Here is a 288,358-nt window from a genome sequence, read left to right as displayed (position 1 = left end):
AGAGGGGACTGGAGCGACTCCAGCAGTTGCTATGCTGGGAGCAGAAGTGCACCCTGAGCGTAAAGTGGGAGGATTAACAGGAGACGAGCTGAGGATGACTCACACGCAGCCAAATATTTATTGTTATGGTCCGTGTGATGATGAAGACCTGTGTTTTTCAAAAGTGACGCCCACCACCCCCCGTCACCACCGTTCATTAAACTACATTTCATTGAGATCAATCTCCACCGTCTGATATTTTTCCCCGAAGATGATTTTATCACATTGATCAGTTTTCCAGAAAAACAACAAAAGGTTAAAGGATCACTGCACCAAGTTGAACGTTTTTTTTTTCTTGAAAATTGATATTTATTGTATGGATTTTTTCTTTCAGCCATTTGAAATTTTAATGAGAATCAACATTCACTTTTACAATCCAATAACCACATCCCATAACCACTGTGTTAGAATAGCAGGGTCTGCTGTCTCGCTGTTCTCTATAATGAACTTTCTCTCCTTGAAAATGTGAAACTTTCACCTGATGAGAAAAAAAAGCCTTGTTTAGTGTTTGATTAACAGAGTTGTGTTAAAATGTAACGTTGTGATAGTGTGAGGTTTTTCTGTATACATAACCTGTAACACTCAGGTGGACTCAGCATCAACACACGTGACTGACGCGTGTTTCGTCGCATAATTGAGTTCATTTGCTATTTTTATATACACGTATGTAATAGAACACATATAAGATATAAAAGAACATAAAACTGTACTCTGCTAATTGTATGAATAAGCTCTGCTGCCTGAGGCTTGTAAGGGTTAAGGAGTGCACTCACAGGGGGATAAATCAGGTGTGTGGTGTTGTCAGTGTGTGGGTGTGTATGTGTGCAGTGTGTGTGTCTGTGTGTGTGTGTGTGTGTGTGTGTGTGTGTGTGTGTGTGTGTGTGTGTGTGTCAAACAGACTGAGAGAAAGAGATGAAGGAAGACAAATCGAAGGAAGAGAAGAGCGGGAAAAAAACAAGGTTCTGCTCAGTAAGAAAAAAATTAAAGAGGGAAAGAAAGAAAGAAACACAGGAAGAAAAAAAAGAAAGAAAGAAAGAAAGGCACAAAATAAAAGAAAGAGCGAAAAGAAAAGAAGAAAGCAAGATGGAAGGAAGAAGGAAAAGAAAGAAAAGATGGAGGAAAAGGAAGAAAGAAAGAAGAGAAGAAAGAAGACTGGCAGCAGTGTCTGGTCTAAAGAAACTGACCCTTGTGTATTTGCTCCTGCTCTTAACTGTTTTGAATTCCTGAGCCTCACACGTCGGCCCTGCCGGGGGACCACAGTCCTGGGTGGGCACCAGGTCCAGTCTCTGGGCTGGTGAGGTGAACGGAGGGGCCGACGGAGGGAGCATCTGGAAGGGGGGCTAAATGGGTAGCTGGTGGGGGTGAGCTCGGCTTAAGGGGTCGTGGAGAATGAGGCAGATTTGGGTTGGTGTTTGTCCAGCTGTCCCCCGGGCAGATGAGGGGGAAGTTAGAGGATGGAGATGGTTCAGCCGGAGGAGATGGGCGTGACCTGTTATTTCATATAGAGGAGACTGATATCAATCCAACGTGTTCCAGCCTTTTTCTGTCTATTTACCTGAAAGCTGGTGTAGTGTGTTTACTGGCAGAAACATTAACATATATGATCTTTTGAGTTGATGGTACAGCAACCTTTTTAGGTTACTTATTTTTTTAATTACAGTTACAGTTACAGAGAAACATTGTCACTCGGAGTTGAGTCACTATGTCTTAGGTAAACATCTTTCTCTTTATCTGATAGATTCACTAGTTGTAAATTGTGTCTGTTTAAAGATTGGTCCTTGAATACAGTGGGACGTGTGTGACTGAACCATGTGATCGTCTCATTGCTTTTACAGACCTATCACAATGTTAGGAGAAATAATATTGGATTTATTTCCTCAGATGACCAGAGGCACGACTCAGACTGAATGACGATGTGGGTCCGTGACTTTTGGATGTGTCAAAAAGCTACTTTTCATTCACTCTACAAACCTTTGCGGTGTTAATATGTCAGTGTTGTGCTTACAATTTGTTTACAAAGATCCGTTGAGGCAAGTTTAAGTAATATTTTTTCTGTTTTTCTGTTTTCATGTTATACATTAGTCAGAAGCAACCATTCACACCAGTGGTCAATTCAAAGTCTCTAATTGACCGAAAACAAATCTGCATTTCTTTGGCACTCAAAAGAAAACCCATGCAGGGAAAAAACACACAGGAAGAACATGCAAACTCCACATAAACAAACTGGGATTCAAACCGGTAACCTTCTAGTTTTAAGGTGACAGCCCTGCCCACTGTACCACCATGCCAATCTTGGGAGGAAGTAACAGGAAGAAATTATATTCCATCAATATCTGACAAAATAAATAATTGATCTGACAAAATCGACCATCAAGCTTTATTGGTTTTGTTACTTACAGTTTAAATTATCTTCAACTTCACTGGTAACATATTCAAATGCTTCAGAATCAAGCTGATTATGTCAGTGTTGCAGTTAAAGCAGGTTTTTTTTATTCTAATCAACAGCTGTTCTCATTTTCAACTTGAAGTTCCAGTTCTACGTGCTTTAAGACCAAAAGTCTAAATCTAAATGAGCAATTTATTTAGCCACTTAAAATTAACCTGTAGCAGAAATGTTTTTAAACAGCGGGTGCAAGTTGCTCGTCTCTTGGCTTGATATTGGGAAATCACTTCCGCTGCACAATTTTTTCTTCTTCCTCCAATAATCTGTGGTCACTTTCATCTTGTCCAACCTGACCTCCATTATTCTGCTTCCCTCGAGGCCTCTCAGGAGTCCCGGGACAATCTGTTCCCACTCCGTCATCTGCTTGACTAAATCCTGTGAAACAAGCACCAGACCTACAGATCCTTCATCCTGTATTAAACAGTGACACCTCTATTAGATTTGTGAGATTTTTTATGGACACTATTAACAACTTTACATTCCAATTTTTCACTTCCAGGTCCATTTATTACCACCTCCTGTTTTTTATCCTCTTGGGTCAAGGTTCAGCCCTGAAATAAACAAAGATTTGTCCTGTGTACTGGGTCTCTGATTGAAGCTTTGAGCACCAACACATGAACAAGAAGCTGTTGAGCTTGTTTTATTGACAACAGCAACATACTCTATGAAAACCAGAAGTGGCCTGAGGGTCCTCTTTAATCCCGTGGTTGTTCTCCCAGATTGAATCATGTGAAATGATTGCATTGCTCTCCAATTGCATCATCACCCTCCAGGATGAAGGATCGTCTGCCTAATGGGAGACGGACCTACTTCTGCGCTGGAACGCAGGGACCCAGTTCCAAGCTTCGTGAGGTTGAGGTGGAGAGAGCGGTGGAGAGAGCAGCCACAGGCGGAGGTCACCGTGGTCGCTGGTTTTGTCTTCTCGAGTCAGCGGCCTGTTGTGGAGGTGAGGTGAAGATCAGGGAGGCTGCTGCTGCTGCCCCAACCCCCCCGTTCACCACCACCACCACCACCACCATGTTCTCCTGGTCAATGTCCTTCTCTACCATTGACAGCTCACTCAATAACCATTACTCTCAACTGGACATGAAGTGGGTGGACCCTGCTGGGCCGCTAATTGCACGATCAATAGGTGACCATCAAATGGCAGTGAGCTCACCAGAGGGATCTATTAGTATGAAGACTGTAACACTAACTGGATCACAGCACATAATGATATTAAGAGGGTAGCAAGTACAACAGTAACATGTATTATTATTGATTGATATGCTCTATAAGCTTCGATCACTTTATGCAAAATTTGAAATTAAATTTTTTCCAATAAAAATAAAAAGTAATTTTTATCTTATTATGAATCCTTGAAGCCGGCTGGCCTTTGTCCATCACTTCAGCCATTACACAGACTTTACAATGGCTTTTCCTTTGTTGTCTCAGCCTATAGGCACAGAGCTACTGGTCTGCATGCTGGTAATGTATGGATGAAGAAACACACACATAAACACACACGTGGAAAAACACCCAAATTCTCTTAATGCACAGGAAAGAAAAGCAGTGCCACCTAATGGTCAGACCCCGTCAATGCAGCAATGTTCTGTGTTCAAATAGTCCTGGGATGTACAATGAGTGGGATTTAAATACAATAATAAAATTATAACAATAATGAAACTTTATTTGTATAGGAGATTTCATTAAGAAATGCAGCTCAAAGTGATTTACATATGATATAGATTCAAATTAAAACATGTTGATAAAATATAAACAAGTTAAAATGTAATTTATACAAGAGAACAGATTTTAAGTAACATAAGAACATGTTCAAATTAAATTCAAAAGGAAAGGAAATCAAAAATAAATTAAAAACAGAAGAGAGAAAGAATGTAAAAGCGAAGGAGTGCAGGCGAGTTAAAGTCTGAAGTAAAGAGAAATGTTTACTGTTACTGAACTGACTTCTCGGATTTCTAGAGAAGATATCCGAGAAGCTAGCAATTGTCCGGAAGCCCCGACATTCAAATTTGTCTCGAAACGGCTTCAATTTCTTTCTTTGAATACAAACGGCAGTTACACAGCAAAATTATTGACAAAGAGTCATATTTCTGCAACTGAGAGATGTATAACTGAAATGTCTTTATGTTATCAGGTTTTTGGTCTCTACGATGTCCAAAAAAGATATACATATTTTTTCTTTATGTCTTTTAGCTGCTACACGTCTTGTAATGATCACAAACTAGGGGCTAAACCAATAGCTGCTTTAGAAGGAAACAAATATTGGTTGACTTATGAATAGTTATCAATATTTTTACACCTAAAGCAAAAGAAGTGATGTAATTTTCAACTCAAGGGTTATGTCACTGAGCAACGAACATTGATAAGTCTCCATGAACTTTACGGTGTCTTCCATTTTGATCTGGCAGTTTCAACAGGATCATCGCTCAACACAGTCTTGACATACGATCTTTCAGGTTGAGCGTGTTTGTGTTTGTGTTTGTGTGTGTGTGTGTGTTTGTGTGTGTGTATGTGTGTGTGTATGTGTGTGTGTATTGAACCCAGGAGGAAGGGAGCATTCAGGTCATCTGGGTGGTGATTGACTGTTTTAATGAGTATTGCTGACGAGGATGCGTTTTTTTTAGTTATGTCAATACAAACAGATAAATATCTCACTGACTAGATGGACAGCACACACACACACACACACACACACACACACACACACACACACACACTCACACACTCACACACTCACACACACACTCACTCACGCACACACACACACACACACACACACACACACACACACACACACACTCACACACCCTTGTCTTACAATATTCTGTCATAAACGTAATGTGTTCCCTAACCCTAATTCACACCCTAACCCCAAAACCAGGTCTTATCCCTCAAACGGCCACTCAGACCAGCATTTTAGTAGTATGGTGGTTTTCCAGTTTTTGGACCCCAAAGCTCCCCTCACAAACACACACACACACACACACACACACACACACACACACACACACACACACACACACACACACACACACACACACACACACACATACACACACAATCCAATTGCAGCAACCCTCATGGTGCAATCAGTCTTCCAGTGCTGCACGTTGCTGTGTACAGTAGCAATAAGGCCGTTAGAGAGACACACGTGCTTTCTCCTCGCAGCACATACGTCTCTGTCACAACATGTAATACCCCCCCGGTCTCCTCCTCTGCCTGCAGATTGTAGCATTTCACCCGAGCTTTGAGGAGATCAGTTCGGACATCTGTGTCCAGAAGCTCCTACATCCAATCGATATCTGGGGATTTGTCAACAGTCCCCTGGGAAGCAGCTTGATGTCCCCCTGCCCCCATACCTGTAGCCTGTGGACTGCAACATAAACCAACCCTGTGTTGTTATCGATCTGGTGCTAATGTGGTTTAAAACAATAGTGGATAATAGTGGCAGCCTGAACAGTGGGTTTCTCATGGTGGAAAGTTTAAGGTCTCGGCAACATGAACAGATTTCAAATTAGTTTCTTACTTCTGATGTAGATTCAGCAACTGATGATCTGTGATTGTTTTCTGGTTGTTTAGTGAACAAGCTCCATCCGTCTCCCCTTTAAACGTGTTAAACCCCATTATTTCACATTATCTCACTGTTTAATTTCTTTAGCTTGTTCCTTCTGAAGCTTTATGATGTTTACACTGAGAGAACTGAAACCCAACAATACATTGTTTACAGCTGCACAAACACTAAAATATACAAGATGTCTTCAGCAATATCTTTCACACATGATGGACCCTAATACAATACCCATGAGCCTTTGTCACTGTTGCCATGGAGCAGAATCAGAGTGGGAGCAAATTCAAAATGCTACACTGGTGCAGTTGACTGAGACCAAGAACATACACCTAAACTGATTTGAGTTACATAGAACTTTTTTGGGATTATGATAATTTTGAGTTACTGACTCTTTAAACTGAATTTTATCTTATTGATATAAAATGCACCCTAAAAGTTGTGTTTAACCTCTTTATTAAACTACCTGTGTCCACAGCCTGTTCCTATAAAATAACAGATATCAATTCATGTATTTCTTGATCTAAAATGTACACAACTTTTAATAGTAGCTCATCAAACAAGCGAACAAAATGAGAATGACACTCAGTATCCCCTCACACCTCCTCACACCTCTTCAAGGGCGCTGCAGTCCCTTTAAATAAAATCAAACTGCAGCAAATTGCACTAGCCATAGATATTAGTCCTATGGTTATTTTAATCTAGATACATGCATTATTTCTTTGTGTTTCTGTAAATGAAGACATGCAAAAAAATATATCAAAAATCCGAGATCCGCCTTTGCTCAGATGCACATTAAAGTTTAATGAGTAGTCTCTTGGCCCATGTCCTATATCCTCCCGGCAAGTTTCACAGAAATCCATTCAATAGTTTCTGCGTAATGCTGCTGACAAACAAACAAAAGAACCAACGGAAAGGAGTAAACGTCCATACCGTCTTTGGCAGAAGGAGAAAACTGAAAAATTTATTGCGGCCAATGTGAGTGCCACGATCACAAGAAACCTTTTCCCTGAATGCACACACTCACTTCCTGTCTGTCACACACACCTGGCTGGAGACACAATCCTTCAGGATGCCACCTGAGCTCCTCTGGGGACCCTGAGAAAGTCAGCCGCTGTGAGAATTGGTGGTGCACACAAACATTTATGCAGAAATGCTATTAAGCATAGAGTGCATAAATGTATGCAATGTATGTGTTTGTGTGTGTGTGTGTGTGTGTGTGTGTGTGTGTGTGTGTGTGTGTGTGTGTGTGTGTGTGTGTGTGTGTGTGTGTGTGTGTGTGTGTGTGTGTGTGTGTGTGTGTGTGTGCTCGTGATTGAGATATGAGTATTCAAAAAAGGGGGATGGATTTCAATAATGAGCATTTGAATATGAGTTGAGTTGTGCAAACAATTGTCCCTCCTCTCACATCAGCTGCAATCACAATGACGGTCCTCCACCTTTATTCAATTATCATAACTATCTTCTATCATTTACATACACACAGACACACGCACACATGCACATGCACGCTCATCTTGAATAATTCATTTTGCTTAACACTGGAAGCTCCGTTCACGTGGAGATGGAAAAGCAGGAAAATAGGAATTCAAAGCTTCCTCTGCCGATTCGACTTGTTAATTCTCCGGGTCCATAATTGCATGTGCTTCTGCAAGAAAGAGCAGAGCTGCATCCATATTAAAATGCCATGAGCAAATTTATTTTCCACAATATATATTGAATGATTAAAAGTCACTTGAGTTCAAATAATGTTGCAGCAGACTGTGCAGGTAATTATTGTTTTCATTTAGCATAATGAGTATTTCTTCTGTCGCAAAAGATTAATTCATTTGTGGAGAACTTTGAGTGTGTGTGTGTACTCCTTCTAAAGCCTAACTCATATTTCTGTGACCTCATCATCTCAGTGTTCTGTTCTCGTCCTTCTGTTGCTTCCTGTTCCTCCAGCCCTCTCTCACCTTGTCGTCAAATGCAATTGAAGGACAATTTGACAAAAGGACACTTCAGGGTACACTTGCATGTACCAGTCCCGTGTACTGGTCATGATTGTTGTCCACTGATTTAGATCAAATCGCTGCTCCTCCGGGCTGAGCACAGTGGGATACAGATGACAGTCCTCTAGCGTCCAAGATTTAATATGAGGAACATGCTGATGTTTGCCACGCCTGTAGTGCTTTTCACATTTGCATTTCAATAGCCAAGGTGTATTTTCAGGGGAGATAACGCCTGTCAAGCACACGGCAATAACACGGAACGAGGGGGTCTTCCGCCTCTGCTTCTTCACTCGGGGTCTGAATAGAGACACTTAACTGTCAGAGCAGCTTCAGCAGCTGGAGACACATCCTGGGATCCTCTGCCCCCGCTCGCTCACTATGTATTTGCATTCATAATCACAAGGCCCTCAATTACTCATTAATTCTTCAAGGCCGGGCTAAGCAAAGATTTGAAAGCGCTTGAGGAAGAGTGTCTGTATTTTTTATGAGCATCGCCGTCGTCTTTCTGTGATCTCCATGGTTCCCTCCCTCCATCCTCCACACCTGTATCACTGACAGAGACGAGCACACGCATCAAATGTCTCATTCTGTTTATACAGAACTAATCTGCTCTGGTTTGTACATTTAGAGGGAAAAGCAAAAGGTGCCGGGTTGTTGTTCTGTAGTAGCGTTTAAATCAAGCTTCCTTCTGTACCACCTGTTTGTTTTGACAACAAAAAACCTAAATGTTGTCAAAGTAAACACATCATGTCGTGTTCTTCAAGTCAAATTTGAATGAATTAACATTTCGTCAAGACCACAATCTTCCCACAGTGCTTGAATTAAAATAAATCATCCATGCATTATCTATAGTGCTTAATCTTCATTGTCATGGAGCCATTCCCTTAGCTGACAACCACCACCTTTACATGCTGAGGCGTTGAGGAATTACATGATATTTGGCAATACATGTTATTTGAATTTAATTTAGTTGACGTTTCTAAAATAATGACCGTTATAATATGGTTATTATTTGCTATTTCAAATTAGTATTAGTATTAAATGAATGTAATTTGCAGGAGACCTATTTAAATTCAAGGTCTTTTAATTTGAAACTAGGATTTAGTTGTTTTCAAACATTCATGATTAAACCCTGATTAAAAACTAAACGCTTGTGGACTTGTGAACCGGAGGTGAGAAGAAAAGCACACACCATTAAAGGAGTGCAGGGAGGTGTGGCAGTCAGGTTATTATTGTCTCCCGAAGGTCTGCTGAAGGTCAGAGCTCGGCTGAGCAACAGATCTGTGCTCTCTCCCTCTCTTGCTCCATCTCTCCATCTCTCCCCTCCCCCAACCCGGGAAATGTCATTCCATCTCACGCGTCCCTGCTGACGGACTAGCTGTCCCCACCTGACTTCCACCGAATCGCCGGGCAGCTGCCTACGAACACGACTCTGCTCGATCAATTCACCTCCTGCCCTTCCTCCGAACCACTCAGAGGAGAATCAAAGAAGAGGTGGAGACTCATCATCAGGCTCTGCACAGAAGATTCTGGTTTATTTTACGAGGTGCTCAGCTCCCCCAAGTGTCATTTATCAAATAAGAGCTTTGGAGAGTTTAATTTGACTCCTCAGAATATGAAACACAAATATTGCAGTCCATCTTAACGATGTGTCGGGGATATTCTTCAGTGTGTGCTGCTTTAATGCTTCGCCTGGGACCAATTACTCTGTCACTGCCACAGCCCATCATTCACTCATCATTTCTCAGTCACATCAAATTTATTCTTACTCTCAGAGGATCTTGATAAAAACGGCTTTCAGCGTCAATTTACACCCTCATTCTTTTTAAAGCAAGATTTTCTGAGCTACTAAATAAAAGTTTTATTTCTCCCTATTAACCAATCTATGCTGTGGGTGTATGGTGTAAAAAGTCTCCACTCCTCATGGTTTCCTCAAGGCTGGCGAAGGTCACTCCATCAGTCTCTAAGGTAATAAAGAAGGATCTTACAAACTGTGGCCTCTGACGATTGGAAAACCATCATGATCAATTGATCAGCACAGTCCAGGGACTATAACCTTGTTGTGGAATCAATTGGCCTGGACCAGAGAGAGACAGAAATTTACCAAACAAATTTTGGCCCCTGGACTGCTGAGTTGCAAAACCCACTTAAAATATACTGGAAAAAATAAAAGCCAACAAAACAAAGAGGAAAAGGGCACACAGAGGAATTCTGTTCTCCATATCCATACCTGTATTTGAGGCAGGTTAGTCAGGGCACTCATCAGATAATCATGGTACTAGACTACCTGACACATCTATTCAGCCGGGAGGAATCCTCTCTCTTCTGAGAGGAGGGACCATCTGACAGGCTCTGCTGATGGATGGACAGATGGCCTGAAAAACTGGGCCAGCCAGATTGGAGGAGAAAAAGTGTGGAGAAGATAGGAAACAAAAAGATAAGGGGAGACAAGGGAAAGCATAGAAAAGGAAAGTACTGCAAGGGAAAGGAAAGGAAGAGAAAGTACTAAACAAAAGGAAAAGCTAATTAAAGCAAAAGAAAGAAAAGGGAAAGCTAAGGAAAGAAAACCAAAACAAAGCAAAGCAAAAAAATGAAAGCAAAGGAAATAAAAGGAAAGGAGTGGAAAGTGAAAGTGAAAGGACAGGAAACACTTGCTTATTGTAAGTTCTTATTGTAATGTAGTTTGTATATTACAGCATAGGTACACAAAGCTGGTGGCACCATTAACCTTGTAAAAAAGAGAGTGTATAGATTCTATATACAAGCAACAGACTGAAGGTACGACTCACTGCAGACAGTCGGAACCAGCTCTGCACTTTACACCAGTGGGAGCAAACACACTCAAACATACTCCGTTCTAGTTTTCATACAAACAAAAATTCACACTTCAATAAAACTGGCTCCTGTTTTAAAGTCCCTACTTGGAACTTTTGATTATACTTGATTTTGGCGCCTCTGTGGACAAAAGTGGTAGTGTTTCCGTCGTCACATCATTTGCTGCTGTCGGTCATAAAGAAGCAGCAATATAAAGATGAGACCGTTTCATAACCAGTCACAACTCCCTGTAGGGGATTTAATATACATCTAATCAAGTCATTGGTATATAATATATATACAAATATATGCTTTTGTTTTGATAAATTATTTAGTGGAAATTAAAATACTGATAATAAAAAATATTATTGGCAATTTTAATAATGTATGTTTAATAAGAATTATATACATACATTAACAACACGAATAAGAATGCTCAGACACTTTACATAAGATACAATTTCATAAAAGTTAGATAAGAGCATATAACTATAGATATAAAATACATGACATATCACATCAACATATACTGTACATGAAGGTCATTCTGGCCCTGGAATTACATTGTATCAGAATTTAAAACTTTGTGCTAATTCTAAGTACAGTTATTAAACTAGCACCAGATCAGATTAGCTTGTGACTGGGCCACAAATATACAACTGAGACATTATGAATTAAGATTACTTTAAAGCTGATTCTGAGAAGGGAGTTGTTTCATTCCTGGAGTAATTGAGCTGGAGCCTTCCAGGTATTAAAGGAAATAAAAAGCATCACAGTGTAACCTGGTTGAGATGAACGTATGAACCGGATGCTGCAGAATCAGTTTGACATTTACACACATCAGCCGCCACATTAAAACCTAATGTTGAGTCGGATCTGTGTAAAATCCTCCAGGCATTTCTCTTTTGTTTGTACAAGCCAATCAAAATTCAGTCAACCGGAAAAAAAATGTAATAAACTGCGAACAACTGCAACGGCAAAAATGTGAGTAAGCTCAAACGTCAGCCATCCCGGGAGTATACATATAACCGTAAACTATGCATAATTAATAACCCACTGAAACATTAATGCAGCGTTTGCTTTTGTTTGTCTTTATACAAACTGCTGCCTCGCTCCTGTCAGGCAGCTTTTGACTTCTGCTGAACGCCATTTGATCATAAAGATAAACATGGGGGGGGGTATAGGATCTGCTTCACAGGGGAGAAATGAACATGGGGATGAAGGAGCCTCTGTGGTGGAGATAAAACGAGGAGAGAATGGAGGTCAGAGGGGGGGAGAGTAAGTGAGAATCAGAGGCTGTGGTTGGCTGAGGCCGATGTCCACGGCACTCAATCAGGCCTTATAGCGGCCGGCTGATCGACAGGCGCGAGGATAAAATGAAAAGCTTTGAAAGTAATCTCCGAGATAATAAACTCCTGCTCCATCCAGAGGTGGATCAATGCAGCGCTGGACAGAAGAGAGACATTTTCCTTCTTCATCTGCTGGAGATGGAGCCACTTGCGACCTAACCTTGTCCATTATCCAGACAGGGCAAGTACAGTCCAAGGGCTTCAATCTCTGTCTCTATGATTTTCCAGCCAGTTTGTACTCCATCCTCTCTTCCTGCAGAGTGCTGCCCCTTTCTGCCGCACAGCAAAGACAGATGGAAAGAGTATAAATGGGGGTCACCCTCTCCCTTGTGAGAGTTCATTACCTTACACACTGGAGGAGGAAGAGCCGTGGAGCCGTGTTCTGTGGGGATCCCATCCACAGAGGGAAATGTGGCTCTAAAGAGGGGCAGGAGGGATGCTGGTCCAAAGAAATGCAGGTCAAGAGTGTCAGACACAAAAGACAACACAGCATTCAGAGCCGGCAGACACCTCCACAATGCCAGAGGGGAAAGAGAAGTGTACTTTATTGTCGCAGCAACTGTTCCAATGTTATGGAAATGTACGTTTAAAAAAGGTGAATTGTGGGCTTTGTGTCCCCGGTGGTGGAGCTTTGTTCTCCTCGCTGACACGCACTTAAACTAAGCAGGAGCGAAGTTGATCTCTCCTTGTGTATGTGCGTGCGCTTTGAGTGTTACAGCATGCGAATCTGCTCGGAAATTGTGTGCACTGAATGTGGACAGAGCACTGTTTGTCCCCTATCGGTATGCTGCCAATTGTCAGGGCTGGAAGCTGCTCTTTCAAACCAGCAACAAAAGGCTCTTTCCCCCAAATGTTCCCTCTCCGCAGATCCACCGCTTTCCTCGTGAATGAGGCGAAGCCAGCGGTGCAAAGACAAAAATGTGAATAAACAGGGGAACACAAAAACAGGATTTATCAACTCATGTAAGCAGAACTATCTCAAGAGGTGTGAAGAAAGAGTGAGATCCAGAGAGAGGTGTTGGAGGGGGGTGGGGGGGGTTCGGAAAGAAAGAGAGCCACTGTAAGTAGCGAGGGGAGACGTTCCCATAGGCGCTGTCGTTATTTCTTCCCACCTGGACCGTTATGCTGGTTTGGAAAGGAGTTCTGGCTGCGTCTCGTGTGGTCGCTGCTACAGTGTGACCCAGTCCAGATGGTCTCCTCTCCCTCTCTCTCTCTCTCTCCTCTGTGAGCGCTGCAGGGACTGTGACAGACGGCCAGCGTAGTGTAACGGCCCACAGGAAGGAGAGAAAGACTGACAGACAAGAGGGGATTCAAACCAGCAAGGAGAATCGGCCATTTATAGACATTAACAGAAGGATTGAATGAGTGACAAAAACTAGGATTACAGGCCTGTCGTTGTTTGCCTCCACCAACCAGTGCAGTTTTAGTCTACATGCATTTTTCTCAGACTCATATTAATGATCACCGTGGCTTTGACCTTTAACCATCAAAATGTATTCAGTGAAAGTTGAACTTTAAGTGGCAACTGGTAAAAGGTTTGAGCACATTCCCTGAAGGCAGACTTCAGATATCATATTCACAACATCACTTTTGAAGTCACCATGACTTTGACCTTTAACTTTTAATTCCTCTAAATCCAAACAGATAATCTGTGAGTCTAAGTGAACATTTGTGGTAAGTTTGAAAGGATTCTCTTGGGGCGTTCCCAATATAATGTTTTTAGAAGGAAAGACCTGCAAGTGACCTTGACCTTTGACCACCAAATTTCAATCAGGTCACCCTTATGTCTAAGGGAATGCTTGTACCACATGTGATGAAATATCCAATGGGTGTTCTTGATATATCACGTTCACAAGAGTGTTGGGGCTAATACTAGTGTTTTTTGTTTCCTTTTCGGGTATTAGTATGTCACAATACATGTTAATGATGGGTTACGTCCCACAATCAAGTATTAAATATACAGGGGTGTGCAGTCTCAATACATTTGGACGTTGGAGATGTCAGGGGTTTCACCATAAAACTTAGATTTCACTAATTGAATATAGCCAACAATAATCTTAAATTTTTGCACAAGAAAACTGCTTTCTGCATCGTGCAGCTGGAACAAGACCAACAAGAAGCACGCCACATAGAAATTACCGAAGCTATGTACGTACATACAACATTTTAGTGTTCATTCATCAACAAGGCTGACATATTGATTAAATAAGTCAGAATAATATGGTCAAAGTGACATTGACCTTTGACCTTCAACCACCAAAATCGAATAATGTAATTTGTGAGTCCAACTTAATGTTTTTACCGCATTAGAAGAAATTCCCTCAAGGCGTCCTTCAGATATTATGTTCACAAGACACACGGATGGACGAGCAAAAACAAAATGTGAATGTGACTGATAATAATTTCATAGAGATTTCTTTAGAACAGTAAGATTTTAGCTATGGCTGAATTGATGCTGACACTGGTGCTCTCTGCTGCACAGCTAAAAGCTTCTTCTTCAGGTGATTCAGTGTAGTCTGCTTAATTAAGCATTAAGGTGTCATTTATACATTTACTGAAGAAATATATGTGTTCATGATCGTTGGTATGTTAAAATATTCAAGCCCTCTTTCATTGCCATCATTCCTTTCTCTCTCCCTCCATTTTTCTCTCTCCATTTACTACAGCTAATGAAGCACAAAATACACCTTGCTGGAGAAAGAAAACAGTGTCACACTGAGCTTGGTTGACAAAGTGATCATCAGAGAAATTTAGCAACAACAGCAAAGAATGAAAATGTTGTGGTTGGAAGATCTAAAACTAAATAACAGGAAAAACAGGGATATATTCAAAAGTGTTGGCACTTAAATTAAGATCTATTAAACGATCTAAATGAAGATCTATTAAACATGATGTCGTGGGACTCAAAACAAACTATTGCATTCTGAAAATGCAGGTAAAACAACAACAAGTGTGGTTGACCTAAAAAAATATATTAAAAAATATATTTTCCCTTTAATATCTCTCCATCTCAACAGATTTAAAACCCCAGCTCCCTGATCTACTGTAGCTCTGTCCCGGCTGTTTGATAGAATGCCACCCACATCTCATCAGGCCTGAAATGATCAAACTGACACAGAGAGCTTCATCATTACAGCCTCTGACCGAGCCAGCTGCTCCTTTCTTCACACTCCCCACAGCTCCGCCTGTGCACCCTTATAGTCGATCTAACCCCTGAACATCTCGGCCCTCCTGCAGACCAGCCCCAGCCCTACGATTCTCCGGCTCATCTATTATCATGACAGACAGGCGCCACACTTCACTGCACAGCTGGTAACAAGCTCCAAACCACATATGGGAACTCCTCCGTCGCTCAGACACCTCTGTTCTCTGCTGTCACCTGAACCAGCCCCGCCTCTCCACAGATATACTTCCTGTTTTAAATGTATCTCATATACACTGAATATTGACTCTGCATTCAGAAGCGTCCTCTTCAGTTATCCAAGTCTTCTCTCAGCTAAAATATCTCCAGCTTAAACTGAGGCTTTATAGATAACCCTTGTTCTTTGTGCCCAAAACAGTAATTTGTAATATTATCACTAAAACTATAGTTGTTATTATTATCTGCAAAAGTGATAAAATCATGTTCATAAAAAGGTGTTCCACAGGGATTTATACTTGGCCCACTTAGTTTCACTTTACATATAAAGGTAAGTATTATTTTTCAACAGTGTAAATGATAAAGTAATAATGTACATAAAGACACAGGTCATTTAAGAGTGCTTGGACAAATGCTTTATTTTGTCTGTAAATTCACGGTTGTGGTTAACTTGCCTCTGTAGTATTGACCCTTTCAAACACTCCCTGCTCATCACTATTTCTTTTTTATGGAATTTTTTTTCTATTTATAGATTTTAAATGTCCCATCTAGAGCCTTTAAAACACACATGGGGATCGCAAACTATCTGAAGCTATAACTGCTTCATGGTATCTGTCCTTGTTATAAACCTAACCCTCATCAAAATCAAATGAAATAATAATATACATGTCCTATCAGCATTGCCTACAGGTTGTTTTACAATTCCTTCATCTGAAATAAATCTCCTCTTCTTTGCCCAGGAATATGTGCACAATGTGTAGTTATGAGTTTGGGTCCTCTTCCCCACCAATGAAATGGCTGTACATACATTATCATGTGGTTTAAACACACACTGTTCTCCTGCTTCTCCCGGCTCCTGCCTCTGTGCTGAGAGGATGTCATACATACCAGTTAAAGCAGAAGACAATGAGGAAAAACAAATCTGCCACATAAGCTGTAATTGGGTAATAAGGTAAAGCAAGATGAGACGTTTAGTGTCCCTGCTGGGAGGAGAATGGCCCATTGCACAGTGATTTTCTCGAGAATGATTATTACATATGGTATGTAAAGGCACTATGCAGTAGTGACCAGTTAATTACATCCATTACTCAGGACTGGATGGCAAGTTCACACTACACTACACCACTAAACACACACTACACTCACACACACACACACACACGTAGAGGAACAGAACACACGATCCTGTCCGTTGTGCACATACAGGAGCAGTGTGTTTGTATACCTGGAAGTGATTGATCAGTCATTTCTCAGAGCTGCGCACACAGATTTTTAAAGCCACAGTAGGAGAGAAAGCTGACAGATTGAAACCTTTATGTTGAATGTTTGAAGAATAAAAAAAGGCATTTCTCTTCACGATAACATTTCGGCTCACAGGTGCAGTTGTGACCTTTAAAGTCGTTTCGGCGAACCTTTAGAAGCCTCCGTGGTTTCTCTGTGGGAACCTACTCTCTGAACAGCTGAGTGCATTTATTTACCCAGACCTTTTGTTTTCACTAAAGCTCCACATCATAGTCCTGCTGGGACTGAAATGATTATTTTTTGTTTGTCTCGGTGAACAGATCTCATATGAACTCTCATTATTCATTTACTAGATGTGGCTGTGATGGTGTCAGTGAAAATCCGCCGCCAAATAGTGACACCTAATGGAGGAGAATGGAGAATGGAGGAGCCTGACATTCCTGTTGTGAATTATCTGAAGATCCCATCTGGGTTTATCAGTAGCTATAATCTTTTCTTGCGAGAATGTGAGTTGAGAAGCTGCTTAGACTCAACAGATTTGATGCAGATACTGATCTCATGCTCTCAAGATAACATTTAAGCATGAAAAGAAAAGACTGTGTTACAGCTCAAAATTTTGTTTCCTGTCGATATTAGGAGAAACCTGTTACTGTGAGAAAACACTTCATGCACCTTCTAAAACATCCACCAGACATCTCAACGAATAATGAAATCAGTTGTTTCTTTTTTTTACGTTGTGCAAAATCAGAAACATCTTGTGAACCACTGTCTGTTTTGTCCATTTCATAAATCACAGTGAATTGGTTTCACAGATGATTTGCTAAATTAAATCATCACTTTAAATAAACTTAGTGCAGTAAAGAAGCCTAAGATTGAGATTTAAACGTGAAAATGACCTCACTTCCTCAGGTCACTTTCACTGTCACCTTAAAATGAGGTCAACGTCTAAAATGTTTCTCCGTCTTTTTTTAATTTTTATTATTATTTTATTATTTTAAATAATAAAAAAAAATATAATAGTAAAGATCCTTACATTTTCAATAGGGCCTCCCACCGTTCGGTGTTTGGGCCCTAATAACATTAGTATGACTCATCGTGATCAATATTTCATGATCTTCTTTACATGTGCAGATCAAATGAAGACCACCACTAGAGAGCAGCAGCGTCACTTGTGACCTCAGACAAAACGTCACAATTTAAACAAGACGTGGATGGATTGAATCAGTGATTTGGTTTTTAAAAACCTGTAAATTCACTTACAGAGTTTGTGCTGTAAAATAAAACCTGGAGACAGAAAAGAAAAAGTAGCAAGAAAAATAATAATTCAATGAAATGATTTCTGATGCCTGAACCCAGAAACACAGTGAGACTCAAAGTGTGACCTGTGTCTAATTAATAATCTTTCATCAATCTTAATCATGAAGTATCTGAGGCCATGTTTGTTCAAACTATGTGAGCGTGTCTGTTTTGGGAGCCTTCAGATCTGATGGCTTTCCCAGCCACAGCGTTTCCTGCTCGCAGACTGTAAACGGCCACAAAGGAAATATTTTAGTGTTTGGCTGAGCACAGGATGACTTATGGGACGTTCACATTTTAAGCAAAGAGACATGGATGAAATCATTTCTGATACAACTGCACATCTGACAAGGTTCAATCCTCATTACACTCTGACAAGTATCCAAACATCAGCTGCACAGAATAAACTTTTCAACAGGCTGTAAGATAAATATTCCACATAATTAACTGTTAGAAATTGTTATTCTTCTAAGAGGATTAATTGCAAAATAAATGAAGAACAGAACAAGCAAAATGTCTGAAGGATGACCACATGTTTTGGGTACATAGACAGTTATTGAGCCAAACTGGGACAGAAAAGCTTGTGTCAGGGTTTTTGTGAACTTTCTCCTACATACAAAAACACCATATTATGACTGATATTTACATTTAAACCTTTCTCAAACACATGTAGACAACAGTACAAATACAATACTACAATAGGCATTTGAGATGAAAGATTCTTTTCCTTTCCAAGTCAGTTTTTCTCATGTCGCCTTTTCTTCCTTCTCTCCACAGACATGGCATAAAACGATTAAACCGTCTCAGATTCCCAGTAGATCGGATTTTGTTAGAGCATTTTATGAATTCAAAAAGCACACGCTCTCTCCATCCAGTAGCCAAGACTGTTGCTCTGATTGCAGACAGATGTTGGTCCGAAGTAAGGACACAGCAATCGACTTTATCTCTGCAGCCTGACGTTGGAGATGTTGAAGATTGGCCCCGTGTTCCAGCATGTGACACGTTCATGTAGGCTCACGTAGATCAACATGCCAATATTATGGCTTAACATTTCCCAAAAGACCCTAATCCGAAGCAGGTTGGAAACAGTGATTACGAGCAGAAAATTGTTTACGGCAACTGTTTCAATCAGAGCAAAATATGTCCCGACTCTCAGATGAAAGCTGAGCACCAGAGGGAACTTAACCAGCTGCAAAAGACCTCCGGCTACTTTTTGGGGAAAATGTTTTTGTTGTTAGAATGAATAATAACGAGGGTCCGGTGGGGGATATCAGATTTCCTCTGTGATTGGTTTGATGAGGAGTGAGTTTGATGAAGGGACTGAAGGAGCTCCCAGGCAGTGATGTCATGGGCTTCAGAAAAACATCGAGCAAAGGTGTTTGCACAATCGTTTTCTCGCTGAAGTTAGTCAGTGTTTTGTTTCAACAACAGATGAACCCAACATGAATATCATATATTTCTTTGATTGTTGATTAACCTTTTAACAAGTAATCACCTTAGTAATTTAGTAGATGTTGTGTGCTGTGTTTTTTCCTTTTAAACAGTGGAAATGTTTTTTGTTTGTTGTTGTTGCTGTCTTGTATGTGGTCAATATTGAATCAATATTAATTGTGTGTGTGGAGAGGTGTGTAACTGTATCTATGCATAATCAGATTTGTACATTTGTAAATGAATCTGCAAATGCGTAGTGAGATTTAGTACAAGGATCTGCGAAGGTGCATCTAGAGTCTGTATGTGCGTAATCAGACTTGTTAAAGTACACATCTGCAAAAGTGAGTATGGATCTGTTCATGTAAAGATGAATCTTGAAACGTCTCCAGAGAAGTCATCATCTCAGACAAGCCTCACAATTGGCCGTCCTTTCACGTGTGATTTTTGATAAACTACTGCTGTGGGTCAAATATTTATTTGGGGACATTCATATATATTTAATTCCAGTAGGATTTCACAGGAAAACTCTGACACTCCACCTCAGGTTGTTTACCTACACAGCTCTGCCTCAGCCTGGACTTTCTCAGATGATCTTGGCTGGAACATGACCACTGTTTTTACAATGTGCAACAGTTTTTCTCATTACGCAAAAACAAAACCCCGTCCAGACTTAGAATTGTTCTCTGGTATCACGATGATCAACCCTGTGACTCCTGACGGCTTCTCTCTCACTGATGCATCGATATTACAACCTGACACGTAGCTGACGTGTTCTGAACACCTACTGTTTGTCTTATTAAAAGTGTGTGTTTGGTTTTTATCTGTTTCAGTGGAACCTTATCACAAGTGCATTGTGTGTTATATATGTATAACCGGTCTTGATGGAATCCAAGTTTGTTCTGGGTCTTTCTTTGTGGAGTTTGCATGTTCTCCATGTGTCTCCCGGCTTCCTAACCACAGTCTAAAGCCATGTGGTGGATAGTGGACTAGTTAGGTTAATTGACCGTAGGCAGTGTTGGGGAGTAACGGAATACATGTAACGGCGTTACGTATTTAGAATACAAATTATGAGTAACTGTATTCCGTTACAGTTACAAATTAAAAAGATGGTATTCAGAATACAGTTACATTGTTGAAATCAGTGGATTACATGACGGTACTTCTCTGTTTCACGAGTTTATTGACTCTCTCGTAAATCCACCGGCGGCAAAGCCCCCAGGAAGCAGCTGGAGACCAGGGCTGCCGTAAGAGCGCCCGGGCCCCCGGCGGCGTGAAGAAGCCTCACCGCTACCGGCTCGGGACACAGGCCCGGGACCGTGGCTCTGAGAGAGTTCCGTCGCTACCAGAAATCTACGGAGCTGCTGATCCGCAAGCTGCCCTTCCAGCGCCCGGTGAGAGAAGACCGACCTGCGCTCCCAGAGCTCCGCTGTCATGGCTCTGCAGGAGACCAGCGAGGCACGCCGGGTTCACACCGGACGCTGAAGCGCCGTGAAGCGCTAATAATATCACCCGTTGACCAAGTAGTATAAAAGCATTTAGTCACTTGTTGCTCCAACATTAACTGCAACCGCGTCCCAATTTAATTTCATCCATCTTCAAGAACTTCTCCGCTGTTCTCTCCGTTCAATGTCGGGTGTCGAGGGTAAATTACGTATTCTCCGCCCCCCCCCCTCTCTCTCTTTTATCTTTATGACTGCTTGTGTGTCTGTATGGATGGGCAGAGGGGGGCATTTAATAATGTGATCGGTAAAATTGGTAAAATTAAAACTCCAGGACAACAGAAGGGGAATACAAACTATGGGATGCATACTTTATCATTTATATCATATAAAATGTCATCAATATCGTTTAAAATCATTTTTCAGTGTGTTTCCTGGAGCGATACGCTCGCGTCAAGCGCAAAAAAAAATAAACTCAACGCCGAAACGATCGTAGCACGGCGCGAGGCAGCCTTGGCGCAGGGGGGGGGGGGTCCTTCAGCCTCCGGTGGGGCCGGCACAGAGGTGGGAGTGGATGGGAGCCGGACATCCAGCTGGAGAGAGAGTTTAAACTGCTGCTTCTCCACTGACTATAACAACGCCGCAATCATACACTTAAAAAATGCAATACAAACCGGAAGTATTCCAAGTATTCAGAATACGTTACTCAGATTAGTTAATGTAATGGAATACGTTACAGATTACATTTTTGGGCATGTATTCTGTATTCTGTAACGGAATACGTTTTGAAAGTATCCTTCCCAACACTGACCGTAGGAGTGAATGTGTCTGGCTGTTTGTCTCTTGGCCCTGTAGTACGCTGGCAAACTGCTCAGCGTGCACCACCCTGCCCAGTTAGTTGGGACTGGCCCCAGTTCCCCAGAAGGCATGAAGTGGAAAATGTAATGGATGGAGACAAACAATACATTCTCTTATCTGAGGTAATGTTTTCAGGATCACACATGTGTAATTCCATCATTTTGCGAGTGGCAGGAACTGCTCTCGTCTGTGGCTGATGCAATTTATTTTTTCTGTAAACAAGACAAACATTAGATCTCACTCACACTGGAACACATGTTGTTTTCCCCTCAGAGATGCAGCATTGAAAGAGGAGAAGAGGTCTGAATCCTTGTTTACACACCAGAGAAGAGATGTTCATTACAACACGAGGAAACTCAGACCCTGGAAGAGAGGTGGAGCTGAACAGATTGTTCATGCAGAGTTTTGAGAGGGTGTTTTTTGAATGTGCTTCTCTCAGCATTCACAGGCAGCATCATCCTGTCTTTCTTTTCTGGATGTGAACCGAACTTTCAGCCGGAGTGAGTCATGTGATCGAGGGAATAGCTCCTTGTGCAACACATCTCTCTCCATTCTCCTGTTCAGCTGCAGATGAATGAAGTCAGATTTTTAAAACCACTCGTATCCTCATAAAAACGTGTGCATTTCTGCCAGCTGCCTCTAGTTTCCTGTTCTTTATGTATCCAGGGACAGAAAGTATGAATCAATTATTATCTTCACATAGATAATTGTACTTCATGTTCTACAGTTCTTTCTCTTTTTATTCTTGCTCCGTATTATGTTATTCATTTTAAATGTTTGCCTCTGCTAACAAAAAGAACCCATTGTGTTTGGCTCCAACATATATCTTCATCCAATACTTATATTTTACTGATTCTTTTCTTTTTTCTATCTATTTTTCCAATAGTTGAGCAAAAACAGTAATACATTTGTAATATTTAAATGTTGTTTTTTGGATTTGGCTTGTTCATTTGTAAATACTGTGTTAAAGTGAGTAAAGTACAAACTGTAATCACATGTGATACTCTCTTCATCATTTGATCACATCAGATTAGATCAGACTGATGATGACAGAATGACTTGAAGCTGATTGGCTCTTGTCCTGAACGCACGTGCTGTACATGTGTTTTAAATAAAAGGTATTTCTTTGTTCTTCCTTTAGCACAAACATCTCAGAAACAATACACAACAAAAACAGAACCGAGGTCTGTAACAAGCAGCGACATCATCAGTTATATGTTGAGCAATGAGGTGAAACGTGGGGTTTTTAAAACTTTGCAACAGATTAGCTTTCCCCTCATGAATTTAAAAAAAAGGTAAAGCCATTTTTCTGTGTCTACACTCATTTGATTTGCATGCATGAATCTGACATGTCCAATTGAACTTGCGTAAATTTAGCTTTACAATGAGGTTTTTTTAAATGAGAATTCTCCTCCTCCAGATCCTCAGGACCGGGGTCTCTGGAGGTCTCCAAACAGTGTCCAGGAAGAAAATGGACGACCCTGTTGATCACATATCATCTGTCTTCCAGGTCAACCGCACATGTTTCCAATCTAGCCCTTAATTCTGCATGTCTTCATGCTTTACTGAGCCGGAGTCGGCCAGAAAACACGAAGGAGAAGCGGTAACCTTTACATGTGCTCTCCATATTGTGTCAGCAGAAAAACACATGTCCTCTCCCCCTGCTTGTTCCAGGTTAACAGATCTTTACAGTCGTGTAAGAGGAAATAGGTTTGTACTGTGGTCATGTGTGGTATACAGATAATGGCAGGCATCATGAAGAGAATAGCCTTTTTCCTACTTTAGCCACTTTTCTCTTTTGTTCAAGTGAAAACGCTGCCATGAGGGAGTCATTAGTGGGGTCACAAGAGTTCAATAGAGGCATTAAGCATAGACTTCACAAGCATCCACAGTATTTGTGTTTTATAACTATAAATCTTTTCTAATTCAAAGTTCTTCAGGCCTCTTTGACTTTCTACAGATTGACCAAAAAATGTGTTCATGTTAACAGACTTGCAAACAAACAGGTTTTCAGGTGAACATGTGAAGCTGCTGTTTCCCTCACTCCCTTCAGTATCATGCAGTTCTCAGGCTGAAATATTTTAATCATCAGCTGTTGAAGATCAGTCTGTTTTCCCTAACCCTGTTTCTGCTGCATAGTTTCCTATGTGATGCTTTTTTTAAATTAGCACCCTTATCACAGACACAAAATGTTCCCCATGTTTTCCCTTTAATCTCCAATAACATTTCCTCCATTGAGACACAGACACAACTGATTTTGTTTTATTGGATTTAGACCATGAGTAATGTCGCCCAACCTAATAATAAAAAGGTGCTGTAATAAACACAGACTGTGTTCTACACAGTAAGTGCTACTTTGATCCAGACCAAACCCTGTTTGTAGACAATATAAATGTAACTATTAAAACAGGGATTAAAGGAAGACACATCATTTACTGTTGCCAAGAGGAAACATATAATAAGGTAAAAGCTTTTTTGAGTTCAAAGCGTTTATTGCTTCAATTTAAAAGAATGCAGCTCTCTGCTGGTTTCAGTTAAATGCAAGGAAAAACAACAAACCTCCTCCAATGAGGTTATGTTTTCATCTGTCTTTGTTTGTTTGTTCGCAGGATTAAACAATAACGACTCAAACTATTTACATCTAATTATGTGGAGGGGTGTGACCCAAGGTTATTGGTTTGACCAGTATTTGTGCAACCGGTTACTAATTTTCAACGTTTATCTGGGACTGTGAGTGTTGTTTTAAATGACTTTGGACCCGTGGAGCTGAGGATCAGGCAGAACAGTGTGTCTGTGCTGGTGGCAGATGGTTCGACAGATTTTACTCCCGAAGCTGAGACAGAGACCGAGCTTTTTGAAATGTTTCTCCACAACAGACCAGGACAGAGAGGAGGCAGAGGTTAGACAGGGAGCAGTGGTGGTGGTGGGGGGGGTCCCTGTTAATGACTCTACCAGTGAAACTATGCAGAACCTCTGCTACTGTCATTAGGGGCCCGGCATCGCACAGAGGGAGAGAGCCCACTTCACTTTCTCTACGTCCTCACAGAGAAAAAGTGGCTCAGATTCGAGGAAATTGTCATGATTTTGAAAAGTCAACACATTTGACTTTTGAGGAAGGACGTCGTCTTCCAGGGAACAAGAATCACGTCTCTGATGAAAACCTCAACAGTAGATTTCCTCATTGAGGATGAAATTGGTTTGGACAGAGAGCCTCATTAAAACAACCTCAGGAGCTGCTCTGGTCATTAAGATTAGACTAAGATAACTGAGACAGCCTCATTCAATACAGCTCGTTGTCACTATCGGGTTTAAACCTGTTGGATCCAGCTCAGTTGAACATTAGTACTGTTGATCTTGGGTTGAATGCAGTGGTGGGAGAATTATTCAAATGATTTACTCAAGTAATTGAAGTAGTACAACAGTGTAGAGATACTGCATTACATAATTAATGTCATGCATTTAACATACTGTAAAAAATAAAAGAGTAACTGGTACCAAAATTATACTTGAAACACCTACATAATATAATATTATTTTGTGTTTGTTTGTTTGTTTTAGTTGTTTGTTCCTGGTACTAAAAAGAATAATTTGATTATATCTTGTATTATCTCTCAAAATTACCAAAAAGACAGTAGTAACTAAAATTACCAAATAAATGTAATGGAGTAAAAAAACTATATTTATATCGAACTACAAAGTAGAAGACAATGGAAACAAGTAAATGTACTTTTTGTGATTATAAGAGTTTGTCATACAGATTAACATATTGAGTTATGTCTATAAAACATAAGCTATAGCTGATATAAACAGAAAACTAACAATGTTTGCATAACGCATTTGAATAATAAATGAAAAACAGTGTCTGGCAGAGAAATTAACAAAAAACATCGAACCTTTGTTTGTGCTGCGAAAATGAACTTTGTCTGAACTGTGATTTTTGTAGTCAACATGAGCTGTGAGGTGTTGTATCAGATCTGGTGTTCGCAACACAACATATATATGTTGTCAGTATTCACATCTGTATGGAAACTTTTTTTTTAATTGCTTTATATCCATGTGGGAAATGCAAGAAACTATAGGTGTTGGATAGATTTCTTCAGATGTAAAAAATACTCTAACAGGGTAGAAAGTAGCAGAAAATGCAAATAGTCAAGTTCCTAAAAACTGCAGTTTCTAACAGGCCTTGAATAAGTGCACATCCATCACTATAAAATAAAGCTGCAGCCGAGTGATTAAGGACTAAAATGAAACACATAATTAAACTAAACATAAAAAACTAAGTAATGAAACAACTTTCTGATTGTCATATAAAATCTGCCATTTATTTTGTGTTGATGACAGATGTTGCCATACAGGTTGAATAACTGCCAGCCCAACGACAGAAAACGTCCTGTATGACAGTAAATCATACAGAAAAGAGGAAACTAATTAAAATCGTCCATTCCATAAAAAGTCCAGCTTGACGGAGCTGCACAGATTTTGCCCAACATGATTTATCTGTCTGGAATCCAGTAACAGGCTGTTGTTTGGCAGAACATAAAACTGTGTCTTCTCCTGTTGCCAAGAGACCAAACTTTGTGTATTTGTGTTTGTGTGTCCAACCTCGCCTCATCCTCGCTTCTTTCATATCCTTCCTTGTCTCACTTTTCCACATCATTACCCGCAACCGCTGTCGTCCCTTTTTTTACAAAGTCATTTGACGACCTGGAACGTGTCATAAAGTTGTCCTCACTGAACGTCTTGTAAAAGTTGGAAAAAGACATCATTACAGAAAGCTACTGACAGAGCCTGACATCAGGAGTCCGTGCAATGTACACAGGCTAGTGGGGAAATCATTATCTTTTCGGTAAATGCTAGATATATTTAAGCCATTTTAGCTTTTCTCCCAAGATAAGATAATATATGATAAGATAAGATAAGATCAAATTAGATCAAATAAGATAAACCTTATTAATCTCGAAGTAAAGTCTTGACGGTGCCTAAGTGAAATGATAACAGAAATAATATAACACGAGACAGTGAACTAATACTAAACTTAAGTGCCAATAGAAGGTATAACAATGATAATAAGAGTTAGTAATATAGAAGAAATATTACACATGACATTGAAAATAATATGATGCTACACGTAGTAATATTGCACGTGAATAATTTTTAATTTCACAAAGAAATCACTTGGAAAAAGTCAATTTTTCTGAGGATGTTAAAAGCTGCTGTTAGTTTTGTTTGAGGCGAGACGTCTGAACCAAAGTCTGTGAAACTCAAATGAAATAATTTATAGTCTCATATCTTACAGACCAACAGGTAGTATTGTTTTTGGTTCTTCTTTCTCCTGGTTTCCATTTCCTCACCTCTGCTCAGCAAGAAAAACAATAATTGGTGGGAGACAAACATGAAGGGAGGTTGTTGAACGTGACGGACTCGTCTTCTGACCCTGTTTCGGCTCAGGTTGCTTCCTCCCAGTCATAGGAAGCATCTACCCATTACGAGGACAATTTAAGGTGTGCAGCCACAGATTGACCTTGATTCAAAGCTAAGTTTCCCGCTGAGACAAAGTAATTTTGTCCTCTCACCTCGTCTGAGACCTTAAAGACGTCTGGAAGGACGGAGGTGCAGCAGCAGGTTCTTATCCTCCCTCCTGGGTGTTCTTTGCCTTGTAATTGTCACGATGAGGTCAACTACTGAATGTTGTGTGAAAAAATAACAGATACTGAGGATTACAGGATCTCTAACAGACCTGACCAACACGCGTGTATTCTGAGAATCTGCCCGACGTCTTCAGATTCTTTCTCTTCGGACCAAATTCCCCACACTCATCAGGATCCATGAGTTGTTCCCTGGGAAAACGAAGAAAATGTTGAAAAGTTAAAATCTTGCATAGTTAAAGGATGTAGAACTAAATTTGTTCATCTGGCCCCTGATTTGGATCAGAAGGTTCTTCTGTGACCCAAACCTTCCACCAAGTTTCAATGTTTTTGTGTAATCTTGCTCAAAAACAAACAAACAAGACAACAAACAAATGGACAGGGGTGAAAACAGCCTCCTCTGCAGAGGTAAAGAAAGAGGCCACATGTTGAGATAAACTCTGAGAATCATCACTTCTTTAACAACAGTTGTGTTTGCTATTTATGTCCAAACCACCGTGTCTTTTTGTCTAATTGTTTTGATCAAATCCTATGTAGTTTCATTGTGTGTGTGCACTATAGAGATGCACTGAAATGAATTACTTGGCTGTGCAATCAATGCTTTACAGAATCTTTCAGCTCATTGTTTCAGTTTGTCCAGCCTGCGACTTGACTGTTTTGGTTCACACTTTGTCACCTTATCCAGCTGCTTTCAGTAAAGAGGCAAGAAGTAAAGCAGCTGTAAAAACAAGCACGCAAAGTCAGCAACTTGGTAATGACCATAGTGATGTTTTCAGCTTTTAGAAGAGCCACATACTTCACTGAGGAGGGAGCAAGAGAAATATTGAATTTACATTCACAAGGCCAGAAATACACAGTTAAAGTTGATTATGTTGCTCTGTATTTGTATGATTGACCCTATGGTACCACTGAAACAAGATCAGCTTATTGCCCTTTTGACCTAATGTTCATTCTTTTTAAGTCAAAATTACATCAACATGAGTTTCTGTTTCAAATATTATAATCTACTCAACGATCTGCCTGTGTCAAAATTACATTGTGTGAATGCAGATCTAAAATGAAAAGGCCTCTAGTCAAACAGTTGTGTAACTGTAACTGGCCTGTTTGCATTGTGTAACACGATGCAGAGTCGTAGCTGCACATTATGTATAAAACAGGAGCAGCCTGGACGTCTATTTAAAACCGCATCACATTCAGTTTGAATGTTTTCAAATGTTTTCTGAATTTGAATAAATCGCTTCTGCAGATAGTTTTTACTGGATGCCACAAATGTCAACATGAATAAGAAAAAATCATGAATGAAAGAATTACTGTAAATGTCCACTGACTCCTGTGCTTCAAGTCTAATATGTGTTCAACGGGGTTTTATCCAACACACATTCGAAAGCTAATGTGCAGTATTAGGATCTCATACAGATCTCGTTCTGATTGTTCTGCACAGTCGTGAAACAGAAACATTCAGGCTGAGGAGACAAATGGCCTGTTAGACTCAATCAGCATTGATCTTCAACACAGGGGGTCGATTTATTAACACAACGCATTTGTTAGCCAGCACCCCCCCTCCCGACTGTCCCTCTTTCATACGTAGCACTATTTAATAAACCATTGCGTGTCAAGAGCGTACAATGGAGGTGATAAATTGTATGGATAATAGTGTAATCAAAAGACACCTTGGCTGACTGCCGAGAGGGGAGGTGGGAGAGGCAGGGGCGCTGGAGGCAGAGACGTATAAAAGAGACAGTGAAGGAGTGTGTTGGACCAGAGTGAGAGAAGAGAGCAGGAAGAGGGGAGCCAAAAAAGAAAATAACAGGATATTGAGCTCAAGAAGGTAAGGGAAAAAAAAGATTATTAAAAAAGTTTGTCTCGGCTCAACTGTACTTTTTATATTGGCAGAAAATATCCCATTCTAAATGCAGCTGGATTGGTCTTGTATGTACGACTAAGAGCATCAGTAAAAACTTCTATGTTACAGTTTATTCTCATTTTAGTGTCTTTTATTTCAATATTGACATTTGTAATTGGAATCATTGTCAACCTATTTAAACAATCTATTCTAACACATGTGGCTCCTCCTGATCAAATTTAATGTTTTAATTATTTCATAAATGTATATATCAATATTTTCAGTGACAAATGATTATGTGGTGAAAAGAATTGCCAGTGTGCAAATGCAAACTGTGAGTGTGTGTGTGTGTGTGTGTGTGTGTGTGTGTGTGTGTGTGTGTGTGTGTGTGTGTGTGTGTGTGTGTGTGTGTGTGTGTGTGTGTGTGTGTGTGTGTGTGTGTGTGTGTGTGTGTGTGTGTGTGTGTCTATGCGTGGGTGTTTGGATTGTGTTGCCAGTGTTTCGTCAGTGGATGCAGAAATGTTTGAGTGCTCCCCTGACAGATGCTGATGGATAACACAGATGTGTAATCTGAGTGGGGGACTCTGTCCAGCCATGTTTTTTCATCCTAAAACCGAAAAGAGAAAAAGCATGGAATGAATCCTTAAAGACCCATTTTTCAGTTTGTTCTATTGACTTTATTCAAGTTTAACGCAAACTCAATTGAAGTATATATTTTTGTTTAACTTCCTCATATCCAGGGGGTTTTCATTTGTTTCTGGTGTTTCCTCACATTCATCTGATCCTAATCTTCTCTTCCCAACAGGGGTCTCGTCCCAACAGGGGTCTCTGTTCGTGGACTCAGTCTTTTTTGAGCTCCTGGTGTGAAACGCACAAACCCGAGGTGAAAGTTCAAAGGTCAGAGGTGACGACAGAGAGTGAAAATGTCACTGAAGCCTCTTCTTCTCATCTTGGGAATCACTGCAGCCACTGTTGTTACTGCTCAAGGTGGGTCTCTCACAAAGTCGCTGATATTTCAGTTTTTCAGTCATGTCAGTGGCAACTCAGCCCCACTGGAAAACATATTTTAAATAACAGTTAGATGGAGACATGCTTACACAACAAAACACAAATTTACGATTTACAACACAATGAGACAGGAGACAAGGTAATAACACAGACTAATAACAACTCTGCACAGAAATATTTATAGGTCCAGGGTGTAAGATTTAGGTGAAAGGGATATATTGGCAGAAATTGAATATAAAATAACCCTAGTAATGTTTTCACTAGTGTTTTATCTAAATTCTATGAATGAGCCGTTTATATATAAATACTTTATAGTAAAATCAGGAATGGGTCATCTCTCACAAATAAGGCATTAAATTGGGATTTGAAATCTTGATTTGTCTGTTGCAGGACCATGGAGAAAGGACAACAGGGAGTCTGGCCCTACTGTCTACCAATCTGAGGGTAAGGGTCGTTCTACAATTCTAAACAAAATATATTTTAAAGTGTACAAGGCCCTTTTGATTGTTAAGCCACGTTCCTGTCCCTAAATATACTGAACTCACTAAGTATGAGCTGCTACTCAGAGCCATATTTATTTCTACATTCTTTAGAAAACTACGAGTGGACCACATGGTTCAACGTTGATCACCCCGGAGGTCGTGGAGACTACGAGCAGCTGGAGGCCATTCGCTTCTATTACCGTGCACGAGTGTGTGAGAAACCACGGGCAATTGAGGCCAGAACCACTGAATGGGTCTCAGCCCGTGACACTGGGGAGACGGTCCATGCAGACCCGACTGTGGGATTCTGGTGCCTCAACGAGGAGCAAGGTCCCGAACGCAACTGCTCCAACTATGCAGTCCGCTTCCTCTGTCCTAAAGGTTTGTTCTTGAACCACCTTTAAGATTCATTCAAATATCAAAATTTGGGCACGTTTGAGGACTATTTTTACTCAATTTCCAACAGACATCAGTGTGAACACTCAGGGTACCTGGGGCCCTTGGTCAGACTGGAGCCCTTGCCCGGCCGCCTGTGGTGAAGTGAGGGTCCAACTACGCTACAGAAACTGCCAGTCTCACTCTATGCCTTGCAGTGGCGCTAAAATGGAAGAGAAAATATGCAATGGACCTGAGTGCCCAAAGACAGGTGATGTGTCATCATTAGGTTGAAGTAATTCCTCTGCAATCTGATTCTTGAATAAGCAGAACTACATTTAATCTGTGACGCATTAAAGTTTGTATTTTGTTCTACTGCTTAGATTGCTCCCTGCAGTGTGTGGTGGGGAAGGTGAATGCTGAGTGTGACGCATGCATGTGTGAAGAGCACATCCTGCTGGGTTCAGTACGTGGGGCTGGGGGTCTCATCGCTGAAGGAGCTACGATCCTTCGCAATGGAAAGCTCCTCACCCTAACCGACCACAACGGACATTTCCGCATCCCCGGTGTCTGCCCTGATGGCAACACCACACTGACGGTCAGCCTGCAGGGTCACGTCGCCCAAAACATTGTTGTGCCATACAGCTCTGAACGCACTTCTGTCCTCAGTATCCAGCTGAAAAGAATAGGTACAATCCATGTCTCTGGATTACAGTTTACATTACCTGCTGCAGCTATATCAGATTAACACATGACAAATAACTTGATTTCATCTACAATTTGGCAGAGAAACTTCATGTGTTGAGCAAACCCGACAACAAGGCCAGGAGGCAGGGACAAACTGCTGCCTTCTGCTGCAAGGTGGCGGGAACCCCCCAGCCAGACAAGTACCAATGGTATGATTTGTCATATTTGTCGCTGATCAACTCCAGACTCCCGCAGATATAAGATATATTTCATGCCTTTCCTTCTGCTGTCTGTCTTTGCTTGTGTGTGACACAAACAGGTTCCATAACGACAGTCTCCTGGAGAGGCAGACTGGGAGCACCTTGGTCCTAAAGGATCTGCATCTTGAGCAGACTGGGGAGTACTACTGCCGAGCAAGTGGTCCATCTGGGGCTATCAAGACCAAACCAGCTACGCTCAAGGTCCTAGGTGTGTTGCAAATTAATAAATAAACATAGTAAATATACAATAATGTGAATAAAATACTATATCACTGAATATACTGTATTTTAGATAACAGAATGATCAAACTAAATCCCAGTTTTTGTGTCTGTATCTCAAACACAGGTCGAAATGAGCATTCATGTAACCCCAAGCCTCAATCCCACCACATCCGTCTTCCACATGACTGCTACCAAAACAGCACAGACTCATTATATTACGATGTGGGCAAGTGCCCTTCAAATACATGTTCTGGAAAGCTGGACAATGGCATCAGGTGCAAAGACAAAGTGGCTTACTGCTGTGGGGTGGAAAATATGGAGAAGAGGCAGATTACATGCCAAGGTTACCAACTACCCACCATGGTGGTGACTGAGTGCAGCTGCCAGAAATGTGTGGAAACCAAGTCTATTGTGCACGGTCGGGCCATTGCGGCAGATAATGGTGAGCCAATGAGGTTTGGCCATATCTTTATGAATGGAGTCAGAATCAGCCGCACGGGTTACAAAGGTACCTTCTCCATCCAGGTCTCTCCAGACACAGAGAGGCTAGTCCTGACTTTTGTGGACAACATGCAGAAATTTGTCAACAGCACAAAGGTACTTCCATTTAACACCAAAGGAGGGGCTGTTTACCATGAGATCAAACTTCTTAGAAAAAAAGCGCCTGTCACCATCAGCTCAATAGAAACCAACACTTTGGAGCTTGGGGAGGCGGAGGGCCAAGAGGCAATGGTTCAGATCCAGATTCCACCCAATTCATTTTACAAGGAGAATGGAGAAGCCTTCACGGGGAATGTCAACGCTAGTATAACATTTCTCGACCCAAGAGACATCTCCACAGCTGCTGCAGCTCAAAGTGATCTCAATTTTGTAGGAAGTGAAGGAGATACCTTACCTCTGAGAACCTATGGTATGTTCTCAGTTGACTTCAGGGGTGAGGAAAACAATGAGCCCCTGAATGCTGGTGAGGTGAAAGTTTTCCTTGATTCTGCTCAGGTGAAGATGTCTGAGCACCTGAACACCATGAAGCTCTGGTCACTGAACCCTGATACCGGGATGTGGGAGGAGGAGGGAAGTCTGCAGGTGGAGAAGAAAAGAAGAGGCAAAAGGGAGGAGAGAACATTTTTGATAGGTAACATGGAGATCAGAGAGAGACGGCTGTTCAACCTGGATGTCCCAGAGAACCGCAGGTGTTACGTGAAAGTGAGGGCCTTCCGCAGTGATCGCTTCATGACCAGTGAGCAGGTGGAGGGAGTTGTGGTGAGTCTCATAAACATGGAGCCGACAGCTGGCTTCTCCTCGAACCCACGTGCCTGGGGACGGTTCGATAGTGTAATCACTGGCTCGAACGGGGCCTGTCTTCCTGCCTTCTGTGATGAACAAAAAGCTGATGCATACTCTGCCTATGTCATGGCCAATCTTGGAGGGGAGGAGCTGGAGGCTGTCCAGTCTGCTCCCAAACTCAATCCCAACCTCATTGGAGTGCCCCAACCTTACCTGGATAAACTGAACTACAGGCGGACCGACCACGAAGACCCACGAGTTAAGAAAACAGCTTTCAGCATCAACGTGGCAAAACCAGGTCCCAACGCAGCCGAGGAAGGCAACGGACCAGTGTACCAATTTGAGAAATTGAAAGACTGTGAGGAAGCTCCTTTCAGTGCAGCACACTTCCGTTTCTCAAGAGTGGAAGGAGACCGCTATGATTACAACACTGTGCCATTCAATGAAGACGACCCAATGAGCTGGACTGAGGACTACCTGAGCTGGTGGCCCAAGCCCATGGAATACAGGGCCTGCTATGTTAAGGTTAAAATCACCAGTCCACATGAGATCAATGTGCGGTCCCGCAACATGGGTGGCACCCATCCCAAGACAGTGGGCCAGCTGTACGGCCTCCGCGACACTCGCAGCATCCGGGACATGGACCAGAACACTGTCTCAGCTGTGTGCTTGGAGTTCAAATGCAGCGGGATGCTGTATGATCAGGAGCGTGTCGACCGAACCCTGGTGAAAGTGATCCCACAAGGAAGCTGTAAGAGAGACCTTGTCAACACAATGCTTCAGGAGTATCTGGTCAACCATCTGCCCCTTGCCGTCAACAATGACACAAATGAGTTCACTATGCTGGCGCCTCTTGACCCTCTGGGCCATAACTATGGAATTTATACAGTGACAGACCAGGATCCCCGCACAGCTAAAGAGATCGCACTTGGACGCTGCTTTGATGGCACCTCCGATGGCACGTCTCGCGTCATGAAGAGCAATGAGGGGGTGGCGCTGTCGTTCACCTGTGGAGATCGTGAGGTGACACGCCAGAATGCTTTCCAGTCCTTGCAGAGCTCTCAGGGTCAGACAGTGACAAGTGTGGTGAGAGGCGAAGGCAAGCAGAACCGGCGCCGGCAGAGAGCCAATGCACCTCGCAGCAGTCGTAGACGTAGCACCAGAAACCCCACAGGAAAACGAGCAGAGGCCAAAAACTGAACACTGAAGGTCAACATGGAGACCAAATGATTACCTCCAACAGATGGAGAACAGTGTGAACCTTCTGCTTTGATACATTTTTATATTGGTTTGTATTTTTTTTCCCACATAACTAAACAAATGGGCCTTGATTTTTTTGCTTCTCAAGACTCTTCTACATAATTTTTCTTAGATTTTCAACTGTACTGTGGTAAATATTTACTTGAAACTGTAAATAGAGTATTTATTACATGTGCCTTATAAAACAGCAATCAGTGAGCTGTTGTGTTAATACATGTAAGATTCTTGCAGTTAGATTATAAACAAAGACAGAAAACAACTTGTCCTTTTGACCAGTGGTTTATTAAATTAGATGCTTATAAAACACTGCAGATGCTGTATTTCCCATATTATCATTGTCATATTCCAATCGTCCATGTAACATTGAAACTGGTCAACTGTTAGAAAAGAACAGGAGAAATATGCCCCTTTCAACTAACTAGCCCATATGAAGACATGGTGGGGTGAAGCCCATAAGCCCCCGCTCCTCATCACACTTGATACAAGCCTGCAGAAGCAATGATTAGGAGACCAGTTGTAGAAAGTGAATCCACTTGCCTGATCTATACTTTTTCTGCATTAGTATAAATCAAATTAGTAAATTGCTTTTGTCATGCATGAAAAATACCTAGGCTCAAAATTTTAAAGGATATTCCAGAGATGTATCAAGAGAATGGCTGTGAAGTTTTAAAGTCACATTTATTATACTTGTTTATCCCTTTTATCTTACAATGAATGTCACGTGCTCTGTAAAATTACAACTATTACTTACATGTTGCATCGGTCTCAGAATCACCCACAATGCAACCTTTCTGGAGATAAAGATGAAGTATGTACTGACTAATTTTTCTGCATTTGGCAACCAAAGTTATAGATACTATATACTTTCCTGTAAGAGACCCATCCACAGGTAAGTGAGACCTATAATATATACATGACATTCTGGTTTAAGAATTTGCATAGAACCTTGTGTTTCTATGTCAGTACACTTATAACTGCAATACTGTATCTGCCATTTTGACAGGGGCAACATTCAATTCAAAAAAATGAGCCCTGCAAAACTCAGACAAAAGCAGTTACAATGTATTCTTCATTGTTGGAGCTGGGTCACCCAACAGATACTTAATTAATATGAGTGTGTGATTTGAGGCTGAATGAGACAGAGAAAAGGCAATTCCATATGTATGAACATAAAGAGTTGGTGAGACTGGGTGCTCCCTGGTATAGTCCCTCTGGTCATTGAAGCAAAATGGATGGGGCAACACATAGTTCAGATTTTCCAGGATGGCACTGGAAAGCATGAAAAGGTACAGCTGCGTGTCTGAGGGTGGGGAGAAGGAAAGGGCAGTAGTGATGGAGCCAGTGTCACATAAAGTCCTCGTAGTCTTGGGCGTAACCACCATCAAACGATGCATAGTCAAGGTCGTCTCTCAGCTGTGCTTTCAAGCCGCCTCCAGCTACCACCCCCTTCTTCTTCTTCTTTCCTTTGTTTTGCTGTAATGGCAAAAAAAAAAATAAACACTTTTAAAAAACACGTTAATGTTGAATTATTACATAATTGCAGCAAAAAAAAAGCCTTTCTAGTTTGATCTGAGAATTTAAGAATGAACAATGAAAAGAACTAAATTATTCATGTGTATTCAGCTGCTAATCGTATATGTTACTTGTTTCACTTGAATAAATAAATACTTTATAGCACTGTTGATTTAAATTCATTACATAAATCACATCAATTTTTAAGAAGAAACTTGATGAGCACATATCAAGTGACATTGCAAGGTGAACAGCTCCCCCTACTGAATATGAACAGATCTAAATTTATGTGTGAGAAAAAAGAGTTGCATCATCTTACTTTTTCTTGTTTCAGCTTTTCACTAAGTAGAGCTGACAGGGAATTACTGACTTTCTTCATGTCATCTACTTCCACTGTAAGAAGAAGAAAAATAAGTATTAGACGAACCTGCTTTGACAGAAATTGTGTCAATAATCAACAATGTTAAATGAAATCTAGTTATGGTGAACTTACATGAAATACAGAGTTCCCGAAACAATGAATCCAAGAAACTTGAATAATGCACAGATTTTTCAAATTGGGATATTTTTTCTCTCAACAATTTTTCAAATTCGGAGAAGTCTTCTTTGGAAGATGGACACATGGCATCGATCCCAGTGACACTGTTGGAAGTGCTGCTGCCGATACCTGCATAAAAAAAAAGAAAACATTAAAAGATAGTTCAATATTTCTTTATAGGGCACACAATTCTTAAAGAATTCTGTTTGTTACATTTACGCTTGGCTCATGGGATAGTTTTTTTTTTAAAACATAAAATATCAATATTAGTATTCATCGCAAATAACCAGTGCTTTAAACAAGATCGCGTGATTTCCGCAGCAGAGTTAATACATCACTTCCTGCCTCTGCCTGCTGCTCCACCTCTCACCTGAATAATGGAGGATGTGATGCTGGTGTGAACGTGTCTGTTGCAAAAACCTCCCAGTGTGTTGTGCATGTGTGATGAAGCCACGGATCAAGGCTGTAGCCAATTCTCTGGATTTTACCATTAGGTCATGCCTGAAAACTGCTATACTTCTCGCACACTTGATTTATTCCAACATTTCAAAACACGCCTTTCAATTTTTTTAATCAGTTTTATAGTGAGTCTGGTTCAATTGTAATGAAAACTGTCAGATGTTTTTTCAGAACACTTAGCATTATACTGTATACATTAATTATAAAAACTTATATTTACAGTGTAAACTTTACATTCAATTATAATTTTGTAATAAATAATAAAAATCCCTTCTATTATTATGGTTCAAACATTGAGGAGGGCAGATTATGTTTTGTTTTTCCTGGGCAGTGATCGTCTTACCAAAAGCATCTTTTGCTAGCTCCAAGTCTGCAGCTTCCTGTAATTTCATCACTCTTAGCTTCTCTTCGAGTTGTTCTTCGGAAGTAAGCTCTGCTTTCTGTAATGACAAATGCAAGTCAACATTAAAAGCGAGGGGACTACTATTTTATGTATTATACAGACATTTTTTAATGAAAGGGTCCTTACTTGATCCTCTAGCTCTTTCTCCAGCTGCTCCTGTTGTTTTTTCTTTAACCGATTTTCTTTCTCTTTGATTTTCTCAATCAACTTTTTCTTTTCAGAAACTTTAGTCTCTGAAAATAGAAATACACAAAAGGTAAATTTGCTGAGGCATGTGATTTAGCCATTGATTTAAATACAATCAATGCGGTTAAAATGAAATACATACCCGATTTTTTCGCCCCTCCATTTTTCTCCTCTTCATCATCATCCCAGTTGTCCTACGAATAAAAGGAGGTGGCATAATTATCATTTATAATGATTCTACACAGGCAATTTGTGGAAAAGCATGATGTCAAATAAAAGCATCACAAGTTTAAGAACCATTTGGATCACTATAGCTGCAATGTGAAATTTGTATTACATATTTTGATGTGCAAATATATGTACAGATCAATGAATTTCTACAGCTTTGATTATTTAACAGGGTAAAATGACTGATTGCTTTTAGATTTTTTAATGAGTGGCTTAATATAAGCCTTTCATATTGTGAGATACATTATTATTGGGAAGCATCAAGTGTAAGAATCGAATCTTATCTGACAAAGTGAATACTTGAAATGGTAAAACGGACAAAACTCTACAACACAGATACACATAATTCAATGAGCCAACCCAAGAGAGCTATTGTATTTTGGAACAGGGTCTAATTACAGCAATAACTCCACACAATCCACTTGAGGGATACAAACTCATTTCATTTGAACAATTAGCTGTGTTTGCTCCCGGTTGGCCACGAGCATCACATCCTGCCAGCTGAATCAAACCAGCTGTGGCTCGGAGGACACGAAATCATCACTTTCTTTATTTCTGCCTCCATATGGGACTGAACCCCCGAACAATTGAAGAGGCCTCTACCAGCACTTTCCCTGGGTCAATTCTCGGAGGTTTCTGGACAGGGACCGTGTCCACACTCAGCTGAAAACAACCTGTGACTTCCCCACCAGGTCAACAGCTGTCTCCCGTCACACAGGTGTTGTAACAAGGGGAAACTTCTAGGCCTCGTTCTTGGATCGGTTGAGTCATCAAACCCAGAGGAGGATTTCATCTGATTGCGGCATGAGATGGTTAGCAAGCTAAAGCCGCCTCATGGTAAAACAGGGAACTAAAGCTGTGGGACTCAAATGTCGATCTCATATGCTCACATAACCCAACTAGCTACAGGCAACTGGGAAATAACCAGCAACGTTAATTCAGTACTCCGAACCAATGAAGTTACCGACGCTGTCGTCGAGGTGGAAGCTAATTTAGCGCGCAAGCTAATGGGAGCTAGTGGGTTTGCTAGCTCAGTGGCCCGGGAGGAGGTTAGCTTTGAGATAGCTTATATTAATTTAGCCCGGCTGTCAAATGAGCTACATCACCGGCTGTCAGCTTCAGAATAAAAAAATGACGATGAGGAATCATTTTAAAACCACACCACTTTGCCTGTAGACTAACTCACACCGTGGTACATGTTCGATTCGAGCGCTAAACACCGAGTGTTAGCTCCCGTCGGCTTAGCTGGAGTTAGTCCAGGCTGGAGCCACATGACTTAGCCTAGCTAGCTAGTTAGCGCGCAGCTAACACAGGCTCGGGGGTTGACAGGCAGCCACAGACCGCGGAGAAGCATGGCACCAGAGCCGGGGCGGCAGAGCTCGGACCCGCCGCTAGCTCCACCTGAGTCCGACCGCCCGCTGGGACCGTGTGTGTGTTTGTTCGCCACGTTAGCTCACCTTAACATCTTCCTCTTCGTCTTCGCCTTCCCATTTGTCCACCACTGCCGCCTTTTGGATCTGCTCCTCCGGCTCGAAGGTGTCAGCGTCTGTAAGAACGACAACACGAGATTGGTTAGAACGATCCACATCTACCGAGAGACTTCGACAAGAACCCGGTGTCAGGGTGGTTAAACACGGGGGAGACGGAGTGACAGCGGCCGGTGAACCGACAGCTCTCCTCTCCAACTTAGTTTCTCACCCCAGTCCGCCATGTCGGCTGTGTTGGTCGTGTTTGCAGTGAGGGCAAGCTCAAGTGGTGGCAGCAGGAGCTCGTCGAGGCACTTCCGGTGTCATTAGAAGCTGCCACTGATATCTGCTGCCTGTGATGTCACCCTGTTTAAAAGCTGCTGCCTTTGATGTCACATGGTTTGGCCTCTGCCGTTGTTGTCCCACTGTTAGGAGGCAGCTGTCACTGGAAATCGCGGGCAACTGCCTTTTTATAAACCAGTGGCAGTTTCTGTTGCCACCGGAAGTGCCTCTACGAGCTGCCGCTGCCTCCGCTTGAGCTTGCTGTCTCTCTGTGTTTGACAGACTGTCGGTGGTGGAGTCAGTGCTGCAGCCCGCTGGCCACGTTCAGGAACAGCTCACACGTGCTAGACGGAGCTGTGGGATTATCTAATGTCCCCAGTGCCCCGGACTCCTGCCAGTAACAGGAGCCATAGCAGACACCACCGCTTCTCCATTTCACCACATATGATCAGGCCTGGTGTCACACAGCCCACACCATGTGTATACCATTTATTTATTAACAGGGAGGAGGCCAATGTTTGCCTTTTAATGTTTGCCTTTTACAAGTAGAAATGTCAGAATACTGTCTCATTATTCAAAATTTCAAACTTTACTGTGTGGATGTATTGAGAAAGATAGATAGATAGATAGATAGCCATTATTAGACCATAACGTTTTGAATCTTGAATAATAACATTGGCATTGATGGGAATATATGTTTCACTGGTGTATGACACACAAAGTGGCAGTGGGAACAAAATGTGTTTTAAAAAGCGCCTCTGTGCACAGGGAACTCTGAAGCTTCGCACTGATGGCATCATCTTCAAAAAGTCACATAACATAGTTATTAGAAGTTGTGAAAGGACAGAGCAAAAAGAAAAATACTACATATTTAAATAATCTAAGTAATGGTTCTTATGTTTATGCATCAGTATTAAAAACCCTACAATGTGTACCACTGTATGTTCATATGCTTTCAAAAATAATGTCTTGAAAAGTTTGAATTTTTCATTAATTAAGTCATAGCAGTATTTAGAGTAAGCACCCTTTCAGCAGCAATTATCTAACACACACAGGTTGTTCCAACTTCTCTCTGTTCATGTGATACCAGACAAACTCCATGATGTGGAGACCAGGTTTGTGTGGGAGCCACACCAGCTGGTGCAGGACTCATTGTTCTCCTTGTCACTGAACATAGTTCTCTATGACCCTGGATGAATGTCTGGGGTTAATGTCATGCTGTAGAATGACTCTGGGACCAATGAGATGACTAGTTGATGGTTGTGTATGATAAAATAAACATTTTAAGTTTGTAAATGTCATAGACACACATAGTGAGTTCAGTTAGGAATAAAACAATTAGGATTTGAGAGGTCAAAGTCCTCCAGTATGGGCTGTTACAGAACTGTCCTGGTTCTGATGCTGACTCATCATTTTCATACAACATTATAAACATAATCTCACAATTATAAGGTCTTATCACTTTGACTTCAAAACTAAAAGATAGACAGGTGGGAGGGACTTACTTACTTGAATTGTCTTTGTATGTGTAAATCACCTTGAGATATTGTGAAACTATAATACTATACTATAAACAGTTGCACTGAGTGAGTATGAGAACTGAAGACTGACAGAGTCGATCAGAGGCAGAGTGGTTCACTTTAATAATTTACATCTATATTTATCACACCACAGAATGTGCACAACAATACAAAACTCACAGCAAATACACTGAAGTACTAACACAAGTGTGTCTCACTGAGCTTTATGAACCTGTTATCACAGCATCAATATATAAATGTGGGAAAGATTAAAGCTCTGATAAAAATATTAAATCCTCTCAAAAAAATAAAGAACTTTGCAACACAACATTTCTTTCCTGGGTATGGCATCACATCCCTGAGAAAGATACACCAGGAGTTCATACAGGTTCATCAAAATATAAATAAAGTAATAAATAAAGGAAATGAAAAGGGAAATGAAAAGAATTCTCTGGGTATTAGTGGATATGTTGTTTATACACTGAACATGTTTAGTTTTTCTCTTCTCTGAATTGAACAATATCTTTGGTTTGTTTACTGCTGAATGTTGATAATTCAAAGCAACAACTGCAAAAAAGTCTCACTGAACACTTATATTTAAACTATATTTATACATCCTGAAGTGCTGCTGATTATCCAGGAGTTACGGTTTGCACAGATCAGTGAGATCGTCTCGGTTATGTGGGTGAAGAGGCGTCTCCTGATCCAGCCGGGGTGAGCGGGGTCATGTGCCAGGGCAGATCAGGGTCGGGCAGAACCATCAGCAGCATCAGCAGTCCCAGTACGAGGCACAGAGGACTGTGGCTCAGCGTCAGCCCCAGTGACTTCCCTACAGGAACACAGTGAAACCAATACAAATGTAGGGCCGTGCAAAATAGGAGCTCTGCGGATTATCTGTCTTTGTGTATTATCACAAAAAACACATGGAAATAGATCTATTTGACTCCACTTTGAGTTCATTGGAAAATAAGCACTGTCAAAGCATCTAGAAAGATATTCCAGTATAAATGTTTCATTCAATCACACAATAAATAGAATACTATACTGCTCTAACCAAGGTTTATGTATGAACTTTTCAAAGAGTAAACATTCTTCAGAAAAATCTGCTATGATAAAAATAATAATAAAAATAATTAATTCATACATTAACATGTATGTTAAAAGATGTCTGTGTACATTCTGAATTGGCTTTATTTTTTTTTCTGAGTATGCTGCTGCTACAGAAATAAAATACATGAGCTTCTTACAGCTGAGCAAAAATAAATCGAATTGCAGTTGGTCAGACAGCTCCACGATCGTCTCAGATATGAAAACAAAACATCTATTATTACATCTTTAGAAAAATACATTTTGGGATTTTATTGGCTCAACTCAGTATCTATCACAGGGCAACTTGTATGATTTCCCTTTGAGCAAATATTAACTACTTTATGTCTCGTAAACTAACTAAAAACACTATAATATGAATATTTGTATAAACATGTATAGTATTAGTATGGAGTTGGGACAACATTTTGTTCAGAGCTTTACTTTTGAAAGAAGTATTAAGTAGTTGATCATGACCAGTCGATATATAGATTTCAAATGTTTCAACGTTTTACCTCTGAAGTCTATTGGCCTGTTCTCCCACCGCGTCAGCGCCATGGCGAGGGCAGTCCTCTGCATTTCTGACAGAGCGGCGATCTGCTTCGGAGTCACTGCAGCCGCCTGCTCATAGGAGAACATGCTGATCTGGATGTGGTTTAACGCCACCTAGAGGAAATTACAAAACAGACAGGCAGGCACATAGAGAGAGAAGCAGATTTTAACATCAGGACTTGTTCTTAAGTCTAAAAATACAAAAGGATTTAATTTCTTCATTTCCAAAGTTCATTTCCAAGGTTTATAAATATAAAGGGCACATTCTAGGGTAAAGAAAACAACAATTTGTACATTTTAGATGAAACTTACAGGTGAAAACATCACTAGGCTTATTTTACTTTCAAATTCATGTCAATCGACCCCTTTGACCTAAATCTTACACACTGGACTGAGAGCTCATGCTGTGAATATTGTTTTATGAAATGTGGACTTACACTGAACCGTACAGTCGATATCATCGAGATAGCCATGGGTGTAATTCCTTCGATTTGCTCTTTCACCAAAGCCGACATGGCAAAGTCGTCAAGACCAGCTGCAAAAAGTGGGAAATGTTTTAAAGAAATGTAATGTAATGTAATGTAATGTAATGCACTAACATTTGGTGATTTTAATTTCAGGTTGTGAGCCCACACTTCACGAGGCAAAGACAGTGAAGGAACCAAACCTGCCAGAACTCCGATCTCAATGAAGACGTCAGTTCCCCACGAACTGATGAGTCCAAAAGCAAGACTGTGTCTGAGCAGCCCCACCAGAGCGTTGAGCTGCTCCTCTGAGCAGGAGAGCGTCAACTGACCCAGAAAGAGCACTGCCTTACTGCAGCCAGCAGGGAGAGACAAAGCACGAGGAGAGAGGGAATTCAAACATCAGGATTTAAACGAAAAGGTGGAACGAAGAATTTTCTGAAGTGTTTTCGTTTTTATTTGCTCACCTGAACTCAACAGCATTGAAATATTTGATCTGTGTGTCTTTAGCTCCACACACGATGTGTCCCATGGCCACCAGCGTGCTGGAGTCCAGCTGACTGGGAGTCCGTTTGGTGGAGTTCAACACGGTGGTAAAGAGAGCAGCCAACTGGGAGGAAGGAAAAAGAGTTGTGACCCAGACATCCTGACTTTTTCCACAGGTTCCGTTTATAAGGATCAGCTGAATTTAATACAGTCTAACACAACAGCCCTGAAAAAGTGTTTGAGAGAAAATCTGACAAACGCTGGGTCACTGAAAAAGCTCTAGTTAAGTGTGAGGTGACTTTAATATTTATTTAGTGTCATTGGTCCTGTCGTTTTGTTGTGGAACATCCATTGTTTACGATCATCCCACTTTTACTGTGGTTGTTTTTCAACAGACAGCCATGTTCATTTGAATCAAAGACTTTAAATGAAGATGGACTACATGACGCCTCCTCAAGGGTGAAGCCAAAGTGTCTCCATAGATAGCTGAGACTGACTGTGTGGTGTTCATAGAATAATATAAGCTTTCTACAGAGTCCTCGGGAAAGTGCACAGGATAATATTAAACATTATCAAATTAAAAATATAAAAAACTGTATTTTAGATTTAACTCAATTTACATAGTATGAAAAATGTTTGATAAGAGCAGTATGATGAGTTTAGATAATATCTTAAAGCAGGTACCTGTCTGTTGCTCCAGCCACTGACAGCACCCAGAGCAGCGATGCTCCTCTGCTCAATCAGTCGGAGGCTGCTCAGCTCGTCTACCGTCAGCTCTAATGCCAGACCACCCAGCTGAGAGATCACAGACGGGGAGAAGGACGAGACGGGGCCGTACATCTACAGGCACATGCGTGTTATTCCAGAGGTACCCGTCAAAGACAGAGCAGACACACTGTGAATGAAACACATCTGAGAATGAGATGAAGAAGACGACAAATGACCCTCACCTGTTTGACCTTCTGGAGCAGCTGCTTGCGTTGGTAGGATGAGAGGAACGGGTCGTGACCCATCAGCTCCAGACAGTTGGAGAAGGCAGATGAAGACATGCTGGTCAGGCTGCTGGAGGGCCAGGCAGCCGGAGTGATGGAGCGCAGAATCTCACAGGTCGGATCGACTGGAGTCTCTGGTAACAGACACAAACATCTGATTAGAGGAGGCGGCTGACATATGACTATATGTACAAAATTATATAAGATCAACAACTTCTATGAGCAAATTAAAAATGTTTCATTTTATGTATACATTTTATAACTTTCTTAAAACAGAACTACAAAAAATACACATAACAAAGCTCTTTTAAGATTTTCTACCCAATTGTTAACATGCAGTGGATTATTTGTAAGGAAAATTTGTAATTAGCTTGTTAAGAGCTCTTATTCACTCTTGCACACTTGGCGTATTATACAAATCAAACAGAACAAGCTATTATCTAGTGAAAGTAACAACTTCTTCATTCGGTAGTCGACTGTATGGCAGACAGCCAGTGCTTTTACAGAGCACCGATAATGAACAACTCTTTGGTAGCAATTTGAGAGATTTTAGGAATGTGATGCTCACGTGACAGAGGATTTATAATGATAAAGCCCAGGAAAAACTGAAGAATAAACTGCTGCTTGACAAAAAATGCCATCCTCTCATTCTTGTTCAAACAACGACTTCCCACAGGCCCGTCTTCCCACCGACGCTGCATCATGAACAGCTTCTCTATATGTCCCAGAGTCATCAACGCCTGAGGGAACACAGACAACAACACACAAACATGTAGAGACACTGACTGGAGATGTTTTATGAGGAACTCATTTATATGCCTGCATTGGCCTCTCTTGCCATGGAATCAAGACACCAATGCGTCTCTATAGATTTCCGGAAAACAAAAAAATCTGTTACAGGAGTGAGTCTCAACCTGAGGAGTATTTATGACGTAAAATATATCAGTCAACTCACCATGGAAATGTCCTGCACACTGTCCTCAGGCAGGAAGAACAGGAACCGGTCCAACTGACTGAGAGTTGTCTGGTTCCAGTTCGTCACTGGGCTGAGAGGAAACAAGAGAGCGCTTCATCATCTTTCCTCAGTTTCCTGCTTTTTATCATATGAAGCCTCTGTCATATAATGTAGATATTCATCATCTTTCACCCTCAACTGTGAACTAACATTTCTCACTCTATAGAAGATTATGAAATTCTATAAACATACATTAAACCCCACTTGACAAAACTCTAAAATGAACAACGTTTAGAGGCCAATTTCTTAAGTGAACCTTAGTTGTATTTTCTCCCTAAAGAAACTTGGAAATGTAATAACTAAGTTATTATAATAGCAAAATATCAAATACACAAACCTGACTTCACAAAAAACATCACCCACAATTAATGTGTCGTATAATAAATGAATTTGTAAGTTCTTTACCCAAAGACAGCAGGTTCCTGCAGGATCCGAGCCACCAGGTCCATCTTGCTCGCGCTGTAGCAGAGTCCCAGGAGGAAATCCAGATTGTCTATGAAGAAGCTGCGGTCCACATGAATGAAAACCTCATCCACAATAAACGGTGCCATGACGCCCAGTAAACGAACCTCCTCCTCGGTGAACACTCCTGTGTACATGCTCTGCGGAGAAACAATTCACATTTATAAATATTCCTGTTTTCAAACTTAAAATCTTTGCTTTTTATCTTCCTGTTGTCTTTTGGCCTCTTAGTTTCTTAAGTATAAGAGTATTCACAGTGTACTGACCATCCTCTGCCCCATTTTGTCCACCAGCAGTTCCTGTTTTCTCCTCGGCAGCAAGAGAAAGTGACGAGGGTCCTGAATGACCAGCTGCCTCAGAGTGTTCATCTCAGCTGTAGAAAACTTGTTGATGGTGCTCATGCTGCAAGTTACCACACAAACACACAGGAACTAAATGTTAAAGACATTACATTGTCAATAAATCTATTCATAATGATAAACTGCTGTTAAACAGACGTTTGGTTAGGGCTTGTCTCTGGAGCATGACTTCATAAGTAAGTTCTGTATGAGGCAGAGAAGACACAACGTGCTTCACAGACGTACATACCGTCATAAAGAAAAAACTGAGTAATTGAGTTTGACCTACATGTTTTATGTCCAAATGGAGGGAACAGGCCTTCTATCCATAATATATATATATATATTTTTTTATTCTTACAGTAAGAAAAGGATTTGATAAAATTGTTGATAGAATTTCTTGCCTGATTTTATTCTGTGCCAACAAAGGTGAGCTAGAGAGTGGACCTGATCACTAAAACCTCACCACTCAACAAACTTTTATCTTTAAATATCATCAAACTTGACTGATGGGCTTCTCATACCTTTCATGCCATGAAATAACAAGTGGTGACTTTTCACATATGTCACATGTGACATATAATTCTTATCGACTCCTAACGAGTTGACCTTTCCCTGCAATCATTTTGAAGATCATTCAAATGTTATGTGAAAACATTAACAGTAAAAAAAAAGGATTGATGCAAACTTGTGACTCACGGCATGGACAGGGCGATCTCAGCTCCGAGGTCTTTGAGCAGCTCAGAGAAGAACTCCAGCTGATACATCTCGTCGATCACACACATTTTCTGTCCAGGAGAACAATAACACAAAACAACTGATGTAAATATAGCTGTAGACATAGACATAGATATACATCTCATCCAGAATGCAGCAGCTCGACTGGTTTTTAACCAACCTAAATTCACTCGCACTACTCCGCTCCTCCGCTCCCTACACTGGCTACCAGTGGCTGCCCGCATCCGGTTCAAAACACTAGTACTCGCATACCATGCTGTAAACAGATCAGGTCCAGTTTACATCCAGGCCATGGTCAAACACTACACACCAGCACGTTCTCTCCGCTCTGCTTCAGCTAAACGACTCGTTCCTCCTTCACTGCGAGCTAAACACTCATCAAAATCACGACTGTTTGCTGTCCTAGCTCCTAAATGGTGGAATGAGCTCCCACTCGACATCCGGACATCTGAAAGTTTACACATCTTTCGCCGAAAACTAAAAACACTCCTCTTCCGACTGTACCTTGAATAAAAAAAAAACAAAAAAAAACACACTAACCACTTTTGAAAACTAACACTTTGGTAGCACTAAAATGGCACTTACTTATAGCACTCTGTAGTTTTGCTTTATTTCGAAGAAATTTTACTGTCTTGATTCTTGTTGTTCTTGGTTTGTACCCTCAGGTTTGAATGCACTTATTGTAAGTCGCTTTGGATAAAAGCGTCAGCTAAATGAAATGTAATGTAATGTAATATACATACATATACATATATGTGTCTACGTAGATATAGATATAGATATAGATATAGATATATATATGGGTGCAGGTATAGACATAGACATGTCTTTATATAGATATTGATAAAGATTTAGATATACAGTAGATATAGATATAGATATAGATCACATGCAGTTAAAAGGTGAGGCATTTTAAGAGGATTGTTGTATAATGTATTATATATGTTATAGTATTTCAATAAAGTGTTGGGAAAGCAAAACTTTTGGCCGTGTCTGTCAAAGAAAAAGATTTTAGAATGAAGTCCAATAATCTATAGTGAGCTCACCAGTGAGGTGTGCAGAGGACCAGGCTGCTGCCTGAGGAAGAGGAGGATTCTTATCACCGCAGAAGGTGAAGAGTCGGCCTGAAAAAGTTTCTTCAGGACTTTACAGCTCACACCTTGACCCAGTGTTCCCAGACTCCTGCTCACATATAACACAAACCACCAACACAATTAGAAGAAACTGAGAAAAGGAAATCATCAGCAGAGAAATGATCACGGTAATCACAGGAATGAAGTTACTTACAGAAAGTCTTGGTGGATTAGGTTTGGTTTAGTGTCAAGTGCCTCTCTGAAAATAGCTTTAGCCTGGAGGAGATAACAAACACATGTTGTGTTACCTAGTTGTTGTAACATGACATTTTGTGCATTTTGTGAGCCAAGCGCAATCTGATATTAGGACGGTTTTTGGCTGTGTTGTTTGTTTTCACAGGCAGGTCCATTCACAGTGTCAGTGGTGATGACGTCTTTGCTTTTGCTTCTCCACTTAATAATTAAGCTGCTAATCAAGATACTGTCATAAACACTTACTCATGACAAGCAGAGGAAGAACAAAGAGACCATAACAGAAGGTAACAGTCAAGGTTGGAGGCTTTCGTCTGTTCAAACACTGAAAGCAAATACTTGTGCACCACAGATCTTAATGCTAATGGGGACAAATATTTGTATGTATTTAGCTTTATGTATTTATCTGTATATGTAAACTTTTTCTTTTTTGTAAACACGCAAAATACAAGTGAGTTCTATAGATAAATCTAACACACGTATATTTCTGCATTAAATATATCATCACGTTTTCAAATCTATTTTCTACTTTTTTAACTTATGAACCTTTAATATTTAGAGGCACAAAGCAATAAAGAACAAAAACAACATGGCATTTCCCTGTTGTTGTGGTGTGTTACCTGCTGTGTGTTAAAGGGTTTCGTGGTTATATTGGCAATGTTATTCACAAGCAGACGAGTCCTGGGCAGGACACTGAGCAGAGGCGTGCAGTAGAGCAAAGGCTCCACATCATCCAACCACAAGGCAACCTCTGGAGACCCCTGGTTAGAAGTACGAGAACTTATAAGATAACATAAGATAACAGTAAAGGTTATTGAGTAAAAACTTCACGATTAAATAGGAAATCTACCAAAACTAAGTGAACGTTTTATAGTCTCATTTGAATTAAATCCAGTGATCGAAATAAGTGATAAGATATTCAATTCTTAATGATATTATAATGTTTCTTAGATGCTATTCAACTCAAGTTAGGGTTGATTTTCTTCTTTCTTTAACTAACATCATCAAACTTGTTTTGTAAATAAAATCCTTGAAGTTAATATGAATGCGTCTCCCCAATCTTGGTTGTACCCATAGTTTGGTGGAGATAGAAGTGGCCACCTCCGGGCTGAGGCCGGGGGGTTGCTGGGCCATCGCGGGCAGGGAAGACAGCAGCATGTCGGAGGTGAGGGTCAACAAGGTCTCTGTCTTCATTCCCACGATGAGGGAGCCGAGCTTCTGCAGCTGACCAGGAGCGGTCATCTGTGCAGAGAGGAGAACGGAGTATAGGATTCAAGGCATAAACCAATGCAGAGTGAAGCAATTCATGTTGTGAGGTGTTTTTTAAATAACTTACTGTGGTACTGGAAGTCAGTTTGTCTACAATCACAGAAGCCTGAAAAACAAAGAGAAAGACAGCAAATGCAAAAAACTGGAATTATTGCCACCAGTACAGTTTCATACATTTTTTCCAGACTCATGTGAGGTCATCGTGACCTTTCAGCTTTGAGATGTAATTGGTTCATCTGTGAGTCGTAGTGACAACTGGTCAAAATTTGAAGAAATTTGTTAAAGGCAGGTTTTAAGATATCAACAAAAACATGTTTTGTGAGGCCACCATGACCTTCACCTTCAACCACCAACATCTAATCAGTTCATCTTAGAGCCCAAATGAACATTTGATCCTGATCTAAAGAAATTCTGTCAAGGTGAAACTCGTCAGTGAGTCCAACTAATAGTTTGACCACATTTGAAGGAATTGAAGGATAAACAACCCAAAAACATAATCATAATTATGATTTGAGTGATGATTTTAACTGATCATTTCCTGGTATGTCAGATGTACTGTATCTTATAGCTAAAGCTCTGTATCATGTTTACATTGAGTGATGCTGTCTTTACCATTACTTAATTTACTGGAATATAAAATACATTTTCTTTAGGCTTGACCATACGATGGTGCAGTCAAACTATCTTGAGGAGGTGAATCCACTAGAGATTTCTTTGAAAATACAAAAGCAAGACGACAGCTGCGAGGCTGAGGGGGGGACAGGCTCCGGTTCGGATGAATGCTGATGGTGAAGAAGATCAGGTCTTTGCTCAGGAGCCACCTCACCTCAGGGGTCCCTGTGCTGAGGACCCGCTGCCTGTCATCTGCTCCTCCGGAGCTAATGGCTCCACCAGCTGCTAGAAGACCCGACTCTATGTAACAAATAAGGTTCTGTGTAGTGAAAGGGACTGAGGAAACCCCCACTCTCTGATACCTGATGTTCACTTTATACAAAAGAGTCTATAGATGATGCTCTGACCTGCTAATTCCTACATCGTTCACTATACATTACAGGTGGGGTGCGCTCCTCTACCTGTGCAGGGCTGAATGAAGTAGAGCTGAGAGCAGGGAGGACAGCGAGCAGCTGTGGTGGAGTGAGTCCCTGAAGGAAAGTCACACCCAACAAGGGCATAAGGTGGGCGACCTCTGCCAGTCGAGCTGCGCTGAGCGACGAGGGGACATTAAATTCTGTGCTGTTCAGCAACAAACTGGAAATCTGCAGTACAGAATATATATATATATGTTAAATATTATAATACTGAATAACATAAATACAGCTCAATTACAAGTGTCAGTTCGTACCAGATGATTGGGTAGACTGAGTCCCTCGCGTGTGCAGTTCATGACAAAGTGCTGGATGACACTGAAGGCCTCAGTGCCTCTGTACAGCAGCAGGTCTTCTGGGTCTGCCAGGCATGACAGTTTGCCCATCCTAAAAAATACACACACTGTTTTAACATCACACAGCTGGGAGCAGACGTCTCCTCTCAGGAAGTGACACAGACATTATTTAAAACAAATACGTTCATTCTGCACAGCCGGCCTGTGGAGGTATCGCCTCAGGATTCAGGAACTGTATCGCACTTAGGACAAATGACTGTGTATCTCTGTGACATTTAATTCTTAAAAGGCAAAATAAAGAGTTGTGTTACCATTACAATAGTTTGTATATTTATATATTGATGTGCGTTACAATTATCCTTATGGTTATTTACCCTTAAAATGTTTGATTGATTTTCTTCTTTAAACATTACAACCTTTAACAGTACAGCCCATGGAAACTATTCTCATAATAAAAAGAGGTCAAGAGTCTTATTTATTAACACAAATACTGAATATTACATGTAATTCATAGCCCTCTCTGAAATGTCTGCAGTGCTACTGACCTGCAGGTAAACAGTTAGTGGTGACAAAAGTAAAAATTACTCTACACGCTAAAGTAAACATTAAAGTGTTTATATCCTTCTGATCTAATGTCAAATACAACACTATGTGAATAGAAAGAGTGGATTCTTTGTGAACCTGATAAAATCCTGAGCTGTCAGGTTCCTGTAGCTGCTGACGAGACTGTGAGCGATGAACTCCTGCTTCAGAGCAGTGAGGTTGCTTTCCTGCAACACATCCAGCCCGTCCACCAGCTGTGGATAAACATCAAACACACACACATTTTTCATAAAATACATTTTAAAGAATCTATATAACATTCAAAGGTTTTAGGAAATAAAATAAAATTTACTTTTTTGTCACGGGTTAAATGAATCAATTAATGCTGCTCACATGTCTGTGTGTGAAATACGAAGCAATCATCACAGCGAGTAAGCTTAGCTTAGCATTAGGACATGAAACAGGAGGAAGCAGCAGAAATGTGGTCAGTGGTGATAAAATCCAAAATCTATGAACTCAATAAAGATACCTAATAGTTTGTTTATCAAATGAATGCAAAAATGTAAAAACATAACTTGTTTTGCTGGATATTTTCACCAAGATAAGCTAAGTTAATTGGCTGTAGCTTTATTTTCACTGGACAGACATGAGAGTGGTATCAACCTTCTCATTGAATTCTTTGTAAGCGATTAAAGTATTTACAAAAATACCAAACTACTCCTTTAAACCCGTCTTTCAAACTCCTCTATGAGTGAAAGGTCAGAGACCATCTGTTTTCTGTTCATTGATAATTCATGTGTCCTCATCTTTACTTATTGAACATGAGCTTATGAGGAGACATGTTGGTGGTGACAGAGAAAGAAGATGTTGTACGTCTGTGCTTTCTGTTGACCGGTCCGTGACGTGGAGCTCGGCCGGCGCCCCGGGGCTAATCGAACTTTAATAGTCCAGGTTTCTTAGGTTTCGCGGCCGGGTGTCAGGGATCAGAGCTGCCGTTACCTGAGCAGGCGAGAGGTGTTGGAAGTTGCGGAAGGGCAGGTAGGCGATCAGGCTTCCAGTGTCTCTAATGAGTGACTTATGACCTCCGATGATTTTGGATGGGGGCAAATCTTTGCTGAACCACTGGCCCAATGCTTCCTGCTGGTCCAGAGTCATGTGACCCAGGTTACCGTTGATGGCCTCCCTCCTATAAACAAAAATAAAAGATTGTTTTCACTCACGTTATTTACTGAAACTGTGTTGTATCAGTTTTATGGAATATTTGCGATAATACTATATGTAGCCATTGACATATTGAATTCAAGTAATTTAAACATACTGAGAGGACTGTTACTACTGTAAGTCAGGTACAGATCAAATATTAGGAATCTTTGGAATTTTATTGACTTTCTTGTTGAGCAAAGATTGATACCACTAACATGTGTCATTGTTACGTATAAATATCTGAATGTATAAAATAATGTTTTCAATTTGTATTAAAGTACAAATATATTTTACGAATCAACCAGGTAGAAAAAATCTGCCTTATACTCATAGCATAAAGACAGGGAAGCACTTGCTTCATCTAAAGGTTAATTCATTACTGATTTATCTATATCTATATATATCATCTATATATACCTCATATAGTTTAACACATACCTGTCAAACTACAAGATGAAAAAAACGAGAAAAAAACAACAACTTGTGTTAATCTACCTACTGTATTTCATCCTTAAATTGTTTTTTGTATTGATTTCTATTGTAACTTTGTTTTGAAAGGTGTAATAGAAATTAATTTGATTTTCTAACTGTTTGTTCTGAGTTAAAAGGCTCATCCTTGTTGAAACAAGATCAGATACCTACACACGCACTAGAAGCTCTTTCTACACTGAAATCTAGTAAGTGCACTAGTTTCCTTTACTTGCAATCTATAATGCATGTTCCTGGCATCTTGGGGTGAAATGACACATCTCTTGTCACGGAAGCCTGACACCGGACCTGTGGCCAGATGGAAGCCTTAGGTATGTCGGAAAGTGATACTGCATGATTGAGCACAAAACAAATCAGGCTGTTCACTTCAGACTGTACTCAACATGGAATACTCAAGATGTAACACTGGGTTACAGAGATGTAACACAAGGTTGGACACAGACATGATACTGCGTAGGACACAGCCAGTCATGAGTCAGTCTCAGCTGTTGATCAGGACGTTTCTCATTCTTAGAGCAACAAATAGGTAATTAAAACCATCTTTGAGAAACCTTTATTTGACCTTTCCTTGAACTTTTTAGTTTGGTTCATGTCCCATACACTAACATTGAGGTGGCTGGGTTCACGACCTGCGCTGCAGCCACCCACCAGGGGGCGATCGAGACATTTTAACTTCAATTTTGGGAGCAGTCATGTCGTCCATCATCATATAGAGTCTATGGTATTGGATCATATAAGGGGACACCATCACTTGCACAATCACGTTGTTCTGCAGTGGGGGTAAAGCTTGGATGTCAGCGGTACTGGCTGAGGCCAGCAGAGGAGCCAGCTCAGGGAAGAGACTGACATCTGTCTTCACGTGGGTGTTGAGCAGAACTGACAACATGCTGGGCAGGTACTGATCAGGCAACTGGAAAACAGAGGTAAACAGATTTTGTGTCCGCAAGAATGAAAAACTGTGGAATCATCAAAGGGTGAACAAAGAATGAAACACAGACTAAACATGGTTGGCATGAAGGTCTGGATGTTAAATGGTGAGTTTCTTCACCTGCAGCGTTTCCTTGTTCCTGCTGTAGTACTGAAGGATCAGTCTGACAGTGGTGATGTTAGCCGCGCTGAGCACTGACCTCAGGCTGCTCAGCGGCAGCCTGAAGTACTCCTGCAACCATTAATACATTAGGGCATTAGTCCAATAAACATGAACAAACTTACACACATACTTGTTTAACTTTATATTTCCTACTTTACATGAGAATTCAGATAATGATTCCCATTGTTACACCTTCATGCCAGTGACAGCCAGGGGCCGAAAGGTTTTATGTTTCCAACCGTCTGTCCCACTCTTGTGAACACGATATCTCAAGAATGTCTTTTGGGAATTTCTTGAAATTCGGTAAAAACATTCAGTTGGACTCAAGGATAAACTGCTTGGATTTCGGTGGCCATAGGTGAAAGGTTAAGATTGCTGTGACCTCACAAAACACGTTGCCTTGTGAACACCATAGATAGATAGATAGATAGATAGATAGATAGATAGATAGATAGATAGATAGATAGATAGATAGATAGATAGATAGATAGATAGATAGATAGATAGATAGATAGATAGATAGATAGATAGATAGATAGATAGATAGATAGATAGATAGATAGATAGATAGATAGATAGATAGATAGATAGATAGATAGATAGATAGATAGATAGATAGATAGATAGATAGATAGATAGATAGATAGATAGATAGATAACTTTATTCATCCCCGAAGGGAAATTAAGTCGTCATTGCAGCCGGTATATTTGAATACAATAAAATACAATACAATAGAATAAAATAAAAAATATTGAGGTAGAAAGAATAAAAACAGAAACACAAGATAAATAGGTAGATAAGGTGCAGTGGCAAGATGATGGTAATAGTACTGATGATATGATGGTAATGTTATTGTTAGACAGTATATAAAAATAGTACAGTATATATAGTATATAATATAACATAACATTTATTTATATATGAGAGTAATTATACCAATATAATAGCATTATATAGTAATAATGGCAACAACAGTATATATAATAATAATTGTAAATATAATAATAATAACATGTGCACATGTCACTTATGATGTGAAGTAAGTGTTCCAGTAAATGGAGCGGAGTGTTGTACAGGGAACATCAGGAAAACCTAATCTAGTGAATATCTTCATAGATGGCCAAATCAACTTTGACTCATAGATGAACTGATTCGATTTCAAAGGTCACAGTGACCTCATATAAATCTATATGTCACTTCTAGTTACCTTTATGAAGAAGAAGTCTTTTGTGGTCAAATCTCTTGCTGTCTGCATCAAGCTGGTTTGCACTGTCTACACACACACACACACACACACACACACACACACACACACACACACACACACACACACACACACACACACACACACACACACACACACACACACACACACACACACACACACACACACACACACACACACACACACACACACACACACACAGATCAGTGTAATGGTCAAATCAAGTGTGAGACAGTGTTGACTCCACCCAAAAGACGAGGTTCATAACGTCAATATCGATGACAGGAGTGTAAGAGTAAACCAGGTGTAGGCTGCCTTTACACGGAAGGTCAGCTGCATCACTGTGACACTGATGGTAATTGATATAGATGAATAATTAGATGAACTTTGAAGTCAATGAATTGTCCGACGCAGAAACTGATTGAGCCTGTATGAATAAAAGATGAAGGAGAATCTCTCTCTGATTAACCTGCAGAGTCAATGTCCAAGAAAATACCTGAATGATTCTTCATTAGTTCTCACTGAGCAACAGATTCCTGTTTGTTCTCTGAAGAATAAGAAGTAAAATAAAATGGAAAATACATAAAATCCTCCACTTGGACCAATTAAAACAATTAACCTGCTCCTCAGAGATTATTATGATAGTACAATAGTATAAATAAGTTGATAACTAAATACTTTTACCCAAGTACTGTACTTAATCAAAAGTTTGAGGCTTATGTAGTTTATTAAGTAGTATGTAATTTAGTTAAGATTACCAGCTACAGCAGTATGTGATTCTTAAGTAAAGGTATATAGCAGAATGGCCCATTTCAGTATTATAGTTCTGAAAATTATAGTATAGGACATTTTGATGTTAATACTTGCAGAGGGTTAAGGTATTTCTTAATAAATACAGTTTTCAGACTTTTATATTTACAGTTTTAGCACATTTAACTGCAGAACTTGTAGTTGCAATAGTTTTTTTTATGTATGTCAGTATTGCTACTGTTGCGTAAGACTGTGAATATTTCTTTGATCAGGGATAGCAACTCAATTTTAACTGCACAATAAAACAATATTTACCCCGAAGCACTGCAGCACGACTCTCTTTTTTCCAAAGTCTTTTTCCCTCTCCAGGTAGCGATCCACAGACTCTAGCACGTTGAGTCTAATGTTTTTGATGACGTGCAGCGAGGTGTTCTGCACTTCTTCCAGGGCCAACAGGAACACCACCGTAGTGCTGACTGCCTGCTCCAGAACCGCAGCCACAGGTGGAGTCAGCAGGTCCTCCGCGCGGGGCCTCAGACTCTCCGCCCAGCAACGCAACATCATCTGCAGGGTCACACTCTGACTGGCCCCGGGCCGACAGGCGGAGGTGAAGTCAGCCGAGCAGTTCCAGTTGAACTGCCTCACCAGTTTCCTAGCCAGGCAAAAATCAGGTTGTGCAGTGGTGCTGAGGTTGGTGGCGATGGTAGTGGTGGTGGCGGTGGCGGTGGTGGTGGTGGTGGCGGTGTAGTTGGTGTAGGTCTTGCACATCCTGCTCACCCATTTACTGGACGGCTCCTGGGACAGCGAGTCGAGGAGAACCGAGTTTGGGCAGACAGAGGAGATAAAATTTGTCTGGTCATTTTCCCAGCAGAGAGTTAGCAGCAACACATCTGGAAGAGCCACGCTCCAGCTGGAGTACAGGCACTGCTCGGCAGGGTCGAATCCAGCCGGGTCAACGCCATCATCTCCAGGAGAAACCCCGGGACCTGTGCGGTTGGCACAGTGCTGTATGAGCCAGGTGTTGTCCTGATTGGTCAGCAGGTTCCGGAGGATGGTTCGGTTGGTGCAGACTATGGAGGTGAAGTTGAGCGGGTCGATCTCGGAGCAGAGAGCGAGCTCGGTCATGTCCACCATGATGGGATAGATCCACTCTGAGTAGTTGCACGCCTAGAGTACAGATTATTTGAACACAGTATCAGAAAACAAATTCTCAAAAATATATAACTCATATGAAATTAACAAGGTATATTTATTTCATTACTCTACTAAAGTATTTGTTTTATCATTCTGTATTGAAGTAGAATTATTTTCAGGCACTTTTCACTTCTACTCCATTAAATATATATGTAACTATTTGTACTTTCTGGACCACTTTTACAAAACATTGTTATATCATCTGCAGCATTTTTTATTAATATAACAACATATACAGTAAGTACAGTTAATGATGTCGATGATGGTTTCATTAGGGAATAGGCTACTCCCAGCAAGTACTTTTACTTTTAATACTCTAATTGTAGTTTAAAGCAAATACTGTCTTATTTTTACTCAAGTAGAAAATCCCATCCACTTTTCATTTGACTTGATTATATTTTTGTCTGTTTATTTGTACTTTTACCCACAGAAATGTTTGAGTACTGCTTGTACTTTAGGTGCGACCACACTGACGAGTTCATGTGTAGTACACCTTTCAGCTGTTTTCTACTTTCCTCTATTTGTTTGATCGCTTCTGATTCAATTACATCTTTATCCGTCATGGTTCTGTGAATTAAAGATTATTTTTTTATATATGTACACACGGAATAAATTAATAATTGTTCTCTAATAACTTTTGCCTCTCCTTTTTTTCAATGTGTCTCTGAAATTCAAATTTGGTAATTTATCATGCAAACGAGTTGATGCCAATAAGAGTGTGGTAATGGTCTGTAGAACTAAGGATGACATGGATATTAAGTTCCCTGCCTTTCATCTTTCTGGGCAAACTCTGGGGGTCTCCAAAAGTAGCAAATACTTAGGGCACATTATTACAGACACGTTGGAGGATGATGCCGACATGTGCAGACAGAGGGGATTGCTCTATGTCCAAGCTAACATGTTGGTCAGAAAATTCCACCACTGTACAGATAATGTTAAGATTAATTTGTTTAGAGCCTACTGCACCCCTCTCTATACAGCTCCACTCTGGGTGAATTACAAGGAGAGCTTGCGTAGGTTGAAAGTAGCCTATAATGACTGTCTTAGGATACTCCTGAAGAAACCCAGGAGTACTAGAGCCAGTGAGTTGTTTTGTAATATGGGTCTAACCACCTTCATGGCCTTGCTGAGGAACCTAACCTTTAAGTTTATGAGTCGGCTGTACCGCTCTACAAATTTAATAATTGATCTTATGACAGACCCTGGCCGCAGCTCTGTCAAATACACATCCAAGATCTGGGGACACTGGCATGATTGCCTTTTTTAGCCCTTCTTTCCCTGTATATTTGTATGTAATGTATTGATTGTATGTATTGTTGTTGTTTTTCTCTGTGGGCCCTGAGCCTGTATTAAAGTTTATTAAAGTTTATATATATATATTAGGGCTGGGCAAGTTAACTCGTTTTAATCGAGTTAACTCAAGTGATGAGTTAACTCGATTAATTATTTTATCTTGCATTAACTCAGGTTTGATTATTTATTGTTTTATTGTGAAAGTCAGGCTTTTATTTTGTGAAAGTCTGTTGCTGACTGCTGCGGAACAGGAAAAAAGAAAATAATTGGCGGATAAACAACCATGGATAAGGGTACGGAGCTTTTACATGGCCATTTTCATTTTAAAGTTCTTCCAGACGGCGGAGTCGACAGAACCAAAGTAATTTGTAGCCACTGCCAAGGTGAATTTTCTTATCACTGGAGTACTTCCAGTCTAAAATATCACCTAAATTAAAACACACAGTTGATATCAGCAAATCACTCAACGAAACAGCGAGCGGAGCGAGGCTTCGGCAGACTACGTTAGACGCAGGGAGGAGTATACATTTTTCATAACGAAGAGGATAACATTAATGCCCTGGCAGTGGCATTGAGCTTTAATTTTGTATTTGCTTTGATAACATTGTTAAGTTGAGATTTACACTGAATATATTATTTAACTGATACTGTATTAAATGCTGATGTTAAAAGTGTTTGCACAACAAATGTTATGACACTTTCGTTCATATGGCAGAACATTGAAAATAAAATTGCGCTATACACTAATTCTTAATTCATTATTGGATTTTGCGTATACAAATGCGATTAATCGTGATTAATCAGGGAAATCATGCGATTAATCGCGATTAAAACTTTTAATCGTTGCCCAGCCCTAATAGATATATATTATATATTGGACGACACAGAGCCACATCCTAGAGGGGACACACCCACCTGTGGGGACACCAGGTCCTCTACCTCCCTGCACACAGACACCAGCCACTGGTTCTGAGGGTTTTCTACCAGCTTCTCCAGCAGCGACGCCCTGCAGCAAACGTTCTTCCGAAAAACCAGCTTATCGATGTTCCAGCAGAGGCCGACCACCGACTCGTCCACCGGCCGCTCGGCCCACGCCTCGTAGTCACACCAGTCCTCGCTGTTCAGGGGCGGGCTGGGCTCGGTGGGGGGGGAACCGAGAGAGGTTTCACAGTGACTCTGCAGCCAGTCGTTCTCCGTGTTGAGCAGCAGACTGGCGAGGAAAGTCTTGTTTGCGCAAACCTCGGTAGTGAACCCGGTGTGGTCGAGGCGGACACACTGGACCAACACGTCCTCGGGGACTTGAGCAACGTCGCGCCATTCAGAGTAACGACACGACTCTAGCATCAGGGAACCCGGGTCGGGGAACAGGCCTGCAGGGGGCGCCACTGAGCAGTTGGGCATGAACTGGAAGTTCTCCGGGTGGGAGAACAGCATCATGAAGAACCCGGTGTTCTGACAGATGTGTGTGGTCAGCGTGGGGCCGTCCAGGTCCATGCAGAACTCCAGCAGGTGGGGGCCCACCTGCACCTCGGGCTGGTCCAGCCACTTCCCGTAGCCGCAGAAGTGCTCCACCAGGTCCTGGGGGTCTGCGGACGAGTTGGCACAGTACGCGTACAGCCAGATGTTCATCCGGTCCGACAGCAGCTGGCCCAGCAGGGGGGGGGCGCTGCACACGTGGCGCACGAACTCCTGGCGCTCGTTGTCGCTGCACAGGGTCACGAGCACGGGGTCCACCTGCGTCCCGTTCTGAGACCAGGTGGGGTAGTCGCAGGCGAGCTGCCGGAGGTTGGGGGCTTCTCTGGCCACCCGATGAGGGGCGGTGGGAGAGGAAGGGGTGGTGGTGGTGGTGGTGGAGGCCGGGGAAGGAATGGTGGAGGCCGGGGAAGGCCCCACGTCCCCAGCCCTGCAGCCGGGTGACCTGCTGAGGGGGGCCGCCAGCTCCAGGACCACCCAGCACACGTTGCTCCACACCTGCTGCACCTGCAGGACGCTGAGGGAGGCCAGCGCCTGGCAGAGGGTGAGCACCGAGCTGTGGGATCCAGCCCTCGACCCGGACAGGATGTCGGCGCACAGCGTGTCGTTGAGCCGAGCCAGGCTGGTGTGATCACAGGTGAGAAGGTCGTCGTTGGGGTCACCTGCCTCCCCCTCCGGGCCGCTGCGCTGGAAGAGGACGCTGGGGGGGCTCTGGCACCCGGGCCCTGGGTAGGTGCATGGAGGCTGCTGCGAGGCGGAGAAGATGTCCAGGAGGATGTCCACGATGGAGTCACTGAAGGACCAGCTCACGTTGTGGTTGATCCCCCTAAACAAAGAATATATCAGGGAGGCCACAGATTTAGTGAGAGCTTCACTGGCTGATATATGGAGGGGAAATTCTATTTGTCTTGGGGACTTTTCCTCCATTCTGTATTCACATGTCCGTTTTTTACTACAAAACATGTCCTCAATCTTACTTAATCCAGGGTTTCTGCCTGACCCTATGACCATACTGAAAGCCATATGAGACCTATGTGAGGTGCCACAGATAAGAGGGAATATCAGATTCCCAGAATATGTTTCACTTTCCCAAAATCAGACATAAAGGTCTCTTTTTTCCCCCAACATGTTTCTCTATTGTTGATTCAACATGAAGATGTTCCTGTCTGTCCAGAACGGGGACTTTATCTTTTCAGAAACAGCAGCAGGGAAGTGAACTGCACCTTCTACGACCTTATGCTCATGCACAACACAAAAGGGGAGCCAGTCTTAAAATCATTGCTCCACAGTATTAATTGCGGCCAAAAGTTCCACAGTGGAGCTTCAATAAGGAAAAGGGGCTTATTTGAATTTAAAGAAGGCCTCACCACATGATGAGCTGCTTGAGATCTCCTGCAAAACAAGTGGGAAAACTATTTATTCAGCAGAGAGAATTTGTAATAAACTGTGCATTATAAAGTACATCTCACTATTCAATTTATTTTAAAGGATAAGGTTTTACCTTGCGGACAGGTCTCCTCGCTGTCTAAAGACGGAATGCTGATTCCAAACTGTAAAGCTATGTTGATGTAGTCCATTGGTTCTTGGAGCAGCGTTGCCATTAACTTCAGGACGTTTTTCAAGGCTGAGTCCACGAGGCTGCTCGCCGCACCCATGAAGTTCCCAAAGAGGGGGGCACTTGAAAGTATGTTTATTATGGTTTGCTGAAACCCAGTGAACGCTGTGGTCACCGACTCCCCCATCTGGACGTAGGCCCTGGAGAAGCTGGACGACTGTGTGTCGCCGCTCAGTGGAGAGCATGTCTGCGACCTCAGAGACGACACAAACGCCAGCAGGGGTCTTCCCAGCTCCAGAGTCACCGCCTTCGTCAGGTCTGCCTCCAGGCCGCAGTCCTGCCTGCCTGACATGATGCACACTAAGATCCTGGGAAGGTCGTCTGTGAACCTGTCTCTCACCAGAGGTTGGAAGAGAGCGTACAGGTTACTCAGCACACTGTAATATGCATCTAAGGGCAAACTATCCTCTCCTGCAGTGAAGGTGCGCATCTGTTCGTGGTCATTGGACAAAGAGTGGATCTGATTGATGACTTTCTGGATGTCTTCCTCTAATGTGGTGAGCTCCTTTGGAATCTGCCCGTTCCGTCTTTGCAGAACTCTGGGCTGCAGTGAGGACACATCACATATGATCCCTGTAGGAAACAGGAAATATTCATTTCTGTTGACCCACAGATACAAGTCTTTCTACTCTTTGATACTGTGAAGAAGAAAAAATCACAAGAAATACAAAATGTCAAAGACTGTGTGACATTGGATTAATTCTCATAATATTTATTCAGTTATAACCTTCACAGTTAAAAGATGAGTTTACTTTTGTTGAATGTTCTCTGAATGTTGTATGTGTCTGATACTTTTATTCAAATGAAGTTCTAACGGATAAAAAAGTTATTTAAATTTTTTACCTCTTGCACTCAAGCTTAAAAAGACAATTAATGTTTAGTTATCTGCATTTATATTACAGGTCATACATGATAATGATAATAATAATGATAATTTCTTCCACGTTTTTATTCAATATATTGTTTTTATTGGACGATGCATGCCTGGGTGATTTTAATCAACGATAAATTAAGGCAATAAAACAATATACATAATTATTATTATATATTAATATAATATTCATCAATAGCAACATAACAAAAGTCTAACATATCAATATGTCACTTGTGCATTGTACAAGCACATGTATCACACATAAGCGTTCCACCAAATAAAGAAAAGTTTAAAACTACAACTTTCACTCAAGAGCAAAAAGCCTAAAAGTGACGTATATCATAATAATGATATATAACGATAATGATGTGAAAATCCTTCTCTTAATATAATCGTTGGCCATATGTTGAACTGAGTGTCTGTCGTGAACTCACCTAACAGGACGCACACCATGGAAGCAGCTGGTGCGGACCACATTGTTTGTCTCCTCAGTCCAGCTCAAAGCAGACAGCTCCTCCAGATAGAAACACAATGTGTCCCTCTCAGTCAAATCCTGCTGACGCGATGGAGATGTTCACCTGCAGCTGGAGAGCCGGGCTGGAAACAGACATCCTGCTGGTGAAGTGTCAGTCGTTAAGAGCAACACACGTGGTTCAGGCTGTTCCTCATCCTCCAGCAGACTTCTGGAGTGGGGGTGAGGGGCAGGTGCTGCTGCTGCCTGTCAGGGCCCCCCCCCCTCTCTGTCTGGAGCCTCCTCAGCTCCGGCCCTGCTCCGCAACCCTACACCGGGTCTGAGTCACTGTCAGCGGCCTAATTACACACAGGGCCGAGGTGTCGGTGTGGGTGTGAAATGAAGGCTGTGAAAGGCAGAAGGGATTTCTGCAACAAGCACGGCCATCGCTGCTGAATTATTAACCCAGTGTGTTGATTAATTCCTCCATGTGAAACCGGAGTGGTGTCAGGAGGCGGCAGAAGACAGCAGACTGACTGCAGGAGGATTTTCACACAATCTGCTGCAGGTACATCTACAGACTGGTGAGGGCTGAGATGATGATGGTGCTGGTGGACACACAGGATATAAAAACTAACTACGTCTTCAATAATCTCCACAATCACAAGTTATAGAAGCTATAAGTGATCAATTCTGATAAACAAATAAAAGTTAAAGCACTGTATATTTTTTTGTCATCTAAATTAAATGCCAACAAATACAGTAAATTACTTTTGTCAAATGTTTTATCCATTATACACATTCTCCTGCTGATTGTATTTGTGTCTTCAAAAAGAAATCTCTATAATATAAGTCACGTTCTTTATTGTCATTTGACAGTGTGTTTGGCAAGTTCTGCTGTCAACCTCTAAATATTAAGGTACATTTAATTTGATTGGCTGTGGAAGATTGTGTTTTAATTTAGAAAAAACCCATTCAAGAAAATAAAACTTACACCCACAATTACAAGAATGAAGGATCGTCTGATTTAGAAATTTAAGGGTGGCTTTAAAGTTATGTGACAATCTCAAATGTTTTTAACCTGATTCCAATTTGATTATTAACTCTTACTAAGTAAACAACCAAAATGTTATGTTTCTACTGTTTCAGGCAAATGCTAAAAGCCTAAATTAAAATAAGAAAGTGCAAACCCTGGTGAAATGAAAAAACTAGCACAGTGGACCTATTTGAATTAAATAAATAAAACATAAGGCCGAACATCATAGTTCCACTTCTAATGTTAGAGTAATGGATAAAGTGTATGTGCCTACTTTAAGATAAGGATTGGGAAATGGATTGAAGTGCTTCAACCAAAAAATTTAAAGCAACACTTTGCAACTTGTTTACTTTTAAATACCTCACAACATTTTTGATGTTTCGCTGACTTACAAAAGGAGGAATGGAGCCTGGTTCTCGCTCTGTGTAACTTCGCTGAGTGTGTACGATCTCCTGTGAGAAGTGAGGAACTGATTGACAGTCGCAGCTTAACTTATCAAAACCTGTCATTTCAAGATAACTGTAGATCAGTTACAAAGATTTAGAGGTGATTTAAAACTGTGTATTTCAAACATTCACTCTGAACAGTTTGGTGGATTTGATGCAGCAGCAGCTCTTCAGGAAGCCGGGGATCATGGGTAATATCCATCAATCAGTTGTGTTTCAGTACAGTGAATGGGACCACGCCCACTCAACACATTCATTAAAACTTAATTGTTTGGATATGAACACAGACTCCAACTGAAGTATCACCACATGTGACTGCAGAGGGCGCTGTTGTTCAGTTAAAGTTACTGTTGCTTTAAGTGTGACGTCACTTCTTACTCTCTTTTCTCCCCTTGACTGTCCCACATCTTCTTCACAGTGGAGAAATAAAAACAAGGGCATGCAAGAGGTTTTTAACTTTAAAACTTTGTTTCAGAAATTCAATGTAACTGTATATACACTTTACAATAGCATATAGCCTGACGGCTAACAAAGATGTCTTAAAATAGTTTTCAAATACATCCTCAGCACAAATAGCAGTTCTTGCAAGTAAAATGGCTTGACGGATATTGAAAAAAAAATCATTAACACAATTGCTTTTTTCTTTCTGCAGAAAAAGTGCCATGATTAAAATTTAATTCAGGACTTTCCCACAAAGCAAGCTGTATTCTCTACATGCTAAGTTTAACAGTTCAGTGACATAGCGCTAAACTAAACATACAGATATTTGTAAGAAAAAAAAACACTCCATCTGATGTAAAGTTAAATCTTCATTAATACATTTAAAAAGTAGATATGACATGCCTCTTGAAATCAAAAATACAAAAGTTTTTCCTTACTTTAGGGTTTTTTTTAAAACATGAAGCTGCATGTATTGTACAACACTCATTGTACAATAAACTGTAATGCACATTAAAAATGGATTAAAAGTATCAAAGCCTCCCATCGCCGCCCACTGAGGAGACGAGCCCACCCGGGCTACATAGCACACTCCAGGTGAGGCTTGCACACTAAAAGCTAGTGGCCCGGATGATGAGGTCATTGGGGGGGTATGGGGGATGGGGGGGCTACCATAGTAGGACCTCAATGCAACACTGTCCGTGCCTTCTCTTCAACTTCTGCGCTTCAATCCCTTTCTCACGTATTTGTTCTATTAGACGAGGAGCGGACTCGACATGGAATTCAGAAAGACACTTGAACACTTCGCCCCATGTACAATTTACATTCATAGTCTGGACATGTGTACCCATAACATCATGGCAGAGCAAACACCATTGTGCCCCCGAACAAATTTTACTTGAACACAAGCTACTCCTTCTAATTCCTGGAGAGCCACCATCTGGTGAGAAAAAGGCAGGGAGGAAACATCTCTCTGAACAGAATCCGTGTTGAGTGAGCGGCAGGCCTTGTTTATTAGGGGGCGGGGGGGCACAGCAGGAGCCACCTGGATGATGTGCTCACAGGGTCGGGACAGGGGAAAGGTTAAAACTCTGGAATTACAGTACACGACACATTCTGCACGTTAAAAAATAACAGGGGGGATGGAGGGGTGGGCGTCTCCAGGTTTCAGTATCTGCAGAGCTCTGATGTCTGATTGTCTCTTTCTAAGAATTTTCAGGGGTGGGAGAACTTCTACTGGGGATGGGGGGGGGGGGGTGTTGTATGGCACTGTACAGGCAACCTACAAATCCAAACAAGAACTGTAAAGAGTTCAACAATGCATGCCTAATTGTCACAGAGATTCAAGTGGACCTTTTGAAGTACAGAAGACGCCTTTTTTGAAATGACGCGTGTTCAACCTGTCCGTCGCTCTGTCTTCAGCTCACGGGTTTAGGCTCGCTAGGTTGCCGCGACAACATCAGTTACGTGTGTCCGTCACTCTTATTCAATAAATTAAGTTGAAACAACAGTGGAGTAAAAATGTCAGTTTGGCTTGTGTCCAGGCTGAAGTCAGGCAGAAACACATTCATATAGTTACCATTCTTTAACGTAATGCTTTTAACTGTGCTAAACAAAATAAAAGGTTAAAAAGTAAAAAGTAAAACGTATGAAACAGACGAGTAGTGGGGCAGTCAGTGAAGCCGACAGTTCAAACAGTATGTTGCTGGTGCCAGAGCTGGCTGGTACAGGGTCTGGCCATAAATGTCCACCAGGGCTAGACTTCATGACACACTGGCAGAGATGTGCTACATTAGTCATTATGCTACCGACATAGCCATCGAATTACACGTCACAAAGAAACCGAAAACTCTGATTCATCCAGAATACTTGATTAGGAGTAAAAAAAGACAACACTGATTATAGACAAATGACAAATCAAATACTATGATTAAAGAAAAGGTTGACGTTGACACATCACTGTGAAGATGAATGCCCTCAGACCTTTACAATATGTAGATTTACAGGTAACAAGATTCTTAATCCTAACATTTAATTAGGGAGCCAAGTTGTATCCACAGTGAAGCCAACACACGGATTCAAACCTTTATCTGTTAGAAAGAGAACAACCTAATCTTAAAGTCCAGATTCATTTCATCTGACTACGCAGTGGACCTTTCAATATGCGGCCATGTTCTCCTCATAGGAAAAAAGGCTTACAATAAAACTTACATGACCCCTTTTAAAATACCATATCTTACAAACAGAAGTAAAACATGTCGAAATGTTCCTCTTTTTTTTAAAAAAAACAATGAAACACCAGTTTTACCAGAAAAAAAACTGCAACCAACAATAGAAACTTGACTCAGCTACAAAGGAATGCATATGGTTTTAAAAGGCTACAGATTGTAGGTTTGCAAAACACTGAATCAGAGAGTGTGTGTGTGTGTGTGTGGCTAGGAGTAAACAAACACACATGCGCAGATTGATTTACAGGCCCGTCATTCCCACTGAAAATTGTCTGTAGCCACAGAGTGTCGTTATTCATCAGTGTCAACAGCGTGAGCACCAGGAGTCGATTTGGGTTCAGGGACAAGGTCAGTGTGGAGTTCCTCTTTGCCAGGTGGAAGTTTCATATCCACCACACCAGCACCACGACTTCAATTTAGTGTGGAGACAACATCTGGCTCCACAGCTGGAGAGTCAGTCAAAAAGAGGAGTCTATCTGGGCTTGTTCATTGTGTCGATTCATCTATACATTTAGAGATTTAGAAAATGTCTCCCAGATCCTTAAAAACGTTTTCCTTTTCAAAGTTTTTTTTAAGCAAAGATGCGTTTAAAAACAAACCAACCAAAAAGGGGGGAAAGGCTAAATCTTTTTTGTTTTTTTCAGTAATGGCAATGTTGTAGTTTGTAATCCAAACGGGGGCTTTCTACACACATGTGGTTTTGAGTCTTTTCACGTTGTCCCGTTCTGAGAGTCTGTGGTCGGTTCAGTCTGGAGGCAACAGGTCGTGAAGCCGGAACCGCTCTCGAACGTGTGGCCGCACATCCTCATCCTGACAGAGGAACATGACAGGAGGAGAATAAAAAAAAATCAATTAGATTTACTGAAATGGTAAAACATGAGTCTGATGTAGCTGGTGTTACAGGTCGTACATATATAAATGAAGAGTGAGACATCTTACCATCTCAACCAACTTCTCCAGGAAGGGCACCAGCTTCAGCAACTCATTGTCATTCCTGTCCATGAACCAGCTCTCTATGGGAATTCCATTGGACAACTGAGGACAAGAGGAAATGTCATTACCATCACATGAGAAACCAATGGGGTTTGTTTGTGTGTTAGTTAGCAGGATTACAAAACTACTGGATGTTACGCATGAAACCTGGTGGACGTGTGCAGGATAGGTCAGAGAAGAAATTATTACATTTTCGTGCAGATTATAGTCAGGGGGCAGATACTGGGTCTCTAGGGTCATTCTAGTTTTCTATTTTAACTGACTTCAAAGTGCTTTCCCAGTGTGATTATAAAACTGACACCAAAAATCCTTAAAATTGGTTCCATCAGTGGTTGACTGGACAGCCGCTTCAAAAGAAGAACACCTCCTCGCTACGCATTTAAAAAAAACATAGTATTAGTTTTTAAGGAAACCAAGCTGAGGGGTTGCAACATATCTAATGAGACGAGGTGTTTGAAATGTTATCTGGTTAAGAAACTGGTGTTAAAATGAAATCTGTCTGATTCAGCTCAGTGGGCTACATCATTTAATCAATGTTTGTTTTGTGGTAATTAATCAGAAGCACATAACGTCAGTGGAACAAAAAAAAGTTCTCAAAACAAACCCCCCAGTGTCGTGTTTTGTTTGGGTGGTCACCTGATAGGCGAAGGCTTGTGGTGAATTGTCAATGATGATGGTCTTTGACAGGTCTCTGCCTAGGATGTTGAGGTCCTTGATGTAGTTTCCCTGGACACAGACACAATGCTCGCGAAACAACCGGTGTCTACGGTTTCAGCCGGGAATGAAAGGAAAGAGAAGTATAAAAATTAATCAGGGCCAAGGTCAGCTGATCAATAATTCAGACAAACCACAACACCGACACCTCGACAGTGACACACGCCAACGCCGCGGCTGTTTCCGGAGCTCTTTGTCTTTTCATTCAGCTTTGGTGTTTGTTGTGTTTGTATAAAAAGATGAACTGAAAACACATCATACCTCACTAGCTGCTTTTTAGGATCCAAGATGTTGAGCAGTTTGTCTGCATACACCTTTTTAGAGGCTGTAAAAAGGATGATCTACAAAAGAGAGAAGTGAATAAAGGTCAATTTTTTCTAATCTGATGTGATTCAATTAATTTTTATAAATAGAGGAAGCCAGGTTTTTATTTACCTCGTAGATTTGAGACATGCGTTCCAGAAACTCTCTGAAGAACGGCCTCAGTCGCACATACACCTGCACATGACAACAGACAGGTTAGCAAACATTTAAGGTAAAAATGTGACAAGTGTAGGAAATGAGAGACTAGATGAAAATTGAAGGCCATGACCTCAGCATCTTATCAGAATTGCTTTGTTGTGGTGTCTTTGTTTATTGGAAATACAACCTTGTCTATTTTTGGAAGCACGTTCCTGACATAATGCCTTTAACAATAATGGCTTTAGCCCCCTCTAGTGGTATCATACTATAGGAAACCTTTGTGTGAGGCAGCACTTACCTGGTAAATGACATCCTGAAAGAGAACAGGGAAGGTAAGTGCTGCGTCCTCCAGTTCGTTTAGACTGCAGTGAACCAACGTCTCATCCTGCGGAACAAAAAAACAAAATAAAACTTTTTAACAATGACAAAAATAATAATAATAACATATATAAATCAGTTATTTTGTACATTAACTGACCAGGTCTAGGACCAGAGAGAATTCCGGCGTGCTGCGCGTCTTCAGTGGTAAGGCTGGCTTACGGGTGAGCTGCTCTTCTGTCAGTGGAGGGACGTGTTTGATGAAGAAATACCTAAAAAAAAACATCACACAATTTGAGGCAATTCAAAAATGACACCACAATATTGTAAATTAAGCAGATATTATTAATTTTATTAGCTTGGATTTCGAGTACCAAGAAAGACGGATACTTCTGTTACTTGTACTTGTTGTACACTGTATACACAGTAGGGGTATAATAATTCTGAATCTAATGATTATTGCTCGCTTGACTTAAAATGAGTGCAGGTGTTTTAAGTGGGGTCTGGTTATAGGATTCATCACTTTATGACACTTTGATGATAAACTCACGGGTCAAAGACCTCCCAGTCTTCCTCATAGGACGCCTCTGGAGGTACTGCAGTCGGAGGACAATCCACATACGCCATTTCTGGAGTGGCGCCTGGAGCTTGGACCACAACAAGAAAAAAAACGTAATTACAAAGAGATTGGGAAAAAGGAACAACGTAGAGAGATACACCAGAGCCTGCAGTTAAAGCTTACGTCATTATAACCTCAACATGAATCAAACCCCTTTAATATTTCAGAGCCACGTGGTTTGAGCTGTGGTATCTACCTGTAAGAGGTGGAAGGTCCGCATCAGCAGCAAGCTCCCCCGTCCCTGCTGTGGGTGGAGCCTCTGGGATGTGGGGGGGCCGCAGAGGTGGCAGCTGTGGTACACTAGAGTAGAAGTTGGTGGTGGCGCACAGTTCCGGTGTGGGTGGGGCCGTGCTGGTGGGTATCTCTACAGCTTGCTCGATGTCCAGCTGCTTGACGATCTCCTCGGCCTCCAGTGACTGGTCTGGAGAGTCTGAGCCAGAGGAGGCTGAAACACAAATAGGACGAAGAGACGTTTGAGCGATATAAAAGAATCTGGAGAACAGCGTAATGGCACATTGCTTTTCTTTCACATAAAAAAAGTTTCACATCGAAATTGTAACTTTATTTGGTGATCAAGATAGTAAAAGACAGCTCTTAATGAGAAAGAAACACACTACTGGGGCTTTATATGCATTACAGTTTTTCAAATAGGGTCTGATAAACAGGCTACCTGGGGGTTCACTTACCATTTTTAGCTGGTGAGAAGAAGTTGAAAACAGGGGAGAAGATGGTCCCAAGGAGGGTGGTTCTCTGGGGACTGGTGGGCAGCTCCACAGCCGTCGTCGTCTCCTCCAGACTGCCGTTGGGCTTCTCCTTACTCCTGTCATGATTGGTTGCCTCTGCCATGAAGAAGGAAAGTGTTAACAGAGACAATTGGGAAATAAAGACAAGTAATTGCCAGGTAATCACAGAGTACTTTTTTTATTTTTGAGTGCTACTTACGCCCATTGATGGAGCCTCTCCTGCCGATAGTCCTGCGGGGGGAGTCGGTGGTTGTAGAGGTGATCAGGTTGTTGTCAACATCACAGTGGAGGCGTGTCTTCTTAGCTGGGCTTTCCTGCTCCACCTACGAGAAAAAAAATTACATTAAACAGTAATTAGTTGTATTTAATAAGAAAAATGCATTGTGATGATTTCAAGCTGTTCCAAATAAAAACAAATGAAAGAAAAGTGGTGCACACAAATCTTTATATAATTAGACAATCCACCAGTGGCTGGTTGGAAGCTTTGGTTCCCTGATATGTGTCTGGATGATGATCAAATATTTGGCTAAAAAGAAGAACATGGGGATAAACTACACAGAACAAACTGACTGTTGCACCTTGGCACATAGGGATATTTTCATTGAATAAACAATCCAAAGGGAAAAACTGTTGTTGTTGTATTCATGTATTTTAAAGTGAGGTTTTTGCGTTCACATCATAGCACTACAATTCACCAGACATCACAAGCCACAACATTGATATGGTGCAGTTGGACACAGTGTGAGTCTTTTAAACTCATCTTGCACGGTAAGAAACATAAAGAATGTTCAACACCACTGTTATCAGTCTATATGAGCCTTGAGATATCAGCGTTTAGGTAGAAGGCTGGTGAAAAAGTGAAGTTTTTTTCCCTTGTAATAGAGTTGACCAATAGAGGAAGTGACAACAAAGATAGTCATACAGGTCTTGAATAAAGACTTAAAGAGGAAATGCAGGAAAACCGTGAAATAACAAAATTGTGTTAATCAAAAATCCTGTGTGTCTTTCCAGGGGAAAAGCTGCTTTCAGCTGAGTTGACTTTTCCACTTGTTACTACCTCCTGTCCCTGCACACCAACTCCGTGAGCCAGAAGCTAAAATTAGACCCAAGTCCGAGTTCTCAGACAAGCTGCTGCATTCCTCCAGACATTTCTTGGGAAGCATGACACTCTACACCAAGAAACACTGTATTTAAGTCAAGAGACCTGGAGAGCGCATGCTACACCGTTAGAAGAACAGTGCCAGAAAGTTTACTACTGTTGAACTAAACACTTGTACTGGGAGGAACAAGTTCTTCAGGTACAACACTCCAGAGCCTCCAGAAGGGGCATCACACTAATTTCTCGATTGAACTTAATTAAAAAAGTAAGGCTGCTTGACATGATCATTGAGGTAGTTACCTTAACAGCATTTCCTCTGATGAACTTTTTGATGGTGGAGAACAAGCCCCGCCCTCCGCTGGTAGGAGTGTCCTCTTCGACTTCTGAGTGCCTCCGCTTGGTCCTGGACAGGCGGCTCGCCACACTGGGGTTCGGTTGCTGAGACGCCTTACGCATTCTCAGCCTCATTGTTTTAGCAATCACATGAAAGGCTGTTTTGGAAAAACCCCACATCAGGAAAGACGGCACATACAGGAAGAGAGGGAGAGAGAGAGCAAATTAACGCAACTGTGCCGAGTGAAGGAAACAACTTGAAGTAAACACTCAATGGCTCAAGTGGAAGAACAGGTTGTTCGAACAGTCGCGACTGTGTTAAAAGGGAGAAGTCTGTGGGGGTGTATCTGTTTGTACTGGAGTAGTACTGGTGAATTTCCTGTAGACATCTGGATGCATTCAAGATCCCATTTCACTTACATCACAGCGGATCACAGCAGCCACAGCTGGCTTTACTTCCATTTGTACAGTATAAAAAAAAGGAACACACTACCTCGGACCTTACTTTACACACTAGTTATACAAGCACTCCTTACTACTCGCTTTGCATATCCAAGATCAATGTTTAGGTCAAAGTACAGATGCCAAAATAATTATAACTACTGATAAAGCTGTAAAATGTGGCTCATTTGAACCCAAAGTAATCTGTAAGAAATACACTCTTTATTCTGCAGAGTGGAGGGATTTAATTGGTCAGCATTGTCCTCAAGTAAGTACAGGGAAAAGTAAAAACTATTCACAGGCAACTCAAATTGTCAGTGAAGCACGCCAGCGCCTCGCGCTTATGTAACGGCAGCTGGCTGAAAATGTGTCCGGACATATCCGAAACCTGTCAGGAGCCCTACACACTACACACGCACAATAGCACACTCTGAATATATCCTGTACGGCCCATGTACTGAAAATGTCCTTCGCTACATCTGCTTTACATTTCCAGGGGGCGGATCCACGAACACACCAGAGGTGCTAGTAGTGTTGCTCAATCCCAGACCAAAAAAAAAAGATACAAATACGCCAAATTAATTGTAACATTAAAGAAACAGGCAGTAAACGTGGAACAAGCCCGTAAAGTTGTGACTGGATATCAAAACTCAGCCAGAACATGTATGAGAGTAGATTTAATCATACAGCTCTTACAATATTTAAGTTTTCAAGACCTTCTGAGATCATTCTATTTTTGACAGATTAAAGAGGTGATAAATCCAGGCAGTAGTACGATCCACCTTGAGATGACGCGAGTTAGCAACTTTTTAAAGTTTTAAGATTTAAAGACAAACTTTCAGTGCCTTCATAGGAAGAAAATGCTCATGTCCATCATCTTCAGTGCTTCAAGTTGTGAAGATCTCTGGGAGACATTTTAACTGTTGTGGTTAGAATTGCATAACTTTATTTTTTCTTGCCTTGCAATGACAGTAAATACTTTAAATACGCTGCAGTTAAAGTACTTCGAATTAGCAGACCATAATACTTCTGCAGTTCAGTGTTGTACTAATCACAATACTAGTGTAGAGGCTGGAAAGTTGTGATTACATCCTGTGAAGGTTCAAAACGTATAACCAATTATCTGCCCTTTGGACCATGCAATACAGGGAAATAACAGTGTTTTAATTATTAATATGCGCTAGTGTGAATGGTCAGAGTTGTGGGGATACTTTACAAACAACATGTAAACATTAGTTAGCTTGTGGACGTCAGAGATGCGAACTCAGCGTGATGCATTTTAAACTTTAAGCACAGTGTTGCTGGAAACAGATCCCACAGGTTACACGGTGGGCACAGAACATCTGGGTTTCACTGATGGATCTTTACCAAGATGCCTGTTTGACTCAAGTCCCAGTGCGGGCGACCCTCGGGCCGTGTTCTGCATGATAACACACGATCGCTGCCAAAACATCAGCCACGACCCGAGGATCGAGCTCCCTGCCTGGTGGGAGCGAGTGAGCGGGAAATAAGAACATGCCACAGAGACTGAACGAGGCAGCTAGCGGGACGCAGAGGAGCAGCCAGCGAGGCCTGCACACCGCGGCACGTCCGACCCGCAACAACAACCACCATGACCAGGGTGGGCTTCACACGTGGCCAAGGCATACGTCCATTAGAAAACACACGCGTAAACACAGGACATGGACAGGTGCTCAAATCAAACCCATAACCAACGTTGAGTAAAATAAGCAATGTTACCAAGCGTTGCGGCTAACACGGTGATGCTAACTCTTACTCAGTGAGCTACACGGGGTCGTGTGAAGCGAGTCGAGGGTTTAGAAAGTGAGAAAACTGCAGTGTCGCTTCCAACACGGTCCCGTTCGTCAAGAAATCGCTTTGTTGTTAAATCACCACTACCAGGCGATAGGCTAGCGTTAGCATTCCGACGAGGCGAGCCCCGGACATGCTAACGAGTCGCTAGCGAACCAATGCAACATGGCGAGTTCAGGGGGGAAATACGATTTAAGACAATTCGTTTATTTCAAAGACATCAATGGCGTGAAGGAGGGCATTGCCAGGTGTCTGTGAATTGTGTACAATGTCGTGTTTGTGGTGTTTTTTACAACGGAGCTCATCAGATGTCGTTAATCAAAACAGCTAACAGACACAGTAACGGTTTAAAATGTCACATCGGTCTGAACAGTGTGAATGTGTTCCAACTAATATAAATATGTTTGATTTCATTCAATGGTTTCAGTGGTTGAACACGAACAACTCGGCACCAACTGGAAATATGATAAATTGAAGGGACGGTGTTAGCTTGCTAACGGAGCGCTAGCAAACTTCAGTTCAGGAATGCCAGTCTAAACGCCGCTAGCCTCAGTGGAAGCTACAGGAGCTAGCATGTCGTTAGCTCGCGTTAACTGTTGATTCAAGAGGGAAAACAAACAGCTGCGCTTGGTTTAATTTATACAGTCGTGACAAAGAGCAAAATGAAAACAAAATTAACCGATACACCGAGTCGACCGGTAATTAGCCAGGCTCCGTGCTAGGTCGTGTTTTATCGGTGCGAACGTAGCTTAGCACGGCTAGCTTAGCGTGAACCCAGCCTAGCCTCCTGGTGAAACCGCTTCGGGCTAACAGATGTGCACCAGCGAGCGAGAGGAGGAGGAAAACATTTATCCTGTCGTTAGCCAACATTACATAAACCGCAAAGCCGAGGGAGACGAGTGCACGACCAAGGTTAACGTGAGCGACTTACTTTACGGTGCTCCGCGGGGTCCGGGCGTCGCGACTCAGCGCCGATCCACCATCACGACTGCGGCTGTGGTTGTTTTCACGATCCGATCCGACTTGTTCGGTGTCTCTGCTCAAGGCTCGTCTCCGAAGTGACACACCGTTGTGTTACCAGGCGCCATTTCCCGCCTCTGCTCGGTCTCGCGGAGGCAGATACCCGTATGGGACACAGACACACCCCCTTACCTCTCAACAACACCAGTCTGCAGCTCGTCTTTTCTTCTCCCGGGGCTGATTGATCCGTGTGCTGCTGCTTTTGTAAACAAACAGCACATGACGTCTTCTTCAACGAGATAACAATCGATTGATTTTGATAACATCCCAGCTGCTAATACACAACAGATTCCTCATTCTTACAGAGAATGAAAGAACAGGATGTTACAGAAAGGAACTAAAAGCATTCAGGAGCTGGGCACCCGTGAAAGTCTTTGTCCTCAGCTGAGTTTTCTTATTGTTGAAAAACTATCATAATAAACCTGTGTAACCTGTTGTTTTCCACATCTACAATAACTCTTAAGCATGATCACAAGTGACAAATGACATGAGGCATCACCTTTAATAAAATTAAATTACATTCAATCTGCCTTTCCACAAGAAATCGATGTACCTGGCTGCACAAACAGAACCGATTTCATGTTGACTGATTTCTCTAAGGACGAGGACATCTCCTCAGTACAAATGGTAACAGCTCAACTACATTATGTACAAGAGACTTCATTAATGGAAGCATGTGTACAGTAAGTCAGTTCCATGTGTGCTCAGATCATCTTTGCACACGGTGGAGGATACTAACAATTGCTCTAAGTATTGCTTATGCATCAGTATTTTGCTTAATTTGATTAATAAAAGGCTTTGACTGCATGCGATGGTATCATTAGGAAAACAAAACAATGAGGAGCACTTTGGAGTGTCTGTCACAAAGAAAAGAAACTGATTTAATAGGCCATAAGAAGAGTCCTTGGCATTTGTAGAGTATTCCCATTCCTGAAAAAAAAAGGTCTTCACTGTAAAAGTCCCAAAGTTATGTTGAAAAGGCAGAAAGCCAAGTTAGTCTCTTGATAAACATCTCAGGTAAAGAGCTGTTTCTAGGACGTTAGAGCGACCTGTAAAGGAAAGTAGCAAAAACAAAACACAGTTTGACCTCGAAGTTCCCATGTGAGTCAACAGGCCTCATTCAGACAAATCAATCATGATCTGAGGCCGATATCAAGTAACAAAACGCAACAGTCAATGTACAGCATCTCATGTCTACTGTCGTAGAACCACTGGGAAATCAAGAGCAGCTCAAGACAATGCCATGTTCTTATTCTTCTTCTTCTTCATATCATGTTAAGTTATTCAGAATTAATTCATTAGTTGTAATGTCTGATCAGCGCATGATGCACCTTATAAATTCTTTAAACATATTGATGTTCAAACTATCTTGTTGAGAAAGACCTTGGTTGTCGAGGCAGGTCTGAATATGTTTAATGAGTTGCAGCTGTATGAGTTCTCATTCAAAGAATGTCAATAGCTTGATGTCTTTTTCCATAATCCACAGCCCGATCTCCCTGCATGTCACGATCCTCGTCATCTGGAAAAAAGGAAAAAGAAATAATATTAGAAGTAAATTCATAGAAACATTTACACTAAATTAAGTGTTGTAATCATACACCATCATTGCATCATACAACATATTATACATGAACCATTAACTACAGTATGTCCTCTGCATGAGTCCAATCACATTAATAGCTGCACATTCACAATTGGAATAGTAGATAGATGTATATAGATATATGTTTTTCCATTGTGTTGAATATACTGGTGCACATCTGGACTCCAGCTGAAGTGCTGATTTTCAGCTTTACATCCATCTTGTCTTTTGTAAATAAAACTGATTCAGCAACAATGTATTTAGCTAAGAATCTATAGAAAATACATATAGTTGTAGGAGGAAACATTTCCTACAGCTATCTTGAATATAATAAGTATTCTTGTTGGACATTATAATAACAAGAACATCCTCTTTTTTAAATCAGAGGCTGAACACAAACTGAACAGTTTAACATAAAATAAAATGACAAATCATAGCCAATCACCAGGCAGAAATAACAAATTGTTTTTTAAAAGATGGATGAAAACAAAGATAGTAGTACTGTCACACTCTAATCAAATATTAAAATTCTAATCCAAAAATGTTATCAGGAATTCATGGGAAACAATCAACAGAGAAAAAAAATACACAGGCATGCATTTCAATATTTGAAGGAGAACACAGACACATTCACGAACACAGCGAGCTATATTTATCTACTGGTCTAGATGTGGGTCAGATGTTTGGTGGGCACAGACAGGTGGTACAGCTAAAAAGAAACACAGGCAGGAGAGAAATACGAAATGGCAGAATTATTCTCACAGAACCGTAAGTTCCTGGGTCAGGTTTTCCCTAAACGGAACAACTGGGATTTTTATTGTGTCTATACAATGTGAAATTACTAACACAATTCAGTTAGTCATCCCGAACTGCATAAATAGCAGCTCTGTTTTGACCCTGAAGGAGTTTGTCATAATTCTTGCATATCTATAGTTTATGATGGAATTCAAGGAGCAAACTCAGGGTACTGTGAGCTACTCTAACTGTCAGGAAAGATGCGGGGGGGGGGGGGGGCGCAGCAGGACAGGGGTGGAGGGAAGGAGCGAGGGCGGAATGGAGGATACACATCTGAACAGGCAGTCCAGTCCCCCAGCCTGGCTCACCTTGGACGTCTTCCTCCCCACCATCACCATCCTCTTCCTCATTGTAGGCCAGCTCGGCCTGCTTGTCGGCCTCATACTCACCCACGTTCCCATCGTCCCCATTGTAGTCCGCCAGCTTAGAGCCGTGTTGCGGATCTACTGGGGACTCGTTCTCATCAAAGAACCGGCCTGCAGGAGGCAGAGAAGGGCCTCATCAGGAAGGGAGGGAAAGCGGAGGCAGTTGAAGGGAGACAGGGAGGAATACTGCATAGTAAATGCATGAAGGAATAAGTGATTGTATGTAGAATGTGATAAAAGATAAGGAAGGCGAGTTGAATGGATACACAGATATAAAAAAGACGACGAGTCTTTCAGAAAAGAAAAGGAAAGTCAATCATGGATTGAGTGGAAACAAAAGGAGTTCCCTAGCAGCACTAATCTAATTAATGGTTTAATCATCTCTACAATCCAACCAATCAATCAATCAAATACAATGGTGCCGCATTAATCCTATTAAATGTTGACGTTTTGTTGCTACAGTGAGGAGTGTTGATCCCAATTATTATAAACAACTCAACTGAAGCAACTTCCATTACAGAGGCCTGTTTGGGGTTATTTTGAGGTTAACATGCTACTTAATAAGCTATAAAAAACAATAGTTTGTACGTTTTAAAGTATAAAACTAAATAAATAATACAGTATAAGTATAAATCTATATTATTCTCCCACTGCCCACTTATAAAACTCTCAGGTTAATTGATGGGACACCAAAAAGTAAAATTAATTTTTCTCAAAGATGTTTTATGTCATTTTAGATAGATCTTATCACACGGATGTGTCATGTTACTGAGAAGTTTGGGGGAATCTAGAGATGCATCATCCATCATTACAAACAGTCTGTGGTCTTAACTGATGATATGGTTTTGTTTTTAATGTTTCGCTTGGGCATCAGGAAGAGTAGTTGATCCTTGGCATCAGCTGATGGGAATCTAATAAAATCATAAGCTTTTGTTGCCGCACAGATTTGAGATGTCCCTCTTGATCGTGACAGCACTGGGTGGGACTAGAGATGCACTGAGCCAGGCAGCATCTTAACGCTGCTCATGTTTACTAAGTACCAGACAGAAATGAGACATCTGGTGGGTATTAATTTACCATAATGGGATGCAAGGATAAAGTGATCAGATGCAGAAGATTGGTGAAAAAAAAAAAAAAAAAAAAAAAGTGTGCAGTGAGTTTTTTTAACAACAGAGCTGCAGAGGGTGAGATGGACGTGTGAGGGAGATGAAAGAACCAAACATTTGAAAACAGGGAGAATAAAAAGTGGCAGAGCAAAGCAGAAGCCAGGCAGCAGGAAAGGATCATCTGGGAGCCAGCTGTGTGACATTTGTCTCGACTCCTCTGCAACCGAGCCCTCTCTCTCTCTTTACACCTCGACAGTGGTCCATATTCAAGACGAGACTTACATTCAGACGCTCAGATATAGAAATTCTAACCCTGAACATGTCTTTCGTAGAAGTAAGTGTGTAGCCGGTTAGCGATGGGCTACATTCACAGAGATAGCACAACACCATTATTGTGTGTTGCTCTCTGAGTCGACATACATTAGAGAGAGCTGGGAGGCAACACAAAGGCAGAGCGAACAAAAACAGCCTGGATTTTACCAATTTTTTTTACGCATAGTTATTCTAATCAATAATCACGTTGATGAGTTAATAAAATATTTACCCCTCCATCTACCACATATCAAGTCCGCTACTTTATTCTCTGTGTCTGTGGAGGAACACTCACTTTGACGGTGATGAACTGGCTCTGCTTGGTCTTTTGGGTGGCGAGGCTGGATGTGCTTGGGCGCCTGGGCGGGGTTGGGGGGCAGTGCAAGACCCCTCAAGTGTTCGCTGTTACCCTTGACATTGTCTGGAGCTGAAAGGAAGACAAACTTAGGTGGTGCTCTATGTAGAAATCTACTGAGCTACAACATGACAACAACGATCAAGGAAAATGAATGCCTTTTAAATACTCCTGATTATTATCAATAAGGCATTGTGTAGTAAAAACTGTGCATTTGTTTTCTTAAATGTAGCACCAGATGATGTTGTACATGAAAACATTTTGAAAATAATTGTTTGCTGTGAGAGAAACATAATTGAATCAAGTAAAACTGTATTTCCGTGGGGCCTGAGAGTTATCACAATTAATATGAATCATATGGTCGTGGTGCCTGCTGTACCTCGGAGTTGTCTTTGCTCTTCTCCCAGCTCGTCTGCCTTGATTCCTGCCTTGTTGTCCTCTTCAAACACTATTGGTTTGTCCGCCTGTTTCATGATGTTTGGAGGTGCAACCACTACAGCTTGGACCTCCACCCTGTCCTGCTGCAGCCCGGGCTGGTCCAGAGACAGACCCTGGACTCCAGGGCCGTCAGCTGCCCCAACGCCAGGTCCGGCACCGGCGCCCACAACCGCATCAGGGGCCTCGTCGTGCTTCTTAGGGACGGCTGGTTTCTTCAAGGCTGAATATGAAGTGAGTGAGAAATTGAAGTCCACTTTTGGCTTTGTGTTTTAGTTGCCACAGTAATATATTTATTTAGGCAGTTTTTGAGCTATGACACCACAGAATAGCCTTTTTTACCGGCTAAGTAATGATTTTATTTTGTCTGTTTTATAGCAGGATTACACAAAAACTAAATAGATTACCACAAAACTCTATGTAGAAAATGGAGGAATCCATAAAATTTTGGTGCATTTTTCCCCACTGCATTTAACAGTGAGATGGAGTTTTTTTCCTCTCTTTCGGGGCCCTTCCAGTTTTCTAATACATTGTCACGTACAGCGCCATACATAAAGGACCTGACACAGCTCTAAGCACAGCAGTAATTAACTGTGGCAACTTGTCAGTTATTTTTCTCATGTTGTCTTTAATATGATACTTTTAAGCTAGTTAACTTTTGTGTTTTTGAAGATCAATCTGTACCAAAGCTCAGCATTAGCCGTTTGTCGTCCTCTCAACAAGTCACAGGTTCAAAATTAATTCGGCAGCAAATTTCTGTGAGTCTATGTTGACTTTGCAATTGTCAAACCAAAAAGTGCTGTTGTAACTTTAGGTCCAATGCTTACCAAACTGCACATCATCGATTTTTCCCACCTCACTGTCTTCAATACCAGGCATGCCAGCATCACTGCCAGGCTTCCCCATCTCTTCTGTAACAGAGGAGAGGGAACGTGACTTCGTTAAAGGACAGTTTGATGAGTTTAGAGTCATATAAACAGGAACATACACACACACTAAAAGACGGTATATGAGCATTTAGTGCATGTTTATTTTTCAACTAGCAATCAAATAATTAATTTACCATGTAAGCACAAAGCAACATATAGAAACATCATGAGCGATAAAGCCTTACTTAACTCATCACTCCCACTGTACCTTTTAAATCATCACTGTCATGCCGGTTAGTGGCCATAGTGTGGCGCTCTCCAACCATCTCAACGCCAGGTGCTGCATCTGCATGTCTCCCTGCCACTACACCCTTTTGGCTGATAATCAAACTCTGAAGAAATGTCAAAAGAAAATAAAAAAAATGGAGAGAAGAATTAATAGAATTAATAGAGTGTAGTTGCTACTGTCACTATGTCTGTTAAATTTTTTTTAAAAGTAATGAATAAAGGCTGCATCAGTTCGGGCTGCACGATGTCGATATGATTTGCGACAAATAAACATAAACAGTCCGTGGCTACTGACCCAGAGACCATGGACTGCTCCACAGCCAGGAGAAGGCACACAGCCTGGCAACAGTGCCACCAAGTCTGGGGCAGAAACCAGGGAGCGTTGCACAGCTCCATTAAGTCCACTTACAGTGTTAATGTGGGTCCTTTAATAAATGTTTGGACCTTGAAAAGTTATTTTTGCCCAGTTTTAGCAGCTCTGTCAGTAATTTATATCCTCTGGTGTCTCTGTCATTCGCGCTGCATCAAACCAAACAAGGTGCGCCGCCATCTCCTCAAGTTTCACGGAGCCACTCATTCAAATTCTGTTTTCTCTCTATTCCGTTGATATCGCAATGAGGATAGATTTTCTATATATTGTGCAGCCCTAGCATAAATGCATTTGCACTTAAGGACATGGGGGTTCCTCAGGCTCAACCTTTCACTTTTAACTTAAAAGTGTTTGTCAAGATTTAATCAGCACTTACCTGTCTTAGCTTTAAGGCTTCTTGCTCCAGAGTTGTCTTGGATTCTTCATACTCGTTTTTCAGTTGTGCAATCTGACGTCCACACTGTAAACTAGTGAACACATATTTCTCATGAGTTCTACTCAGATTATCTGGGATCTATTTTATACCAAACTAAAAGGAGCAATCACCCATCATCTCTCGATTAAAGTCAATATTCAACTGAAAATCTGTCATAATAATGTTTAACTTAAGAAGTAAACGTGACTGAGACCCTGTCTCACAGTTCTTTGAAGTAGGGAACACTCTGACCGAAGTCATTACACCGACAGGAAGTTGTAAAGCTTAAAATACCTCTCATACTCAAGTTTTCTTTCCAACGTGGTGCTATTTTTCTTCACTTCTCTCAGCTGATCCTCCTGTTTTATGAACTCCTGCTTCAGCTCCTTTAGCTGCTCTGTTCACCGCAACACAAACAGATACACACAATAGTTTGGAGAGGTTTAGTTCACGTCTGATTAATGCATAACACATTTCAACAGATGCATTGAATGTTTTCACAAGAGGGTCTGAGAGTGCCCTCTGCTGGTCAGACAAGGCTGAAGTCCTCTTACCTTCCAGCCTCTGGATTTCTGTAATTTGGGACGTGACTTCACTCTGCAGTCTCATCTGAAGAGAGGAACACAAAGGCTCAGCAATTAGGAGGGACCGCTGCAGGAATTATGACTCTTCTACTACAAGCAGTCGAAGAGATGTGCAACAGGTTCTCTAAAAAGCAGACGGAGCAGGTTTGCCTTGTTTTTGAAAGCTTTACTGGACAAACCCAGAATACACAGGGACCTTTTACCGAGTTACTGCGAAAAGGACATGATTCATGTAGCTGGTGGAAAAATTAAGTATCTCATTTCATTTAGCTGAGCAGATGCCTTTAACATTCAAAAAGTTTAGACGTTGATAATTACTTGACAGGTGGTTTATAATTTTTTTAAGCCGATATTTCTTTTATAACTTAAACTCATTGACCAGGAAAACAACCCCATAGTGCGGTTCAGTAAAATAGCTCTGTAATGAACAGCGATAATGTGAAACTTAACACACTAACGTGGATCCCAATCTTATGCTCACTGTGATGTTACGGACATTCTCGGCTGCTCTGTATTTTTTGTTTCGATTAAACTCTAAGTTGTGTTTCCAAGGGAAGGAGATGGGAGGGAGGCAGACGTTTAGGTGTTGACAAATATTTGATGTGGTTTCACAAACTCCCTATAGGTTAGAATTGTAGCTCTTTAAGTTGTTAAAAAATAGCAGCATTATCTTTTCCACACTATTATATTAGAATGGTGATTAGTTTTAAGGTGAACATTGGCATTATATATTTATCTTTTCCCCAAAACCTGTCATCTTTGGAATCCATTGGGATTATCTATATTCTTGAATGAGGTATGATTGACTGGCACAGATAGCAGTGAGGACAGAGTGGAGAGGAAGTTAAGCATTTGCATCCGCTTCTTTTTTAGATCTGTAAAGCAACGGATGATTTACATCATTTAATCAGTGAAGCACTAAGGTCTGACCTCCAAATTTACAGTGTTTGATATATTCAGGTGAGACACATAAAATCTCCCGCTACTTCCAGATTCCCAACAGCTTTTGTCAAAATGTACATTACTTTGGTTTCTTCAGATCTTATATAAGTTCTGGGAAGAGACAACGTCCTAGGTTAATTGTTCTGTGAACTCACACTACAGGTTAATCAAGTTCAAGGTGAGGAAGACTGCATTACTCAAATACAAGTGAACAACATTTAACCATCACTGTCTCCTGAATGTGACAAGTGTTGCTGGGTTTAGCCTAAAATATAACCTTTTTTTTTGTTCGTTTCAACACTGTGTTGAGTCATTTTAAAAGCATTATTTTAAGAAGTATTAGTACCTTTGGAAAAAACAATAAGCTTCATGCCGACAAGTGGTCCAATAAAACTGTTTAAACAGAAACCGCCCTGCACAAAGAAAAGCAGACACGGATGCAGTGAAGCAGCGCTGACGTTACTTGTCAACGTCATACCAGGCGTTCTTACAAAGCCATTGGAAAGAAACTCCAAGAGTGGGAATAGAAATGAAAAGACATTTGTCCAACAACTGTATGTCTTAGTGCAGATAAACAGATACAACAGGAGAAGATAAAATATGAACGTGATCAGAGACTACTTGAGAGGGACGACAAGGTTTGGAGGAAAAAAAAAATCACAAAATCTAAAAGGGGAAATACATTCAGCCAGACCAGGGATTGGTCATTGGATGTCCTGCAGAGACCTTTGAGAGGCTGTAAATGGGAACATGCACCTTGTTATGATAATAATAATAACTTGTTCTCCTGACTTGGAATTTACTGCTCCACCCTGCTATGTGCATTGGCTCTGGAGATGTTGTCTATTATACATATAGAAAAACTGTGTCTGCATTAACCAAATGCTCAGTGTATGTGTGAGAGACTTTAGTGACCTTTACTAAGTTATATAACTCCACATCCATCACGACCTGACCTGTGTGGCTACATGAACAGGTGCGGTGCATAAGTCCATTCTTGAATTCATGTTGCCGTACCTTGCTCCCAACATCTTAATATCTTGACTTATGAGAGAGCTTTTCTGTTATTTTGTCTGGCAGTTGTGTCAATATGTTTTGTGAATGTAAAAACGAAAACTGTAAATAAAGTATTCAAAAAGGACTGTAAAGCCTGCACAAGTGATTAATTGCTTTCCCTGAGAGCCTGCTTAAATTGAACAGCTACATAGACGACAACACCGCCAGACTCTTCACACTGTATGAAGATCTATACGCTTCTATGATTCATTCTAGCACCTAATGGCTACAAGAGCCCATATACTGTACTGTGTGGAAGCCATTTAAAACTCCACTGTCACTATTGCCTCTGCATTGCAGAACTCTCACTGTCTGTAGCATGCCTCCGTGTCTAAACAGGGTTGGGCTGTTGACAAAAGAAAGGAGTGGATCAACGACTATTCAACATGTATTATCTCGATCTTAATTACCAACATGAGAACCCGGATACTAGAGTTACTACCAATAGACAATGGAGCTTACAGTCATCTTATGTAAGCACGTCACCAAATATACTGTGCTCAAGAAAATCTCTAAGGTTTTTAACGCTTCAAGAAAAAAAAAAACGCTTCAAGAAAAAACACCAATTGGTCTGTAATATTTGTCAATTTGTTAAAATTTAGAAATTACTGACATTAGAGACAGTTTATTTCCCCCTTTCATAAAGGCTGAATATCCATTTAAAAAAAAGTATTTTCACACAAATCAAATGGATTGTTTTAATATAAGTTATGGATATGCTTGCTACTTGAGCAAGCATATCAATATCAATCTGTCCCATTTCAACTAGTAAGTTGTTCACGGAGTAACGAGAGCGACTTCAGGAAGCTGAGAGGACGTTTGAAAATAAATGTTGAGCAGAACCAAGACTTTCTCAAACCTGAGGTCACTGCAGATTATCTTGTAAATATACTGTGCTGTCATCTCTGTGGACCTCTCCAAGTAATTTTACACAGGTGATTATTACCTATATTATGTATATTTACTTTTGTATTTTAGACGAATTATGTAAATTTGATTTTATTGTTCAAGTGCATGTGCCTGGTTTCTGATTTACTTGTCTGACAGCAATTTATATTTATTGTATTATTTCATCTTGAACTAACTGCTTTGAACATTTGTACACTGATGACCTGCAACAGTCATTTCTGCAAACTGTACTGAACCAGCTTAAACTGGATAAGACTGCACATGCATCATATTTATGGTATTTAGAGGAGGTATTGGTTGCAAAAACTTCAATGTTTCCTCTGTAAAATGTTCCATTTGTTGTTGTGTTACAGAAAAAAAACACATTGATTTTTGGAAAGCAATAAACTCCCATTCAAATATCATTTCAATGATCTCATCAGGACTTTTGGACAAAGCCTGTCCTAAAAACTCTAAAGGGGTTGTTTTTTCTAATCTTATGTAGAAAAAGGGTAATGTGATTTATAGGCAAGACTCTATCTGCTTCCACTCTAATATCCTTGGATGCTGTTTATCACTCAGCCCTCCGGGTCTATCACTGGAGAGGCTTCTAGGACCCATCATTATATCCTGCATGGAGAAGTTTATGGTTTTCTCTATCTGATAGACGTAATGGGCATTTGTAATTGTATATTTATGTTTATCTACAAAGCTCTTATTAGGAAGCTGCACTTTTACATTACTTCTATGTTTGACTTGTGCTCTGGGTCATATCAAAGTCAGTCTCATGGCTGGCTTACTCTGGAAGTCGTACATGTCTGCACTGACATGGGCAGATCAGCTTTTACTTTCTGAGCTCTGACCACCGTGAACTCTTTACAAAGCACCACAAAGATCTATTCAATGTATAATCCATGACCACGAACCATTCAGCTTCTGTTTCTATCTGGTTTAACTGTTTTTTCCTTTGTAAATGTTTCTCATATTTTTATGAACTGTATCTATATAGTTGTTTTATAATCTGTGTGCTTTAATGTGATTTAAAATGTTGCTCAACATCATTGCAAATGAAGACCAGCCCTCAATGACTTCATGAGTTTAGGCAATAAACGGCTATTTTAGGTTCAACTACATTTGCCAAGTCATGATCCAACCTTCTCTCACAGTGAAGCTGCTTGTGATTGTGCACGCAGGCATAACGTTATCCTCTCAGTCTAGTTAAAGTGATATATGTCGCGACTCCTGGGACGCCATGTGGACACAGGAGACCAGCGGTGGTTTGTCCATGATGCTTAACCGAGCATGGGACAAAGATAAACAAATGTGGGCCTGTCCAAGAGAAATAAGAAAAGTCAGACTGGATGCAAATGAGATGAAAACGACCCCCTCATGTGTTGTATTAACATCTGCCAGGGCAGCTGGGCACACACCAGTCAATGCTCATAGGGTGCTGGGACACAAAAGACAGTGAATTGCTGGCTGGGGCCACCGTGCAGGACAAAAGATGGGAACAGCCTTGTGGGGCATACAGAGGAGCAATACATAAAGTCTGTGAAATGTGTACAAATGTGCTGAAGAAATTAATCAACACTTGCGGGATATTTGAGCTATGACTCTGTATAAAAACCCTACGTTAGTGGAACAGACCTCAGGTGAAAGTGGTGCCAAAGTGGATACAACTGTGTAGCTGAATGAGTTTCCGACTGAGGTCTTGAGTTGCATTTATCTTCTGCCACTAGCTACCACACACAATTCGATATGAGCCGTTGTTCTCTTTATAAGAACGATAATTTTCCTTGTTTTGAACAGATCAATGAGCTAAAATCCTCCATCCATCATAAGTTACCTTAGTTTTATCCATGTGACACAGAATATGGAGATAACAGCCACATAATACAGATATGAGAATGAGGAAACATAACTTGCTATAGCAACATTATCTTTTCCTACCTGCATGAAAGCTATGTAATCAGGATCATGCTTTGCCATTGTATCCCTGTACTATTTGTCCTTCGTACCTAATTCAAATACTGATTGAGCTGTAACGTGTTTACTACGAAGTAACTATTTACAAAGTTTATGAATTTACTGATATTTGTAGCAGCATTTTAAGCACAAATATATCTGATGTGGATCAATAGACGTGATGTGGATTTGGAAATGCAGCAGAAAAGAGAAGATGGATGAATCAATTTCAAAATAATTTATTTATGTGTAACATGTGAATTGTACTATGAGCAGATGTCTGGAACTATTCTACTTGAGATTTTCAGCTATTTTGGTTAAATCAAATCAGTCCATATTGATGATTCTCACAATAAATATCTATCTATATAAACATTTTACAGACAGATTGAATGTTGTGGTTTTGAAGTCTTCTTTATGAGCAGAGAAACCTTTTATAAGTCTGAGGTCGATCAGTAATGAAAAATACCTCCTGACTATGTTTAAACAATGTATAAGTATAATATTGACTTAACCTTTGTAATGTTGCTATTAATTAAAAAGTATAATGTTGGTGTTAAGAAATATTAATATAGTTTCATTGCCCAGCTCTCCATCGATTCAAATATGAAAGACACTTGTCACCTATTTTATATTTTATTCTTGCACTGTTTTCACCCTTACAACTGCTGCACCCTAATTGTACAGGCTATGTTAGTCACACAACTTTGTACAGCTTCAGTTATTTATCTTTCAATACTCACCACTCCCCTGTGTCTTTAAATACATATTTGTATTGTCAACATCTCCTTTAGCACAAACGTCTTTACAGTGACAGCTTTCTGGTAGTTCTGGTGGCTTGACTGTCATCTCACTGTAGTTAACTTATTCTTGACCTTTTATTGTTTTCATGCTCTTGTGTTTGACTGTTTTGTGTGATACCAGATGACTAAATGTCCCTCGGGATCAATAAAGTATCTATCGATCTATCAAACTTTCTCTGTGGAAGTCTGTGGAAACTTCCCTCCCATGCTTGTGTCGTCGGGTTAAACTCTCAACATTTCCCCAACATGTCAGACATTAGAATCCCCCTGCTCCCCCCACCCAGGCGGATCCGTACCTTCTCGTTCTCGCCCTTCTTGATGAGCCCCTCCCGGGCCTGCAGCTTGCCCTCCAGGACGCTGTGGTCTCCATCCTTCTGCTCGATCTGCTTCCTGTGCGCCTCCACCTGCACCATCAGCTCCGTGTTGCGCTTCTCCAGCCGGCTCCGCGCCGCGTCCGTGCGCTTCCCCTGCGCCTGCACCTCGGCCAGCTCGTCCTGCAGCCGGCCGTGCTTCCCGGACACCGTCCAGTAGTTGAACGACAGCACGCCGATGATCACCATGAGGAAGATGAGGATGAAGGACGGGAGGCGGCCTCCCCGTCGGTTTGCGCCAAACCCAACCATCCCCACTGAAAAGTCCCCTGTACCGTAAAACCCTGTACCGTAAAACCCTGTGTCGCTGCCGCAGCCTACGGAGCCCAGCGAGCAAGCTACTCTCCCGGTGTCGAGCACATCCGTCTACGTGACATGTCGAGTGTGTATGCTGCGAGATACAAACACTACACCCAGACAGGCGTGAAGCTGGACGACATGTCCACCGAGCCTCTCTCTCCTTCCTCCTTCCGCACACTGGGCATACCCCGCCGCCCCGTCCGGTGTCAGCGGGGGAAGAACGCCCGCGGGGACGTGGCCTAGCTCAGCTGGCAACGTTACACAGAAGCGACGTGGACAGACACACACACAAACACTTAGCTGGCTGCGCGACGCTAGCATCCAGCTAACCCTCCTCTTCGTGTGTCTCCCTGCAGGGTAATATTAACACGTGTGGCTCCTGTACACACAAACCATCCTGGTGCTGGTGTCAGACCTGCAGGTTGGTGTTAAGATACCAACACGTCCGGCTAACCAGCAGCTAGCTATAGCAACGGTGGATGCAACAGCACAACCAGCCTCAGCCCCACACGACCACAAGTAGTGTGTGTCTTCCTGTGCGGGACGGACACACTCGCTGCTGCGCAATGAACCAAATCCTGCAGATCAGCGGGCAGCAGGTTTTAAATCATGATCTCCAGGAGCCGCTGGACACGAGACGAGATGGATGCGCTGTGTGGAACTATAGCTGCAGCCACTGTCTGCCACTTCCGCCGTGGAGGATAATCTACTTTTCAAAATAAATATAGTAAAGAATCGCGTGTTTAGCAGCAAAGAGAAAGTGTCTTCTTGCATTCTTTTGTCTGACTTTGTTATACACGTGTAGGCTCAAAGTCTACACTTATTTTTAAAAGTGATTTAAAACCAGCGGCATCATGGTGAAAGCGATGAATCCGTAAGAAAACGTATTATTAATTATAGATTCTATGGTATTAATAAAGCAAAAGAAATACCGGAAGTATGGTGTTGGCTGAAAGAAGTAACTTTACAGTCATAGTAAAATGAGGCTCTAGATTTGATCTATTAACAATTTGGATATTAGTTAAGTGTTGTCAAACCTGAAATAAATAGTTAACAAATTTACATCAGAACATTATTTTTTCACTTCCTGTTTAACACAGGTCGCTGCTGCGTGTCATTTTGAATTAATAAGAAGCACAAGGGCGCCTTTTGGTGGCTTTATGTATTTCAATTACATATCAAATTCCCATGTAACTTTGTTGCATAAGTTCAATGTAAATCAATTTATGATATAATTACTTTTTTTCTAGCATGTTGAGTTAAGTTGAATTAACTGACTAAAATAACTTATATTAATGTATATATTAATGTATATGTTTAACTTAATTTATTCATTAAAGTTAGCCATGGCTAACTTGAATGACAAAATTTCCTGCCTGATCTACATAAAAAAATCAAGGCAACTTTTTGCATCAAAATATTAGTTAGTTCAAGCAAGATTGGTCTATGTCTGAACTACTTAAGTTTTTCTACACAAGATCTAAAGTTTCCAAGTAAAGTCAGTTTAATTTTCCCAAGTAAAATCACATAAACTTTGCAAGTAAAGTCAACTTAAATTTACTTCAGAATTAAGTTGACTTTACTCGACAAATTAGATTACTGTACTAACAAAATTTAGCTGACTTAACTTGACAAATTAGGTTTTTCAACTAGCGAAAATAAGCTGACTTTATTAAAAAAGTTTAGTTGACTTTACTTGAAAACTCAAGTTATTCACCTAGAAAGTTTAAGCTGACTTTACTGGCAAAATGTGCTTCATACATACAAATAATTAAGTTCTTCATACAAAGACCAGTCTTGCTTGATGTACAGCCGTGGCCAAAAGTTTTGAGAATGACACAAGTATTGGTTTTGTTGCGGGTGGAAATCAAAGGCAGGAGTTAAAATTAAGCAGGTTTATTCAGAGGTCACAGGTCAGGAAACTGCTGTGTCCAGCAAATGATCATGCATGGACCACTGATCCTAGAATCACTGACATGATGTCAGCTGGTCCTTCTGTGGCAGGGCTGAAATGCAGTGGAAATGGTTTTTTCGGGAATAAGTTCATTTTCGTGGCAAAGAGGGACTTTGCAATTAATTGCAATTCATCTGATCACTCATCATTACATTCTTGAGTATATGCAAATTGCCATTATAAAAACTTTGTGACTTTGTGAAAATGTATATTTGTGTCATTCTCAAAACTTTTGGCCACGGCTGTACATAGTAATCTGATGCAAAAAGTTGCCTTAATTGTTGTAAATAGATCAAACACTATTTTTCAGTTAAATATCATGGAAATTAAGTTGTTACTTTTCATTCTTATTTTAAAAAGCTGACGTTTTGGTCATGAAATAATCAAAACTAACAGCGTTCAATATCTGCCCTTCAGATTTTGAGCTATTGTGTATATGTCAATATTGAGCTTCATGGTGGTGCTAAAAGAAAATTCATAAAGTCATCAAAATTAACAGGGTTTATTGGCTCTATCATGTACTCCAAATCACAATACCCACATCAGGTATTAACATTTATTTAAAGCACTTCACAAGGTAAAAAACATTTGGAAATGCAACTTAATCCTTAAGTCTCTCACTCTGAAACAATTGGTGCTTAAAACAGGCTCGTCTAACATTTACAATAAAATGGACTTTATATCAGTTTAGAAATCCAAATTGTTTATCACGATATCCCAAAATCACGAAATTGTGCCAATATGATTCCCCTTAAAATTTATAAATGATAATATGTAATGATCGTCCAGCCCTGGGTGACAGCCATTTGCCTCAGCTGACTGTACCATTTAAAGTGCAAGGAACTAATGTAAAGCATTCAGCAACACAAATATAAATGTAGTCGTTTACATTTTCAGTATACCTGAGAAAGTGCATTAGAAGAGCCTGAGAGAGTGCAGTGTAAAACCAAAAACTATAGAACTAGATGAGAGGAAGCTCACTCAACTCTCTTCCTGTGACAGTCCTGTACTAGGCTAGGAATCAGTTGCAAAAGGAAGCACGGGAGACAGAAAATAAAGTATAAAATAAAACTTTACTTTAACAGTCCAGAGATCGACAAGTCCATACAGGGAAAAGGCAGAAAATCCAATGTCGTTATCCAGGCAGAGTCCAAAACCAGGTAGGCAAACACACAGAAGTAATCGCTGGAGAGCATGCACACACGAAGGAGACAATGACAATCTGGCAGAGGGTGAGGGGAAACACAGTGTATAAATAGGGAATGCTTAATGACAAACAAGGTACAGGTGTGTGGGAAATGTTGCGGGTGGAAATCAAAGGCAGAAGGCGTCGTTCTCAAGTTAAAATTAAGCAGTTTTATTCAGAGGTCACAGGTCAGGAAACTGCGGTGTCCGGCAAATGATCATGCATGGACCACTGATCCTACACTGTAAGCTGCAAAGGAAAAATGGCGCTTAGACAGAGTGCGCTCAAAGCTTATATATTGATATACTGGGCGTGACAGAGGTTTTTCATATTTCATGGGACAGTGTCTCATCCTCCTGGAAAGTTGTGTGATGTGCCTACTGTACTTGCTTTGTAGGGGAGAAGGCTTTGGCCAAGGTCTCACCTCCCCCTGCTGTTGGATTCTCCTGGCGTCGTTGGGTCCTCCTGTAGGTGCGCGCAATTGCTATGGTTACCAGAGGTCATAGTGTTCTGGCCTCAAAGCATTCTAAGACTGATGATCTCACAGGAGGGAGGATGTCTCAGAATTAATACAATGAAGTAATTCATGAAATACTGTGAGAAAAAAGGTATGCAAACCTCCTCTAAGTCTAATCTGCTGTGTGGCAGACTCCCTGTTTGATACGGAGCATGAGAATGTTCAATCTTGCAACTAGCTGGAGATGTGTATGTGTATCTGACCACACGTTAAAGTGTGTGTATGTCAATAGAAACCAACAGGAAGTAGAGCTAGACACAAGACACAACAACCCAGACAACAAAATAAAACAGGAAGTGAATACAAACAGAAACAGACTGAACAGATTGTTACATTACCTCACCCTCAAGGGACGGCTCTAGACGTCCCCGGTTGGTCCGGGTGACGCCGGTGGAAATCTCTAATCAAAGTCTTAGCAAAGATGTTCCTAGAAGGGACCCAGGACCTCTCCTCGGGCTCGTAACCCTCCCAGTCCACGAGGTACTGAAGTCCACAGCCCCTGTGGCGGACCACCAGAAGACGCCTAACTGCGTATGTTGGCCCCCCATCAATTACCTGGGCGGCTGGAGGGGGTCTGGTGGAGGGAGCCAACGGACTCATCCTGACGGGTTTGACTTTGGACACATGGAAGGTCGGATGGACCCTCATTGTTCTGGGGAGCTTGAGCTGCAACGCCACAGGGTTTACCACCTTCGTGATGGGGAACGGACCGACAAATCTGGGTGCTAACTAGCGGACCAGACTCTTTGGCAAACCTTGTAACGCGGAGCTTGAGCTCAGGAAACAGGGGTGGCTGATATCCATATACACACTGGTAAGGAGAAAGTCCTGTGGCTGAGACAGGGAGAGAATTATGAGCAAACTCAATCCAGATCAAATTCTTGCTACAAAGGGAAGGATTTTGTGACACCACACAGCGGAGTCCTGTCTCCAGCTCCTGGTTGTAACGTTCAGTCTGGCCGTTCGACTGGGGGTGAAAACCGGAGGAGAGGCAGGTTGTGGCACCAATGAGCCTACAGAATTCCTTCCAAAACCTGGAGGCAAACTGGGGTCCCCGGTCCGACACCACATCCTGAGGGAGTCCTTGTAATCGAAAAACATGAGACAACATAACCTCTGCCGTCTCTTTGGCCAAGGGGAGCTTAGGGAGAGGGACAAAATGAGCCATGTTAGAAAATTGGTCCACAATAGTGAGTATGACTGCGTTTCTAGGAGACTTTTTGTTTTGGGAGAAGGAACTGCAGCCTGGCTGGCGGCCACTGCGCATGTGCGTGAATTTGGACACTGCGTGTTGCTCTTTAAAGAGTTTTATATATTATTAAAGATAGAAAGTGTGATGGCCGTGAAAAGCAGCTGCAGGAAAAGACACATGTGACAGGTTGTCAAGAAAGAAAGAAGAAGCAGAACAGTTCCCTGTCAGTCTGAACTGAGGGAACAGCGAAGCCTGAATCCACGTTTCCTGGTCTGCAGGAAGTTTTTGGACTTTTGTTTCCTGCATTGACTCCCTGTCATCTTGTGAAGACAGAAGCAGCTCCTGAAGGTAACACTCACCACTATTCACCTCCTGCACGAGGCTTCCTGTCCACGTGCAGCTGCCTGTTGATTTCAAAACCATTTGACAGCTCAGACCAGATCAGATCAAACTGCATGTGCCATTTCTGATAGAATCTGGTTTTCAGCTACTCGTGCTTCTTCTTGTTTATCTACCAATGTGTTAATTGTGTGTTTGAAAGCTTTTTTTAAGATAAGATAAGTTAAGATAATCCTTTAGTAGTCCCACTATGGGGAAATTGCAAATATTAAACCTGCAAGAGTTAAAAATAGGCACCAGTAAGCTAATAATAGATACCATTATTATATAAGAAATATAGAAAAATATGAATGTGTAAATAAAACCCTACAACCCAGATTAACTAGTCGTTTAGGGTTGTGAGGTGTTTCAATAAGTTGTAATTGATTCCTAATAACTTTGTTGCAATACATAAAGAACACTGAACTTTCCAGAGTTGCACATTGATGTGTGAGAGATCCGTCACCTGAGCACAAACACGTAAAATAACCTAATCTACATAGGAGCAGTTTGTGCCTTCATTCTTTAAAACTTGTATTGCATCTTTTTAGTTGTTTCTACTGTAGTGGAAAAGTGGGGTTGATAGTTGAAAAGTAAGTTTTATGACCTATGTCTTCATACATTTACAACTTGTCCAAATACTTTATGACTTTAACTGTTTTATAGTCTGAACTGTGTTGGACCTGAAAACTGTTACACCCTTTTTATCACTTTTTTACTCTCCAAAGAACTGAATGTATGACTGCTTGTCTCCAAAGGAAACATGTAAATCAGTTGCCTGTGTTTAGATTCCTCTGTCAACCTGCGCCTACAGAGCAAGCCTTAGTCCTTGTTCTGTCCCACAAATGTCTGCTATGTGTAGCTAAGCAACAGCGCCCCCTTGGGGCAGTTCAGATGTATGTTGAGCCGGGGGTCAGTGAGTGATTCCCCCGGAAGTGACGCAATTTACCTCTATGTGTTGTTTACAGACGGCAGCTCCACTCAAGTTGTGTCACCCTCCTGCGGTTAACGCATCGTCTTTTGACAAAATTCATTAAAGTTCATGAAAATACCCACCGTGGACTTCTTTGAGTGTTTAAGCTGGCTGGATAGCTAGCCCCCGCGCTAGCGAGACCTGCACAGTAAAAAGACGGCATCACAGCCGGTACGGGAAGGACGACATCCAGCTTCGGGAGCCACGCCAGGTGCCAAGCGGCTAACACGGAGCTAACGGCTAACCCGGAGCCAGGTGGCTAACCCGGAGCCAGGTGGCTAACACGGAGCTAACGGCTAACACGGAGCTAGGTGGCTAACACGGAGCCAGGTGGCTAACGCGGAGCTAAGTGGCTAACTCGGGGGAAGTGGACAGCCTTCACGCCACCCATCACGCCAGCTTACCCTCCTCATCTGATACCGCCATATCAACACACTTTCACCATAATGGACGACATGGACAACGCAAGTAAAGTGAGCGCAGCGGCAAGCTCCGTGTGCACGCAAGCATCACGTGCATCATCCAGCTCCAAGGCAAGTTTAGCGGTGGCCATGGCCAGAGCAAAAGCTGACGGTGCTCAAGCCATAGCAGCACACTCCAAGAGGGAAATCGAGCTGAAAGTTGAGCAAGCACGCATTCAAGCTACTCTGGATGCATTAAAGGAAGAAAAAGAAAGAGATGCTGCCATAGCTGAAGCTAACACGTTACAAGCTGGTCTATTAGAACTTGATGTTAATGTGCCCAGCAGAAGCCCTGTTCCAGTGTCTCAAGAAATTAAATACCAGCGCACTGCTGATTATGTTGAATGGCAAGCTGGCACAAGCACAGGTGAATTACCTATGAAAATAGATGACATTGTTGCCCCTCATCAAAGCAAACTACAATTAAACAATGAAGATGATGACATTAAGCCAACACTACATTTCCCACACAAAGGTTTTTCCAGAACACAACCTGCTGCTCCTGCCTACACCACGCCTCATCAAACATCACAAGCTCCTCAGGATAGTGGATCACCACCACAACAGAACATCGATGATCATTCCCCACTTCCTGAGCAAAGAAGCTCTTGCAGATCGAGTTATAATCAGCCCCAAACAACTATGGACCTGGCAAAATATCTTGCACGTAGCAACCTAGTAACCTCAGGCCTCACCAAATTTGATGATCAACCAATGAACTATTGGGCTTGGAAAGCATCTTTTCTGACTGCTATTGCTGGTTTAGACTTATCTTCTGGTGAAGAGCTCGACCTGCTATACAAATATCTGGGTAAAGAGTCAGCAGAACATGCAAGAAGAATCAAAGCAGTCAACATCAGAAACCCAAATGCTGGACTGTTAATGGCGTGGGAGAGACTTGAGAAAATCTACGGATCACCAGAAGCTATTGAACAAGCCCTCTTCAACAAGCTGGAAAACTTCCCCAAGTTTACCACAAGAGAACCACAGAGACTCAGAGAACTAGCAGACCTGCTGTTAGAGCTGGAAGCCGCAAAGAGAGACGGCTCCCTCCCAGGCCTGCTGTACTTGGACACCTCCAGGGGGGTAAATCCAATCATCGAAAAACTCCCACACAACATTCAGGAAAAGTGGATGTTTTTTGGTTCGAAGTACAAACGTGATCATCGTGTCAGTTTCCCACCTTTCGCTGTATTGGTAGACTTTGTTCACACAGAAGCAAAAACTCGCAATGATCCCAGCTTTAATCTCTTCACGCCAGTCTCTATGGAGAGAAAGAATAAATGGGACAGACCTGTGAAAATGCCTGTATATGTGCACAAGACACAAGTTTCACCTTCAGAAAGATCTGAGTTGAGAGATGACAATAAATCAGCAGATCCAAACAAACATTGTCCGCTGCATAACAAATCACATCCTTTAAGGAAATGCAGAAGCTTTAGAGAGAAGAGCCTAGAGGAACGCAAACAGCTTTTAAAGGAAAACTATGTATGCTTCCGCTGCTGCTCATCCACAGATCATCTCGCCAGAAACTGCTCAGCTGAAGTCCAATGTATGGAGTGTGGCAGCACCGGTCATGTGACAGCGCTCCACCCAGGACCACCTGTCTGGAAATCCAAGACGTCTCCTCCCTCTTCAGAGTACGGCGGGGAGGAAGACAAAGCGGACATCCAGGAGGTCACATCAAGGTGCACACAGGTGTGTGGTGAAGGAGTAAGCTCCAGAGCATGCTCCAAGATATGCCTCGTAAGCGTGTATCCAGCCGGACACAGAGGAGAGGCCAAGAAAATGTATGCAATGCTGGATGAGCAAAGCAACCGCTCCTTGGCAAGCTCCAAGTTCTTTGACATTTTCAAAATCTCAGGGTCCTCCTACCCGTACACATTGAAAACATGTGCTGGACAAAAAGAGACAACGGGCAGGAGAGCCTGTGGGTTCACCGTGGAGTCAGCAGATGAGAAACTTAGTTTTCCTCTACCCACTCTTCTAGAGTGCAACCAAATTCCTAACAACCGCTCTGAGATACCTACCCCGACTGCAGCTCGCCACCATACTCACCTGAAGCACATCGCCGACATGATACCACCCCTCGATCCGGACGCCGACATTCTCCTCCTGCTGGGAAGAGACATTCTCAGTGTCCACAAGGCCCGTGAACAGATAAGTGGTCCAGGAAACGCTCCGTTCGCTCAAAGGCTGGACCTGGGATGGGTTGTCATCGGTGACGTGTGCATTGCAGGAGCCCACAGACCATCAGAGGTGAGCAGCTTCAAGACATCCATTTTGGATAATGGTCGGGCCAGCCATCTGCAGCCATGCAGCAGCCAAATTAAGGTAAAAGAGATCTTCAGTCAAGCACCTAAGCATTCAAATCATGCTGCACTGACCCCCACGTACTGCTCAACGACACATCATGATGACAGCTTAGGAAAAACGATCTTCACTCGAACTGCTGATCACAATAAACTTGCACCATCAGCGGAGGACACGATGTTTCTCCAGACCATGGAAGCTGAACTCAATCAAGACAGCTCGAACAGCTGGGTGGAGCCATTACCCTTAGGTCAAAGGTCACCAAGAAAGAGACTGCCTCATAAGAAAAAACACACACACAACCGCCTTGTGTCACTGCGGCGCACAGTCGAAAAACGGCCGCAGATGAAGGCCCATTTCATCGAGTCCATGGAAAACATGCTCAGCAAAGGACACACAGAAGTTGCTCCACCTCTCAAACAAGGACAAGAGTGCTGGTATCTACACCCGTTTGGCGTATATCACCCTAGGAAGCCAGATAAGATCCGTGTGGGATACATCCACAATAGGACCCAACGCATCCGTCAGTCACCATGTCCTGGCCAATGGAAGTGCATCCATACGGACCTGAATCCAGCGGACCTCGGATCAAGATCGGTTCTCTTAAAGCGAAACTGACTCTTGTTAAGTTATATGGGATCTTTAAAGACCCCAGACGGGGAGTGTTCTGTCCCACAAATGTCTGCTATGTGTAGCTAAGCAACAGCGCCCCCTTGGGGCAGTTCAGATGTATGTTGAGCCGGGGGTCAGTGAGTGATTCCCCCGGAAGTGACGCAATTTACCTCTATGTGTTGTTTACAGAAGGCAGCTCCACTCAAGTTGTGTCACCCTCCTGCGGTTAACGCATCGTCTTTTTACAAAATTCATCAAGTTCATGAAAATACCCACCATGGACTTCTTTGAGTGTTTAAGCTGGCTGCAGGGCCGGCCCTGCCAATGTTGGCGCCCTAGGCGAGATTTCAGAACGGCGCCCCCCCCCAACATAAACACGCAAATTGTCATGCATCCCCAAGAACTTTTGGACTGTATACAGATGCACACACAGGCAGACAAAATTCTAAGCTATAAAAAATAATAAAAATATATAATAAAAATATTTAAAGTCTGAAATCAGCTGTACTGACAGCATATCATGTCATGTCGACAAAAATAAACATCAATGATGTCCGCAATCGGGGTGATTCTACCTCTATATTGTTCTCCCCCCACACACACACACAAGAGAGTATATGCTTGTGTGTTTCTGTCTGTTTAGACACAACTGACAAATGTGTGGATTAAGCAGTGTTTGGCAATTTACTGAAAATTAGTAATTAGTTACAGTTACTAGTCACTTCTTTTAAAAGTAATGGAATCACCTCACCAGTTACTGTATATCAAAAGTAAAATTACTTACTAGGGAAAGTAAATTTTAAGTTACTTTTATGTCTGCTTTTAAATCTAATGAATATGAACAGTAGGAACAGTCAAACACAATAAACATATTTTTTAGACCTATTTATTGTAATCAACAGGGCAACAGGCCCATTTGTGGGTCATTTGGTACAGGGCCGCACAGAAAGAATAAACATTTTACATGTTTTCTGTTTTTTATCTAATATCCGGTAATTTTTCAAAATAAAACCGTTTTATTTTGAAAAATTACCGGATCCTCTGCGTTATGACTCATGCTTTATGCATGTCAAGACGCTTGTCTCGGTCATGTCACTTTTTCGCTAAACTATATTGTATGTATATGTATGTGTATTAAATCATGTATTTAATATAGCACTTATATCGTTTAAAATATATAAATTTTCAGTGTGTTTTCCGGCCCGATTTGCTCGCGGCGAGCGAAAAAAATAGAACAGACCCCGAAACCATCGCTGCAGATCGCGAGCGGCCGAGGCGCTTCCCGCAGCTTCCCGGCACGGCGCTGCCGATGCGAACAGCCCAATTATTTAACATGGGCGCGGAAAGGAGGCGGACAGCTTTCGTGGCGCTTCTATCTCCGGTGCGTCCCCGGGTTTAGAAGATGATGTTGTGATGTTAATGTATTGGTTTATATTGCATGTGTCACGTCATGATAAATCAGTCCCTTGTGCCGCCCTCTCGGCATTTTGCGCCCTAGGCAACCGCCTACTTCGCCTATGCCAGGAGCCGCCCCTGGCTGGCTGGATAGCTAGCCCCCGCGCTAGCGAGACCTGCACAGTCCTCCTACATAAGATCCTTGTATTTGAATGTCATGCATCTTCATCTTGATCCTGTCAGGATGTTTTAGTTAATTGTAAAAGTATTTTCTGTTTGGGAGTTCTCTGTTGTTTTGAGTTTTCATGTTTACACTCTGTTTCTGTTTCCTGTTTTATTTTGTAGTCTGTTCCTTGTGTGTTGTTTCTGTCTTCACTTCCTGTCGGTGATTGTCTTCCTCTGCCCTTATGTGTTAAACCTGTGTTCTATTGCCCCTGCCTCCCCTGTGTATTTAACCCTCTGTCTTCCCTTTGTCCTCGGTCGGATTGTCTGTTTTTCCTGCTGTTTTTCCTGCGGTGTTGTCTGTCCTGTTTTTCCCTTCCTGCGTTCCTGATCTCCTGAGCCTCGTGTAAGCTTCCTTTTGTTTTGTTTGTTACCTGTTAGTGTTAGTGTGAATGTTTTGTTTGTTTGTTTATAGAACTTAATTAAATTACCCTTTCATTTGAAATCTCTGCATCTGGGTCCATCTCTCCATCCAAACCGTGACAGATCCCTTCTGCAGAAAGCCCTTTATTAAATACACAAATAATTTCCAGATTTCCATCACACTACTCCTCCTCTTTTTCCTTGGATGTGTATTTTTACTTGTTTCATGTCTGGACTCAGTCATTATATGTCTTTTTGTGGCTGTTTTGCATCAATTTTAGTTGTTTTCATTTGTGCAGACCTTTTGGTAATGACTTTGCTTCTTTTGTTTAAAATACGTACTTATTTGAGATTCTGTGGTTGTTTGCCTGCTTCTCTTTGTGATCGTTTTGAGTTTCCAGTGCTCTCTTTGCGTTTATGGTTAATCCTCCTATCTGTGATCAGATTGTGTCGTACCAAACTCATTTCATATGTCTTTGCATCTCTTCGTAGTTGTTTGGCAACACATGACATCATAAAACAAATCACTGGTTGTTGAAAAACATGATCAGTTTGTTAGTAGGAAACGAATGAAGCAAAGTCAGCTGGAATTTTCTTTCGCAATAGAACCTTGAACTCTATGATAAGTGATATCTATTTATGATACCTGTTGTCATTTTGCTATATAACTTGACTATTTTGCAGATTGCTCTTTCTTTTGTCCGTTGGACAGTTTTACAAGATGTCGGCTGGCAGCAACACATTCGAAGACGTGAAAGCAGTCGTCTCATCCGTTCATGATTGCGCTACATACAAGAGAGATGTTAGGATGACCACGCTCACGGCTGGACCACCCCGAAAAGAAGAACCAAAGCAGGATCGTTGTGTGTCAAGACGAGTTTATTTTGTCTCTCAGGCACCTGGCACAGGTCCTCCACCTCATGCAGCCACCCCCTTCTGACAACAAAATGGCCCTTATATAGGGGCCTAATTACAGAGGGAGAAACCATTCTCCATGCTGCGAGGTTCACCTTTTTACAACACCTTTTTGTTTATCATTATCCCCCTCACTCTACTATATACCCACAAACCCACACATTTATGTACAAACACCCCCACATCCCCAATTCCAACACCTTACAATAATCAAATACCCTAATCTGCCCACACCCACACTAATCACCACTTGGATGGCCCCGGAACTATAAATATGTGGCTTGTTTGCTGGGGAGGCCTTTTACCCGAACACCCTGGAGACAAAACTGGTGAGTAACATTACACACACAAACACACACTATTGCACCTTAACTCATGTCCCTCTCTTTGCAGGTGCATGTGGCCACCACAGAACCCCATCACAGACCCACAAAGGACAACACATGTAACACCAATCAACTGTTTTTAAGTGTGCAAAGATACCAATAAAGTGCACTGTTTACCACCGCCTGCGCAATTATTAAAGTGTATGGTGCAATATTCCCCCACCCCATCTCCAGCTCCAGGGAACGAAGTTCTCTTCGTTACATTTCCTCCTCCCTCTCCCCACAGAGAACAGTCCCTCAATCCTCCGACATTCTGGACAAACAGTCTGCCACCACATTTGTCTTCCCTGACCTGTAGTTCACCGTGAAGTCATAAGGCTTCAGGGCCAGGTACCATCCCGCGATGCGCATGTTGGCATCCCTCATGCGATGCAGCCACTGCAGAGCCCGATGATCAGTTTCCAGGAAGAAGTGCCGTCCCAGCAGATAATATCTGAGGGTGTCGATGGCCCACTTCATCGCCAAGCGCTCCTTTTCCACTGTCGAGTACCTTGTCTCCCTGTCCAGCAGTTTTCGACTTAGAAACACCACCGGTCTCCTTTCACCTCTTGCAGCAACACTGCTCCCAGGCCCACTCCTGAAGCGTCAGTCTGCAGGATGAACGGCTTCTCAAAGTCAGGACTGTGGAGGACTGGGTGAGTGCAGATGGCTTCCTTGAGGTCCCTGAAAGCTCTGTCACACTCCTCCGTCCAATGAACCTTGCTTGAAGCAGAGGCTTTGGTTAGATCAGTCAGCACAACAGCTCTATCAGCAAATTGAGGCACAAACTTACGATACCAGCCCACCAACCCGAGGAATCCCCTCAGTTTCTTTTTGGTGGTGGGAACCGGAAAGGATTGAATGGCCTCCACTTTCCCCAGCTGTGGTTTAATCTGTCCAAATCCAATGATGTAACCCAAGTACTCGACTTCTGTTTGGGCAACAGCACACTTGCGAGGGTTAATGGTGAGGCCGGCTGCCTCTATTTTCCGCAGCACCTGTTGCAGGTGAACCATATGCTCCTCCCATGTCTGGCTGAAAATAACTATATCATCCAGATATGCAGCCGTAAAGTCAGACAAATCTCTCAGAACATGGTTCATTAGCCTTTGAAATGTGGCTGGCGCCCCCTGGAGACCAAATGGCATGACCTTGAATTGATACATACCAAATGGTGTTCTGAAAGCTGTCATCTCCCTGGCATCTGGTCCTAAGGCGACCTGCCAGTAGACTTTGCTGAGATCCAGTGTGGTGATGTACTGAGCTCTCCCAACTCTCTCCAGCAGATCATCAATCCGAGGCATTGGGTATGGATCACAGTTGGACACTGTATTCAGATATCTGAAATCAATACAAAATCTGAGAGAACCATCTTTCTTTGGAACCAGTACAATGGGACTGCACCACTCACTGCAGGAAACCTCTATTATTCCCAGCTCTAACATCAGCTTAATTTCCTTTTGCAGCAGAGGCATCAGCCGCTCAGGAATCCTGTAGCTCTTCTGACGCACTGGGGCATCTCCCTTCAGCCGAATCCTGTGTTGCACCAGGGAAGTGAAACCTGGTGTTTCTCTGAAGAGCTCTGGGTCAAGCAGGGGTTTCACCTCTGCCTGCCGAGTGAGAGACAGATGTGACAGGTCCACCTCTGGTGGCTCCGCTGTGGTGGTGGTGGTGGCTGGAACGAACGTGTCCCCGGTATCCTCCTCCTTCACCGCACGGACCAAAAGCTGCTGGCGCACAGGCTCCGGGCACACCTGGAACTCCTTCAGCAGGTTAACATGAAAAGTCTGGTAATTTTTAAACCTGTCGGGCATAAAAAGTTCATATGTGACCTTACCCACACGTTTACTGATTTCATATGGTCCATGCCACTTAGTCAGCAACTTGCAGTCACTGGTTGGCAGCAGCAACAGTACTTTTTGGCCTGGATGAAAGACTCGCTCTCTGGCCTTCCGATCATACCACACTTTCTGGCTTCGTTGAGCTGACTCCATGTGGTCATGTGCAAGCGCTGTCATCTCCTCGAGTCGCTCCCTCATTTTTACCACATATGCTACCACATTTTCTCCTCCCGGCTCTGACCTCTCCCAGTAGTCCCTCAGCAGGTCCAGCGGTCCTCTCACCTGGCGGCCGTACAATAGTTCAAAGGGGGAGAACCCCGTGGATGCTTGTGGGACCTCTCTGTAGGCAAAGCGCAGGTATGGCAGCCAGCGATTCCAATCAGAACCTGTGTGAGACACAAACTTGCGCAGCATGTGTTTCATTGTCCGGTTATAGCGCTCCACCAGCCCATCCGTCTGGGGGTGGTAAGGGGTGGTCTTAATGCCCTTCACTCCTAACAGTTGATAAACCTGTTGCAACAGTTTGGACAAAAAATTTGTCCCACAGTCTGTTAGGATTTCCTTGGGGATGCCCACTCTAGAAAAAAGCTGTAAAAGGCAATCCGCTACCTGTCTAGCTTTGAAAGACCTGAGAGGGAAGGCTTCAGGGTAGCGTGTGGCATAGTCACAAATAACCAAAATGTAACGGTGGCCTGAGGAACTTTTCTCAAGTGGGCCTACAATGTCCATGCCTATCCTCTCAAAAGGGGTGTCAATAATGGGCAAAGACTGTAATTGGGCACGTGTCACTCCTTTAGCAGAGGTTAGTTGGCAGATTTCACAAGAAGCACAGAACTGAGAGACTTGAGTGTACATCCCTGGCCAAACAAAGCGGCTTCCAATCCTGTTTAGAGTTTTCTGGAAAGCCATGTGACCTGCCCATGGAATTGAATGACCCAACTCCATAACTCTCTGTCTGAACTGTTGTGGCAGTGCTAAAATCTCAGTTGTCTGCCCAGGAGGTTCTACACCTCCTGGGCAGAGAGCTATGAGAAGGTGAGATGACTGAGGAAACATAGAATTTGATATGCACAAAATATTGGCAATGGTGATGGTTGAAAACAAGGCTAAGAGAAAAAATAAGTTCCGTCCAAAAAATCCATGTACATCATGTTCACTTTTCTCCTGTGCACTCAAAGCCTCAGTTCTTAATTCAAACATATTTATTTACAGGATCAGGCTGTTCTTGAATACCATGGACCGACCCACGCAGCAAACAGCATCTCCAAGCATTTCAGCGGTGACCGGGAAAAAGCCATCTTGTTGGATGTGGCGTGTGGAACAGGACTTGTGGCCAAGCAGGTAAACTCACTAGACCGAGAACAAACTAGTCTTGACACAGAAATAAATTATATAAAATTCGACAAGGACATCATTGTCTTTTTTGTATTTTAACTGTTCAGAACTTTCTTTGTTGTTGTAATTTGTTTCAATTTCATGTTTAATTGACCTGTGTGACCAAATAACATGCAGTCTCTGTCTTACAGTTGAAGAAACATGGATTTGGACGATTTGTGGGTGTTGATGGAAACGAGGCGATGCTGGAGTTGGCCAGAGGGATTGGTGTGTACCAGGAGCTGAAGCAGGCACTGCTGGTCGACGAGCCACTGCTGGTCCACTGGGGTAATTCAATGGTGCATTAATCCACATGGTTCGTTGAGGTGTGGTTTTGTTATTATTGTTATTATTATTATATCTTTATTTATAAAGCTCAAAAGATAGTTACAAAGTGCTTGATCAATACATGCAAGTACAAGTACTGGAAAATTAACAAACTCTAAATATGTGACAGAAATTTAAGCATGGCCTCCCAATTCAATAAAAAAAACGTATTAGGTAAAATAGGGAAAATGCAGTACGATAAAATTCTGATTTAAGCTTTGATTTAAAGGAAGGTCCTGTCCCAGCCTGCCGTAGTTTATTGGGCAGGGTGCTGCAGAGCCTTGGAGCTCTTATGTCAAAAGCTCTGTCCCCCTTAGTCATCATCTGAGAATCTGGAACAGTTCAAATGTCAGATGAATATCATCTCTGTTTAGTATGTATGTTGCATTTTAATCACTGTTGAAAGTTGTGGTTGTTTCGTTGTTGAGTCTATCTTATCGACTTCGGTTGTTTTAGGGGGAAAACCCATATTTAATATAAGTCTTTAGCATTATCAGTAGATAAAGACATAACATTTTAAATATGTTTATCTCTTAATGAACTCTTCTTCTGCTTCGCTGCTCCTCGTCCAGCGGATTCATTTGATGCGGTTCTGATGGTTTGAGCGCTCTGTGGTAGTCACGTCCCCGTGGCTGTGGTCAGAGATCTCTGCAAAGCCACTAAACCAGGTGAGATTTTCGTTTTTTTGTTGTGTGAGTATCTCCTGTTGAGTTTTAATCATTCAACAGCACCGCTACACTGTCGCTTGTGTTCACTAGGTGGCTACGTTTGCATGACGACCAGAAGCAACATTGACAATCTGGAATACAAAGGCGCCCTGGACCGCCAGCTGAAGCAGATGGAAGAAGAGGGGCTGTGGATTTGTGTGGAGGTGACTGAGGTGAAAGACTGGGAGAGGTCTGTGTCAGAGAAGGAGGGGCGCTACACACCCGGTGTTGTGTACCTCTATAAGAAAATCTAACACAGTACCCAGCAAACATGAGTTCTTAACCGCCAAGTACAAAATTAAATTACTCAAAAAGATACTAAATACTCCAATAATACCACCAAAAATAGGTGTTGCAAATTCCATACCCAAACCTGCAGTGTGAATCTTCATGATTAATCAATCAATCAGGTTTATTTGTATAGCCCACATTCACAAATAACAATCTCATAGGGCTTTAACATTGTGTGACATCCTCTATCCTTAACCCTCAGCAAAAGTAAGGAAAAACTACTAAAAACCCTTTTCACAGGTAAAAATATGTAGAAACCTCAGAGAGAGCCACAGGTGAGGGATCCCTCTCTCAGGACGGACAGAAGTGCAATAGATATCAGGTGTAAGCAAACATCATCAGGATTTTTAGCAGCATCGATGAGGGTAAACATTATCATCATAATTATTATCCTTTAAACATATTTTTCATCAGGATTTCCCAACATGTAGCTAATTACTGCATCATCAGCTCAAACTCTCTATGAGAGAGGTGGACAGGACACTAAAGATGTTGTAGCTGGTCTGGTTCAGAATCCTACTGAGCAATGTGATTGAGAAATGACCCCACGTATATCAGAAACGTTATTAAGATTGTCCGTCATGTGTAATATACCAGTTAGCTCAATTAACTAGGTGTTAAACCGAGGCACAGTATCTGACTCCAGCCTAAAAATTACCTCCTTTGTCTTATTACCATAATAGGTCTTTGCACTTAGACACTGCGGTTTAATAAAAAAGAGAATGGCCAGATAATGTAATCAGAAACCGTGCCAAACATCTCAGAGAACGAGCATGTTGCCCCAGAAGGGAGCCTCCTGTAGTTTTGTCTCAGTTGTTATGCTTAACAATATCCATGTTACCCGAATGAGCTTCTTGCAGTGAAACTGGTGTTTGCAGATATGCAGAGAAGTCTTACTAATGGAAATCAATTGCTTGGACATCTGTAATAAATGAAAATATAATATCTGTGTATGTTCTGTCTTTAATGTTTTAATATCTGCAGCACATTAATCAAACAAACTGGTTAATGATTGTGAATAAGAATCATGCACAGAGATTCAGGTTAAGTGTCACTTAAATCATAGCCCGCTTGTTTTATTTAAAGCTATTTTTACATTATTATATTCTATTTTAAAGTGTCGACATTTATACAGGTGTCATGTCGACAAAGCATTTTCAGTGGCAGTTATTTTGTCAATTTCAGGGTTTTATTGTCTTAAGACGTGATCAAATATTTTGATGTAAATATGCAGCATATATGCACATAAACAGGCTAAAAAGGTGAAATAGACATCCTTAACTCTTTATAAATAAAACTAAAATGGGACTCAAGACTGTATACCTCCACCGAAGAAGGCCCAGTAGTCCCCTTATAAAAACACATTTAAATTCACTAGATTCAGATATTTATTTTGGATCTGCAGCGAATTACTCTCATTAATATCAGTCCCTTAAAAGAGTTTGGTTTTTCATTAAGATCCATGAATTATTCTCTAAAAAGTCGACGAAAGTGTTGAAAAACGCCCAATCTCGCAATGTTTAAACAAAATTAATTTAAATTAATTAAAAAGAAAAAACATTCCTGGTTTTGAACCTGCAGGTAGGAGCAGGAACTGCAGCCTGGGACATGGCCACTGCACGTGTGCGTGAATTTTGACGATGTGTGTTGCTCTTTAAAGAGTTTTATATGTTATTAAAGATACAAAGTGTGATGACTGTAAATGCAGCTGCAGGAAACGATATGTCAGAGTTGTTAAGAAAGAAAGACAGAAGCAGATCAGTTCCCTAATTTTCCCAAGTAAAATCACTTAAACTTTGCAAGTAAAGTCAACTTAAATTTACTTTCATAATTAAGCTGACGTTACTCGACAAGGAAAATTAAGCTGACTTTATTGCAAAAGCTGAGTAGACCCTACTTGAAAACTCAAGTTATTCAACTAGAAAGATTAAGTTGACTTTTAATTTAATGTATTTGTTAATATTTTTGTTAAGTAATATTGGAAATCAGACTGCACTCAGAAAATCGCTATGCAATGATAAAAGTGATTCTGAGAGCATGTAAATGTAACACAATTATATCTATGATATTAACAATAAATATGTATGTTTTTAGTTCTACAAAAAAGATATAGTTGTCGACTTAATCTGCATCTGTTGAAAATACAAGAGATTCATTTTTTTTTCTTAACAATATGTATTTACGGCATCTCAACTAATCTTCTTTCATACAACCATGCAACAAACATTTTATTGTTGTATTTACTCTGCAAATTGGCGGGAGTCAAGTGATTTCATGCACCTGCGTAGTGCTCTGCCATAGGCTGTGCCTAATGTGGTCTGAGGTCAGGAGGCGGAGCTTCATTTTGGTTCCAACATTCCACTATGGTGAAGGGTCACATCACCCACATTGATCACACTGATAAAAGTGATTCTGAGAGCATGTAAATATAAGTATTGTCTTATACACAATAGCTAAAAATCAGAAGGGCAGATATTGAACGCTGTTAGTTTTTATTCCCTAATGACCAAAATGTCACTTTTTTTGAACAAAGTTTAGAAAGGTAACTTCATTGCCATGATATTTCTCTGAAAAATATTATAAATAAATCTACTAAGAGAAAGTAAGGCAACTTTTTGCATCAGATTATTATGTACATCGAGCAAGACTGGTCATTTATGAAGTACTTCATTTTTTGTAAGTATCAAGCACATTTTTCAAGTAAAGTCAACTTAATCTTTCTAGTTGAATAATAATAATAATAATTTTCCTGGTAAAGTAATGTAATTTGTCGAGTAAAGTCAGCTTAATTATGAAAGTAAATTTAAGTTGACTTTACTTGGAAACTTTAGATCTTGTGTAGAAAAACCTAAGTAGTTCAAACATAGACCAATCTTGCTTGAAGTAACTAATATTTCGATGCAAAAAGTTGCCTTGATTTTTTAAGTAGATCAGGCAGGAAATGTTTATCAGTGCTGTTGACATGGAGCCTATATACAAAATGAATAATTGAAAAAAAATGTATTGGTTTAAATTCACAAGAAGTATATATCGTCTTACCTGTGCCATTTTTATGAATAGCATTTTGACAATATCAATTATGAGATTTCACAAAATAAGAATCACACATTTTAGCTTCAAGTAGGTAATTTCAGGATACTTCAAAGTACTGTAAGTACACTTTGCTCAATAAGTTCATAGAGAGACTGATATGCCTGTGTTCAGGAGCTCTCTGGCTACCTACATACTGAATATCAAACAATTTTTCTGAATGGATTTGGAGGTTTTTCAAAGTAAAGTCCAACATTTTCACTGTGGAATAGATCATATCAGGATTGTCACTGTAGAAAATAGATCATTTCAGGATACTTCAAAGTACTGTAAAAGCACTTTGCTCAATAAGTTCAAAGAGAGACTGATATGCCTGTGTTCAGGACCTATCTGACTACCTACATACTGAAGATGAACAATTTTTACTGAATGGTTTTGGAGATTTTTCAAAGTAAAGTCCAACATTTTCACTGTGGAATAGATCATTTAAGGATACTTCAAAGCAGGGGCGGCTCCTGGTACAGGCGACATATGCGGTTGCCTAGGGTGAAAACCTGAAATAAATAGTTGACAAATGCATCATCAGAACATTATTTTTTCACTTCCTGTTTAACACAGGTCGCTGCTGCGTGTCTATTTGAATTAATAAGAAGCACCAGGGTGCCTTTTGGTGGCTTTATGTATTTCAATTACATATTAAATTCCTGTGTAACTTTGTTACATAAGTTCAATGTAAAGGGTCTGATATAAATACGTTTTTTTTTTTTTTAGCATGTTGAGTTAATTTGAATAAACTAACTAAAATAACTTTACATATCAATGTACATGTTTAACTTAATTAAATGAAGTCATTCAAGTTAGCCATAGCTATTTTCTGAGTGTAGGTCTGTCTTCATGCACTCTTATACCATTTATTCTAAGATCACTAGCAGTCTGATTTCCAATTTTACTTTCAATAATTACTAACAAACACATTATATTTCTAACATTATACATATTTATCTTTTATCACTGCTTATTTTGCCTTCATGATTGTAATGCACTTAAAATCAACTCCTGTTGTTTTTAGTGCTATATAAACAATCAAACTTGACGTGACTTATTATTATTTACTCTCCCCTCTAGTCGATCAAAACATTTTCAGTGCATCAGTCAAGAGCAAATTAATTAAACAACACCACTGAATACACCATGACTGTACTATACAGTGTTTCTGTTATTTTGACCAGCTAAGGTGAGTAGATGTTCCCAACACCTGACCACTGACACACATCACTGAAATAAGAACACAAACCACCAGATACAAACTCTGACTTTATTGTAACACTGAAAAGAATCGCAACACAATGAGGTAAGTTAAATAATCCACATCTGTGATGTTTTTGAAACCAGCGACACCACAAAATATTCACCACCCAGCAACAGTTCCACAAAGTCTGCAAACGATGGCGATTAACGCGTCGTCCGTTCAGTTCACAGTTTAATACAAACAATATTCCTCTCAGCTTCGTATGAGGACAAGAGGAATATTGGAAATCTTTCAAACACAAACTTACCAGTTGTACATTTTTTGAGGAGATGAGACTCAGTAGAAAAGATCCCCAGAGGGAGAAACATTCTTTTGAATTTCTGATGAGAATGAAGCCTCTACAGACACTGGCAGGCTCAGTCTGAGTGTGCTACCATTTCTGCTGATGACTTGGCACGGTCTCACAGGGCACTAAGAGATACAACGTGAGAGCATTTCAGTTTGCCTATGCTGCCGTCACACTGTACAAATAGATGAACTCACAGTGTCTGATTACTCTACAGACATCTGTGGCACAGGACGACGTGGCTGCAGCTCCTGCTCCCTGAAATGCCCTCAGAATTTTTCACCCGAGTCCTTGTTGGGAGGAAGGTCAGAGAATAGTCTCTCTGTACTCAAGGCCTTGTTCAGAGGAGGGGGAGTCCAGTGGGTTGGTGGAGGCACTGGTTGTTTGTTGGAGGTGTTTGGGACGGCACAGGGAAGGGGACGGTGATGAGCTCAAAGCGCCGCAGCTCTGGAGGTGTAGATCCTCACAGCCTCGCTTTCTGGGACTGCCGTTGATGCGCTGGGTCATCACCTGAGCAGAAGGAAATCATATTGCCAGGGATACATTTTTACAAATGTTGCTGACAAGCAAAAATCCAATCAAATGAATTTTGTTTTAACACAGATATGGCAAACTTTACTGAATATGACGAGAATCTAAAGAGCTGTGAAATACATCTCGCTATGAATTTACAATACAGAGAAAAAAATGAAAATACTGTAGAATTTTTCCATGGTTGCTGTAGTCATAATGCTATTATCATCACAAATTAAAACAATGCTGCTATGTTTTATTGTCCATAAAATAGACTAATATTGGACTATCAGGGTCAGTTACAGTATAAACATTGGGATACAGTTACCTGATCTATGACATTGGCACTATAGATGGCCTCCTCCATGTGTTTCTCATCCGACTTGATGACGCACTTGATGTTGTTGACCACCTGCTGGACCTCAGGAGGTAGACTGCAGTTTGAATGCTCAAGGAACTTGGCCACCAATATTTTGGTGTCTTTGTACATCTTGAGGTCGGCCAGCGAGTGTGGGCGCTCATGGGAGGAGCTTGTGTGCAGGGCTCGAGGTTTGAGGGGGATGTCAGTTTTCTTCTCCTCTTTCTGCTGCTTCCTGACAAATATGTGACCGGGTTTTGCGCCACTATCCTCTACTGACACGTCTGAAGATAAAACACAAGAAAAACTGTCAAAGCATTGAAATAAATAAATCACGGCCATCTTTAATAATCAAGGCTAATAGTAATGACAGTGTCTGTGTCACTGATTGAACACATTTTCATTATCAGCTCACAGTTACAGCTCAGTTAAAATAGGCCGAGGATTATTTTCTGATTTAAATTCGTGTATATCAGATAACATGATGTTACGGCGGGGGCAGCACAGAGGTTGCCGGTTCAAATCCCAGATTGGTCACTGTCATTCTGTGTAGACATTGCATGTCCTCCTGTGTCTACAATGGGTTTTCTCCAGGTACTCTGGCTCCCTCCCACAGTCCTCATCCCATGCATTCAGACTGTATGGTACCTTGCTCTGGTGACGTATGAGCTGAAGCTTCAGCAGCAGGGTCAGTGGCAGAGGCGCAGCCACTATTTTCTCCTGTAGAGGGAGACAAGACAAACACTTAGTGTGGACCAACAAAGCAGTTACTGGGAAGTGAGCCTGCCTTGTTTGATTTCATTGAAATGCTGTAGTGCTGCTATATATACACAATATTCAACAGAAAAACACAGCAAATCGCTACACTGAACAATTTGGAATCAAATAATTAAAGAATTATTTAGAAATAATAATTGAACAACTGATCCCTCTAGAAATATTTACATGGAGTATTTAAAGCTTCAGTAAACTTGTGAGACATCCTTGCCAAACTTACTTCCTGTTGCAGAGGAGCAGGAGATGGGGTCACTGGTGGAGCGGACGATGCGGGCCAGCTTGCGGTACCTCCTGGCTGCTCGCACCCGAGGCCTCTCTGAGGGCGAGTGGCCACTTTGAGCTGAGGTAGAGGGGGGTTGTGATGTCGAAGAGGGAGACCAAACACTGAAACACAGCCTGGGGCCGCGTGGTCTGTTCGGAGGGGAAGGGGAGGAAGAAAGAGCCAAAGGGCTGATGGCTGAAGTTCCACCAGAGGAGGCCACTGAGGTGGGGGAACAAGGCTGAGGTGGTTGGGGGATAGCAACAGGGAGCATGAGCTTCCTGCTCATCATTCGTGCTTTAATGAGGGAGTGCGTTGGTGGTTTAGGCGGCTCCTCCGGTAAATGTTTGGCTGAGGCGAGCTCGTCACATATGTGCAGTGTGGCACTGTGTTCCTCACAGGGATGTGTGTTGTCTGTGGAGTCCTCCTGGTCCGGATTGCTAAAGTTCTCTGACGACCAGTCTGGAGAGCGTTCCAGAGACTCCTGGGTCTGTGAAGACTCACTGTATCCGGTGTCACAGGGGCGAACATCCATGTTAGGCAGGCCACGGTGGCAACGGGACGGGTCCCGTGTACAAAGTTCCAGGCTGGTGCAGCTGCCGTCAGTGGGGGCAGTGTGGGGCGTGCCGTAAGGAGAGCAGTCAGAGCCCTGGACCTCCAGGGAGCACAAGTCCTCTGAGGAGCAGGTCTGGTCCTGATCAGCCACCTCTGACACCATCAGGGATGCACTGTCCACTGAGGCTGAAAACAGAGAGGAAAAGGCAGGATTAACACATCTACTGTTTAACAAAAACAGGACAATCTCCTGTAATGTTCCCAGCGTCTTTACCCTGAGTGCTGAGACCTGCAGTGGTGTTTCTCTCACACAAACTGGACCCAGTGGCCTGTTGCTCGATGCTGGTTGTGACCTGTAAAGACAAAGAAATAAACACTGTTCAAGTAAAATGATTTTGAGTGGAAAAAGAAGATGAAGGAGAGAGATAGTTCAGCTCATATGGCTATTTTATTGCATAATACAGAATGCAGAATCTTCAATACTCCTTTTTGGTCTGTAGAGGGCTCTGTAAGACCACAACACTATAACAGGACGTCAGGTGTATCAAGGGAGAAAACTACACCAGCTTAAACAAGAATCTTTAATTAGCTTCAATGATGTCCCCTTCAAGGTGCCGTACATTACTCGTATATGTTCATGTAACTTGGTTTGCCAGATCATTCGTTGCCTTCAGCTTGAAATCATCAGCCGACTCTCCTCTGCAGTCTCACACAATCAATCGATCACTGCCTTTATCCACTGATTATTTACAGCAACTGTTTATCTGCAGAAGGTAAGAAAATCCCTTGCTGATTCCTGAAGGACACGGTTCAAAGTGGATGTGAATTCAACTAGGGATTTATCACGTGTAATGGAAAAAAAGGGGATTAGAAGACTGAGCAGTTTATGAAAATAATAGAGGCTAGAGGGAGACTTGCTTTTACATTAGACACATGTTTTTAATTGTGAACAATGAAATGCAGTGAAGACTGAAAAATTTTTTGAACCATTTTTGAAAGACCATATGTAGATTCTCAGTTATCTCAGACTTTTAGATCCTATATTGGTAATGCCATTTTAACCCACCAGTAAAAATTTAAATAAAAGAAAATAAATAACAACAACAAATTTGATTCGGCTCTTTAGAAATTACCATCTCATTTACATGAGTTTCTCAAATTCACTTTTATACTCAGACCTACTGTCTATAATAACGTCTATTTCACATTTCAGACTTTCACGAAACCTGGGCTTAACCTTGAAATCCACATCTCTGAAGACAATCTCATTAAAATGTAGATAATTTCCAATAAAAACCAAAAGCTATTCACAACTGAATATCTCCTTATACAAATTAGAAAAGTTATTTCACAATTTAAAGCACATTTAAAGATAAGACCTGATTTCAAGCAGGTATTTATTGCTCCTATTCCTATGAAAATATAACTACGAAATATAAGTAAGGTATTATATGTGCTGCCTTGCACTCAGTTGCCTACACACAAAGCTTGTAGTCTGTTTTAAGGACAAACTAGTCTGTTTTATCTCACCTGGCTGGCAGGGGTCTGCCCCACCACAGACTCATATGGAGGCGGCAGGTCCGTTGGGTACAGGGTCCCTGGGCTGTTGATGGGAACCCCGTAGATGGCACTGAAGGGAGAGTGGGGGAAGTCCAGGTGGAGCCCTCTGCCAGGGACACAAGTGAGAAAAATCAAACAAAACTCAAAAATTCCTTGAAATACTGTATCTCAGATATCCATAGCTAAAGTGTTTGAGAAACTGTAACAGCAAGTCTGAATATAAATCCTTTCTGAGTTTAAACACAGTCGCTGGTCGATTGAAACCATTAAGAAAGAAAGGATGAGAAATATCCTTTTTCTTCCACCGCTCCAGTCCGGATGATTTAAACCGGTTCTCCATTATTCTGTGTGCAGCACCGCTGTCTCATATGGTGCCAATTAAGAACACGCAGCCATGCTCGCAGTAATATCTTTTAATTACAACCCCATTCTCATCCAATGTGCCAGAGCATGAAATACAACCTGAGAGTTTCCACCAATCATCTGAGGGATGATGATGTCATGACACATCCCTGGCCCCGGGCAGAGACACCATAAATGCTTCCTCTGCCTTGTTTATATTTATGGCATAATTGACAAACAGATGTGGCTTCTTGCCAAATGGCAGCATCAGCAGCACTCTCTCTGGCAAGACTGAGAAAATGGAGAGAGTGATGAAGGAGGGGGGTCAACCGATCTTCCACAACAGCTGAGAATCACCTCGATGATGATGTCGCAGCTGCTTAACGGAGGGAAAAGCTCAGAACTGGCTGCGGATGATAATACCACAAGTGACGCAGTCAGATAGTAAACAGACGCAAGCCACCGCTGCATTATATGATGGATTTGGATTTGACTGTGGAAGCAAATGTTGGTTTTGGCATCTGTATATTCACCTTCTCTCAGGAAAGCACAGGGTGGTTAGTCCACATTAACTAAATATGTTAGACCTGCGAAAATCCTTTAACTGAACACATAATGGAACGTACCAGCAAGAACAGGTTATAGTCTTCATCTTTTCAGCTCCTCTGAAACAAATCCTTCTGTTTCTTTTCCTTGGTGTGTTCTCCTGAGAGCTTTCCACCTGCAGTGCCTGACCTATCAGCCCCATGATCAATTTTTTTTAATAACTTTGCTCCTTCCTCACTTTTTGACCATTTTTATTTCACAGTCCACTACCTGATTCATTACAGGTGTCTCTGGCGAGGCGGGCAAGGAACTGCAAGAAAATGTTATAGGTTCCAAAAAATGATTCCCGAAGAGTCCTAAATCTTCAGCGTGTATGTTATCATAGCACTGGGCCATGAACGACTGCTAACTCACAGAAACCAGCAGAATTCTAGTTTCAATACATATCACAAAGTTTGAGATAAGCAGAGCCAGGCTGGGTTTGTCATTAAGTTTACCAAATGTATTAAATAAAAACTAGGCCTTTATCGATGCCATGATAAGTAACATAAACACAATTAGACCCTTTAATCTTTGCTTCCCAACTAATACAGTAATTTTTGGATTGCTAGAATCAGCGACCGACTCAACGAGGCATTTATAACGTTTTAAAAAGGGTTCTAAAGTAGACCTCCGTGTACAATTACACAGATTTCTAACAGTTGCACTATACTCACTAGGAGGTTCGTAAATTAATTTTTTTTATTGTATATTCGCTATAAATATCTCACAGGCCACATTGGTACCAGAGTTCGGGGAGCACTGAGAAAAGATGGGATGCTGATGAGAAATATTTTGCATCTCACCTCTGTCCATCCATCGAGGGGGTGCAGGTATACTCCGGGGGGTAGTACGGTGGAGGAGGTATGGGAGGAATAAACTCATCAAAGTCCAGAGTTTGGTGGAGGATGGTTCCGTGGGGGGTCATGCAGTCAGCATTTAGGGCTCGCGCTCTGTGCGGCATAAACTGAAACACAGCATGAAGAGAACCATTATCAGAGCCTGTTGTTTATCCATTTAGACATTATGTTGTTTATTATAATGACTGAGCATATGTGACATATCGCCTCCCTGCTGTCAGTGCAAGCAGTTACACATAATCACAATTCTGCTGTTGGTGCCTTGCTCAAGGGCAACTCAACAGCAGATTTCTGAAAAACTGCATATTCACCCTCCTCACTCAGACCTTTGCAAGTGGAACAACTTTCCAGACACAGAACACCCTTCCCTTCTAATCTGCAGGCTGCCACTGCTGATATTGACTTGGCTAAATTTACGGAGCTAAATAAAAGGTGAACACCTCACGTGGTCAATGGGACTGTTGGAGATAAGACTCAACGCTTTCGTCCTTTGCTTCACTGTGAATCAATATTAGGATGCCACCGTGTTCAGCTGCCTCAGATTACACTTTCTGCTGTGTATGTCTGCTCCTGATTTTATAAATACTGTAACGGATACTGTCTTTGTTCAATTCCGCGTAGATCAGCTTAGCAGTAAATAATGTGAGTAAAAATGTGTCCTTCTTATTCATTGAGCTTTGGAAAGGATCTGCAGAATTATCACCGAAATGTATTTATATCTATGAGTCGGCAGTGTGAGGCGGCTCTGACAATGATCTGTCAACATCTCAGATAATCTTTGCTGAGCACTGAGGCAGAGGCTGCTGCAAATCGAGGCCTTTTGTCAAGATGAGAACATTTTTCTAATTTCCTTTTTTAATTGCTGTGTAATTTAAAAAGCTTGTGATGAATTCATCTCGGCCCTTTAATGACTGTTTGCCTATTCTTGAACAGGAATACATTTTGTGTAAAAGAGCTCTAATGCACAATGGGCCTCATTTACCAACTGTTCTTAAGAATACATTTATTCTTGTGTAAGAACAGAATCTACGCGTACTGAAGGGCACTCTTAAGCACACTTGACAACTGAAATGCTTGTGTAAAATAATCAGTTATTGGGGGTTTTATGGTTAATTCGACAGTTGTATAATATTTTATCATTTCATCAAAAGACTGACAGGTTTCAGTGCACATTATACTGTTTTAAACACGTGAAAATATTGAAGAGGAAAATAATTAGTCACAAAAATAGTCGCCCATCTTTAGGTGTTACACACTGGTGTGTATTAAATGTGTCACATGTTCCATAGTTTTCCTGCTACATATTTTAGTTCAAATGTTCAATCACAGTGCAGCCTGTTAATTCTGAAAACTAAGTATATTTCTGTTGTGAGACAAGAGATGCAACCGCACTCCTCCAGCCTCACATCAAGACCCATCACATCCACAACATTTACAGCATAGCTTATTTAATGTGTAAAACATTTTTAGAGCACATACCACTGCGAAGCTTTGCCATCATGTTGACGTGTTGCTCTACATGTCTAGTTGTTAATGTGTTTAGAGGCATGCTGGTGAAAAACACCAAGGCAGCTGGCCGTGCTTATTTCCCTCGTCACTAACAGCATTTAGCTGTTGGTGGCTGGTTGATTGTTGCACATACATAATGACAGAAGAGGTTCACACTGAGGATGATGTAAGCTGTTTTCTTCCATTCCAACATATTATATGTGGGAAGCAGGAGAACTAAGAGGGAAGTCCATTTGACCTTGTATTTACATGGTATTAACCAAGCAGGTTACATACAATGTAAGAAAAAAGTAACCTTATTCTCTACCTTTTCATCATTCCTGAGCTGCATGTGTTTACCAAACCATCACGGTGGTCACTGAAAAGTTTTGTGTTGCTGTCCCCTCCATCACACTCACCATCTGCAGCACATCAGTCGAGACCATCTGCATACAGCACATGGCCGTGGCCAGAGCACACACAATGGTTGAGATGACGTTGAGGGCACACACGCTGAACAGCAGCTCCTAAAGTCGAGCAGGGAGAGGAGGAGGAGGCTGTTAGAGAGCGACCAGTGTCAATAGTTAGCGAATGGATGGACGGGGAAGGTGAGAGAGGAAGAGAAGACAGTTATTATTATGAACCTATTAAATATGAGGGATAATAGAACAAAAAGAGGTGAATGTGCAATACAGCAGAAGGAAAAATCACAGAGAGGATTGAAGGTGACACAAACGGCCCCGGCGTCATTAAGGTAACCAAGTTTAGAAAAGCTCGGCACACCGGCACTACAGTGAGAGAACACCTCTACTGATATCAGGTTTACTAACCCCGAACACAAAAAAGTCTAATCTTCATTATTAACATATTTACAATACATTTCTGAAGGTCTGAAACTGAAAAAAAAGAAAATAAATACTATTTCTTTGTATATTACAGCTTAACAAACAAATTCAATTACAGTGAAAAAATAAACCTCTTAAGTATCCAAGGTTAAGCATGAGCACACACATTCAAACTGTGGTAATGCAGCAAACAGCAAGGGGACAAACCAGTATTGAATCTGTCAGCAAAAATAAATGTGCACGGTCGTGAAATACTAAGCCCAGCACCCTGAATCAGAGGAAAGACTTATGACTGCAGCCCCATGATGATGCCCTCTGTGCCGTTTGAATAAAAGGTGGAAATTTATCTTTAAATGGCTCAATTTGTAAAACACATCCGAAACAAATAACCCTATAAGAACTGTATTGCATGAATTAGGTTCCAGAAGACGAACGACAGCACCATTTTGTCTCGAATTTGGCTCTGGGAATAAAAACTGTCTTGCACACAGATTGAGGAGAGGATGACAGCAGCTTGTATTGCAGCCTTTAAGGGAGAGAAGCAAATTATCGCATACATGTGTGTATCAAATAGTTGGAGGTGATCTTGAGTCAACTTGGATGATTGAATTCAGTAATAAACTAGAGTGACACTCACAAGAGCACATATAGTAGAATAGTATATTATAGTATCATAGTCTATCTCTGCCAAGACCCAACAGTCTCCTTAAATTCAATCAAGCTGCATCAAATTTCACACTCCCATGAATATCTGTCCCCTAAACATACCCGATTTTTTTCATCAAGATCCATGAATAATTCTCACACATTCACATGGAAACTGGTTGAGTAGTTTTTGCATCATCCTGCTAACAATCAAACAAACAAACTCGTCAGTGGAGGAAGATATATATGTTATTGTTCTCTTACGTTCACAGGGTTCTTCTGTCATATTAAATTCCCTCTACAGACACCATGATGATGTTATTACCAGTACTATTGTTATCAAACAGTATAAGCCTGTTAAAAAGATATGAGAGAGCAGGGACGGGTCTGACTGTGTGGAAGAGACTTTGTGATATTTTAATTTAAAAAGGAGAATTAAATAAAAAACACCAAAGACTATCCTATGACAACAAACTGAGTGCACAGAATGAGCATTCATCAGAAACACGGGCTGCCCCTGAATATCTGTGAATGTGAATCTTACAATATCTTTTGTGGGTTTCTGAATGAAGCTCCCACATAAAGTGTTTTCCAGTCCGTCAGATGACAGATGACTCACTAGATTCAGAGGCACGTAATAACCAGTGACATTAAAAAACCCACGCGTTTTGGGCTTCTGATAATCTGCAGTGCTGACAGATGTCTGCCCCCTGCTGTGATCTGTAAAGGGTAGTGGTTTGTTTGGAGGGAGTGCAGGTACCCTGACTTTCTGTAGGAGGTTCCAATCAGATCCACTGATTCCCTTTACCTCAATGATGTTGCCTTGGTTGCTTTTTTCAAACAAGTTAGAGATACAGCAACTAGCTGCCAAAGATTGAGTCTGTAAGCTGGAAGTTGAAGCAGAGATGATGCCAGTTGGAACCAGTGAGTTTCAAGTCATGCAGCGCCAACTATACTATGCATCTAACTCGTGTTTGTCTTGGAAACTATCATTTTTGGAACATGGTTTGTTTTTGGAGGGTTTGAGGATGATCTACATGACATCACAACCAGTCAGTAAATAAATAGTAATTTGTGAACTGACTGCATGTACACAGTGTATATACACAGATATAAAGACCACTCAAAGTGCTCTACCCTTTTACATTAACCCGTTCACACACAATTCACACACTTGCACACACACAAAAACACACTTGATGACACACACACACCCACCCACACACACACACACACACACACACACAAACACACACACACGGGTGTGGCTCAGGAGAAAGAGAGGGTTGTCACAGAGTGGTGGTTCAATCCATGGTCAAGATCAAGGCCCACCTGACGGATGTGTTTTGAGTTTGTGAATGGTGTGTGATAGAAATAGAGCACTGTATGAATGGGAATGCGAATGGTTGAATGGAACTTATTTACTAGAGCACTTTGAGTGATCGATTAAAATGCTATAAATACACTCCATTTACCATCACACACTGCCTGGACAGCTTTCAGGGACTATTTGGGGTTCAGCGGCTTGCCGATGAACACTTCAGCAAGCAGGGATCGAACCACCAACCTTCCGGTAAGTGGATGACTCACTGTAGCTCCTGAGCCACAATTGCACATTTTAAGTGTGTAAGACGTGCACCTATTCACACACACATTCAAAAAGCTCCTCCATAGCATACCTCTCTATTACTCCTTAAGCCCATTCACACACTAACAGCACAAAAGAAGTGGTTGTCATGGTCACTACGGCAATTCCAGTTACTATCGTGTGTTTCTGGTGTTTTTTGCCCCTTGTGTCTCATTACTTCCCCCTGTCTGTCTACCACTGTGTGTTTGTGTGTGTGTGTGTGTGTGTGTGTGTGTGTGTGTGTGTGTGTGTGTGTGTGTTTGTGTGTGTGTGTGTGTGTGTTTGTGTGTTTATGCCCCACCCCCTCTAGCTGCCTGATTGCCAATCTGTCTCTACACCTGCCATCCATCAACCCATCAACCCAGCAGTACATCCACCCTCACGTCTTCATCCATTCTTTGCCAGATCATTGCTTCAGCCTTTTTGGATCATTCACTCAGACTTGTTTGCCGGCTCAATTCTCCGCCTGCCTTGCTCATTCAGTCGTCTCCACCAGCCTCCCCAGCTTCGATCCCTTGCCTCGCCTCCACCCACCATTCTCCCCAACCAGCTCACCTTCCCAAAGGCCTTCTCACCTCCACCGACCTCTCACTTCTCCCAATCACCTTCTGCATCTGTCGGCTCCTCTGCCTTCACCCCCCGCTCTGCTCTGCTCCACCCTGCCACCTGCCTCTGCCCTCTAAAGTGCCTGCTGGAAAATACACTTCCCCCATCCACCATCCATTTCCCCAAAAAACTTCATTTATACTTCTGGATTTGGAAAGGAGATTTTGTAACTGCATTTAGATTTACACTTAGTTTACATGGTGAAAACGTTTGACTGATGCTGTCATACTTGGCTGCCAGATATTGTTTTACAATAAAACTTACGAGTTGTAATAAAGCGCTTATGTAAACAACCTACTCTACACAATTATAACCTTACAAACTATATTTGACTTTTTGACTGATTGAAATAAAAGAGTCATGGTGTTTAAATACAAGAAGTTGTGATGTTCAGTGTGATGAATTAACTAGTAATTAAGTGTCAGGTCTCTGCATCTATGTTTTTTTTTACACCACAGTGACATAAGTAAAAAAATTTTCTGCCTCAAACTGTAGGGAAATGAATAATGAAAAACTGTCAATGTTATTGACAAATATACGAAATTTATGGGAATGAAAACATGAAAATATGCTGTCTGGGTAATTTGATCCACTTAAGATCGGTATTTAAGACAACCTGCTGCCTTACAATAAAACAGATTGCGTAGCACTCCGGGGCCTTAAACAGAAAGCTTAACTGTTTTTTCACATCACTGATACTGAACTGTTATCTCTCGAACCATGACGTTCTCTACCAGAAACAAACTACACACATCCCACTCGTAGCTGCTCCCTCCCGCTTCCTCAAATCAAAGGGCAACACCTTGTTTTCTGCATTCACCATCGAGTTTCTGTTGATAGTCAGCGCAGGTCACAGCACTGACCTCTGCTTTCCTCAGCCTCCCCAAGCAACTCTTCACGGTGTTTGACAGAAAAGCCAGGACTTCCCCCAGGAAGCCCTACTACAGTTTGAGGGAGGGCGTTCTCTCTCTTCTATCGATTTTCTAACACCAAGTGGCAGAAAACAGAAGAGGCTGTACGTGCCACCAATACTTAGTTTTTTTCACACAACGTAACTACACTGTAGAGAAATGGAATGTACAAATATGTGCGAGGTGTGTTATAAACCAGTGATGGCGTCTTTGTAGATCAGCACCTTAGACTGTTTATAAAGAAACACAACATGACAAAAGGTGAAGCTAAAGCGTCTCAATTGCCCCCTGGTGGCTGACTGCAGTGTAGGTCATTAACCCCGCCTCCTCCATGTTAGTGGATGAAAGTGTGCGTCAAATATTCTTTGATCAAAAATGGTATCTTGTAAATTGTTTTTAATTGTTTTTTTAATGTTATAAAACAGGGTGAAATATCATGATTGACAAGTGAGTCAGCAGGACCTCCAGACTATACTGTGCAGGCTCCAAATTGCATCATCAGCGCAAGATCGGATATCCTGGCTTTATTTCTGGAGATTGGGAGGAAGTGGAGACAAAGCATCCATCTTTAAATAGAGTCTATCAAAATGTGATGTGTTGCATTTAAAAAAATTATATAAGAATAATTTAAATAAACCAAACCAAAGAGATGAGCAGTCTGTTTCTGATCCAAAGGTTGATGCAGGAAGACAAACAAAAGTTAAGAGCTTGACATTTTCTGTGACTTAACTAACTAATCTTTATTGATTAATGATGCAAATTATGAATCCATTCACTGAATTCACATGCTTAATACAGTAAATGAGAAAAGACTATGTTCACTGTTAAATCTTTCTGCAACTTTTACCCTAAAGACTCTTCCCTGAGACAAAGCTCTACAATTACTATACACAGCAGTAACCAATTGTGCAACTGTTTCCTTCTTGTGTGATCTAATGGTTTATTAGGGTTAATGTATTTTTCCTCAACTCTTCTGTTACAGCAAACCTGGAGATAAACTACAAGCGTCTCGTAAAACCAGAAATATTTATGACGGCTTCATCTCGGCTAATTTTTGTTATGGTAATACATCTGCCCTGCGGATTTGAAACGGTGCATTTCTGTGATTTCCCTCGTGAGCACAATGTACATAATGATATAATAAATCCTGCAGGCAAATGTAATAACATCTCTACAGAAAACTGCTTAACATGCCCGCTCAACAGATATTTAACCTCTGGAAGATACCTTGCCCCGAGCCAATCAGTTACACAGCAAGGTCACACATCCGCCGCCCCCTAACAGGAAATCACAAATTATCTCAAAACTCCCTCCCAACTGATTATTTACAGCCCCGGGCAACGTGTAACCAAGAGTAAAAGAACAGGGAAATTAAATATGCTGGCAAAGGGCGAATGACACATATCAGCAATGTGGAGAGGGCTGATTGCTTTTTTTAAGAGCTAAACTTTTGTGTGTAGAAAAGCTGTTTGAGTAAACAAATGAAGGTCTATTACTGAGGCTACATGCTGTGAGAGTTCAGCTCTCCCCATATGCTCAGTATTTTCATGACAAAGGATATGGCAGCTGCATCATGAGGTTATTAGGATCAGCGGACGTCAAACTGAAATGACCAAGGGCTCTGGGGACACGGCTACTTCCTCTCAGACATAACTCAACACATCTGACTACCTTGGCACTTAATAAAGGTTTATAGCATCAATTCCCTCATCTCTTTTAATGAACTATGATCACAATGACAAATGTGCTTGATCTTTCCTCTTTTCATACGCATCCTTCATCCTAAGAAGTCTTTTATTTGGTTATCAATGTTTTATAATCAATCAGGGACATAAAATGAATGGATATGATTGTCGTTATCCACTAAAGGCCCCCGCAGCACATTCTGTATATCATTCCTGCAGACACTCGGAGTCAAGATAATCTACCAAGATCATGCACTTGCCAACTACAGCCACCCCAGGCTGGAAACACAGTGCATACTAAGAGGTTTGACACTAGGGAAAGACAAATGCTGTTGCTATTCTCAACTTCCTGCCCAATTAATCTGAGACTGAAGTCTTACATTGTAATTGTATTCCATGTCATTTCGGTTTAATGTGAAGCATGTTAGTTGCGTGTTTTAGTACACTGATGTGTTAACCATCACTATAAACAGATAAATATGACTTACTTGCAGTTATATGCAGTATGTGCAAGTAAGTGTGTTGATAGCACCAACCAGTCGAGTTGCAGTTTACATTCATTTTTGTCAATAGTATCAAACACTATTTATCGATCAATCTAATGCAGTGGCCCACCGAACATGCATGCAATTTGCTTTAATGTGCACAGAGAAGGCAGGTGTAAATTTGAGGTCTGAACTTGTCGCGGTAACATGCACTGCAAAGGCTGTATGTACCGATGTTATGCCAATGTTTGATTTAACTTTATGGATGTTTTAATGGTCCAGTGGGCTATGGATGTGCCTGCGGCCAGTCTGACTAAGAAAGAGAGAAACAGCCATGCAAAGAGAGCTGGACACGGTTCTATGACAAAGCAACAGCGCATGGGAGTTAGGGCCAAAAACATGATTTGTGACTTTTAAGTGACCTTGACCTCATATTAACCCTGTGAGCTTTGGAGTTTTTGGAGTTATGTCTCAGTCCGATCCAACCCAATGGATTTCAAACAGTGAGCGTTAGACAACAAAAAAAAAAGAGACGACGCCACAACTTAGAGTAAATATGATGCAGCGATTGTTACCATAGATACCAGTGCAGACAGGTTAGATCCCTCAACGTGTAATTTGATTTGATAAAACATTTAAGAATCTGATTTGACGAATGAATCCAGTTTTCCTGGAGTCCAAACATTGTGTAACTTACACAGAACGTCTTTACGTATGAAAACACCAAAACTCTCCAGTTCAGCACTATGTGGGCTCCCACCCACCTTGAGACGGAGGCGTATCGTGTTGCAGTCCCTCAGTGGATTCAGCTTCAGCATCTCGCCCAGGTTGTTGCAGCTCGAGCTCTGCTGCTGTAGCTCGCAGCAGACACACACTCCATCGCTGTCAAACTTGAGCTGGTGGGGAGGAGGGGGGAATACACATCCACACTCATGCATGCACGCCACATACACAGAAACACACGCACACACACACACACACACACACACACACACACACACACACACACACACACACACACACACACACACACACACACACACACACACACACACACACACAGAGACACACACGCAGACACAGAAATATGCACACACAGATCAGACCTGAGCTTGGTTTTTCTTTAAACATAAAATGTATTCCCGATAAAAACTAAATTTTTTATGAAACGATGTCATTAAAAAGACTGAAGATACGTGAGCAATAGAATAATAATAGACTGTGACTGAGAAAGGCAGCTGAGCAAGTGTTCATCAGGACAAAGACTGTGACATGAGGAGCTACCGAGGGAAGCATGGAGGTGGAGCGTACCTCTGCTATGTGTCCCAGATCGAGAGAAAGCAGGACATGAACCCAACAAGTGTGGGTTAATTACATTGGGGAGAAGAGATGAGGAACATTAATATTTCAGTCACAGCTGGGGGATGGTCTCGGGGGAGCCATATACAGCAGAGAAGTTGCTCTGCTCGGCCTGGGTGAGGAGAGAAGAGTTGCTGCTAATGTGGAAGTGGCCAGGTTAGTGGGTTGGGTGCTGGATGAAACACGAGGGGATTCTTCACTCATGAAAAAGCTCAGGAGCCCCGGCAGAAATCCACTTAAACAATCAGCGTTACATCTCATCACAAAAATTTGCAGACTGAGCATTCTGTGCTCAACTTCATCTGGAGCTGTGGTTGTAAAGATCCCAAATACAAAGAGTGACGAAATTTTAAAAGCTCACAATCATGGATTTTCTTAGAAAGAATAAATTAAGTTAATGTTAAGGGCTTAGATGCTTCTTAACAGAGCCCCTAAATATTACAAATAAGTAGCAGTAGTGAAGCAGAAGTGAAAATAGGTTAATAAAGTTATTTTAACTAACCTAATGCTTGTCGTTTTAAATAAGTGGTGTTGCACCTTTGTGTGAAGAATCCTTATTATGTGCTGCAAAAACTGCCCTCTGGCTTTCAGACTGTAACACCTCACTGAGAAGAAGGGCTGCATTCTTAAAATGCTTGTACACTCATCAACTAAATCAACTAAACATAGGTTGTGTGTCCAGTTGAAATCATAGACTGTATATATGGTTGAAATATAAAGTCTGTGTTTCAAACTAGAGACGTAGAGTTTGTAAAACTGTCCATTCACCGCCCTGATCTTGCAAATGTTTACATTGTAAAGGTATGATCTAGTGTTTTGGGGGATATCATGAAGCCACGTTTATAGATACTGACTCAAATTCTTAGGATGTCTTAGTATATAAAAGTACTTCAAAGGGTCAGTTGTGCTTAAAGAACTAGTTCATGCTACTTCTATTGTACTCACATGTATCATGTGTGAATGCACTATTTAAGATCTGCTTCTTTAGTTTTGAGCTTTTTAAAAAAAAATTCTCTTTTGAATCAGCCAGAAGTACAAAGGCTTGCATAATCTTTCTTTTTTAGCTGTAGCTTCACTTCTGGCAAAGATAAATGTGATAATTATGAACCATAAATGAACCTGTCACAAACAGAGAAGACTGTTCTGCAGCCTGCTGAGAACAGAAGTTCTGCCTGTCACTCCACCACATGCCAAAAATCATGTAAGTGGAGAGTCACATGCAGACAACACTGAACACATACTCACTGACTTTGTGACTAGTTTGACAGTTGATAGCAACTACATCACTGCAACGAAAATATTCAACACAAGCTGTGAACTTGACATCTTTCAGCTTGGGAAGTGATCAACTGATTCCAGACATAAACCCTCCGAACCCTGAGCTGCTTTTACCTTTATTTACAGGCCTGTGGCAGAGCAGAGTATGTTGGGATTCTCAAAATAGTTTTTCAGGTTTAGGAGTTTCAACATCCAGCTGTTATTTAAACATGAAAGGATGTATGAGAGTGTCTGTGTTCCTGGAATGCAAAATACATGTTGACAGGGCACAACATAAAACAGCTAATCTAAAAAATGTTTATCATAGGGAGTTAGGCGTGGTGATGTTTTTTAACCTCTGTCTGTGTGAATGCAAAATAACTTGAAAACCAATTGATGTATAGGAATATAACATGGAAGAGTATCTCCAGGTGATAGCCTTTTGAAACTGTGTGTGTGTGTGTGTGTGTGTGTGTTTGTGTGTGTGTGTGTGTGTGTGTGTGTGTGTGTGTGTCCCTTCAATAAACAATTGTGCGGAAATGTTGTTTTGACATTTTAGTATCATTATGAAACCCTAATAGATCACATATTATACATAGGCTGCATAAAGTCGCTTAGATACATTCATACGTAGGTTATGCATCGCCCCTCCTTTGCTTTTAATTAATTTTCTTCTTTCATAGCTTTTATTTCATCATATTAAAGCAGATCTGCGTGATAGAAACTGCCCAAATTTGAAAATACTGCTATCAATGGAAAGAGTGCGTAATTCTCTGAGAAGAAGTGTGATTTACTGATGCATATTCTAAAGTTGGAGAGTGTGTAAGTAAAAAGTCCAGTTGGTCTCACCAGCTGACAGTCTTCCAGAGAGTTGACCAGCTGAGCGTTCTGGCAGGAGAGGATGGAGCCTGCCAGGTTGAGCATCACACACACTGCTGACAGCAGCATGAAGAAAGTGATCTGTCACAAAGATAGAGGAAGAAGAGAGCGGGAGAGAGATGTAGAAAAAATAAATACAACATAATGTCAAATGTTGCCGCTTAACACAGGTTAAAACTCTTTCTGATATTGCTGTAACACCAGAGGCACTTCAATCAATCGTCAATCACAGGGATTTCTACACATCACCATAGTAGAAAAAAGGTGTCAAGAGGAATCGATATAACCTGTTTTTCCTCAGACCTACAGAGTCTGAAAACGAGAAATGTCATCCAATGACACACGAAACAACGTATTGACTGATGGAAATCCTCCCTACATGCACAAACCCTAACACCCGTCTCTACAGACGCAATATTTCTCTGTGCCTCACACTGATAGAGCGGCAGTTTAGCTCTAATGTACTTTCCCCGCAAATGTTCCCTTGGCTCCCTCTTCCTCAGGGTAAAGGCTTTAATTTTTATCTCCTCACTGAAAGCCCTGTGGATATCAATCCAGTTAGCAGGAATACAGCTGCCATTTGTGGTAGTTTAAATTACAGGACTGTACTTGATGACAGCAGCAGAGTTTTACTAGCTCATAATTGGTGAGTTTAATCAAAAATGACCATAAACGACTCTTTTCAAAGTTTGCTTTAAATAAGTGATATAAAACTATAATACTCTGCAGTTGTTTGCCTATGCCACCCAGTGCAGTTTCAGTCACCGGTCATTTTTTCCAAACTCATTTGAGGTCACTGTTACCTTCGACCTTTGTTTGAAATGTAACAAACATCCGGTCAGCAGAGGAAGAAATTCCCAACAGGGAGACCAGAGACATTCGGCTCAAGAGGCCATGTTTTCTGAGGCAACCTTGTCCTTGACCTAAGACCTTCAACCACCTCGTCTAATCAGTTTATCTTTGAAACCGAGTAGACATTTGTACCAAATTAGATACACGTCTCTGAAGGTGTTCTGGAAATACTGTGTTCACAAGGCAAAAATTATGCTTTGTGGCGCCACCACGACCTTGACTATTGACCTTTGTCCACCAAAATCGACTCAGTTCTTCCTTCCGTCCAACTGAATGTTTGCACCAAATGGCAAAATATTTTGTCAGAGGCATTCTTGTGATTCAAGATGTCACCTGCGTTGAGGCATAAAAAGTCCTGGGACAGTGTTGGTGGAGGACACAAAAGGCACCAGCTGGAGCGGTGTGACACATACAGAGGTTGTTGAAAAACACATACACAGATGGAGAGGAGGAGAGAGGGACAAAGGGGCGGAGCGTTGAAGGAACCGGAGGTGGCATGTAACAAACAGATGGAGCGATAAGTTTAAGTGCTTTTCACCATGGCAGAAAATTGAAAGATTGGTCGGTTGATGGTCGAGCCTGAGGAGAAGGATGTGAATGAGGAAAATGCAAACAACAGAGGAAATAAAGACAGAGTGACAGAGACGTGCAGGAGAGAACAGACGTCTGTATTCCCATGGTGCACCAGTGGGGATGATGTGATTAATCAGCAATTAATTTAACTGTGATATCAGCTGTCTGGTTCTCTGGTTCATTAGAATAAAATCAAACCTCCTGGAACACGCTGCAGATCACATGAGGACATATGATATGTTGTAACAGAATCATGATACAACATATCATATAACTCTTTATTTTGCATGACCACTATTTCCCTAATAGTCATGAAGTTTGTTTCTAATTACTGGACCAAAAATAGACAAAGTTCTTCGGCTGTTTAGTTTAGTTAATTAAAGTAGCTGTCATTTAATATTTTGTTAGGACACACACACACAAGCACACACACAAGCACACACACACACACACACACACATCACATAGCCGCCATTACTGCATTTATCGTGTCATTTTCTGTCAAGTGAATTAACATCATTGTCACCATGAGAGAACACGAATATCATTTAATCAATTAGATGTTGCTATAGAAACAGATGTGCTACAGATAAGACAGATTTTCCCTATGTTAACAGGACTGAAGCTCCTCACTCAGACTGATGGGATCTGTCTGTTTCTGTGGAAACTGATGAACCCATTTGATCTAATGAAAAGTGTTTCCCATCCATTCAAAGTGTTTTTCCAACTAAACAACTGATACAAAAGCAGATGGTAAGAAGTATGACTATTGATTGGTGTCTGCTGGACAACAAACAGAAAGCATTTTCATTATTTTACTCAGGGAGCGCAGAAGCATTTAGTTTGAATGTCACAACATGTCAAATATTAGCTATCACAGCGACCATGTTATATATTGTTAACACGCAAACCAGTGACACTCAAATCCTCCTCCCTGACACATAAGCCAATAAGTTGTTTATTTAGTTATTTGTTTTTAATGGATCCTCCTTGGGTTTGTCTTGTTGCCAGCTGAGCCAATCAGATACAGCTCTGCTTCTGAGGTTATAACCAGCATCAACTGCAGTTTAACTGAGGAGGAAAACACTCTTTATAGAAGCTCTACTGCTGGAGAGAGCTGCCGTAACATCACCCTGCGTTTTTTGCTGTGGCATTTGCATGAATGTCTTTTTAAATCTGTCAGATCTTCGGCATCTACAGCTACACAACCCTGGATTAACGAAGCCATGTGGCACCGAACCCATTGGATTGGAGTCATTACGCAGTGCAAATTGTGATTTTATACAACAATGGTCCCACCATAAATCCAGTGATTTGTGTTCTCCAGGCCTGAGTGTCACCTGTGTGTCACCGATACTTTCTCTCCGCCAAGCTGATTGTCACGCCTGGCACCGCACCGATGCCTTCTCATTACCATGTAGAATCACATGGCGCCATTAAGCTGCAATTCATTAATTACTGCAGTGCTTCCCTCTGCATACCAAAGAGGAAAAAACACACACACACACACACACACACACATACACACACAAAGCCACGCACACACACCACTCGGTCCCCATCGTAAATTTACACTGTATGTCATCATCACCTCATTTAGCACTCACTGCGGAGGACAATACACCACAATGCACTCCCATTCATCTCCCTGACACACACTCATATATTACTACAATATAAGACTCAGGGTTCAGGTGTATCACTGTTATTCTCCATAACTGTCAATGAGGTGAAAATCATTTGCCCTTAACTTCGCCTCCTCCAATCCTTCATTCAGCTGCAATATATTCAGATTCCAGAGAAATAGAATAACACTTTGGATGAACCATATCTGTTGCAAGAAAAATATCAGGGTGACTTACATTCATTACCAGTTTTTCCCCACTAGCAGCATAATGGTACAATATATGTCCTGCTTTGTTTGTTCATTTGGTAACAGGTGGGAGTAATGCACCGAGAAATGCAGCGATGTGTCAACGAAGGCAGGGAGGATGAAATGAGCTCACTGGAGCCTTTTACAGGCATGAAAATGTCCAAAAAATGGAGCCCAGACTTTCTTCAGACTTTGAAATATGAAGAATAAAGCAGGAGACTCTCCAGGTCAGACGACAGGAGAAAACAGTCTGCACATTCAGGCGAGAGGTGGCGTTTGCATGCGGGAGGGAGGACTTGACGTATAAATTCTGCTGCGTAGATCACATGTTTTTTTTTACAGCCCGACGACACCGGAATTGGCACATATCACTAAAAGCTGTCTAATCTTGTTTTGTTTCCAAATTGATATCTTCATCGGCGTCTTCTACCTGTATATCTCTTCTTGATCCTGTTTCCTCCATCTGTCACGTGATAGAAACAGGTTCATCACGCTTACTCGCTCACTGTGAACATTCCGGTCATTATCCAGCTGCTCTCTCACGTGGGCTCACAAGGACATTTCCCGGACATTTACCTAACAGGCTCTCAAGAAATATTCTGCAAAATGCCAGGAGCAACTAACCAAGACATTTGCGTTCTCTGATACGGCCCCTCCAGAAAAAATGTGAGCTTTGGTGGATTGTGTTAGCTTTGGACAGAGCTAGCTATTTCCTCATGTTTTCAGTCTTTATGCAAAGCTAAAATAATTCTCTCCGTGGATTTGGAAAAGCCAAAAAATTACATTCACAGCTCACCTTGAATAAAATTGCATAAACAAAACACTCCAAAAGTCCAAGGCAGAAATGGATTCTTGTAAGTCTGTGGCACATCTTTCTAAAGCTCACAAAAATCATTCTTCACCTCTGCTAATTTGAAGAGGCACGATGCAGAGAAAAGATGAGCATCTCTCTGACAGGAAACTGGACTGATGCAGCGGCGAACAGTAATGGCTTTTCACTTGTTCAATATAAATCAACTGATAGGAAACACCAAGATATTAAATAGAAATAATTACAGAGGAAATTGGGAGTTAGGTCTCCTCAACTGACAATTCCCGCAGTATTCAAAGCAGAAATCCATGAATATTTTAAGAGGAAGGCCGTAAGCTAAAGTACACTAGTTAACACATAAAGCACATTTTACACATTTCATGTTGTGGTGGTTGGTTATCACACCTCAGATGCATCATATGTGAAGCCAATGTGCAGTAATGGTGAGATATTTGTGGAACCTGTATAACAACGCAACCTGTATTATAGTATATTATGAGAATCTTGGCGATGATGTCAGTGTCCATAAAATCCAACACTCAGTATAATACAGATTACAAAAAAAAAATCTGACCTTAAATAACCTGTGTGTTAGTGCCACAGATTATCTGCTTTTATTTCATTAAGGCAGATGATGACATTCCAACACGATTTAAACTCAGAGTGCAAACCATGTTACGCAATTTAGAGAACATCTCTTTCTCTCAGACCTCACAGCATCGAGAGTGCACGTGTGCATGTGTGGCGAGGAATTCTGGGGGATTTTGCTCTTTTTTCTGAGCCCAGGTTCATTATGATCACTTTTTGCTGACTTTTATAGATCCTTGTTTTTGTATTTTGTATTGAAATCTTTTAAACTGTCCATACTCCAGCATCATTTTGTCAATTCAACAAAATGTAAAGCTGCATTACTATGGTTCAGTTCATGGTTATAAGAACGGAACAGAAAATGTAAGAAATAAACTACAGTCTCTGTGCTGTGATATCATTTATAGAAGCATCTCTGAAAAGACATCTTGAGCTATAGTTGGGGTTTAATGGGGGGGGGGGGGGGGGGGCTCTGGGCAAGGTACCCAGAGATTGGTCAGTTTTCACCAGATGGGAATTCTGGATCAAAAAATACAACTTGAAACAGCGTTAGAAAATCCTCTGACTGCAGCGGAAATTAGTATTTAGTCTGCAGCAGTACTGCGACACAACGCTATTTATTTTCAATTATCCATGAGCCACCAGAGATGGAAGTAATGGTGTTCTGTTTCTGCTGCTCAGCAGATCACAAAAACTCTGTTTCAGTTTCCCTCTGATACCGTGCATCAATCCTCAGGCCCACACTGAGCTCAGAAACATCTGTGAACAGAAGGCACTTTCAGGACAGAAGGAGATTATTAATGAATATTTATCAAGGGGGGGAACAATATGATATATTGGTATTAGAAGCCTCCAGATCTTGTAAACTGTTCTGCTACTTAAAAAACATAGTGAAATACACACAACCCGGGGGTTAAGCCACAATCAGTAAAGAACACAAAGTGTCTCTCATGGCAGCCCTCACTGACTTTATAAACACAAGAGAAAAAGCAAATCCACGGCTGCAACAGCTGGTTCTCATTGGTTCCCACTGTTAACTGAGGTCAATCTCTACCTCTCTGCACCCCCCTCCAACAGAGGCCGGAGGTGTGTTTATGTATGGATGTGTATGACGGATGTCAGTGTGTGTGTGTGTGTGTGTGTGTGTGTGTGTGTGTGTGTGTGTGTGTGTGTGTGTGTGTGTGTGTGTGTGTGTGTGTGCCTCTGTGTCTGTGTGTGTGTGTGTGTTCGGGCCTCATCACCAGGATTAGTTGTGATAGGAGCTGAGTGACCCTGAGTTCAGTGCAGGTCCAAATAAACAGTGGAGGTGTTGATACAAACTCTCAGCAGCAGAACCCCGGGGACGTCACACTAAACCAGATGTAACGACTTCCACAGACTTCTAATCCTGCCGTGGAGCAGCTTCATCACAGACGCACACATCGCTTTAAACGCTCCTACGTGTGTTCAGAGATACACACACACACACACACACACACACACACATGCCCACACACACTTGCAGAGACCATAAAAACACTAGTGGGATTTTAAGGGTTTTCCAGTGAGCACAAAGAGCACACAAGCAAATTAATCTAATATAGTTAAATATGACACACAAATGGTCATATTCACAGTATAATAAGTACTATTTTACTCATTAGAAGAATATTTTTACAATATATAAGCGACCCGACCAACTGGCTTGCAGGAGAGTTTTTCATTCATCATACGTCTATTGCCCCGAAAAATACAAGAGAGACAGACAAAGCCACGGGAAAGTGCATATGACACAATTAAAAGGCGACCAAAACAAAAGTTGTGTTACTTTGAATAAAACTGGAGTACATGTCAAGAAAATATAATACACAGGTCTAGGTTTTACAGTAACAATGAAAGTAAGTCAGTGGACAGTGCAGGCTTTCAACACAACCTGTGACAGACACACACCTCAACACATAAGCTGTTACCACAGTGGTCACAACTTCATAACGAGCCTTGAGGTTGTGTTTTATTTTCCTGCTGATATACTAGGTGTGTAGTTTGATTATCTTAGTTGTAGACTGGGAGAGGAGAGTAGAAAAACCACACACTGTGCCTCCTGACTCTCTAGGCTTTGATGTGTAGTCATGTTGACAGCACGTCAGACTGCATCTCCACGGGATGTGATGGATTAGTTCCTGTGGTTGGAGACGTCATGCGGAAGTTGGAGTCCGACACCTTTTATTGGCAGATGAGACTTGGAGCCATGGACGTGAGGCGTGCTACACTACAACTTAATGTTGCTACGTTCTGAATTTAACCTTTTGACTCTTTAATAATGTGTGTTCACACTTCAAGTCAAGCCCTCTCCCTCCAAACATCCCCACAAGGAGAGGCGGGATAATAGATAGTCAGACAGGCAGTACTTGGGCATTCAGGGGAGGTAAGCTAGCTCCTTGTAAGAAGCTAGAGGAGTTCATCTCTATGCCAGTGCTCACACTTATTGATTAAAAGAGACCATGAAAGACAGCATCACCCTGAGGGTCAGTGGCTGATTAACCCCCACTTCTCAACATTTTAATCAACCACTGACCTCTAATGAGCTAAAACAAGGAGGCTCTGCCTGCTCTGCTACCCCCCAGGCTCCTGGTGGGGGGCTGCTGTAATGAGACAGGCCTGTAATGAACATGGTCCGAGTAGACACTGACACCAAACAGAGGAACGACGGGGACTTTGTCAAGGATTCTCCGCGCTTGTTGTGGTTCATTAAAAATCCAGGCTGACGTCTCGGTAAGTGACTACACTGTGAAGTCTGTTACACACGAGGCGCAGCACAGGCTGTGATGTGTGATTGTAATCAAACTGTCAGAGGTTGGAATCAAATGAACACACTGTGGCTCCTCTGAGAAAACTTGAGAAAATATGGCAACCATCACGTGGATTGTACCGCAACGTGGTAGGAGCCATACAAGGAGCAATAAACCAGCACAATCCCATATGAAAACACCTTATGCCATGGAAGAGGATATAATGTAGTTAAAAACCGTGAGTAATTTTTCTATCTCCTGACTTTGAAGGCGAGATGAAGAAAAGTTATGTTTGTTCATATGTTTCTCTTCTTCTGTTCAGCCACGTAGTAACATGACGCTGTTGCTTGATCAGTTGCTCCATCACTTTGGCTCAAACTGAAATATATCAACAGTTATTGCGTGGATTGCCATGTATGTGCAGAGATCCGTGGTGACAGACTGGTACATATTCAAATGTAGAGCGGGCCATAATTTTCTGTCTGATCTCAACCGCGCCTGAGAGAAAACTAACCATGCCAGAATGGAAAGCACAGACATTGTTTATTCTGGTGTGAATCCCTGAGGCAGAAATGTAGTGACAGTTATTTTGTAGTTTCATTTATTTTCCTTCCTGACTTAATTTCGTCAATATACATTCTGTAACCTACCAGTAGATTAACAACAGTTACTTGATTTAATGTGGCGGATTAATATATATTAGCCGTCTGCTTTCTTGTGCAGCCCCTCCACTTTGAACATTTTATGTTGCAAAGGAAGTTTTCATTAATACCACGTATTAATCAAAATGCCAGAGAGCCCCTGAGACACCCTGTATTTTGCAAACCAATTTAAATGTTCTCCTATGACACCAACATTTGTGGATATACAGATTTGCACTGAGCTACAGAAACTTATCAAGAAATCCTAGACACTGTTTTGTTGTTTATGTGTTTTCTTCATACATATTACGAATCTATATTTCAAAACGATAAACTGAGCTGAAAGAATTTTTTTTCCCAATGCTCTTTTATTTTTCTATTTGAGACTGTAGGAGAGCAACGTGACCCGAGCTCTGCCAGAACACCTCTGCTGCTGCGGCTGCCCGGATCATGCCGCTCCCGCTCCTATGAGCCATCAGATAAGCTGGTCTATCTAATTCATATTCTAATTAATATGGAGCCACACTTCCTGTTTCTCTGGGCCTTAGGGGGGGAAAATCATTCATCGGGTTTTATCTGGAGCCGAAGATTTCCGTGCACTCAGCCAACGGGGATCTTCACTCTCTGCCCACACTTTCTCACATTCGGCTCATCCCTTTGTCCACTCCTTAACATGTCAATTTACACATATGTCAATAAGAGCATGTGGAAGAAGGTTATTGAAGGTTATTGTAGTGTGTGTGTGTGTGTGTGTGTGTGTGTGTGTGTGTGTGTGTGTGTGTGTGTGTGTGTGTGTGTGTGTGAGAGAGAGTTTGTGTGTGTGTTCCTGTACTTATGTCTTAGTGAGAACCATTTTAAGCATAGATCCTACAGAGTGAGGACTAGGGAAGGCATTATGCCAATGAGTGTCCTCACTAAGAGAGAAGTACAAACACGTGTGTGTGTGTGTGTGTGTGTGTGTGTGTGTGTGTGTGTGTGTGTGTGTGTGTGTGTGTGTGTGTGTGTGTGTGTGTGCGTGTGCGTGCGGTTTTCTATGCTGAGAGAAACAATGTGGTAATCAAAGGAGATGAATTGAGAGAAAGACGGAGACAGGAGGATTCAGAAAGCGTCCCAAAGTGCCTCACGGGAGACATCTTTAGTGTGTGTGGGAAACAGAGGAGTCAATCATTTGTTTTATTTTTCACTCTGTGGAGCCGAACACTTCTCATATCAGCGACATCCTGTTGATATACACCTGAGTAGAATGAAATTAGAGTCTGCAGCAGCCTGAGTTTAATATACAATAAACACAAAATTAAGTTTAAGCTCAGCTGCACCTTAGAGACACATTTAATAAAAAAATAGCTTGTTTATTGAAAAAGGTTGAAAAAAATCAGTCTGTGTGATATTATAATATTACAACGGCTTTTGTAAATGTGCTACAATCATTGGCTATTACAACCCTTCCATATCTGCATAGATCAAACCAACAAGTGAAACAGGAGATTATTTTTGCTATTTGAAAGTATTATTTGAAAACATCTATATTCTCTGGGTTTCTAGGAAAGAGTGTTTCACCATGAGGAGACAGCAAAAATATAAATATGCACCGATCAGCCACATCATTAAAATAGATTACTGGTTTTATTGTTGGATATTGTTAGATATTGTTGGATATTGTTGGATATTGTTGGATATTGTTGGATACAAAACTTCTTTAGTATTTTTAACTAAGAATACAGGAGCTAAAATCTAATGTTTGAGACAGAGGATGAATAGAGGAGCTGCAGCATCGACAGTTTGAGGAAAGTCATGTGTATTCTGAACACTGAATCACGTCAACATTATGAGGGAATTCCAAAAATTTAATTATGAGCCTGAATTTACACAAGGTCGCCTTAAATAATTTTCTATGGCTTATGGCTTGAATGAGTGAAAACACTGTCTCCAGGCAAGGTGGCTTTAGAGAGGCCAATTTTCTACAGCAGTGCTCAGGAGTATTCAACAATAGCTGATATTTATGGTTAATTATACACATTATACTGTGATTGTGCACTGTGACTGGACGGGCAATGCTTTATAACAACCCCCGAACTGTACTTGACTTCTTGAGCTCGGTCTATTTGCTTTAAGGACAAAGACAGAATGTCATTGTACAGGACTGTATATATAACCATAAATGCTTTGAACTTGATCTTTTGTTTCCCTTAATAAACAATATATACAGAAATTCTCTTCACAGCTTAATTGCAACAAAGACACAATCACAATAGTCTATTTTAATCTGTAGGAAAGAGATTTTAAATAGTACTTTTACATTGCTGGTGTGAAATACAGAGTTAGATAAAAAACGATTACATTTAGATAAAATATCCACACTGGGCCAAAATGAACTTTAGGTTTTTAATAAAGGATGCTGGAAGAATGCAAAACGTTGTTGCCAAGCAACAGGAAAATATAGTTTTTTCTTGGCGGAGGACCAAAGAAAATGTATCAAAACCAACCTAAAACTTTTGACTCTTCTCATATTCCTCCTTTTTTTTCTTTTTGTAAACCTTCCCGAAACACCCATCACACAGCTCTGTGTGGGATTGTTGGTGAAACTTGAGGGAAAAAGCAGCTGTATGTGTGAGATATGGGTGAAAATATGATGTATTACACCTTAAATATTTTAAGTTTCATTTTTTGTATTCACTAGTTGCACAGGAGCAACACCGTCACAGAGAGTTGTTACTGACAGACAGAAACCAAATCACTCATCAAACATGATATGTACTTGTTTCTGTATAATTCAATATCCATGTGCCAATTTGAAATTAAAAAAGTTGACAATAACCATAAGTTTGTAGTGGATTGTCTTCTTTGTTTTAATCAGCTCTTCATTAGCCCCTTAATATCTGAGTTATAATTTTAAATCTGCAGACTACAGGGAACAAGCTTTCTTTAGCTCATTGCTTTTAATCAATTTGTTACGTTTTTAGCTGTTTAACTTTTGATTGATAACTGTTTGATTTAGAATCTCTACCTAAGTCTAACCCACGTAGACACGGAGAGAACATTCCACACAGGAACAAGGATTCAAACAGGGATCCAAACCCAGGGCAGTGAGTCGACAGAGTTAACCACTGAACTGCCGTGCCACCACTTAATGTTAGATGTATAATTATTTATCTTTAATCAAACCTTCAAAATGTGCAACACTGCTACATTACAATGCCAACCAATCATTCTGTTGTGATGTAAACAAAGTGGGGTTTACTAAAAGGGTTTGGATATAATCCATCAACGAGAGTCTTTTAGGCAAAATCCAGGTAGATCCTTTTCCTTCACTTTTCGATACCAATTCAGTTGAACTGTGTTGTTTGAATAAAAGAGGCGTTTATATCCACAGGTGTGCTGGGATTCCAATGGGTGGTTATTTCATAACATTGCACAACAGGCCAGCTCTCATTTCAGGTGCTTCTCTTACTTCTGTTCCCTGCCAGCTCTGGAAAATTTGCTCGAAAGAGGTGAGGAAATAAAATCTAACCACAAAATCATAGGCTACAGAGAATGTGTGAATGGGAGTCATCCCTTCCCAAAGCTATTTTTCAGAGATTTCCTTATGTTTGAAAACAGCAGTGTTTTTTTATTTAGCCGATTTTCCTTCGTTGTACAATTCCAACACCACCCTGCCCTCGATGCTCCTCAGCTCACACTTTCGCACACACATGCACTTTTATTTTGATCCCTCACTGTCCGTCTGACACACACACACACACACACACACACACACACACACACACACACACACACACACTGTCTCTGCTTTCCTGTAGCAGCTCCTGACAGGTGGTCCTGTGGGGCCCATCTCAGTTGGCAGTGGGCTACATCTCTCACTAAAGCCTCTCCATCTGGGTCAAGTCAATGAATAACGGACCTCTAAGGAGGAAAGAGACAGACAATGCACACACAATTGCAAACACAGAGACTGACCTGGAATCAGCATGCTTGAATATTATGTCTGAAAATGTTATTGCATGTGTGCATCGTGGCATGTGCCTCTACGTGTTAGTGTCATAGCTCTCAGTGTACAACAGTATGCTTGGATGTGCCGTGCATGTGTGGGTCTACATGTGCATGCAGTCTAAAGACAAAGAGCTCACAGCTCCTGACTACGCAGGACGGCAGAGAGAAGTAAATGGATCAGCATTTACTGTCGACCGTTTTTTATGCAACAAATGGATCCCCCCAATTTTTTTTTACAGTCTTTACTTCCTTCCCGTGCAACAGTTTGAAAGAGCTGCACTGATGCACCACAGCAGGAACTGTTGAAAAGCACCAGGCAAACGGCAGCCAAAAATGTATTCAAGTGAACAATTTATAAAGGAGAAAATGTGTGCTTGCTGGGTTTTGCCTCCAGCTGGTATCACAAGAAATTCAGCAGATGGATTATAAAAGGATTTCTTTTTCTGTGTCTCTATTAGAAAGATGATCTTTATTTGAATAGTTTCATAAATACCTTGAGAAAAAAAAGGCTTTTAAAAGCTACTAAACAAGGATTTTTATTGATGATTACATTTTTTTGAGAGTTTTACAAGCCAGGATGTGAACATATTATAAACCCATAAAGGGCATTTGATGCCTCCGTTGTGCACAGCAATAATAAGCCATTTCACATAGTGGAAGTCAGTTTTCTTGTTTGAAATAAGGAAATAACCACATGTTGTGAAATGTAAGTAACAGCCAAAAAACACCATGTCAGCTGCTCTAGGTCAGTCGCCCCGGCAACCAGAGATGTATGTGATACTTGGATTGCCATCAAGCAACATGCACATGCCAGATATACTCTGCACGAAGCCAAAAGCTTATGTCAGATGATATCTATTCTGACGTTATCGAAATATAAAGTGAACAAGTTGTGTAAATTGTATAATTATATCTCATATTCCTTTAACCACACTTTGACTTGTCAAAAGATAATTTTCTTCAGGCCTGTTTGTAGGTTTTCTCTTCTTCTGATACCAGTCTCACGGGAGCTCTACTTTATTCATCATCAACAATAAATTCACGAGAGACAACAAATAACTTCAGCTTTAATATTCATTCACACTCAGCACTTTCAGCCCTCATTTAATCACGTCAATAATAAAGTGGCAGAGGACGTAAGTGTTTCTATTCATAGTGTGCTAGCTGCCTTCTCAGTGTGGCAGCAGTTTGTGTTGAATGTTCCTGTGTCTACTTCAAGCTAAATCTAATGTATGCTCCCAAAACACTGACTCAGCCCTCTATACATTCACAGCAAGAAATGGAGGCATGAATCATGAACACAAACAAGTGCACACATTGAAATCAATCCCTCTCCACCAAACTTAGAGAAGAAAACAACCTCAACAGAATCCCTCACAACAGTGCATTGCCTGCTCTAAACTTGCCTCAGTGTTGCAGCTTTCTGTTTGAAACTGTAAAACTGTAAAAGTGACCTGCAGTAATTGAGCAAAGAGTACAGGGAGGTTGCTGGAGTCAGTCCACAGAACCCTGAAGCCACCGCTGCTGAACAAAGAGCTGTTCACCTGTTTATTCAAAGGGTGACCAGCTGGACCTCCAATCCACAATCACTACTGGACAGACTCTTACTCAAAATAACGGCACCTAAGCAAGATGGCAGCATCTGATCCTGGAATATTTTGGCTTCCCATTGTACATTGGGAGGATATTGAGATGCATGGTCCATTTTTACTAATATATTAATATAATACATTCTTGCACAAAATGAGAACTGGGGATTTTGTCCCAAACACTTACAGTGAAATTAAATTAAGGATTCTTTGCAAATTTGACTGAAATTGACATTTATTTATTGAGTTTCTATGTTCAAATTATCATAAGGTATATTTTCAGGAAAACAGGTGTTTCTATAATAAATAGAAAGTATCACCTCCTTCTCAGTCTGTTGTTGTCCAGTGTCATCTGTTGTTTTTATATTAAGACATTTTCCTCTGACATTTCTAAAGTTAGTAGTAGAAGCAAATTTAGAGGCGGATGACAATTGCAAGATTTTTCAGTTGAGATGATCATATCACTTCATCCATGTGCTTCCTCAAAACCGCAAAAGTTCAAAAGTCTGTTTACAGCGGTTTCCTACATCCAGTTACCAAGCACTGGCTGAGTCTCCAGCAGCAACACACCAGGCCGGCCAGAGCTGTGGAGTGCTGGTGGTTGCCGTGCCACGGAATCAACTCACTCAGCTGTGAAATATGGCTGACAGGATTGTGTGCAAACCACAATTACATCTCGAGTTCCTGACAAGTGACCACATAGCACTAGTTGTTCAGTCAACTGTGGAATATAAACTTGTGGACCTTGCCTCTAATGCCTCCATTTGCTCAGAACACAATCACTGCAATGTCACACACAGTTCTAACCGTTTGCTACAGAAGGAGATTGGCAGCAGTGTGACAGGAGGGAGTGAGAGAGGAGCGCATTGTGCTGCTTAACAATAGCTGAAAGACGAGCACAGGCAATGTGTGTTTGTGTGTGTGTGTGTGTGTGTGTGTGTGATCGGCTGTGATGAATTTCTCATCAGCTCTAATTTTATCGTCACCGTATGTTGTCAATGTGGCATTTGAAAATTTGGAGCGTTTTACTTTGGGACTGAGCAGGAAAAATACACAGAGAAAAACATTTAGTCTACAAGACCTTCAAAGAAAAAAAAATGCTATTTTATTTTAAATTCTTGAGTATTTAAAATCGCTCGAGGTTTGCTGATGAAAATCTGCCTCACGTGACTCAGGAGCCAATCATCCCCACGGATTTATGTTAACATTTGATTTACTTTACGTAGTAAACTGAATGAATAATCGCGATCTACGAGTGACCAATACAAACAGTTAAAGGAGAAAGCAGCTTAATGGCAAGCAGTGTGTTTTCCCTTCATCATGCAGCGTTTTCCCTTGATATTGCTGCAGAAAAACTTGCAAAACTTTGAGTAGATTGGATTGACGCAATTAAAGGCAACCAAAATGAAGCGTCCTGTTGCCTTGAATAACATTTTTCTGGGTTTGAATACTGGTGGAAACCTTTTGGATAATATAAGTGCACAGGTCAACAATATATATAACATAGGTTGAGTCGTTCCTAGACATTTAATTATTTAAGAAAATAAAAAATAAAGTACAGTGACAATGTTCTTTTATAAAATACACAAAAGCCTTGAAACGTAAGTGTGGAGTGGCCATGATTGCAGGCAGCAGAAGAGACTTCAGGGACAGATTCATGAGTACCTGCTATTTTTCATGAAACAAGCTCTCTGTGTGTTTGGTAATTATCCGGTGTTGTGTTGAAACTCTGCAGAGCTCAGCTCATCAGCCTGACACACAGGAACTGTTTGCAGACGACAGGTAAACACATAATGACATTAAGAAACTCAAAATCCTTCCTAGCTTGTTTGTTGGCCTCATGTAGTGAGTGTGGCTGTGGATGTATTTGTGTTTGTGAGCATGTTGGGATGGTTCACTGAACCAGATGGTGCTGTGTGGACATGAGGCTTTAGCCTTTTACATGAGCTGATATCTGCTTATATTGGAGAATGGAAAACGCTTGTACAAGTTTTTGTGAGCTTTCTATTCTGAGACAAAATGCAGAGCTGAAATAATGATCATCTCTCTATGATATTCACACTTATACACATGCAGACATTTTAAATACAGCTGCAAACCCATGTTCACAAAACAATCATGGTACCACTGTACAATATATATTTACAGCTTACTGTAACAACAACAACACTATAAATAATCCACTGTGGGATCATTGGGATCAAATGAGAAACAAACCACTGAAGACTAAAAGCTGCAGTTTCTCATTGTGCTTTTGTGTCTTATTAGGAATTCCTGAATTAAACATTTAGTGGCCTCAGAAGGCAGGATAGTGGTGAACAAACCAGAGAACGTCCATTGTTCATCTTCACAAACACCAAAGCTTTTTAAAAACTCCCTGACATCACACACCTTGTGCCTCATCTGTTTAAATCAAACACCTCATTATACAGTTGAAAATTGTTTTGCTTGAAATGAAATTACAGAGAGAAAAGTCAGAAGAAAATGAGAAAGAATAAGCATTGTCTGTCTGGGGCCAAAAACCTGAGGGCTGATGCAAAGTGTTAGGCCCCTCATAGCTGAGACAGACTGAAACACAGACAGACCCTGGTTGCCACAGAGGACCAGAGGCTGCTAATGGGCTAATTTCACTCCTAATTAGAGAATGAATTTGTCCATTTAGTTCTGAAAGAAAAATGCTCATCTATGTGAGGGCTAAATTGGGCTGACAGACCCAGCGCTACTGATGCACTGCTTATTGATGATTCTGTTAATTGAATGAAAAAAAAAAAACATTTCTCACAGACGTTGTGTAGTTTTGATTCGTTGTTGCTCTAGTGCTGGGTTATGAATCTTCATCCCACAAGCGTAGAGATATTTCTGCTTCCCTATCGCAATCAGTCAGTGTGCCATCTCTCTCTCTCTCTCTCTCTCTCTCTCTCTTCGTTGCTCTCTCTCTCTCTCGTTGTCGCTCTCGCACTTACAGTATATTTATGGGCTGTCAGGGTCGCAGGCTGTCACAGAGAGCACCTCGTAAACCCTTTCACCAATGTCCCGCTGGCCCTCCTGTAGTTATGTGATCGTAATGGAAAGTCTACAGCTATGATGATGCTGTTAGTGATTTGTGTGCATAGTTAGTGAGATATCTGGAGGTGTGGAGAGCATATGTGTGTGTGTGTTTATATGAGGATTATAGTTTTAAAAAGTGAACCTGCTGCCCTGTGTGTGTGTGTGTGTCTGTGTGTGTGTTACAAGCAGGCAACAGGTTGGAGGGATAAACAAATTTCCTCTGGATTTATCCCCAGGAAACCTTCAGACATCAGTGTGTCGCTGACGTTGTGCTGTAAATCACACACTCTTCCAAAGTAAACAGCCACACACACATTTGTCAAATTAAGTTCAACCAGTGGGGACGAGACACCCAGACACACCTCATGCATAACTAATATTTCTCGGCTGCCAGATAGTCATGAGCACAAACCTGCATCCATTCCATAGTGTCATAACACATCCATCAATTTCTGTTTTCGTTAAACATAACACAAGGAAAACAACAAGGCCAAGGTCCACAAACACAATAAGTCCAAAAAAAGATCCACAACACAGGCTCCAGACAGAATCACAACAATTGCTAAATCTAATTGTATATAAGTTTAATCTGATAAGGTCCTCAACTGCAGAGTATGAGTAAGAGTGGCGTCTGTGGTGTTATGACGTTGATGTTGACTCTTTGACAAAATATAACTTCCAAACTGTATAACATTACCCATGGAAATTCTTTACTGGGCAAGTAAAATGATAAGTAGGAAGAAATTCACCTTCTTCAATTTTTCCATTTAAGAAAGGGAAATAATGCATTGTACATTAGTAGTAGTAATCATGGAGCTGCTGTTCTAGTACAAGAAAATGCTGAATTGGAAATGCATTTATTAAATTTGAATTCAAGCAGGTATGAAGAGGCGTGTGTTTTTTGTACCATATGTCCTTCGACTTTAAAAGAAACTAGTGAGAACAACGAAGACAGTTGAGGATTCGTGAGACAGAAACTATTTACTGCAGACTAACTGTGTTGTTTCCCCGCAGGGCAAACAAGGTCTCTCTACCCTCCAACTCTGTCTCTGTCTGTCTTTCTCTCTCGAAACACATAATCCATCACAGTCACAGACAGCAGACTGCAGGTAGTCTTGTCTTTCTCCTGGCACTGAGTGATACAGAGTAAATCTGCTGTGGCATTAATGCAGCAGACTAGACTGGATGGAAAACTGCAGTGTTTATTAGCGGTTTACGATAAGGAGGAAGAGCAGGATTTTGCTTCAAAACATGAACACAGTGCGTTTTTCTATTCCACAAAGCACAATATACAGTATTGATAAATCTTTCATGCCGAGTTAAGAACAGGAAAAGTTTGGGGTCAACAGACTTTCATATTCAACACATCTTCTCTCTCCACAATATGTGCACCTGTTTTTCCACTCAGGCTTACACACAACTCCTGTCTCCAGCCATCCAAACATTGCACTCAGCTTCACGAGTCAACATGACAGCAACGTGTCGGAGCCAGAGATGTTTTACACGCCTTCTTCTCTGTCTCACCTTGTCTATTAATAACCCATATGTGTCTCTCTAATGCTTCAGGATAAATACAACAATGGTAAAATATAGGCAGATTCCAAAGCATGTTATGCTGTGTCAAAGTATGGAAGGATCATTGAAATAAAATGGCACCATTTCTTTTTATATTCTATACTAATTGGTGTAAGGTTGCAGAAAGAGCGGTTCATGGTTTAGTCCAGAGGTCTTCACCGTTTTTCAGGCCAAGGACCCCCAAACAGGTGGAGAGATGGAGCAGGGACCCCCTACTATATATATTGCATAAAATTGTGTTTTATATTAAACTGGACCTAGTGCCATGTTCAACATAACTACCCTGATATTGTGCATTCAATACTAAGCTATTCAAATATTACATGGGTTCATATATTCATGTTTTTAATTTAAACGTGTGCAAGGGTGGCCATGCCACTGCCATTCATAAACATACAGTGGGTACGGAAAGTATTCAGACCCCTTTAAACTTTTCACTCTGTTTCATTGCATCCATTTGCTAAAATCTAAAAAAGTTCATTTTATTTCTCATCAATGTACACTTAGCACCCCATCTTGACAGAAAAAAAACAGAAATGTAGAAATTTTTGCAAATTTATTAAAAAAGAAAAACTGAAATATCACATGGTCATAAGTATTCAGACCCTTTGCTCAGTATTGAGTAGAAGCAGCCTTTTGAGCCAGTACAGCCATGAGTCTTCTTGGGAATGATGTAACAAGTTTTTCACACCTGAATTTGGGTTAGTGGTGAACGTTGGTGGACAGACATTTTCAGGTCTCTCCAGAGATTCTCGATTGGGTTTAGGTCAGGGCTCTGGCTGGGCCAGTCAAGAATGGTCACAGAGTTGTTCCGAATCCACTCCTTTGTTATTTTAGCTGTCTGCTTAGGGTCATTGCCTTGTTGGAAGGTGAACCTTCGGCCCAGTCTGAGGTCCAGAGCACTCTGAAAGAGGTTTTCTTCCAGGATATCTTTGTACTTGGCCGCATTCATCTTTCCTTCAATTGCAACCAGTCGTCCTGTCCCTGCAACTGAAAAACACCCCAATAGCATGATGCTGCCACCACCATGTTTCACTGTTGGGATTGTCTTGGGCAGGTGATGAGCAGTGCCTGGTTTTCTCCACACATATCGCTTAGAATTAACGCCAACAAGTTCACTCTTGGTCTCATAAGACCAGAGAATCTTATTTCTCATAGTCTGGGAGTGTTCTCCATGTGTTTTTTGGCAAACTCTCTGCGGGCTTTCATATGTCTTGCACTGAGGAGAGGCTTCCGTCGGGCCACTCTGCCATAAAGCCCCGACTGGTGGAGGGCTGCAGTGATAGTTGACTTTGTGGAACTCCCTACTGCATCTCTGGAGCTCAGCCACAGTGATCTTTGGGTTCTTCTTTACCTCACTCACCAAGGCTCTTCTCCCACGATTGCTCAGTTTGGCTGGACGGCCAGGTCTAGGAAGAGTTCTGGTCGTCCCAAACTTCTTCCATTAAAAGATTATGGAGGCCACTGTGCTCTTAGGAACCTTGAATGCTGCAGAAATTATTTTGTAACCTTGGCCAGATCTGTGCCTTGCCACAATTCTGTCTCTGAGCTCTTTGGGCAGTTCCTTCGACCTCATGATTCTCATTTGCTCTGATATGCACTGTGAGCTGTAAGGTCTTATATAGACAGGTGTGTGCCTTTCCTAATCGAGTCCAATCAGTTTAATTAAACACAGCTGGACTCCAATGAAGGTGTAGAACCATCTCAAGGAGGATCAGAAGAAATGGACAGAATGTGAGTTAAATATGAGTGTCACAGCAAAAGGTCTGAATACTTATGACCATGTGATATTTCAGTTTTTCTTTTTTAATAAATTTGCAAAAATTTCTACATTTATGTTTTTTTCTGTCAAGATGGGGTGCTGAGTGTACATTAATGAGAAATAAAATGAACATTTTAGATTTTTGCAAATTGCTGCAATGAAACAAAGAGTGAAATATTTATAGGGGTCTGAATACTTCCCGTACCCACTGTACATCTTGCATACAACACTGAGCTATTAAAGTAATTCACAGATTCATGTTTTTATTTTAAACATACGTGTAGAAGAGACAGTGAATCCTTATCTGTGGATTGCACACATACTCCCACATTAGTGAGATGTCGGACCCTTATGGGTAGCACACAACTTATCTAATCTTGGATGGATGGAGGTTGTCCGGCAGAGGGTCAAATCAGCGTCACAATATGTTGGATGCATGTTAATGTGTATTGAAAGACAATTACATTTGTGAAAAAAAAAAAAAAAAAATTATAAAAAATTGAAAAAATTGTCTAATCAACCAAAGATTTCGCGGACCCCCTGCAGTACCTCCGCGGACCCCCTAGGGGCCGCGGACCCCCTGTTGAAGACCTCTGGTTTAGTCTATAAATTAAAAAAACATGCACAATGCACATCATTGCACAATGAGGAAGTAGAAAAGAAATGAATATTAATGTCTTGCCTAGAATTAGATTTTAATTGTATTTTAAATACAACAAGCAGAATATTCTATTTTATTCAATGATCTGTGACTAAAGCATTTCATTGCCAGCGACTGCTTAATGTAATTGTTGTGCATTTGATAATACAAATCTTGTATCTTGAATCTTGAATCTTAGAAGCTAGATAGCAGTAAGCTTATCCATCCACCCGTCCATCTTCTTCCACTTATCCGAGGTCTGTTTGTGGAGGCACCAGACAATGCAGGGTGTTCCAGACATCTCCCTCCCCAGTTTGCCTTCTCCTCCCAGGGGATCCTGAGGCGTTCCCAGTCCAGATTGGATATGTAATCCCTCCAGCATATTCTAGGTTGGGCATACCCAGAGAATCTCCAATGGGAAGTGCCCAGGAGGCATCCTGAGCTTTGTACTATCAACACAAAAGGAAAAGCGGCTTTACTCCGAGCTCTCTCTGGATGTCCAAACTCTTCACTCTATCTCTCAGACCCTACTGAGAAAACTGGTTTTAGAGGCTTGTATCCACTATCTCCCTCTTTCGTTCACCCCTCAGAGCCCAAGAAAATCAAAAGCTTTGCCTTGTGCCTCAGCTCCTTTTTCACCACAACTGACCGGTACAAAGCTGATGTCACACCGGTCCGCCTGTCCTTCCCCTCAGTCATAGACTAGTCCCTGCGATACTTTAACTCAAATAACCCCCAACCTAGAAAGAGCAGTCAATCCTTTTCTGCCAGAGGGCCATGGCCTCAGTCTTTGGGGTCCAATGAGATGGATGAGACTCAACTCAGCTTTTCAATAAATCAAAACAACGTAATATTTGTTTGTTTGAAGGCGGATTTTGTAACAGACAGAACCAGGTTAGTTGTTTCCCCCAGTTTCCCATCTAAGATAATTTAGTTAACCAGCTGCTTGTTATTTTTCTGTTTGAAGCAACAGACATGAGAGAGAGATAAATCATCTAAGATGTCAAACTAATCCTTTAAATTATTTGTTTGAAGTTGCTTGTTTGACCAACCAACGGTTCAAAAGCAGGAGATAATTAAAGTACAAACTCTGGGATGGTACCAATCTATCGGGCGTACCCTTATTAGCGTTCACAAAACCACTTTCCAAGTCTCTACCACCTTCAGAAAAAAGTTATTCAAGAATATCTCCTTCGCCTATGTGCTATTAAAAACATGAAAACGCATGCAACACGGAGATGTGCGCTTGGTCATTCACCGCTCTCTCCACCACAGGCTTCGAAATGCATGTACTCGGGCCCGTTAGAATTAAAATTACTCCAGAATACGTACATTTTCACCACTTCCAAATTTTCTGCAAACTTTGGTAACGATTTGAGAATGTTTAAGCCCTCAAAAAGCCAATTAATTTGCCTGAAAACCATCAAATAATAATCTTTACAATTTCAATAGGGCCTCCCACTTATTGGTGCTCGGGCCCTAATTAACTTGGAAACACTAACCATTTGGTACTTTTACATAATAATGTTCTCAAAATAGTTAACAAATAAATACAAAAGTTATCAAATTAGTTGTTGATTAATCCTCTGTTGACTGAGTAATTGCGTATCCAACCAATCCTTTCTGAACTTAATTGATTCTTCGAGTAAAATCCTTACCTGCCCAGATCACACATCGTTTTCAATTACACCAGCTAAGCAAACCAAGTCTTTGATGCACATACTTAAACGGTTTGGAGAATCTCCAGTTATTACGGATCACGATTCAGAGCATGGCCACCCACAGTTGGCAGATGGGTTGGTGCAGCATTGCCAGCCGGTGTATTAGTCACCTGCCAGTCAGAACTGGGTCCAGGCCAGAAATGGAAAAGCTGTCATGTCAGGACTGAACATTAGATGCTACAATAACGGTCATAAAAAGCAGCCCAGATATGAGCTTTTAGACCACTCTGAAGACAGAGAGCAGCGACTGTGGACTGACACCTCAGTGTCTCTGCTGGCACGGACCCTTCCAGCTAATAAGTCAAGCTCTTAAAGGAATGAAAGGTAAGAGGATTTAAATCTTTTACAGTGCACAACGTGTGACCAATTTCCACTGACACCTTGGCGATGGGATATTTCCTCTGATCCCTAAGAGCCAAAATGATTCACATCGCTTCCTCTGGTCTAACATTACAGGAGAGGAAGAGGGAGAGGATGGTATATGTGAGGCAGGCAGGGAAGCGAGGTGATAAAACTAAAGGGAGCGAGACAAGTAATATGCAGTAAGGGGGGAGGGGGACACATGATGTGGTGAGGCTGCAGAAATTACATAAGATTATTTATGGCATTAGGAGAGCATGAAAGAGAATTGGGCAGGGGCTGGTAGTTCATGATTTACCCCCAATCCTCATCTCTGCTTTGAAAGGACAGAAGCGTTGAGAGATACATGGAGAGAGAGAGATCTGAGTGGAAAAACATTTATTAAAGTATTTTATTATTTCTGAAACCTATATGTTTATGAAGTTAACCCAGGCTGATCTTCTGGTATTCCTTAAAAATGACACAAAGCCGAAAATTGCTTTAAGCTTTATTCTTATAATATTACCCTGAGACCACCCAGATATAAAGCAAATCTGCATCATTTTTGATTTTACAACGTATTAATCCAGGTATTTTTATAGAAAGTTGCACATTGACTCCTATTTTGCGTTTGAAGAACAAATCAGGTTTATTCAATTGTTTAGGACTTGCTCTCAAATTTAATAGATGTCTAGTTATTTAAGAGTGAATCCCAGATGTCTTCAGGAGCAGACACCTTGACCCATGTTTTTTAACAACTATAAAAAAACATTGTTGGTGAAGATGAATAATTAATCAGTGGAAGAAATGAGTTTGGAAGCAGTCTCAGCCAACTGTTTGCAATAATTTGAACATTTGATCTAATGTTAAACTGAATTAAATTAATAACCAATATTTGATTCAGACAATGAAACGTCATTGTCTGAATCATCAATGGGCTACTTACTTTTGTATAAAACTTTTATGAAAATACAGCTGTGGTAATTTTTGTTTTTGTTTCCTTTTCTGTAAATTTCAACTTATTCAGGCACTTCTTACATGATGAATTTATCCCATTAATCAGTGTTGATCAATGTCGTTGAACCAATTCATTCTTGTTGCATGATCCCCATAACCAAACAAAGTTACCTCCGTGAATGAGATGCCTTGACAACTTTAACACAAGTCCCAAGTTACATCACAAACCATTTACAAGCAAATCCCCTTCACATTCTTACATTTACCTTTGAGGTAAAACTCTCACTTTTAATAGTTTGGGCCAAGCTTCAACATCGTGCGATCTGAGTTCAGACAGTGCTGCACACACGGCGGCACAAAGCTTTCAATCCAGAATGATGCTATTCGGGTTTGAATGATTTTTGAGTCCAGACAGATACATGATAACTGAGAAGTGAAAAGACTTTGACCAGCTCAGCGGCCGAGCAAACACAGTAAACTGGAGCTTTGATTCAGGGATCTTTAACTCAGCCTGAACGAACTCCGAAGTTAACACAGTTACAGTGTCTATGGCTGTTAAGAAAGTGTGTGTCAGAATTGGTATTATTATGTAGTGTCTATATGTACTAATGCACATATAATCATACGCAGGATTGAGTAAGTAGTGTCTTGTGCGTCATCTCATCTCCATTGCTCCCATTATCCGAATAAAAGACTCTTGTTCACCTGTCACTGCTTTGTTCAAGTTTATCAGATAAGTGTGAGTGTGGGTGTTCAGAGGAAACTCACCACCAGAGAGAGCGGCCTCTTCCATGACACCACTCCGATGAGTCCCGAGAGCAACACCTGGTAGAAAAAAACAAGAAAGACACTGTTAGAGCCGAGTTAGACGATCAAGTGCGTGGAAACGGAAACGGACAGAATGCATTACCCTAACCATACTGTGTCGCCTAGTGGACACATCATCCGAATGTGCTTTCTGTATTTCCCGATGTTAGTTGAGTGGCGCACCAGTGGATGCATGTTAACACTGACCCTATGTGTTACACTGGCTGAAAAGATATATTTTCAATTTAATTGCAACCTAGGTCATGTTTTATTTGCACTTTTGGGCAGTTTAACTTCCAAAACATCACTGTAATCATCCAGTTTATAAGCTGTGATCGGGGAAATTAGGAGATCTCTCTGAAAAGAAGTTTGATATTTGCAGGAACATGAGCAGTCAGACGATCGTACATCTTCTAAATCCTCTGATTGACACTTGGACACTGGCTGTGGCAGCTGTCACCCTTTGAAATAGATTCAAACCAACTATCTAATGACACATGTACATGTATTCTAGGTTAACCATCTGTGGATCTCCTTCATGCCAGTCGGATGTTACATCATCGACTCCAGACTGAATGGATTGACGGGAAATGTTATACAGGCATTTATCCTCTGCTCAGGATAAACTGTAAAGACTCTGATGATCACATTTCATATTCAGGCACCATCGGGTCAAAATTTCTGTTCGTCTCTTACTTCGTTTTATGACCAATACGTACCTGCAAAACTGATGACATCCCGATCATCCCTATCTGTTGTCCAACCCTCAGCAGTAAAAAGCAAATGATCACCTACCAACAACACAGCTTATTTTCCCTTTATCTTAGAGCGAATGGATGTGATCTTGTATTTTGAGGTGTTTTATAACAGAAAACTGAATGCAGTGAGCTTTTCTAAATCTATAATGTACATAAATGTGATGGCACATTTTAATACAGTTTACTAGGATGTTAAAAGTGTGATCCCAGCTTCTGTGATTCACTCCTTAAACAACCTGATCCTCTAAACAGTAAACAGTGCTGACATCTCTGTTAGCTGCCAGGGAGTGAAATGAGCTGATAGTCCACACGTTGGTCCCGGTGAGACTACAGGATGTTCTAGTTACACTTGTTTGTTAATTCTATCTTTTTAATAGCTGACAGATGTATTTTGAATGTGGTACAAATCAAATATATTTAGAGTCACCACATGGGCCAGATTTTGGCAAGTAAATAAGAGGATTGTAGGAATTGGCTCCCTCATAATTTGTTAAATGCCGGAAGCTTTATTAAGTAAGAAAATCACACTGAGAATGAGATGTGCGTGACAAAAATTACACACACACACATATATATATAAATATATGCAGTTTGTACTTCCCTCAAATATATTTTTAACTTAGATTTAATATTGATCTGTTTGTTTGTTTCAAATCCAAGTAATTCTCCCTCGGTAGCACAAACTATATGTGTTATTTTAAGGATTTAACTCTAAACAGGATCTCTTCTCTAATGAGATACCTGATTAAATTTATATTTGAGAAAACACACATCGGTTTTCACAGCACGCCTCACTCTGTGTGTGGTGTTGCATTTTTACAGTTCTGGCTCCTATAGGTGTGAATTCCTGTGTGTATGTATGTGTGTGTGAACAAAGGGTACTCATAGCCTCCAGTGCTCTATTCCTCCATGGTTGCTCTCTGTCTTTCATTCTTCTTCACCCTCCATTAAACACCAACATGCTCTCGCCATTTCCCCCTCTTCTTGCCCCCCCCCCCCCTTTCCTTCCTTCTGTCCACTTCATGTCTACCTTCTCCCTCTCTGCCATCTTTCCCTTTGCAATTTCTCCCCAAACCACACTCCCTCTCTGTATCTCCTGCTCCTGCTCGGCGCCCACACACTCACAGCATATCTCTGCACTCACACACTCGGTTTCACTACTCCCTATCCAACGCTCTCATTTCTGTTTCCCTCTCTCTCTGGTTAATCTCTCACCCTTTTCAGTCACCTTGATACTCACAGGAGCTGGTGATGGGGGTGTCAGTATTTCATTTGAGGGCACACACACACGCACAGACACACACAGACACACACACAAAGCCATCGGTAAAGCAGATATGATGCAATTAAAAGGCGACCAAAATGAAATGTTCCACTACCAAAGAATGGAGATTTCTCTGAGTTTGAACATGTGTTTTGGACAACAATGGAGCTGCATGTGTATACAATAAGCTGTATAAGATAATTTGTCCAGGTTCTGCTTTTGTGAATTGGTTTATTTCTTCTTCAAATTGGACTGACTCAGTTCTTTGATGTGAAAGAACTCATTGTCACTATTAGTTGCAGCCATGCTGATACCAGAATAAAGACTGTAGGCCACAATGTCCACTGAGTGCAATTATGTCACTGTCCAGCTCTGTCGGAGACAATCTGTATTCTCATCAATGTGCAAATGTCTCCTCTTCCTCTACACAAGCTGTCTGCTTTTTGCTAACATACACTATTAGTGGAATGTAGTCACAAAAACCAAAACATAGTGTACAGTGCAGTTAATTAACGAAAAGAGTAGATCCAAAAACTAGTAAGTTTCGTAATAACAAGGAGCTGCATATGCTTCAAATTTCCTGTGGATGTTGGAACGGAGACAGAGATGTGCAACTAAAGCAAGTTGGCATCTGTCTGACAGTATCTCTGTGCAGACACATTCAAGTAAACATATGTTTCACACAGATAAATCACAGAAATACAATAAACATTTTCACATTTAAATAAAAAAAAGCATGTGCAAGTGTAATTCCAAACGCACAGCGACTTTAGTTTATATATCCCTGCTTTGTCATCTGTGTGTATTGCTGCTACAAACTGCATCAGGCAGCAGGAGAGGGGGCTTGTGTTGCTGCAGGTACCTGCACACACAGTCTGCACACTGGTGTCACACTGCGACAAGTCCAGGGATGCTGTGTTACTATTACCAGGCTCTCACTCTCTGTGCTTGCTGCTGTTTGAGAGCAAATACACAAAGGCTGTATGGAGGTCATATCCTAATTTAGTTCCTGGTTATGTGTCCCAATATTTCAGTCTCAGAGGTTTTCATTAATCCGCATTGTAAGGAAACTGAACTCATGTAATTATTATTAGGGAAATTTAAATAGCTTCATGGGGAGAAAGTCAGAAGGCTGAAAATGAGGGATGTACGACACACATGTCACAGACTGATGTTGCAAAGGAGGTCATGAAGAGTTAAAATCATCATCACTTTGTATAAGTATGAGGATAGTCATTTATGTGAATATCCTTCTAGCACAAATTAATGTATGTTCCTCTGCAGCTTCTAACTATATTCTTAAATGGCTTAAAGAATTAAGAATATGTGTGATGTGTGACCTCTGTACTTCAACTCAAAGCTGTTTTTGTACCTTCAGACTATGAGGCACAAAAAGATTACAGGACTGCAGGCGTGTTGGCATCTGTTTTATTTAAATGTGCTTATTTAAATGTAAAAATGTTTATTGTATTTCTGTGATTTATCTGTGTGAAACACATGTTTACTTGAATGTGGTGCACAGAGATACTGCCAGCAGTAACAACCTGCATATATGATGCTTCAGTTTACTCATTTTATAAACTGCACTCAGAATGAGGCAGTTTTATCCGGAAACACAACACAGGACATGATGATGCTTCTGTAAAAAGGAACAGAACAGAAATCTTCCAGTAAAGCTACGTGAGGGTTTGCATGAAGTCCACAGAGGTCAAATCTTGTGCTGACACATTTAACCCACAACTTACTTCATGTTTTATATTGTTATTCTTATGGCATTGATGTGGAAGTGTGGTGCCGGTGTTGTACTGGACCTTGCATTCTTTTCTATCATTATGTGAGTAGCTATAAAGAAACATATTTAACATTCAAGTGCACGTTTCCCTCAGCCATGGCACATTGTCGCAGCTATCAAGGATGAAATCAGACATAACACACACACACACACACACACACACACACACACACACACACACAGTTGAGTCATCCAGTCTCACTGCAGCAGTGACAACATTTCTCTCTTTGTCTGATCCTCCTTTTTTTCTCTTGCCACCATTCCTGTCCCTCCATTGTGCTCTGCATTGTGTATGTGCCCCTGCATACCTGTGAAAGCCAATGTGTGTGTGTGTGTGTCTGTGTGTGTTTGTGTGTGTGTTTGTGTGTGTGTGTGTGTAATAATGTGAGACCAGAGACCACGTGATAGATTTACTGGTTGTCAGTCACTGGTGGCTTTTCCACTTGGCTGCTCCCAGAAAAGGATTAAAATGCAATACTTAGCAGCATTAGTCACTGAAACCTGGTTAACACACATACACACACATGGACATGCACACACACACACACACACACACACACACACACACATCCCTAAAACAATGAAAAAAAAGCTGAATACATATTTGCTGGTATTTATAATGTTGAAAAAAAAAACTACAGAAACCAGAAAAATTCTTCAACAAACTAAGTTATGAAGCCATAAATTAATCCATACAGGATTTTCCTTTAGAAACATCTACCCTGATATTATGGATTTAGCACTGTCAGGTATACGAACAGTTTTCAGTCAGTCTATGAGATGTGTTGATGTGGTACAATATGTGGGATTAAATAAAGCCAAGAGAATATTTGAATTCATTAATAAGTTGGAAATTTCAACTTGCTAAATCAAACATAGAAAATGAAAAATGGAAGACCAATAAAGAAAATCTTGTGGAAGTAAAGGTTTTGGTCAAGTATACTTTTCAGGAAAGCCTGAACTATCCGTAAATATTTGACAGCAGAAAGTTTTTTTGTTGACAGATACAGCATCTTGTTCAGAAACAGTCAGAGCCACTGCTAGATAATATTGAAAGATCCAATGTATGATAGCAGTTAACAGGAGGATGATCAGATCATTTGGCAGATCAGTTTAAAGGGGAATTCTGGTACTTGAACAACCCATGATAACATAATGAGCCTTATATCAGAATTCAATCCCCAAAAAAGTATTAAAGGACATTCCGTGGACTGTCGCAGTTGCTCCATCGGATTACATTGTAATCTGCCGCCCAAGGCGATCGACTGGACCGATTCCTAAAGTTATGTTCCTCCAACATTTGTATACAAGGCCCAAGTTGAAAAATACTGGAATTTAAGTCACACACCACTGATGGAAAACAACTTTAAAATGTCCTACAACGTGATAAAGTGAATATGTATTAATCTTAAAGGAGCAACCTTTCAGGACTAATGTGAAAAATGTGAGGATTTTCTCTGTGTGTATATTACTGTGTACTTACACACACAATTCACTTGCATGCAGATCCACAAGGACACACACACACACACACACAAACACACACACACACACACACACACACACACACACACACACACACACACACACACACACACACACACACACACACACACACATAGTGAGTACAGTCAAGTGTAAATGGAGCATGGAGATAAAAGCGAGGCTTTGGCTTTTCACAGCAGTGGATCAGAGCAGCCAGTGTCACAGCCATGAAAGAATGTAATACTCTGATATTCTACTAACACCTACATGCACAGCCCTACAGAGCTGACATTTCACCACAAAGCAATTAATACACACAAAAACCTATAATTCAAGTTCTTACAGATCAGCGACTTTTTACAAAGTCAGTGTGAAGAGGTTGAACTCAAACTGCTTGATGACAGACAAAAGGCACAAGAGCCCTTCAGGGTCTGTGGATGGAAGAAGCCCACTAAGAGATAAAGCCTGTGAAGCTGCTACAGCAAATTCCATACACATAGAGCATTCACAACACAATGCACAACTTCAGTATACAAGCAAATGCCTGTAAAAGTGTAAAGAGTAAAAGTTCTTTGATATTTTTAGTACGGAAAATTGTTCAAATTGGAATGGCAGATGATTACCTCTTTAATTCAAACAGTTCCCGGATGAACCAATGTGCAGGAGATGTATGCACAGAATAGACCACAATAGAAAATGTTACGATTTGAAATCATTGAATGTGTAAAACAAATTAAATGTATGCACTTTAATTCTTTATTGAACATTATTTGTATTAGTTTAATTGCGTCTTGTATCCATTGAGTAATCCTTACATCCACAGTGAAGACGTTATAACAGACAGCAGTGGAGATGTGTATGTCTTCGTACCAGTGATTAGAAATTAAAAGATACACAAGAGCTGAAACTGCCACGAATCCGACCTAAATCAAAGTCTTGACCTATTCTTATTCATTTATGCATGGCACCAATCAAAGGAGCCATTACTGGGATTGAGGGTTTAGAAAAACCGGCCGTTTTTCAAACATCATCGCAGCCAAGATGGATGGAGCCAGCGTGGTTGCCGTGGTTACCGTGCACAGGCCATTTTCCAGGATCCATAATGACTTCCCATCAGCTGAGAGTAGCAGGGACCCTCTCCGGCTCAGACAGGCTCATGTACGAGAAGATGCACAAGAACCTCATACGCACTAATGTACTACAGGAACCCTGGTTAACATGGTCAAATTGAACACTGCACTCCGGCCAGAAACCTCTCTGACACACACACGTTACACACAAACCCTCTGAGTGTCGGTTCCTCTCCTGTTCTTCTCTTTCAAGTGAAACTGCCCGATTTTACTCTCTGACTTTTGCTTTTTATTGGACAAGAGAAGAAAGTGTTTCTGCTCTGCAGCGTCTTAGCACAAATTAATCTGACACAATGTACACGTGTTTAAGTGTGTGTGAGTGTGTGTGTGTGCGTGAGTGTGCCTAGCTCTGTGTGTATGTGTATGTGAGTGCAGAAGTGCGTGTGTCTATAAGGGCTTTATGTAAAGTGCAGGCAGAGTAAATCTGCAGAATAAGACTGAACAGAATTCATCTGAGGAAACTCACCATCCTGGCTTTTAAAGAAATGAAGAGCTGCTGATTAAATGTATTGATTGTATGGGGGAGCTGTCGGTTAATTGATCTTATATTTTACTTCCTGTTGAGTCCACTTAGTTTCTTTGTTTAAAGCTCATACTGTACATCTCTCTGTGCAGTATATCCTTAATGAGCTGTAAATTCTCCTATGTGAACTAAAACAGTAAGAAGAGACATAATGCTGTTTAGATGTGGACAGTGTGGATGAGATAGGAATTGGCTTCTAGTACATGATTCAGTAAAAACCCAACAATACATTTCTGAGCTTCTCTGCTCCCTTTCCACTGTGAGAAGTCTTATAGCAGTTTAACGAAAGAACAACATGTCCCCTTCGGCTTTTGACTCACCTTAGTTGTTTCTCATTATTTTTTTAGCCTTTCATCTTGTATTTGATTTAATTGTTCGTATATCATTTTTGCATCTCTTAGTTTTTATGTATTATATAGCCCTTTGGTCAACTCTGGTTGTTTTAAATTTCAAAAATTTACTTGACCTAGACCTGGGAGCCTGGGAAGTTCAGGGTCAACACAGGCAGAGACGTACTTGTTCGGCAAGATGTTAATTTGTAAGCGCGTGTGTGTGTGTGCTGTATGTGTACGTGACCCCAACTGAAAGACAAATGAAGGTGAACTGTAGCATCAGGAGAGCTGATCTCCTGACGTGTGTGTGTCTGAGTGTGTGTGGCAATTTCAACCATAACCTTCAATCAACATTTGCTGGCCAAGAATGAGCAGCAAAATGTGTGTGTGTGTGTGTGTGTGTGTGTGTGTCCTTCTCTATATATTAATGTATACAATCAGTGTGTGTTTATCCTCTTTGTTTTCCAGCTGTCCATCAACACGCACAGTCCTCCTCCACATTCTCCTTCCCTCTCATCCGTTTCTTACAGTATTCACTTCTCTCTCCACCCACCCCCTGCTTCTCCTTCCTAACCCCTCCCCCCACATTGTATATCATCACTCCACTTTGCAGCTCAGCAGCACCTCACCGCCGTTACCATGGAAACAGGGGGACAACAGCAGGTTGGATACTGCCGCTGCCTGGGGGCGTGGCACCTTAGCAACCTTTCACTCCTCTCCTTTGACTCATGGTCGTCTCCAGCACCTCGGCTGAATCCATGAATTGAGACAGATACATGCCTCTGAATGTGAATCAGTCGGTATTACAGTTATACCAGTGAGAGCTATATTACACTAATCAGCCCTGCTCGGCTGCAGCCATAGCAACGAGACCCTAGGTCTACCTGACGTGAACTGGATAATAATAATCTTTCCATACAACATTTACAAGGTTCTGTTAATTAAAGATAAAAGCGTTGAGTTTATTTTAATAATTTGTGTTTGGCCAGTAGACATTTTTCCCCTGGTTGCTAAGCGATACACATGCTTGGTTGTCGCTCAAGGTGACGCTGCTCTGAGCTTCATTCCCAAATCCTGAGTTGGTAAGTGGGTCTGTCAATGCCAGTGAGAGGAAGAGAGATGAATAACTCTAAGTTCATATTGTTCAAACTAAACCTGACAGTGAGCACAGAGGAGAAATGTTACTCTCACATCTTTTAACAAACAGTTCACACAACAACCATCATCTGTATAAGGATATCTTTTAATGTCTGTTACACTTAATTCACATTTGCATATTCACAAAATGTGAACTGTGTATCCTTCATCAATTAAGACAGCTGCTTGTGCATTCCTACAGATATTATGAATTAAGTACACAATGTGTAATAAAGCACAAACATTGGGTAAGAAACTAAAGTCAGATTTACACACTGAACAAAAGAGAAATGTTTTTGAGGGCAAACCAGAACAATCATAACGTGATTGCAGGCAAATAAGATTCATTTTGTATGTTTATGTTTCTTTTTAAATTCTATTTGTTTAGGCCTTTACAAAATATTATATTATAAATAAAGTCATCTTAAAATCATTGTGTGATTTAACTGCAACCTGTCTAAAGGGTAATAATTTGACTTTGGCTTTTGGGAAACACAGATCTTATGTTGCAATCTCTGCATTAACATCAGAATGCTCTAAGACTGATTTGTTCTTAGAGCTGTTGCTACAGTTGCTTGTACAAAGTACATGGGTGAAAATGGGAACAATATTCTGCCAAGGCCCAACAGTCCTGCAAATGTAATCAGGCAGATTCATAAACTCAGTCCTCTAAAACTTTCCAATTTTTTAATCTAGACCCATCAATGAATCCTTGGGAAATTGGTGAAAAGGCCCATCTCCCAAAGTGAAATTTGATTTCCTGGATCCGCCCCCTGATCAGGATGCACACAACGTTTCAATGGGTTCTTTCCTGACCCACAACCCATCCTACCACAAAGGTCCGAGGTTGTGTTATACAGTAGTTTTTTGGTAACTCATTGGTAGAGGTGAAATACAAAGTTTTAAAAGGTTGAGAGAAAGAATTCACGCTGCAGTTTTAAAGAGAGATCTAGTGTATTTAACACAGATTACTTAGTATATGAAAAATCCCACTCATGTCCTTTGGGCTAGTCTGTATCATATGTATTGTTAACTGCAGAGGTATCAACAACTTGAGATGAAAATCATGCTTTGCTTACTGATGTGAGATTCCTGCTCAGTCTTCTTGCTACAAAACTTTCATTTCAGATCAAGTGATTGAAGCAATAAAGGAGAAGCCGGTGAGGGTGAAACACTCTTGATCTGTTTCTGTGCATCACAAGCATCATTGTTGAGAGTGAGCGGAGAGAAGAAAAGAGACAGAGAGACAACAGGGAAACGAGAGGAGAGGCTGCTCAATGACTCTCTCTGGCTTCTCTTCCTGATTTAGATCATCATCCAAATCTGTATCTTGCGCAAAGGCCAATCACACATGCATGAATACACACACACACACACACACACACACACACACACACACACACACACACACACACACACACACACACACACACACACACACAAACACACACACAGACACACACATACATACCACACTTCTCATTTCAGAGGAGCTTCTTTGATTGTGCAACAAATGAATGTCTGCATGAAAAAAAGGAAAAAATCCACCGATGTTTCCTTTCAATGATCTGGATATGTTTGCTCAGTGGGAGCCGACTGCATCACTGGAATGACTTTCAACGCTTGACTGAATCTGTTACGTCCGGCAGTTAAATCTTCACAGCAGAGAAAATCAACAAGAAGACACAACAAATTTACACGGACAGGATGTAGACACTTCACAGATTTACAATTACGAAATACATTTAAATGATGGACAGATGATAACATGTCTATTTCCTCCTTTCCTCTGATGGTGTGATGCATTGCTCAGCTGCAGAGAAAGATTTGTTCTTCATGCTTCGCGCTGAGTGCCGGTTACGAGTTTCTATAGTTCATCAATCTGGTAGACAATAAATCCCTCAAGGTTCACGTATAACCGATTCCTATGCATAAATATGAGGCTGAATTGAATTATATCATTCCATTTCCTATTTATAAGGATTTTTTCAACAGTCACTGTTGGAAATGTCAAACCAGGTTCATCGGCATAAGTGAGACAAAAGAAGAAAAGGGTAAAATCATTTGTAAGTACTGATTTGCATGAATATGAAACCTAATAACCAAACCGCAGCCTCATGCTGGGATCAGACTCAGTTTATCAGCCAGAATATCCCCCAACCCGGAAGATGCAGGTTGGCCTGTGGGTTTGAAAAGGATCAGTGGACACTGGGTGCGTCAATCGATTGTTCTTTCTCATGTGGGGTGAAATAATGGACATCTGGGAAGCTGCACAATATCTAACAGAAAGATCAGCGCGTTCGATTTTATTTAACCTTCCACTGTGACGTTGACCAATAGGAGCACAGCTGACTGCGCACAAATGTAAACATGGTGAAGTGAAGAGAAATGATTTGGTTGGTGCTGGAAAGTGGAATTTTTGTAACTTTTCAGAGCACAAGACCACATACACACCAGTTCGGACACCGTGTTTTTTGACAATCTTGTTCCTTGAAGTCAGTCTTGAGCGTTTCTTTTCTGATGACGTCATCCATGTCATAAAAGATGGAGAACAGTGATTGGTCAGGGAGCATCGTGTGGTCAGTCATGTCTCTCAACCACAACACAGCAATAATTTATGACTATAAGTGACTTTGACACAGTGCCGGTCTTAAGGCTTGTTTATGCTGCCTTCAGCTACGAAAAAGATGCGTCTGGTTCAAATGATGTAATGTCACTGCCAAACTTTCATGCGTTCTTTATGTTGGCATGTTTGTAAAGCAAAGCATCCACCAGAGGACGGAGGTTGTGATGATGTACATCGTAAGAAAGAGGCAAAAGTGACTGTTTGTCCCTGTGCCCGGTTGAAAACATCATACTGTCTGTAGATTGTTGACAACTTGCAAAGTCTCTCCTCCAAAAGATCGTTGAAATTTCTTCCTCATGGCTAATGGTCGTCTCTCTTGAACTATTAACAGAACTGCCCACCAAAATTTCCTGGGATTCTGGTCAGTTTTGTCTGTAACGTCCATAAGCTTTCAGAAGACGTGCACAAATAAAGATACAATTTATGCAGAGTATGGACAGAGGGTTCCTTCAGTTTCCATATTCAAATCTAACCTTAAGCATAGATGAGCCTTTAAAAGACAAAAATATCCTGTAGTCTGACCCAAAGTTCTGACAAGCATGTCTGGTCCGCAGCGATCATAATTCAGGAGTGAAGGGCTGGAGCGTTTGATGGTGTGCGGCAGCCACACATCCATCCTGGATTCAGCTGCAGGGACACCGACAGCTGAATCAGGCTCTCAGTCCTGTGCTGACAGGATAATCTCGCCCTGCAGCCAACCAGATTTGACAGGAGAGCGTGGCGGACGGAGAGAGTCTGTGTTTGTGTGTTGAGTCGGGGATTGTTGGGTGTGTAATTTCTATCATCTCATCTGCATCAGCTGGCTCACAATATCCAAAATATCCCCCAGCCTTTTCATGAATATTTCAGATAATTGCTGCTATATCTGAGAAGTAAATGTTTGCCTCATTGTGGTGGCTGCAGGTTTTTGTAAATCTTTTAATAAAAGAGATATAATAATATAATGTGGATTTCCACCTTGAATTTATCTTTACCCAGAGTTCACAGTAGTTTAGAGGAACAAAGTGAGAAAATGCTTTTATGAGAGAAAAGAGAAAAGCAGCACCTAAACGCTACTAGTTATTTGCAATTTTTTCATGAAGTCCGATGAATTATTCACAGGAAAACCAATAAAAATGTTGAAAAACATCTATCTCACATTGTTAAAGAAGTGAAAAAACAAACTCCTGGATTTACAGATTTAACAAAGAAAATGAATCTCCCTGTTTTTCTTTTATACTCAGAATACAACCTATATAATTTTCTTTTTCTTTCGTTTGGGTTTAATAAATGAAATGTGTTGCGTTTGTAAATGAGGAGACAGGATTATATTTCATCTGATGTAATGCAAACTCTTCCGGCAGTAATGAGACTGTCTCCATGACACACCGTACATCATTGTCAGGGACGTTGGGAAAGCTTGATCGCTCCACAGCCGCAAACTCTGCAAGTCATTAAAACAAACTAAGAGAATCCCTAAACTGTCATTCACAAGGAGGCGGCCGCGCGACTCTTTCAAGTCAAGAAGCAATTAACGCTGAGAAAGGCCTCTGCGAACGATTACGGCCTCAAGCTTCATGCAGAGCCTCGTAATTTCCCCAACCACACACACACACACACACACACAGACTCACACAGATGACAGACGACAGATCTCCCTGAAATACGAGTTCACTGTCTAAGTGTCACCAGCCGTGATCTAGAGGAGAATTTAATTTGGGTGACAGTTAAAAGGACGGCTGGTGGGTTTCAGTTTTCCTGCTGCAGAGCGAACACATCCAAATAGTGATGACTGCACTGAACTGACGCAGCTGGCATCCGCTGGTCTGTACAATCCTGATTAAAGCAACAGGCTTTAATGCCAGTGGGACTGTGATCAGTTAACCAGGCCTTTATGAGCACACGTGGGGTGTATTGGTCACACTGTATTTAAGGAAAATCAACTACACTGTAGAAACTAAAACTTGAAAATACTAAGATTATTATGATCTATAGATAAAATGAACAAAAAACATTTAATGACTATGATAAATAATTTGCTTTGAAAATTACCATGAACACCATCTTAAGACAAGGCAACAACTCGCAGTGTTGACAAGATTTTGATGCATGAATTGCAGAGTTGCTGATGTTATCGGATAAAAACCTATAAACAAGCCCTGAAGCCCCACTTTTAGCCAAGAGTCCTTTTAAATTATTCATATGTTGTCACACCTGATCCCTTCGATCTGCTCTCAGTTGTTATACAAATATGGGAAGGAGTTTTCAATTGTTTAAATGCTCTGCACACATGAATTCAACACATATTGTTTAGAGCATCCATGTTTTCTTCACATTGAAAGCAAATGAAAACATCGACTCGGTACATGGGAGCTTCTAGTGATCACTTCTGCAGGGGTTCGTCTCCAAAGGATTCTTCTCTCACCGAGGGAAACTTGACGCCCTAAAGAGTGATTTGTCTGAGTTTATCAGAAAATCTGTCTCTGCAGTGATCACACATTCGGGCAATTGTGGCTCAGGAGGTAGAGCTGGTTGTCCACAAGGTAGATGGTTCAAGCCCTTATAATTATGTAAAATACGTGATCAAAAGAAAAGGTCATTATTTGACAAGAGTGTAAGGGATTTTCCTCAAAACTCTGGAAAACTAATATTCATTTTTTCCAGTGTATAAACTTTGAGAAAACTAGACCAAAATTGTTCTGTGTCAACACCAGCATCACTTTTACATCAGCCATTGTGAGTTTGCTTGTCTGCAGTTCTTTTGGTCTTCTTTTATAAAAGAGCAATTTCATGGTTGTTTAAATATTTCCAGTGAAGTTTTGTCTAACAGCCGCTGGGTGATGTTCTCCCTTACATGTCGACCAGGCGCTCGGGGGTAAAAGCAGTTCATGTGATGCAACACTACACAATCTTTGAAGAGAGTGGAAGAGACAGGCGACAGCGCCCACAAGGACTTCACTGTAGCAAGAATAAAGCAAACACAAAGTGATGCACTGCTCTGCTACCACCTTTTGAATATCAAACATCTGTAGTCTTGATATACAGTAGCACCTTTTCTCTTTTTGGATGATGACAGCTCGAAGGCTACAGCTTGAAAACCTCCAGTTGAACCTCAGCTTCAACCTCAAACTGATCCAGTACCTACTTCTCTACTGTTCATTAGATTACATCTGCTATGGGCTTCCATGTCACACCTTTTTAAAGCTCTGTCAGTTGCTGTGTATTTCACAGTATTTTTTGTGGATTCATATAAATGCCTGCATTAGTTGGTGGAGCCCAAACAGAGCTAAGAGAGAGGGAGTATTGGAGTGATTCCAAATGAATGCTAACCGGTTGCTCTGTAATCTACTAATCAGCAAATTGGAACTCAACATGAAATAGAGAATAAAATGAATCATGCTTCTTTTCTCTAAGCCTGACAGGCATGACCAGGTTCATATTCTCCTCCCCCTCTATATAAAACATCCAAAGGGCTTAATTCATGCTTAGCTTCATTGTGTTCCACTATAGCAGCACAGATGGATGAGCAGATGGATGCACATCGATTATGTTTTATTACTGTATATTGACTTGCGTCACAGCCAACCAATCATCTGTTATAATCACACAGTCCACATACATCAAGCTTGATGTCGCACCAAATTTATTGGATCCATGTATGGAATCACACTGTGTTGATGCCTTAAAAGACAAAACAGAACTGTGAGATAAACCTGCACAAGATTCAATCATTTTTGTAAAAAGACAGAAATGTTTTAGCTCAAGATTCAAACCAGCAATTAACATTACAAAAGAACAATAATGACAAAGAGCAGAAAGAATGAATGTATAGAAACATTGTGTTTAAACAGCCAACTCTGTGATGGGGGTGTGAACTGTTTCCCAGCCCTCTAATTACCAGAGTAGATGCATGACAACACCAGAGAAAAGCATTCATCACAACTAATGAACCCACTTTGCTTCATGTGATCCCAGTTGTCCATTCAGCACATTCATCATTTAATCAAAGCATAAAAATCATGAACGACTCCAAACTCACTGAAGATCAACAGTTCGGCCGAGTCCGATTTCCACACAAGAATACACACTTCAGATGTGATAATGCAGCGTAACACACCTCAAGACAAAGGCTGAAGATAAACGTAACAGAGCTGGATACTGTGACTTCAAATGAAATTACTGCAACTCTTAATTATTTCTAGATTTGATCCAGTGGGATGTGAAAGGTGTATATGCACTTGTACAGTTGTGACATTGTGTTTGAATATACATTTCTTTAGAGAATTACTTTTTTCCTTCAGCATCTAGCTGAGTTTTCATTTTTTACTAAGAAATACATCCCTTGAGAAAGCTGCTCCATCATATTGCTTTGAGGATGCCCTGAAGGCTCCATCTCTCTCCAAGCATTAAGATTTATGGTTTCTGCTCAGAGGCAGTTTTTAGCAAGATCTATGAACCAGAAAAGCATTTTAGCAAATTTGTACAGCCACTTCATCTTACAGTCCATAAATGTAATTAGTATACATGTATATCAACAAAACGTTTACTGGATATATATCCAGATAAATATGTACAGTAAGTGCAGAGGAAGATGACATGAGGTGGAAATATGTGGGTAACAGAAACGCTGAAATCACACTTATAGTTGTATTTATGTTTGATATACTGGACGTGCCTCACACTAGATGCTGGCATGATCATCACAACAACAACAATCACAGTTTCATGCTTGGCCCACAACACAACCAGCTTTCTTGCTTAGATGCCATACAAAGCTACAGAGAGGTAACATATACTAGGTTCACCTGCTGCTTGTATTCTCTTTTTGCCTTAACATGATTTGATTAGCCTGCGCTTGACTGTTTGTTTAAACCTGATTTGATTGGCTGCTGCCTCGATGGCCACATGAAAAGTTGAGTTCTGCTCCACTTCTGCAACGCAACAGAGCCACAATGGAATTTGGCAACGCAGTGAATGAGCAGTGTTTCTGTTGATGCCTCCAATGCAAACGTGCAAGTCCTGCATAAAGGATGTGAAATGACAATTGGTAGGAAGAATAACAATTATTGTATGGTGTCATTTATTTTATTTATAATATTTACACACAAAAAAACATTAAGACATTACAATGTGTAATTATTTTAAATATAGACTGTAGTGAGCATTGCTGTTGTTCCTAAAGAGTAAGACACTGGGTTAAGCCTGGGTATGATGTCAGACTCATTCCTCGTTAATCCTCTTTGAAATTGTAATTAAAGTGTTGTTTGTTAGCCCATTAATCATCATACTGACTCCCTTATATAAAGTATTTAACCCCTTTTCTAAAAGTAATAATTTTCCCACTCCTGATGACAAGGGATTATTTCATTCTCCCCTCTCTCCGGCCCAGACCAGCCCACGTTCCAGCGCCAAAGGTTCTACTTAGTTAGATTAGTTGTTTAGTTTGTTACTGATGAAGACGCTGCTTTGTGTGAAGTCAGCATTATTGCTGGCACTGTGCGCAGTTGTGCTTTGTTTGCCCTCTCGTTTTGTAATTTCACAGTCGTGTGATTAACTTTCAAGGGCATTCCTGACCCAATTAATTTCCTCTCCCACCACAATGTTGTCTGCAAAACACCTGCACAAAGCATCACTTGATGCATAAGGTACAAGTCAGCTGACTTACGTGCACGCTCTGAATTCCAGAGCATTTCAATCTCTTCATCTCTGTAAACACCTTCCTGCTAATGGAAAGAAAACACAGTAGACTACAGCTGCACTGATGATAAATTATATAAATCCAACCTACGGGAGCTCAACACTGTACAAAACTAAACAACAAAATATATATTTATTCTGTTTGGTATTATGAACTGCATTTTAGTACCTGTCATTCTCCCCATAAATGAAGGAACAAATGAGCCCCCACACCTTCATACATATTAATAAGGATGGTCACCCACACATTACTCATTAGCATATAAAAATAATTGGGGAAATAACAGCTAAGAATCTACTAAGTGAAGATTCACTCTTTTTTAAAATGTGGTCAGAAAGTCACAATACGTAGAATGAATGACGTTTGGATCATTTTCATGATTTGGGTACTTTTTTCCCACCCGGCCCTAAAGCGGCTTGTTCTGTAGACCGATCCATAGTCACTCACTCACACACACACAACCACACAGAGAGAACCAAGCGTTGTGCGATGGACCAACACAAACCTAAACCCCCCTCAATTTATCAAAGTGGCCCCACAAATCAATGTGGATTACTTTGGGAGAAAGTGCTGCTCATGTGGCAGTGCATTTCCATTACCACACAACAATATTGGCCTTTAGGGAGGCTGCGGTAATTTTGTCTATTGATCAAATCTCAGGCAAAGATCCCATCACCGTGTCTTCGTTTAGGCAATAACTCAAATACAAGAGAAAACGGCAAAACCATCATCTATATATGGATAACAGCATATAAACAAGATGCGCGCACACACACAGGTCAAAGAATCCCTTCCCTGTAGAAGTCACACCAGTCTCAGGTAACATAATGTCAAATAATAAAGGGATTATCCCTGTAATCCAAATGGTGAACACCTCCACCATAGCAGTGGGTGTCACCTTGTCTGATGTCACAGACTTTGAAGCGTCAAACCAATAAACCGACCAATCTAAATATGTACAGATTCAAGCCTTTAACAAGTTGTTCCACTTATTCACTTTTCTGTCCGATGCGATCAATTCCTCCCTAGGTGTGCGCAATCTCTGAAAGCTTACCAATATGGAGACGGAGCAGTACCATTGGAAATCATGGGGGGAGCGGTATGGCCAATAGTTCAAGCTTGGTATTCATAGGCCACAAAGAAGAAATTTTAACTACAGTGGAACTTTTTGAGGAGAGACTTATTATCTATATGATGTTAAGTCACCTGGGGAAGGGAAAGAACAGCCGACAGAATTTGTCGGAAACTCTCGCCTCTGTGCTGCCCTCTAGTGGATGTATTGCTTAACAACCAGGCCAGTATAAAGAACTATGTGGGTGATGATGGTGACATCGTTTGAAATGGACATCTCTCTTTTCGTATGTAAAGGCAGCATAAATTAACCTTTAAAAATAGAAGTTAAGGCACCACTCACATATCTGTTCATTCAACATGAAGCTAAAGCCAAGCAGCTATTTAGCTTAGCTTAGGACAAAAACAATGAAAAAGTGATAAGGGGTTAAAAAGGCTTTTTAAACTCACATTATCTCGTCTTGGTTTAAAAGAGGAAGTCTTTAGAAAAATAAAGCTGATCTCAATTCGAGCTTCTAACAAAGACTCATATTTCTACTATCTTGTGGTCTTTGTATGAAAAATCTGCTTAAATTCGATAAAACCCCAAAGTCATTTAGGTTTCAGCTAAGATATTCTTCACCTTGATATTTCCTTCCCTGACACAAAAACAACACAACAAACTTTGTGTGGGAGCACATCCTCAATGTTTAACTTCATTAAAGCGAGGAGAGGCCGTTCTTCAGAAATCACTGCACATCCCTGGGTTAAACAAGTCAAGGCCACATGAGGAGAATCAATGCTTCGAGCAGTCGCACTTGAGACCTGCTGGTTGTGAGTGAAACTCCTCCGACTGGCACTGAATAGAAATAAATTCTAGCCTTGTTGCTTACTTAAGAGCAGATCTCAAATGTTGTTTCCCAAGATAAATAGCAAGCTAGTTTTAATAGTTGTAGCTGACCTTGGAAAGAGGCACAGCAGGGAGTGTGAGAGAAAGATTCACACTGTGAGGGTAAGATACTGATAATGGGATTCTGGTCAACACGTCTTACTCTCTCCTTTTATTCATCTAACACATTTCTGTCCCCTTTTTATGAGTTTAACATTTGAAATAATAGTTTGGGCAAAGGCTTTAAGAAGACCTGTGCTCCAACCTGTCTACCAGTGTGGCTCAGCATCTTGTCAGACATGTTTAGGGCATTCTAATGTATTGCTGATTCAAAGCGAAAAAAACTAAAACAAATCAAAATGAATTGTAATGTGGTTTCATAAGGGGACTGTTGGAGGTTTGCGCTCAACTGTCTGCCATTAAAGTTGGTTAATTATTAGGCCCATGAAATGTCAGACAATAGTGACTCATAATTCAACAAAGGCCACATTGAGACTGTAAGTCATATTTGAGAAGCAAATTTAAATTAGTTAATATAACTCTGATGATTGAGAAATCAAATCACGAACAAAACTTTGGAAGTAAAAGTTTTCATGCTATTGCTTAGACGTGTTTCTATTCCTGTTAAGATGGTGAGAATGAAAAGAGGAATGGAGACAGAAACAAAAGCAGCCAATCAGACAAACAAACCTGTGAGACACACACAACACAGATGAACACACAATGTGGTGATAGCAGCTGAGATCAATGGTATTTAACTGTCGGGACTGAACAGAGATTTGTCGGCTGCACCGGAGCAGAGCCTCACATTTAATTTGTCCTTCAGAGGAAGACGAGACTGCAGGGCTGAACAGACGAAAGCCAATTAGCTTTAGCTCGTCCCCTTTGTGCTCGGCCACTGTAGCAACATGACTCCTGCACAACTTGTTAATCCTTTCTCCTCTCCTTTTAGTTAATCAATCAGCGAAGTGAAAATGAGAAATGTAAAACGCTGAGCTCTGACACAATTTTTTAAAATGGCAAAAAAGCACCATCACACCAAAAGTAACATCTAAATAAATTCCAGTATTAACACAAAACTGACCAATTCAGCTCATCCAATAGAACTGCAGTTAGTTTGCACATCATATAACATATTTTCTAACTGTGACACAGACCCGTGACGTTGCACTGCCAAACAGAGCGTCAGATCAGACATCACCTTCATGTGTCGAGGACGTGGACCCAGCAACACGCCCGAGTACTAAAGGTTCAACTCTTCTCTGCCTTCCTCTGAAGCTGTGACATTTTGAGCAGATCCTCACTTGTCAGGTTTCAAAGCCCTGCTGCTTCCGTGTTTGAAGCCCACAGGTTCATCAGAGTCACACTGGCGTCGCCTTTCATTTGACCCACTCACAAAGCAGATAGTTGAAGATTTCTGTGAAAAACCCTGATGAGCTTCAATGAGTTTCTGCTGCTGTTTGAATACATACAATGTGATTACAGTTAGCCTTACTACCATCAGAGCAATCTCCGGTTTTAACTCCTACATAAATCATTTGAACCTCAGACGCACTCCACATTTTCTTAACCGCAGTTAGAAAAACTAATGAGTTTGGGTTGATAAAGTGGTTCTGAGAGCTCAACGTCTCTCCATCCATTATCTATACTGCTTAACATTTTGAGAGTCGCGGGATGAGCTAGAGACAACATCCGGAGACAACAACCATTCACACCTACAGACAATTTAGAGTCTCCAGTTACCGTGACCCCGGTCTGCATGTCTGTCGGAGGAAGCCTGAGTACCTGAAGAAAACCTGGACAGGGAGAGAACAAGCAAACTCCACACAAACACACCCTGGCTGAACTGGGAACGTTCTTGCTGTGAGGTGACAGTGCAACGTAAAAAAATATGCAAGTTGTCTAGGATCAGTAGAAGGAACAGGACGGGGCTGTGAGCTGGTGAAGCTGAGGTGCTGTGAACATAAACTACACTTGTCAAATAATGTTTTTTGTCCTCTAGTAGCAGCTAAAGACAGAGCTACAGAGACATGGCCAGAGCCATTACTCCCACAACCGCAGCTGTAATTGACTTCAGGCAAAACAATTCAATTCCGCTAACAGGCGTCGCGCTTCTCATAATCTTTGTGTTGTTCTTTTGCTTTCATATTTCCTGTTCACTTTGTGGCATCCCCTCTCAATCTGCTTGTGACGAACCTCTTGTCACACTGATCTTCATGCGCTACAAGCTGCTGCTGATCTTTCTTACTCACTCCTTCTTCTCCGTGAAGCTCTGTCAGCGGCGACAGAGAGAAACACACACAAACGTCCCCCAATTCCCTTAACTCTTTAAAATGGTGCTGACTGGCAACACGCCATAGTAGCAGCCTCTTGTTGCCATAGTTACCAATCTTGTCGACGACCTAATCAAGGTCGACATTGAACATGCTGGTTCCACAATCACCGAGCACTTTATTAGGAACACCTGTACACCTGACACATGACACAGAATTTGTTGAAGGGATGGAAGATCTCTACTGCTACATATAAGCCTATTTTAACTTTTGGGCCTTCATATTATGTATAAATTCATACACATAGTATAAATAATATGTGTATCTCAATTCTGTGGCTTTTATGTATATTCAAATTTTGGGGCTTTTATACTACGTAGGCTATATCTAAACTCTGGGGGGTTTATTTTATGTATATCTTAAGCCTTGGGCTTTTATATTATGAATATATACATACACATAGTATAAATACTATGGGGCTTTTATGTATATTCTACCTATGGGTATTTCTGTTTATCTTTTACCCTGGGGTAACACCTGCCATCATATCAAGATGTTTCCATTTCCATCCTGGATCAAAAGCCTTCTTTTTTGCAGGGCTACAAGGTGTTGGGGTTTACCTGGGACTGGATTGCAGCTGATCTGGTGAAGAATAATAAAACGCTTCATGGAGCTGAAGTTTCACACAATGTCATGAAATTGTCTTATTCTGTTGCTGACTGTTGTTGATCATTTTAAAGAACTATTCTGTTGTGCTTTCTTTCAGCGATTGTAAACATTTCAAACTCTTTGTTGCAAAAGCTTATTTGATTGTCAAGACGTTTCCATGACACCCACTGAAAATGCCCACGAGTCTCACCATCTCCTGCCCAGGAAACAACACAATCTCATCCATTTTTAAACAGCCTCCAACAGCCTCTTGGACAGCATGTAGGGATCCTGCAGTCTGGAAGCTGTTTGATTTAAATCTCTGAATTTCTTTGTGATGGTGCTATAATAATAAAGTGGCACTTCAGAAGAAAATTGAAAACATTACATTTCCTGAAGGCCCAACAATGCTTTTTCTAAAACAATGATTTTCTCTCTTTAAGCAGCAGGAAGTTAAAATATGTATCTCCAAATCTTTGCACAACACTCACAGATATGTGGATGATATTTATCAATTAATCAATTAAAGTCAAATCTATACTAAATCCTTTAATGCACAAAATGTATTTGCGATTTCAGCCTCTCAGCCTTTAAGTCAGAGGACTGAGGACGACATTATGACTGAGATTTGGTTAGCAAACATAAAAACTCAGCCAACTTCTACATGGCTGTTTACTAAGCTTGCTGTACTTTATGTGGAAAACTGGAAAAATTCCAAGTCACACACACACACACACTTGCAGAGTGTGTGTGTGTGTGTGTGTGTGTGTGTGTGTGTGTGTGTGTGTGTGTGTGTGTGTGTGTGTGTGTGTGTGTGTGTGTGTGTGTGTGTGTGTGTCAGGCCAAAAAAAAGCTTTCCGAGTTTATAAGACATGAAGTTATGTGTATTTACATGTTGTGATTATGTGATCCAGATAAAAGCAGCTGCATATGTATGTAAGCTGGGGGATAATCAGGTTTTTGTCATGAAACCAGTCTTGGTTTGTCTTTAGCACACTGAGGGAGGTATTGATTAGTGTAAAAAAAGCTTAGATGCAGCATGTTTTTAGTTCTACCACTGCAGTGCTGTGGTAGTGAAACGTTTGCTGAATAAGGAGCGAGAGTTGATAAAGTAGAAATTATTTTCTGATATGGTTTTATGTGGACCTGTGTTGAGAGAGAGAAGTTTGTCACACATATATATGAAAACCTTATGTTGAGATGAATTTTTCCAATTGCCTAAGTTGTCAAAAAAAGGAAGACAGAGACATTGTTTCTGTGACAGAAACATGCAAACTCTTCAAATCTAAAAAAGCAATTCTACTCCTCCCGTCACTGCTGAAACATGGATCCTACAGACAGAGATGAAACCTCTAGGGACAGAAAGAGGCAGTGAGTTGTCAGAAAGAGTATAGATTATGAGAAGGTGGGAGGGGGATGAGGCCGGCTAACCAAGCTGAAGTGATGCCAAGTGAAAGATTTTTCACTGGTAAGGGGGAGGAGGAGCTGAAATATCAACCTGAGGGAGGAGCTGATTGCCCAGGGGCCAGCTGGCCTCCATCGCTCTGAGCAAACACCCACAGATTCCCCATCATCCCCCGCTCCAACTCTGCACCCTTCTCTTATTTCAGCATAAATCACTTCTTCCCTTCCTTGTTAAGCATTTTTTCAAAAGACCAACTTGTGAATTAAGTTAGAGAAAAGAGCAACTCCCACAATGCACTCTAGCCGAAGGACAAACTGAAATAAATGAGCATTTAGTACGTTTACCCTCATCAACAAGCAGAAAGTAAACAGATCTGTCTCCTCAAAACCTCCGATGTCCTTGTGACGCTTCAGAGCAAAAACCACAGAAACTGAAAACTACAAAATGTGAGACGGCTGCACTTGATAATAGATAAAGACGTCTGTCTTTTGTGTGTCTTTACTGATCTGTTGCGTGTTTGCGGTCGTCTGGAGCTGCAATGTGACGTTGCTGTTATGACTTCTGTATTTCCCAAAATAAATTATGGTTGTACAGCAACTAAATGCCAGGACACTACTGTATGCGACTGTGCATATTCTGTTCCTGCAATAACAATGAAAACCTTGTTAAAGCAAATTAATGGATTCAGTCAACAGATTTGCGAGAGTGCTTTCCTGTTGGTTCTGGAATAATCATAAAGAAGAGTGACAGAGCAGCAGAGGTGAAGTCAAGAAGCAGGAGAACAGAGGAACTGTTGTGGTGAGGAAATCAGATCCCACCTGTCTGCTTTGGAGGTTTGAGCTGATTAAAGTGTCAAAAAGGACAAGTCTTTTGTCCTGTACTTTTTCTTTCTCTCTCTCCGTTCTCTCTCTCTCTTTGTCTGAGGCGCATGGCGGAGTGTTCAGATACAAAGTCCTTGAAACATGTCCAGCGATTAACTGTTTGACCTGTTCATAGAAACCACACAGAAAAGCATAATTCAGACTATTACCAGCAAAATATGAGCTTAAGAGTGACGACATTAGTGTGTGTGTCTGTGTGAGACCTATTTTCAACAGGAAATTGCTTTTATGTCAGAGCAGAGAGCCAAAGTCCTAACGCCATCAGCTCACCCAGCACAATGTGAGCTCCTGCTGACGGTGTTTTCTTTAGGGATTCTGAGGTGTTCCTGGACCAGATGAAATATTTCTCTTTAATCTTTAGTCTTTTTGAAAATGTGTCCCGTCTTGTTCAAGGCCAAAAACCAAGGCTGCAACTTACTGAGTACTTTCGTTGATTTATTCATGTTGATTGATCGAAAAAATGTATTTCTTATTACCCAGAGTGATGTCTTCAGTTTGTTTAGTTTTACAAATCCTTTAAAAGACTTTTTAAAGATTGAAAACAAAAAGCTCAGATTCACTGTGTTGCATTCAAACTTACGCTAAAAGAAAAAAATGTTGTGTGAAGGATGAAGAAATTGTTTGAGAGAGAAGTTCAAACTCTGCCTATTTTATTATTTTACAAAGCTACAAACATCTGTTGAGCACAAACCCCCTGATTAAGGTAAGTTGATGCGACAGCTCTCTGTTTGAAACACGCTGACATGATGTCGAACCAGGCTGAAAAGAAAAGCAACACGTTAACGGAGCAGCAGCTGCCTCCATCCTCCTCAGGCCTTTACTTTCCCTCCGACAGAAATGAGAGTCTAATACAGAAACTTAAAAATCGGAGCTGTTGGTGATTTTGGCAGTTACATGAATGAACTTATTAGCATTCTGACAAACTGCAGCTCCCGCAAAGGTCATTTTCTTGTATATCACCACAGCAGTTTCCCCGATATTCATGATGACGACTGTAGATTTTCTCAAAATGTCATTCCCCCCCAACTATTGAAACTATGACTTTCTGATTGGAACTGTTATCTCTATATGCTTTGCCACTTGACGTTCCCCTACTCTGAAAAACAATTATGTTTGGACAAGGAAGACTCACAGGCGGTAGGTGATTTGTGAATTTGTAACTTGGGAGGGTATACAGAATAATATCTTTTGGAGGTGATTGGTTCGGGTGGGATGTTGAGTGATGTGAGGAGGAAAGCAAGGCAGCAAGCTCTGTCCTCCTGTTCTTTTCAAAGTCATTCGGTAACAACTTTTGAAAATAAAATGTGGACTAGGTGGTTTAGTTAGCAGCACTAATTATAGGACGCTCACCTGCACAGACAATTTCTCTGTCAGCACAAAGCCTGCTCTCTCACGTTTTCGATTTTTGCAGTGTTTAACGCTGTGGGCTCAAAGCAAGAAAGTTCTAGGTCATCCAGGTTCTTTCTTTGTGGAGTTTGCATGTTCTCCAGTCCGATGACAGTCACTGCATTTAGCTTAGGTTAATTGGAGACTGTAAATTGCCCGTAGGTGTTAGTGTGAATGGTTATTTGTCTCCATGTCTTTCCTGCGACCTGCCCAGGGTTTACCCCGCCTCTCACCCAATGTCAGCTGGAATTGGCTCCAGCCCACTCAGAGGAATGAGCAGTTTAGATGGATGGTTTTCTTCCTTTTGCAACAGAACTTGGAGGCTCTAGTCTCACTTTAAAAACTAATGCAAAGGTTTTTGTGCTCAAACTTAAACTTGTATTGTTTGCTGCAATGCTAAAGGTGGAAAAAACCTAACTGTGTTTACGTAAGACTCTCAGGTCGTCCTGGAGCCTCTGATTTATCTTCCTCGCCACCTGATTAAACCCTGAAAGCTGCTTTCAGCACAGCGGTCGGCTGCTTTCTCAGGGAGAGGGAGACAAACAGAACTGTTGCTCTCTCTTCTCGTAGCTGCAGCCTGAGGCCGTCTCAATAAACACAAATAAATGGAAAATGGCCTGCAATTATATAGCACTTTTATCGTCTTTATGACCACTCAAAGCGCTTTAGACTTCGAGTCACTATCACCCATTCACGCGCATGAAGACTGGAGGAGCCAGCGATCGAACCACCAACCTCGCGATTAGCTAACGAACCACTCAACCTCCTGAGACACAGCCTCCTTTCTGATCAACTGCCTGTCTCCGTGGTCTGCATTCACAGAGATAAAGGAGGAGGAGGGATACGACCTTTACAGCGACTCCAGCTCCACATAGACAAGTACACATGTGCACACATTTACACACCTATGACTTCCCCTCCCACACATGCAAACATAAAAGCAGCAGCCCACACACCACAGTTGCTAATCATAGAACAAAGGGAGGCTCCAGTCAGCAGGCTCTCCCATTGATCAGCTATAGAAAGCAGCGGCGACTGACGACAGTCAGCTTTGTGAGAACAGGAAGAAGGTACAGCTCAATAGCAGGTAGAGGATGGAAGTCAAACACATCAACAAAGCTCCATCTGTCTGCGAGCGCTGGTATCAGACCCTCACGCTCGTGGCCTGTTGCAGCTCGCTACTGAAAAGCGTTTAGTTTCATAACAAAATATCAGGAGAATGTGTTTGTGTGTCACTTCACTGGGAACTTAAACTCTCCATTGAGTCCAAAGAATAAAAAGGTCTGGGTCTTAAAGCTCTTTCCAGACATGACATGAACCCGGCAGCAGAATAAATGTAAACACAGGTGTTGTACAGTCGCAGCACCTGTGACTGTTTCCTTCAGTGCAGCAGCATCTCATAAAAGCAACGACACCACAGCTCACGGAACACATTTGCCTCCGGTCGTCTTCGGTTTCGCTCTCTGCCCCCGGCCTCCGATCCGGTTCCCCTCCCTGCCTGCGAGCTCAGTTCATCCCTGTCGGCCTTTTCTATTCAGCAGTCTGCAGACAGACCTGCTGGCAGCCGGGTCGAGGCTGTTTGTATAGAAGTGCAGCATCAAGCGTTCTGTCAGACGCTTCCCGGGCCGCGGGTCAGAGCAACACAGAGCCGCACCACAAACAGTGAAAGAGGGCGTACAAGAGAGAGATAGGTAGGAGGAGGTATGCAATCACACATATACACAAACATATATATCATGGATTAACAATATATAAAATAAGCCCTGCACATACATGACCCTCCTTCTCTCGGTTTCCTCCCCTCATGTATTTCAACAGGGTCAGTTCTCGTGTGAAAACATGCAGAAGATCAGAAACGTTTCTGCTTTCATCAAACATCAAAACCAGCTTCACTCACTTCAAAGATCAAAATGATGCGTAAAGTCTTTTTGTGTTGAGTGAGTAACGCAGAGATGTAATGTGTGTGTGTGTGTGTGTGTGTGTGTGTGTGTGTGTGTGTGTGTGTGTGTCTGTGTGTGTGTGTGTGTGTGTGTGTGTGTGTGTGTGTGCAGGCTCAGACATGTGTTTGATCACTGTGAGGTATTTAAATTTCCCTCCTAGTCAAGTTTTAAAAGGATATAAAATACTCTGACTGGAATAATAATTAATGTCGAATGTGGCTTTTCACCAACATTAAAATCATGATAATTACTTTGGTTAAAATTCTTAAATGACATTAAGTCCCTGGTTGAGTCGTCTCACAGTGGCTCCAGGTTTCTGTAACAATATGGCCCTCTTGCTCGGTAACAAATATTATTAAAAACCTTTCTAAACTGGCATCTACTCCCTAATCTAAAATGTAAAGAAGTTGTAAATGTAATCTAGCTTCTGTTTAGAAAATGTCTTCTTAATAAGTGAAAGGTAAATTCTCAGTGTGTAAGCTCGATGTTCTCTTATGTTAATGTAACTGGGAGAATATAATGAACAACTTGCAATCCGGCATTCAGTGAACACTAAATATAACCCTAAGCTACGCTGCCTATTTGTGTTGGTCCCACACTGATGTTAACAACATACACTGTATCATCTCATTCGACGTGTGACATTAGCTGGTTATTGGACCAAAAATAGTGTTGAAATCACACTGTACAGCAGCAGTGTGAAGATGCTGCTTCAGGCACTGATCTGAGGAAGAAATAAAACACACCCAAGCTCATCAGAGACCAGATATTAAAACCGAAAGAAAAATAAACACCCAAATTAATTTTTCAAGCTCAAACGCCAAAACATTCGTTGCTTCCAGGATTTTAAATGTGAGAAAATGTTGCTCTTCTTCGAGTAACCATATTTTTAAAACTGGATATTTTTTAAGTTTTGGGCTTTGGAGCAGAGTAAACAAGATATTGGAATATTTCCCCTTGTGCACAAGTCTTTTTTTAACATTCGATTCAACATTTGATTCATAAAATATTCTACCATTTACTTCAAACCTCAAACTGAATGATGAAAGAGGAATGTGCTCTTACACCAGGTTGGCTGGTACCATGTACTTTGCACAGAGGTGATGCAAACCTGTTCTCTCACGTGTCAATGCAGCGGTCTCTGAGAGCTGCGTTCTTCTGTCACATCGCTATTGTCAGTATGAACACGACCTCGTGAGGAACAGTTTGTCCACACTGTTGCACAGATGATTCCCTTTATGTGGTTTCCTCACAACACAAAACCGAGCGCAATGGACACTATTCATATTTTCAGACACTACCTGCACATTTCTCTTTTTTTCTCTGCCTTACACGGATGAATGCTTCGTTAAGCAGGAGGAGCACAATGCCAGGTTTTCAGCTAGGTTGCTTCTATTCTTCACTTGGTGATGAACAGCAAAGAGAGGAAAGAAAGCGGGATGACGTGTAACAAAGGGACTCGAATCCTAACTTGGCACGCACCGAAGACGCTCGGATCATCTTGTTCCCGATGCTGAACACGGATCATGAACAAACCCAAACTATCAGCGTACAAGTGGATGCAGGAGCAAACGAAGCAGAGAGTCTGGATGCGTCTTCGGCGTTCAAGGGTAAAGTTCTTTAAGAAAGGGAAATAAAGTAGAGCTGGAATATTAGTTCCTCTCCAACACCCTATGTGTGTGTTGAAGTGGCAGCAAGGACAAACTGTTCTTGCCACCATTATGGTGCTCACTGGTAGCACTGGAGTGGGGGCAGGATGCACTGGAGGGTCCTCAGAGTAATGAGTAGCAGCAGCCTGAGGGCCTACTTACTTATTATGGAAAGGTGCAGCAGGGAAGTGAATTACAACTCTTCAGCGACACCTCGGGAAAGATTGAGCTCTAAAACTGCACGACATCAGCACGCCACCACGTATTTGCTTTAAATACGAGGTCACTGCAGAGATATTACAAAAAGAAACACTAACTGCTAAAGTAAAAATGAAAGAAAGAAAAAATCGAATGATTGATGGGAATCCATCTAATTAGCTGATCAATATGAGATTTAAGACGGGCGGTCGGGTCGTGAGTGCTCTGGTCTGAGAGCATGTGTGCTGACCACACTCTCCATTTAATCTAAACTGATGAGATGAGTCCGGTGGTGGAGGAGCCACGTCCTCTATTGACAGCTGGGAATAAATGGCTGCATCCAAACAACAACGTGGAGCTTTGTGTTGAGTCCCAGAACAATGTCCTCTTCACAACGAACTGGTCGGATCATATAATAAAGTGGCTGCTTGACAAACTCATGATGCCATTACGTAGTGTCAGAGGCGGCCTGAAGCACCTAGGGGCCACTTTATGAGCTAATGTGGGGCCACACCCCCTTAAAATGATCATAGGAGGAGAAATGCGAGGATTCAAGTTAGTGAAACGAGTGAAACATACCTGAGGCTGCCATGTTGTACAGTTGTGACTTGTTTACAAAGTGTCATAGAGAGGCTAAAAATAGATAAAGCAGCAGGAAAATGAAAACGCAAATGGAAACAGAAAATATGACCTTTTAATGCATCTGAGTAAAATCTGTGTTCTTTATTCCATTTTCCATCAAGTTATTTAATTTTCTTTTTTAAACTTTTTGATTCCATTATCTTTTCTTGTAATAAATCCCTTTTTTGTATAAGGTGCTTATTCACTGTTGAACCACTCATTTGTCGATTATCTTCTCAAATATTTACTTTGTAAATCAGTTTATTTATGGATTAATTATTAGTGAATACACCTATCAGTCCTTATTATTATTGTTTATTATTGAATTATTAATTAACTCAATGTGTCACTGGGCTGAAAATAAACTACAGAGAAATGAGAAGGAACTAAAAGCTGCACTTGTGACACAAAAGGGACTGAAATAGAAATCAACGTGGAGCTAATTTCCATAATACACTGTTTAGAAAAATGTAAAACAATATAACTTCGATACTAGTTGGCTATTTAAGCATTACATTATAATATTAGAGGTTTCATTGGGCGTGAAAGTATTCATTCTTCTAAAATCATACAACAAAGCTTAATATTCACTTGACACCAAAGTGGAAGTGTGGATATTCACTTTGAAGGCAGAGAGAGTCGACTGACGTTCACTTGATGTCGAGTCATGAGTGAAACCAAAAGCAGTAAAAAAAATTGCCTCCGTATCCCTGACAACAAGCGCATGTGTAGTTATTCCATTCGCATGCAACAGAAAAACGGATCTTTCAAAATGATGATTTTCCAAAGCAACACTGCAGACTTCACTCTCATGTCTCTGTCTGTGAATCCACATCAACAGTGACCAGTTTACAATCACTCAAAGTTGAACCATAATACAAGGTTTATATGCATAAAGTTTAAGTTTCAACAATTCAATTTTACTCTCATGCATTTTGGCCTCACGTTTATTCCCTTAAAGGCTTTTTCATTTGGGCTGAGATACAATAAAAGTGTGGATTTTAAAGCGGTTAGGACCTGTTGCCAGGAAACCACCTGAGCCTAATGAGCCAGTTCACTAAAGATGATTCACACTCCCTCGCCGCAGGAAAACAGAAATAATCAAATGAAACATTTCTCCTCTTTGTCTTTGTCTGCCTCCAGAACTGCAGCAGCAAACACCACTCAGGGAAAAACAGGAGTGTTTACATGATTTCACTACAACAACCTGATTAGAAATGTAAAACCTGTCTGCTAAAATCATTTCCTAGGAGAGCTGCAGTAGCACTTAGAGACAAACTGTTCATCTGTGTCCCCTTCGTCGTTGGTATTTTTCTCGTCTCCAGACGTCAACACGAACGACTGACAATAAATGTCTGACTCTGTTTAAGTATTTAGAGTCAAACTCCAAGGCAAAAATGCCCCAAACTCACAAGTCGATACCCTGACCTGCAGTTCTGTCAGCCTGGACATGTTGGCTTTAGGACATGACGTGTCCAAATACACTATTGCCTTTTTAATGGCAGAACAAAAGGTTGTTCTATTGAGTCCATCGAACAAGCAGAAATGTGCTAACACTGAAATACTGCATGTGCCAACATTTATTGGTCAATTGCACGATCCCTTTCTTGAGCCTCGAGACAGCAATATGGCAGCAATGTACCCGACCACGCTTCATTTTAAGAGCAGATTGCTCATGGGCGCTAAGACAGGTGCAAGTTCATTTGCCAGTTTAACAATGGAAAAGGACAACTGTGTTTAGAGCCACTTCGCCACTTTCCAGGTGTAAGATACAGCGTTTGGTATCAATTCACCCAGCAAGATCTTTCACATGATAATTGAAGATTTCAACGCACTGGTGGCGATAAATTAAACGTAAAGCGAAAAAACAGACGTCAGCAGGATTCTTCCTGTGGGGACCAGGAATTTCAGGACAAAATTTCCCGCTAATCCTTCCAACAGTAGAGAGCCCCAAGCTATGGCTCCGCAACACAACCACTCCCTATAATACCCTTTACTGCCGTCTACTGAAAGACACACACACACATGCAGACATGCATATGTTGAGAGATTAGTGCACAATTTGCTGATGGTTGGTAGAAAGAGCTGCTTCACTTCCAACACCAGGAACTCTGTGTTAATCCGTCTTTGTCAGAGTCTGTAGATTGTTGAGTGGTAGAAGCTGTTTCACATAACCAGGAAAAACTGAGAAGTCTGTTCTTTTATTGAGCTGCAGGGGAAATATCTTAGAAGGGGAAGGTGTGTCTCTAGTTTCTGTGGCCCGATATGAGGCAGATTTGTGTGTTTGGATGCATGGATCTGTCCTGAGCTTAATTAATGGAGACGTGAGGGTGATTTGTTCTGCACGTCAGCTGTCGACAGCTGCGGACGCCCTATGGCTCGCTCGAGCACGACCACTCATTTATTGGCCGGCAGGGAAGTGCGATCCACAGCCAGAAGGTAAACCTGCTGGTTGATCCGGCCACACGGTGCAGAGCAGGGGCGGCTGAATGCTGAGCCTCACCGACTTTGTCGCCTCACAGTCTGAAGCGCTCTGTGTTACAGCCCCTCGTCGTCTTTTGTCACCGACATGACATGGACAGGGAGAGAGAGCGGCTGACTGCCTGTCTGCCGAGCTGAAGGGTTACAGCCGGGGTGTGGGGACAATTACAAGCCTTGGGTTGTGTTCAAGGAAGAGCCAGATATTTGTAGGATTATTCTCTGTTGGCCAGGCAAGTGTGTGCGCACGTGTGTGTGTGTGTGTGAATGTGTGTGTGTGAGATATTATGCTATCAAACACACAGTGCTGAACATCAAAGCTGTAGAAATGTTTGCGTTTGAAAAATCAGGATGACGGACACAAAACAATTGATATGCAAAACACAGAGATATGTGTGCGTGTGCCTGTGTGTGTGTGTGTGTGTGTGTGTGTGTGTGTGTGTGTGTGTGTGTGTGTGTGTGTGTGTGTGTGTGTGTGTGTGTGGGGAAGGAGGAGGGACAGCTGGGCTCAGCAGTGATTGCTCTGTGTAGGATGTAAAGATTATTCCTTCTCTCGCTGCGACCGTGATGAATTCCCACAATACCAGTCATCATACAGAGATCTGTAATGATGTCCCGCAGTGACCACACACAGCCACCTACAGAGTTCACACACACACACACACACACACACACACACACACACACACACACACACACACACACACACACATACACACACACACACACACACAGAGATGCAGAAGGATTAAGGATTTGTCATCACCTTCCTCATTAGCTCTGGTCACCAATAACGCAGAAGCTCGACATAAAGGCAACGGCAAGAAAAGACAAAGTCAAAGCAGTTTGGAAAAAATAATCCCTTCGTTTGGTTTGCAACATATTTTACAATAAACTAACAGCGACAAAGTGACTTCCTGCCACGATGGGCTCTTCTCGCACAGAGAATTTACACCTCGTTTAACACAATGGCAAAGAAGTCACATCCACCAAAATAACAATTAAAGGCTGGTAGAAGGGTCCGGCTGCAGCCACGCAGACCCCACAGCTGCCCCCTTAAGACCACGACCATTATCCCTGACAGAAGTCAATCGTCGACGCCGCGTTGAGAGTCTACCTAACAACATCTGACCCTCATCCCAAACATGTTTAGCAGTTTGACTTCTTGTGCGTGTTTCTCGTTGATGCTGGTAGTCAACAGCTTCTAGAGACGTCTGTCTACTGGCACCACAAGGGGGCGGTATACTTCAAGTCAAACGCAAACGGACGATATCAGATCCTTTATGGGACCGAATGCTATTTGATTCAAAGGTCTGAACATATATTAATATTTTCTTGTTCCATGTACTGGACAGCTGTGGACAGATTTGGACACCACAGATATGTGGTTATTTCACTGTGGTCCACTCGGAGACGCTTGGTGGGACCATTACAGCAGCAGCACTGACACGCTGGTGGACACATTGACATCTAGGCATACAGTGTATACCCTGAGATAGTTCAGAGAAAAATGAAAACTCCCTCATTATCTCATCCCCATTATGCCGATGGAGGAGTGGCTGAAGTTTATGAGTCCACAAAACACTTTAGGAGTCTCAGGGGTGAACAGCGTTGGAGCCAAATCCAATACAATTGAAGTAAATGGGGATTGATTTTTCAAACGTTAAAAACGTTAATGTAAATAAAACTTAATGCCTCCATACTGCTCCTGGAAGTAGCGATGCTAACGTGCACCGCAGTGTTTTGTGAACTCAAACACTTCCCTCACCCCTCCATCAGCATAATGGTGAGTGGATAATGAGCTTATTTTCCTTTTTCTGTTAACTATCCCTTTAAGGAGAGATATTTGTCTCTAAACTGCAGTAAAGCATTTGTAAAACATTCAGGATTATGACCTCCTCTCTGATTCTACACACTTGGCCCACCACCATGAAGACTTTTAACTGCTCACACTCTTCACCCACACACGTCGAGCAGAGAGAGGGAACCCTTCCCTTCTCTGAAATTAGGAGTAGATTATCTCTGCAGACTCTTACAGCTGTACAGAGGCAGCTTTTGTGTACAATTACACTCATTTGATTAGATTCAATCACAAAACGCAGAACCAGCCCAACTCTCCCGTATGCCTTCGATTCGTCTTATTCACTCAAACTGAATTCTTGATTGAGAGGGACACAGTTTTCTAATCTAATCAGCTCCCTGCTATTTTCCAATCTCTGGAGACGCTGCATTTTTTGCTATTATAATCCCACATCAGAGACCGGATTGTAAAGCATGGCGCCAACTGTCACAGAGCTGACACATCTTTGTGGACGCTACGTCTTTAACACAACGGTCTGATTGTAACATCTGAAGATTTTAAACTGTGTTTTTGTTTTTTTTTGTTTTGGGGACATTTTAAGTGTCTAAACTGTTCGAGTGACTTCCACTGTGATTGCTTGAGGGCAAATCACCTCCATCACCAGCGTCTCCAGATGGAGAGCTGCCCTCAATCACATTATCTGGGGTTTTGGCTCCACTGTGGCCGATGGCACTGAGAAGGCTCTTTTGTTTTCAGCACCAGAATCCGCCTCAGACCTATAAGAACAAAAAACCCTCACCCTATCCCTCGTCTTGTGTCTTATATGAAATCCCTCTTGATAAAAATCAGTAGCAAACATCACATCACTATCTCAAACATTTTGCTTGGATGCAGTCTGATTTCTTTCTGAAATTTTATGGAGCAGAATTTGAAATGTTTGTGCAGATTGTGAACCGGTAGTTTCACACGTCTCCTGATTATAAAAAGCTTCTGATTCATTTGAAGATGAGCTCCCCTTCATGTTTCATTGATCATTTAGGGTCAGATGAGATTCTTCTGGGTGGATTATTATGAATAATAATAAAAAAAAGAGTTGTTTTTCAGGAAGAGTGATTTTGTTGCAGGTTTATTTTATTTCTGTCTGCAGAGACGTTGTGTTCTTGTTTTGCCGCTGCGGCTGTGTTTCTGGAGTTTTATAGCTTCTGTGTGGGCTGGAAAACAGAATGAATCACATCAAACCAAAAAAAAGCACAGTTGAGGTCTTGCCTGAGCGTGTGTGTGTGTGTGTGTGTGTGTGTGTGTGTGTGTGTGTGTGTGTGTGTGTGTGTGTGTGTGTGTGTGTGTGTGTGTGTGTGTGTGTGTGTGTTGGAGCACAAATATGTATATATTTATATATAGATGTATATTTGGTGCGCAAAGAAAAAATAATGTAATATGTAGCACAACAGAATGACAGACGTGAAACATGCTACACAAAAATCAGCCTGAAGCACTGATTGGCAATCTGTGCATCGCTCTGGTCACTTAATGTAATGATGCACTCACCACACACATACACACACACACACAGACACACACACACACACACACACACACACACACACACACACACACACACACACACACACACACACACACACACACACACACACACACACACACACACACACACACACACACACACACACACCACAGATGGCCCTTGTGCCACAGACCTCCCCTCACCCCTGCACTCTGCCCCACTGCCTCTATAATTAATGGACCGTTCCTGCTCCTCCTCCTCTCTGGCAGAAAATCAAAGAAGTGTGTGTTCATAAATATTTACACAAAGCACCATGAACATTTGACATGTACAAAAACACAACATCTCCCACCAAACATATATATATATATATATATATATACATATATAGTTAAAATATCCTCCTCATAAGACCCTGACTCTGTGTGTGTGTGTGTGTGTGTGTGTGTGTGTGTGTGTGTGTGTGTGTGTGTGTGTGTGTGTGTGTGTGGTCCTGGTAATACTGAGGTACTCACATGTCTGAAAATTCAACCTCTTTTAAATACATCATGTTAATGTTTTTTTAAATTGAGTCAATAGTGAACAAATATAACGTTTATGCATAACATCTGTATCCACAGCCCAGGAGACAAATGTGCTCATCAGTTTGTGTTCCTCAGTGTGTTCACCAGTGTGTTCCTCAGTGTGTGTTCAGTGTGTGTTCAGTGTGTGTTCCTGAGTGTGTTCATCAGTGTGTGTTCCTTAGTGTGTTCATCAGTGTGTGTTCCTCGGTGTGTGTTCCTCAGTGTGTATTCCTCAGTGTGTGTTCAGTTTGTGTTCATCATTGTGTATTGCTCAGGTGTGTTCAGTGTGTCTTCATCAACAGTGTTCAGTGTGTGTTCATCATTGTGTCTTGAGTGTGTGTTCCTCAGTTTGTGTTCAGTGTGTGTTCATCATTGTGTATTGATTGTGTGTTCCTCAGTGCGTGTTCAGTGTATGTGTTGCTCAGTGTGTGTGTGAAAGTGTGTGTGTTCCTCAGTGTGTTTTCAGTGTGTGTGTTGCTCAGTGTGTGTTCAGTGTGTGTGTGGCTCAGTGTGTGTTCAGTGTGTGTGTTCCTCAGTGTGTGTAAGTGTGTGTGTGTGTGTTGCTCAGTGTGTGTGTGTAAGTGTGTGTGTTCCTCAGTGTGTGTGTGTAAGTGTGTGTGTTCCTCAGTGTGTGTGTTGCTCAGTATGTGTTCAGTGTGTGTGTTCCTCAGTGTGTAAGTGTGTGTGTTGCTCAGTGTGTGTGTTCATCAGTGTGTTTTCAGTGTGTGTGTTGCTCAGTGTATGTTTATGTGTGGGATGCTCAGTGTGTGTTCAGTGTGTGTGTTCCTCAGTGTGTGTAAGTGTTTGTGTTGCTCAGTGTGTGTTCAGTGTGTGTGTGTTCCTCAGTGTGTTTAAGTGTGTGTGTTGCTCAGTGTGTGTGTTCATCAGTGTGTTTTCAGTGTGTGTGTTGCTCAGTGTGTGTAAGTGTGTGTGTTCATCAGTGTGTGTTCCTCAGTGTGTGTGTTGCTCAGTGTATGTTTATGTGTGTGATGCTCAGTGTGTGTTCAGTGTGTGTGTTCCTCAGTGTGTTCAGTGTGTGTGTTCCTCAGTGTGTGTGTACGTGTGTACTCACAGAGAAACCTGCCCAGAAGGGACACGAGTGCCGGACTCTGGGTGATGTGGTGAGAGCCAGAGCTGCAAAGCTGACGGCCAGGATCAGACTCCCCAGAACCATCTGAGAGACCCCCAGCGCCAGCATGATCCGGGTCCGGGTGCGGGTCTCCCGGAGCCGGGACAGGCTGCGGGACAGCGACGCCGGGCTCAGGGACCCGGGGCCCGAGAAGCCGCCGCTGCTGCGGGGCAGCGCGCTCACCGGCATCGTCACGGATGGAAAGGACCGAACAAAGCTGCAGCAGAGGAGGAGAATAACATCCACCCTGCAGCGGGGTGGTGGTGGTGCAGCCTGCGGGGAACTGGGAACACTGGGAACACTGGGAAACTCTCCGTCAGTGTCCGAGCTCCATCAATTAAGAGGCTCCGGAGTCGCTCCAATTAGAGACGCGCTGCGGCGGAGGGAGGAGAGAAGAGGCGAGAAGAGCTGATGTTTACCACAACAAACACACACACACGCACACACGCGCGCACACACACATGAAGTGTTACCTCATATCCCCACAAACAGACACACACAATACACAGGTTGGTCTCGGGGGCAGCTCCGGAGAAGAGTCCATTCCTCAGAAGCCAGAAATGGCACAAAGCGCAGACGCATCGTCCTCCTGCAGCTTCACATGTCCCCGCTGTCCAGCTCCGTCCTCTGCAGCCCCCCCCCCCCCCCCCCCCCCCCCACTCCACAGGGGGGATGGAGCCGCGTGGGTACAAGCAGAGTTGAAACCAGTTCTGAGGGGGTTTTCTCTTTTGTCTCTTGTCTGGATATCCGCAGTTTCCTCGAGTGAGAGACACAGAGAGGATCCAGCAGCTCAGCAGCCAGGACGCACAATGCGCATTGGAGATGTGCCACGGTGCGCGTCAGATGGCGGAGAGCTGCACGCAGCGTGTTTTACTACGGTAGTGGAGCAGCAGAGGGGGGAGGTGTTCTCTTCACTCATCAGCCAACGAGTGAGTGGCTCACCCGCTGCTGCTGCATGGTGCTGCTGATGATGCTGCTGCTGCTGTAGGTGGTGGTGGTGGTGGTGATGCTGGTGCTGCTGCTGGTGGTGATGCTGGTGCTGCTGCTGCTGGTAATGCTGCTGCTGCTGCTGCTGCTGCTGCTGCTGCTGCTGCTGCTGCTGCTGGTGGTGGTGATGCTGCTGCTGGTGCTGCTGCTGCTGCTGGTGGTGGTGATGCTGCTGCTGGTGCGGCTGCTGCTGCTGCTGGTAATGCTGCTGCATCAGATGTGGCAGCATCAGATCTGCAGCCTCGGATCATTTGGACACATTCGCACCATGTCACCAGGATTGAGTGGAACGGTGAAGGATATGAACATGTGAAGTTCAGGTGTGTGTACCTGCTGTGAAACAACGTGAGTGCAGATCAGAGCCGCAGCAGCAGCAGCAGATCTGCAGTGTCATTGACCGGTGGCTCTGGATCATCTGTCCTTCATCTCAGTGCAGATCGCTGCTGGAGCGAAGTGAGCAGGAGGTGCATGCTCTACACATGACGAGGGTTTAGAAAAGAAAAGAGACCTGATCATTAGTGATGTGTTTTTATATTAGTATTTTGTCTGGTGTCTGTTTCTCAACATCTTCAGCTTGTGGCAAATTCAGATGAATCCAAAGCTGAAGATGTACCTCTTCACCTCAGAAGTCCTGATACAGGACACTTTTTGCTTCATCTACAGATTTAAAATTCATCTTAACCTCAGTTTATTGCATTCATCAGTCGTCTGATTCTTTAGACCACTGAGATTTACTGGATTTTCATTTCCATCTTGTTTTCCATTAATAAAGACCTTCTATGTGAATTGTAAAGCATTTTGTGCTAAATTTCATGAATGAAAGTTGCTATATAAATTAAGTATAGTAATATTATTACTATTGATTTGCAAAATGGATAGATCGGAAACAATGAAGTGTGATGAGTATATCTCGGTTGCATCCTGACACCTGAAAATCAAAGCTGAAGGACTTGTGTGTGTATTTCTGACCTTGTGTACTCATCCAGGGCTCACCGGCGCCACCTACCTGTGAAACATGAGACATGCAACTGCAATTTTTACAGCATCAATGATGAGAATTAGAGATCAACAATTCATTTTCCTGTGTTGTGTGATTGTAAACAATGTATCTTTGGGTTTTGAACTGATAGTAAAAAATACCCAGGTATTTCAAAATGGTTCTTGCAAATCCCGATCAGTGTTTTCAGACATTTTATAGATTAACCGATAAGTCAATCTTATGTATATAGTAAAAACAGGAAGCCAAATCGAAATTGTGGTCAATAAAACCATATCAATAACTATCACAGTAAAACTTTCATCAAATATTTATTGAATATTGGTAATATAACATTTGTAATCACAGTAAGAAGGTATAGCATGTAATTGACCTACACTAGTTTAGTAAAAATGTATTGCTGTTTATCGAGTGTCTGCTCATAAATAATTTAAACCACAACCGTTACTCGGGAGCAAAAATCTGTTTATATTTAAAATAAAAAATGTGGCACTTATCATAGATATCAGTAATTACTTCTATAAATTTTCTTTATCTTGATATACTTTTTGGCCATATCGCCCAGAGGTTTGCTCGGTTGAGGTAAAGTTGAAAGAACAGAGCAATAAGTTCCTTATTAAAAAAAAAGTTTCGATAAAAGCTCGATAAAAGGCTTAAGAAAAAAAACTCCCTTTCAGACACATTCTTTACTTTAAAAATGATTTTATTTATTAATACAGTGGTATACTTAAAATTGTGTTGTAGAGGAGAAAAAAAAGTCAGCCACACGTGAAGAGCTAATATCCAATTAAAGCCGTGTTATATCTAAAAATAAAAATGGTACTGGTGTGCCATACATTATATATTGTCTATTAGTACAAAAATACATTTAAGGGCACACGATACAGCATCCAGTATCACAAATCAGTGAGGGGAACACTTTGAGAGCACACCCTTTCAAAAGAACAGGTTCGAAATGTTTTTTAGCCAAAGTACTTGATCCTGATCCTTAAATAGCCGTTAAAAAAGAAAAGTCCTTAGTCGTGACTGTAACATAGGGTGAATATATTGGTAGAAAATGTGTGATGTGTTATTGTTAGGTTATAAGTTCCAAGGCTCGAGGGTATATCCAGAATACAAAGATAAGCATGTTCACTCGCTTCCACATGTTTGCTCTAAGTTTTATACAAAAAAGAAAGACATACAAAAAGTTCATTTACAAACAAAAGAAACAAGGCAATATGCTAGCTTTATTTACAGCCACTTCTTTTCTGTTTTTTTCTTTTCTGTAAGTAATGCATAGCAGATAAAAGAAGAGCATACCTTCGTTATCCTTTATCGACTGTTATTGTGAGCTAAACCCAAGTTCATTTATACAGTGGGTCCACAAAAAAGATGAAATGGCAAAAACAAATGACATTATACCATAATTTATCATAACTTATTTGTTTTTTTTCTTGATGAGAAGTGAATAATCTGCAGATAAGGCATCACTGCTTATTTGTGTGTGTGTGCAAGAGCGCACAGACAGAGAGAGAAAGAAAGAGCGAAGAAAGAGAGAGAGTGAGAGAGATGTGAGGAGGGAACTGAGGAGGCTACTGGACCTGAGTCAAGAACATGCATAGATCTCCCTCAGGCTGGAAGGAGAGATGTGGGAAGAAATAAGAGCTACAAGATATAACCGTAGGAAAAGGAAGAGTACAGGAGTGGAGGCAGAGCTTCTCTATAAAAGTGTGCTACTTGGGTTCATATCCAACTCGAGCTTTTTTCAACTCCTTCAACAGAAACTTCCACACGTCACCATCTATGTTTTATCTCACCTCCGCCTCAAACCTTCATTGTGGAGGAAAAAATAATAAACGCGGTCTGTCTTCAAGTCACCTGAACTGAAAAATGACAAGATCTCGACTGAATTCATGATTTAAACTTAAGTAAATCCTCTCTATACTACTATATATACTGTATGCATATATAGCATAAATATGTTTGAAGCATTTACGCTGCCTCAAAAGCCGTCCGCCAGTCTATATTCATGTAAAAATTACAATAAACATCGCCTTATATAAAAAGTTAAACCTCAGTGGAATGGGGCATGCATCATCAACAACTTCATTTCACATCAAAACCTCATATTGGGGGAAATTGTTTTCAGGAATAACTTGTAGTGATCATCAGTCTCTCCTTCTTCTGTGGGTAAACAGCACAGAGCCAATCTTCTTCATACTCCATTCTATGGTGTGTGTTAGGAGTGCATCCATCAGTGTGTGTGTGTGTGTGTGTGTGTGTGTGTGTGTGTGTGTGTGAGTGTGTAGCCTTCTTTCATGCTTTCAGACATGCACTGAACTCCAGAAATCCTCCGGAATGTCTCCGTCGGGTCGTATGTGTGAACGCAAATGTCAGAGTAAGAGCCTCTGGAGTTTCTGCTGACTTTCTCCGTCTGGCCCCCTTGTGTGAAGACAACAGAAACTCCGGAGTCAATGTGAGAACACAGCAGGAGATCCTCCGCTGGATCCACCGGGAGCGAGCGGGAGGTTGGCGACACTTCTGACACGGAACAGACGCAAAGAATTAAAAAATACAAAAATACTACCAAAAAAAGAAGCGCTGCCATACAAATAGAACAGCCACTGACGAAGATGTCATGAGAGTTTGTAGTGATAAGGGCCGACGCCTGTGTGGATGTTCTGTAAACAAAAACATGTGATCTTCGCAGCGGGACTAATATGTGACTTCCTGCCTCTGCCTTCTGCTGCACCCCCCCTCGCCTGAATCCTGCGGAAAAATGTGTTACTGTTGTGAACGCGCCCGAGCGGAGAATCTCCTGCATGTGTGAAAGGGAATACTCTGGAGAAAGTATGGACCAAATTGGCTGGAGCTCCTCTGGAGGTCATGTCTGAAAACAGCTTGTGTGTGTCATCTTCATTTTATCCACCGTGGCTCCGTGTTCAGTAACGTCACACCTGCCGGCCCCGCCTCCGTCTCCATCTTTAAAAGTGGTCAATGAGCACGGAGACGCAGTTGGCGCCCACCAGGTAGTTGGGGTCCCCGGGAACAGACTTGTTCTGCCAGCTTTTCGGGTCACCTGAGGAGAGAGGAGGCGGCAAATGTAATGCATTTTACAACAATCACTGACTCCCTCACACCGCAAAACCCAATGAACGGCCAAGTCATGAAAAACAATAGTCTCATTTTAAAACAGCCCTGAGTGCAGAGCTAGGTTATATATTGCGACTACGAGCCACTCTGAGTCATACTGTGAGTTTGTGGCTCAAATCCAAGCAGCGCAGCAGGAAAATAAACTAATAAAAGCAATGTCATTGTTTTATTGAACGTCCCTGGTCTCTTGTTGACTCAAAATTAGACCCCAGTGACTGCGAGGTCTCGGTGTAATTGCAATTATAAACATACGAGTCTGCGCCAAGAGCAAAGTTCCAGTAATCAATCAGAGTAAGCAGAGGGGGCTTGGCAGAGGTCCATCGATACAGCGGACAGCCTCCACATGTGACAGTGTAAGTGCAACCTGCTTATTGAGATCAAGTGTCAATTTACACTGGTTGTGTTGTGCTAAAGTTTGATTGATACAGAAGTTGAATAATCAGAGGATTGTTGCCTATTTAGACGCTAAGTAAAAGGAAGAAAAGCCACACACATAACTCAAATGCATTTCAACTCATGATCCATATTTTGTAACCCTGTCTTCACCGAGTGTGAATCAGATTCAGATGCTGGGACTCAAGAGGAACCTTCATTTGTTTACCTGGCTTCCAACTTGTTTTGTGTTCAGTTCTGTTTCCTTTTGAGAACAATCTGACAAACTTGACGCCTAACTGTTGTTAAAATTCTTCGATCTCTGTGAGACATCAATTTGTTCCTACTTCTCAATCTGATGTTGATGTGAATCCTAGCTCAGCAATGTAAATATAACAATAGGAAAGGCATGAGAGAACAGGCACAGCATCAGCTCGTGTCCTCCATCTGTGCCTCCGTCACATCCCTCCATTGTGTGTGCATTTTTCCTGGACTATATTCAGAAATGACACAAACAATGGCAGCCTGTGTATTCTCAATGTTTTCATGTGGTTTGTGACTCACTGGTTGTGCGTTGTGGTGACATTGTGCGTCACATCCTGAGATTTTGACTCGAAATTTCCGACTGAAGTTTGCCAGTTTGTCTTTGGTGGACAGAGCTCGAAATCAGACCTCAGTTCTTTGAAGGCGTGACTTCACATTTTGAACACAGGACTGATGCTTTATGTCCCAAAACCACGCATGTCCTCTCTCTCACGCACTTACAATGCATTAGAGTTATGAGTATGTGACCCCTCTCTGTTGTCACATGATTGTCACAAACCTTAAATGATATTTGGCATTTCTTAGATATTTCAGAAATAATATTGTTTGAGGTGATGAACATCCAATTACATTTAAATTTTCTATTTTAAACCTGATAAATAAAACCTGCATCATTCTGAGTCATCTTTTTCTTCTTTTAATTTTTCTGGTGCATAGCTAGCTTTCTCGGGCGATACTTTTACCACCAAGAGTGACATAGTTTGAAAACATCAGCCCTTGTGTGTGTGTGTGTGTACATGCTTATTAAAAGCTTCATTGAGCCTTTAGTAGTCAAAACCTCCACATTGTACCTTTAAATAAAGACTTGGATACTGAGATATGACTAGTTTCATGTGGTTTTCAAGTCAAACTCTGTCTCTGTGAACATGAATCGTTTTTTTTCACAGAGCTTTAAATAAACATATTGATCCACAGAATAACAGTAAACAGAGGAGAGGCAGTGAGACACGGAGAGGTGTTCAGGAAGAAAGAGGAGAAGAAGAATCAAAGTGAAGAGAAAGCCACAGAAGGAGACGGGAGGAGGCTGGAGAGTGGCCTTGCTTTACAATAAGAGGATTACGAAGGGGCCAGATAATCCTCCCAGCATTCAGCAGGACAACGGAGCGAGCGGACATCTCATTCAGCCCGGCAAGTAAAATGAGGCTAATTAACAGCTAATCCTGACCACTGCCAAAATTACCACTGTTTTTGAAGCTGGGGCACAAGAAGGATGGTAATAAGAAAAGTGAGAGGAGAAATGAATTACTCTCCTCAGTTTTGTTCTCTTCTTTTTATCTCTTGAAAAATAAAATTGAGCTTAAATATGAGCCCCGGGTCCTTCTTCAATATTGGTTTTCTTTATTACCTGAATTTTTCTTCAGGTCAAATGTTGGCCCACTTACTCCACTTTGGTTTGGATTTAGTTTCCATTATCATGATTTAAGCAGCGTTTGCTCTTTGTCCAAGTTCGGATCTGAATAAATTACTGATCAATTTCAATGATTAATATCCTGTGAATTTAAATAGATATTTATTGGGTGATAAACTATTCATAATTGTTTCTCCTGTATCTATAATGTCAAGTCTCAAAAACAAACATTAGATTTCACTTAGAAAATAATGAGAATTAAGCTTCATCGTCTAAATTAGAATTTTAAAAAGAATTGCTTGAATGCTTGTCTCCTCCTGCCCATGAGAACAGTTTGTGTATTTGCATACTTCAGGTTCCTGTCTGTCCCTGATCCAATTTAACAGACTCATCTTTGCAAACAAGCTGAGGCCCGCCTGAAAAAAATAAATAACTGACAATAATTCTCTCCACCTGAAAGCTTTCTTGAAATGAGGAAGACCTTTGGGATAAAGGCAGCTAAATTTAGATGGCTATATTTTGACATGATAGAAGATGTCTTTGTGTAATGTTTCTTTTTTGGGGGGGGGGGGGGGGGTAATGACGGCCATTATTGGCTATGACAGTGTCCCAGTGCCGAGAGGGTCTCTGTACGTTGTTCTCCAGGTCAGGATTTGGGTGGCTATGTGAGAAAATCACAGAGGAGCATGCACTATAATTCTACCTGATGAAACTAAATGACGGTACAGCCAAGCGTCTGGTGCAAGCATGTTAAATGCAATGAGAGGAACTTGTTAAGGGGACTCAGAGGGGAAAACCAAGAGGGAAATAATGAAGTTTCAGGATGTGAAATTAAGAAACACCACATTAACAAAACAAGTGATACAGCAAAATGATTTTGTGGGTGAGTTAACTTAGTAATAAATGATGGAAATTAATCAACTTGAAGCCATAATATGAAAAAAAAGACAGATTTTCCCCCAAGATTGATTCTCAGGTCATTGTGAGAATAAATCAAATATTTGGTTTAAAGTGATTTTTGATCAAGAGGAAAACCAAAACTTGGGGTAAAATCTCATTGAACAGTGACACACAACCATCAAATTGTCACACAGCCAGCCCAAACGACCCCGGAAGAACAGAGAGAGCACAGCATACCCGACGAGGAGTCGGAGGATTTTAGAGCAAAAGACCAACCATCAGGGGTCATTGACGCACAGTGAGGTAAGCGCAGCTCCACGGGCTTCAAAAACTTAAGGCCATGAGGTCCACACATCACCAGAGGGCTGAGCAGAGTCTCTCCTGTGAACACAAACAGAGCAGGAAACAAATTAGAAACACACAGGCAGGTCTTAAGTGCATTATTGCCCTATGGTTCCTGTAGGCTTGTGGTTTTACTGGTATAACTGGGAATAAAATGAACTACAACTATTTAGGCTAATAAAATAAAGTTTCATGTGATTCGGTTGGACAATCATTTATACTGAGATTTATTGAATTGCCAAGTTGATTGATAAGTAAGTGCCAAGGTCCATGAATGACGAAACAAACATCTCTTTCACTTTTGATATGCTTACATCCCTCACAGTGCACGTACAGAGGCTTCTGTCAGATAAACACTATAATCTGTTAATTATTCATCACATGAAGTGCCCCTGTAATAACTGATTTATTAGATTAGACTAAAGTTCATCATGCTTGTCTGGACCAGTCCGTCATCGACATCCCAAAATGGGACCTGACAGCAGTGTTGGCTGGTTTAGTCACATTATGTCAAGGTACCAACGTAAAGAACAAACACTAGAGGGAGCACAACTCAACACCCTTTTCTTATGGTCATCTGTAAAATTAATAAAAAACACCTTAAATACTAAGAATAGAAACAAGTAATTTCTTCAATCACTTCCTAACAGGAATGTGCACACAACATGATCATACATTCACCTTTTAAGTTGATATGGTGAACATATTCCTAATCAGTGGCTAATTTCCATACACAGCAGAGTAGTTTCATTCTGTTTCAGCTGTTATTGGTCTATATCAACTGGCTCTTGAGCTGCTTTAAGTGCTTCACTCTGTCAACCAGCTTGTTACCCAGTGTTTCTGTTTGCCAATGAACAGTGAGTGTACAAAGGGTTTTTGGAGCTTCTTCACACAGGGACCTGCTGTCGCTGCCAATGAGGCTACGAGAGCAGTGTGAGTGAACCGAAGAGTAAATTTACAGACTGGACAGTTTAAACAATGAGTTGAAATCACTTCAGAGCTCAACCAAACAGACGGGAGCATTGTGTTTGGGTGATGTTTCTCTGTAGGTTCATCACTGTGAGTGACTGCTTTCACATCGACTCGTTTGCTTCTCAAACATTGTTTTTAAGAATATTGACTACCGGTATATATAATTAGAGTAAATAATCCAATAATTGCCACTGAAATCAGATATTGGTGATAGTCTCTCAGTCAATGGTTAGTATAATGTCAATCAGCACAGTCCTACTGGCGATCCAGCACATCTACCCAAAGACAACAAGCATAGTTTAACTTAAAACACTGAAACTAGACATTTGAACTGGCTTCATAAAAACACCCAACAATTTAAATTTGAAAAAAGAAATCCCTCAGACGTCTTCATTCTTACCTTTCTCTTTGTCGAGCGGTGGCAGGATGCTGTTGTCTCTGCAGACCTTGAAGTAGATCTCCTGCTCCACACCATCAGGGATGGCGCCCTGTGGGATTATTATGCTGACACCTGTCTCGATGGAGCTCAGGACGCCACCGTTACTGTTGAAGATTCCTCGAGCTGTTGCAACTACTGTGTGGCCCTCATCTTCATCTTCATCATCATCCAGAGCACTGGGGCTGGAGACAGATACCTTCAGTTATCTTGCATTCACATTCGCCTAGCTACTCTTAATTGAACCAGTAGTGAGTGTGAGATTGTTACCTCACTGGGATGGCCTTGGGCACAGCGTTGATGTTGTTGTGCTGGTATTTGGAGCGGTGGTCCATCGTGCGTGTGAACGTGTCCACGCCGCTGTCATGGTCCGTGTTCTGTGGCTGAGGATTCACCTGAGGCTTCACCGGGCTGGAGCTCCGGTCCTGATTCAAACAGAGAGGGGTCCAGAGTTAAATACAAAAAGCAGCTAGTACACCTGAATACTGGAATAGGCCTTTGTACGGTTAATGTTTACTTTCTCACACTTAAGTGATTCCAGTAACAATATATGAAAGAAATGTAGCCTCTTCTGCCTTTGCCAGTAAAATAAAAACACACAAAATGTGGGTCCACACTAAATTCAACAGCGTAACCCACCATGTATCACTTAATTGACCCAATTTACTGCACTAAAATGAGCGTTGGCAACACTCTTCTTACCTTTGGAGCAATCTCAGGCTTGTCATTGGGCAAAAGGTTGTGGTTGAATTTCGGACTGTCGAACATGCGTGCGAAAGGCTTGGCAGAGGTGGTGTAGGGCTTGGGCGCAAAGCGGTTGTAGCTTGATGCTGCTGGAGCCACAGTAACTGTTTTTGGAGGCTGGTCACTTGTGCCATTAACTGGAGACTTCTCAGGGAAACTCTTATGCGGCAGGAAGTTGGTCTGGACAGTTTCCTCTCGGCCAGGAGGCTTGGCTATGGATGGATAAACAAGAGTCATTGAGTGGGAGTTGTAGTCTTTGTGTATATTTTGATATGTTTAAAAACGATGTACATTTTGGTAAACACATCAGTCAGCGTCTCTGTAAACATCCAATAATGTCTAAGACAATATATTGACAACTGTTTGTTCTTTGTTTGGAATATTTGATGAATGTTACCTTCAGGTTTGGGCAGTGTGGCTGGTGGCAGCGACGGTGTAACCTGGGGAACAGGCTCATATTTTTTCTCCACTGGACTTGGTTTTTCCACTGACTCCGTCCTGTATCACGAGACAAGATTTTGACGGTTCAACAAAGGTGAAAAACATCCCTTTATCTATCTAAGAGGATCTAAATATATCACCATGGTAGTATGCCTCCACCAACCAGTCAAATTGCAGGGCACATGGTCACAATCTCAGTTTCTGCACCCGTGGTATGGCGTTGAATAACAGAACTGCTTTACAGAACATTATAATAGTGAAGCTAACCTTGACTGTGTTGATATAAAATCTCATCACCTTATGATTTCATCCTTTTAGACATTAGTGTTGGATACTGTCGCAATTAGCATCTGAATTCTTGGGGGGGGGGGGGTTAAGAACAAAAAAACGGTTTTCTGAAGTCACAGTGACCTTGACCTTGGCTATGACCACTAAATTCTAAAAAGTCCAAATGATCTGATCCAACTGAACGCAAAATTGTATGAACCTGCCCCCCCAAAAGTTTCAAGCCACGTCTGTTTCAGGTCATTAATAGGACAGAGACAATTCATTAAAACATTAACTATGCTTTTGGAATGGGGATGGGTCTGAGCATTACCTGTAGTTGTTGTGGGTTGGTTGTGCTTGTGGCTGGGGTTTGGAGGGGCCAACTTGGAGACGGTCAAAATAAGACAGCTGTTTCCTGTAGTAGTCCTCGTCCTCATCAGGGTCGTAATGGTTGGAGCGCACAATGTCGTCAGCTACATTGGGAGGTTGCTGTGGCTCTGGAGCTCTGAATTGGTGTGGAGGGGAAAAAAGTAGAATAAAAGGCGTAAAAGTGGAAGAACGTACAACGAAACAAAATAAAGGTGACTCAGCATCTTTTTTAATGATCTGAAAAATTACTAATTGCACTGTTTTATTCTCACAGAAAACGTAGCATCAGCAGCATTAGTATTGTTTAAGCTTGAGCTTACCTAAAGGTCTTCTCTTGATCCAGGTTGCTAAGAGAATTTGCTTTAGGGATTACTCCACCTGCTTTCAAGGGTAAATCTGCTGCCTACAAGGGTAAAAGCAACACACCTTATTAGTAGAATAATAAAAAACATAAATAAAATGAATGTCTACCTCTAATATGCTTATTAACAAGATGTTGAAAATGAAAGGTACAATACAAGTTATGTACCCAAATTACTATTGTAACTTCATCAGATCAAATGATCAATATCAAAACAGTTTACCCTGGTTCCAGATGGATCCCCGGTTTCTCTGGCTCGGTCTACGGACACAGAGCGTTTGTTTTCGAACATCTTGACTCTCGTCAGGACCGACTGGTGCCGCATGGCTGGTTCGTCCTCTCGTGGCTCATCTCTGGCAGGTGCAGATTTTGTAAGGTCCACAGGGGAAGGTGAGGAGTTCTCTGCTTTCGGAGGAGGTGTGGGGCTGGTTTCAGAGTTCACAGGAACAGGGTCATACTGCTGAGGTTTGTAACCTTTTTGCTGCGGCGCTGGTCCCTGGTTATAGGCAGGTCGCTGGGCAGCTGGGTCAGGGGAGCGGGCAGCATCAGGGTACGTACTCAGGTGAGAATCCTGGTCATAGTGCATGTCAGGCCCTGGTGCTGGAGGATCATCATAACGGACAGGTGCAGGGCCCGTTGGTTTGCCATAACGGGGCCGCCCGTCAAATCCCTGCTGAGGTGGGGGCTCGTCGTAGCGGAGAGGAGGGGTGTAGTGGGAGTCAGGGCCGTCACCGTATGGCAAACGGGGATCGTAGCCCTGAGAATTGGCAGTAGAGGGCGGCTGGTTGTAGGGGTTCCACTGTTGCTGGTCGTAGTGAGGCACACTGTTCTCGAAGGGGGGGTTAGAGTCATAGTCATGATACTTTGGTTCTCGATAACCACCTCCGCTGCTGACTCCACTGCTGCTGACATCATACCGACTCGGGGGGTGGTCGTAATCTCTGTACGGCTGCTGGTCAGGGTGATATCCCTGCTGATGGTTGTAGCCCACAGGCTTCATACTGTGACTGGTTCTCCCTATGGTGTCTGTGCTGTATGGATCCTTTTGAAACATCTATTGGAAAAATACACACGAGAGGATCAGGTTAGAATGTGCACAGGTTCCACTAACATATAAATGTAAAATATGATCTTAAAAAAACTCAGACAGAAACGCAGTTAAAAGACGAGAAACGGAAAATATTAAAGTCCGTGAAAATTAATTGCAGAAGAAGAAAATGAGAAGGGAAAGACCTGAAATAGAGAAACTGAGAGGGAGGGATTACTGGTCAGATAATACATCAGATTCAACGGAAACTGCAGCACCAAAACCCATTGTAGCTTAAAAAAATATATAAATCACAATGTACAACAGCACACTGAAATTAAATAAAGTTCTTTAAAAAAAAAAAAAAAAAAAAAACGTCAACAAAACAACAAGTTCCATTTTTCATGAATCCTGGGTGCCCTTGTCTTCACTTCATGTGGAAATGGAATATAGAAATTTGAACTACGTATAAAGGTTAATTTAAAATTTGCCCAATAACTGATGGTTTAATCATCATCATCGTGGAGTGCACCACATTCACAAGGAAAAATGTCACCCACTGTCTTGATGCAATTATGATGGCAAATTAAACAGCCACAATAATATTTAACAGTACAAGCACATAACCATTGTCCAAAAAAAACATATTAAAATCATCATATTTAAGAAGTAACCATTAATTATCCAATCCAAACCTGAAGAACATTTCTCTTTAGATTGGTTGGAAAATTACTGGCTACTTTCACAAGGAAACGATCCATTCAATCTGACTGATAAAAAACAGCACAGAGCTACGTCTAGTGGTTAACAGAGAATGAGGCAAACAGGTCGGAGCCATGCAGAGAGGATAAGCAACAGTGAGAGCTGCAGGATGTCCACTGCTCTTCTACATGTAGCCGAACACATACAGCCATCACCTCCGAGCCCACTGTTGTTTACCATCGCACTCTTGCACGTGCACTCTTGCACACACACTTTTGCACGACCATTCACTCGCACACAATCTCTGTCTCTTGTGGGCAGCGCTGTGGTCAGCACACATGCAGGGCGGAGGGAAAGAGAGAAAAGCATTGCAGCAGGAGGTAGGCAGGTAGGCAGGTAGACAGGAAGCAGCAGCAGCAGCAGCGGCACAGGAGTTCTGCCAGGTCAGACCGAGCTGAGCTGAGCATGGCCGAGTCACGGAGCATCCAGAGACGGTCAGATGGATACCTTTGGTTCAGAACTGGCCAGTCCAGACTGTTGAGGTTCTGGCGTGACGCTCTGACGGGCTAGCTCAGGGGTGGGCCTCCTAAGCGAGCCAGCCTCTGGGTCGGGGCTTGGCTGCATGTGGGGAGCTGCAGGAGCCTCGTCAGGACTCACGCCCCCTACAGTTTTTACAGTAACGTCGACAGCAGGGGGCATTGTCTCAGCCAGGGGCTCAGGCTGCTGGGGGAGGCTAGGGACGGCAGCGGCCTCTGCTTTCTGTGAAGTGGTTCAGAAATGTTTAATAACACGTGCTGACACACTACGGTGCAGTACCAACAAGTGCTACCTGCTTCACAGCCCCTCTACTTTGATCTGCTCCTCACTTGAGCCTACAGCTTACACTGATACAAACAGCCAACAACCAGACTTCACATTTAACAGTAGCTGTCGATCAACCAGTGACGGATGAGGGTTAGGAATTAGCAGCAGGACAAGTTTTCATTGCAATAGAATACTACTGTGATTTTAATTCTACAGTTACAATACAATTATTTCTTTTTGTTCCCTTCTTATGGTGATTAACACATCATGAGATGACAAATGTTTAGTTTGGTTATCACACGGGCCAATCGGGTATTGATAAATACATTTCACAGTTACACTGGATTAACATGGGCATTGCCAACATGCAGATAATACTGTCTTGGTGTCATACTGTCACAGTCTCAATCACAGAAAAAAACAAAGTTAAGAAGTGCACATAGGTGAGTACTGTAACACACACTTGGACAAACAGGTTTCTCTTCTCAGTGACATCAGCAACAGTCACACCGATAAGCTTGTCGTTACACAGAGTACAAGAGTAACAGTAAAACTTATCAAGTTCTCCTTTTCAAAAATAAAAAACACACACTCACAAACATCAATCAACAAACATATAGAGGAAAATAGATTGAATAAATATTGTAATAAATATAGATATATATATTATATATGTATAATATTTATATATTGCGATAAATACCTGACCACGAAAGTTTTCACTTTGCCACTGATACTGTTTTGTAGATAGAGAGAGATTAATTGTAAAAATAAAAAAACGCCTTCAATAGCGCTTCCAGAAAACCCTTCTAACGCACACAACGTCCTCCAGACAACAGGGGAGACGTACACCTCTCAGAAACGCTACCTGCTGCGGCACTGGTGCCTTGAACCCAGCCGGGTCGATGCGGTTCAGGGGGTCCGGTTGCACCGTGTGCTGGTAGCCAGCGTAGCCAGGGGGCTCTTGGATGACGGGTGGATCCTCACGGACAGGCTCAGAGGAGCGGGTGATGGCAGGCTCCGTGGGTGGACCCACATCGTCATTCAGTGTTTCGTCCAGCTCCTGGTCGGTGTAAGCTCCGCCCTCTGTGTCGGTGTCCTCGTAGTCGGAGGTGTGGCGGCTGTCGGTGCTGTACATGGAATACTCACTACCTGGTGCCGACAAGTAGGACAGACGATCGTCATGGATGTCCAGGTCGTCCTCAGCTGCCCCATCAGCCTAGCAAAGAAAGAATAAAGTTAGACGGAGAAGGACAATTCAAGTCTGCAAATTGCCTTTCAGATTAATTACGTACTCTCGTTTTGATTCACACCCATTTGTCTGTGTGTGTGTGTGTGTGTCTGTGTGTGTCTTACCTTGCCCTCTGAAACCCACACCAGCTGGTTCTGCTGCTGCTGGATATTGTCTTTCAGTGCTCCGAACCAACCATCGTTCATGTTGTTCAAGTTAATGGTGGCTGAATGCACAAAGAGGGAGGAGCAAAAGAGAATAAAAACATCCGGTGACAATTTTTCAATAAGCAATTCTCTCCCAGCATAGGACCATAATTTAAACCTCATTTTAGACATGCCCTTGAATATGCACTAAGCCATCTTGACTAGATTGACATTGTGTTTGTAAAATTAAATGTGGAATCATAGAGCAGGTCTACCTTATAGAAGATGAGATAAACAACTCATTTCAGAGGCATTTGCAGGAAACATCAGTATCTCATGTATTATACCTAACCTCAGGATTTACCAACATCAGTTATCTGGGTTTCTTTTTCCCAGTGAGTAATTTTCTTAAAAATTATTATATGGCCTGATTTTGAGAATAACTGAAAAGCATAGAGATACAGATGCAGCTCACTGTGTCACAGGTGTTTATACAGAAGATTGTGTAAGGAGTTCATGTGTGTACTTTAAAGACTGAATGTGAGCTTAGAGAAGCCTTTTTACGATCTCTCTAACATTTTGATTATCAACAGAAGCTCCTAAAGCACAGTCTCCCCACATCCCTTGACAGGACGCACGCAGGCTGAGAAAATGGGCCTGGGAGTGCTTCTGTGTGACGGCCAGTGCTGAATAAGCTTTTTATGAGGAGTTTGACAGAACAGGGACGGACACAACAAGTGCTGTGCAGCGACAGCATCAAACACTGCGGCACTCAACTGTCAACTATCTGTGAAATGTGTCCACGTGAAATCTCTCCCATTCTCATCATCCCCCTCTCCCTCCTCCCCCCCCCCCATTTAATCACCTATCTACTCCCCTCTCTCCCTTTTACTGGACTCACTGGTGAAGAGGTGGTGGTTGTTTTTTCTCAATTTGAGGGCTCGATCATAGAGTTTCCGGGCACTCTTCCTCGACTCGGGGCAGAGGCGGGTCCTCATGGTCTTGACGCCCTGCTTGGTGTCAGGGTTGACGAACACCACAATGGGATACCACTGAGCGTAGTTCAGACGGTCCACTGCATTCGGGGTGATGTCCAGAACGGCGTGCTTGTCCTATACAGAAAACAAACAAGAAGAGACACACAAATGAGGTGTAAAAGTGCTTATCGGCCATGGTTTCTTACGATTCATAACATGTTTGCTAAGGAATATAACAAAGTGATATATGTTAAACACTCTAATGATTTATTTTACACTGAAAAAAAATCTATAGCTTGAGGTCAGTCCATCACTGAACCTGCCACCATAAACCTTTGTGGAACTTCAAGCACCTAACAGTATTGAATAGCAGTGTACACCAGAGGGCTGCAGTGAGTTGGAAATCTTATTGTGGCTCACTGCCGTATCTCATTGCCGTAGCAAATCTACCAAAACATGTTTATATCTTAATCTTTTGTATCCTGTGGGATATTGTTATAACGTGTGTGTGCATTTAGATATACTTACTCGGTCAATTATCTGTTTAATGGTGTGCAGGCGGATGATGCCAGAGTTTTTCTTGTCGGTTCCTGCATCCCTGGCTTCGCTCTCTATGGACGAGAAAAGGACAGTTATTGCATCACATCAGCACGAGAGACAAACAACAATAAACACGCTGTGCACCAATTAGACGTCTTAGTAGCGTGCAGTTGTCGACTCCCATGAATAGAGCTTTAATTACAGAATAATAATCTCCGTACAGGAGAGGACAAGTGTACGTTCATGAAAACAGCTAGATAGCAAAGTCAAAATGAGAACAGCAGCCAATCCATGCAGTAGTCATTAGGTCATTTGGGTGGGTTTTAGAAAATGAAATTCAGTGTGTGTAGTGTGCGTGCAACTGCATGTAACAGTATAAATTATGGTGCAGGAAATGTGTTATGTGAGCAACACTGAAATGAAATATGCACATACAAGAGCAGGAGGGTAATTTGGGTTTGATGAGAATACAGTGTCATTGTAAGCCTGAGGGATTTAAGCAAGGATGTGTAGAGGGGTTTGTGATTCAAACAAAGATAAGCAATGGTTTCCTGCCTAGAAACAGAAGACTCAAAAGAGGGCAGTCATCTCACCAGGTTGTTCAGTAAAGTCATGACTTAAGGCTTTAACTTATAAAATTCTTATAGGATCTGTGATTAACCTGGCCAGAGCTATCCAAATCATTTTCATAAATAATAAATAAAAAATACAGCAATGCATGCAGAGGTTCAAGCATATGCAGCTATCTTTAACAGGACATGTTTTGATTCAGTATCGTCTCTGAATTTGAAATGTGATCTTTGAGTGATCGGGACATTGATCTGTTAAGACACTTTATACTTCCATCACTGTATTATGAGAAATGGGACAGGCACAGAAACACAGCATTGACAGCTCTGTACAAAACCAGACTCTTAACTTGGAAATAGCATCAAGGTTAGTAGTGGTAACACAAGCCAACTTTCAACTGTGGTCAGAACTTAAAGCCATCAAATGAGGAATTATTATCATTATATTTGGAACAGAATAATTTTGGTCCTGCAATTACTTGAACCCACTGTTGCTCTACATGCAGGGTTATGCATACAAATATTTCTACATATCAACACACCAAATATATGGTAAATACTTTTTTATATTTTCCAAAGATTGTCTTCTAGTTCATGATAACAATGTGGTTAGTCTTGTCGGTATCAATTTGAATGCTTGAGAAAATACATGGATGAGCTCAACAGTTCTGAACATCATATAGAAATATATAGCACAAAGCCTCAAGCCTTAATTAGCGTTGACCTTTAATGAGAGCCACAAGTTAACTGGTATAAACTGCCACTTTGGTTAACTATTGTTTGCTGTGGTGTAAATTCGATGGCAAATTAGTGGAAAAAAGAAGGTGAAACAAATTCATTAAAATGTGTAAATAAAGTCAACATTTGCAGTCTCATAGGTTAACGTCAATATATACTTCTATGATTAATTTCTTATGACTTTTGCATTAATACATGGCATTTGTAAAAAAAAAGTTACTACACACGTCTCAGCTTTCACTGCGAATCAAACTCCACAGCTAAACCTGCTGCGTTGCTCATTCTACATAATGCAGCCTGCATTAAAGAAGGGAATACCAGTGAATTTAAGCACAAAATATATCCATTTATATTAATCAATATTTATACACAACCTCTACAACGAGGGACAGGAGAAGATATCACACTGACTTACTGTTATAGATACTACACAGTGCAAAGAGTGTTGAGTAAAAGACAAACTCACAATTAATCAAATCATATAGCAAAGTGCTTGTTTATCAATGTTGAAAAACTCCCAAGTGGGTTCACATGTGCAAATAAGATCTGCACAGATTCTGTTCAGTCTTTAGTTGATATATTTGCATTGGACATGAATATTATTTAGATTTAACAGCCATTTCAGGAGTTATCTTTCTTACTGCGAAAACAAGTCTCCAACTGACAGTGTGGAGCAATTCCTCTCTGTCAGTGTGATATTACATTTCTTGAGTCTTAGGTCTCCCGTTCCTGTGTTAAGTTGTGTAACACTTGGTATCACTGTTGAAATACACTGATAAGAGTGTTGCTGCCAATTGTGACGGCAAATTGAAAGTCTTAAATCGCGTGTTATTCCCCTCTGCACCTTAACCAGACACTGGCTATTGAAATCTACAGAAACGGCAGCTAGCCACCAGACACTACTTTTTAGATTATCTGCCATTCAATGAATCAAATAAAACAAAGAAAAATTGATGCACTAAGTGACATACTTTCCCCTCCTTGTTGTTTCTGTGTTTCTGAAAAGAAAATACAGTTATACAAACGTCATTGCAGTTGCGCAAAAAACATCATGGAATGGAATTACTTTTTTATGGGTGTGTTTAGAGATTGTGTGTGTGTGTGTGTGTGTGTGTGTGTGTGTGGTTGCAGAGACATGTGTGTTTGTGCTCTTAAACCAAGTGAAATTTAATAATAAGTGTTAAATAAAACCACACATTAAAGACGCAGTTTCATCAAGTAAGAAGAAGCAGACGAGGGCTGAAAAAGGAGTGTGTTCCTCTCCTCTGAGTGTGGAAGAGTAGAAGATAAACAAAAAGGGGGAAGAGAGAAGCTATAAATAAACAGTAGGAAATAGAAAAAAAAGACTCGATGAATGAGACAAAACTAAATTAAGTTGGGAATATCTCATAGCAGTGATAGTATTCTGGAGTTTGCTGTGCGATGTTGTGTCAATCCTTACAGCGAACAAGTCGGGAGAGTCACTGTACAGGTCACAAAATGAGATGGAAAACTTGGCAGAATAGATTTAGCTATCTTTATGTGTTAAACCTCTAATCTAAAAATACCTTTATAAATTCCCAGAGGCAAAATCTTTTCATATCCTGACCTTTCTTGTTCGTTCAAAAGAGCACCTCAGACTTGACAAAGTGAGTTACGTACATGTATGCATAATAATAATTTAGTCACTAAATCAACAGTGATTTCAGTATCTATTGGATACTGACCACTACTGTAAATATTTGATGAGAAGTAAAACAGCCCTCAGCTTACGCAACGTGATGGATATAAAACATTACCTCAGATCACCTAAGACAACCAGTCAGACACTACACAAAACATGAACAGCAGAACAGAGGGAGGCGGGTGATTTATTACTTACTTGCTAGTTCAAATATGTCTGGCTCCTCCCTGGCCAATTTCTCTCTGGCCACATCTGCTATCGGTCCAAAGATAACCACTGGCCTGAGGAACCCAGCTGCAAGAACAAGAACATTAGAAACAGTAACTAATGTATGAAATGGAAAATTGTGTCAAAATCTAAGTGAGATAACCCCCCGCCCCCCCATCCACTCTTCTTTAACATCTAAACATCTGTGCTGTGTCTTTAGGGTTACATTGCTATCTGTCCTTTGTTAATATAAGAATATATTTAAATATTAAGACCCACGTAATTTGCTCGATCTAAGAAATAGGGAAAAACTTTCCCATTCATATTTCTTTAAGCTATAAAGTTGAACTCTGTCATCTGCCAATTATTAAATGATCTGCTCTTACCTTCCCTCAGCACCACCCTCTCATACGCAGGGAACTTGGTCTGAACTGGCTGCGCAGACAAGTCCTCCCTGCTCTTCCGCAAATTCCTCTTGGAACTTCGCAGTCCTCGGAATCTCCAGAAGTCCGCTCTGTCGCCCCCTGGTGTTTTGGGGAGGGTGTACTGCACACTGGATAACTGCTCAGCTCTGTGCAGGAAAAAAACGAGAGTTGGGTCAAGTGTTAGGACTTCAGTCATAACTGCAGGGATTCTGAATCAATCTACTGTTTGGAGCAGAAACCATGGTGGTATACCGTCAAAGTAATTATAACACCATTGTACATACTAAACTCTAAATGGTTGTCAAAGTGATTATGATGTATTTGCCATCACTGATTAAAAATGTTGATGGTGCATAAAGAATTTAACATGGATTAAAAGCCATTTTAGATTTAGGCTAATTGAAATGCTGTCTTAAAGGCTAGTACAATATAATTCATAACTCAATAAAGTGATATCATCATATATCATTGTGTATATGTCAATATGTTAGAAAACAACCCACGGGGATAAGGAGAAAGGAGAAAGAGGCCTTAGGGCAACAGAAGCAAAGCCCTTCTTCCCACAGGCTTTGAATAATAATGGTCTTTCTTTGATGTACTGTGTATTTTTTTTAAACGTTATAATTTTAAATATTTTCAAATATTACAGAAGTCTCAGTGTGATTTCATGGTTTCATAACATGAAAGAATATCAAGCGAGAAAGGTTTAACTTGGCTGAGATATACAGTATTTCATAGTGATTAATGTATGTGATAAAAACGCATGCTCCGTCTTCTCTGTCAGCGGGACAGTGAAGAATCTCTGTGTAAACAGTGCTGGAGCTTGTTCAAGGCTGCTCAGACAGGTCTGATAAAACAATGCTGTTGGCTAGATGATGATGTACAGTGTACTTCACATCCTCAGGCACACAGGCCTCCGAAAGTCCTTGCAAAAATCACATAGTAAATACTTGTAGACCATTTACCTGACACATGGGATGTGTTCAATATATCATACTTTAAGAACACTTCTAGAATATAAAACACTGACCCAGAACTGGAAATGGGAGTCAACATTTTTGATATACAAATAAGTCCTTCCTACTCTGAGATCAACCGAGTACTGAATCATCATATTGTGATGAAGGTCTATGTGCTGTGACTGTGCCTCCACGCCTGCTCACTCATAAGGTGCCAGAACAAGCTACACAGGTATAAAAGGTGCGTCCTGAAACTTTACCTATTCTTGTTTGGGATGATGCCCCTTTCCACTTCCTGATGGTTCTTGCCAATCCGGATAGCGAGCCAAGAACCCAGTTTTCCGTTGTAGAGCGTGTCAACAACACGGAACACCTCGCCCTTGTTGAAGCTCAGGCCATAAGGTGACTCTTTCTCATATTCAAAATGTGTCCGAATGTAGAAGGAGTCGCCCACGTCGGATTCCACTATCCTTCGATACACTGGGGAAAAAGCAGAAAAGGAGAACAGAGTTCAAGACAGCAACTTTTCAAATGAGCTGGTTTTGAATCCTGATGTGTTTGATCTGCTGACGTAGGACTTTGCAAGGCCGTCACTCACCATCCTTTTTCTTTTGAGCGAGAATAGTTACTTCTTCTCCTTTTGGGAGATCCAGCAAGAACAGCACGGCTTCCTCTCGGATGATGTTGGCAAAGTCCACGTTGTTCACCTGCACATGCCAAAGAGTAGAGGTAAAATAAATGAAAGACTAACAAAACAGCAAGTTAGACACTCAATGCTTAATTGCATATATATTTGTAGTTTAAATACTTAAAACTGGATGACAGCGTTTTTATCCTCAGTTTTTTTTTTTTTTTTTATCAATTAACTAAATCGAGAAAACAACCCTAGGTTGCTATCGAATTTCTCTCTGATAAAGAGAGATAGAGAAAAAATTGTTCCTCAACAGAAGCAGGGAGTAGCATTCTCCCTACAACCGGGCAAACTCCACCTCGTCTCCTGCTGCTGTCCCAAACACAATAACTGCTGTTTATTGACTCTGCTTGAGGGGCAGCAGGGGAAGTAGAAACACATGGGCTGAGTCACTGAACCTCTGAAAGACACCTTTATCCTTCCCAGAAACAGGAGGGCTTGATGTCTTTATCTCCACAAGCACACCATGACCAAAGGGAAGCAGCTTAAACATGGAAAACAATGTCCTGGAAGTCTCTGAGATGTGTTTGTACAGAGGGAAGAACACAGGCACAGAAAGATCGAGTTTTGGGGGGGTAAAAAGCATTTGTATTTATGAAGAAAAAAGGTCATGCATATCTTTGTATATCAGATACATGCAATGACCTCCATGGGTTTTTTTTTAGTTAGCAGGATTACACAAATACTTCTTAAGCGATTCTATGAATAATTGTGAAGGGGTGGGTCATGACTTTAGGAAGAATCGATTAAATTTTGTGAGATAAAATCAGGCATGTTTGGGGACTGATATTTTTGAACGGTGCTATTTGGTGCAGATACAAATAAAAACCTGGATCAAGTGAGTTTAAACAAGGTTTCATAAGGGTACTGCTGGGCCTTGGTGGAGGTCTAGCCTCGACTGAGAGCCATTGTAGTTTGTTAATGTCATGGGGAAAATAAATGGTACATCCAGCCTCTGAGGGACAGATCCCTTCAGTTACAGCAGGTGTAATCCTTGGCTGTTGTGTAAACATGTCAGAATGATTCCAACACTGACATCAAGAGGGTTTCCATCATCCCAGCAACAATGTTGCACTAGTATTCAATGAAACAGATAGTCAACTGTTCTGTTCAGAATGATAGAATGACTTCTATTGTGTTTTCACATTGGAAACAAGGGGAGTTCTGACACGAGGCACGGCCTGGGAATGACTCACAAACTGACAGATACATTGTACTGTATCCCCCAAGATCTCTGTACACAGAACCAAAACTATCATGTCCATGGGATCACACAGTTTCAACAGTGATTATCTAAGTTAGTGTGGGCAGTTATGGCTTGTCTATTTTGACAAAAACACCAGATGTTCTTCCCACTTTCGCTCATGTGACATGAAAAAAATAGCAATGTACTAAAGAAGAAAACAATACTTAAAATTTGCTTTTCAAGGACAGCACTCACAGCACCATTACAAGGCACTGGAGTGAAGAGACTGGTGAGCTACAGTCAATCTACATATCTGCATTCGACTTAGAGAACACATTTACAAACTCCTGGTTAGTGTAGAACCTGGGTTTTCATGCAGCAAAATTTCCTTTCCACCCTCATCCAGCTGCTACAAGAGATGTATGATAATGTCGCCCAAGGAGAAGCTTTTCTTAGAGCACTTTGATTGTGCAGTAAAAGAAGGCCCCCAGTTGTAGAAGAGGACAGTTGTTAGAGAAGTTTATAAATAGTCAGATACAGCTGTAAAAACAAACTTCAAACCAAACAAAAAATTGCAATATTTTCTCTTTCTCCAGGAAAATGCAGCTGAATTCTTGGATTAAAAAAATCCTGTTGTTAAAGAGATAGAGTGAAACATACCCTGAGAATCTGGTCGCCCTCCTCCAGTCCCTCCTTGGCTGCAGGACTGTCTTCCAAAACTCCTGCCACAAAAATCCCCACATCGTTCCCTCCTGCTAACCGCAGCCCGACACTCTCTCCTTTCTTGAACTTCACCAGCTTCATACTTGGCCTGCTGAAGAACACAAGTCGATGGACATAATTGATTTAAAAAGAGACACAGAAAATGACTCGAGCAAGCAGAAAAAGACGTAACCAAACTCTATTGAGCTTTCTTTAACTCAATTTATAGAACTAAATATTTTGCAGGCAGGTTCATTTTCAAACCTGGAAAACAGACCAATCAGTGAGCTCAGATTCATTTGCTTTAACAAATCAGACCAATTCCCATTTGATGCCAGGCTACTGAATTATCGAGTTCACTTATTATCAACATGGTTATGATTTGCACTCAATACTGTGAGGTGCTTCGCCTCTTAGATATTTACCTTAGAGTTTCATCATGAGCGGCGCTGGGTACCGGGGCATCAGAGGGGCTGACGGGCAGGTCCACGTCAGGCTGACCAGGCTGCGCATACACTGGCTTTGGTTCTACAACAAATTCAAACACAGAAATCAGAATAACGTACTTAATTCTAAGAAAACCTGTACACACCCTCGGCAGAACTCGATAGGTTTAAGGGTACTTTTTGGAACATACTGATGTTTTTCCTAGATGTTGGCAGAGTGAAGCCTTTTTTTTTTTTACGAGGATGTGTTGTTTAGATATTACACAACAAAAAACTGTTGAGATTGTGCTTTTAACTGCCTTAAAACTGTAATTTAGGAAAAAAGGTTTATCTGATCTCTGACTTTGGATCTCACTTTGTCTATACTACTGGTTATAAGATGGGGAAATATGCAATGCGGTCAAAGTTGCACTCATCCCTAATGATAGTGAGCAGAGGGTCCGTACCAGGCAGCGGGGGTAACGATTTCTCATCTCTGGAACTGGCCTGGTCACTGGCCTGAGATAAGACTCCATCATCAGAGCTTTTCACCGGTGTGGACATGGACCCGGGTTTGGATCCACGTTCCTCATCTCGACTTCGATGGCTGAAATAAACCATAACAATGCACACAATTCAGTTAGAGTGGACCTGCAGTGCTGTAAACAATGACAGTTTAAAGCTGACAATCCACATTAATGCATCTGTTAAATGACACAGTGCCACATCTTTGCTGAAATGAAATGGACCATGAACTATTTTAATAAGGGCACATGGACAGAAAGCTGGATAACAATGCAACAAGCAATTAAGGGAGGATGCGCGGCTCTGTTGCAGACAATGTAAATTGAGTTTCTTCCTCTCTTTTTTTAATCATTTAATTAATTGTCTGCTATATGCAGAAAGTAATAATAAAACAGAAACTAGCAACACTGTCAATTTCAATGGAGCAGAGTGAATCTAAATTGTTTTAATTTCCAGATACAAGATTGATGTGAACTCCCATTTTGTTGAGCGTACAGTTATCTTTCCAATGAAAGCACAAGCAGTGAAAGAAAAGAGACAGAGTCTCCCAACATAAACTCTAGAGTCATGATAGTTTTCAGCACAAGTTCCTGTTTAACCTGGATAAAATAAACAAGGTAAAACTGTACAACTCTGTGTGCATGGGTGTGTGTGTGTGTGTGTGTGTGTGTGTGTGTGTGTGTGTGCGTCCGTCCATGAGTCTGGTGGGCTGTGTCCAACAGAGTAGAAAGGACTGCTGCTTAAAACAATGGTTGAATTCCAGTGTGATCACATGACTGCCTGCTGGCACAGTACTTGAGCTGTATTCAGAAGCTTTTGTAGAAGAATGTGAAGGTGCAGGCTGTACCACTAGCTCACACTACAGAAACATGTGCCATTCTTTTATTTTAGCTAGTATGAAAATATACAATAAATGTACAGCAATGACGTATGTAGGTGAATGTAAAGCCATTTACTATTTTTTGAGAAATACTGCTGCCTTTTACAGGTCTCTGAATTTGTCCAGCTGCTCTAACCACAGAAACACACAAATCTGATCTGGGCAATGTTATATGTCAGCAGCATCAGCGTCAGCAAGACCCGTGTGGGAGTATGTTGTCGAGAAAGAAGGGTAAATGACAGCTGCTGCCAGAGGATAAATAACAGAATTGTAATGCCACAGAGAAAGAGACAGCGTGGGTTTGTGTCTGTGTGTGTAATGGATGAATGAGAAAAGAGTGTGACACAAGGGGGGAGAAAGGAGGGAGAGATAGAGAGCAAGAGCAAGAGCAAGGGACAGACAGAACGGCAGAGAGAGAGAGAGAGAGAGAGAAGAGTGCGAGAGACTGTTGTGGCCTAAATCTGCTGTTCCTTGCAGCAGGATGGTGCTAAAAAAGGCTTCATGCTGACAAACACCCTTTGACAGAAGCCTTTGTTCAATTCCCTACCAAAGACATTGTTACAGGTACGGACGAGAGAGCACGAGTCAGTGAAGGAGAGGGAGAGATGTGGCTGCGTGAGGATCAACAAACAATGACAAATATATAGCACTGCCACACCAGAGTCTATCAGTCCCAGTCTTTTTAATCTCCACCCACAAGCTTCAACATGTTTACAGCATAAAGCCGACTAGATGTACCAACAGGAAAATGTCTAATAATCAAATATTTAAACATATAATTAAAAAAAGCTGAAAGACTGAAAAATTTAAAAAAGTTACTCACACAAATGTATCTTTAAGTTGAACCATGATGCCTAGTAAGTGGATTTTTCAGGTATTCCTTGAAGGACAACACAGAGAGCCTTTTGCCCTGTGCAAAAACTATACTCATGCTCACTGAGAGACACTTTGTGATGAAGGGCGTATTTGATGATCTGTTGTATTCAGCATTATGGAGCAGCGTTATGTCCCCGGGAAAAAGAATGCCTCTAAGCCCTACAGCCAATCAGGTTAAGCGAACCATGTGGCTCGGGGAAAAGCTCTGTGGGAAGTATGTCAAATTCCTTTTTCCCCTCCCAAACTGGGAGATAACAATATTCCCTTAAATCACTGTCTGGTTCATCAAGACTGTGATTTCCTCAGTTAAACTTCTTCAACCCCACTCCGCCTTGTGAAACAGGTGTAACTCCATCTGGGTGCTTTTCATAGTAATCACTCAAAATGTTCAACTTACATTTTGAGCTTCTACTTTCAGATAAATAAAAGGAGCAATAAACATAAGGGCTACATTATCAAAACAAACAAATACTGGCCTGTTGTCAGAAGGATGCATTCACTTACATTGGAAGTAATCTGTGCAAGAGCGAACCTGCTCTCGTCCTGCATTGAGACAAGTATGGTTACTCTGCAGTCTGTTCATCTAGTCAAGTGGTAGTCTATCTATTCACACTACATGACTGACAGGTCAACTAGTAAGACAGCTAAACTATCAGCAGCATACACAGGGTGTGTGGGGTCTGAAAATCAAGTAACGTCTCAATGAGGTTACTGGTTTCTCAGCTAAATTTAAGGTTTGTGTATCTCGTTCAAATGAGATATTTGACACTCATATCTCACATAGCCAGACCTTTATCTCACCAAGAATATAGAAGTGTGGGATAATTTGATTTGAGATTAGTTTGAGGTGTACGCCTCATGGCACCTCTGCTTATTTTTCTATATTCGACCACATATTCTCTGTAGCAGTTTTTGTGCCTGGAGCATGAGTCCAAACAAACATGATGAAAAAGAGGTCTGGTTATCAAAGACTTGGAAAGTTAAATCCAGAAAAGTGCTTGAAGCCAGCATGAGATGTAAGCCCATGATTCAATAACCACCTCTTCTTCACAGTATCAAACAGTATTTGATAGTATTTACAGTGAACTATTTAGAGAAACAAGCAACGTACCCTCTGTCTTTTCTCACTGCACCGAATGACAGAATTAGCATAGGTCTGTTCCCAAAAGAGACACGTTCTCTTTCATTCAAGTCTGCAAGATACAGGCACTTGTCTTGTCCCATTCGACTGAGGTTACTATCTCGGCCTTGCTTACATTGCTCATGCTGCACACACTCCACACAGACAGAGACACTACAATCACGTTAATATATTCCTCTAACTCTATTTTGCCATCTACGTGTTTGTCAGCTACAGGGATCTATGGAACTCTAAACTACAACAAAGATGACTTACTGAAATCTCCAACTGGCAGTAAGAAAACAGGAGAAAACAAAGAGAGAGCATGGACATTTAGATGAATTGGAAGATAAGAAAAGGTAATTTAATAGAGAAATTGTAACGACAGTAAAATGTGCATTAAACAAACCCAGTTTTGATTGATTCTAGCATATTTTTCAGAACACGCCCTTATTCCAGCACAAAATGGATCAATCCTTCCTCTCGGCCTCGGCCCTTCCTGAGCAAAGCATTATTGGAACTCAGTGATGGCTCCAGAGGGACTGTGATGCTTTATGCATGCCATGTCTTTATCTATTGATTTATGCATTAGTGGTGCAAGGTGCCTACACAGCATTAACCAACCTGTGGGTGTGAACATGATATATGATGCTGCAGTCGTGCGAGTATGGATGTATGACTGTGGCCTGCGTGACAGGTGTCCCGCCACCAGATTTGCAGTCCCATCACACGCATGTATTTGTGTGCGTGTGCACGTTGCTTACCTGCCATTGCTGATCTGCCGAGGTGAGTGACGGAGATGGTCCGATGCGTCAGTCCTGTCGGGCGAACGTGATCGACTACCTCGCCCGAGGGATCGATTGGAATGATCTGATGTCAGTGAATGTATTTCTGAAATATCTGTGAAATGTACATTAAATTTGTGTTATCATTTAATCAATGATGTAAATCATGGTAGAGTTAAAATGACAAGAAATGTTTCATTTTATTTTAACTATGATTCAAATCATCTCTTCTCGGTGATTAAAAATAGATCTGTTATTTGTAAAAAAAGTGTCACACACTTGAGCGATTAGGTCTCAGCTGCATCAACAATAAAGCACTGCTCCATGTTTGTTGTCTCACCATCTCTGTCTGAATTATTAGCTGATGGGATACTGTCATCGAGATCTGGGATGTTGAGCAGCGTGGCACGTTCATCTCTCTGCACCACCATCTTCAACTTGCCCTTTGACCTTTCAATCAGCTTCTTGGCATCTATCAGTGACAGGTTCTCTGTGACTGTGCCATTGATCTGTCAGAGGAAGAGAGGCTGGTCAGCACAAGACCTGAATAGACAAGTTATCATCTCTGCAGATTCTTGCTGTAAAGTCACAAATGCGCAAACTATTAGATGAGCCCGGGGAAAGGGGGAATTGTGAAAAGCCTTCGTTCTACCTCAGATTAACAAATGTTATTCCATTAATAAAGAGAAGAAAAGGAGGCTACAAGCAAGATTAAAATTGTTTCATGAAATTAGACTATCAGAGACGCAGAAGGTGTATTGCATCATACAGTTTATAAAGCAAAACTTTATCTAAGTATTTGTTTCAATTGTTCCTTGTAATGAAATCAAATTTCCACTTGAACACATCTCGGCCTCTTTTCAGAACGATTGATACACTCGATTAGATTTTGAATGCATCTCTTTAACATGAAAGAGGGTTTTTTTTTTCTCGGAGACTGACTGGATCAAAATTCAGACAAATAATGGAATGTGTGGTATTCCTGCTGGAGAGCCTGCATATTTATGATATATGACCTCACTCTGAGAGTCACTTTCAGCCGCTCACAGATTAACTCAGCAGACTAGTGAACACTGTCAGTAAAAAAAATACCTGATACTTCTTCTTCCATCCCTATCACTCCTTCTATAACATTTATCAGTTTACATTCCCATTACTTGTGTTTTACCCATTTTAAACCAACATGTCTTATTCAAAAACTCTCGTGTTTTTATCTCACCTTGAGTACAACATCTCCCTCCTGGATGTTTCCATCTCTGGCAGCAAGGCTTTCGGGAGAGATGTCCTTCACAAAGATGTGGCTGGCCAATCGGAGTCCATATTCTGCTTTCAGAGGTAAATAATCATTACAAAATAATATTAAAGCCTATCAATCTAACCCTCACTTAGTTCTTTGCAGATAAGATTATCTAGTCTGGATTTCTGATGACACCGTTTGCCCTTTTCTTCAAGTTCCATTAAAGACGAGCGACTCAAGAATCCTTCATTTATGCACATACATCTTTTAAAAAATACATTTCTGTGTTTTATAGTATAGTATATATAGTTTAATAGCATTAATTAAGAGTTTTATGTAAATGGTATTTTACTGTACAGCATTTACAGTCATAGTTGTGTTACCCACCTTCATTTTTGCGGGACTTGACGAGGGTGACCTTGGCTGGCCTGGGAGGAGCAGACGAGACTTGTGAACGGCGGTCAGAGCGCGGTGAGACGCTCCTCTCCCGCGAGGGACTGCGATCCCGTCTGCCGCTGCTGCTGCGCTCACGATCCGGACGCCTGCCTGTGCCTCCACTTGCTGCTCCATAGGCACTTGGGCCACCACGACCACTTTGGTGCTCATAGTCATCCTCGTCATCACTGTCCTCTTCCTCATGCTCTGACATTGTCTCCCTGTCTCCTGGCCGCGAAACAGGGATTTGTACTTTCCTTTTCCTACGGATAGTCTTAAAAACAGAGACAAAGTATTTTAAAAAATGAACATACATTTTTGACTCAGACTTTGGAATTGAAGGTAATCAAAGCAATTCCAAAATAATAAGGGGTCTCTGTCATAACATTTCACTCGAAATCAGGTGTTGAACTTACTATCTTTGCATTTTTGCCACTCTTGCGGAGTTGCTGCACAGCGTAGGCATGCTCTACGTTGTCCATAGAGACAGCATTGACCATCACAACACGGTCATTTTCTCTGAAAGAAAGAAAAAAGCAATGCATTAAGATTTCTAGGTTGTAAGTAGAGTTACTATCTGTAAATAATAAAATGGAACTTGATATTACATAATTATTAAATAAAAACTATGGCAATATAGTCAAACACTTACTGTAGAAGTCCCTCTGCAGGACCTCCTTTTAACACATCAGATATCACAATGGATGTTTCTCCACTCTGGAAATGAGGGTTGTCTCGGCCACCTGAGATGGCAATGCCAAACCCAAATCCTGGGGCCTGCACACACAGAAATACATGGCAGATATATTTGACACGTGTGGGTTTGCTGTAAACACAATTTCTGACTCTCTGCAAGGTAATTATCATTGAAAAGTAAAGTAATATGTTGTGTTAAGGAGGGGTCTACAGAACTGGTGCATTTGCCATAGACGGCAACAAATTCGCATGTTATTCAACAGATTTTCCATGAGGTTTCAGTGGAGGGTTAGAGGACTGCTGTGTTTTTGCCAGCGCAAAAGCCAGCACCAGGGAAGCAGGCCATGTGATCGAAATGGCTAATCTTACAACCACAACAACACAGGAGAGCTGTGAGTCTGAGAACCGCAGGCCACACTGGGCTGCTCCTTCAGCCTGTATAAAGCCGCTAATAATTAGATTACAGCAAGCAAGCCAGTCTAGACAGGTGCTCTACACAACAGCATCAAATAAGTAGAGTTTACAGTCTCATAGTGATGTACACACATACATTTAGCATGCACTAAGACCATTAATATATTAATTTATCTGCTCTCTGTGGGGGGATTAGGTTGTTGAATAATAATAATAATAATTATTATTATTATAACTGTCTGTAAAGCACTTATCTTAACGAGGTTGCAAAGTGCTTCCCACAAAATACTTTGATGGCTAACCTCATGATGCTGATAATGAGGGTAGTCAGAGATAATCATCAACCTTAAATTTGCTTGTGAATTAAGGAGGTACAATTTATCATAATTACATGCGACAATACAAAGGACAAAAACGCAAAACAGCCTATCCCACTTTTCCTGGAGTTGTGTGAAGGAGAAGAATATGTTGCCAACAGGAAGGAAGTGAAATGAAGTAGTAAGGAAGTGAATGCTGATTTCTGTCTTCCTTAGCATTGTTTCCTGCCATCTGCGCTCACGGACTATTGTTTCATGACCACACATCCTGCCGCTACAGCTGGCCGGCTCAGTACCGAGACAGAAGACAGATAGATGAGCAGAGGACGGAGAGGAACAATGAGGAAAAAGTGAAGAAAACACAAGACGTACAACAGGATAGCCGGAGAGACAGGGGAGTGTATTAAAGAGATGTAAAAACTTACCCTGTGAAGGGTCACCGTGTGCTGTTCCCATATCACTGTTTCCTCCATCGCTGCACTCTGCAACACAAGAGGGAAAGGATCAGTAATCAAAGATCAGTTTATTAGATACATGTTCACGTTTAAATCAACTGTAATAAAAACTTTGTAAGCTTGAAAAAAAAAATCATCAGTGATAACAGGATAAACAACTTTAAACTTCAGTGCTGACCTTTTGCTTTAAGTTCACTCAACTCTGCTTCAGGCAAAATGTATGGGTCTACCGGCACACTGCTCATGCATGATGCTAATACACACAAGCACAACGTGTACACCCACTGCCTCAATCTACTGCTCAGTAGGCAGAGTCTTTGTCTACTGGTAACACAGACGTGGTTGCTTATTTGCATGACTAAGTCCTGGAGTTGGAAATGTCTACATGTAAAAAGATTATGAGTGACAGCAGCACAAGTAAACAGTTGGCAGTGGATGTCTGAGGCTGCAAAGATTGAGTGAACGTTCCTATATCATGTCTGGTTGGGTCACCAGAGCAAGCTGAAGCAAAGACACTATTTAGTTGCTCCTCTGACCTGCAACACTGGATACAAATATTGTTCACACTCATTCTCTAATGCAGTTACATCATACAGGTTTCTGTTTATGCACGATTTATCCAAAAAATGTAAATGTCTTTGATTTGCGATTGCTGGTTTCACCGTATGAAGCACAGTAAATGTCAGAAAACCCTTCATGTGTAAATGTATGAATGTGATAAAGATACGGTCATTAGTTCAAACAAACACTGGTCAATTTGGGTCTCAAAGCTCTTTTTTTAACCCCCCACACTGCTTCATATCCAGCTTTAAATTGATGCTTCCCTCCGACGGATGAAGCACCACTGCTGCTGTCCTGTGTGTCTGCCTGCAGGCACCGATGGTACAGCTGTCTGCAGCAGAGTGCTGAGCTCAGGCTAATGTGGCAGGAGAAGGAAAAGACATAAACACTGACACACATGGCAGGGTGCTCATTTAGTGCACCTTCTATAATCAGCTTTTTAAAATAACACACCATGTCATCTGTCCACCCTATCATTGGGACCATCTCACTCCCTCACCCCTTTATCATCCCCTAATCCCCAAACCCTCTCCCCCATCATCTTTAACATCACCGTGGTCATTACTGTCAGCACCTTCACTTATCCTTAATATACTGTTTACAGACACTTCATGCTGCAGAGCTGCCAAGTGTCTATGATGAGGAGACAGACCAACAGCCAGATGGTGAGAGTGTCTGTCTGTGTGTTGACATGTTGAGGAAAAGAGACAACGCCACAAAGCAAAAATGGAGGATGGATAGTGGATCTAGATAAGATGAAAAGAGACCATAGGCTTTGTTTATGTTTATAGCTGCAAGGTGTCAAAGACAGTTCAGTTGTTTCAAAGACGGGAATTTCGTCTTTATTGACATGACTTCATGCGTGAAAATGGGGGAAGACACAGCAAAGGGCCAGGTCGCAATTTTAACACATAACTATGAGTTGATTATTCAATTGATTAATCAAAACAACATTAAGTGGTAACTTCTCTGGTAAAATGAGAATCACTTTTTTCTTTTCAAGAAATTCGATTCGATTGTTCCAGCTTATCAAAAATTATTTATTTTTTCCTTGTCATCTATTCAATTGCCTAGTTAAGTCTAGAGTGTTGGCCAACAGGGAACTGCAGCTCAATGGACTGTGAGGGCAGAGGTATGTTAGTGTTTACAGGTGACTCAGTGAACACTCACCTCACCTGCATTAACTCTAGGTCTCCTAATCTGCGTTTGTGCCTCAGTCCTTCCCTTTCACTCCTCCAAACTGTATGACAATGAATCAGTTGGCCTTCACCTCCAGAATACACAGTTAACCCTATGACCCTAATTTCCATGGCAGCTCTGTGTGGATGTTATTTATGTCCGTAATTGGCGGAGAGGGCTTCAGTGTCCCCCTCTCTTTCCCTCCCTTCCCCATTTGCCCGTACAACTCCCACAGTAATGCGACTATTGTGTGAAGGGACCTGACCCATTTAACCATGGCTTCCCCCCCGACATTCCCAAACACATCTATTCCTCCAAAGTGTTTTGTGATACATTCATCCATCCATTCATCCATTCATTCATCCCGCCGTCCAGGCAGACAGAGAAGGGCTACGCCATGAGAAAAAAACAGTGTGCTGGGGTCATGTGACCAGGCGGTCAGGCAGGCAGGTGGCCTCGTCCTTGAACTGTGCGTTGCACTGAGAGGCAGGGAGAGAGAGGGGGGGGAGGTAGTGGGAGAGAGGCTGTAGGCTGCTTATACAACCAGAGTTTTCCATAAGAGCTGGCTGTTGGCCGAATGGCCAGACATGAAAATATTTCCAGCTGATTACTTTCTTAACGTTTCAATTCACACCATCACTTATAACAAGCACATAACTATAACCTTCAAGAATTTTAGTCATCAGACATCTGGATCTTGAAAAAATAAAAAAACAGGCTCTCTCCCAGCTCCTCCTGATATCCTGTGTTTGCCCAAGAGCATCAGAGAACCAATGATTTCTTAATGTGAAACTGCTTTATTCAGTATTTTTTACCAAATTTAATCAACGGGTCTATTTGTTTTGGAGAAGAGGAGGCCTTTTGCTCCTGGTAAAAACTTTCTGGATGAGCCAACACTTACATAATCTTAATAAAAATTATCAGTTCCATGAAGACAGCTCGCTCCTTTTCTGAGTGGTCTGAAACAGACACTATCAATTGTTGAACGGTTCAGATAAAACTCTGACTATTTCAGTGAATTTATGGGCACACACCCATAACTATCATTTGACTCATGGTTGCGTTTAATCATCAACCCATGCTCATAAGAATGAGCTCCCTCTGTGTGTGGGCTCCAGGCTGCAAACATACATAATAGAGACAGGACAACAAAAATGTAACTATGCTAGGCAGTCAAAACCTTCGCCTTTCTTCAAGTGTATGTGACAGACCTCCCACCAAAAGACTGTGTCACCGCACTGTTTAACATTTAGCTACACTATTTTCACTAAGAGCAGGTCTTGTGTGCGAGTGTTTGGGCTGAATAGCGCTGCAGTGTGTCAGAGAGCTGCCCCGCCCTCACTCACAGGATCCGAGACAGAGATCTCTCCTCTGGATTGGGAAAAGTGAAAATATGTGATAAACAAATGTCTTAATGAGAAAGAAAATGTGGAGGATATATGTTATGTAGCGGTAATAAATAGTATGTTTTTTCCTCCATTTAGCAGAGCAGAACCATTGATATTGGAACTTACTGATATCATGGTCTCTTATAATTTTGTCCCGAGTCTTTTAACTTACTCATAAACAAATGAATGATGACCACTGAACCATTAAATCCCTACTCAAAAGCTCCAAGATAATAAAAATGACTCAAAAACCCGCGTTAAGCATATTTGTGCTCCACTTATTCTAAAACTGACCATTAACCTTACTGGGAGGGCTTACAGTACAAAGAGGGTGTATGAGCCATGAGGGAGTAAACCTGCTTGTTCCCGTAAGAGGCAATGGGTCAAGTGTATGAGTCAAAGGTTCAACAATAGATGTGGATTAATAGTCTGACCTGAATTGAATTACTATTTAACATTTGAGTAGATGAGAGAAAGAGTCATCCTCTATCTAAATTACTGCTGATTTACAACATGGCCTTTTCCCACTTTTCTCTATTGGTTTAGGAACTCAAATGGTTTTCAATGATGCAAAAGCAGGGTAATGTGTAGTTATATTAAGCTTGTGAGAGGTAAAATCCCACATATACAGTAAATCCCAGATATTCAGTCAAACCAAAACAGCTTGTGAGATAGTTCTGTGAGGTGTTAAGCAGGATATTAATTAAAAATAAGCTTAATCTAAATTTCAAAGCAGGTGTTAAAACGCATGTGCGGAAGCTCTGTCAGAAAAGAGAAGTAACACAGGCAAATAATACAGTAAAAAAACTGAGGCAACGTTTATAACAGAGAGAAGGTTAGCATGGGAAACCTGGGTAAATGGCTGCTAAGAGTATTTACTCCACTGGGACTACGGCTCTGTCTCTCAGATGAGATTATTATAGCAATTAATCCCTGCGATGTGAAGTGATAATTAACAGGCTGACTGATTGAGAGTGAGATATAAGCAGTGGAGAGAGAAGATAGCAACACAGAGGAAACTGAAAAAAGAGCATTTGATAGAGCTTTGGCCACGGCAAAAACATGTGACATAATCATGCCAATTGCTAGGAATTATTAGAATACATCAGAACAATTAGTGTTTAGTTTAAATTGGTGAATTTCAATAGCTAATATTATGTGGTTTGGAAGAGGAACTTTCATAAAAGAGCTATCCACAGAGATGGATATTCTGTCCAGAAAACAAACCACACACGTGTGTACACAGTGCACACAGGCACGTACGCACACACACAACCAGTCACAAACTCACATGCGCAAGCCATGATCTAACACTACAGGGCCTCTTTGTTCGAGCTACAGCCAGCCTGACTTGGCCCTAACCAGCCCACCATAACACACAGTCCAATCCAGATGATAACAGCTCACTCAGGCTCTTCAAAGGCAGAGGCTAATCCAGTTCTTTGGGGCATACTGATGAACCGACTGGAAAAATGACTGCTGAAATAGACAATAATAACCTGCTGCAGAAAGCTATGATAAATAGGGTCAGGTCAAGCATGCGAGTCTCCAACGCAAACCTCTCACTCTGAACATTCATCAAACTTGTTCACATTTACAGAGGATCTATACAAAGTGACTGCACACTGCCAATGTCTTAATAATCTGGGCAAAAGAGTCAGCTGATGAGCCTCACTGAACTTTTGGGAAACCAAAGCATTCAGCCAGACAGAGCCCCGAACATACTGACCTGCGTCACATTCTGGAGTTGGGGATAATTAGTTCACAATAATAACTAAGTACAGAGATGCTCAGACAAATACATTCCTAATTACCTAAATTTTTATATGTAATTATCTTTATGAACTGGATGAGGAACATGATGAAGTGGCAGGTGACACAGAGATCATATTTTATGAGTCATGAGCTGGGAGGAAGATCAGATGATAGGGCTGAGCAAAAAAACAATAAACAATTATCGCAATATCATTTTGTCAATAGCAATAAATCAAAGGTCCCATATATTGAGATGTAATTAGTATGCATTGTTCAATCACAGTGTGGAGGTACAGCATATTTTTTCTGTTAGTTTTAGCTGTTTATAAAGTGTTTTTCATTCTCTGCTCATCATTTACAACCACAACATTCACTCAGGAGAAAAAAATGACTTTAAACTTGAATGAAATAATATTGCAACGCTTATCAAGATAACTTTCGATATTGACTGATATGAAAATGTTAATCTGGGCTTTATCGTCCAGCCCTATTAGCAACTCTTCACCAATGAAAGTCTTGTCCGGTGGTCCATTATTCACCAACACCCTTCATCTTTTCCCTTTCATCTGAACCGAAGGAATGGTTCATACAGTGTGAGTATCAAATGCAAAGTGTAAGAGGTACTTTTTGAGGAAAAACTGATATATCAGGAAAAAGGACACACACAAAAAAGGATTGAAAAATAGGTCATGACTGACATCTCTGCCCTTCGGCGAATACACTTCATTATTCACATCAGGCTATTTTGAGGTGCAGAGAAATACAGAGTAAGGGGTGAGCAGGACAAGTTACTTTTTTAGATGACGAAAAAGAGTGAGGAAAAATCCTGACAAAGCTTTAGGTCAGTGTGCCTGCTCTTCTCTGATAGCCCGAGACAGGATGTAAGCAAGAGCAGTCACGGCACCCACAGGAAAACACTCCACTTCCTGTTTGCAGGAAATAGCTTCAGCTTGCTGCAAAATCCCTGTGCACACTATTGAAAAGTCCTCCTAGTAAAAAACTAATGTCGTCTTGCAACCTAAGAAATCACTTGGAGGGAGTGGCAAGGGGCCTTTGCATTTAAGACAAGGTAAAGCGTTTTAATGGTGTTCAAGGTCAAACTATTGTCGCTGATCAGACCTAGTTTTTCTTCATTGTTATTAGGCTACCCTGTAAACACAAATACATATGCAACCTGAACATCAAGCACTGACCCATGAAAAACCTTTAACAACATAAGTACACTGTACTGCATAGGGGTCAGAATACTGCATCAAAAACAGCTGGCGAGGAAGACGGGAGGGGAGGGGAGGGGAGAGGAGATGAGAGAAGTGAAGACGAACATTTCAGAGTCACCACCCTGTACCAGCAGCTCACCCCATCACTGGGGCAATTGTATCCATGGTAACTATATCTCCCCTCTTACTGGACCCAAAGGAAAGAGTGAGGCAGCAGTACACTCAAACAAAACATAATTAGAGACACATGCACATGCTCTTTCTGGAGGGCAGGCTCTCAACAACAAGCATTTCATGCATGTGAGCCACTAATGTAAGCTTTACATTCTGTCTATCAAATTAGTGTGCACTGCCCCGTAAAGTGCACATGTAAATGAACCCAGCCAAATTACTGCGTCACCTCGGTGTTAAACAGATGAGTTCAGCTGTAGCCATTTTAAGGGCAGGTTATGACTGTGATGGGAGGAGAGAGGGCTGAATACACACATGTGTGTGCAGATGAGGGCGAGTAGCCAATAGGCAGATGACGATGACGATGATGCAGAGCCTCAGTCAGCAGTGATGTGCCGTTGTGCTGGCATGCTCATATATGCTTGAGTTAATTAGTTTCAAACAGCAGCTCTACTCTGTCACACTGCAGAGTTAAAAAAAACACACCAGGACTGTCCTCAGAATAACATAGAGGATATACACACTCAGACACACAAACACACACTCACACACCTCCGACTGAAAACTATCTGACACAGAGTCACTGCTGGAATAGTCAGGGCAGGAATAAAATACAAAACCTATAATCCAGGCTTTTGGATTAAAACGTTAATCTGAGCCATGCTTCCTTCTGTAGTCTACGGCTGCTGTCTCATGAAAGCAAATAAATGGATGGATGGATGGATGGATGAACTGGAGAGCACTGTCATGTCACCAAGAATACAGTATACCGTTTAAGCTTTTAGACATGGATGATAGTGAAGTAGCGGGGAAGATGAATACATGTTTAACTCTCTTAAATTGTACCATCCTGCCAACTAGTAGATGAATAGAGTTGATGTTTTAATCAAGCTTTGACTACATGAAATTCTTACGAACAAAGAATACGTAAAAATCTATTGGATTTTTGAAGCTATTGCTAATCTAATCAGATACACACAAAAGGGTATACAGGTTTCTACTGACAAAGGAAAATTAGCACTTGTGTTTAAGTTGACTTTAATAGTATACCATAGATCAAAGTATGACAATTAAAAGGTAATTTAACATATAACAAGGCTGACTTGTGTGCAAGCTTTTTAAATGTATGACAACTGTCTCCTAAGGGGAAAACACTAAACATTTTGCTTGATTACCCTGTTAATTAAGTGCAGTTTTTATATTCTCCATTTTTCACATCTCTTATGCCTGTTATACCATCCAGGTCTCATTCCTTCCAGTTTAGTAGTTTCTGCGTAATCCTGCTAACAGATACACTAACAAACGGACATGGGTGAAAACATAACCTCCTTGGCTGAGATAAAAAAAAAGATAATGTTTTCTGATTCAATAAAGCAAAAGCTTGATCGAAGTCTCTGGCTCAGGTCCAGGCTCTGATTTTTTCCACTGACCATAGTGCAGTAGGTTCACTCCTATCCACTGACCGAGGCATGCTGCCAGGTTAGGCTAGCATCTCATGTGCAGCTTATCCAGCAGCAAAGTCATCCCAGCTCAACCACACTAATTGTTCTCTGCCTAGAGAGACAGGTAGAGTGTTGAGGTCACAGAGGGGAGTGGTAACTTCTGGGGGGATTCAGACTTTCTATATTTTCCACTATCCTTCACATTGGTTTACTTCAAGCTGGGGATTTCACACAAACTTCAAAGTTTCAAATAACCTTGTCTTACTTTTTTGGGATTTAAGGGGCCCAAGCTCACAAAAGTTAAATGGTTAAGAACTTGAAGATATTTGACTGAAAAAAGTTTATCTTTCTTCTTCTCTGCAGTGTGCAGCTGGAAGGAAGATCCAACACTGGCACAGATGCTCAATAACATGAATACATCTCTACTTACTGAGATCTGTTATCCTGTAATACTATGGTTATTATATTAGGAAATTGGAAATTGGGGCATGAGCCATTCATCTAAATTTAGTATAACAATAATTGTTGGTATCAAGACATATGTGTGTTGATATGTGGTGCATACGAGGTGGAGAAGCACTGAATGTTTTAAAAGGAACATTGGCAACACAAATTGTTTTTCATTGTTGTTTCTGGTGCACCAGAAACAGACATAAATAGTCCATGGACTACATCAAGACACGTGCATACAAAACAGACTTTGCACATGTACGCACACACCCACCCACTAGAATTGCACTTTGTTTTTGCCAAGGCACTGTGAACGATAACCAGATCCAGGACTGGAACTTTTGGAATCAGCCAATCACAGTAAACTCAACTATCAGTATTCTCACCATACCCCACCAATCACACACAGAGACTCTGCAGGAATGGAAACATGGAAACATATGACCAAGGTTACCATGCACCGTGATACATTTTTTAAACAAGTTCCAAAAAATTAAAAAAGTTTTACTGATTCTTTAATAACTTAATACCATAAAATGAAACAGTATCTTCGACACCAGTGTACATCTTGATCTAGATATTTGAGGGGGCGGCTGTGGCTGAGGGGGTAGAGCGGTCGTCCTACAGCCAGAAGGTCGGCTGTTCGGTCCTTTAGTCTTCCCTATCTGCATGCAGAAGTGTCCCTGGGCAAGATACTGAACCCCTAAATGGCCCCTCATAGATGTTGAATCCACTAATTGTAAGTAGCTTTGGATAAAATTACATCCAATGTAAAAAAATACTACATTGGAGTGCATACCAAACAGTCATTTTAAGAAACCAAATCTAAATTTCCAGATTTTTATTTGGATCTTTTTATTGCAAACACCACTACAAATTTGTGATACAGTTCAAAGTGTTCCATGAATGTTTGTAAATATTGAGACACAGAAACATTTGTATGATTGGAATTTTTTAAATTACGTTTTTCAAGTCACACTTTGGCTGGGTTTGACAGTGGCCAAACTCTCTGTACCACACGGGCAAGCAGCCACACAGGGACACACACACATGAAACAAAGGGGTGATTCAATGAGGGTTCGTTCCCTCTGCTCATGTTTGCCTGTCTCCAGAGTACACAGTGGCAAAAATTAGCTACTATCAGCAAGGACAAATGTAGAAGACCATACATGAATATGTTGATTAGAGCCAAATTTGAATGTTCAAATGTGGAGCAGGCAGTTGTTTGACCAAGCAATAAAATCGGCTTTCAAATTTCAAGTTACACAACATCTTCCAAACTACTGAACCACAACTCATAATCTGCAGATTCCCATGTTGCCATAAAACAAGAAACCAAGCCCACTCAACAGCATTCCCAGGCCTTCTCGGGACTTTGCCACAATAGGCATGTTGTGGGGCCGAATCTATAGTGAATTAATGAGTTACTGTTTGAGCGGCCATTTTCCCAGCACTCGACTGGCAACATAATTACCATTCCCCCAAGAGATGAGAGATAGGGAGGGGGTCCATGCATTCTCTAAAGATATTCACAAGCACAAGAGAGATAATACATAAATGACTTCTAACGACAACTTAGCAAGAACTTTAAAGCACCCTGACGAGCAAGCGAGCGAGAGCCAGAGAGAGAGAAAGAGAGAAAGAGAGAAAGAGAGAGAGAGAGAGAGAGAGAGAGAGAGAGAGAGAGAGAGCGCGCTAACACCCTGCAAAGCATCTAATGCACTAATTACAATGTTCAAAGTACAAACGCTGCAAATCTGTAATGACGCTTTACAATGTTGTTATTCAAAATTGTACATGCAATAAATGAGTGAACATCACTACTCTGTTTTCAGAGGGTTGTGAACTGTAGGCTTATGATATGAACACATCCACACTGTCCTGGTAACACTCTAACATAATCCAAGTCCTTTAAAGAAAATTATCTGTTGAAATTAGATATGTTCTGATAAATGTATCCCCTTCCCGATACAGTGTTCCAATACCCGGACTTTGCATTTTGGGCAATACCAGTGTATTTTAAAAATAGAACAACTTTCATCATATATTATAACAGATGTATGTTACCAACCCTGTTTTGGAGGGATGATTGCTGTATGACCTATTGTTAATGTTGTAATTGTCAACAGAACCCCTCAAAACTGCAGTCTTGCATACGATACACGTTGCTGTTTAATTGTAGTGCTTTTCAGTGTGAAATATTGCTACATTGCTGACATTTTAACAAGCTCTGGCAAACGCTACACTATAGGAAATCACTTTTTCTGCACTGCTCTAAAACGCACTTGCCAGTAGCAGTGCAGCGAAATTGCTGTTTTGGAGCTGCGGATTAGAAGTGACTTCCTGTACTGTAGCAAAGAATTAATTTCTTAGAAAAGAAAATTGCAGTTTTATCTGGGCGGACCTAATACACCTTAAAGATGTGGTGTGTAATTGGTACATAGGTTTGTGTACTCGCTGATGCCCAAGCCAGCATTTTCAGCAGTATCGGAGGAATTTCCAATGCTGGTATCGGTATCTAACATCTAATCGGTATCTAACATCTTACAATAAGTGAGTGAAAATCAGTACGTTGTTTTCAGAGGCTAGGCAACTGCAGGCTCAAAGAACGATAGAAACACGTCTAAACTGTTCTCAACACATTCTTTGCCCATGAATCAAATCCTATACTGTCGAGTATCAGCAGAAGGAAAGCACGAGTTTTGTTAATGACTGCAGCTAGATAATGCATGGTAAAGTAGGCTTACATAAAGCAGTTTATGTGAGACTGATGGGTCAAAAACTGTTCTATATTTAAAAAAAATAAAACCAGCATTAAAGCCGCTTCACATCACTTCCTATTTCTTTAGGCACTGTAAATACCTGAGCAGAGGAGATTGTTTTGACGAACAACACTTTGAAGGTTTTAAATACCTGTGAAACGGTCCTAAAATACATTTCATCGCAGCGCTTGCATCACTCACATGCTGTCACTGTCATATCATTTGAAACCACTGACTGCTGTTTATTATGATTTGCACTCTCCAGATGTACTTGTGTGATGATCAGGATGCAGAAAGTTGAGTGCACTTCCAATCCTTTATTTAGGACTAGGTGCATTAGGGTAGATTCAGTAAAGGAACAAAGAAAATATTGGACACACTAGACTGTACTACAGTACCTGAACTTGGTGGAACTTTGCCAGCTGAAGCAATGCAACTTGAGTTGAAGAAATAGCAGGTTTAAGATTTGATAATACAATGGCAGATCTCAGAACACTATAAAGAACAATGCCCTTTTCCAGTATGAGACAATCTAATGAGTATATTTTATTTTATACTACAGATTGTCTTAGTTTTCATACAAATGACAGGGACAGGAGACAAGGATACCATAGGAGTGTTTTTAGTGAGATTCTTGATGGTCAAATTGTCACCTTCAACACATGAGGGCCAAAGTTAATGTAGGAAACAACTGTAACAACTGAGGATGATTCAGCCACTATTCAAAGACATACAGTTAAAATGACCACAGGACTAAGTGTATATGTGATAGCAGGAGAAAGAATAGCAGATATCAATTTACTGTGTGAACTATCATCCCAGCGGGTCTCTATATTTCAGCTAAAGCAGCTGACAATGTCTCCCACGGGCTGATCACTGTTTCCCCCGCAGAGCAGACAGTGCTATACTCCTAAACACTGTGGGAGATAAGCAAATGAACACACATCCAGAGTGAGTGAGTGAGTGTGTGTGTGTAAGCAAAGGCATGTAGGACAACAAGCCTTGGGATGAATCTGTTCCAGCCTCTTTCTCTCTTCCCTAACCAGCTGAGCCACGGCTGCCACATGCACACTCTTCTACCTCCCCTCTTCCTCTCCCTCTCCTATCTCTCTCTCACACACACACACACAAACCACCCTGTGTCAAATCCCCTATGTCTGAAGTGGGAATGATAAATCCCTGCAGAGACCTGTCCTGCCATCACAGAGAGGATGCAGGGCTTGCTTGGAGAGTATAGCTTTGATAGGATGGCTGTTGGATAAGGAAAAAAGAACTAACCAACATTTTCTCCCATTCATCTAAACCAGGAGCATTGGTTTATTCTCACACTACCACAGCAAATGTAGAGAGTTACGTTTTCACGAAAAAATTTAAGCATAAAATAGATGCAGTTGAAAACTGATTCAGCCCAGTCAGAGTCCAACATGACCAACAAACCTGGCTGGCAACTAATATTGGGCAGACATAACTGAAGCATTATGATGAGGATGAGACATGAAGGCCCATGTTTTGTGTAATATTTTCCAGACACTGATATTGTTGAATCATTGGGGAGAATTTCAGCAACTTAGAACCACACCCATGTTTATTAGAAACAGCAAGAGACCAATGACAGCCTAGCGAGTAATTTTGTGGATGGTTTTTCCAAGTCTTTCACTAATAAGTCCCAGTCTGGACATTTGCTCCATAATATTTTGCTGTAGCATAATTTGCCTTAAACAGAAATAGTCATTAATGTGGTCTGAAATATGCCTAAGAGCTATAATGCTGTGATTATAGGAGAGAGAGGTAGTCTTTTTAAGATGTGCCATGTGACTCAGATTAAAGCCACTGCATCGCCCCCTCCCACTCCTTCCTTTCTCCATTTCACCCCTCCCATAACCCCTCCTCCGACATCACCTCCTCCCTCAGAGGGCATTTTCTGTTTTCTTTCTTTTTCCTCAGTCTGCTGACCACCTGCCTCCTGCTGTGAGTATCTACCCAGGATTTCCCTCCAGAGATGGTGGGATAAGCAGGTCAGATGTCCTTTCTAGATTCAGAGTCCCCTGGTATTCAAGCAACACAAACAACTGCTTTCTCTCAATATTTTCATCTGGAGTCTGACACAAGTGGATGGCTGGGTAACATGGAGCTCACTTTCAACACAATCCACTGCCTTCCCCTGAAAACTGGACTCCACACACACACAAACAGAGACACACACAGGCACAGATAGCCACACAGCACGCACTAATGCATACCCCAATGACAGTCACACAGACAGGTCCATTGATGCAGGGGCCCATGTCCCAATAGTCCACATGACCAGTCAGACTATATGGAAAGACCTCCGACACTAGATGAGGCTCGAAGCTGACATTCCATTTTCCGTATTCAAGCAAGAAGTTACAAAACCTGTGTTCTTATTAATGTACCTGGGTGTTTTCCTCATATGATCTCGGGATCATATGAGGATTCTTTGCTGCTTCTTGTAATAGGCAGCCTCCAGGATGATCGCAGTAGCCACATTGCAATCCAGTTTTTGCAGCGAGGATTATTTTCCACTTTAAGGATATCGAGTCTGGGCATCTGGCCATACTCATTAAACTAACTCTGTGTATTGTAAATGAGTTAAAAGTTTTGTTTTTGAACGTATTAAATTATACTTGGTATCAGATCCAGATAGGTCACAGCCAGGGAAAAACTAGCCAGAAGACTGAAGCCCAGCTGAACCAACAGGCCCCCGGCTGCGGTCTTCAATATGGGCAATTGGCAGCCCTCTCATCTTATACTGAGACAGCTTACACCTGCTCTGCTAAAGGGCTAGGAGGACTTTGAATCAAGGGCCTTCAAATAAAGACTTGCCTGTTAGTGTGAGAAGGAATAAGTGAGGGCTTGTGTGCTGCATATGTGTGTGTCTCCTTTTTTTTATATTGAGGCCACAACTGGACACTGCTGTCGTCTTGTGTGGTTCTTGACTCATCCTTCATAATACTGGGCAGCAGTTGCTGTAATTCCCCCCAGGTTATACGTTATTTAGTTCTTCTTTTTTTTAATACAGTTTACTTGTGAAGTTATGCTGGCCACATATAAAGGAAATCCAATGAGCAATAATATTGTTCAATATTACAATGATGATGTGACTTTAGCGATATACAAACAAGTAGCCATTGTGCTAGCTAACCTCATAGTCACCACTAAATTGACAATCAATTAATCTGAGTGTAGCTTACGGCTACTCCAACTCCAACTTGATCTGCTCAGTTTGAATGACTATTGTTTGAAGTACACACACTGGCATGGGAAAAGGTGTGAAGTGTAATTGTAGTGATACATGATCACCAGCACACACATGCTCACAATATTGTGGGCTGTGGCGTAGGGCCTGTGTTTATTCTACACAGAAATATAAACAATGCTTTGCCTTGTAGGTGACAAAGTTTTAGATGGCTGGTTAAAAAACAAATTAAGCTAGTAGTCTTTCGTTTTGAAATATTAGTAGCAATTCAGTGTTAGCTCAACAAGAACGGTGTGGTTGTGTAAATCGTACAGTGGTGGATGGGTGCAGTAGAAAACATGGCTTTTCCATGCGTCTATGACTTTTAGAACAATTGTAATAAATAATTCTTGCTCCATTTGTACTGGAAACGGTTTTGATTATTTACAGTGGTACAAGCCGGGTCCAGAATTTACTTTTTTACTAGCCGGGCAAGATGGATGGTAGATGGAAAAGTTCCCTAGCAAAGATGATAAATTGTCATAGCCTTCAAATAATACTGTAAGCAGACTCGTACGAGGTTTGGAGATTTTGTTATCTCCAAACCTCTTTTTCCCACAATATGTTCCTTTCGCAGGTGTTTCTTCCTCCTGCTCCTCAATAGATTTACGTTTTAAAAGGTGAGTTTACTTCCAGTAAATATCGTCACACATACACCCAACATGAGCTGCTCCATACTCTGTTTATCACCTACCACATCAGCCCTAATTCTCCTAAAAGGACAGGGAGCCTATGACGGAGAACAAAAACATCAGCAGGACTCTGTCCCTCTCCAGAGCACTTGGTCCTCTAATTACATTTGCCTCCTTACTGATGTAAATGGAGATGGGTAATCATCAAAGCAAAATAGAGGCCCGCTGTGCAACTAATTAATACAAACTCCTCCATCCAAATGCATTTTCCACTTCTTTCAGTCTGTCCTCTCAAAACACAAGTCTAAAGGCTGGAGGCACTGCTGATGCTCCAAATAACATTTCTGTTTTGTGGTGTTTTCCCGAAAGTTAGCAAGAAAAGCCGAAGGCCTAACACAGAGAATGAGGCCAACATTTATCATAGTGACAAAGAGTTAATGTCAATCCTCACTGAATTAATGTGGTTTTCAACTAGTTTGATATTTGTTAAATGATTGATTCCCTAACAACAATGTACATTAAAATTTATATTTAAATGATACCAATAAAAATATGACACAAAACATAAAAATAAAATATGGCAATTTTATCTATCTGTAAGTGAGGACCAAATGAAGCATATATTAATTATTACTTTGTTTCTTAACTTCTCATGTGACATCCTTTCATCAAATAGTAGTCAGCGAGCACAGCCAGACTTTATTTATTTTAAACTGCTGACCATTTATCCTGACATTACAAGATATCCTGAGGTGTCTGTGACTCTGACACAGCTTTGCAAAATCGCCAACTGTCCCTGACTGGCTTGGTTGTTTCTCTAACTGGGGAAAAGGCCATTCATGAAAGAAAAACTTAACATTTCTTGAATGGCTGTGATGACTGTGCCTGTGAATGTGACTGTGACTCAAAGGTCTGGAAGGTTCCACTTCAACCAACTGTGGAAAGGGAGGCAACCGTCAAGGCTTTCCTTTCCCCCCCTCTTCAGTGTCAAGGAAGGAAGTAAACAGAAAGATCTTCACATTAAACCCAATTTCCTCTAACCAGTAATTAACACACACTGTTATTTTGTAGTGTAGACCCATCATGATGAACTGAAAGAAAGCTTTATATAATACTGGGAAAGACAAGTGCTTACCTTCTCCTCTAACCAATGCTAAAAACATATTAAAAGATCTTACTGACCTAATGACACACTATAAGCACACAGTATTGTGAAATAACAACATCACTGACCTCTGAGACATGAGGCAATATATGTTAGTATATTACTGGAAGACAACTGCAACATTTTATTGGAGTGCATCATTAACCGTCGCTTTATGTGGTATCGGTTTGTGACTAAGTCTGGTGTTATGTCGGGTCAGGTGGGAGCAAATGTGTGGATATTGGGTGTTGAACCACAGAGATGGCTAACACTTGTTTCACAGACTATTTTCCAAAATGCAAGATGCAATCTGTTGTGAGAAACTTTATGTCTGTCACATCCCTAAGTGCAACTTTGGATGTGTATTGTCTTTACTGTCTTTGCAGTGTTAATCAGGGCGGTGTCCCATTTATAACAGTCGATAGGATTTCTTAAAAGAGACTACCAGGCTTTCGTGGTTGGTCAAGATAGGTGTGTAACCAAAATAAAAAGAAATGGGACCTTCTTCCAGTGTGACTGTCAAGAACCCACTGACAGATGATCAGAGTACTATACTTTGGAACCTGTGCCAAAGACCAGTCTCCACTTACCTCTTGTACTACCCACACAAAAATCATGCCAAACAGAACAGAGCGAGTCTATGGATGAGAGCCACAATAGTACAGTAGAGTGCTCAAAACAACCCCCCCACTCAGAGACTGGAAGAAGCTTTTGCTTATGAGACTATGTGGCAAAGAATCATAAAGATGAAAGATTAGATTATTACAGAAAATGTGCAATATTGTGATCATTATCTGGAGATGAAATTAAGCACATCAGGATATTAGATGATCGTCATATCACACAGTCCTAGCTATCACCATAACAAAAGTTAGCAAGCACCTGTAATCACTAATGCAACAATTCTGCCAGTACTGCCTATTAGCTATCAGGCAGCATGACTTCTTCCACTTCCACTTTCCTTTTTTACTTTTATCATCAACTGTCAGTAGGCTGGTCTCTTCTCACTAGCAGTGGTGACCTTTGCCACTGTTATTCTACCATTGGTACAAATTTAACATACTGCTTGGTTCTGAATTCAACATTTTCCACAAACCAAATGCAGGGTGGCTTTTATTCCAAAGCAGCGACAGGCAATGAAGTCTTTATAAAAAAGAGTGTGAGCATAACAACTCCTGGCTTAACACATGTCTAAATTAAGATCCTAAGAAGACTTTTCAGTCTTTGTTGGTCTATTGCTCTAAGCTCTAAACTTTATTGCTCATTATACGAGAGCACAACTGAAAACTACTGTATATAACTCAGAGGAAATGCATTCACAGAGCTGTCATCCTGGTCTTATGGTTTCACTTTTAACTTTCAAAAACTAACTTTCCAATGTTGTTTCCAAGTCAATCCAGAATATTCAGAAACTGAAGAGGAAACGCTGGAATTGCAAATAAGCACATGAAACACGTTTGGCTGATTACCAGCTGCAAACATACTACAGTAGTAAAGCTAATATGTCAAGGCGTGACTGAAGCCGTCATGTACAGTCCGGCATAACGTCACCAGCTGACACCATGAAGCTGGTTTCGTCTGACTGGAACAACCGCCCCAACCTGAATATAACTACCTACCTCTGTTCCACAAACTCTGCACATTCCTGACGTGTCAAACTGAAATAAATAAATCCCCTCACACAAAAGAACAATCGAATATACTGTGTACGGCATATTTGGTCTAATATGAGGATTGACCCGCTTACATTTAAATGTTTTTGAAAGATATCACTTTCGCAAGGTGTATGTGTGAAAACGGATGACTCACTTTGGAGCTCACGCTTAAGGTGAAGGCAGAAGGGTCTTCTGCTGTTTAACAACACTTGACCCAGAGTACTTTTCAAATTACTTCAGCCGGAATGATTGAAACTTTTGCAGGGCTTAACAAATATTCAAACAGCTATTTCTGTAGGAGTGGTAGGGGTGAAAACAACACCTATCAAGATAGTGGGTCCTTAAAATAGGCTGCAGGCACATCAGCAGCCACTTGACAAGTGAGAGGAGGGATGCTGCAGAGATAAAGTTGTATTTAAGGCAGTTCACTTAAGGTGAGTATATTAGGAATGTACATTAAGATCATGCTATGGGTAACATATGGCTGTTTTTCCTACATTGTTGCCATCCCCTTACTACTACTACTTATAATAACAATAGCAGCCTTTCAAGTATTTCATGAAAGAAACTACACAAAGTCAAAGTTTCTGCTCTTTAGATCCAATGGGTGATTCCCTGCCTCTGCTATAACAAACCATTACAACTGGGACTGTGCATATCAACAGGTGGCAGAGCTCAGATCCCACTATGGACTCCGCTGGGGGACTTTTCAACGCACTGGTTATCAACCCCAACACTTTGTTGTGTTGTTTCCAGCCTGATTCGAACAGCGTGGCCGGTTTGCAGGACTATGCTACAAGGTGTAGATTTCAAATGAGCCACCCAAGCCAAACACACACGCACACACTCTCCCTCTCTCTCGCACACACACAACACAAACAAACACAACCACCATTAGGTCCGCTGCACCACGGCAGCTAGCAGAGGTGCACAAAGTTGTGTAGAGGAGCTGCAGCGCTGTTAGCCTCTCGGTTTGTCCCTCGCTCGTCCTAGCTGAGGGACCCTCCACTTTCTTTCACACAGCCCCAGGTACCCACCTTAGTTGCCGCTTTGGAGGACATGTTCCTGCCCCGCTCCTCCTCGGAAGTGGCAGGTTAAAAGTTGTCGCCGTCTGAGGTCGCTCGGCAGAAAGCAATATTCCCCCTCGCTAGTTCAATTTCTTGTGTGTGTGTGTTTTGTGTTGTTAGCCCAGCCGCCGCCGCCGCCACGCCGGGGCTGTCGATGTTATTCTATTAGATCCAGGACGACGGGGGGGGACATGTCACGAAGAGCCCGGCGGAAAGTCCAAAGTTCATTCTCGAATCTTCCTAGCCCGGGACGCTAGCGCTCGTTCGGCCGGGTGTTGGGATCATGGGGAGAAAGTCCAGTTGTTGGGGGGGGTAAAGTATAGAAAAAAATACAAAAAAAGGGGGAGAAAGGAGCCGAGGGGGAGGGGGGGTGAGAGCAGCTTTCCCCGGACGCCTGGTGATCTACCCGCGGGATGGAAAGTAGTGCGGAGGAGGAGGAGGACGCAGCGGAGCAATGGAGGCAGAAGTCTGGCTGCAGCTCTGCCTGCTCCCCGCCCGGAGACCAACGGCCGTGTGGCGTCGCTGCGGAGCGGACCACTGCGGAGCGGAGGTGTGCCGCGGTCCGGGAACAACGGGAGCGCCCTCAATTTACCCCGGAACACCACCCGCGTTCACAGCTTTTTTCACTTACACACATTCCTAAAGGCGCGGGTGCTCAGGAATTTTGTTAAATCCCCCGTTTTAGGTGTGTTAGTACGGCTGGGGAAAAAGCGTCCACCCCCGCTATCCCGCGGAGTGAACAGTCCGGGATACAATGAGGAGAAGCGACGCTGCTGTGTCCGGCGATGCTGAAAGCTCACTTTCTTTCACTGGGAGATGATGGCCAGTGTATTGCTGCTGCTGCTGCTGCTGCTGCAGAGAGGAATTTAAAAAATGAATATAAACGTGGAGGATGTGGCCACAGTGCAGCTGCGGCCCTCCTCTGTCAAATGCAGCAGAGACCGGTGTCAAATTAAAGGCACAGGAATGCTGCCCTGCAGAGCACAGGCACCGTGAGCTGAATATTAAAAAAGTTAGTTGCATAATGACCACAACTCTTCCCCCCTCTCTGTGTTTGCACCGTGTTTATTTAGAGGCTTGTGAATTGGACTAGCAAAAAAAAATGGGTCGTTTCAAGGAACAAGGGTCATTTGAAAAACATTTCTAGAAAAGAGGGCAAGAGAGGAATCAGCAGTGTTTGGGGTTAAACCACTTCACAGGAAACCACAAAAGCCATTCGGTTAAGTTCCTATGACTTCCTAAACCACACCCCACCCACAGGATGCAGCAATCTCAGCCTGCTTTGCTTCACAGTTTACTTCTCTCTCCTCCCCGCAAACAATGTGGGATGTTAAAGTGGAGTGATTGGTTAAGTGTGACATGGAAAAAATGTCCATCGTTACCCTCCACGTGATTGTGAGGATATGAACAGAGACACGCCCTGTCTTTTCCAAATAAACGGTGCAATCACATTCCCTCGATTTAGCTCCCTCTCTAATGATCACTTCCCCCGTGTGCGTCTTGCTGCGTTGGAGGGCTCGGCAGCAGCGTTGGTGGTCCGAGGGGCTAATTCCCACCAGACATAATCCTACAAGGCTAAGATACCATCAGTCAGGAGGAGCAGACGTGTCCTGAGGGTTGCAAGCAGAGGACGACCTCCAAACAGGCCCGGGTCACACTCAGAAGAGGATCAAGACAAATGAACGGCTCTAAAAACCTGCAGCCATACATCAGCCACGAACACACTCACTCGTTGCAAAGCATGTTTGATGAAGATATTGACTGGGACGTGCAGATTTCATCACAAGGGTTTAACAGAAAGAACAAAACAGACGGACACAACCGTGCTACACATGCCTCGGGCAGGATACATACTAGTATTGATGCAAGTCGCTCACTCCTTCTGAAGCTTCTCAAACGCCTGTCAGGATCGATCACCGCGGACAGCAGAATGTTCAACATGATCACTCAGGTGTCGACTAACAAAACCTTGCAATTAAAATAACCAATCTTGAGCAGGAAAATGTTGCTAATCAACGTTAAAAAAAATGACGATAAAGAGACGTCTTTCCTCCGCTGCTCGCCCTTTACTCTCATCCACACCTGTGATGGTACCTCAGATGTTCTGACGGAGAGGAACAAGACATTAGTGACACTCCAACGTGATCAAAGCTATCTTTGTCCTCTATGCTCGCATCCCTGCTCTCTCTCTCTCTCACACACACACACACGCACACACACACACACACACACACACACACACACACACACACACACACACACACACACACACACACACAAGGACGCAGCTTCAAAGCTCAGGTGCACTCATGGAAGAGCAGGCACATGGAAAACAAAGGCGAACATGCAGGCCTACATTAGGTCGGCGCACATCACAGGGTTCATTCAACACAGCTTCACCTGCAGCAAAAAGGCTAATGTAGAGTGAAACAGCATAATGTGCACATCCTGCAAAAATATGAAGCTGGCCATCGGTGCGCACGGAGACGTTCAAGTGACGAAACACACAAATACGCGTTGATGGATAAAGAGGAATGGATAAAGAGGAATTTGATGCTGAGCAGTTGTTTTGCATTAGTGTGAAACAGATGTTGTTTTCCTGTTTTCATCTGTCCTGAGTGAGGTGTCTGTGAGCGGTGTGATTCCCTCCTGCATGGCTGCAGGTCCGACACAGAATATGCACTTACTAACAGAAACCATCTGGAGACATGGGACCAACTGAAGTTCTCTATCAGTCCGTGTCACATAATTGTTGAGCGGGTTAACAATGGCCACACTGACATTCATCTGAAGCACTTATATTTTTACCTCTGCCAGAACATCTGCATTTGTTTGTTAATATGCAGGATTGCACAAAAACTACAGGCCGGATTACATTCACAGTAATGATGACACATTTCTTCATCCAAAAATACCTATGACACAGATGCATATGCTACATCAGGCTTTGGATACATGGGCAGTATTGTTACCAGGAACAATTAACTTTTGAAATCTCTTAACCCAAAGAAAAACATATATTTTTAGCTTTGCACTTAGAATATTACTATCCCTGGGATTTCATTTTGAGAAACCTTCCCTTACATAGCATTAATCTGCTCAGTTAAAGCCAAAGAGGAAAGGGTTGTAGTTTCACCTGTTAATGATCCGTATACTAATGTCTCACCTCCACTTAAGAGGCCAACTGTTTGTGACCACATTAGTCTCATATGACCGGATTAGCAGGCATCTCTCAAATCCATGCGCTACCTTCCAGGTCAGTATTGTTCGTAAACACAAATGCGGTTTCAGGATTTAAAGAAACATGTAAGACAAGGTTTAAGATTCAATGTAAAATGCAATCAACCATAAAATCATGGTAATTAGAATGCTCCAATTCTGATAAAACCAATACTGATTAAATAACACAAGAAAGAAATATAAATAACTCTAATAAACTAAGAATAGATGAAGCATGGAAGCACGGAAGTGTCAGAAGCTTTTAACCTACATTTTACTGTCCACACATCACCTTTTATTATGACTGTGCAAACATATTACCTGACTTCAGAGGTGCAAATAAGGCCAACAGAGCACTGAAGGTAAACACATATCCTTATCGTAATAAAACCTCAGGTCTCCTGGACCTCCGCCATGTAATTGTCATTTCCCCTTCTTCCAGGTAAACTGTGCAGATGAGCTGTTGAGAAGAAGCCAAAGGCAGAACTGCAGCATGGGTGGAATATTAATGGGTTAAATAAATAGGTTAAGAAAGAAACAATAAGAAGAAACTTTAGCCAGACTAACGGCTCTAAAAGTAAAAAGACCCGATGATGGCACGAGTGGAAAATCATCAAAGTCATTACTGTTTATGCCGAGGGGGACGTGAATGCGTGGATCACATTTCATGGCAATCCGTTTCCAGAACCACCATGAGATGCAAGTGGAAAAGTCAGAAGATCACCACAGTCACAATGGGTCTTTGTTTGGATGTACAACATTTTATATCCATTTAAAAATGTCAACATGTTGATGACGCTATAAAGGCAAAGTCAGGGATTACCAAAGTCAGGGGGATTTATTTACTGAGGACAAGAAATCTCTGTACACATTTCCATGGCAGTCCTTCTAACAATTTCTTAAGTGATTTCAGTCAGACTTTCTTCCGCTTTCCCGAAATCTTGCGCATTTGGAGCCAAGGTACGTGCAGTGGCGATCAGGGAGGGGGGGGGTTCTGGTGTCAAGGTCAACCAATTGTGAGCTGTTTTTCTAACAACAAATAAGTTGTTAAAACCACTGGAAAAATTAGCCCTTTAACTTACATCACAGTGATAAGAACATACCTGATAGAAATTATCTTTTCGGAGAATGTATCTGATGTGTACTTTGACTTTTCAGTTTGGTCCATGTCCCATCTACTAACATAGAGGAGGCAGGAGTTATGACCTGAACTGAAGTAAGCCACCCGGTGGTGATCAAGACACAGTGACTTCACTTTTGGGGAGCTGTCATATCGTCCATCTTTATTGGTTAGGACCTAAGTGGCCAACCACTTCAGCTATTATAAAGCTGACCAGTCAGTCTATTTTTTTTCATCATGTTTCACATAAATAACATTATCTTTTGTAAGACTCTACAATGATACCTAATATACAATTTCAGGGAAAACTATAAAACCACACAGTTAAAGAGTATTATTATGGTAACTATACTTGCAATTGTCATTTACAGTATGTTCTTCCAGAATTCATTAACACCTAAGACAAAAAGTTATAAGAAAGGTCTGATGTGATGATATTTTGGCTAGCTTGGCTCACTTAGCCCTTGACCTGAAGAAAAATAAGTGTTTGTAGCACAACTTTCACCATGGAGGGTTTCCAGTCACTGACAGTGAACCAGTCTTCTTTTAATCTCCTGGAGACATTTACTCCAAGAGGCAGCCTGTGATCAACCAACCAAACTAAAATCTCTAATTTTCTTCTTTCTCTGCCTCTCTCTTGCTCGTTCTCTTCTCGACAGACATGCACTGCTGAGCCTTTTATAGCCAGTGTACAGAGTCTGTGCTGCAGTGAACCTGGCTGAACTCCACTCTGCTTCTCAGCAATATCTCAAGTAGCTTAACAAGTAAAGGCCTGAGCTGCAAGTCCACTTTACATTCCACCACTTTCCCACTTCTGTGATTATTTCTCAGGAAATCAAACGGCCACTTATGATTTTCTGAACACTCCATGCCTGTGAGGCCAGCCCCCATTAACAGTCAAAAACACAGTGTAAATCTGATGAGGTAAAGAGCCATTACGTCAGGCTTTCCATCCGTGTGACAACCCCATTGTTTGCTGCAGAATGAGACTGTAAATTAAAAATACTGCAAATCCCAAGGTACAATCTGCAGTGCACTCAGCTCAGTCTTGTGTGTGTGTGTTGCCAGTAAATACTTCATGAAAAACAATCCAACCTTTTCCCTTCATTGTTACTATAATGTAGCAGACAAAGCAAATTATGCAGCATGTTGTTTCTGCCCAGTCTTATTTGTTTATGTAAGATAAATGTATTCTGCCATGTCTGTGCTGCGCTGTAGTGTGTGTCCTCCAGCTCATGACACAGACAGAAGATACAGACCGTCCTCCAAAGTCTCATAACACTCAGTGGACAATAATGCTTTTTTTTAACAATGACCCACTTTTCTATGGTTAATAACAAAAGTGAGCATAAACCGGAAAGTCAACAATTACCTAATGCAAAAAAGAGGGAATCCCTATAACATATAAAAATAAGATTTTTTCAGTTGCCAAAAAAAAGAGAAAACACATTGATATCACAGAGATGTGTTAAATAACTTGTGTCCAGGCTGCACCTAAATGTGATGTTTATCATCCGATCACACAAATGTGCAGAGTGCAAGTGTCAGGTGGGTGCATGGAAATATTTTGCTTACATACTAACCTGCTGGGTTCACTCACTCCTCATACAAATACCCATTCAGCAATGTTGGGAATGACTGAGAATAAGTAAAGCAGACTTGACTTTACAGCAAAATATCTAAGTGTTTTTCTCTATGTTCATGGTTACTGTTTAACTGTCAGCAATAATGTGTGATATGAACTTTCTCATGGGTCTTTTGAAATAGTAACAGCAACTTCGGAAAATCAAATTTGAATTCAAATGGCCGTGCCTTGACAATGCTGCTGTAGTGATGTCATTAAAAAGTGATGATTGTACACTGCTCTTGACTTCCTCCCTATAATCAGATGACCGGTGCTCTAGTGGATTTGTAAAACACGTGAGCTTAAGGATCAAAAAACTAAATAACATTCGAGCAAGTCAAGGGATGGATAATCGTTTGTGGGAGAACTCCCCAACCACACAAAACCTCTCACATCATCAGATATTCATAATTACAAGTCAAATGGCATAAAAGAGACAAGTTTTTTACACTAGTAATGTTTGAATCGATGAGCGACAAGATTACTTCATTATCATCCATCCATCATCTATTCTGCCATCCTTTAAGGGCCACAGGGGCGCTGGGGCATGTCCCCTAAATGATTACTTATTTTAGCTGTGTGGCTCTACATACAAAATCGTGTTAGTGCATATCACATCTCACAGATATGTATATGTGAGTATATACACTTGAAAAAAAGACAATTTCTTTTGTTTTTTATAAGAAGCTTGCCCAAAAGCCAACAAATCAAACCTCACTGTTGACACGCCTGGGACACTTTGATGAAGTCTTAATTATGCATGATGTTTACCTGTGACCCTCTTCAAGGAGAATCAACCTCTTCAGAACAATGAGTTCCATCATATTCTGCACTTTGTACTCATACTGTCGTCCGCCAGAGGACATGAGAGCAGTGTAAACATCTTTAATTATAAGCTTAACATCTATCTCTTCAGCCTTTATATGGTTTATATTTATATATTTACGTATTAACACATTTATATTGAATTGCACTATGTTTAATTATTTTACATTTTTATATGTTTTTATTCCCTTTTGTTGACATTATAAAATGTATTTGATCCTTTTTTATTTATTTTTATTTATTTTGACTTTCATTAAAATGTGTTGCATGACTAAAGGGAAGTATATCAGCCTCAACCTGCTGCGGAACCATCCTCATCGTCCATGTAGCACATGTCTGCATCTAGTTAGTAAAGAGGAAGTGCGTGTCGGCTGTTCTCTATGTATATGTAAGTGAAGGTGCTGATGCACGGCTGCACCTCATGCATAAAACGTCGGCCTGAAGGCCTCACCCTGCTCCAACGAGATGCCTTATCAGTCATATACTAAGCAGCCACACATAAATATACAGTAATTATTCCGCACTGTTACTCTCAACAGGTTTATGTGTCACCTCAGTCAGAGTAAGAGAGGGAGCAATAAAAGCAGCTGTTAAACTGTCTGGAAGCACTTAAAAGTAACGGTCCACCTTGGGCTATAATAACAGAAACATAGAAACAATCTATACAATGGTTTCACTGATGAAACCTGATCCTCTAACCTAACCGCACTCTGAAATCCACAGTTGTGGAGATAAAGACAGAAAGTATAAGTATTATAGTAAGATGTTTTTCAGCCCATTTGTTGGGGAATCAAAAAAACAACAACTATGGGATAAAAGTCCTGACTCACCTTTGAGAGTGGTAACATCCACATCATAGGACTTTTAAGATAGATTGATTGATTATTGATCTGAGATTGGATTGTTAGTTTTTTGTGTTATTCTTTTTAAAAGTCCATGGTAGCCTCGTTGATATCATATATTTGAAATAATTAGCATAGCGGCCGTCTAGCAGTAGCATGACCTTGCATGATGTCATCAGTGACATCGAAGGGTTGTGCTTCGATTAAAAGGGGAACACGGTTACCATGGTAACAGCGAACATGCAGTAAACGGTTTAAAAGTTATGGAGGAAATCTCTGTTGGTGTTGATTTTTTCTCTCTCGCACATTGAGAGACAGAATTATGTCTCGGTTAGTCCGGCAGCTGCAGCTTAAGTTACTGCGTCGACAGCAGGCGGCAGGCGCTGAACTGCCATGTGACACATAATGTAAGTGGCATGTAATTGATTTTTAAGGAAGAGTAAAGATTTACAAGTTTATTACAGGCAGCAGCTGCAGATTTCAGGCTGCCATGCTCCGCGAACACAAATAACTTCCGTCACAGTGAAGATTTATTTTGCAGGCGCCCAACAGCTCAGCTACAGTCTCATCACATGTTGCAGAGACCACGTCGACTCGAAAGCAATTTAAAAACTTACCTTAGCTAAAAAACAAATAATAAATAAATAAAAAGGTTGAAATTTCAAAATTACCCTTTAAAAGTTCACCATCCAAAGCAAAAGAAGTGCATTTAAATCTTATTCAAGTTTAATTCAATCAAGAATTGTTGTAATTCTGTCTCACGCTCAGCAACATTTAAGGTTTCAATGATGTCATGCTGCATTTACATTCCCTGGAGTACATTTGTACATCACTGCAGCAGGATCAGAAGTTAAACCACTGCAGCTCAGCAGGAACAAACTCCTTGTTTTGTAGTCAGAAGGGGACCGTATTTGTATTAGCGCCATCATGTGGTAAGGAGGTTGACAAGAGCTTGGTGTTTTGAAACAGACTTAAATTCCCTGTCGTCATTTATGTAACATTTGTACGTAACGTGAGTGATGAACTTGTGGTTTTGCTATAATTATGCGTTTACCCATTGACCTTCTGCTGTTGACACTTTACTGTCTAAACTACAACACAATTCAAACCTGTGCATATGGCAAAGTCAATAACAAATCCAATATTGGGAGATGTAAGATATTTTGTGGACATTTTGATAAACAAAACTTTAAGGCCAAGAAAACATTACACATTGTTGCCTCTATTCAAATATTCAAACCTTGTCGTACATTTAGCACTGTTATTCTTTTCTGTTTGTGTTTTTACTTTTGGGACGTGCTGTATAAATAAAGATATTTATTGTATTATTATTTCTGAAGTCTGTAAAAATGTGTATTTCAAACTACAAGCAGGCACATTTGTCAAATGTTGCCACTTTGGTGTGGACATAAAAAAAAAAGCAATCTTTTCAGCTGGAGGCGAATCAGCAGTCGGGGTATGTGTCTGTATTTCCAATGGTGAAAGAACAAGGGCATGTCTAATGGGGGGGTCGTGTCACAACGATAAACACAGACTTTCACCAGCCACTTAAAGCTGCAACACCCAGCACCTGAGGAGGCCAGTGTCATTGTCGGTGTGTGTGAAAATAAGCAGTCCTTTTACTCTGCACTGTTCGTGTGAATGGTGTGACGCATCTTGACTCATTTACATTGAATGTTTAACACAAGTAGGCCTTAAATCTTTAAGAAAGAAAAGAACAGCTATAAAGTTACACCACGTGATCTGTGTGTAAACACTGCAGTGACAAACAGCTTGGTGTCTGCTGTGTGGTTTTTATTGAACAACAGTCTGGTATGACTGTGGTGGGGTGTTATTGTTATCCTGCATTAAGTGCGGGATTTGTGAGTGAAAGTGACGTTAAATTATACACACAAACAGAACATATTGTGCGAGGACATGTCAATATTTTGTCTTGATATTAAGGACAAACAGCATTTTAATCTGACCCTGGTACAAATCAGAGCTACAGTACATCCAAACAGGAACAACCTGGTCTGAAGTCACTTTGTCCTGATATTGTCACAAGAGAAGATACAGAGTTGTAAAGTAGCTTAAACAGCAGACTCCACTTTTCATAGGGTGATAAATGCTCTCTGTTTGAGCAGAGTGTTTGAGAAAACTGATAATATCCAAGTCTATTTCTCAGAGTATTTTTGTGATCAGTAGAAGGGGTTAGGGCAAATTGCATGAAATCTGAACAGAATTACTGTAAACAGATTCTAATATATGTCTGGAACAAAAGAATCAAACCCATTATCAATTAATCTGTGACAAATATTCTTTATCTTTTATCAATTAACTATTAGGTCAATAAAATCACATCTCTGATCATATATCATAATCATATATTCTGTACAACAAAGAAAGGCTGCAAATCTTCAAATTTGATAAACCGGAACTGATGAATGTTTACTGGAATCAGTCACTTAAACAATAAATTGAAAATAATACACATTCATCTTCTCTTAATCGATTAAGCGCTTGTCCAAATAAACTTTCCAGTTCTATTTGAATACTTCACAGACTGTAATGGTTCAGAACAGGAGTTAAAACCCAAAGACACATGTCAAATCTCAATAGCTTCAATGTAAAGTAACAGTTCAGAGGTTAGAAGCACAAAACCGTGCACATTGGTGTCGTCTGGTTCTGATCTCGAGGTGACAACACAAGATGATGAAGAGATGAGATCATTAGAAATTTAAAAAAGAATAAAGGATAAATGGAATAGTAAATCCGGCTTAGAGAATATAGTGTCATTAAGAAGGTAAGTGTTGATAAGAAGAGGAAAAAAGGGAGAAATAATAAGGCTCAAGGAAAAGACAAGAGGCCGGAGAAGAGGGGAGAGAACAGTAGATGAGATAAGAGAAAGGACCGAGCTACACTACGCTACATTGTACCACAAAGTTGTGACGGATGAGGGAATGTTTCAAGTCCACTGAACTCGGCCTGAATAAAGGACGTGCATCTCAACCGCTCCCCCCGCTCCCCCTCCACCCCTCGGTGACTCTTCCCGTGGTACTGCCTGTTACAGCTACATTCCTATAGTATGAAGCCGAAGGAGGGGAAAGAGCCGGAGCTTCCAGAGAAACAGGCAGAGGCACTCTACACCCCGGGAGAGAGGTTGAACAGTTCAAGCTGCTCAGACAAAATCTTTTCTAATTAACTCCACATTTACTGAGGTGAATTGATTTCGGCTGAGTGCTGTAGTTATTGGCAGATAATATCAGAGATGAAATCAGAGAGGGGTCAGTGAAAACCCTTGTGCTCTTTCTATAGTCAGTGGAGTGTTTGAGAGGCTGAATATGACAGAGACATGCTGTGCTCCATCAAAACACGTCCCCTCGTTGTGAGTTTCAGTAGATAGACAAAGTGTCTGTGTGTTTGATAAGTGTATTAAATCAAGAATATCAAATACACATAATCTGGATCCCTCTGAGTTAAAGAGAAACAAACGCAACCTTTCAGAAACAGCTCAATCAGGCATCTCTTCTGCCACTTAACCCCTTTGGACCCTGAGTTTATGACACTGTGTGATCCACCAACCCTGACAGAGGGGATGATGTTGTGTTTTTTGGTTAAAAAATGGACGAAGGGGAAAAGGTGGAGGATGGGAATCACGCCGACCCAGGCAGCCAGGGAGGCGGCTGGAGACACGGCAGCCACAGGGGCCGCTCCGAGCCTGTCGATGATGAGATGCGATGGGACCCGACCCTGCAGAAGCCCCAGCCAGTGTGTTAGCTGACTAATCCTCTTGCCATCCAGTGCCAGGATCCAGACTCATCAGCTTTGGTGTTCTCTTGTCAGAAATTTTTATAACATCCCACTGGTCAATTCTAATCACTAATGCCCAACACAACGGCCCATAATGCCAAGTGATTATGGAGTGCTGTTTTAGCACATTTGCCGCCTGAAAAGAAAGAAAGCGCCACAAGGCAGTGTGCTGGCTCCCTGCTCAAAGGACCAGCCTGATGAACTCAGCAGAAAGGGATCGGACCCAAAAGCCAGTCTAAGCCACCAGGACACTGGTGTGGACACTGTGGGGCCTGAGCTGGGTCGGGACAGAGCTGGGCGGTGGGCAGGGATTTACAGTGCCCTATTATACAGCGTATAGACAGTTCCTGTGAGCTCATATGTGAGGCGAGACTGAATGTGTGTATCAGAATCATTCCTACAGGCCGGGCGGAGAGTAGATTTGATTTTAAAGCTGGTATGGGAAACAAGGGCGAATTGAGGTCAAAGAGGCCAGAAATGGTTACAATATGTAGATTCACTTGCACCAAAGGGGTTAAAGAGGAAGGGTGAACTGAGCCTTACACGTAAAAAAGTATTAGAACTGCAACTTATAATTATCATTTTATTGATTATTTTATTGATTGCTTTAATGTCAATATGAAGAACCACAGGGCGCTATATCAAAATACTAAACATGGTATAACTCCCTTTTAATGTAGCTGACCCACTGACAGTAGTAAAATAATGGGACTCTGTGTACTTCTGTCTTTGATTATAAGAATACAACTATCATACTTCGAATTTTAGAAGATATATTGATATTTGTACATTAATATTATTTCTAAATTAAATTACGAGAATGTGTGAGAAGCATCTTGATTGTCACCCGGTGATCCCTAGCATCATAGGTAATAAACCAAGCCTCCTCCATGATAGCAGACCATTGACCAAACTAAGGATAAAAATACACCCAGTAAATTCTTCTAAAAAAGATGGTTTCTGACCATTTAGGTACTTCTTATCAAGGGTTCATTTTTATGGGAAGTTTCATTATTTCACCGGATGAAACATCATGATTTACAGCAGTGACTGACTCGTTTGGGCGAGCACGTACATCAGCTGCGGCTCCATCACCCGCTCGCCACTGCACAGACACTGGCTCCAAATGCACAAGACGGCAGAGTACGATCCAGGATATTTTAGCTTCATTTCTGAACTGCAGGATGAAGTTGAGACTTGTCGTCCATCATATAGCCGGCAGTCTATTGTAGCAATATATAATGTGATTAGATTCAACTTTAATGTTTGTGTTAATCACTCTTCTGTTCTGTTTAAATAAACAACAACAGCCTAGTAAAAGTTAAAAAAAATCAAGAACACATAAAATTAAGTGTTTGAGTGGTTTTCGCAGTATTTACCATTGCTGCACCACCAACAGGGAAAAGAGCCTCGTATGGAGATGTTATCGGCCTGTGTTTGCTCACAGCTCTTGTATCACCTGGGACACCCCCCCCCCCCCAGCTGAACTGGTGCCACTGGCGTAACCATGTGACACGTACAGCAAACAACATATGGAAGCTGCACCGATGGGTTGACAACACCATGGGAACACAGAGTAATAGAAACAACTTCCACACTGTTCTACTGTTCTGCTACTGTTTATACCGAGCAGTCCAGCCTGCTCAGTTCTGCTATCAATGATATTGCAGGTTTTACACAATGCTAAGCTGAGCCAAAGTCAACCACACAGGACAAAGCTGAAGAAGCCTGCTTCATTCAGATATGATTACAGTAAAGTACAACAAACAGCAAAAAATTTGGAAATAAGTGTTGGAAATAAATTAAATTCTGTCTCAAGTTGACATTTTTAAAGATAAACGATTCTTCACCAACATCAACTAAATGTTAAAAACATATTTTTTTGTTAGTATACGTAAGTCACAGTTTGTATTTGGCACTTAAGTGATTCCAGTTCTGCATTTTCCTTTTTAATAAATACAAAATGTAATGGACCTATAAATCATATGGTGTTTTCTGCTGTCCGTCCTCTGTATCTTTAATTACAGAGTGTATCACAGGGAACATTATGCAGACCGCAGCTCCAGAGCTGTGATTAGTTGTGCTGTCATGCTGTTAGTCAGTGTGTAATATGCAGGAGCAGCAGTCCCGCGGGAAGGTCAGACTCTATGACACACGAGGACTCCGCAGGACAACAGCTCTGCGTCTGAATCACAGCAGTTAACCCTCAACTAGGAGATGTACAAATATATTTCATAAGTCTCTGGCTCAGTGGCTATTTTTATGTTTTTTTTTTTCATGTGACTTCATTGAAATGATAACCAAAATAGATTTTCACCTTTCCTTGTTCTGTTCAGTTATATTCAGCCCAGTGTAATCCACTTTGAAGAGAATCATCGCTGCAGTTAATGTTCAAGGTGTCGCAAAAGTCTCAAAATCGTGCCATGTCTTGTCTCAAATCTACATCAGGAATAGTAAAAGGATGAAAAATAATCCCCATTGTATTTAGATATAAGCTACGCGACATTATGCATGGACAAGATTAAATGGATTTCACACTGAAATCCCCTCATTCAAAGTTTGCACTGAAACACTCGACTTAAGGAATTCCATATAGAAGCTTTGACTGGTCATAGTGCATTATCTTCATGCTAAGTGGTGCATTGTGTGTTGCATTATGATAAATCTGAGCAAAAATTGAGCAGCACAAGCAAAATTCCAACATGACACCAAAAGGCTAATGTTTGCTAGCAGACATTTACGACTGGATTAGTGTCAGTTAAATTACACTGTTTTATATCTTTTGATAAATGTGGAGAAATTCAGGAAACGTGGGTGGCCAAAATGAGGGACCTGGCATTCAACTGCAGTTAATCGAGCAGTAATGAAATTGTATTTTGTTTAATAATACCTCACACACAGATCTTTTAGGGCGAAAAGAAACCCATAGAAAAGATGGAGGGCCATAACACAGAAGAGAGAACAGAACCAAAGTTCTTCTTGCTGCAGAGTCGACATTGCAACTCGACCAGTGATTCACTGAAGCTCTGAAACCTCATTTGAATTCAAAACGTTTCAATTGAGAAGACATTGTGGTTTTATCTCACCAGCCTGGAATTTTGGGCTTTAATCTAATTGGAGCCATCAGTGTTTATAACCTCTGCACTTATGTTCTCTGCGTGTAATTTACTGTCGTCTCCAAATCCCACAATACAGCTGCCATGACTGTAAGAAGATGCAAATCAGCAAACAAAATACTGACTTCACATTAACACAAACAGTCCACACAGTTCAAACTGCAGACACATGCTCACTGTCGCTCTTTTGTAATACTTTTTCTTAGGAGAGAGTCATCAACAGAAATGAAATATCCTATATAACGTCAACCTTCAACAACACATCTCCTCATCTTTCTACATAGCTCTTCACTTTTATACATGAGCGGCTTGAATCAAACACAATAAAATCAAACAATGACAAATAATACGACAAGCTGACTCCACAACCTTAAAAAAAAAAGGCAAAGGCAGTTGATCACACGGTATCAAACAGTTTCTCACGTTCACTCACCACACATGCGTGCATACGCCTGCACACGGTCTGACTCCAGCTACCACTGACCCAGAGGGATGCTTCTGCCCGTGTATGTGTCCCTGCGCCTGCACGAGCTTTGTGCAAGTCAGTGCATATGCCTGTGTGATCCTCAGCATTACACAAAGTGGCCTGAGAGCAGAGCCAACCTGGTGTGACATCTGTGAAGGCTGTGAGATAATCTACATGACACTGCCACTGATAGCAGTTGAGATATTGATTTAAAAAGCGGCAGCTCTAAAATTAGATTCCTATGTGTTCTGATTGAGCCAAAGGCATGCACCTCTGTGGTAATTTGAGCCGAGCTGAGAGTGGTGATCAAAGCTTTGATGGTGGAAACTCCTGGAACTCCAGCAGTCCTGACTAAAGTCAACCTCACTATGGTGGGGCCCTCTGGCCTGACCTCCCGTTCCCTTCCTCCCTCGATCCTCTCTCCCTGTGATAACAGAGACATTCCTGAGCTCGTTCCCTGCCTCACCACAGGCCTCTCCCTTAATTCCAGCAGAGTGTGTGGAATGTTGGACTGGGGAACCAAGCAGCCAGAGGCAAACAGACGAAAGGAAATGAACAACATTAATAAACCCAGGTCTGTTATGGCTGCTGGTGCTTGGAGCACCTGGATGCCAACAGAAGGATGGACCGGCACATATGCGTGCACCCAGGCGCACACACACACACACACACACACACACACACACACACACACACACACACACACACACACACACACACACACACACACACACACACACACAGAAGGAACATCTGCAATACAATGTCCAGATCTGGAGCAAGCCTGTCCATATGCAAGTGTGTAGTTGGATTAACTATGTAAGGGAATCAGAGGACTGGATTACGGGAAATGATGGGATCTTCTGAACACGCAGATTAGACAGATCAGATCAATGTACTGCTGATGATCCCAGCAATAAAATGTCGAAGAACCCAGCTAAAAGAAGAAGAAAGACTGTGTTTTATGAGAACATTTTACACAACAATTTCTTAAATCAAAACAGTTTTTTTATAATATATTATGTTTGTAATGACGTCCACTACTGTTACCATGATAATGAGGTCAGAGAAAAGTTCTGAGAAGACTCTGATCTGCAGCCTAAGAGACTCAACCAGAAAATCCTAAAATGAGCAAATTCCAGACAGTCAGAGAAAGAGAGAGAAATAAAGCGGCTGCAGGCCAGGTGAGGAGAGCACACGGGCAAATAAAATGAGGAGATGAACCAGGAAAAGATCAAACAGGGGAAAAAAGGAGATTTGGCAAATGTTATAATCTCGAGAAGAAAAAAACAAGAAAGAAAAGAAGAGGTGGACACTTTGTTCTGGGCGGGTCAGAGTGATGGCCTGGAAAAAAAGGCATGAAGGGCAAAACGTATCAGAAAGAGATATGAAAGATATACAGCACAGGAGCCGAGCCCGACTGGGAGCATAAATCTCCACCACTCCTCCCTGCCTCTGGAAATCAATTTTCTCCATTGGTAGCTGCTTTATTTATGGGTCACCATTAGGGATATACCATCAGCAGTTTGGATGACTGAGTTGTTGGGAGAGGTGGAGCTTGGAGGGGCGGGGGTTTCACCAATACATCCAGCTGCCACAACTGAGCAACAACAATAAAGGTCGCAAAGCTTGACTTTCAACCTGCCGATTGTCAAAGTGCAACAATTACTGGGTTCAAATTATTTCCCTCGACCGAAAGGAAATGTTTTCAACCCGTCTGTTTGTTTGTGAGCAAGAAGCTTGGGTGTTTATCAACATTTTCGCCATTTTCCACGAGAATAATTCAAGGATCTGGATGTAAAAATTTAAGCATATTTAGAGAAGTGATGCAGTTTTAATTTTAACTAGGGCTACCTTGTAGCACTGACGGGCCCGAGCACAGGCATTTTGAAGCCTGTTGCGGTTAGTTGAGAAAGCGATCAAAGACCAAGCGCACGTCTCTGCATTGCATGCGTTTTGTGCACTGCGGCAAGGATAAACGCTTCACTTCCTGCGTCTGTCATGCACTGCTGGACCACGCTCACTAATCATACATCAAGTTAGACCCCATAGTGAAAACTTTATCTAAATCGAATTTAGTTTTAAAGCAAGGCTTACCTCCTTTTGGTAGTTGGTGGTGCTATCGCTATCACTATACTACTAGACTAATAGATCTGTTCAGGTCAAAAACACTCTTTTCTCTCTTCAGATTGTATAAATCTTTCATCTTTGCATCTAAGACATCAAAGGATTCTAACAACAAATCATTATTTGCTTGATTAATCCTTCTTTAATATATACAGCTCATTTGAGCTGTATATTGTAAAGCAGCCAAGAGCAGTTCATCAAAGTTTAAAACATGTCACTTCCTGTAGCCAGCAGGTGGCGCTGTAATAATGAGTCAATATTGATATGATCTGATCAGAGCGGGACTGCGAATGTGTGAATGAGGTTTGAGGCTGAAAAAACAATGCACAAAGGAGTTATAATAAGTCCCTCTTTTTTCGCGAATGGTCAAAATGTCACGCCATGCCACGGTCACACCGTGCGATGAAATCATATACCGAGGTAGTTTATATCTCCATCTTGTTGTGATGACACTCATGTCCATATGAAATTGATCTGATGAAAACCCTGGGACAAGTACATCAAAGAAAAAATGTAGAATACGGCCAAAATGGCCACTAAATCCAAAATGGTGGGCTTCCTGTTGCGTTTTTCCAATTGCATCTTTAACTTTTTTTTTTGGTGTAGTCATGATACACCTGGACTACGATTATTGTGAAGATCGGTGAAAGCTAACTGAGGGGCTTTTCCTTAGATGGCGCTGTTGAGCCATTTTGCCACGCCCATTTCAAATTACTCCAGAATACAATTACTTTCTGGGGTTTTGAATTTCCTGCAAACTTTCGTAAGAATTTGAGCATGTCTAGGCCCTGAAAAAGCCCAAAAGGGAAATAGAAATCCTTCGAAATACAATAGGGCCTCCCATCGTAGGTGCTCGGGCCCTAATAATCAAACTTGGGATCATTGGATTTGGAACTAGGGAAGTCAAAAGCAGGTGACTATTTTGCTCCTGACAAACCCACTGGCTATGAGTGTGTGTGTGTGTGTGTGTGTGTGTGTGTGTGTGTGTGTGTGTGTGTGTGTGTGTGTGTGTGTGTGTGTGTGTGTGTGTGTGTGTGTGCCTGTGTGTGTCAGGCTTCTAGTCTGTCTGACAGGAACTCGGCTCTTCACACGGAGAAGACGGGATCAAAAGGGACAACGTCACAGAGATGTCACGTTCGCTGTCACTGCACCAAACACGGGGGTTTGGTGACCTACTCCAGCCCCCAGTGACTCGACACGTCTCCCTTTCTGTCCAGTTTGTCTCCCACAACATCATCCCTCACTGTCATGCTCTTGCAGCTCCTTGGCTTCCTTTATTCTCGTGTGTTTGTGTGTGTTTGCCAGCCTGCTTCAGGACGAAGGAGGCCAGCCAGCTTTATTAAAAGAAAACAAGCAGGAGAAATAACGCGGGATACAGGGACATGAGGACAGTTAATCTGTTGGCAGCACCACTGAGACTCTGAGGGAGCTTCCACTGGAAAGAAAAAGCGAGCGATATATATTATTTGAGGTTGCCTCACTGAACAGGGCTCCTCTGACAATGCTCTTAAGTCACAGCTAAGAGGGGATTCTAGTAAAAAATACCATAGATGGCACCAACCAGACTAAATTTAATGCTCAAAAGAAGCATCAAAGAGGTAGAAATGTGATATGGTACTTGGGCAATTGAAAATAACAGAGAAGAACATAGTAGAAAGGAGTAAAGAATTGTTTTTGCCAGTTATTCAGAGTTCTGGCAGGCTCCGGGAAAGAGGCGCTGACCCATGGATGACAAAATCCCTATCACCTGACTGATCAGTCATCCCCCACTGCTCCTCTCCCTGCACCCTCACTCTTAATGAAAAACCTCCAGCTAAGACTCGACACCACCTCATAAACACGAGCCGACGTGCTGGGGAGTTCTAATCTGCCTTTTGTACTTCATCAACAAGAACAAAGCATTAGAACATTTTGTCTTGTTCAGCTACTCCCAGTACAAACATCTCTTACACTCTCAGTTCACGGGGTCACGCTGATGTTTGGCCTCGACAACCACACTCAGAGTTACACCAGCCACAGCTGCTGAAAACTGACCTTTTTAACTGCTCCACATTAGCCAGTATTTTAGACATGAAATTATACATAAAGTGCTGATGACTCTGTGCCCATCTCTCTCTCTTATTCACCCTATTAATGTGATGCTTCACACAGATCTGTCACTCTGCTTGGCAGTCACATCCCCAGTGGTTTTTTTTGGATTTGAGATTTTCTGGCATCTGCTTCAGCCATGAAGTCACAGGCAGCCACAGCAGTGCAGACCACGGCAGGAGATCTGCCACAAGTTCTACTGTGAAGTAGTGAAACATACTTATCGAGCCCACATATGAAATCAATGTGGTTGTTGACTCATGATTGATGGATGCCCAGTTGAGATAAAATCGTTTTTTATCAGCCTGATTCATCTTTACCTTCCAGTCTCCTGGGCTCTCTCCACATCTGAACATCAGTTCACTAACTGCTTGGAAATTATTATAAACATATGAGAGAGATAAGAGAGGTGTGTAAGTGTAAACACGTGTGTGTGTGGGGTGGGGGGTGGGGGGTTATGGGGGTGTGTCCTATGAAATAAATCTATTTTGGTTGAAAAGCAAAACCATCCTCTCCCGTTCAGACAGTTAAAATGGAGACCAGTGTCGAGGAGGTCAGTGGTCTGCTCCTCTGTCAGTGGTGGTTAGTGGTGAAACTCTGCCCTCTGCAGGATGAAACCTCTCACTGACCTGGATTTCACAGACTGGAGAGGAGCTTCAGTGCTGTTACATCATGTCAGTGTAGCAACAGCGCTGCTAGTGGCCACACGGATGTACTGCACAGTGTCAAAGCCCGTGCATGGTGGCAGATGCATACTGGTGCTAAGGGCTTTGCATTTGTTTGGCTTATTATGTGAATGTGATTCTCATGCTAACAGAACTATTTATTATTTATGTGTGCTCAGAGGAGGAGTTATTGCGAGACAGATTAAATAAACAAATATCCACTTAAAACTACATTATAGTCTCTTATAAACAATTTAATGATTTTTTATTTATGTTAATAGTAACTCCTCCTTTGGGCACATTTAAAAGGAGGCTAGTAATATATGAAGAATGACATTAAAGACAAATACAGTAACAATAATGAGAGAGAATCTTATAAAATATGTGTAACCAGTTTGACCATAGACTTTATGTTAAAAAAATATATATATATAAAGAAAAACAAACAAACCAAATATATGGAATACAGATAAACAACGCGGACACTGATATGTCTGTGAAAGGCTCATATCAGCCAACCTACAAATGAGTTGGGCTCTAAATATGCATTACAAATATGCTTATATCTGTTTAATACATTATCATGTGTTAACAGTTATCATATGTTTATATAATGTTAATAGTGTTATATTCAGAGTGACTTCATTTACATTCATGTCAGAATCAAACCGTGTCATGCATGTTTAAACCCCATGCATCATAAATCTGACGTGATCTTCAACCCCAAAGGTCACAGAGATCAGCCTGTTCCAGTTTTGTGTCAGTCAGCGAAAGATGCTGAGTCATTTTCTTCAAAGAAACGTGCATGCACGGACATGCACGCACACGCAAGCACACGTACGCACGCACACGCACACACACACACACACACACACACACATTTTACCTGTCCTTCACATGTACTAATTTGAATGCAAATAATTTTTCACCAAGACTCAGACAAAATTATTTATCATTTATCTATTATTTAAGAAACAGCAACACACAAGAAAGCAGTTTCACTTCCTGTATTGTCGTTGTTTGTATTATACATTAGACAGTCATGTAATTTTATAAAATGTCATGTCATGGAAACCCATCTCTGTTGAGGTCTTAAGGATAAAACTATTCCAAATGCATGTTATGCATATAAATGATTACTTTGAGAATATGTAAAAAATAATTCATAAAAATACAGGTTTTGACGTCATGATCATACAAATACGAGAACTAAAATAACTGGTCAGTTTGGGAAATTAGGTCTCATCCCAGTTACTCAGCAGCAGCACAGGACGTCCCAGCCTTTTTTAATGCACTTGGGCTGAGGGGCCATCAAAACTGTGAGCGGAGTACATCTCTCAGCAGGTAGCATCCGGAAATAGCAACCTTGATCCTAATGGTGCCCAGCACAGCCTCTGGCTTCTGATGACTCCATCCTGAGAGCCCCCCTGCCTCCGAGCAGGCAGTCCTCCCGAGGCACGCACACACACGAAGACAGACCCACACGCAGTGACGGACAAAAAGACATACACATCTCCACGCACCCGTCGGCTTTGATTTAACCCATTTTCTCATGTATTTTTTTAGTTGTTGTTCTTTTTTCACTTGCTCTCTTCAGTCACATGCCACAAAGTCAGGTTGCAGGTTGCTATCATGACTTCCCCTGGGGCGTGTCACCTGACAAAGTTTCACATTTCTGGTGGTCAGTTTAGTTGAGAGGGAAAATAAAAGTCAAACATGAAATGGGAGCCCCTACAGGTGCCCGTGTGGAGAGAAAGGTTAGAGACAGAGTGATCTCTCTGGAGGACATTCCTGCTGCACTGAGGAGACTGACATTGTTGAGAGAGGGCAACACTAATGATATGATGAAAACAGGTAAAGGGACAGAGGTGACATTCTAGTCTACACTTCTGCTGATGTGATAAAAACATTAGATGACTATATTCTGCTGAAATCATATTTAAAACTTCTAATGACTGATTTAGAATGAGACTTTCTTTACATATTTTCAGCTGCACACAGAAAAACAAGTCACTTATTTAAGTATTATTTAGTGGTCAGGTCTTTATACAGGTGCCCAGGTACCTGCACATTTACTGTATATTAATTTATTAAGCTTCTTCACTCAATGGAAATGTGTGAGAATTAATCAAAAACGACCCTTCTGATTTACATGAAATGTGGAGGGGTGGGGGCCTGACCCACGAAAGAACCCATGAACCAATTATTTTCTTTAACAATGCAAGATTTTTTCAACATTTTGACTGATTTATCAAAAAATTATCAATGGATCTTGATGAACCAAACCTGGCAGAAACTGATATGAGTCTGTGTAATTTGGTTCAGCATTACTGAATTTAAGGAGAGTGTTGGGCCTTGGTGGAGGACACAAAAACTATTAGTACGATAGTACAAAAGTCATTATAATGCTTCACCAGAACACTGGATGAACAAAAATAACACTTGACTAACAGACAATAGAAAATAATGTGATTTTCAACCAGAGAAATTAAAATTATGTGGAAGGATAAAAATATCTAAAAACCAAATTGACGTTCAATTTATTTCTTAAATTAACGCTTAAAAAGGAAAACAAGTCACACTCCAATAATTAGCATAATACTGAGGACAAGTACAAAACCAATTATTTTACCCGACCGAGGATTCAGTTCACTACATCACAGCCTCCATCATCTCAAGGCCCTTTGCAAGGCACAGAAATTACAATACTAGAGAGAAAACCAAACAGTTTCGAACACTCTTTGACAGTGGAGAGAAAAAAAAAAGCCTCGACCGGTTCGTGATAAGCAAGGCAGAGGAGAGAGAGAGAGAGGGGGAGGAAAATGGAGGAGAGCCTGTGCAGCTTTTTGTGCATGTATCTTGATCACTTAATGAAGATTTAAGTCTCTCGGGTGTTTGCGGTTCGATTCCTTTATTGATTGTCAATTGCAGCCTGTGGTCAGAAGAAGAAGATGCTGTTTTTTCATGCTGTGAATTTGATGGTTGAATCCGTCTTTCTAAATGAACTGAACTTAAACACTGTGTGTGTGATTGGGGAGCTGGAAAATCTATGAGAAGTGAAAGAGAGAAAAATCATCTACAGATTAATCAATACTCACAACGATCATTAGTTGCAGCTCTAAACATATGATCACTATGTGGTGGTTAAATATCTTTTTGTGTAAGCATCACCCTTGATGCAAAGAGAGCTGAGTTTAGGTGGCATGGGAAATAATCTCTCTTTAAAAGCTCTCACATAAAGCACAGAGATTTTATATTTTACTGGATCAAATCAATCAAAACCAAAAATAAAGAAATAAACTGCGCTCTTTGACCTGCTTTCCCTCTGCGCTCTCTCTCAACATAAAGAACTGTGCATTATCACCCTAACCTCCCACACCCAGGGTACAGTAATTGTGTTGCCATGGAAACAGAGGAGAGTGCCTAAATTGCGAGCTGCCGAGAATCCATCCCATCTCGTTAGACGGTGCTGCCGCTGCTGCCATGTGGTACGAGGTGGATGTTGGGAGTCATAAATTAACCTAATCTTCTCTTCCATAATCCAACAAATCTTATGCATGAAGCCTTCGACCTCACCGCCGACACAAGAGGGTTTCCGCCACAGGGATACGAAGGGAGAATAAAGAAAAAAAAAGTATTATAAGGCTACTTAGCTTAATTATACTCGAGACTACAAGGTGTTGTGATTGCTTTTAAGTGAGATAAATTATTCAGAGCGAAACGTTTCAGAAGCGAGACGAGAAATGGAGCCGGGACCAGCATGGGGACGGATGTGAAAGCTGAAGCTAAAATTACATCAAACACACCCCAGCTACTGAAGGTCAGTGAGGAAACCTTGTCATTCACCCAGGCTGAAAATAACTGGGAGAAGTGTTTAATACGAGGATTACATGTTGTGACTAAATTAAAGCTTATCCGGCACCTTGAATGGACTCGGTGGTATCTCGCAGGAAAGCAAACCCCGGGGTGATTTGCCCCTGGGAGAGCTGCCAGGACGGTGCTTACTGTTATTTATTCAGTATTGACAGCTACGTACGTGCTGGTGAGAAACAAAATGACTATAAATATACTGTAAACAAAGACGTGAGCAAAGAGCGTGAAGGTGAGAACAATAGGTCATCCTTAACCAGCTGCACCTCACTGAATCAATACTGTAGCGTTGGGAAGGGGGCGCGGCCGAGCTTGTGGTCATCTGAGCGAAATCCCACCCGCGCCACTTCTTTTCTCCAATCAATATTATCATTCATCATTCACCTCCCTTTTGATTTTCCACCCTTCCATCACTCCCCCTGATGTTCCCCACCTTCCTTCACTCATCCCGTTTTGCCCGTACCCTCTAGCACCTCCTCCATCCCGCTCCTCCTCTGTCCCCGTCTGAGAAATGCTGACCTGCAGACTCCCTAATGCCCCCAATCGATATCACACAGAGGACAGCAGAGCATGGACATAATAATATGAAGACACGCTTCCCCAGCAGCGCACCCGGCCAGGCGTCCCCTCAGCCACTTCTCCCAAGATCTCACACACATCTCGCACATACCAAAAAGTGATTGATTAATTTAATCTAATTTCATGTGAACCGTTCCCTGTGACCCTGCGTTAAATGGGGCCTTCTCACTTACAGGCTGCTGCTGTGGATGTCATGGATCATGCTTCATCTATCTATAGAGCCAACATTGATCCTGCATGCCCTTCCTGTTTGACATTACCGATGCACAGTGCCGCGGGATGAGCCAACATGAGGGCCAGGGAGCGTGTCATTATGCAGAGGGCTCCATGTATTTAAACAGCTAATGAATCACTTTCCGATCAAACTCAAAGCCGTAGGGAGGCTGAGAGCCGAGGCCTATAGATCTGCTGCTGGTTAATGGTGAATGCGATTAACGAGGGGCTTCGCTGGTCGTCACTGGTGGCCGGCACCCACAGCCACGGACTGGGATCAAACCCAATGAGCTGAAACAGTGAACGTGCAACAGGAATGAGCTCCGTACTCCGCCCTTATTTCCCCCTCTCAGTTTGTCCATTTGTTGGTTTGTCAGCAATATTACGCAAAATATACAGACTGGATTTCCATGAAACTTGGTGGAAAGATGGATGGCCCATACGTATGGTAAACAGGCCCCTGTCAGCCTGTTTGCAATATTTCACATATAAGTGTAGCCCGTTCCTATGATTTATCATGCTGAGTAAATATGACTCCATGATAACTCAATACTTATATGCAGAAATGTATCACACATCATTCCTATTCAAGCATTATGACAACACTGACCTGATCTGGAATTGATGTGATTATTAAATCAATACATACTCCATGTCTGTCATTGAATTTATGTTCGCTAATGTCCATAATAAATGTAGTGCCTCCCCTGGAGGAGGGTAAAAGCAGAGACAGTCTCCATGTGAGGTAAACCCCTGACTTCATGTGCAGCTTTCTGTTTATTGCATCATATATCTACAAAAGTCATATCCACAGCTTCTACAGTTTGTGTGTGCATGTGCCTCTGAGCTTGTGTGTGCATATGGTTGTATGTATGTGTGTGTGTGTGTGTGTGTGTGACTGCAGACAAGACACCACTGCTTTGAAGGTTTGGCTTCCCCCTTCAAATAGAGACTTACTTCTGTCAGGTTTATAATCACTGGATTATGGTGAAAATTGAGGCTTAAACTAAACTGTGAATTCGGGGAATCCTTACTCCACTTATATCCATATATCTGCCAACCACATCTGGTTAAAGGGATAGTTCACTGAAAAATGAAAATTCACTCATTACCTACTCAGCACTATGCCGATGGAGGGTTGGGGGAAGTGTTTGGGTCCACAAAACACTTCTGGAGAGCAGCCGAATCTGATACAATGGAAGTAAATGGTGACCAAGACTTCTGACGTAATAAAACAACAGAAAAAAACAGAACATGCCTCCATACTGCTCGTGTGGTGGAAGTGGCTAAGCTAGCGGACTTGGCTACACGATGGTGTGTCCGAGGGTCCATGAATGCACCTTGTAGGAAGATATCAGCAGACTTTTAGGCTTAGAACACAATGTAAATTACCTCGTTTTTAATCATTTTAATGTTGCTTGTTGTGTTTTTTTCCTGTTCTTTTATTACGTCTAAAGTTGGTCACCGTTTACTTCAGTTGTATGGGACTATCCCTTTAAGACACACACAGGGAGGTTCCAGGCAAAGCACAGAGATATAATCACAGAGGCCCGTTTCAGCTCAGGTAAGATAAACGACTTGTATGTTGAATGCAATTTGGTCCTGTTGTGTCCTGCTGAGGGATGATGAAAGTGAGTTATCAGGTGTCTGTAGAGCCTCCCGTCCATCCAGGGGGAAATGTATTCATCCCAGTGGAGCATCGTGCATCCTCCATGTCTAACCTCCACTCCCCCCTCTCATTCATCACTCCTTTTTGTAATCTCTCTTTTCTGCTCTCTCTGTCAGTCAGTCTTTGAGTGTCTGCACCCATCAACACAGCAGAGAACCTACAGGCCTGCCTCACCACACCCAGTACATGATGAGGTGAATATGTTCATCGTCCACAGGAAGTGGCAGTTCAACGGATTTTTACAAGAAGTAGTTCACAGAAAACCTTTTAATGGCCAGCTGATATTCAATTGAATCTAACTGCTTGCTCCCAAGTACCTACAGTTATTTTTTCCTTCATCATCAAGGATGTTTCAATGCCCGCTTTCATTCAAATGTATTAGGATTGTTTGTTTTTCAGTGGATGTTCTCCTGTATAAATCTCAGTGTTTATACTACCAGTTAAATAGCATTGATTTTACTAAGGTTGATCCTGTTGCTCTTAATAGGCTATTTAGTCTGATTTAAACCAATTAGCAAGGTATCAAGTGGTGATGACATTAAACAAACTGTATCGGCAACAGTGTTCGGCCTGTTTCTGTTTTTTAATCTTGTCTAAAACCCATAAAATAATCTTCTTCTTTACCTTTTATCACTTTTCCTTTGCCTCATTGTCTCTTCTCTTGAGTCCTTCAGGCGCACATGCACACACGACTATGCTTGAGAAGATGTGCTGGGAATGCATGAACTTGTGTCCTGTACGCATGTCTATAATATATGCTGACATATATGCAGACTCATGTTTATACAGCCTTGCTGCTGTGCATGCAGTAAACACGTAGGCATGCCTGTATGTGTGCATGTATACATGGTAAATTCTGTGTGTTTTTTTCTCTGACATTGTAAATACATACGGTATATGTCCAGCATGTCCATGTTGAGTATGAGATCATATAGAATACGATTGGTGCTTTAGTGCATGCATGTCCGTACTTAGATAGATCTATGTGTGGATAGTGTGTAGTTACTGGGAGCCGCAATCGTGTGTAGTTATTGGGTGGGGTTAGTTCATCCCAATCATGTCTGATGGGATAGATTCATGCATGAATAATTCACGAAGGCACACAGGATTAGAACCTGAAAAATGCATATCAAATTTACAGTATTGATCTAACTTTGTCTTTAACTTACCTTATCATTTAACTTACCTAAGGTTATTCAAACCTGACCACTGAAGGTGGCAAATACATGAGAACATTCTAATCTGAATTCAATTATGTATCGGAAAGTTCTGACCAATCTATATTTTGTCTGTTTTTATCCCCATTCACTTTTAATGGTCCTTGACAAACATAAATTGAGATTTTCTGTGTGACCGGATCTATGACTCCCTTTCAGACCCTAGAGGACTCAATTCCGAAAATTCATGGTTGTCAATCTTAATCTGTTTCTCATTTGAAATCTTTTTTGTGTATCATTGTTGTTTCTTTGGACGGAACAAATGGAAAATTAAAGACACCGTGCAGCGAGATCTATCAGGAACCAAACAAGAGCCGAGCAAGTAAGACACAGAGCTGCGTCACATGGATTTCACCATAAACAGGGATTTCTTACCTCAGCTGAAGGACTCACACTTCATACTTTACAGTAACACACACACACGCACTGAAAGAGATGTGTTTATCCTCTCGCACTGTTAAAAATAATCAATCCCTTGCTCTACAGTGAAGTGCACATTGGCAGCTACTTTGCATTAGAAGACAAATAGGGGAGAGGAGGGATCAGAGAGTATTGAATAAATAGCAGCAGAAATCCCCGGGGGAGTTCACCCAGTTTAACCACAGACTTTTTCTGCTTTCACGGTGTGTTTTTCTCTCCCAAAAATATCTGCGAGAGACAGAAAAAGAAAACACTTCATCGTGAAACGGATCATTTCTTCCATCTATTATTCATGTGGGAGCCTTAGACTCGTGGCCATGTTGTGATCGGTCCACAGTAAAAGCTAATGTACGGGAGTAACATGCTCCAAGCAGCCAATATTGTTGCGAGGGCTCGCTGAGGTGAAATGGATACTTGGGCTTTTTATAGTCTGCATCTGTGATATTCCTTACGGAGAAGGAGAGGCGTAATGGAGAATGCCTCAGAGTGAAACGTTGCAAACTGACCACGTTTAAATATTGCACAAGATGAAACGTGCTGTGTACAGACAGATATTTATTGTTGGGACGTAATGTTGCAGATAAAGAGACAAAGGTAGAAAGGATTCGGAGAAGGGAGGGGGGGTTTACTTTCGCGGAAATTCTCAAGTTCTCTTGAGGCACCGTTTGAACATCATCCTGGCTGATGGATGCTCTTTGAAGACAAAACTGTGAAGCATCACTGAGACTCGGTTTCCAGCTCTGGCTCGTCTACAGTGATGCCTTTCTGCATTAGTCACGTCAGCGACAGAGAGACGAGGAGGAATAAAACCTGAACAAGAACAAATCACAAGTCAAAAAGCTGTCAGCTGCATATCTCTTTGAACGTTCAAGTCTGATATGCCTTTTCTTCAGCCATGGCAAAAAAAAAATGTATTTTTAACGATATTGCAAAAATAATACTGCAGTTTTGAAAATGACCACAACTGAACAGGTTTTCCAAAGTGACTTAACGCATTGTAGGAATTGAAAGCTGTAGTTTCTATTTGGTGCACAGATTAACTGATATTGCCAAACCAGTGAAAGAAGCAACACCAGAACAGAAACTCTCTACTTACATCTTTTTACGGCAAAATGAGAAGGTATACACAGGTTTTTTTTGACACAAGTAAACCTGCCGGAGGAGTGTGCCTTTTTTTCCCCATGCTGGGTCATGTTTGATGTCCCGAAACTTCAGTGTCAGTGGTACATCTTGCACGATATGAAGAAAGAAATCGCTGTTGCAGCTCGTTCCCAAGATGTAAAAACGTTCCTGGACCGCCAAAATAAAGCGGAAGAAGCAGAAATTAGCGCAGAGTTGATAAAAACCTATGAGTGAATGTCGTTTGCCCCTAGTACCCAAGGTGCAAGTGAGTTTTTGACCAGAGCAAAATGGGCTTTAGAAATCCCTGTTTCATCATGTGAAATAACAACAACTTTTCTAACTTTTATGGAAGACTGTGTTCATGTAAGACCCCGTCACGTACAGGAAAAGCTGATTGGAAAAATGTGTTTTCAGGGTCGTTAATATTACAGTATGCAGACCACCTCACAAATACAGGCCTGGAATTTAGTACACAAACTGAAAATTACACTATGAATAATTAAAATAACAATTACATATTTTCCTCAAACTTCTCAGCTCTCATTTTACCCCAGTAACAGCGTTGCTATCGTTGGATGCCGTAAACCCCCCCCTTCCCACTTCCCACCCATCGACCCACAGAGCTCCATGAGTGCTACAAGTTTTTCTTATTGTCGATGACATAACACCAAAGCAGCATCTAACTTCCGTTCACCATCTGCCTCTGCTGCTCCGGCACCACCCAAACGCTTCAATCACGTCTGAAACGTTATGGGGGGGAAATGAAATGAGTTAGGCCACACGACTCACTGTCAAGAGTTATGCATCAGAGATCTCAATGGTTGTTTTGAGAATCTACTAGATGTTTTCGCCTCTGTCTCAAAATTAGCAGCTGACAGGAAACTTCAAGGCAACAGTCAATCAAACTGACACTCTCGGTGAAGCAGCCACAGAGGTGTGTGTGTGTGTGTGTGTTTGGTCTTTCGGGTTGGCGTGGCTGTGATGAACACGATCCTGACTGTCACCTACACCCAGCGACTTCCGCTGTCCACCTTCAGCCCTCCTTCACATCAATAATGGATTTACTTGTTTGAACTCCAAATTCCGCTTTTAAAACGTAATCCTGCCAAGTCCCTCTCTCTCCTGCGCTGGCTGCTGTGAGGGGAGGAATAATGACTTCTAACACACATACACACACACCAGGCAGCCCCCAATTAAGGCCAGCTAAAAGCATGCAGCACACACCCTCACAAAGACCCTCACACACACACACGGACACACCACAGACTGTCAAGATGGAGAGGAAGAGCGGGGGTGGACAAGGAAACGTCGTACTGTGAACATTTATTTAAGGAGAAATCTACAAAGGGGTCAGGTCAAGACATAAAGAAAGAAGTGAGGAGAAAGGGACACTCAGTAGGGCTGCTGTGCAGAAGAGAGATTTATCTGCATCTGAGTGCCCATTGCGCTCCCATGCCACACACACACACACAAACACACACACACACACACACACAAAAACAGCCTTACCAAGCATGCATTAGTAGCAGGTTGGCATGCTTTTACATCATAAACTGTTGGTTGTTTTCCCCAAAGCCACATCCCTCACAAACACACACACACACACATAGGTACAAACCCATGCTTTCACACACACACACACACACAAGTACGCCTGAGATGACTGGTGGAGAGAGTGGGCCAAAGGCAGTTCTCAGCTGAATGGACAATCCCAGAGTTAGTAAGGGTTTTTAGCTCCAAGCAGCTTACCCAATCATTTATCAGATTAATACTTTTCATGAGAATAAACCAGTCATAGAGAGAGACATATGGAATGTGTTAAATGGTGCTCATCTGAAAACCAAGGAAATATTGCATAACCAAAGGTCATCCTGTTTGTAAATGTGTGTTTGTGTGTGTGTGTGTGTGTGTGTGTGTGTGTGTGTGTGTGTGTGTGTGTGTGTGTGTGTGTGTGTGTGCAGAGCTGCAGCTTGTGGAAATGTTGAATCTGAATGGATAAAAGATGTGTTGACATTTATTGTTATCTGAAAAATACTTTTTACAGATGAGGTTGTCATGTGTTTCAATTCCTTCCTGATTTAAATTGGAATATATCAGATAATTGTTCGATAAATCAAAATGTGTTGAGAGAGGATAAAGGAATTGCAAATTGTTAATAATAGTGGAATAATAATTTACAATTTTTAACTGGTTTCAGCTTCTTAAAGTTTGAAACTGTAATCCTTATTGAGGTCACATGACAGTAAGCTGCATATCTCTTGAAGCTCTGTTGGGTGTTTAAAACTCTTGAGTGTGGAAAAGAGGTCATAGTGAACAAAGTTGTTATTTGCAGCCTGAGTATCTCAGTTTTCCTCCTTTGCGTGTACATGGTTATTGGTGAGTGAGCCTTACATTGGCGTCAAGGAGATCCATGCTGTCCAGGCTCTTGCTGCGGTGAATGCGACCTTTGATGCGACGCAGGGAGGGTTTACCCTGGCTCATGGGCAAGGAGAGGGTGGAGGTGGCAGTCATTGCCATAGCACCAGCACCACCGGTAGCACCTGAAGCCCCGTCTGAGCACCCGGGGTTGCCTGAAGGGGAAGCATCTCCATCTTGAGGGGTCACCCTGCAACGGAGAGACAAAGAAACAAAGGTGATGTTAATGTTTGGAGCCAAAACACCTTGATCGCCCACTGGTGGCTGGCTGTAGTATAGAAGAAGTAGAAAATCCTTTCTCTTCCATGTTAGTGGATGGGACATGTACAGAACTAAAAACTCAAAATACACATCATAATTTTTTTTTTGGAAGATGGTTGTTTAATGTAGTTATTATATTACTGATGTATGTTTTCCCACAAGTTCAATATAAGTTAGTTATTTGATGCTCTAAAAAGGGTGAAATGTCATGATTGACAGCTGAGACAGACTTGCAATTGGTTGAGCTCCTGTATTGGCCGGACCTTGATACCATGGAGCCACTCCACGAACCCTAGTGTTCAGATTCTGGCTCTAAATGATGTCATCATACCCTAAAAACTGGGAGATTTGAGCTTTATATTCTTAAAGTGGTAAGAACTGGTGAGATGTCAGCCATCTTTATTTACAGGTCAATAGTATGGAGTAAATGTATGTGCATGTAAATGTAATATGGGTCATTTTATTTGATCGTTAGCTTTATGCTGTACAGAGAGTAATTCAGATCCTATTTTTCAGTAATGACTGAAGTGCCAATATTCCCACAGCTTTAGTTGAGAGCAGATACATGTCAGAGACTTTTTCATATGTTTTGAACTCTTTACTGTCTCTGATGCTGTGCTACAATGGCCCAGCTACCGTCCACATCACACACACAGTGAGAGGAGGCACTGCTGCATATCTGAGGGAAAACCTAAAGATGCCCGGAGGATGAAAGTGACATAACTTTTCTCTTGCTGTCTTTACTTTTTTAAAGGACATCCTCTCCTGTTGGCTGTAGGGCCATTCAAGCAAGTGTGAGTAATTAGGCTGAATGTCAGCGGGTAGCCTGCGAATGGAGAGTAGGTACAAAGCATCCACTTGTCTTCTATTATTAACCCACAATGAGGAGGCTTTAGTTCTTACATGCATGACTGCAAAGGAAGGGGATTTCCAGGGTAATTTAAAGTGAATTGTCAGGGAAACTGACGATTCATTGTTACGCAGACAATTTTCAATGGCATGGTTTTAAAAGCTTATAAAATACATAGACCAAAATGTCATTTTTTTAGTGTCTCGAAATGGAAAATACTCCCACGACTGATTTGCAGACTGCTTTGACTAGCAGAATAAAACTGGTTTCAAATGTAAGTATAAATATATTTTACAACAACTAGCCAGGAAGAGTTCATCAGACATTTGATTATTTAGAGGTTTCAACTTAATAGATCTGAACTGCTATCCTTTTCTGTGTTTTATATTATTACAAATCAAATATCTCAGAAGAAAATTGTGAATAAAAGTTAATTGTTTATGGAAATAATAATTGATTTGAGCCTTATATAACAACCTCAGCTGTGTATTACATTCAAACATCACAGGTCGTATCCTTAGAAGGAGAAGATCTTTGTTGCACTTGAGATGGATCTTAATGACAAGTGATCGGCCAGTTTGAAGGCTTGTCTGCAAGCATTAGATGGTGTTAGAGCTGACGACTCATGACAGTCCCAAGGAAAAAAGATAAACTTTTGTCTGGAGATGGAGTAAGTGAACAAAGTAACACATTTTGATCCCCAGAAAGATGATCCACAAAGTTTGTTTAATAAAATGACTTCAATTTGGGTCGCCAAAAACCCAGTATTTTAAGTAAATCATTTGCAAAGCCATATAAACACATAACAGAATTTAACAGCACATACACTATTGACTCTATATAAAGATGGAAGTGTCTTTACTTGCTCCTACTATCCAGAAATTAAGCCAAACTAGATATACCAGATATAAACGCTGCCATCTTGCAACATGGCCGCTGTGCGCACTCTTGAGAATCGTTGAGTTCCTCAGAGACATGGCGGTAATACAATAATGCTGATCACCTCTTCCAGCATTGTCACAGCATTTATGGTAAGTTGGTTTTAAATCCAAATTTAGACCTTAAGCTCTGTCGATACATGCTTTTTGCTTTCATGTTCACTGCAGGGTATGGATTTCGAGCCATGTGCATTGATATACGGTTCAATACAATGGAGGCAGTTGTTCGAATACTAACTGCAAACTACAACCTTTAGTAACAAGAAGCTAAAATGAGGGCATTGTATTTAACTATGTATTTTTCTGTTTTCACATTCCCTTACTGCAGCTGCAAATCTTGTTTTGATGTAAAAAAAAAAAAAAAAAGGTAATAAAACCCGGCAGCTCAACAGCAGCTCGGTGTGTCTCGTACCAGAGCTGCATGGCGTCTCAGCAGAATAGTTCTCACTTAAGAAGAACAGCCTGGAGACCTGTTCTGTGTCTGCTTTGATTCACACCTAATAGTTTCATTCAAAATAGTCACATGCCTGCTGATTTACTCTCTGGAGCGGTCGGCGCCACGCCCACATTTCACATTCACTTCTCTTATAGGAGTTGAAAAGTACCATGACGGATTAGAATTACTCTTGATTTGCTTGAACAACATTTACAATGAGTCAGTGTCAGCTGTCAATCATGATGTCTCACCCTGTTTTTTTATTTAATTAAACAAATTAATGTCAAACTATTAAGAAAAAACTAGCACTTCATAAATCAGTGTGATGAGATCTACCTAGTTACCCAAGCCATATATTTAGATTATTTTAGGCCCATGTCTTATCTATTAATGCGAAGGGGGCAGGATGCATAAACTATACTGCAGCCAACCACCAGGGCGACCATATTCATACAGAGTCATTGATCTGTATAAAATTTCAAGGTGATATGTCCCATAACTGTTGAGATATTTTAAACCACACATGTTATCCTAATGCGTACCACCAATGTGGGTGCAGGTTCTAAATGTTCTATAATTAGCAATGTACATCGATGAGTACAATCTTAAATTATAGTCTAAGAGCTAATGCACTTAATACGTAGTTATAGTCTCTTCCAGTCGCTGTCCTCTACTGTGACCTGTACTCAATGCATTTGTGTGTTTATCACCAGCCAGGACACACACACAGAATCTAGAGGAGCCCCGTCACCGTCACAGTAATCCCAGTGTTGCTTTAACAAAGAGACTCGGTTCACACATCCAGAAGCAGCTTATGTGGCTCTGTGGGTTTTAACAACGCTGTACTAAGAATGAGGACTGCTGACATGGACTGTAACTGTGTTACTTAAGGGGGAGGGAGGGGGAGGGGGGTGAAATACAACCTGCATTTCACTCCGCTTATCCTGCACTAAAAGATGAAATCACTGAAGAGAAACTGAGAAACATGAAGTGTTCGGTTGAAGGATTTTATACATCAGTGCTTCCATGATGGTGTTTTTTAGGATATGTGAGTAGTTCCTAGAAAAACATTGGTTACCTCCGCCAGAGAGGTTATGTTTTCACCCCTGCACCTTTGTTTGTTTGCTGGTTGGTTGGTTGGTTGGTTTGTTTGTTTGTTTGTCGGCAGGATTACACAAAAACTACAAAATGGATTTTCCCCTAAACTTGGTGGAAGGATTGGAAATGGACCAAGAATTAACCAGCTCTGGCTGCAAGAGAGAAAATTAGCCAAGCACAACCCAAACCCGACCCAGATGTTTTCGTCTTCTACGCAATGCAAACGATCAGGTTCAGTATATTGCCCAACCAACGTGACTGAACACTAGGGACGGGAATCAGCAGGGACCTCCCGATACGATACTATCACGATACTTGGTGGCGATACGATATGTATTGCGATTTCTGTGGGTATTGCAATTCTGTAAGTATTGCGATTCAATATCACGATTTCCTGGGATTTCTTTTGGTTATTTTTTTTTTTAAATGCTGGACCATGGAAAAATGTTGAATCATACCTTCAAATACAACACAGTCAAATTCACTTAGAACTTTACAAGTTTTATTTCAAATATTAACATTAACTTAATGACTGCCGGGCAGCCAATAGAGAAAATAAATAAGATGTGCCCTATTATTGTACAGCCCCAGTCAACTGCACACAAACTGACAGATAAAGAAATGTATGCCACTTAGGCTACTTTTAAACAATAAATAAAAGGTAAATTAAATAGAATGAATAAAAGTTTACTTAAATTATAAACTTTGAAATAAACAAAAAGTAGGCTATTGTTGTTTGCATGTAGGCGATGCAATGCTAGTGCTTGGGTATGTTTAGATTCTTGTGCAAAAACAAGAGCTGGTCAACATGCTCTGGGGTGATGTTGCTCCCCCCATATATCCCCCCCGGTATAAACCAATAAATATGTTTTTTTTTTTAAAAAATCGATTTGGGAGGCAGCATATTGATTTTAAATCGTCATTCACAAGAATCGCGATTTGTAACAGAATCGATTTTTTCCCCCATCCCTACTGAACACCAATAACATTTAAAATGTTCCTGCGCAAACCCAGCCTCACTCATCATGAGCCAAAAGCTTGGGCCTTTTCTCCACAGACTACTGAAATGAGATCACTTCCTCATATTGAACATCTCCCTCTGGAGCCACTAAATGGTTTTTCCTCATACTCAGTTGTACTCCCCAAGCTAAACAGATTTTATCCCCTTTAAGATGGCCTTTTCATCCTCCCTCTATCTCAGTATGTTATAGTTAAAAGACTTAAATCCACTCAGACGTACAACAGATATAACCCTAACCCAAATCGTTTGGGGGAAAAAGACACAAGCGTTTGTTGCTCTACATTCTGGTCCAGACAGGAAGCATAAACATCAGGCTACAAATATTGAAAGTAGAGCAGCAGAAGGAGCAGACGTGTGAATGCTCACTTGATGCTGACCGATGAATGATTCATCATCAGTGAAGCTGGCAGATTTTCAGGACGATATATTGAGCCGTGCGAGGCAGTGGATTAGACAGTCTGGCTTTCGGAGCAGACAGAAGTTGGTCTCACTTTTCGCTGCCTCTGGAGAAATATGGAGAAACTCACAAACACCCTGTTGTGCTCTCACACACACAAACCCAAAGAACGAACAACAGACGACTCCGGTATCGTGTAGTCCAAAAATAAAGAAATAACAAGGAACATTATGCCCTGACTCCAGAGAGAAGTAAAGTTTATGAATATTACATGAGTCTTCAGCCCAAAATAGAGAATCTCCCTCCTGCCCTGGATTTAAGAGGTCATTGGCAAAGCTTTCCAGATTACCTCATCCCAGAATCCCAGCAATGTGTAAACGTTACAGGGCCTTATTTTAGAAATAAAACATTAGTTGATTCATTGGTTTATATATCTGCAAAACAATAATTAAATCATAATATTGTTTTAAATAATTATAAAATAAAAACATAATTTAATTGCAGTAGAAAGAATGAATATATTTACAAAAATAATCAATGTAAAAACTTAGTGCACAACATCATTAAGAGATTATGAAAGTACATTTCTGACCTTGAAAAAAGCAGCTGATGAAACAATCTCACTACTATGTTGACTTATTTATTTTATATTCAGTTTTACATTCAAGGACACCAGATAGATTTGAGATGGTTAATTGTTGAGGAAGTAACAAAATACAAAGTTCTCATGGAGTCTTTTCTTATTTTATTATATTTTAGCTAAGATATTGGATCATTTGTTGTGATGAAATCTAGAGGGAAAAGTCAATGTTTGGTGAAACTGTTGCGACCCTGATTACACACTGCTGTTTGTATGATGACAAAAGCCACTGGAAACTACTTGTCTTTATCAATGTTTTGTGGTTTAAAAGGTTGTTATACTATATTATCTACTGTGTAAATTCTTCATCATAAAAACAATAACTAAAGCTGTCAAGTAAATGAGTAAAAGTTGTTACTTACGTTCCACCACAGCAAGCTGTTAGCTAGCTATAAGGATAACTGCTCCCTTTAGTCAGAGGGCTGAACCATTGCAGTTATAATATCTAATGTTTTCGACATTATCACAGAATAGAATGATATGGTGGGGGGGTGGGTGGGAGGGGCTGCCATTCATCGGCTAGCCAAGGGCAGCGAATTAAGCAAGAGTCAGCCCTAATACAGTAATATATGTATTCTGTGGTTATGGTTCATTATGTAATCTGACTCAACACAATGATAAGGTGACGCAGAATTGGGATAAGAGTTATATAAATATATAAAATATACGAAAGCCTTACAAGCGTATACTCTATAGTGTGTATTAAATTAAATCCAAGCAGCTTTGAACTTCTTCAGTCATCTGCAAAAAGGCCAGTTACATCTAACTTTAACATCTTTACCGTCAACTAAATTGAATCCAGTAAAACTAATTTCCATAAGCCTATAGTCACCGGTTTTACTAGTGTGTGTGATGTGGGGGGGGGGGGGGCGTTACTAGGCCACATTGTCCTGTTACCTCAGAGTGTTATGACAGATCTTCAGACGTAGAGCACTTTGTGGAACAATGGCTTCCGCTTAGCGAGGACTACAGAGACTAGAGCAGGTGTGCTTCGTCCAAATCCTGACACCTCTCAGCAGCAAAGCTCCTGGTGTCTTACACACACACACACACACACACACACACACACACACACACACACACACACACACACACACACACACACACAATACACACCAATAAACTGTATGATCCCCCTCACAAATGTCCCATCCTTTTCTAAGCAGGTGTCTCTTACAACTACAGTGTTGTTCACTGTGTATTATCTTCATCTGCGTTTTATATCATGTCCAATAACAGTGGACTGTGTTCTGACCAAGAGTCCTGATGAGATGCATTTCCATTCTGGGATTTGCCTTTGTTCTTATCTTCCAGCTCATCGGGGCGACTGTAGTGAATCCAAAATAGCTGCAACGACTTTTCCTCGTTACATTTCTATTTCTAGACCTTTTCAAAGAAGCTTTACCCTGCCGGTACGTTAGTCATGTGTTTTACCTCCCTGTAGAAACTCACACACTTGCCACGGCCACTGTCACACTGGCAGATGAAGTTAAAGAAGAAAAAGATCAGAGGTGGAAAGGAAAGGAGGCAGGTGAACAGAGCAGGAAGGAGTGTGATGCTGCGGGGCAGAGGTGGAAGAAAAAAGGCTGAACAGCACAAGGAGACAGACCATAATGCAATGGGACAAAGGACAGGGGGGCACTGTCAGCGTCCATGGCTTGGAGGTCACCCCGACTGCTTCATGAAGCTTGACTGTTCAGCCGGAAGTGATGGCAGCTGATGAACAAGCATCATTCTGCTAAAGGGTCGCCCTCCTACTTCAGGGGACAAGTGGTGACAAGAGGTGCATGACACATCCTACTTGATCCGGGTAACCTCATTGACCCCCCCTAGCAGAAGAATGACACAAATGACTAATACCCTGGGCAGCTCAAAGCGTCCTTAAAAAGGTCTGAGGAGGGAAAAAACAAGGACACACATTTCAAAAAGCTGTTATTTACTAGTTGGGGTCTGTAAGCCCTTTAAAAGCCACCTGGGAAGAAGAGGCGGGGACAGGAAATCTGTGGGGGGGATCAAGACTCTGATTAGGCCAGACAGGCCTGACAGATGGACAGACCAGATTAGGCATATACGTGCATCAAAAAAGACGGGACAACGGTCATGTCCGAGCGGTGTATGACCCCTGCAGAGAGGAAGTCAACAAACACTCCTCTCGGCCCGCGCTCGGCTCCGGAGCTTCACCGACACTGGCTGACAAACTGGGATGGAGCCTGTTCCAAATAACAACAAATCAAATGTAGGCATGGAGGTAATTTATGTTCTCATAAAATATTCCACAATCGCAATTTAGAACGGGTACAAAAATCAATTTTATACAAAACACATATCAACCCATTCTACTGACAGTACCAGCCCCTTTTTCATTTGCAGACATAATCTACTACACTACTTTATAATATTGTAATATGATATATGTGTGGAGTCTGCATGTTCTTCCTCTGCCTGCGAGGGCTTTCTCCAGGTACTCCAGCGTCCTTTCACAGTCTAATGTCATGCAGATTGGGGTTAGGGTTAATTGGACAAACAGCTTAGATCTATTGCATTGTATGCTTGCCTTGCAATTTGCTGGTGACCTGTCCAATGTGTACCCTTCCTCTCGCTCAAGTCAGCTGGGACTGGATCGAGCTCACCCCTGACCCTCGAAGGATGAGCGGCATAGATAATGAGTGGATGGATTTTCAATAACGGAAAATGAAAAGCCTCAATTATGTTAGAGCCCAATAATGGTCACAGAAGTACTGTATAACTCTGGTGGGAAGAGGAAAACAAGGAAAAACAATAAACTTGAGACTTCTGTCAGAGAAGAGTGGACCCCCCCCTGCTTTGTCCTTCTCTATTTGTGGGCCGGCAGTGATGGATTCCATCTTGTCAGCCTCCCGTGAGCCCCTGTGACAGTCAAGAGTCACCAGAGGCCGAGAACGTGTGACTCACAGATTCTAAAAGTCATTGCTGCTCCGCGTCTGACTCTGGCCGGAGACAATGAGTCTCTTTTATCATCACTGCCGCCAACAGGCTGTTTAAGTGCTCATCACCAGACCCAGAGTTAGGCTCAACACGAATACAGACTGCTGTCAGACTCAAGCCGGGATTCTGGAGAGGCAAACTATTCTATCATAGATTCAGCACTTCACTACAAAGAGACTAACATAAGGAAAACTATTAAAGGGCGAAACATCTTGACTATAGTAAGTGTACATTTGTACCAAGCCATAACAGGAAGGTGCAGATGGTTGCTTGGTAAAAACGTTATGGGCCAAATATGGTTGGATATGGTTTGATATATGCCAATTCTGGTGCAATTAAACAATTCAGCATTGGTACATTTTAGTCAGAACCATTTCTAAAACAAGAATCCTGCCGAGCACTTGATGCCAACATTCAATCAAGGTTTCAGTACTTGACTCAGTTCCCCCAGTAATCAACAATTATTTAGGTTGGATTCCCTGCTCTTCAATAATTAGGAGTCTAATTCAATGGCGCCTGAAAAACGTACATTGAGAAGTGCAAAAATAATGCTGTTTGGCACTCACTGTCTACTCATGTTCTATACTATGCTAGCTAGTAGCCCATCTACAGTGCATTAAGTTTCCTCTGTAAATAATAGCAACATGAAACAAAGTCCTGGACAGAAACCTGTCGAAAAACATCAATCATTCTCATTCCAGGCATCATGTATCAGACTCTCTCGACTGACAATCTATCTGTAACTATGTCTGAACACAACTGACACATTATTCACCGATTGCACATTTCAAACATGGATTTTTATGTGAAGGGCTGGATGTAGGGCTGCAATGAAATGAGATTATACAGTGTGATAATATCAACAACAAAAAAAAGATAGGTACCCCAGAATAATGATATCAGCATTATCAGTTAACATAATGGTTAAATATGGTAAATCAATGCTGCCAAAATGTAAGAGTTATATGGAGTTACATAGAGTTTTGATCTATTTTGTATCACACGGCAACTCATTATTAACTCCTTAATGAACGAATCTGTTGATTATCTATCAATTAATCGATTGGTTTTGAAAATAATGACAAATGCCATCACCGTTGTTGCTAGAACTGGTAGAACAGTGCAATCAGAGTGCTTCTGTCTGAACCTTGAACAAACACTCACTCACTTATGTCAAACCCTCGAGCTGGGAAAGTTTGTGAGTGTGTTTCTTTATGGGGTCAGCTTGAGGTCAGTGTGTGTCTGAAGTAACCGAATAGACAGACAACGCAGACATAGCCAGGAGCCGGAATTATAAAAATGATTTTGTTCGGGAATTCTTTGATCGACATTTAAACTGTTGTTTTCATTAGAGATTAAAGCTGTAAATGGTTCAACAAATTTTTTCTCATTGCATATCCGGCCAACAGGACCACCCCACGCTGCTTTCTGGGATGTCCAAAGTAATCCCAGGCCGCTGACTTAAATGCTTTTTTTCGGAGATGAAGATTTAGGATATCAGTCTTGCTTCTCTCTGCCATTTTCTTTGCTACACGTGTGTGTGTGTGTGTTTGTGTGTGTGGTATTGATTGGCAGTTGAGGAAATGGTATACCCTCAAACTGGTATGCCGCTGCAACCCTGGGTGATAGGACAACTTTGGCCTGTTGAGCAGCTTTTTGTCACCTTAAATCAACAAAGTGATTTCCTCTAGATGTCTGCCTCCTTCAAGTGTCACACAAAAAGCTCAGTTGTAAAACACTGTCTTCCTAAACTGAGTTGTACAGGATAAAAGAAATTCCCATTTAAATTGTTTTAACATTAAACTGTAGACACTCAACAAAGTCAAAACTAAGGAAAGAGATATTTCTTCTTCATAGATATCATTGTTAAAATCCTACCTGAAAAGTTATCACTAACGGCCCAAAACCATTGAAAAAAAACACACAGACACACTCTAACGTACACACCCACACCAAAAAAACATAAAACACCCACCACAGGATGCTCAGAGAGCGGGTAAGGGGGTTAGCCACGAGTCAATAAACCCTGTGTAATCTGTTCCCTTTAGTGGCATAAACCATCTGAGAGGAGATTACAACCGTTCTGCCAAAGTAAGAACATGCAAATTCCTAATGGACAGAAAAACTGAATACAAACATATACACACACACTCATAAGCACCTTTGCATATACTCGACAAAGAACTGAGGGCAGGAGCAGTGAGCTCCAAGACTCTAAAAAAGCCATGACTCTTTCTTTAAAGATCAGACTTCATGACTTTAAAAGAAAAAGGCTTTTCTGACTTTAGGGAGAGGGAGACGGAGATACAGAAGGGGAAAAAAAATGGGTATTTCTGCATGTTTTTGAGAAAAGTACTGATTATCATGACAGGCCCACCCTGGACTTGGGCTCCTGCTGAGGTAACTAATGCGCGGCATTGTCAGTTTGTGTGAGATTACGCATCATGGCCTCCACTAGAGGAACTGGGAGAGCGGAGGGGGGTAGGACAGGAGTTGCTGAATGTGTGTGTCATGTATGTGTTTGTGTCTATTCCTCTGAAGAGCTTGGAGGGAGGACGTGTGGACAGGCAAATCAGTGTGTGTGCATGTGTGTGTATGTGTGTGTGTGTGTGAGTGTGTGTGTGTGCGTGCGTGCGTGTTTGGGGGGAAGAGGGGACGCTGACTTTATGCATCATTAAGCAGGTGGACTGGGAACACCAGGCGGAGCTGTCACTGTGTAGAGGGGCAGAATAGACATCTGGCGCACAATACACCCACATGTTATAAACAGCCATGACCAGTTTCAAGTAACGTCATCAAGCTAATTATTATTTATGGGCCGTCTCCAGCTAATTATACTCAAGAGGTTGTTGAAGATCTTTCAAAGTTTTATATGACATATTTTTTTCTTCTTCTTCATTCAGTGATGGGAGTCTCTCACTTGCAATGTGACAGATTTATGAAAAACACAAACCAAACGCTTCGCAGTGGTCTGTACAGAAATCCATTCGCAGCTTCATCACCTGCAACTGGCTGAGGGATCTAGTATGTTTTCATCTTGCCTAGGGTGCATGTTTTCATTTTCATGTTATATTCAATTTCAGCATTCACAAAATTAAGCAATTATTCCACAGAGATGAATGAAGTCTAGATCAGTTCATAGGAAAGCATCTAAAAGCAAGAATGTACAAAGATTGCTGTGTTTTTTATACATCATCCAAATTTCACATATTTGCCTACAAACATTTATATTTATGCGTATTTTAAATGCATTTCTCAATAATTGCTTAAATTACTGCAGATGAGTCTGCAAAGTACATCCATATTCTATTTCCAAAGGAGCGGTTCAAGATATGCACTTCTCAGCTTTTAGCTTTGCTGGATTGAGATCAAGAAAAAGGTGGTTATCATGTTTATCAACAGAGGCCACTGCTCATCATTACGCCCACGTCATCAACCACAAAAGAAAATGCTAAATACCAAAACAGAAGTGGATTAAATGACACCAAGTTAATGTTTTAATATTAGTTGCAATGAACAGCTCCTAAATCATAATGGATGGGAGTTTTTCAATCACAGGGGTTAAATGTTCTGGAAGATTTCACATCCAGCTCCTCATCTATTTGTCAAAGGGAGAATCATACCATTTCTCTTTGTGTTTTGTGAGGCTATAAAAACCTCAGTCACTTCTAAATTGTGTTACGCCTGTGTGTGGATAGCCATTACTTCTATCACAGCCAGTGCTCGGGCTGTCATTGTCTTGAATTTCACCATCATCGTTCATTTCTGCATCATCTCCTTTACAGTGACTCACTAACTGGTATCCAAGCACTTTTGCACCCAGCCACCGTTCAACCGTCGGAGAGAGCAAGCCCTGACCCTAACCCTAACCACATTTGACTTCAAGTTTAGCATGGTGTAATATTTCCTGAACAATCTCAAGATTACTCAGCCCACTGGTTGAATTACTCAAGTGTGTCTAAATAGCAAGTCTGGTTCCTTCCAATGTTTTGATTCCATGCACGGGTCAGCAAAGCAGAAGAGAAAACCAAATTCAAAGCTACAGGACTATCAGTGGTGGAAATGATTAGCTTTTCTGGGATGACAGCAAGCTGGTTATCATGTTGCTACTACTACAAGTAACGGAAGATACATCCATGCATATATGGGTTTAGGGTTATGCCTGTATGGAGATGATGGATGGACAGTCAGACAGATAGAAAGACGGATGCAAGGGGTGGATGGATGGGCAGACAGTCAGAAAGACTGACAAACGGACAGATGCAAGGGGTGGATTGATGGACTGATGGAGAGAGATGAATGGATAGATGGAGGGATGGATGTATGATGGATGGATGGATGGAGGGATGGATGGATGTATGATGGATGGATGGATGGATGGGCAGACAGTTAGAAAGACGGACAAATGGACAGATGCAAGGGGTGGATAGAGAGACGGATGCAAGGGGTGGATGAATGGACTGATGGACAGTAAGACAAATGGATGGATGGAGGGATGGATGTATGTATGATGGATGGATGGATGGACAGTTAGAAAGACGGACAAACGGACAGATGCAAGGGGTGGATGGATGGACTGATGGACAGAGAGACAAAAGGGTGGATGGGCGCATGGATGTATGGATGGATGGATGGATGGGCAGATGGATGGGTGGAAATGAGATATGTCCATTCGATATCTATTATAATACTGTTAGCTTTTAGCCAAACTTTTAGTGGAAGTTAGCCTAAGTGGTTTTAGATCTTGTGAATGCCCGACAGCACTGATGACCTCACTCTGAATATCCAGAGGAACTGAGGTACTTGTGCACACGCAAACCTCCTGAATTTTGAGTCTCAGCCTCTCACTCATTAAACACAGACATGACATGCGAGTGAATGCATGGGCGGATTCAATGAAACGCACACTGCAGGCACACGCCGGCTCAGCCTCGCTTCGTTAAAGTGGCTGTCGCAGACGATAGAGTAATCCCGTTTTAATGGTGGTGCCCCTTCCCCCCCGCCATGATGTGATGGCCCCAGACATACCGCCGCGCTTCTCTTAAGGGAGAAGTGTCAACACCAAGTCACCACAGTTTCCTTTGCAACACATTTGACAGCATTCACACGAGCTAAGAGGAGAGACAACCTATCCTATTCCCTAGCGTGATGACTTTAGATTCAGCCAGGTGTGTTACTACAGGCGACTATGGATGCACAGTCATGAAGCCGTTTGTTCCTTTATTTAGCACGGACTCCTCAGGAACCAGTTTGGACATCCAGTACAATGAAGCACTACTCTTCTTCTCACTGTAAAGTAATGCCAATCTGGAAGGATTAAGCCTCATGTTTAATGTTATCCATGTGGATTACTGAACAAGAAT

At 41.4% G+C, this 288,358-nt stretch overlaps 7 protein-coding genes and 1 pseudogene across 14 annotated transcripts; 2 read left to right on the top strand and 6 right to left on the bottom strand.

Annotated features, from left to right (window-relative positions):
• Window positions 1-30,239: 30,239 nt before the first annotated feature.
• cilp (cartilage intermediate layer protein, nucleotide pyrophosphohydrolase) lies at window positions 30,240-34,834 on the top strand. Its single transcript, XM_061068856.1, has 8 exons — window positions 30,240-30,303; window positions 30,715-30,774; window positions 30,918-31,187; window positions 31,273-31,452; window positions 31,565-31,870; window positions 31,969-32,077; window positions 32,188-32,336; window positions 32,475-34,834. The coding sequence occupies exons 1-8, from the start codon at window positions 30,240-30,242 to the stop codon at window positions 34,832-34,834; spliced, it is 3,498 nt and encodes a 1,165-aa protein (XP_060924839.1).
• A 320-nt stretch (window positions 34,835-35,154) lies between these two features.
• Window positions 35,155-39,990, bottom strand: eif3jb (eukaryotic translation initiation factor 3, subunit Jb). The gene is made up of 8 exons (XM_061067788.1): window positions 39,919-39,990; window positions 39,678-39,766; window positions 38,135-38,186; window positions 37,933-38,039; window positions 37,747-37,843; window positions 36,900-37,073; window positions 36,726-36,799; window positions 35,155-36,367 (listed from the first exon to the last, which is right to left on the bottom strand). Exons 1-8 carry the CDS (start codon window positions 39,929-39,931, stop codon window positions 36,239-36,241), a joined length of 735 nt encoding a protein of 244 aa, XP_060923771.1. The 5' UTR covers window positions 39,932-39,990; the 3' UTR covers window positions 35,155-36,238.
• Window positions 39,991-42,165: 2,175 nt separating this feature from the next.
• On the bottom strand, window positions 42,166-63,823 carry strc1 (stereocilin 1). The gene is made up of 29 exons (XM_061067655.1): window positions 63,781-63,823; window positions 62,359-63,045; window positions 62,225-62,249; window positions 60,300-61,683; window positions 57,213-58,064; window positions 56,130-56,195; window positions 54,880-54,990; window positions 54,587-54,741; window positions 53,139-53,325; window positions 52,278-52,393; window positions 51,558-51,687; window positions 51,289-51,471; window positions 50,283-50,321; window positions 50,018-50,188; window positions 49,567-49,707; window positions 48,909-48,970; window positions 48,668-48,803; window positions 47,583-47,671; window positions 46,812-46,947; window positions 46,489-46,685; window positions 46,024-46,114; window positions 45,637-45,808; window positions 45,027-45,202; window positions 44,761-44,916; window positions 44,058-44,200; window positions 43,794-43,942; window positions 43,564-43,661; window positions 43,090-43,240; window positions 42,166-42,317 (listed from the first exon to the last, which is right to left on the bottom strand). Exons 1-29 carry the CDS (start codon window positions 63,821-63,823, stop codon window positions 42,166-42,168), a joined length of 6,198 nt encoding a protein of 2,065 aa, XP_060923638.1.
• A 1,905-nt stretch (window positions 63,824-65,728) lies between these two features.
• Window positions 65,729-76,629, bottom strand: ctdspl2b (CTD (carboxy-terminal domain, RNA polymerase II, polypeptide A) small phosphatase like 2b). The gene is made up of 13 exons (XM_061067933.1): window positions 76,411-76,629; window positions 73,194-73,384; window positions 71,994-72,117; window positions 71,738-71,890; window positions 71,248-71,496; window positions 70,983-71,079; window positions 70,593-70,704; window positions 70,413-70,499; window positions 70,088-70,150; window positions 69,914-69,993; window positions 69,575-69,701; window positions 68,885-68,980; window positions 65,729-68,755 (listed from the first exon to the last, which is right to left on the bottom strand). The coding sequence occupies exons 2-13, from the start codon at window positions 73,359-73,361 to the stop codon at window positions 68,690-68,692; spliced, it is 1,422 nt and encodes a 473-aa protein (XP_060923916.1). The 5' UTR covers window positions 73,362-73,384; window positions 76,411-76,629; the 3' UTR covers window positions 65,729-68,689.
• A 356-nt stretch (window positions 76,630-76,985) lies between these two features.
• On the bottom strand, window positions 76,986-90,964 carry golm2 (golgi membrane protein 2). Of its 2 annotated transcripts, XM_061068459.1 has the most exons (10): window positions 89,926-90,964; window positions 83,946-84,000; window positions 83,686-83,788; window positions 83,353-83,443; window positions 82,587-82,710; window positions 82,277-82,360; window positions 81,394-81,672; window positions 80,955-81,086; window positions 79,185-79,352; window positions 76,986-78,018 (listed from the first exon to the last, which is right to left on the bottom strand). In XM_061068459.1, exons 1-10 carry the CDS (start codon window positions 90,250-90,252, stop codon window positions 77,942-77,944), a joined length of 1,440 nt encoding a protein of 479 aa, XP_060924442.1. In that variant the 5' UTR covers window positions 90,253-90,964; the 3' UTR covers window positions 76,986-77,941. The 2 variants fall into 2 exon arrangements, with proteins under 2 accessions (XP_060924442.1, XP_060924443.1); XM_061068460.1 differs by lacking the exon at window positions 79,185-79,352.
• An 11,623-nt stretch (window positions 90,965-102,587) lies between these two features.
• On the top strand, window positions 102,588-107,713 carry LOC132998156 (uncharacterized; annotated as a pseudogene).
• A 4,904-nt stretch (window positions 107,714-112,617) lies between these two features.
• fam189a1 (family with sequence similarity 189 member A1) lies at window positions 112,618-191,784 on the bottom strand. The gene is made up of 12 exons (XM_061068875.1): window positions 191,539-191,784; window positions 154,400-154,456; window positions 129,878-129,988; window positions 127,177-127,341; window positions 120,028-120,135; window positions 118,067-118,227; window positions 116,304-116,439; window positions 115,048-115,126; window positions 114,180-114,959; window positions 113,831-113,902; window positions 113,153-113,466; window positions 112,618-112,821 (listed from the first exon to the last, which is right to left on the bottom strand). The coding sequence occupies exons 1-12, from the start codon at window positions 191,782-191,784 to the stop codon at window positions 112,618-112,620; spliced, it is 2,433 nt and encodes an 810-aa protein (XP_060924858.1).
• A 2,477-nt stretch (window positions 191,785-194,261) lies between these two features.
• tjp1a (tight junction protein 1a) lies at window positions 194,262-243,480 on the bottom strand. Of its 7 annotated transcripts, none has more exons than XM_061068747.1 (30): window positions 242,972-243,480; window positions 224,293-224,349; window positions 223,093-223,217; window positions 222,857-222,959; window positions 222,393-222,714; window positions 221,988-222,091; window positions 221,109-221,277; window positions 220,748-220,883; window positions 217,050-217,189; window positions 216,583-216,685; window positions 216,116-216,269; window positions 214,177-214,285; window positions 213,839-214,058; window positions 212,581-212,765; window positions 212,186-212,281; window positions 211,296-211,322; window positions 209,006-209,088; window positions 208,402-208,612; window positions 207,480-207,580; window positions 206,992-207,342; window positions 205,827-206,078; window positions 203,814-204,644; window positions 203,550-203,632; window positions 203,192-203,365; window positions 202,550-202,650; window positions 202,111-202,364; window positions 201,679-201,833; window positions 201,373-201,593; window positions 199,896-200,039; window positions 194,262-196,640 (listed from the first exon to the last, which is right to left on the bottom strand). In XM_061068747.1, exons 1-30 carry the CDS (start codon window positions 242,993-242,995, stop codon window positions 196,546-196,548), a joined length of 5,130 nt encoding a protein of 1,709 aa, XP_060924730.1. In that variant the 5' UTR covers window positions 242,996-243,480; the 3' UTR covers window positions 194,262-196,545. The 7 variants fall into 7 exon arrangements, with proteins under 7 accessions (XP_060924730.1, XP_060924733.1, XP_060924734.1 ...); XM_061068750.1 differs by having other exon boundaries at window positions 199,935-200,039; XM_061068751.1 differs by having other exon boundaries at window positions 199,956-200,039.
• Window positions 243,481-288,358: the final 44,878 nt, after the last annotated feature.

This window comes from Limanda limanda, chromosome 3 (genome assembly GCF_963576545.1).
Source record: "Limanda limanda chromosome 3, fLimLim1.1, whole genome shotgun sequence".
NCBI lineage: Eukaryota > Metazoa > Chordata > Actinopteri > Pleuronectiformes > Pleuronectidae > Limanda > Limanda limanda.
This window is presented reverse-complemented; position numbering and strand designations above follow the sequence as displayed.

What these genes read in the sequence shown, in the direction of transcription:
- ctdspl2b (XM_061067933.1), bottom strand. Translation starts at nt 73,361, where the DNA reads ATGAGGCTGAGAATGCGTAAGGCGTCTCAGCAACCGAACCCCAGTGTG. An exon ending in TCAGAGGAAATGCTGTTAAG is followed by an intron (nt 72,118 to 73,193) that starts GTAACTACCTCA and finishes TTTTTCTCGTAG; the next exon opens with GTGGAGCAGGAAAGCCCAGC. An exon ending in CCTAAAAAGCAGCTAGTGAG is followed by an intron (nt 69,702 to 69,913) that starts GTATGATGTGTT and finishes CTGAAACCGTAG; the next exon opens with ACACCGGTTGTTTCGCGAGC.
- tjp1a (XM_061068747.1), bottom strand. Translation starts at nt 242,995, where the DNA reads ATGTCCTCCAAAGCGGCAACTAAG. An exon ending in ATCGTTACCCCCGCTGCCTG is followed by an intron (nt 216,686 to 217,049) that starts GTACGGACCCTC and finishes AATTTGTTGTAG; the next exon opens with AACCAAAGCCAGTGTATGCG. An exon ending in CAACCACCACCTCTTCACCA is followed by an intron (nt 207,581 to 208,401) that starts GTGAGTCCAGTA and finishes TTGTGCATTCAG; the next exon opens with CCACCATTAACTTGAACAAC.
- eif3jb (XM_061067788.1), bottom strand. An exon ending in TGGAGGGGCGAAAAAATCGG is followed by an intron (nt 38,040 to 38,134) that starts GTATGTATTTCA and finishes TTCTATTTTCAG; the next exon opens with AGACTAAAGTTTCTGAAAAG. An exon ending in AAAAGCTGAAACAAGAAAAA is followed by an intron (nt 36,368 to 36,725) that starts GTAAGATGATGC and finishes TTGCCATTACAG; the next exon opens with CAAAACAAAGGAAAGAAGAA.
- cilp (XM_061068856.1), top strand. Translation starts at nt 30,240, where the DNA reads ATGTCACTGAAGCCTCTTCTTCTCATCTTGGGAATCACTGCAGCCACT. An exon ending in CACTGTTGTTACTGCTCAAG is followed by an intron (nt 30,304 to 30,714) that starts GTGGGTCTCTCA and finishes TGTCTGTTGCAG; the next exon opens with GACCATGGAGAAAGGACAAC. An exon ending in TATCCAGCTGAAAAGAATAG is followed by an intron (nt 31,871 to 31,968) that starts GTACAATCCATG and finishes ACAATTTGGCAG; the next exon opens with AGAAACTTCATGTGTTGAGC.
- fam189a1 (XM_061068875.1), bottom strand. Translation starts at nt 191,784, where the DNA reads ATGCCGGTGAGCGCGCTGCCCCGCAGCAGCGGCGGCTTCTCGGGCCCC. An exon ending in TGCAGGTCTCAGCACTCAGG is followed by an intron (nt 114,960 to 115,047) that starts GTAAAGACGCTG and finishes CTCTGTTTTCAG; the next exon opens with CCTCAGTGGACAGTGCATCC. An exon ending in CTGCTCCTCTGCAACAGGAA is followed by an intron (nt 113,903 to 114,179) that starts GTAAGTTTGGCA and finishes CTCCCTCTACAG; the next exon opens with GAGAAAATAGTGGCTGCGCC.
- golm2 (XM_061068459.1), bottom strand. Translation starts at nt 90,252, where the DNA reads ATGGTTGGGTTTGGCGCAAACCGACGGGGAGGCCGCCTCCCGTCCTTC. An exon ending in AAGCCTTAAAGCTAAGACAG is followed by an intron (nt 82,711 to 83,352) that starts GTAAGTGCTGAT and finishes ACATTTCTTCAG; the next exon opens with AGTTTGATTATCAGCCAAAA. An exon ending in GCCAGTTCATCACCGTCAAA is followed by an intron (nt 79,353 to 80,954) that starts GTGAGTGTTCCT and finishes TGCCTCCTGCAG; the next exon opens with GCCGGTTCTTTGATGAGAAC.
- strc1 (XM_061067655.1), bottom strand. Translation starts at nt 63,823, where the DNA reads ATGTGGTCCGCACCAGCTGCTTCCATGGTGTGCGTCCTGTTAG. An exon ending in GGAACAAGGAAACGCTGCAG is followed by an intron (nt 54,742 to 54,879) that starts GTGAAGAAACTC and finishes TCTGTTTTCCAG; the next exon opens with TTGCCTGATCAGTACCTGCC. An exon ending in TCAGTCTACCCAATCATCTG is followed by an intron (nt 51,472 to 51,557) that starts GTACGAACTGAC and finishes TCTGTACTGCAG; the next exon opens with ATTTCCAGTTTGTTGCTGAA.